This window comes from Lacerta agilis, chromosome Z, assembly GCF_009819535.1.
Source record: "Lacerta agilis isolate rLacAgi1 chromosome Z, rLacAgi1.pri, whole genome shotgun sequence".
NCBI classification, from domain to species: domain Eukaryota; kingdom Metazoa; phylum Chordata; class Lepidosauria; order Squamata; family Lacertidae; genus Lacerta; species Lacerta agilis.
In genome coordinates, this window is record NC_046331.1 from 16,101,831 (window position 1) to 16,359,607 (window position 257,777).

Below are 257,777 nucleotides of genomic sequence, written 5' to 3' on the forward strand. Positions count from 1 at the left end.
GGTCCTGAGCAGGAGAGCCCTCTCCATTCACACAGTTCCCAGCAACTGGTATTCAGAAACACTGCTGCCCCTGATTGTGGAGGCGGGGCGTAGCCATTGTTTGCCTCATCCTCCTCTGTGAATTCCTCCAAAATCCTCTTTTAAAGCCTCCAATCCTCTTTTAGAGCCTTTGGAAAGTTTGTGACTTTCCAAAGGAGGCACCTGGTTGGCCACTATGAGAACAGGATCCTGGACTAGATGGGCCCCCTTTGGCCTGATCCAGCACCCAGGCTCTTTCTATGTTCTTACACCACCTCCTGGGAATGGCCCCCCTCCCCGCCCCTGAGGTCATGCTCTGGAGCTGCATTCTTCACTGAGAAAGGGGTTGGGCTTGATGCCTTTCCAGCACTGCTTCTGATGCTGCACTGATTACATTACTTTGTTGCACGATGTTCGGGGTGAGGGAAGGGGGTTTGCAATGGCGCCTTCCAGCAGATGCAGAAACCTTGCTAAATTACATCCTGATTGTAATCCCCTCCTGCAGATGCTCACCACCTTCCTTTTCGACCCACAAAGCAGGCCGACAGGACTTTCGACAGACAGCATCCAATGAGAGCACGTCAGCAGTTATGGGGAGTTATTATGTTTCTCCGACGTGTGTTTTCAAATGAAGCAGATGCTGGATCCTCCCTGCTTGCCAACATCTCTCTGTTTTTAACTGCTCCTCGGGGAACCTTCCCTTCCCTTATTACCTTTGAAAGTAGGAGTGTGGCGTCAGTGTTCAAGGAGAGAGAGAGAGAGACTGCCTGTTTCCATCCCTCAATCCTTCTCTCATCAGTTCTGCACAATCTTCTCCATTCCTCATTATAAAGCCACATCTCAGTGGCAGTGTTATCTACTTTATACAAGGTTCAATACCAGCAGCATCTCCGGGTAAGGTTGGGAATAATCCCTGCCTGAAACCCTGGAGAATTGCTTTTAGACGGTGTAGATAATACTGAACTAGGTAGATCAATGTTATGGACTCAGTATAAGACAGCTCCCCGTATTCTTATTTAATTCAGCCCTTTATCCAAAGCAGGACTACAATCTTAAGGCTTTTTGGGTGGAAGGGCCACAGACCAATAGCAAATCACTTGACAACCAGCCTCATATAACCTACATCAGGGTGGTCCAAGGGCCACATACAGCCCTCTAGGCCTTTTTTGGCAGCCCTCAGCAACATTTGGCGCCCTCCCCTGCAGCTCTCGCCCTGCCTATATCCAAAACCAGGTAAGTGAGGTGCTGAGCTTTGGGAAGGCAGTGTGCGGGCTCCCTGTTCGCAAGCGAAGAGGCTACAGAGTCAGGGACCGAGCAACGGGAGCTCACCACGTTGCGGGGATTCGAACCGCCAACCTTCTGATCAGCAAACCCTAGGCTCTGTGGTTTAACCCACAGCGTCACCCGCGTCCCTTGTAGTATATATGGAAGAGACTTAATACTTGGCTGGTAGAATAGTTATTTTTCCTGTATTGTTTGATCTACTTCAATAAAAACAGTTGAGAACAACTATTTAAAAACATTCCAAAAAATGAAATGAAAATGAAAACAGCAACAAACTAAAAACAGATTAAAACACACATCAACATTCTGCATGTCTGGGCAGGCTTGTCTAAACAAAAATGTTTTTAGCAGGCACCAAAGAAAGTACAGCGAAGATGCCTGCTTGGTGTCAATAGGCAGGGAGTTCCAGAGTGTAGGTTCTGCCACACTAAAAGATCAGGTTCTTACAGATGCAGAGTGTGCATTATGTGGTAGCTGTGAATGCACAGTCAAGTGGTACTCTCACTTGACTGCTTCTGCGGACTGAAGCAGTCGAGTGAGAGTATATGGGGCAAGGTGATCTCACAGGTAAACTGGTCCCAAGTTGTTAAGGGCTTTATAAATTAATAGTAACACTGTCTTCAGACTCTGAGGATTCCAGCTCAGAGGACATAGCAGACCCCATACCTTTCAGCATTTCTGCATTGAAAATAGGTATGTCCTATTCAATAATAATAGCATATATAAATACATAATAAAACATTAAACATTTAAAAAAATATTTCCCTATACAGGGCTGCCTTTAGATGGCTTGGGGTTTGGGGGTCAGATAACTCCACACTCTCCAACATTTCTCCGATGAAAATAGAGACATCCTACCATACCCTCCAACATTTCTCCAACGAAAAATAGGGATGCGCTAAGGAAAAGCAGGACATTCCAGGATCAAATCAGAAACCAGGATGGCTTCTTTAAATCCAGGACTGTCCCTGTAAAATAGAGACACTCAGAGGGTCTGGCAGACCCACAGCCTCCCTTGGGCCTCCAAGAGTCCACAGCTCCTACAAGAGGCTAAGATACTTTAAGGGCAGTGGCTCTGCGCATCAGGCACAGGGCTAGCTGCTGAAAGCAAGCTGCAATCCTATTTATCCTATGCCCCGATCAATCTTGCCTGACCTCTAGCCTAGGCTCCAGTGCTGATCCGCTGTGCTTCTTTATGTTCAGGATTCTGCCTTCTTTTGATCTAGGCATAACCCTCAGCTGTGCCTCACTTTGCTTTGATGGAACCTGACCTATGCTTGGCCTGGCTCTACTTCTTGGATTTCGAACTATGGCTATTGTGCTATGTGATCTGGTCTTCCTGGATTCTGTGCCTGCAGCAAGTGGACACTTGAGCTGTTAGGAAGATAAAGCTTTCTGAGGCTAAGAGCTGTTCAACAGTGGAACAGACTCCCTAGGAAGATGTTGGACTATCCTTCCTTGGAGGCTTTTAAGCAGAAGCAGAAGAGCCAACCGTCAGGGGTTCCTTAGCTGTGAGTCCTGCATTACAGGGTGCTGATGAGGTAGATGGCCCAACAGCTCCATGATTCTATGAAACAGCCTCTGTTTCCATCCAGCGATCTTTCTGTATTTGCTTTTGCTTCCTCTTTTGCCCAGGTTTCCTTTCTACTCTTATTTATTCATTTGTTGCATTTTTCTGAGCTGCCCCATAACCAGTGTTACATGGTCATCTTCACCACTTTCCAAAGAGGGGAAAAATGTTCCTCAACTTGGCATCTCCTGTGGAAAATGTTAGACATCTGATCAGAATCAACACACGCTTTTCGGAGGAGAGTGTCTGCCAGCTGGTCGAGGCCAAGCAGAGACAATTAAAACAGCTTTTTGTAATGTACAATCTCCACCACCTCCCTCCTGAAAAATATTAAAAGACAAAAAAAAAAGTGTTTTCCAATAAGGCCAAACAGCTGCTCCTTGTGAGTGGAGGACCTGGAAATTTTATTATCATTATTTTATTTGTTAACTTTATATATTAATTTATTACACACACACACACACACACACACACACACACACACACTTCATCTGAGGATCCCAGAGTGACTTACAGTTAAAAACTCAAAAATACATAACATAATAAAAGACAAAACTAAGCAGATCAGTGAGAAATAACATCATGGAGAGGCTGTGTGGTGGAGCAGAAGGATTTGATGGGGGAGGATGTCCATACTCATGGACAGAGCATCTGCTAGGCATGCAGAAGTTCCCCAATGGCATTTCCAGGTAGGGCTGAGAAAGACCCCAGCCTGAGACCTTGTGGAGCCACTACTGCCTGTCAACGTAGACCATTGGTCTTCTGTGTTATTATTTTGCTTATAGAAAACAATGAGGACTAGAATCTTACATTGTTGTTTTTTTTGGGAAAGAGCTATAGTTCTGTGGAAGAGCACCTGCTTTTATACAGAAGGTCCCAGGTTCAACCTGGGGCATCTCCAGGTAGGGCTGGAAATGTTCCTTGTCTGAAACCCTAGAGATTATTGAGCCAGATGAAGCAAGGTTTTGGCTCATTAGGCAGATTTCCAGATCCCCTCCTACTTCCAATGTCAGAGGCAGAACAATAATGACTACAATGTTTAGTTGAAGGGGATATAGCTCAGTGGCAGAGCATCTGCTTTGCATGAAGAAGATCCCAGGTTCAATCCAGAGCACTTCCAGGTAGGGTTGGGAACATCCCCTGCCTGAAACCCTAGAAAGTCCCTGCCAGTCATTGTTGACAGTACTGGATTCACCAAGGGAAATCATAGAATAGTAGAGTTGTAGAGTTATAGGGGACCCTGGGGATCATCTAGTCCAGTCCCCTGCAATGCAGAAACTTGCAACCTTGGGATTATCAGCACCACACTCTAACCCAACTGAGCTATCCAGGCTCAGTGCGCTTACTTTGGTATGATCACACAAAGATTCTTTAGTTGTGCCTCCTGCATTGCAGGAGGTTGGACTAGATGGCACTTGGGATCCCTGCCAACTCTACAATTCTATTGTTCATTTGCTTCAGCTGTACAATTGGGCTAGTCTGCAGGTCCAGGTATGCTCTTTCAAGTCCCTCAAATTGGCAGAAGGGGTCAATGGGTCTTCTAGATAGAAAACTCCTTAGCAGACTTGCTTTGTACAAAACAACAACAACAACCTCCCTCCCAGAGCAGCTTCTACATCCCCACACAGAATGTCACAATGCAAGATGCAAAGCTGATTGTAGACTTGCATTTGAGGCAGTGAAAAGAAAGTCAGATGGTTGGATGTGGGGAGGGAAATGATCTCCCACTCTCCAGCCACTCCCGCCACAACCTGGAGGTGTGTCATTGAGATTAGAAGGCTTTTCGCTCCAGGCCACACACATCAAAACCTTGCCTTCATTTGCCTGACACTGTACCTTCTGCCAGGGGTGGATTATGATTAAGTAGGAACGTGTTTTTCCCGTGTTTTTCCCCACCTCTGAAAAAGCGCAAAGGCAGCAGAAGACCTGGGTGGGTGGGTACCCTGCCCTTGGCTGCATCTTTGAACGCTTTGCTGTTGATTGACGGGAGAGTTGGGTCCCCTTTCATTTACCAAGTCAAACCCACCTTCCAATCCCTGGTGGTATTTACCAGAACTTATTTAAAAAAACACCCAACTCACTTTTCATTGTAAACCATCTCAAGATGTTGTCCAATAAAAGGCAGCTTGGACATAAGAAGCGCTTGCTGGATCAGTCCAATGGCCCACCTAGTTCAGCATCCTCTTCTCAGAGTAGCCGGCCGGATGCCCCAATAGGAAGCCCACAAGCAGGAGTCAAGTGCAAGAGCCCTCTCCTTTTCTGTGGCTTCCAGCAACTGGTATTCAGAAGCATTTACTGCTTTTGACTGTGGAGGCAAAGCGTAGCCGTGGTGGCTGGTAACTGTTTATAGACCTCTCCTCCACGAATCTATCCAGTGTCTTCTTAAAATCATCGCAATTGGTGGCCATCACTGCCTCCTGAGGGAGTGAGTTCCACAGTTTAACTATACATTGCATGGAGTAGGACTTTATTTTATCCACCCCCAATCTTCCAACATTCAGCTGCATTGAATGTTCATGAGTTCTATTGTTGGGAGTGAGAGAGGAATTCCCTTCTCTATCCCCTTTCTACATACCTGGCATAATTTTATAAATTTCTAACATGTTGTCTTTTACTTGTCCTCTGTCCAACCCCCCCCCCCCCCCAAGTCCCAAACTCTGCAAGATTTGTGAAGTTGCTCCATCCCCTTGATCATTTTGATTACCCTTGTCTAACCCTTTTCTAGCTCTACAATATCCTTTTTGAGATGAGGTCACCAGACATTTACACAGTTAATAAACTTTAATAAATAAATAGCTAATAATTGAGGGGGGGGGAATGTTTAGGCAAGTGTACCCAGATATGTAATTTGATTTCATAATGAACATTTTTAACTGCTGATTTTAATTCTGTTTTTATCATTCTTTTTAGACCAGCTTCCTTTTGGTTACTGGAAAGAAATCCATGGTGCCCATCAGATGTAGGTATTGCATTTCAGCACCCTTAACAAACTATAGTTCCCAGGATTCTTTGTGGGAAGCCATCCCTGCTTAAAGTGCCATGGCACTGCTTCAAATCTATAGTACAGATTGTTCGAGAGGGGCAAATTGGGTCAGTTCACTTAAAAATGGAAACCAGGTGAAATTCTCCTCAAGCATAGCCTAGTGAGAGATGTTCTGCCTAGCAGGTTGCATCAGAACAATCTAACGAATCTGCCAGCTCTCTCTTTCTCTGCCTCTAGATCACAATGCTTTTTGTCATGCTCTCCACTAGCAGATAAAAAAACGTCAGCCAACTTTACTCGTCAGCTCTTTATAGGATCAAGCCCTCGCACTGCAGGAAAACCTTCCCCCCAGTTTATTAATTTGGTTTGCGACAATCTGCTCTCCATGTGTTTAGCTGGAGATGGCTTTGTTATTCTGGCAAACCTGTTGACAACGGCAGTGCATTGAAGCCACAACCCCCCACCCCCCCACCCCTTTAGCTGCTATTTTTTCTGGATCCCAGTCTCCAGTTCAAGCTTCCAGAGAACAGGATGCCACACTGAGATACAGTCAGGAATTTCCATCGTGTGTTTTTAATCCATAAAGGTTTTTTTGAGTTGGAAAATGTAAACTGAACAGGGGGTTATCCAGTGTTGGCCCTACTAATATCAGTAGACCCACTGAAATTGATAATACATTTCTAACTTAGCCACAATTATTTCTGTAGGTGTGCTTGTTGCCTTGCAGGGGGTTGAGTCATATAGGCATTTGCAAAAATTCTCTCTGGGAATAATGCATTATATCCCAACTAATGCATTATATCCCATTAATTCTGTATCACACAAAGTAGAAGCAAGGAGCCCCACTTCAGATGGTGGTCTTTGAATGCACAAAGGGATATGGGGATAGGAGGTGGAGCAAGCACACTTGTCTCCATTCACACCCCTTTGCGTGTGGAATTTCCTGTTTATGATGATAGAAATTGTGCTGCGATTGGGAAGAACAGTCGCTAATAGATAAAAGATGGTGTAAACTTGGGCTGTGCTCTCAGAGCTTAGTGACAGAACATCTGCTTGGCATGCAGAAGGTTACGTGCTTCAATCCCCCATGGCATCTCCAGTAGGGCTGGGAATGTCCCCTCCTTGAAACTCCAGAGAGGCATTTTCAGGGAGCACAGACAGCACTGACTTAGATGGACCAGTGGCCTGACTCAGTAGAAAACAGCTTTCCTTTGTTCCTATTGATGTCAGCCCTATATTTAGAACTATGAAGACTAGAGGCAGCGATGCTTCTGAATCCTAGTTGCTGGGAGCCACAGGAGAGGATAGTGCTTTTGTGCTCAGATCCTGCTTGCTGGTTTCCCATAATAGGCATTTGGGTGACCATGGTGAGAACAGGATGCTGGACTAGACAGCCCATTAGCCTGACCCAGCAGGGCTTTTGCTGTGGAGACCTATTGTGATAGCAGAACCTTCATGCTCAAGGTCAGCCTACCTTTGAATACCAGATAATGGGGAACAAAACATGGAGAATATTTTGTGTGTGCTCGTGTCCTGCTTGTGGGTTTCCCATTGGGGGCATCTGGTTGGCCACTGTGACGGGCTAGCAGGCTCTCCTTCGTTTCTGTCTTCCTCGTCTGCTTCCCCCCCCCCCTCTGGTATAACTTCTTTGGAGAGCAACTTAGGCTCAGCTTGAGCCATACTGTTCCTGGATGAGACATTATTTTGCTGGAAAGAAGTGGGTCTCCTCTGGCAAATTTTTAAGTCTGCTCATTGAAGACCGTGATGTCGACCCTGGAGGAGTCGAGCAGACTTCGAACTCTTCTCTGAGGACGTACCCCACCTTCATATCTCACCTACGTCAGGATTACCTCATGTTCATAAGTTTAGGAATTTCCAGTAAGCCCTGCCAAGCTGTTCAGCTGCTGCGTTAAACGTTTTCACCTTTCTTTGGACTGTACTTTGCCCCATCCCCATTCATTCTTTCTTCCTGTCATTCCTTTTCTACCGGGTGGTAAGAATGAAATCTGGTGCAAGCTACACTGTCTGTGGCTGGCTTCTGTGAGGGCAGAATCATGGAATCACAGAACTGTGGAATTTGAAGGGACCCCGAGGGCCATCTAGTCCAGTCCCTTGCAATGCAGGAAACACAGCTAATGGAAATGACTAAGCACAGGGTGGAGACATTGGAAGCTGCCATGCACCAGGTCAGATCTTTGGTGCAGCCAGTTGAGCACTGTCTGTGTTGACTGGCAGCCCCTCTGCAGGCTTTCAGGCAGAGGATATTCCCAACTGCACTTGCAGATGTGAGATTCTAATCCTCATTTGTTTAAAACAAAGGGCTGAAGTAAATAAGAACATAAGAAGCTGTCTTTATTGCAAGTCAGGCCTTTGGTCCATTTAACTCTATATTGTCTACACTGACTGGCAGGCACTTTCCAGAGTTTCAAACCGGGGTTTCTCCTAGTCCTGTCTGGAGTTACTAGGAATTGAAGCTGGGACCTTCTGCGTGCAAAGCAAATGCTCTACTGCTGAGCTGTGTCCTTTCCCCTAAACATAAGTTTCTAGTCCTCCTTGTTCTGGATGAAAGAGTAAATTAAATGTGAACCTGGGAAGCTGTCTTCTAGATAGGCCCCTTTTAGCTTGATCCAGCAGAGCTCATCTAATGTTTGGGACTATAACTTTCATCATCTCTATACTGGGATGGGGGGCTGTTGAGAGTTATGGTCCAAACCAGAAAGCTGCCTTGGGACTATTCTCCCCTAACCCCCCCCCCATTCTCATCTACCTTTTTAAATACGGGGGGGGGGGGGGTGTGTTCTGTTGTCATTGCTATTAAAACGGGGGAACATTCTGGCCCTCAATTCCCCCACTAGCATTCTGAACTCATTCAACCCAGAAACAGTTTTACCAGCTCATTCTATGAGAATCTATATATATATAAACGTTCAAGATGGGTCGTTTGATGTAGCCGCAATGCTCCGTAACCGCTTGACCGATTCTCTTTGAATTTGGACACAACATTCCATGGGTATATGGGAGTGATCTTGCGTACCTGGATTGCAAATATACCACACCTTTCATAGGTAGAAATATGACTTTACATCAAAAAAATTACTCCCTCCAGTGGACGTTTGAAGGTATAGCACAGTGCACCTGTTTCTAGCCCCTCCTCCTCTTTTTCGACCGGCACTGCCAGCAGCCAATAGAAAGACAGATCGCCCTAAGACATTGCCCGACCCGCGCGGACCTGCAAAGCGCCGTCCGCCATTTCCGACCTCACGTCGCCCATGCGCAGAGTCGAGGCGTGCAAACCGCAAACCGGTAAGCCCCTGTCCACAAGTTGCTCCCTACCCTCGCCCACCTACACAGGCAGCAACTTTTACACAGAGCGAGCTTATTGCGTCCCCACCACCCCCTGTGCAGAACCAGTCTGCCAGAAAATCACGCCTCCGCAATTGCCACACTCGCCTTGCACACATCCACAACCATGCTGGCCAAAAAGACAAATTTTACCCAACGCCACCTCCCGACGAAGCCTCCACCGCATGCACAGAAACAAGCCCGCCCAAAAACGCACACCATAGCAACACCTTACCCAGCTACACCAGGGGTAGACAACCTGGGGCCCATGGCCGGATACGGCCCACTCGCCTTCTAAGTCTGGCCAACGGACGGTCCGGAAATCACCACGTTTTTAAATGACTAGAATGTGCCCTTTTAAATAAAATGCATCTTTGGGTTATTTATGGGGCCTCCCTGCTGTTTTTACATGAGTAGAAGGTATACTTTTATTTAAAATGGATATCTAAGTTCTTTATAGGACATAGGAATTCATTTATATTTTTCAGAAAACATACCCCGTTCCAAGGACATAGGAATTCATTTATATTTTTTCCAAAACATATCCCGTCCCACCACAAACACCTCCAAACTGCACAAAGACAACAACTACACATCAAAACACACTGCAGACATCCTACACTTCAACATAATAAGGTATAAAAACCATACATTTCCTCTTTTCCACTATACTTCCTTTTCCAATCCACATTATTAGCCACGGCCGGTTCAGCTAGTACAAAATGAATTTGCTTTCTCTGTAACACACAGAGAGTATTTTCTTCTACTTCTTGGAAGGTGCTCCATAGGAACAAGATGCCAGCCGTGATGGGCTATGTGTGAATTGCAGGAATGAATGAGGTCAGTGGAGCAAAACTAGCCAGCCTACATTTTCCCAGTTGCTCATGTGCTCAGCCTATTTCTCTCCTCCCAGCTTTGCCCAAGACCTTAGCAGTGACATGTTCTCATGGTGGTCCATAAAACCAATGGAAAACATGAGCCTTGATACTCATCAGGTGGCCCAAAACACTCCCTCTTCCCCCAGTACAGGAAGTCGCTCATTTGGCGCCCTTTGGGATTGCATTACTGTCCAAAGACTTCAGTGGAATGGAAGTCTACTTTGGCCCACTGAAGAGCAGAATGTAAGAAGAGCCTTGCTGCTGAATCAGGCCAATGGCCCATCTGGTCCAGCATCCTGTTCTCACAGTGGCTGAGCAAATGCCCATTATAGGAAGTCCACTCGGTGATTTTGGTATAACATAAGGTTAATCACCAGAAAGCAAAAATGTTAATAAAGAATATGACAACAGAATATCAGAATGTTTTGATGGAAAAAGCAGGTTTTCAAATTTGAAAAAGTATAAATACATGGTTATTACTATGACAAATATGAATTGTATGTTGTTTCAAAATAACTACCTATGTTAATACATGGGCTGAAATAAAAACAAGATATGTCAAGATGGGAGGGGCTAGAATTGTAATTGTTGGGTAGAATCTCAGTGATAAAGATGAATGTTTTGCCTAGAATGGTTTTTTTTTATTTCAAACAATATTTATTTTGACCAATGATCTACCATTTAAACAATGGCAAAAGATGTATCTAACTTTCTATGTGTATGGGGGGGGGGGGAGAATTAAAGTATTGCACAATGCAAAGGAAAGGGGAGAAATTGGGTTACCTGACTTGAAATTGTACTTTGCGGCTTGTTTCTTAGTGTGGATGAAGGAGTGGGTGACTCTGAGAAATAGGAAACTTGATTCAAGGTTTGGATGGCATGGATATTTGTGCTATGATAAAGTCAAAGTTAATGTGGATTTTAAAAATCAAATTAATACACATGCCATATTCGGAATTTGGAATAGATATAAACCTAGGTTGCGTGCAAAGATAGTCTTATGAATTTCACAACAAGAAGCTTTTAGAGGAGACTGGCAAAGAGAAATGGTTAACTGACTGGTGGAGGAAGAGGAGTGCGGGGGGAGAGCACTGCCCATGGCCCCAGGATGTGCGTCAGCCCCGCCCCCACCTGCTCTCCACCCCACCCCCCCGGTGCCGGAGCATGAAGCTCCGCCACTGGGTTAACTTATCAAGAGTTATTAGAGTGGAGTCAAGGAGATTACAACATCAAAACAAGGGAGCAGTTAACAGTGGAAGGTGATAGTTTTCTCATTTACAACTTACATAGAGATTTTAGTTGGCTAAAAAGACTTTTTGGCAAAGAACAAAAAAAGACAGATTTTGAAATACAACTGTGTACTGATGATGAACATGTTATAAACTTGTTGAAATTTGAAATACAAGAAGAGTAAGTTAAAGAATGCATGATTAAATGGGCAAAACACACACCTGGTTATAATATGGAACAGTGGGAACATATATGGACTAAAGGGTTAAAATAAGTATTGTGTTATGATCTAAAATATAATTTTTACAAAATGATGTATCATTGGCACCTAACTCCTGAGAAGTTATTCCGAATGTATAAAAATGTTCCAAATGTATGTTGGAAGTGTAAAGAACATGAAGGGACATTTTATTATGCTTGGTGGACATGTAAAAAAGCTAAAAAATATTGGATACAAATGCATATACTGATACAGAATATTTTGAAGGTTAATGTTCAATTGAAACCAGAGCTCTTCTTGCTGGGATTTATGAATATACATTTAGAACAAGACAACGAAACATTTCAGTACATGATCACTGCAGTGAGACTTTTATATGCACAAAGATGGAAAGATGCTTCATTACCTACCAGGGAGGAATGGTTGTTAAAATTATTGGACTTAGCTGTGATTGCAAAGTTGATGTGTTTATTCAGAGAAAATTCACTATCAATATTTACTAAAGATTGGAAACTCTTTATATACCTCTAGCTTGAAAAAGAAAATGAACTTATTCTATCTGGGTTTAAGGACTGAAGAAAATATTGGTTTATAGATAGTGGAAATGTTGGTTGTTATCTTGAAGTAGATGCTTTGAACTATTTTCTATATGAAGCTGAGAAAGAAACAAAAGCTCTCTCCCACCCCTCCGTTCCTTTCCATCTATTTGGTTTTTTAAAAAAATTTAAAAATGGTTTAGTTATTTATCTTTAATAAAAAGATATTGGGTATTTGATATTCTTTTTCAAACTTTAATAAAATCAGGGTTTTTTTTAAGGAAGCCCACAAGCAGGACCTGAGCACAACAGCAATACTCCCCCCTACTGCTGTTTCCAGCAACTGATATTCAGAGGCATTTCTGCCTCCGACTGTGGAGGCAGAGAAAAGACACTCAATAGCCTTACCTTCACTGAGAGAGGTTGAGAAGTAGCAGCTTTCTTAGTTGTGCACTGAATGGTCATGTTGCAAAAAGCAGTCCTCTGCTTGGAGCAATTTCTGAACCAACACTGGGTACACACCAGACATCTAAAGAACATTACTTCCCCCAAAATCCTGAGAACTGTAGTTTGTTAAGGGAGCTGAGAATTATATCCTGGGAGGGGTAAACTATGGTTCCCGTAATGTCTTCGCAGTGGCCAACCCTGTGAGCATTATGTGAAACCCACAAGCAGGAGCCAAACACAACAACAACAAGCTGCTGCATTTTGAATTAGTTGTAGTTTCTGGGTCACCTTCAAAGGTAGCCCCATGTAGAGCACATTGCAGTAGTCCAAGTGGGAGATAACTAGAGCATGCACCACTCTGATAAGACAGTCTGCAGGCAGGTAGGGTCTCAGCCTGCATGCCAGATGGAGCTGATAAACAGCTGCCCTAGACACAGAATTAACCTGAGCCTCCATGGACAGCTGTGATTCCAAAATGACACCCAGGCTGCGCACCTGGTCCTTCAGGGGCACAGTTACCCCATTCAGGACCAGGGAGTCCTCCACACCTGGCCACCCTGTCCCCCCCAAACAGTACTTCTGTCTTGTCAGGATTCAACCTCAATCTGTTAGCCACCATCCATCCTCCAACCACCTCCAGACACTCACATAGGACCTTCACTGCCTTCACTGGTTCTGATTTGAAAGAGAGGTAGAGCAGGGTATCATCTGCATACTGATGAACACCCAGCCCAACCCCCCTGATGATCCATCCCAGTGGCTTCATATGGATGTTAAAAAGCATGGGGGAGAGGACGGAACCACAAGTGAGAGCCCAGGGGTCTGAACACTCACCCCCCCCCCCACTTTCTGGACACGGCCCAGGAAGAAGGAGCAGTATAACAGTGCTCCCAGCCCCCCAGACGGTCCAGAAGGATGCCATGATTGATGATATCAAAGAGTATTATTCAGAAGCATTGCTGCCTCCCAACTGTGGAGGTAGCCTTCCCTAGTGAATATGGGGACTGAATCTGGGACCTACTTCATGCAAAACAGGTTCTCTACACTCAGCTATGCCCCTAAACACTCTGCAGGTTATCTATACTTCGCTACTTCCCTAAACATAAGGTCAGATTCTAGTCATCATAATAGTTCTGAAAATGGGCTGGATACTGTATCCATAAATTAAATAGGAACGTAGGAAGCTTCCTTATCAGATTATTGGTCCATCTAGTTCAATACTGCATACACTGATTGGCAGTATAAGGAAACCCTCCCTGTACCTTTACTCCATTCATGTGGTATGAATCCATTCTGAGTGTGACTTGGCTTGGGATTTTGAAAATCTTCAAGCCAGCAGCACTGTGGAGAATATTACTAAGAGGAGAAAATAATAACCATCCATGCAGACAGTACCCAGTCAATGGAAGAATTAATCTTTCCGTCCACTTCTTAGCTGGTTCAACATTCCCCTGTGGAATAATCAACAGAATACGAAGACAGTTACTTACACTTTCCAGTTTTTTTGGACCTCCCTTTTTGCAACACACAGGCCCCACCCCCAAATTGCTCTGTAATAATGAAGAAATCTATTTCCAGTAGCTGAACTCACTCCGGACTCTCCTGGGATTAATTAAGTATCCTCACATTTCTGAGAAGTCTGTTTTCTGTCTGAGGAGGAACCTTGGCTTGGCAGCTGCCAGATAAATCTGCTAAAATATACCACAGGATTGAAGCACACTTTGCTGAGCTTTTTATTTTTCTTTTTTTTTTTAATAAAAAGGAAAGGCACAGACTATTCTTGGTGTCTTAAAAAAAATCACATAGGATTAGGAAAATGAGAAATTAGCATACAGATTTAAGCCCGTGATTTGGGACTCTCAGAATGAAATTGGTTGGAACTCACAGAATCATGGAATTGTACAATTGGGAAGGACCCCAAAGGTCAGCCCCAATGCAGGAACCACAGCTAAAGATTCCCAGATGGATGGCAGCCCAATCTCTGTTTAAAAACTTCTAGCAAAGGAGAGTCCATCACCTTCCGAAGAAGTCTATTCTATTGTTGAATGGATCTTACTGTCAGAAAATCATTCCTGATGTTTAGTCGGAATCTCCTTTCTTGTAACTTGAAACCATTGGTTCGGGTCCTGCCCTCCAGACCAGGAAAAAACAAGCTTGCTCCATCTTCCATGGGACAGCTTTTGAGATATTTGAAGATGACTATCATGTCTCCTCTACTCCAGGCTAAACATTCCTTCAGCCTTTCCTCACAAGTCTTGGCTTCCAGACCCTTGATCATCTTGGTCGCCCTCCTCTGCACACATTCCAGGACAAGCTACATGTTATATTTAATGTAAAACCTGCAATGGAAATGATTTTTTTTTTGTGGTGGCAGAAAACTCCCCTGTGAGAAAGGGTACAAAGTTCAGGGATTTTTAGTTTAGAGAAAGGGCATGCAAGAGACGACAAGGTAAACCTTTATAAAATTATGCATGGCATGCGGAGAATGAACAGAGAAGAGTTCTTCTCCCTCTCTCATAACACCAAGACTCATGGACATCTAATGAAGCTCAACATTGTGTGGACAGGCGGAGTCCCCCAACCCCCAGGCGACTTCTGAGCAGAATAATGACACAAGACAACGTGCTATGGGATTAAAATTGGCCACAACTTTATTAACATTCAGATGTAGGGAGACCTTGGCTCAGGCGTTGGTAGTTTATCCTTCCCAGCCCCCAACTGGGGATCTGGGAAACTTCAGGGTCATCCAGAATGTGCAGGGATTGGGCTAGCTCTGGAGAACATATGTTCAAGCAGATAGCCCGCCCCCCGTTTGCCACCACTGGTGGGGGACAACCTCTCGGCGTATGGACAATGCCTCCCCCCAATACCCCTTTAACGGGGAACCCTGCTATCACCGCCACACTAGGGGCATGGAGTTACCGCCCCACCCCCACCCCCATTTAGGAAGATGACTAAAGGATTCCGCTCAAGGCCTGAAACCGCCAAAGTTGTGATGAATTGCTACGGGAAAGGCGGAACCTGCCAATGCAGGGAAATTCCTTTCTGGCACTTCAACAGTGGCCTTGATATAGCAGGGCCTGCGTACCTGTGGAGAAGAGGTTAACCTGCAAAAATAAGCATTAATTGAGGGAGTGGAGGGTGGGAGAAGCTCTGGAGCTCGACTGCCGCTTCCTGGTAAGCTACACCTTCTATTGTGTGAGCTAGGTAGTCCCTCTCCTTACCTGGCCAATCCCCTGGCAACACCTCCCCCTGGCGGGATTGGGCGCTTAGCTGGGGTAGGCGGAGACCCCTGGTATCCCTCCTGGGGGGAAGGCACAGCCAGTCCAAACTACCAGATGTCGCCTAGGAGCTTAAGGGGCTGCGCACAACCACGCAAACGTCTCCCCCCATTTGATGTGGGGAGCGATCATTGGAAGATTAAAGGCAGAAAAGAAAGTCCTCCTTCACCCAAACCATTGAACTTCCTCCCCTAAGATGCAGTGGTGACCAACAATTTGGATGGGCTTAAAAGATTATTGGACATACAGTGGTGCCTCGCAAGACGAAATTAATTCGTTCTGCGAGTCGTTTCGTATTGCGAAAAATTCATCTTGCAAAGCATGACCATAGGAATGCATAGGAATTTAATTCCCATAGGAATGCATTGAAATTTTCATCTTGCGAAGCACGAACATAGAAAAATTCGTCTTGTGAGTCACCTAAAAATCGCAAAACCCTTTCGTCTAGTGAGTTTTTCGTTGTGCGAGGCATTCGTCTTGCGAGGTACCACTGTATATCAATGGCTATTAGCCACAATGATTATGGTTCTGGTATTCACTGCCAGAATCATTATGTTGCTGAACACAAACTGCTGGAAACTACAGGAGGGGGAAGTTGCTGTTGCTCTTGGGTCCTGCTTGTGGGCTTCCCACTGGGGCATCTGGGGGACCATTTTGATAAACCGTAGTCCTCATGGTTCCAAGGACTATCAATGCTCTAGTATTCCTTCCTCACCAAGGAAACCCAAACTTCCTGTTGCATTCCCTCCGTATCTCTTGTGCATAATGGAATGCCCCTGCCATCCTCCTCTAGCGACTATCTTCATCCAACATCACAGCACTTATGGTAAGATGTATGAATACCCCTCAGACAATCAATGCCCTATTTGATTTAATTGCAATGTTCAAAGCATGTTACCTTGTTGTCAGTGGCGGAGTAAGGCTCCGCGGTACCCGGGGCAGCAAAGGAAACACATTGTGACGTCATGACGCTCCGCCCCCAGGGCGTTTCCGGGGGTGCCGGTGCCGCTTCTGCAGCCCTCTTTTAAGCCGAAGAGCTCGCTTTTAAGCTCTCCGGCTCAAAAGGAGGCTGTGGAAGCGGCGATCCGATGACAGAGTGCGCCTGCACGTGCCAGGGTGACGGAGGGAGCGGCAGCGCGTGGGAATGGTGGGAAGGGCTGCCTCTTGTCACCCCCACGTGCCGCCGTTCGCTCCGTTGCCCCAGGAGCAGCAGCACCGCACACACCGTGCGCTGCTGCTCCCGGGGGGACGGAGCAAGTGGCGGCGCGTGGGGGTGACAAGCGACGGCCCCTCCTGCCACTCCCCACGCTGCCGGTCACCTCGGGAGCAGCAGCGCTGCACGGACGGGGTGCTCGCTCGGCCGTGCGCTGTTGCTCCTTGGGTGACGGAGGGAGCGGCAGTGCTTGGGAATGGCGGGAGGGGCTGCCGCTTGTCACCCCCATGCGCCGCCGCTCGCTCCGTCGCCCCGGGAGCAACAGCGCACGGCCGAGGGAGCACCCCGTCCGTGCAGCGCTGCTCCTCCCAGGGTGACCGGCGTTGCCTGGGGAGTGGCGGGAGGGGCGCCGCTTGTCACCCCCACCCGCCGCTTGTCGCCCCCACCCACCGCTTGTCGCCCCTGTCGCCCGGGGGCGTACCGCCCCCACCGCCCCCCCTAGCGACGCCCCTGCTTGTTGTATATGGGACAATTGCCAGAGTGACATTTTCTTCCGGCCCAGGGAAGAGCAATGAAAAACAGTCTCGGAATCGTGAAGGGAAAGCACTCCTTACTGATAGAGCAACAAGGCTGGTTTTGTAGGTATGGGTAACTTTCATTTTGCTTTTCCAATTTTGCCCTTGTAATGGGAATGTGGAGGGACCTGGAGGACCTTGATATCCAGCTCAAAAGTATTGCATTTGGTAAAGGTAAAGGTAAGGGGTTTTATTTATTTGTGTTGTTTTTTTTTTAAAAAAAAGCACTGTAGTATATATAAGGTAAAGGGACCCCTGACCATTAGGTCCAGTCGTGTCTGACTCTGGGGTTGTGGTGCTCATCTCGCGTTACTGGCCGAGGGACCCGGTGTACAGCTTCTGGGTCATGTGGCCAGCATGACAAAGCCGCTTTCTGGCGAACCAGAGCAGCGCACGGAAACGCCGTTTACCTTCCCGCCAGAGCGGTACCTATTTATCTACTTGCACTTTGACGTGCTTTCGAACTGCACCGAGCAACGGGATTCAAACCACCGACCTTCTGATCAGCAAGCCCTAGGCTCTGTGGTTTACATAAATCCCCAGAAAAACACATTGCAGAATGTTGGTGTCACTTCATTGTTGTTTAGAGATGGATAAATCTCTCTCATTTTCCAATTTATCCAGTCTTAAATTCAATTTTTCACATTCCTGCAGCAATTTATGATTTTAAAAAGAAACTTTTCTCATAGTAGACACAATTTTGTATGCAGTTTTTGCAAGCAATTTCCCCAAATGTAATGCATTTTTATAACTTATTTTCACTGATATCTGCGAATTTTATGTCCATTTCCACCTACCATATGCATTCTTGATTGGAGACCTCCATTGCAAAATTCAGAGAAGTGTGGATCTTGAAGGATTTGCTTATTCTTTGATTTGCTTATTAGTTTGATCATAATCAGTCTTTTCTCATTAAAATGCAAACAATTTCTTTTTCTTCTATTTGGTTGTTGCTCCTGCTTCTTGGCACCAATTTCATTCTTCTCTATTCACAGGCCTTAGAGATCATCACCCACATGGACTATTGTCTGTGGGGGGACGGGACACACATATATTGATTGATTACAAACATGCAAAGTTGGTTAAGGAAAGTCATCATAGAGCTGTAAAATTATGTGTGGCACAGAGAAAGTGGACAGAGAAAAGTTTTTCCTCTGCTCTCATAACACTGAAACTTGTGAACATTCAGTGAAGCAGAATCATAGAATCATGGAATTATACAGTTGTAAAGGACTCCGAGGGTCATCTGGTCCAGCCCCCTGCAATGCAGCAATCTCCACTAAAGCATCCATGACAGATGGCCATCCAGCTTCTGCTTAGAAACCTCCAAGGATGGAGAGTCCACCACCTTCCGAGGGAGTCCACTCCATTGTTGAATATCTCTTACTGTCAGAAAGTTCTTCCTGATGCTTGGTTGGAATCTCTTTTTTTGTGACTCGAATCCATCCGGAGCAGGAGGAAACAAGCTTGCTCCATTTTCCATGGACAGCACTTCTGATATTTCTTGACAGCTGGAGATTCAGCACAGATAAAAGAAAGACCTTCTTCACACAGCACGTAGCTGAACTATGTGATGGCCACCAACTTGGATGGCTTGAAAAGAGGACTGGAGAGATACCAGCCACCATGGCTATGCTCTGCCTCCACGGTCAGAGGTAGCAATGCTTCTGAATACCAGTTGCTAGAAACTGTAGGAGGGGAGAGGATTCTTGTGCTCAAATCCTGCTTGCTGGTTTCTCAGAGGCAACTGTTTAGCCACTGTGAGAACTGGATGACCCAGCAGGTTCTTCTTATGTTCTTATGTGCATGTCTGATCAAGAACAACCTGGGGGGGCTAAGGGCCCCCCAAATTTTTCAAAGAGGGGTCTGGGCCTCCTCAATATTCCATAGCCAGCAGCAGGTCTTGTTAGGCCTTCCTGCAGCTGCAGCAGTGTTGGGAGATGCTGGGCAGGTCAGTGTGTGACCTCACGCCAGACATACTGGTCCTCACAGCATCTCCCAATGCTGTGGGGAGCAGCGCAGCCTAGCTAGGCTGCACTGATTCCTGCAATGTCTCCCAATGCTGCGGGGACCAGCACGAAGGCTGCACTGGGAGACACATGTGACAAGTGATGTCACATGTGTGCGCCAGGCTCCTTCAATTTTGGGGGCAACTTGGCTTCTGTATGGCTGATGCAGCTGAATCTACCAATAGCATGACCTGGTATAAAGTCAACAGAGCTGCCAACATTTTTAATGACGGGCAGTGTTTGACAAATTCGGAGGGAATTCAGGTGGGATGGTAGCCTTCATGGATCTGGCATTTCAACAGAAATGGGGACATTAGACGACGTTCCAAGTGTTGCTGGACTACAACTCCCATCATCCCTGGACCTTTGGCCATGCTAGCTAGGGATGATGGGAGTTGGAGTCTGGATAACTTCTGGAGGGCCACAAGTCCCCTCGCTTCCTGCGTTAGACAGATGGGAGTCATGGTCTGTGGAAAATAATCTGTGCAGGGAAGTCAAATGAAACATACTTCACCAGCCCCTCTTTCTCTCTCCCCCTTTTAAGGCCTGTTGTTGGAAACAGTGAACAGACAGAAGTTGGAGTTAGTCATGTTTGAGACCGCTTGGAAGCTGGATCCGATCCTTGGAGTGACTCACCCAAGCAAAACCACCGCTTTGCTTAACATTCCTGTGTCGCCCTGCAAAGCCTCATTTGCTGCCTTTGTTACCGAGTCTCCTCTAAATGGAGGGGTCGTTTGCTTCCTCGCATTGTGATTTGTGAACCATCAGTGCCAACGGGGGGGGGGGGGCAGAGTGTAACATAAAATGCTAAAAAAAAAAAAGCCACAAAAATGAGGAGATTTGGAGCACTGCATAGTTCTTGGAAGAGGGAAACCTGTAATCTTGGGGCATCAAAGCTCCGACATGGGCTTCTCTTGGGGCTTGTTCTCATACAAATGAATTTTTTTGAGTGAAGGAAGGGCTGACATATTCAGAAATTCTGATCTGAATTGGGTAGGCAACTTCTGCCTCTGAACTTTGTCTCTTTTTATATTCCTGCTTTATTTTTCAAAGGAAGGTCACAACTGGGTATCAGACCCTCCGTGTACCTATTTTCCAGGGACGTCCCTGATTTAGAGAAGCTGCCCTGGTTTCTGATTTGAACCCAGAATGCCCTGCTTTTCCTTAGGACATCCCTATTTTCATTGGAGAAATGTTGGAGCGTATGGAGTTATCCAGCCCCCAAGCCATCTGAAGGCAATCCCGTATGGGGAAGATTTTTTTTAATGTTTAATGTTTTCTTATGTTTTTATATATGTTGGAAGCTGCCCAGAGTGGCTGGGGCAACCCAGTAAGATGTGTGGGGTATAAATAGTAAAATTATCGTTATGGAATGGGACGGCACTATCTTCATCAGAGAAATGTTGGAGGGTATGGGATATGGGTGAATTTGTCAATCTTAGGTTTTCTCAGTCCCCCCCTTTCCCCCCAAATCATTGCATAAGAACATAAGAAGAGCCTACTGGATCAGGCCAATGACCCATTTAGGCCAGCATTCTGTCCTCACAGTGGCCGACCAGAAGCCCCAATGGGAAGACTGCAAGCAGTATCCAAGCACAATAGCTTCTGCCCTCCTGTGGCTTCCAGAAACTGGTATTCAGAAGCATTGCTGCCTCCGCCAGTGGAAGTATAACATAAGGAGAGCCCTGCTGGAACAGGCCAAAGGCCCATCTGCTACATCATCCTGTTTTCACAAGGGCTAACCGGATGCTCCAATGGGAAGCCTGCAAGTTGGACATGAGTTGTGGTTCCCAACAACTGCTATTCAGAAGCATACTCAGTGGATAAGAGTAGCCCTGCTTCTGCATCAGGCCAAATGCTTGTTTGATCCAAAATCCAACCAAACACCTCTGGGAAAATGGAATCCAGCTCTTCTTATGGATGGCTTTAAAATGGGATTTTAAAAATTCATGGATGATAAAGCTATCAATGGCTGCTAACCATGATGGCTGTTTGACCTCCATGGTTGGAGGCAGTAATGCTTCTGAATACTAGTTGCTGGAAATGGCAGGAGGGAAGAGTTTTTCTTGCATTCAAGTCCTGCTTGTGGGCTTCTTCACACTGAGGCATCTGGTTGCCCACTGTAAGGACTAGATGGACCCTCCTTCGACCTGATCCAGCAGCCAGGCTCTTTTTGTGTTCTCCCTTCACTGTTGGAGGCAGGAAATACCTCTGAATCCCAGTTGCTGGGAATCCCAAGTGGGGAGAGTGTTGCTGCTGCATTCAGGTCCTCCTTTCTCATTGCAAAGGAGAGAAACTAGCAGGGCCTCTTTCCTCCACCACTGCCAAGGCAGCTTGTCTCTTACTTCAGTCTCTGTCATGTTCATTCATCTGCTCTGTTTGTAAGACAGTCTTGGAATTGACACTGCAAATGACTTTTCCAGCTGATTTGGGGCCATTTTTAATGTTTGACAGATGTGGACAGACTTTTTTTCTGCCCCACCCCCTCTTTGTTTTCAACGGAGCTGGAACTGGTGATGTTTTTGTTCCAAAACTCCCTGGCCTTGCTGAGAGCCAGTTGCCAAGCTCAATCTGTTCCCTTCGCCGAGGGGAGGCTGCCAGCACAGCTTTGGAGATGCCTCGTTATTGATGAACCGCTGCTGTGCAGGACAGGAGGAGGGCTCAAAAGTGGGGCTGTGCAGAGATTTCTCCCACATTCCTCACTCCCTCTCTCCAGAATCAAAAACTTTTAGGGTTGGGAGGGGATCCCAAGAGTCACCTAGACCAACTCTTTGCAATGCAGGAATCCCAGCTAAAGAATCTCTGACAGGTGACCATCCAAACTCTGCTTAAAACCTCCCGTGAAGGAGAGTCCACCTTTTTCTCCTGACCAGATAAGGTTATGTTTTCCTCCCTTCTCCCTTAACCCCAGAACTTGTGGACAGTCAGTCAAGCTGAATGTGTTGGTAGATTCAGGACAGACAAAAATTTCTTCTTCACGCAGCAAATAGTTAAAACTATAGAACTTCCTCCAGTAGGAGGCAGGTAGTGATGGCCACCAACTTGGGTGGTTTTAAAATAGGATGAGACAGATTCAGGAGGAGGAGAGGGCTATCAATGGCTATGCTGTGCCTCCACAGTTGGGGGCAGCAATACTTTTGAATAGCAGTTGCTGGAAACTTCATCGGGGAAGAGGGCTCTCCTGATCAGATCCTGCTTGCGGTTTTCCCACAGGCATCTGGTTGGCCTCCATTAAATTCATTCTGATTGGTGGCCATCACTGCCCCCTGTGGGAATGAGTTCAACATTTTAACTACATGCTGCTTAAATTAGCCGTTCATTTTATCTGCCCTGAATCTTCCAACTTTCAGCTTCATTGAATGTCAACAAGTTCTAGTGTTATGAGGAAAATTTGTCTCTATCCTATGGATGGTACCTGGCTCCCAGTAAATTAGCAGAAATGTGTAAGTTGGAATCAGATACCTGCTGGAAATGTAAAAAGAGACGGGGGGGTACCTTTTTCCATATGTGGTGCTCATGTAAAGTAGCAAAAGCTTTCTGGGAAATGATTTATAATGAATTGAAAAAAACTGTTGAAGATAACTTTTGCTAAAAAACCAGAAGCTTTTCTTTTAGGTATAATTGGTGGAGAGGTACCTAAAGAACAGAAAAATATATATTTAAGTATGCTACTGTGGCTGCCCAAATGCTTTATGCCTAGAGATGGAAAGAAGAAACATTTATAATGAAGGAGGACTGGCAATTAAAATTGATGGGGTATGCAGAGATGTTGAAACTTACCAGAAGAATAAGAAACCAAGAAGAGAGACTTTTTAAAAAGTAATGGGGAAAATTTATTGACTGTTTGGAGATGTATTGTAAACAACCTAAAACATTAGCAGGATTGACACAAACATGTTCAGTAAGAAATAATTAAAAGGGAATACAAAGGGAAAATTATTAAATAGGCTTGAACTGGATGTTGTTGTTGTTCAGTCATTCAGTCGTGTCCGACTCTTCGTGACCCCATGGACCAGAGCACGCCAGGCACGCCTATCCTTCACTGCCTCTCGCAGTTTGGCCAAACTCATGTTAGTAGCTTCGAGAACACTGTCCAACCATCTCATCCTCTGTCGTCCCCTTCTCCTTGTGCCCTCCATCTTTCCCAACATCAGGGTCTTTTCTAGGGAGTCTTCTCTTCTCATGAGGTGGCCAAAGTACTGGAGCCTCAACTTCAGGATCTGTCCTTCCAGTGAGCACTCAGGGCCGATTTCCTTAAGAATGGATAGGTTTGATCTTCTTGCAGTCCATGGGACTCTCAAGAGTCTCCTCCAGCACCATAATTCAAAAGCATCAATTCTTCGGCGATCAGCCTTCTGGATATGCAGTAACAACTGGATATGCAGTAACAAAAAGATATAAACTAAGTAACCACAGAAAGTAGGGGAGGGAAGTCTAGGGAAATGCAGATTGATTGTATAAAGACTTTATTTGTTAAAATATTTGTAATATGGGGGCGGGGAGAAACGATAGTTCATTATTCCTATTGGGGGCCCAGCACTTACTAACAATGATACAAAGCCGTTTTTCAATGATACATTGTTTGTTTGTTAGACTGTACACAACTCAGAGATTTTTTTAAATATTAATCAGTATGCTAATGCTTTTAAATAAAAAATACATGACAAAATTTGCCTCCCTCCACTTTCTCCATTCCAAGCATGATTTTATAAACTTCTATAATGTTGCCTCTTACTCACCTTTTCTCTAAATTCAACACTTCAACTTTTCTGCATGGAGGAGTCGCTCCATCTTGTCGATTATTTTGGTGGCCCTTTTCTGAACCTTTTCCAAGCCCACATTATCCTTTCAGAGGTTAGGCAATCAGGTGTGTGCACCGTATTAAAAATGTAGCCGCTCCATAGATTTGCATAACAATATTATAATATCAGCAGTTTTTGTTTGCAATTCCTTTCCTAATTATCCCTAGCATGGGATTTCCCTTTTTCATGGCCACCGAACACTGGGTCAACATCAGGACATTTTCGCTTTTTACTATTTGTCTTGGACAGATTCTAATTCCATCTTTGGTGATTTACATTCTGCTCATCAAATGATTGCAGTTTCTCAGACAAGTGAAAGCTCATTCTGCTTGTCAAAATGAACAAAGAGATTTTCATTTGGTAAGTACTACTGAGTTGGAGGAAGGGGAAAAAAAGACAAACCCTCCTAAAACATCAGAAAGCAAAGCTGTTGGCTAGTTTAGGAACTGCTATGTTAACAGACTCCTCTCTCTCCATCAGATTTCCAAGAGTTTCCCAAGAGCGTTGACTTTATTTTCTTACTTGTTCCTTAGCCATTAAAAAAAAACTCCAAAAATATTTAGGCTGCAGAATTGTATGGAAAGACTTGGAAGTTAGATTACAGTGCAGCCTTAAGACTCAGATATGAGTGAACAGAATCCAAATGATTTTTTATTTTATTTTTATTTTTGCTTTAAGTAGCCTGGGCCAAAAATCCCTCCCACTTCTCCACCTCCTATCCATTATCCAACTATTAATGAGAGTGAGTGTTGCATAGTGGTTAGAAGTGTCAGACTAGGACCTGGGAGGCCAGGGTTCAAATCCCGCACTTGGCCAAGAAGCTCGCTGGGTGGCCTTGGGCCAGTCACTGCTTCTTAATTCAAACTACATTGCAGGGTTGCTGTGGGGATTAATTCAGGATGGGAAGAGCCATGTGCTTGAGCTTCTTGGAGAAAATGGTGGGATATAAATAAATAAATAAATAAATAAATAAATAAATTGTATTTACACATTTTCAAAGAGAAGGGGAAATTCTGGTGAAACCCCAGGGCTGCTGTGTGCAATAGAATTGCCGACCAAGGACTTGGGAAGCTTACTTTCCCTTTGCCTCTCAACTACCTCCAGTCTGGTTAACATATTGAGCATCTACACTCCCACAATGTGCTCTGACATACAGACCAAGGACTAGTTCTACAAGGAACTGGACCAGGCTGCCAGGAGGGTCCCAGAGTTGGGAACCATCACATATGGAACAACTGCCACTTTGATATTGACAGCATCAATGAGAATGGACAAAGGCTCACAGCCTCTACATCACAAACACATTCTTCTCTATCGAGGCAAAACACTGAGTGTCCTGGAGACATCCAAGGTCAAGGCCACTGAACTGTGTTTGTGTCACACAGAGATACCACAGTGCTGACTGGGACACAGATCACTCCCTGGTGGCAGCAAGCTCCATCTCCAGCCAAAGTGGGCCCATAGTACAAAGCAGAAAGTGTGGCCTCAAATCAACACTGCCAGAACAGTCATACCTGAACTTTGTGAATGCTGCTCTGATTCTGTCAAACAAGCTGTACTGAACTGCCTCACAGATAGCAAGGTGGAACCACATCAAAGAGGTAGCCTACGACACAGCTATGTCCTCCTTTGACAAACAAGAACAACAGATCCCACACTGGTTTGAGGCTGACATGGAGCTTCTTCTGGCTGCAAAGCGTGAGGCTCTTGTGAACTACAAGCATTTGCCCTGCAAGAAGACATTCGTTGCATTGAAAAAGGCAGGGAGCAATGCCCAGCAGATTGCCAAACAATGTGCCAGTGACTACTGGCTAAAGCTATGTGGGAGCATCCAACTTTCTGCTAACACTGGCAAAACTCACATATGTACGAAGGCATGAAGGAAGCCTTTGGGCCAACAGCCAGGAAAACTGCACTCTGAAAACCTTGCCTGGGGAGATCATCACAGACCACAAGAAGTAGATGAAGCAATGGACCAATCATTGTCAAGAACTGTACTCTTTGACACAGTAATCCACAGCATCCAGACTTTGCCTGTCTTGGAAAAGCTGGGTGTCCCTCCCACTCTCAACTAGCTGAATAATGCCATCAACTCCCATGACAATGGCTTGCCTCTCCGAAAAAGTATGAAAGAATGTGATGAAGGTATACAAGGCTTGCATGTTGAGCATGCTTCTTTTTGGAAGTTGTCGGCAACTTTCAACTAGTACCAGGAGCAACACCTCAACTTCTTCCACATGAGCTGCATCAGGAATATTTTGGGTATCACATGGCAGGACAGAGTCTCAAACAAAGACGTGCTCTTCCAAGTCCACATTCCCAGCATGTTTGCACTCCTGTCTTAATGATGTCTACACTGTCTTGGTCACGTCCACAGAATGGAAGATGGCAGGATACCCAAGGACGTGCTCTATGGGGGAGCTGGCTTCAGGCACCAGGCCCATTGGCAGGCCAACTCTATGCTACAAAGATGTTTGCAAACATGATATGAAGGCTGACAACCCCACCATGTGGGAATCCCTTGCACGACCACAGTGCTTGGAGACAGATAGATCCACAGCAGTGACCACAGGAGAAATTACCGCTGGGAAGAGCGTAGGGAGAAGAAGCGCCACAGTGTATCTGCAGCAGCACAACCAGATGCCTTCATCTGTCCCAGATGCAATAAAATATGTCTCTCTCGTATCAGTCTCTACAGCCACAGCAGGGGCTGTAATTTTCCAACTTTTTGGTTTCATCCCAGAACAGACAGATGCCAACCAAGATGTGCAATATTAGTGTCCCAATTACCTTACCAGAAGACTGAGAAGTGATTAGGATAGCCATCTTCAAATGTGTGAGGGGTTGTCACAAGGAAAATGGAGCAAGCTTGCTATCCGCTCCCCGAGGGCAGGACCTGGACCAGTGGATTCAAATGACAAGAAAGGATATTTCAACCAAACAATAGGATAGAACTTCCTGAGGGCAAGAGCCTTTTGAAAGTGTGATGGACTACCTAGCCCATCTAGCTCAGCATCCTGTTCTCACAGTGGCCAACCAGATGCCCCTGGGCATGTCAGAGCTAAAATACCCAGAGTTCCCTGGGAAGAGATACTGATGGTTAAACCACTCTGGAACTGTGAGAGGGGAGTTGACTTCCAACACTTCTCAGAACCTTGAATAAACTACAGCTCCCAGGAGTCTTGGAAGGGGGGGAGGCATGACTGTTTAAAGTGGAATTGTAACACTTTCGATGGATGATGTGACCAGAGACATATCCAATGTCCTCCCATCAGTGGCAGCAGAGGAAGCTGCTTGGGCGCCTGGGGTGGCACGCCCAGGGGCGGGACACACCGCCCATAGGGGAAGGGCGAGGGAGGCAGCAGGCAGACCGCTTGGGCAGCGCAGTAGAGACACATGGCTTGGGCGTGCTGCAGGCACCATGGTGAGTGCCGCCCAGCATTTTGTCACCCCCCCCTTAGTGGTGACACCCAGGGCGAACCGCACCCACTGCATACCCTTCCTCCACCCCTTCCCGTCAGATGTCAAAGAGAGAAAGAATTATACAACTTTCTGCAGAAGGCAACATTGTATTGGGAAGTTTTAAATGTCTGGTGTTCTGTTGTGTTCTTTTATATTCTGTTGGAAGCCGCCTGAATTGGCTGGGGTAATCCAGTCAGATGGGCAGGTTATAAGTAATAAATTATCGTCATTGTCATCATCATCACTGCCTTACACTGTCAGAACATTGGTCTACCAGCATCATAAATGAATGGCTGAATGAGACTGGAAAACAGAAGCCACATTCCCAGGGAAGAAAACTTTGGAGAACTTGGAGGGTAGATTTTGGACCAGCATCTTACACTTATGAGAATAATAATGAGTCAAAACCTTGGTTTATCTGGCTGATTATTATCTACACTGACTGGCTGCAGTGGATTTCTGGGGTTTCAAATGGAGGACATGCCTCGCCCTCCTTTGGAAAGGCTACTGTTGGACTGAGCCTGGGACCTCCTGCATGAAAAGCTTGGGCCCTGGCACAGAGCTGTAGTCCACCCCCAAAATATAAAGTAAGATTCTAGTCATTTTTTCTGAATACAGAACAGAAGTTAGTAGGAAGGAAGGAACCTGCCTTATGCCAAGTCAGACTCTTGGTCCATCTTGGTCCATCTAGTCCAGTTGATGCTGACTGGAAATGCCTCCCTAGAGTTTCAACTAGGAGATATTCCCAGTCTGAGCTGGAGATGCTGTCAAGGATCAAAGCTGGGACCTTCTGCATGAAAAGCAGGTGCTCAGCTTATGAGCCATGGCACTTCCCCTGAAAATATAGATTCCAATCTTCATGGTTCTGGAGAAAAGACTGGATTAAAACAGGAGCACAGATCCATCCATCTCAATGCTGTCTACACTGAGTGGCAGCAGCTTTCCAGGCTGTCAAGGCACGGTGCCTTCACTAGCCCTACCTGGAGATGCAGTTGGGGATTGAATCTGGAGCTTACTGCACTAAAAGTTATTGTTGGCATTCATTGCTCTGCGTGTGGCCCCCTGGTTTCTCAGAAGGCAAAGTGGCCCTCAGGATGAAAAAGTTCATCCACCTCTGTGCAAATGTGGATCTGTTTTGAGAGGTAAGTGGCTGGGCCCATGTTTGGCTTGCAAGAGGTCTCATGTTCAATTTCTGGTCTCTCCGGTTAGAAGAATAAATTGCCAGAAGAATAGAAGAATAAATTGCCAGAAAATAGGAACAGAGGAAGTTGCTTTATAGCATGAGTCAGGCCTTTGGTCCATCCAGTTCAGTACTGTACTGAGGAGAAGGAGCAGCAGTGAGATCCCATGAGAATTTCATGAGAACTCTCAAGATTTTGCTAGAAACTATCACTGCTTCACTATTCACCACCACCAGCAGCTGGAGTGGAATGGGGTGAATGGTAAGGCCATGGGTGTGTCACCCCCATGGGATTCCTCTGCCTGAGGCATCTCCCTTAATCTGCATGATCCAGCAGGGTTTTCTGATCATAGAAGCATTATATTGCAGAGTTGGAAGGAACCCCATAGCTCATCTAGTCCAACCCCCTGCTATGCAGGACCTCAACTAACGCACCCATGACAGATGGCCATCCAACCTCTGCTTGAAATATCCAAGGAAGAAGAGTCCACCAGCTCTTGTCGGAGTTTATTCCACTGCCGAACAGCTCTTCCCACCCAGGGGTGTAGCAAGGGGGTGTGTAGGGGGCAGTCCCTCCCAGTTTCCATAATGGAGGGGGTGACAAATTATCAATTACTGCCCTACTAGGGCGGTTCATTAAAAAACTTTTTTTTGGGGGGGGGGGAATGCCTGCTCCAAAGGTCTTATCTTACTATACTAGGGATTATATAGCTATATATGAAATTTCATGCATATCGGTTAATATCTTGACCCTCCTCCACCAAAATAGCTGTTTACTTGGCTGTTTTCCTATGTCATGAAGGCTGAAATTTCAGTTCAGTGGAACACTTACTGTTCCCAACCCTAACCCTGTGGAAAACCATCTAATTTGACTTTAATTTGATTTTGAGATGTTTTAGGAGGTAATTTAATTATTGTTTGATTTTATAGCGATATTATGTATCTGATGTTAGCCACCCTGAGCCCGACTCCGGCTGTTATTATTCCTTTGTAAGAAAATATGAAATAACGTAAAACCATTTTTGCAGGGGGGGAATCAATGGGGGGGGGGTGACAATTTTTTTTTTTTTTTTTGCCCCCGGGTACCAATTTACCTTGCTACGCCCCTGTTCCCACCTGAAAGTTCTTTCCCATGTTTAGTCGAAATCCACTTTCTTGTAACTTGAAGCCATTGGTTCAGGTCCTACCCTGAGTCTATCTAGCAATACAGCTCTGTGGTCCTTAATCCCTTCATGTACTAACTAGCAGTTGTGCATAGTTATGCTTGACTGTAATCTCCCATACATTCCTGATATCAACATCAAGCTGACCAGTCTGTAGTCACCTGAGTCTTCTCCCCTCGCCCCTTTTTAGAAGATGAGGACATTTGCCTGCCTCCAGTCTGCAGGGAACTCACCTGTTTTCCAAGAATTCTAAGATTACGTCCACAAGCTATATTAGAATCCTTGGTTGCAGCTCATCAGGCCCTGGAGACTTGAATTCTAGGTGATGTAGCTGGGTGGTGTTCTTTTGCAAGCAGCAAAGGTGCTTCCAAAGCAGACCTCAGCAGGACTGAACCCTCTTGCTCTAAGCAGGAAGAAGTCCTCGAAGCCCTCCTGATCATGTGTTTAATTAGAGTTTGAAAACCTCCTATTAATTTTTAGCACCGTCCCAAAATTGATTCAGACCTAGGCCAGATGTGGGTAGGGTGTTCCCCAAGTCTGGCCACAGATTTGGGGTCAGGAGGGTGTCCCTAGCTTTAGCCGCCACCACCACCAGATGGATTGTTAAGAATGAACACTGTGGTTGAAAACAGTTCACTAATGTAACAACTTCAGAAACCTGTGTAGGGTTGTTGCAAAGTATCAGCAGAGAGAGATGAAACCTTTTTCTTTTTCTTTTTCTTTTGGCACTCACACTCTGGCACAACAAACAGATTTCATGTATGCACAAATTCTGGATGATGGTTTGTCAAGAAATAAGCAAAATACACCAACATACTATTCCATCTTCACTGTAGCTTTGTTTACTAAATCTATGGGATGATCAACTGAAATACCGTATATACCCGAGTATAAGCCGACCCGAATATAAACCGAGGCACCTAATTTTCCTACAAAAACCTGGGAAAGCTTATTGACTCGAGTATAAGCTGGTTCACCTTTGCCGCTGTGGAGGAGGAGGAGGAATGAGCAGCCCGAAAGCAGCCCTTTGGGCTGCTCCTTCCTCTTCCTCCTTTGCCAAGTTTGCATTTATGCGAGCAGTTCAGGAATGGAACAAGCTGTCTGGGGAGAGTAAAGAACCGCCATTCTTGTACACTTCTTAAGGAATGGTTGACTGGGGAGAGCGGGTGGCGGCACGAGCGGAGAGAAAGGGCTTCTTTCTCGCCACCCCCACCACCCGCCTCACTCGAGTATAAGCCGAGGGCAGCTTTTTCAGCATAAAAAATGTGCTGAAAAACTAGGCTTATACTCAAGTATTTCATCTCTCGGGAACTTTTTGGCATGGATGTTGGCGACTGCCAGAACCTCAGCTGAAAATGGAAAACCTTGCAGGACTTGTGACTTTCGCTTTGGTATAAAAATATGTGGAGTTTAGCATTAAATGAAAAAAATAATTCATTAATTCTGTGTTGCCAAAGGCTTGGAGAATGCTGAAAAAGATCCTATGGTGTTTAGTGAGATTTTATCTTATATGCAACAACTACAGACACACACGACTGCCTCTCCACAGCGCAATGTGAAACCTGCCTTTCCTGATGGCCTCCGGTACTCTGCCTAACTGATATTATGTCTCCCCTGGATATTCTGTGCCGCTTTTTAGCACTTTGGTTGTTTTTACTTTATTGATTTGTTTGATTTGCTCCAACAAAATCTTAAAAACAAACAAAAAAGAATAAAGGCTATCCCCACTAGCAACTATCTTTGTCCCTGAAATGTCAGAGGGCGTGCAAATGAGGGTGTGGGTTTGCACATTTCTATGTAACTGGGACGCTCCTAAGGAGGTCAGTGACCCTTCAGGCTCAAGTGATCCTCTCCATGGGGGAAGATTCCAGCTTTTACCACAGCAAAACCGTTTTTTTTTTTTGTTTTTTTACACACTGGAGAAACCGAGAAGGGAGTTGGCAGGGCTGCATTCGTGGCCTCTAAAATGACAGCATGCAGGTCCTGACCAACTTTGTGATTCACTTGATATTTGTCATTCTTCATCTCTCTCTCCTTTTTTTTTTTTTTTTTTTGGTCTCCAGATGTGGGGCAACTCCCCCGCCCCTCATTTTGGTCGGCACAAATAGCTCATTGTCTGGAATCGTGACCTTTTCAGTTTAATGGCAAAGCACCAGCTTCTGCAAAGGGAGATCTCATGGATACCTTGATAGAGTCTCCATCGAAACTGTGCTGTAGATACTTCCCTTAGGGATACAGGGATGTGTCCATTTCAGCTTCTCGTATTTAAAATCTAAACTTTGGTTCTCCACATTTCCAACAACACTTGCATTTAAAAAAAAAAAAAGTACACATGAAAACCCATGCATATTTTCATGTACATTTCATGTTCATACTGGGTTGAATGGGCTGCAGATCTTCTTATTCTCATTTAATAAACATATCCAACAAGTCTCTCTCGTCTTTTTTCTGAAGCTTTGTACTCTACAAAAAAAGGTGAGTAAGAGGAGACATGATAGAAGTGAATGACATGGAGAAACTGGATAGAGAAAAGATTTTCTCCCTCTCTCATAACATTAGGACTTTGTGTGGGCATCCAATGAAACCGAATGTTGGAAGCTTAAGGACAGATAAACGAAAGGACTTCTACACATAGCGCAGTTAAAGTTTGGCACTTGGGCTGGATCTAGACACATCAAATGTTTCAGTTTAAAGAGTTGTAAATTTAAACAGGGAAAACAGGTAGAGAAAAACAGGATTCCACATCACCATCTGGTGGCTCAATGTTATATCGCGTATACAATGCATATAATTCGCTTTTCCTTTACCAGTCTAGCTGACTCCTTGCTCCCACAGGAGGCAGTGATGGTCACCAACTTGGATGGCTTTAAGAGATTATTTGACAAATTCATGAAGGAGCAGAAGGCTATTGATGGTTACTAGTCACAATGGCTATGCTCCGCCTACATGGTTGGAGGCAGCGATGCTTCTAAATACCAGTTGCTGGAAACAACAGCAGGCGATAGTGCTTTTGTGATTGGTTCCTGCTTGTGAGCTTCTTCCCATTGGGGCATCTGGTTGGCCACTCTGAGAACAGGCTGCTGGACTAGATGTGCCATTGACTTGATCCAGCAGACTCTTTGTATTTTCCATCTCAACTGTTGGGGGAAGTATGTTTCTGTATACCAGTTGCTGGAAACCAAAGCAGAGGAGAATGTTTCTGTTGCATTCAGTGCTGGAGAAAAGCTAATACATTTCATTCTGTTGAATTTGTAGTTAATGCAAGTTTTACTTTAAACCACCAGTGGGCACTGCTTGTGTAGCAATCTAGCTAGCATTTGTTTGTAGCTCTCTGTTTAAGTTAACTCCACCCCCAAAAGCTGAGCTATTTTTTTAAAAAAAAATCCCTCCACTTGTTGAGGCAAAATGTCTGCTGTTTCTCTGTCTCATCTCCACTCATCCTATAAACAGTTCCTGCATGAATAAAACCTTCGAACTCCAGAAATCATAAGTGATCTAACTCTCCTAGCAGGTTTTTTGGCCCAGACATTGATTTAGAACTCCAAACAAAGTTTCCCTGAATTTTTCCTTCCAAAAGCCTTTTCATCTAAGCTGCCCTTCCCCAACAAGAAAGCAAGAAAGCAGGGGAGTAGATTTCAAGTGAAGTGAAGAGAAGCAGGTGGTGAGAAAAAAATAAAATGGACTAGAAAGAAAAGAGCAGGCTGCAAGATCTGCTAACACTTATAAGGATACAGTGGTACATTGCCGAAAACCTGGAAGTAACTGCTTTGGCTTTCAAATGTTTTTCAGCTTCCATATTGAGTTTTCTGTAAGTAATTGCTTCCGGAAGTAACTGCTTCAGTTTTCGAACGTTTCGGAAGTCAAACGGTCTTCCGGAATGGATTACGTTCGAAAACCGAGGCACCACTGTACAGGATGTTACTGAGCCAAAGGCTTGGTTCAAATGGAACATTTTAGCCTGGCGTCTAAAGGTGTATAATGAAGGTGCCAGATGAATCTCCCAGGGGTGAGCATTCCACAAACAGGGAGCCACTGCATAAAAGGCCCGTTCTCATGTTGCCACCCACCAGACCTCTCATGGAGAAAGCATATGAAGAATGGCCTTACACGATGATCACAGGGCTTGGTAGGTTCCTATGGAGAAAGTCAGATTTGGTAGATTTCTACATTGCTGGCTGGGAAACAGCCTTCCCTGCAATCATGGCAAATTGCTGCCAGCCCGTGCAAACAGTACTCAGCTAGACAGACGAAAGCTCTGTCTCTTCTACCCCCCATATTTGTTCATTTTGCTCTGTGATTTTATTTCGATGCATCTTTTTTTTTAAAATGTACGATTTTTTTATTTTTAAATGCATCACTTTTAATGCATCAATTCTCCAGCGACTGGATTTAAACTTCCCGCTGGGGTCTCCTCTGCCTGCCTGTTCTCACGCCCTAGTTGGAGGGGGAGCCTGAAAGGGTGGGGAAGGCAGGCCTCTCTCTTTGCCACACACACAAAATTTTCTTTGCAAACTCCTTCCCTCGCCTCCCCCTCCCATCTGCGGAGAAGGGAAGAAGAGGCGGGGATTGGGGCTCTTCCGAGATCCTGATTGGCCGAGGCACCTCGGGATTGACACCCTATCCTCATCTGCTCTAAGAGGAGAAAGAGGAGAAGGAGGAAAGAAAAAAGTTTCACTCCCAGATCAGAGAAGGGAAAGGGGAACATCACGGTGTAGAAAGTCATCCCCGGAAGGCAGATCAAGCAGAGGGCCACTGGCAGAGGTGGAAGAGGACAGCAGTGGGCTCCCTTAAGGAAAGAAAGGAACGGCCGATCTTCCAAGCAAAGGAGCCACCAAGCAAACTTTTTGCAGACTTTTTGGAGAAGAGGCAGAGCAGCTGGAAGGAGACGTCCAGTCTCCTCCTCTTCCATCCTAAGCATCCAAACTCATGGCTTCGTAAAGAGAACATTCCTTTGGGGGGTGGGGAGGGATATATATATTAAAAGAAAGAAAGAATATTCCACCAGGCTTGAGGCTGCGTCTTTTGCACAAGCAAAATAATTATCCCTGTTTTGTCTCGGTGGACGATGGATACTCACACAAGATGGAAAAGGAGGACTTGGGTGATGAGGTCCATTCACCCTTGGAGTCTAGTAATGTGTCTTCTCTATTCAGTAGCCCAGAGCCACGCAGGTAAGTGGGACCAACAACTCAATTGTTTTTTTTGCTATAGATGCAGATTGTTTATTTTACTTCTTTTTATTTTTAAAGAGTTTTTGCCCTTGGGTCACGCAATTATTTCCCCCCATCGTGTTCATACATGATTCCTAGAGGGAAAGTTTTGAGGCTGTGCATAGATTTGGAATTGCTATATTCTCTCTCTCTCTCTCACACACACACACACACACACACCCGTACATACATACATACATACAATATACAAAAGAGATGCAGGAGCAAATCTAGGTTTTGCACTGTTTTGCACTATCATAAATAATTTTAGCAGCCTCAGTCCTTTGAATGCCGTTTATCAAGGGCTGGGACGGGCAAAAGGAGAAAACTTCAGAAATGCAAAGTATTTCTTACCCGTTTCTGGGGAGGGAGAAAGGTTTCTTGCGGAAGATGATCTATACAGTTTGCAAATGTCTGTTGCTTGGGATTATCTCTCCGTAGCGTAACTGTGTCCAGCTGCAAACTCCCGCCCCCCGCCCCGCTCCTGAGGAACAATCTGGGGATCAAAGGCAGGAACTTTGCAAACTCAAATGAACTTAGAAAACAGACGCCCCCTAATGTGCCTTAAGTGAACTTTATGGAAACAAATTCTTGCGTCTAAAACTCAGAGCGGGTCAGTGAGACCAACGCAGGAAATCATGTTACTCCAACCCCAAATCTGGGTTTAATGAAAGAAGCCCAAAAATGTTCCATGATCTGTGTTGCCTTTGACTGATGGGTCGTGGAAGAGATGTTTTTCTTACTGCTACACGTGGACAGAAACCAGATCAGACGGACTGTTCCAACAAGGATATCTTGTTTTTCAAAGAAAGAAGTTGGGCTGTTAGTTTTGAGATTGGAAAATGCCATGAAGTGAAATATTTGCGAGAAACATTTGTTCTGGGCTTCTTACTGCTTCTTATGTATGTATTTACAAAGTGCCAGTGATGGGTCTGGTGTCTTGTAGAGAAGAAAGAGGAAAGTCTGTGCCGTCTTAGGAAATGACAGAAGGGAGTGATGAGCAGGGGCACCTGTATTACAGTGTGGGTTGGAGTCCATAACACTTGGGGATCCCTTCCAACTCTTTGCTTTGGATTCAGTTACAGCAAGATAATAAGATCCTGCTGCTGCTGAATCCCCATCTAGTTCAGCATCCTGTTCTCACAGTGCCGGGTCAGATGCCCTTAATGCAAAATCCACAAACAGGACCCAAGCAGGACATAGGCTTACAAAGGCTACACTCTCTTAGTGGTTTCTTATCAGTTTTTTTGGAATAGATACATTTGTGGAGGACAACACTATCAGTGACTACTAACCATGGTGCTCTGTGTTGGATCTCTGGTACTGGGGCGGTATGCCTCTGAATACCAGTTGCTCGTTTCTGCAGGCAGTAGTGCTGGAAGGTTGTTGATAGTGTATAAAACAAGTTCTCTACGCAGGGCATTTGCATGCTCTGCTTTGCATGCAGAAGGTCCTGGGTTCAATCTATGCCAGCATCTCCAGGTAGGGCTAGGGAATGCCTCATCATGGATACCCTGGGAAGCTGCTGCCAGTCAGTGTAGACAACACTGCATGAGATGGACCAACAGATCTGACACTTGGTATAAGACAGGCTCCTATTTCCTATTTATAACCCAAAACAATGAAGATTAGAATCTTGCTTTATTGTAGAGAAAGAGCTTTACAGAAGTCCCCAGGTTCAATTCCCACTGGCAACTCCAGGTAGGACTCAATGTTCCCCACCTGAAACCAGTTAGTGCAGATGGTCCTGAGCTAGATAGACTAATAGTCTGACTCAGGATAAGGCAGATTCCTGTGGCCTATGTTCAGAAGTTGTTGCACTCCATCATCCCTGCTCATCAGACATGTAGGCTGCTGAGCCTGCTGACAGCTTCTGTGGGGGCTGCTGGGAGTTATTCTCTAGCACAGGCATGTCCAACAGGTAGATCGTGATCTGCTGGTTAGATCCCTGGATGTCTGTGGTAGATCACAGGTAGATCTGGGAGATTTGGGCTCCCCCAAAGAAGCTCAACAACTTTGGCTCCCCTAAAAAAAGCTCATTTTTTGCCCTGCACCCCCCCCCAAAACCAGGGATTTCCTTCTCCCTAAAAAAAAGCACAACAAGAATTTTGACCTGAATGCCTAAAAAACGGGGCTTTCCTACTCCCCAAAGAAGTTCAACAACTTTGACCTGAACCCCCCAAAAGGGGGTAGATCACTGCCAGTTTTTAACTCTGTAAGTAGATCACAGTCTCTTGGGAGTTGGCCACCCGTGGTCTAGCAATATTTAGATGGCACCAGTTTGGGGAAGGCTGCTTTATGAGTTGTTTGACAGTGTGGCTGGGAGATATATTGTCCAAAACTGGTTTGAAGTCCAATGTCATGATATCAGTTTCATAATTTTTGACCTGGCAATATATCATGAATCATGATGTGTGTGTGTGCATGTGCGCACACGCTATGCAAAAATCACAATGCAGGAAAAAGTGTGAAGCCAGCCTCTACATAGCTCCATCCTTATTTCAAACATCATGATATATCTGTATATCACAATGTATAGCTAGTGAAATATCATGATGTTGAAAATCAGATATTGCCCAGCTCTGTTCAACAGTGGAACGAACCATCTCAGAAAGTGATGGATTATCCTTTGTTGGAGGTTTTTAAACAGAGGTTGGGTAGTCATCTGCTAGGGGTTCTTTAGCCATGAATCCTTCATTGCAGGGGATTAGGCTAGATGACCCTTGGGGACCCCTCCCAAATCTACAATTCCATGATTCTATGACCTCATTTATTGTTTTGACTTACTGGACTCTAGAGAATTCTGGAGACCCTTATGGGTATTCTGCTGTGAAGCCCTGGCATGGGCTGCAGCATCTCTCCTGGATTCCACAATCCATGCCAAAAAATTTGGCAGGACACACTCTGTCTGCCAACTCTTTTTGGAGAAGAAGCCAGTGGTGTCCCTAAGAGTGACTTGTCAAGAACCATCCAGTGAGTTTCATAATTGCACTAGGAACACAGGCACATGGGGATCTGTTTTCTACCACTGGTCCAGCTACCTCAGTACCCTCTATGCTAGCTGGCAGCAGCTCTGCAGGGCTTCAGCCGGGGGCAGAGCATATTTTCATAGCCCCTGGGTGGGACCTGTGCATTGAGCTCTGTCATTGAGCTATGGAGGCCCCCAGTTCCCCTTCCATGAACTACAATTCCCAGAGCTGTTTAAAAGTCAATCCCTCTTCACAGGGAACTCTGGGAAATGTAGATCTGTGAGAAGAAGCGGGGTTCTCCTACCACCTCTCACCACCTTGGACAAACTACAGCTCCCAGGATGCTTAAGGAGAAGAAGCCATGAATGTTTAAAGTGGCATCTGATGTGAATGTGGCCTTGGTCACCCACCCCAAATCCAAGCTGTCTTGCAAAATAAACGAAACTGAAGGGAAAGAAATGTGATTCCCATTTCCTTCAGCTTTACCCCCACTGTGTGCCAGGCGTCCAGATGTGACAGATGAAAGGCTCTGAGTAGGCTTGCATGGGCGGGGGAAGGGGGGGCTCTGGGGAGTGACCTAATATTACAGGCTTGCGGTCCTGGTCCTGTAGAGTGCCAACTTACAAAGTTAAAACCCTCAGCGACTACCGAATAGAGCTTTGTGTCAGGAGAATCCCGCCCACACAGCTTTTAGGCTTTCTGCAGACAGCAGTTATTGGAAATATTTTCAAATGTACAAGATGCATTTCTCATCCTTAGCTCTTTCCCATGACTTTGTTAGGCAAAAGCACATAATATGCAACCAGAGGCTGCAGGCTAAATGGGGTTGTTTTTTTTTAATGCAGCTTCTCAATTGCAAATGATGCTCAGAAGAAAAACTTCCAAGTGGAGTGTCCTGCATGCAAGAGCTTCGCATCAGGGCATCTGATGTGCATGAGGCACCATCTAGGGTAGGCTTGGGGTCCCCCCTCCAATTTAAGGCAGGGGGCCATGCCTCCCCAAAATCTGCAAGGGAGTGAAAGCATGCTGCACAACATGCTTACCTTAATCATGCAGCCTGCGTGGCATACCTGTGTCACTCATGCATGCCCTGTGGCATATGCGCGGCACATCAGCACATCATGTGATCTGTGCGCATGATGTCATCATGCCACACTGTGTGCTGACGTCACTCATGCACATCGTGTGGTGCCAGCCCCTTCAATTGCGGGGGCAAGGTGGCACACTTGCTGCTGTGAGAACAGGATGCTGGACCACTGGCCTGATCCAGGAGCCAAGCTCTTCTTATGTTTCACAAAGAGGTGTCTTAAATTCTCCCATGGGAAATCCCAGAAGCATTCAAGAATTTGAAGGGATGGGTTAGCCTTTAACTCAGGACCCATTTCAAACATTGCAAACAAATAAAAATAAAATGCTGGTGGGAGGGAAACCTCATCCTCTCCAAGTGTCCGTATTTTCCAGGGACAGTTCCGGAATTACGAAAGACAACGGTGGGGTACACAGGGTGAATAGAACCCACCGCACTAGCCCAATGCTTGCCACCAATGCTGTTGGACTGGTGCAGGCAGGGTGCAGAGGATTCACAGAGCCTGCACTCCATCCCTGCTCTTGCCACTGGAGCCAAGTGGGGCCACACTGCGCGATCTGCCTGCCCATGCAAAGAGGAGCCCAGCTGGCTAATAAGGCCCATGGAGAGCAAATCCCCCCTGATATTGGCTGGGCATCCATTCAGCAAGGGGGCTGGGGAAGCTGCAGTGAGCAGGCAACGCGGGATGGGAATCTATGGGTGTGTGGGGTGCCTGGATTGCCCCCACACAAATTGTGCGCCAGGGACAACTGCCACCTCTGGCCACTGCTGAGCTTGGGGAGGAGGAGGAGGAACTGGCACTTGTCCCAAGAGGTGGGCAAGGGAGCATCCTGCTGCCTCTGCATGGTCTCTCCATGGCCGCTGTTCCATGGGGAGCTCATAGCGACTGCTGGAGAATGGGTGAGGAGAGGCTGCGGCCACTGAGGCCCCACCCCGTGTGACCTCTAACCCTGTATATCCGCGTCTAAACTTGCCCTTTCAAAATTTTATGTACAGTCGTACCTTGGATCCCGAACGCCTTGGTACTCGGATGTTTTGGTTCCCAAACACCGCAAACACCAGAAGTAAGTGTTCTGGTTTTCAAACATTCTTTGGAACCCAAATGTCCAACGAGGCTTCCACGGCTTCTGATTGGCTACAGGAGCTTCCTGCAGCCAATCAGAAGCAGTGCTTTGGTTTCCGAACATTTTGGAAGTTGAACAGACTTCCGGAATGGATTCTGTTCAACTTCCAAGGTACGACTGCATTTGTGTGTGTGCTTGTAAATCAACTGAAGAGTAAAATAAAATAATATCGAGATTAAGGAGGTTTCTCAGGATGGTGGAGGGTGCATGTGCTGTGTCTTGTTTGTGCAGTGGTGGTGACACTCAGCCTTCTTCTGATAGGAAATGCTCTGTGCTGGGGGCGGGGAATGGGGAATGGGGAGTAAGAAGTGTCCCTATTTTCATCCAAGAAATGTTGGAGTGTATGAAACCTTAAAAAGAGTAAGGACTGTCATTGGGTTATCTGGACCCTTCTTGAAGGAGCTGTGGAAAGAGATTAGAATCAACCAAAATGGAAACAGACTCAGCCTCCAGACAAATGGCATATACTGTTAAGATGCCTTCGGCTGAGTCACCGTGGATGTGAATTTGCTTCTGTTTAACTTGGGTCATTCCCCATGTGTCAAGATAGGCTTGGGAAACTGGAGAGGTGATGATGTCACAGGGGCAGCCCTGGGGTTTGTCTTGATTTGAGGTCTGCAACAGACTCCCTCTCCAAAGATGGGCATTCCGAGGTGTGGAAACCTGAGCCAATGCTGTGTCGTTAATTCTAGTGATTCTGTGGCTTTCCCAGCAAAGAGTTTGTTCTGAGCAGGATGTGATTGAAACATATCAGGTGAATAATTGAAAGCATCCCTCTGCTTGCTGTGACTCTGGATAGAGTCTGCAGTATGGCTTGCAGCATAACACTTGCCTGGGGATGGGGATCCTGGGACAGGGCTGTTGCTTAGTGGGTAGAGCACCCACTTTGCATGCAGGAAGTCAGAACCATGGGGACTAGGATCTTACTTTATTTTTAGGATAGTAGCCATAGTTCAGTTGTAGAACACCTGATGCTACAATGAACACTGAACCTTCTTCTGTGACCAAGTCTCTCTGCATCAGCTCAAATTACCACTGTACATGCTTCCACAGCTCTCTTTCTGCATTATCCAACTCCCTATTGCTTTGAATTGTATTCTGTGCCTGTCTTTGGGGCAGGTGGGTAAAACAACTATATTTTGCTTCATTTGACCAATGTTTGATTTGCGAGGCTTTGTTCAATCTCAGCTTCATTGTCCAAGTGTCACAGGCCCTGCATCAGCATCCCAAAGGCACTCTGAGGAGTCAGGTGACTCCCAAGTAGGGGCGGAAAATAAATTCAATTCAGTTCTGCTTTTATAGCAACTCAATATCTCAGTCTGGCAGCACCTACACTTCAGAACTCCCTGCCTATTGATGTCATGCTGTACTCTTCCCTGTACCCTTTGCAGTGCCTGCTAAAAACATTTTGTTTATTCAATACTACCCAGATGCTTAGAAAATGGATGCAAGTTTCGATCTGTTTTTTTAGGCTATTTTTCAAAAGTCTTAAATTATTGCTGTTAATTATTATTACTGATAATGTTATTGTTTTATCTTTTTGTAAACTACTTTGAGGTTGTTGTTGGGTTGTTTTTTTTACTACCAAGCTCTGTATAATTTCTACAAAACAAAATAAATAAATAAATAAATAAATAAATACAAACATACCTAGTTTGCATGTTCTAAAACAATATGCAAACCGAAATACAGCCATCCTTTGCAATTCACACTTTGCAGTTTTGCAATCCCATTTTCCAGCCAAGCAATACATAAAAAATGTGTATTGTAGTGCTGGGTTACATCTCATTTTCAACTTTCACAGTTTTTCCCACTGTGATTTTTGCATAGTGCATGCGCGCACACACATCATGATTAATGATATATTGCTGGGTCAAAAATTATGAAACCGATATCAGTTTTGGACTATATATCACCCAGCCCTAGTGTATACTAGCATAAAGGGTTTATTTTGTTGTTTAGTCATTTAGTCGTGTCCGATTCTTCGTGACCCCATGGACCACAGCATGCCAGGCACACCTGTCTTCCACTGCCTCCTGCAGTTTGGTCAGACTCATGTTGGTAGCTTCAAGAACACTGTCCAACCATCTTGTCCTCTGTCATCCCCTTCTTGTGCCCTCCATCTTTCCCAACATCAGGGTCTTTTCCAGGGAGTCTTCTCTTCTCATGAGGTGGCCAAAGTATTGGAGCCTCAGCTTCAGGACCTGTCCTTCCAGTGAGCACTCAGGGCTGATTTCCTTCAGAATGGATAGGTTTGATCTTCCTGCAGTCCATAGGACTCTCAAGAGTCTCCTCCAGCACCATAATTAAAAAGCATCAATTCTTCGGCGATCAGCTCTCACTTCCATACATCAATACTGGGAAAACCATAGCTTTAACTATACAGACCTTCGTCAGCAAGGTGATGTCTCTGCTTTTTAAGATGCTGTCTAGGTTTGTCATTGCTTTTCTCCCAAGAAGCAGGCTTTATACATTGCATATATTCATGAAAAGAACATACAAACATCCATTATAATAGGGGAAATGGTTTTGCAAAAAAATAAAAATGTTTAGGTCAGGCAGATGTGTTGAGAAATTCCTGCTAAAATTCTGATTCATGAAATTCATGAAGGCTGTTAAAAAAGAAAACAATACAGTGCAACCTGATGTAGAGGTGTGGAGAACCTGAGAATGGAAGAATGGGTAACTTGAGGAAACTTAAATCAACAGATTTTGAAATTCACAGCCTGATAACAGAGCTGAGTGTAACTGAGATCTCATTGCTGTGTGCAGCTGAATTTTGGAATATCCAGGACAGATAAAATAAAGTCCTTCTTCATGCAGCGCCTAGTTAAACTATGGAACTCACTCTCATTGAAGGCAATGATGGCAACCCAACCTGGATGGCATTAAAAAGAGGATTGAATAAATTATTGGAGGAGAGGGCTATCCACGACCACTAGACATGATGGCTAAGCTCGGCCTCCGTAGTCGGAGGTGGTATGGCTCTGAATACCAGTTGCTGGGAACTGCTAGTGGGGAGAGTGCTGTTGCACTGAGGTCCTGCTTGCAGAATTCCCATTGAGGCATCTGGTGGCCACTGTGAGAACAGGACTCTGGACTAGATGGGCCATTCGCCTGATCCAGCAGCAAGGCTCTTCCCTATAAAGAGACAGACAAGTCATGTATCCATAGCAGAGACCAGAGTAGGAATGGCCACTGGGAGGAGCACAGAGAGAAGAAATGCAATGGTGCATCTGCATCAGCACAAACAGATGCCCTCATCTGCCCCAGCTGCAACAAAACATGTCTCTCCCGTATCAGTCTCCACAGCCACAGCAGGTGCTGTAGCTTCCAATGTTTTGACTTTACCTACAATGGTGCACTCTTCAGATGCCAACTAACAACTAAGTTGTTAAGGTAATATGTATTTGGGTAGGATTTGGTGGCGCTGTGGGTTAAACCACAGAGTCTAGGGCTTGCTGATCAGAAGGTCAGCCGTTCGAAGCCATGCCACGGGGTGAGCTCCCGTTGCCCAGTCCCAGCTCCTGCCAACCTAGCAGTTCGAAAGCACGTCAAAGTGCAAGTAGATAAATAGGTACCGCTCCAGCGGGAAGGTAAACGACGTTTCCGTGCCCTGCTCTGGTTCGCCAGAAGCGGCTTTGTCATGCTGGCCACATGACCCGGAACCTGTCTGTGGACAAACGCTGGCTCCCTCGGCCTATAGAGCGAGATGAGCGCTGCAACCCCAGAGTCGGACACGACTGGACCTGATGGTCAGGGGTCCCTTTACCTTTACCTTTAGGATTTGGCTCCTTGAGTGCTGAAAGTCTACCTCAGCAGGATGTAATCCAAAAGGACATTGACCCAGATTTGTTATGTGGTCTGGGATTCTGGGACTCATAGTGGTGTCTGCTTGAGGGGTGAGAGACAGCCTGTTCCACTCTGTTTGTTTGACTGTGCTCTGTATCCAGGAAACAGATCTGGAGCAGAGGTATAGAAGAAGGCAGTGCAGAAAGGGAGCCAAAGGCAATGCAAACTCTGCCAAGGAGGTCTTGGCCATGGTGCTCTGACTCCCTGGCCACTCCTTGTTGGCTGTCAATGCTAGGGTCTGATGAGGGCCAGGAAGCATGTGCAGAGTGCATTCAAGAAGGCAGGGCTTGGATCCAGCTGCATCCCGATCAGAGGGCTTTTAGGAGAGGATGGTGGGGATGTCCTGCCTCCTTATCTGAGTTGTTGTGGTCCCTCATTCTTGACCTAAAGGATTTGGCTTCTGTTTATGTGATACTGAACATTGCCAGGCATTTTTGTGTTTAGATTAATTGCATTTGAGATCCTGGGAGCTTTGATTCCTGTTGTGGACCATTGGAGCTTGTGGTTTCCCTTGGTACATTTTGAACAGAGCTAAAATGGAGACTCTTCCCTCACTCAACCATATTATCTGAGCCTTGTGGAATCATAAAAAACCAGCAACTGGTATTCAGAGGCATACTGCCTCCAGCAGGGGAGTGCAATTTCTTACAGACCTGTTTCTTCTTATAGAAGAAAATGCTAAATTGCCCCTTAGAACATAAGATAAGTCTGCTAGTTTAGGCCAGTGGCATCTATTCCAGCATCCAAAAGCAGGACTCTCCCTTCCTGCTCTTTTCAGCAACTGGAATTCAGAAGCATTTACAGCCACTTCCTACTGAAGCATATGCATATATAAAATAAGAATTCAGAATTCTCCCAGTTTTTAACATATCCTCCAAAATTTCATCAACGAAACCGAGGATGTCAAGGAAAGAATGGAGCTGGAGGGCTCAGTGTAATTTTACCTAAAACTGAATGGCCACAACCTAGATGGCTTTAAAAGAGAATGAGGTAAATTCATGGAAGAGAAGGCTATCAGTGGCTACTATAAGGCAGCAATGCTTTGAATTCAAGTTGCTGGAAGCCACAGGAGGGGAGAGGGCTCATGTACTCTAGTCCTGCTTGAGAGTTTCCCACTGGGACATCTGTGAGAAAAGGATGCTGGACTCGATGGGCCATTGTCCTGATCCAGCAGATAGGCTCTTTTTATGTCTTCATGAGCAGGTAACTCCAGATGGGCAAAGTAGCTGACCCAAGGAACTGTAAGTGACTATATGCCAAGTAAAGAACATGGTGTACGCATGTCAAGGTTGGCCAGAGCACTTCTCTTTAGATACGTGGACCACAAGTCCTACCTGCCTTGCCTAGTCTTGACTAGGGCTGGGTGATAGTTGGCTTTCAAAAATGACACATACCGATATTTCATGATGTCTGAAATAAGAATGGAACTTAATATGTTATCCTGGGGATATGTGTGTGTGTGTTTGAAAAATGAGACATTTTTGTGGCAAGACGTAAAGCATTAAAATACAGCTCAATAATTGGAAACAGGACTCTCCTGGAGGGAGCTTTGTTGCAGCTTTATTTCACGATACTCGGGAGCTGACGTATAAAATGAACTTCTGTTCCGATGTCCGACTCTTGGCTCAAAATAGCAAGGGGAGAGAGCTTCTGTTGCTCAGATCCTGCTTGCGAGTTTCCCCCAGGAATCTGGTTGGCCACTGTGAGAAGATGCTGGACTAGATGTGCCATTGGTCTGATCTAGCAGGGCTCTAATTATGTTCCTCCTCCACTGTTGAAGCCAGAATGCCTCTGAATACCAGTTGCTGAGAACCACAGGAGGGAAGAGTAGCCCTTGTAGGTTTCCCATAATGGGCATCTGGTTGGCCACTGCAAGAACAGGAGACTGGACTAAATGCACCACCACCCCCTGGCCTCACCCAGTAGCCACGTTCTTCTGACCCTCTTATCACATACACACAGAATTCAGGTTACTAAACTGGCATGCCCCCCAACATTTTGGGAAGGCAAATCAGGACACACAAACACACCCCATTCTGCTGATCTTGTTACTTGCCCCCTTGCCCCCTCCCTGCTGCCACCATCTTCCTCACCAGCCCGCCGTCCCCCTTCTCCTCCTCTGCCTTGGGAAGGCTGCACCCACCTACACAGCCTCAGGAAGTGCTGCTCTGAGTGGTGCAGTATCTTCCTCCGGTGCCACAGATGTATCCGGAAGTGCCGCAATGTAAGGAGGGAGAAGAGTGGTGGTATGCGGGTCAAGGTAAGTTCTCCTTCCATTTCTTGGTCCCATGCTCTGGTGTGGGCCAACTGTTTTGTGCCACAGTGCAGAACCAAATAAGTGCCTCTTTTGGTCCCATGCTTTGGCACAGCCAGAGCATGGAAACCCAAACAGGAAATCCCAGATTACGGTCAGAACCTGGGGTGGCCTCTGTCCCACCCGGGATGTCCCACTCAAAACAGGAGACACATGGAGGGTATGGGATGAAGTTGGTGCTTCACACAGCAAGTAGTTTAATTATAGAATTCTCCCCCAAAGGTGACTGACTTGGATGTTGTCAAAAGAGGATTAGACTTTGGTGTGATCCAGAAAGCAGACCCTTGTTATATTCTTGAGAACACAAGAAGAGGCTGCTGGATCAGGCCAATGGCCCAACTACTCTAGCATTCTGTTTTCACAGTGACTGACCCAGTTTGCGCCCCAGTGTCAGAAAAAGGGGTAAGCAATCACACACACACAGGCTGGGCCATGTTGTGTTTTCAACATTGTGATATATCACCAGCTAAACACTGTGATATACCAATCTATCATGATGCAGGAATTGAAAGAAGCATTGGCTGGTTTCACGGTTTTCCCTGCATTGTGATTTTTGCATATCGCGCAAAAGTCATGAGTCATGATATATTGCCAGGTCAAAAATTCTGAAACCAATATCACAATATGAACTTCAAACCGGTTTTGGATGATATATTGATAAGACCTAACACACACACACACACACACACACACACACACTTTTATGACCAGCTCTGACTTCTTAGGACCATTTATTATTTTGAGCATGATTCAGAAACAGGGAACTAATTCACTCTCTCTCCCCACCCCCAGTTAGATTCCTTTTGGGAGGCTGATGTCATCATTTTTCAACAGGGTAGCTGGCAAGTGTTGGGTCTGCCAGAAGTGACAGCCTTTATTCCAAAGGAGAGCAAAAAGTGTTCAGTAGGACAATCTGTCAAAATTGAAAATAATAGTTGCTGGATTAATAGTTTCTTAAAGGGGGCATCCATAACATTCAGCTTGCCCATGATATTCTCAGATTCCTCTAAATAAAAATAAAAATCTGGCAACCATATCAGAAAACTTGAGTCAGCAAAAATAAACCCAGGCAGGCTTGGAACTGGATCAGTGGTCTCCACAATTTGACTTGTGTTGCACTTGATTAAAGGACTGGGAGTAAGATAAACTTTTTTGTTTTTAATTTCTTGCCCCCAAAGCATCATTAAAAAAAACACACCATTATTATTATTTTTTGGCATGACTTTAGAAAACTATTAACCAAAATAGGAGCATGAGGCTATGGGGAGATGGAAAGGGGTATATTTGCCTGTGGGTTTAAGGCTATGGGCACTTGGTATAGAAAGCTTGGGTAACAAATGGACCGTTCTGCTTGGATGAAGGCATGTTGTTGACTTAAAGCATGGAGTTGGTAGTAGCCACATTCATACCATACATTTTAAGCACTATGATGTGATGTAGTGGTTAGAGTAAGAATATTTTTATTTATTTGCTTATCCATTTATTGCATTTATATCCCACCTTTTTCTCCAAGGAGCTCGAAGTGGGACACATAGTTCTTCCCCTCATTTAATTCCTACAACAACCCTGTGAGGTAGGTTAGACTGAGAGGCAGGGACTGATCCAAGGTCACCTACTGAGCTTCATCCCTGAGTGGGGATTTGAACCCTGGTCTCCCAGGTCCTAGTCATCATTTAATCTCCACAACAATCCTGTGAGGACAACAGCATACCCATTTCTCCAAAACAAACTAAAGAAAATCCCCACAACACTGCACAGGTCCACACGGTCCTGGAAGGGAAAAGTAGGCAAGCTATCCCCATCCCCACTAACTCCCATGGCCTATCACCCACTATTCCAACACACAGCACAAAACCTCCAGATAAAAACCTGGCAAGCCAAAGGCCTACATTGTCTAAAAGATTTCTACAAAAACAACAAGCCCATACCAACACAAGAAATACAAGACAAGCTGGGGGAGGCCCAAATACCTTGGCTAACACACCATCAACTATATGCCTTCTTAAGTAATCCAGTAAAATCAGCAGCCACTAGGTCCTTGACCACCTTCAAAAACCTTCTCCTGACAGCAGAGGGGCATGGAAAAGGGATGGTATCCACAATACACAAAATACTGCTCCAAAACCCCACAACCCCACTTGACACAATCAGAGAACAACGAGAGCACAACATAGGATGTAAAATTAACTCCACCCAATGGACTAGAATGTGGTCTAAACCTCCCTTTAAATCAGGGGTCAGCCGGACTATATTTTTGGGGGGGTGGAGTGAGGGGGAAATGAATGAATCCTATGCCCCACAAATAACCCAGAGATGCATTTTAAATAAAAGCACACATGTAAAAACACCAGGCAGGCCCCACAAATAACCCAGAGATGCATTTTAAATAAAAGGACACATTCTAACTCATGTAAAAACACGCTGATTCCTGGACTGTCCGTGGGCTGGATTGAGAAGGCGATTGGGCCGCATCCGGCCCTTGGGCCTTAGGTTGCCTACCCCTGCTTTAAGTCCATATCAGCCAAAAGAAAGGAACTCACTCTAAAACTCATTTACAGGTGGTACTTAACACCACGGAAACTGGCACTGATATGCCCAGGAACCTCACCAAGACGTTGGAGAGGCTGCACCTCCACAGGCACATACCTCCACATGTGGTGGGAATGCCCTAAACTCCAACTCTTCTAGACAGCAGTCCTATAAGAGATATGCAAAATAATTAAACAGGTATTAGAACTCACCCCAGAACTGGCCCTACTGAACACCTTCCAAGATCATAACGACCACTCACATTATTCAGAGCTCAGCAGCCAGAAGCCTCATAGCCAGGCACTGGAGAGACCTGTCAGGAGTAAACATGGAACACTGGTAACAAATTGTATGGGAAAGAGCCTTACTAGAAAAGCTAACCAATAAACTGAAACTGACACGGGGACAAATAGGACTCCTTCACCCCAGTATGGCTCCCCCTTATCACATACACAGCCCAACAAGACAACAAGAAGAATCCACCAGCAGCATACAAATGAATCTGGCATACCTGACCCAACAAGCCCTCCCTCCCCCTCACAAATGCAAGCAAACCCCACTGCAGCCAACCACAGACAACCAGCCACACCCTGCCCCCCAACACCTCTCACTACCAAGGAAATGTAATAAACAAATAGAAAGAGAACCTGCTCAGTTGACACTGACACAAAACCCCACACGTACACTATACAAAAGAATATAAGCCTCACCACACCAGCCCTGCTCTCCCCCCTCTTCTTCCCCAACCTTATACTGTACTCAACACTAATGTCTCACAACTAATGTAAGAAAGACTGTACATTACAACCTGAAAAAAGAGACAAGGCATGTGCTTTTGTAAACAAAGAAAATCTTTAATAAAAAATATTTTTTAAAAATAAAATTAAGAATCCTGTGAGGTGGTTAGGCTGAGTAGTAGTGACTGGTCCAAATTAGCTTCATGGCTGAGTGGCATAATTGAACCATGGTTTCCAGGACCCACAGGTTTTCTTCATCAATGCATGTGGTAAGATATATGTTGGCACTAAGTATCTCTGAACTTCTGCATTTTTATTCTTCTGTGCCTGGACGTAAAAATGCCTGGAATGATCAATTGTTTTGTCACTGAGCATGTTTTGCATTAATGTTGGCGTCGGGTCACCATAGTGTCTCACTCAGGAGGTTGGAACATTCAAACGGAAACTGTTGTCACAGTTGGAGTGCTGGGGGCGAAAGGCACGTCCAACACAAACATGGAAGCTGTCAAACCGTCCACCGACTTGGAACCAATTCTGAGGGGAAAATGGGTCTCGGTTTGCTAGCAAGGCAATCTGCAAAGATGTCCCCTGTGCCAGCAGGGAAAGGGAGAGGGAGATTTGACCTCTATCAGGAAAAGCTGCAGCATTTGAGAAAATGCTGCCACGTTAAAAAAAAAAAAAAAGGTGACTAAGAGATGACATGTTAGAAGTTTTTAAAATTATGCATGGCATGGAGAAAGTGGGCAGGGAATAGTTTTCTTCCCTCTCATAACCCTAGGACATCCAGTTAAGATGTTGGAAGATTCAGGACAGATAAATGAAAGTCATTTATGCAGCACAGAGTTAAACTATGGAACTCACTCCCACAAGAGGCAGTAATGGCCACCAATCTGGAGGGCTTTAAAAGAGGATTGGCCAAATCCATGGAGGAAATTAGGTAACTGGTGGCTACTTGTCATGGTGGCAATGCTCTGCCTCCATATTTGGAACAAAATAAAAAATTCTTTCCAATAGCACCTTAGAGACCAACTAAGTTTGTTCTTGGTATGAGCTTTCGTGTGCATGCACACTTCTTCTCCATATTTGGAGGCAGCAATGCTTCTGAATCCCAGTTGCTGGAAACTGCGGGGGGCGGAGATCTGATGTTGTACTCAGGTCCTGCTTACTGCTTTCCCACAGGCAACTAGACAGACAGTGTGAGAAGTGGATGCTGGACTGGATGAGTCCCGTTTGCCCTTATGCAGCAGCCAGGCTCTTCTTATGTTCTTATCTGAACAGCCTGTTTGAAAATGCACACATATGGGCACAGTGGTGTAAAAAAAATATGCGTGTTACTGGAAATAACAGGACATGCATTATATATGGGGAAATCTGCTTGCCAAAAAGCTTGTAAATTAGGATAAAGTAGGACCAAACAGGTGATGAATCTTCACGAGGACGCAGTGCTTTGTGCAGAAAGATAGTGACTGTGCTCAACTTTTGAGGCCAGGCAGCTCTTATTTATTCGTGTTGTCCTCATTGTACAGGGGAACAACTTATCTGTTCTTCAGAGAAGTGTACTCTGCTATCAAATGATGGTGCATCATTGCCCTAGTTTCTGAGTGTCAAGTTCCTCATCTCTTGGGGAGCTGCCTTATATTAAACCAGGCTTCTGAATGTGCTGCCATTGAGCTATATCCCGGCCCCTAAACAGAGAGTGAGATTCTAGTCCTCAGCATTCTGAAGAAGGGGCTGAAGTTCTACCACTGAGTTACAGCCCGCCCCCTTGAGACCTAATGCTAACATAGGAAGCTGCCATATACTGAGTCAGACAATTGGGTTCAATCTAGCTTAGTATTGTCTACACTGGCAGGCAGCAGCTCTCCAGTTTTTCAGGTAGGGAGTCTCTCCCAGCCCTACCTGGAGATGCCAGGAATTGAACCCAGGACCTTCTGCCTCTGAATTATAGCCCCTCCTCTAAAAGTAAGATCCCAATCCCCGTGGCTGTAAATAAATAAGCTGTCTTACATTGGTCTGTCTAGCTCATTATAGTCTACACTGACTCCAGAGTTTGAGGCAGGGGTCTTTCCCTCCTGGCAGGGAGATTCCAGCAGGGATTGAATCTGGGACCAAAGCTGCCCATCCAACAACCACCAGCTACCAAGTTACTGGAACATACAGTTCCTGCGCCAATGAATCCAATTCAGAAGTGACGCCGGGGGGTGGGGGTGGGTGGGTTGGTGTAATTGTGATCCCACAATTTATAACTCAAAGATGTGATCTGATTTTCTATTGCATTTCATGAGGCTGGAAAGAGAAGCAACATTCTTCCATTAGAATGTAATACAAGCCATGTTGGACCAGGCCAAGGGGGCTCATCTAGTCCAGAATCTTGTTCTCACAGTGGGCAACCAGATGCCCCAGTGGGAAACCTGCAAGCATAGAATCATAGAATTGTAGAGTTGGAAGGGAGCCTAAGGGCCATCTGGTCCAACCCCCTGCAAAGCAGTACTCTCCCTGCTTATGATTCTCAGCAACTGATGGAATGCCCAACTACGGAGGCAGAGCATGATTATTTTATTCTCCATGAATTTGACAACCCCCCCCCCCTTTTAGGGCCACTTGACTCTATGGCTACCACTGCCTCTTGTGGGATTGAGTTCCACAGATTAACCCTGTGCTATAGGAAGAAGGACTGCCTTTTCTCTATCCTGAATCTTCCCCCATTCAGCTGCATTTGATGTCCAATAGTTCTAGTATTTAGGAGAGAGGGAGAAAAACCTCTCTCCATCCACTTTCTCTATGGCATTAGCTTGGCAAGCTAGCATGAGTGCATGGGGACGTGGTGTGTGTGTGTGTGTGTGTGTGTATTAGGTTTCATGCCTGGTTTTGTCCACCTCGTTTCACAGGGGACTGGGAAACTAGGTTAGAAATTTGAGGAAAGTACAGTCATACAGAGGGTTTTCTTTTTTTAAGGGAACAGGAATTCATTGTTCTTCAAAGGAATTTCCTCCTGCGAAGCAAGAAAGGTGGAATTGTGTAGCCTGCGGGCGAGTAGGAAATCATTGTCTTATCCAAATAAATAGAAGTTGGCATCCAGAGGGCTTCTGTCTCTCTTACAACTGCTGTTTCCACCAGGGAGGAGAATGCAACACTCTTTGGTCATGAAGCAATTAGGCATTTCAGAAATACTAGGAATTCTGAGATGTTCCAAGGTACTGCGGATCAAGAAATTGGGGATTCGGCAAGCTTTGGTTGGTAGCTGGCGTATGAGGAAGAGGAGGAGGAGGGGGTCGTTGGATCTGTTTTTTGCAGAGGACTGACCCCAACTGATGCTCATGAATTTGCAGATTGGAACACCAAGTTATTTAACATAGGTGCATTAGAAGAGCCTTGCTGGATTGGATCATAGATCCACCTAGCCCAACATCCTGCTCTCACAGTGGCCAGTCTGATGCCCCAGTGGGAAGTCCGCAAGCAGGACCTGAGCACAACAGCAATTCTCCCCTCCTGTGGTTTCCTGCAACTGATATTCAGAGATACTCTGTTTCCAACAGTGGAGGAAGAACATTCAGCTTCACTGAATGTCTGTGAGGTTGTGAAAAGATTGAACTCCAGTGGGCACATGGAGAGAAGCAACGATGATACTTGCATAGGGCTAGCATGAAGAGAGTTCTGGAGTTCAAGAGGGTGAGGAGGCAGGCCAATGTTCAATGAATCCCATTACATAAAACACATATTTTTAAAGGGTCCTTCTTGCCCATCAGAACTGCATCACAACTTCAGGACATTTGTCCAACCCCATAATACCATTCTGGTACCATTTGGAATGGTTCCATTTGGTTTTCTCTGTTCTTAGCATTGTAAATTAACTGTTGTAAAATACCCTGTGAATTTCTAGTGAAGAGCAGGTAGGAAATCTTATGACTCGAGGCAGCGATGCTTACCATGTGGATAGCTCAGTTGATTAGAGTGTGGTACTGATAGCACCAATGTTGCAAGTTTGATCCCAATATGGGACAGTTTCATATTTCTGCATTGCAGAGGGTTGGACTAGATGATCCTCAGGATCCCTTCCAACTCTATAATTCTGTTATTCTATGCTGAATACCAGTAGCGGGAAATCACAAGAGGGGAAAGCGCACCTATGCTTGGGTCCTGCTTGTGGGCATTGGGGTGACCACTGTGAGAACAAGAAGCTGGACTAGATTGGCTATTGGCCTAATCCAGCAGGCTGTTCTTATATTTCTATGATTACAAAGTGGACATGCTGAGCAGAGATGCTGATTCCAAGGCAAAGGCCTCTGGATCCTGTTACTTCAGTTAGCCGAACAAGGCTCTGTAGCAGGGGGTGGGGGTGGGGGGTCATTGTTTAGCTTCTTTGGGAGTGAATGGATGGAGCAGGACTGAGCCAGTTTTTCCATTTTAGCAAGCAAGGGCTGACAGCAATGGGACAGATTCAGTCAGGTAATCCACATCTGCTTAATATCACTCAACACATGATTAAATGAGGCATGGTGGAAATTCCTGCTATGAAGCAAAATGGAGCATCTGCAAAGAGACGGAGAGAGCTCTGGAGTCTGAGAGGGTTGGGAGACAGGCCAATGTGCCCCCACCGTCACCCCAGTTCCCTCCTCCCAAGTAAAAGAGATGAGGGAAATGCAGCTCAGCCCATGCTTTTCCTGCTGAGACACAGGGGATGGGAAGGCCATTTTTGGATGGATGGATAACTTAACATGTTCCAACGTTATTATCGCAAAACTATTGACTGTTTTGCAGAGATGACTTATCATCATAGAGTTAGAAAGGACCCCGAGGGTCATCCATGTTGGTGTTATGTGAACCATGGGTTAAATTACCCAGTGCTTGGGCTCATGTCTTGAGGAGCACATCCCCCACATCTGGATGTGCTGATAAGGGTGCCAGGCGCACTGGGTTACCATAGCAACACCAGCCAGGTCGACTGCATACCTTGCTGAGCCATTCACTCTCCCATTGGTCCAGGCCGTATGCCTATGTGTAGAGACGGGTATCATAGTCTCCAGGGCATTGCTTTCATTATGTCTAGTCCTGATGCGTGTTCGTGTCCTGCCCTGTTTTGCTGGCAGGGTCTGACTCTGAATCTGTGAGAGTAAGGGGAAGACACTATGGGTTTTTCATGGCAGCGTTAGCTAGTGTGACAATAGTGTTAGTGGATCTCTCCATACATATGCATCTTTACTTCAAAGGCCATAAGGAGCGCACATAGTTGATAGCAGTGTTTAGCTTTTCCTTGCATCTGGAGACAATAAACACTTGGTTACTTTGAACTGTGTGGGAGAGGAGTTTTCCTCTTAATTGGGGACTCTGGAAGAAGATGTTCTGCTGGGAGCAGGAAATCTCTGAAGACTCTGCTGGGGCTCCACATACTCTGCAGGTAACATCACATTCGTTGGGGTGTGGTAAATGACCAACTGACTTCCACAAGTCACCAACAATCTAGGCCAGCCCCCTTCAGTTCGGGTTGCACAGCTAAAGAATCCCTGGCAGATGGCCATCCAACCTCCACTTAAAAACCTCCAGTGAATGAGAGTCCACCACCTTCTGAGGGAGTCCGTTCCACTGCCTGGAGTCTGTGTCCAGTTCTGGGCACTGTAGTTTCAGACTTATATTGACAATTTGGAACATGTGCATAGGAGGGTAACCAATATGACAAAGTGTCTGGCAACCAAACCTTATGAGGAACAGTTGAAGGAGTTATGAATGTTTAGCCTGGGAAAGAGTAGACTGGGCTCAGTGTTAGAGCATCTGCATTGCAGGCAGAAGGTTCTAGGTTCAGTCCCCTGTGGCCTCTCCATGTAGGGCTGCCAAAGACCAGCCTAAACACCTTAAACTCTAGAGAGCCACTGCCAGTGTAGACAATACTGAGCAAGGTGGACTAGTGGTTTAACACAGTATAAGACAGGGGTTCTTTAGCTGTAGTTCCTGCATTGCAGGGGGTTGAACCAAATGACCCTCGCGATCCCTTCCAACTCTACAATTTTCTGATTCTCTGATAGCCGTATTCAAATATCTGAAGGGCTGTCACATGGAAGGTGGAGCAAACTTGTTTTCTGCTGTTCCAGAGGGTAGGACCTGATCCAGCGGAATCAAATGGCAAGAAAGGAAACGCTGACTAAACATTAGGAAGAAATTTCTGATAGAGCCGTTTGACAGTGGAACGGACTCCCTAGGAAGGTGCTGACTCTCCTTCCTTGGAGGTTTTTCAAAAGAAGGTTGGATGGCAACCTGTCAGAGATCATTTAGCTGTGATCCCTGCATTGCAGGGTTTTGGACTAGATGACCCTTTGGGTCCCTTCCAACTCTACCACTCTGTGACTCTATGATTCACTACTACCACTGATATTTAATCTACATTTGTGTTCCTGAAATGTGCTCCTCACCATATCAGAAAATATTTCCTAAAGGAAGAAAGGGTATGACCTCCTCCACATAAATTTATGGTGCTTTGTTGTGTTCAGTGAGCCATGAATGAGGAGTGTGTGAGTTATAGGTCTTCTCCCTCACCCTACCCTGACAATTCAATCTAATTTAGTTCTTTCCTCCTGGCCCATATCTCATTTGTCAAAATCTTCATTATTCTTGGAATCAAAGTTCTGGGCTTTGTCTATAATACTCATTTCTGGATCTGCATTTGTAGCCATTTTCTTGGAGGCTTAGGAGTGAAAGGTCCCAGGAGCCATACTCATCTTCTTATTCCCTTTCAGGGGTATTCCAACCCAGTAAGTCAAAATATTTATGTGGCTCCTTTTCATCAGTTTGCATAGAGACTGCTTTGAAAAGTTTAACCCAGGAAAACTGTGAGTGAATTTGATGTGTACAGAATAGGGCTGGAAGGGTCTGTCAGTGTCACTTCCCTGTTTCTCATTTTTTCAATCTTAAATTCAGTTGTCAACATTTACTTAACAATTCGTGATTTAAAAAAATTATTACAAAAATTCACCAGCATTTTAGTGTGACTCTTCTAATAAAATATATTTGTGTGCAGACATGAGCAATGTACATATTTTTGCATTTTTTGGTAGGTTGTATTCATAGACACACACATTTAACTGTAATAGATGCATACAAACATTTAACCTAAATATATGCACACTTAACCCTAATATATGCATTTTTTTGTAAATTCTAATTGGAGAACCACATTGTTAAATTTGGACAAGGGCTAATTTCAAAGGGTAGCTGTGTATCAGTTCACAGATTGTTTTGAAGAGTGCAGATTTGATAGATCCAGATTTAAACATCAGCTGAACCATATTCATTCCCCATCCCTGGTATGGAAAAGTTGCTGATTATTTGGGAGTGGTGGTGGTGGGGAGAAATAGCTCATTAGGGCTGGGTTATATCTGGTTTTCAACTTCGTGATATATCACCAGCCAAATATCGTGATATACTGATATATCAGGATGCCTGAAATAAGGATGGAGGGGGATTGGCTGGCTTCATGGTTTTCCCTGCATTGCAGTTTTTGCATAGCACACACACACACACATCATGATTCACAATATATCGCCAGGTCAAAAATTATGAAACCGATATCATGACATAGACTTGAAACCAGTTTGGGGCAATGATTTGCAATATATTGCCAGGTCAAAAACTATGAAACCAATATAGCAATAGCAACTGGTTTTGGACGATATATGGATATATAGCCCAGCCCTATAGCTCATGTAGTTTCTAAGCCAATCTGATGTGAGATATGGGGAGCTCTTTCTGGTGGATTTTTAAATCAAGGCTTGACAAATGAAGGGGAAATGGAACCTCCAGAGGCAGGGGATGTATTAATTTGCATTCTCAATGTGACAGACAGATGATCAGTGACAATCACTGCCATGGGCTGTTTGGAACCTCTTGGAGCAGAGGTGGATAGGGACCTTCTTTTTCAGTCTGAGGGTCACATGCCCTCCTGGGCTATCGGGCTGGGAAATATCTGGACAATGTGATATATCACCAGCTAAACATTGCAATATATCGAGATAACGTATTTTTCCATCTATAAGATGCCCCCATGTATAAGACGCCCTCTATTTTGGGGGACTCAGATCTAAGAAAATGGGGGGGGGGAGATGGCCCCGTGTATAAGATGCCCCCTAATTTTTGACATTATTTTTTAGGGGGGAAACCTAGTCTTATACACAGAAAAATATGGTACATGACGATGTCTGAAATAAGGATAGAACCAGGCTTTTTTTTCAGGGAGAACTCACAGGAACTCAGTTCCGGCACCTCTCAGGTGAGAGCCATTGCCATTCTGAGAGAACAAGGGAGGTGTTCATGGTGAGTCCCAGCACCTCTTTTTCTAGAAAAGGAACACTGGATGGAACTATGTAGAGGTGAACAGTAGCAGTGGGTAATATCTGGTTTTCAACATGGTAATATATCACCAGCTAAACGTCCTGACATATTGATATATCACGATGTCCAAAATAAGGATGGAACTATGTAGATGCATTGTCTGGCTTCATGGTTTTTCCTGCATTGTGATTTTTGCATAGCACACGCACACACATCATGATTCGCAATATATTACCAGGTCAAAAATTAGGAAACCAATATCATAATATGGACTTTAAATCGATTTTGGACGATATATTGATTTATCGCTCCGCCGTACTGGGCTACCTTAGAGAGGTGGACAAGGCCAGAGGCAATAGTATAAAAAGCAACAGGTGTGGCCATTACGTTGTGCACAGTAAACTGTGCTTCAACAACACTTAAGTCAGAGGAGACATTCCAAACAGGCAAAAGCAATCAAGAGAAGAGAGAATGGAGCAGAGCTAGTCCTAGGGATGTGGAGTCTGCCCTGAGAATCCCAAGCACTGCAAAGGTTAGTCTGGAAGTTCCTCAGCTGTGTCTTAAAGCCTCTGGCCAGCCTCATTAGAAGCAGAATGATAAATAAGACTGGCCTTAAAAAAAAAAATCTGTTCAGAATGATTTAGAATCCTGTATATTCATGAGAAGCTAAAGCTTGCACTTTATCAGTATTTTCATAGAATTATAAAGGGACCTAAAGAGTCATTTAGTCCAACCCACTGCAATTCAGGAACCACGTCAATTTGTTCTAAGAATAACCATATTTTTTCCGTGTATAAGACTAGGTTTTTTTCCTAAAAAATAATGTCCAAAATTTGGGGGTATCTTATACATGGATAGATTTCCCCCCTTTTTCTTAAATCCATGTCCCCCAAAATAAGGGGCATCTTATACATAGGGGTGTCTTATAGATGGAAAAATACGGTTATTATTATTATTTATTGAGTTTATATACCACCCTATACCCCCGGAGGTCTCAGGGCGGTTTACATAAAAGATCAACATAAAAACCACAACATATATAATCAAAATAAAAACAACAACCTAATAACACACACACACACACCCCAAATTAATTGTGTTTCAGGGGCAAAAACCTTTGCAAACTGATGTTCAGGGGGGAAATGAAAGCAAAGAATCATAAACTCATAGAATTCGAGGGGGTCCCAGGGGTCATCTAGCCCAACCCCTGCAATTCAGGAATCATAGCTAAAGGATCCCTGACAGATGGTCACCCAACCTCTGTTGGAAATGAAAATGCATTTAAAGGTGTTGGAAACTGAGCATTTGTTCATAAAACACATAAAGTTCAAATGTGAAATTTTCATACCATCTTGGGGTAGGATGTGGCGGTGTGTGGAATCTGCACAAAACAGAATGGAATGGAGCAGCGTGACAGAAACAGGATGGGATTTTACTGTTTGGTCCACCCCTTGCTTGTGGAGCTGCCTGTTCTGTTGAAGCGAGTAGCAGAAAAGGGTGGATTTTGCAAGTTAAATTAAAAGCTTGGCACCCTAGACCAGGGGAACAAATCCAATGCTCATCTGCAGCAAGAGAACTCTGAGTCCAAGTAGTTTATTTTGCACACAGATTGGGCAAGAAAACAGCCTAGATTGTAAATCGAAAATTTCCAATCATTTTCTTTTGGGCAGAACTTCATCACTTGACTTTGCTCCCTGCATCTGTGAAATCTAAAAAGTGGTGTTTTTTTTATCCGAAGGCAAGCAAAGCTGGAAAAAGGCTTTGCTTGTTAAGCGCGAGTTTTTCATTTGATTTTACAAAAGCCAGTTTAGGCAGTGGAGGCAGCTGCCAGCTCCCTCTACAGGTTGGCAGTGTCAGCCAGTCTTGTCTTTCACACACAAATGGTGCCAGAAGTTCCCTGGGAAGAGTCACTCTGGGCCATGGGAGTGCCTGCACATCTGATTTAACATCCTATCTTTGAAAGGAAATGCATAAGGGGGGGGGGGGCTCCCAGACTTAACAGAAGTAAGTAAGTAAGTAAGTAAGTAAGTAAGTAAGTAAGTAAGTAAATGGCTTCATGCAGTGATGCAGTGCATAGTTAAACTGTGGAACTCCCGCAGTTATAGTTATTGCCACCAGCTTGGATGGCTTTAAAGGAGAATTAAAGGATGGCATGAAGGAGCATTGCTTGCCACAATGCTTCTGAATACCAGTTGTTGGTAAACGCACGAGGGGAGAGCTCCTCTTGTGCTCAGGTCCTGCTTGCGAGCTTCCCATTGGAGCATCTGGGTAGCCACCGTGAGAACAAGACGCTGGGCACTTTGGCTTGATCAAACAGGGTTCTTCCTATGCTTCCTGTATTGTAGGGTGTTCAACTAGATCAGTGATGACCAAACTTGGCCCTCTAGCTGTTTTGGGACAACAACTCCCATCATCCCAGGACCAGTGGTCAGGGATGATGGGAACTGAAGTCCCAAAACAGCTGGAGGGCCAAGTTTGGCCATCACTGGACTAGATGATTCTCAGGGTCCCTTACAACTCTACAATCCTATGATCCTGGTCCTGATGTGGTCCTGATCTTTTATCTGACCTGAATCAGATAATCCAAAGTGTTTCAGGCAGGGGGGTATTTTTCCCAGCCCTCTCTGGAGATGCCAGTGGGGATTGAATCAGGGGCCTTCTGCATGCAAAGCAGAGGTTCTTAACCACTGAGCCAAGGCCCTCCCCGATTTCTCTTAAGTTCTTGCATGGGTGAGGAATTTCAAGGGAAATTAAAAGTTTTATGCCTGTATGATATACTCTTTCAGTTTGATTTTGGGTTTTAAAAAGAGTAGTTTCGGTGGTGCAGAAATATTTCCTGCTTGATCCTTGTAGTGAATAGTCACACCACATAAGAGTGATGTTACAAATAAGGACAATTTAGATTTGGGGTAGGATCACCACAGGCAAAATACTGAGTTAAGGTTGAAGGCTTAGACATTTCCAAGGAAGGAAAAACGTTTCTGTTGAGGCTTGTGGGCTTTTTCTTGGGGGCAACTTGCAAGCCTCTTCACACATCTCATTAAAAATTATTCTTTGTCCAAAAGGGCAAGCTGGCCCTGTACTTTTTATATTGTTAGCCATTTAAACTGTCTTTATGGTTAGCCTCTTTCAGAGACATAGAAGGTCATTCTTATTGTACCCGTAGAATAACTCTGAATCCATTCAAAGTGTAGCTGTGGGTGGTCCTTTTTCCACTCAACACAGAACTTTCCAATTATGTCAAGGTGTTCCCCCATGCCCCCTGGTCCTGATGTACACTTCATTAAAGTCTGCTTTTCACCTTATTTCTTTAACCTTGGTGGTCTAACAACAGGTATAACTACAGCCAAACATTTCCCTTATGTGGACTGGTTTGTTTGTGTCCTTTTTATTCTAACTACATTGTCAGTCAAAAGGATGTTGGTGGAGGAAACAGGCCCAGGGGCAGATTAAGCCGCCCGGCTACCCAGGGCGGCAAACCTGGAAGCACCCGGGGGCGTGGTTTTGCTCCCAGCACGCATGCGCTGGCAGTGTGCAAGCCCCAGGTGGGGCGGCCTCACTCCGCGGCTTGCTCGGGGCTTGCGGCGGCGCGCAGCATTCCATAGCAGCATGCTGCCAGTGGGTGAGCCCCAAGCAAGCCCGTTCAGGGCTCGCCTGCCAGCAGCACGCCGCTCCCAGTGCACAGGCTGGGAGCGGCGCGGTGCTGGCGGGAGAGCCCGGGACGGGCTTGCTTGGGGTCCGCTGGCGGCGCGCAAGCCCGTCCGGGTGGAGGTGAGCCAGGGAGGGGCACCCAGAGTGTCACCCTCTCCAGGGTGGAACCTGGGGCTCCCCGCCCCCTTCGGCCCCCCTCCCTATGCCACTGAACAGGCCCATAGCTGCATGGATTCTGAGAACATCTAGATCCATCCTTCAGCATCTGATAGGCATGGCGTGGTGATAGGGTGGAGGCCTCCATGCTATCATGGGCACTCACTCCATAGACACAGATGCTCTCCCTCTCTTGTGATGCAAGAACTCATGGGCATTCAATGAAGCTGAATGTTGGAAGATTCAGGACAGAGAAAGGACTTATTCACACAGTGCGTAGTTGAAATATGGAACTCCCACAGGAGGCAGTGAAGGCCACCAACTTGAGTGGCATAAAGAGTGGACTGGACAAAAACAGGAAGAAGGCTGTCAGTGGCTACTAGCCACAATGGCTCTGTTCCACCTCCACAATCAGAGGTAGTCAGTGTCTCTGAATGATACCTGTTGCTGGAAATCGCAACAGGGGAGAATGTTGCTGCTGCTGCTGCTGCAGCAACAGCACTCAAGGTCCTACTTGTGGGCTTCCCTTTGTGGCATCTGGTTGGCCACTGTGAGGACAGGATGCTGAACTAGATGGGACATTGGCCTGATCCAGCAGGCTTTTCTTATACTGTAATTGATTGCCTGAAAATTGCTTTTAAAAACTGGCAAATGGTGTGGGTGTGTGGTGTCTACAATTCATATGTATTTTAATATTTGTTGGAAGCCACCCAGAGTGGCCGGGGAGACCCAGCCAGATGGGCAGGGTACAAATAATATATTATTATTATTATTATTATTATTATTATTATTATTATTATTATTATTATTATTATTATTATATGCCAGCTAGGAAAGGCAGGTTCAAATCGTGCAAGCCTCCCCCTTACAACTTCAGGTATCCCAGCTGTAGCATGGGAACAATGGAACATAAATATTAATGTCACCTAGAAGGTGATCACATTTATTCTGGCACAGTCTTTCATGGCTATTTGAACTGCTTTTCTGATTCTTAAGAAAATCTAAATAAGGGTGAGCAAATCAGTCCCCCCCCCTCACACGTGTATCACTTTAGCACACGTTCACCCATATTTTCTCCTATTTCTGAATTAACCTTCAGAGTTTCTTTTTGGTTGTTGTGGTGTTTTAACAACCCACATGGAAAATTATTTTTAGGTGTGCATTCCCTTAAAAAAAATTAACCATCCTTTGAAATTTGCCTGCCTCCGAATTTTTCAATGTAGTTCTCCATTCATTCATTCATTCATTTGATTTATATACTTCGCTTTATCATATGATCTCAGGGTGGTTCACAGAATAAAATGCAGGCTAAAAACAAGTAAATAAATAGAACAGCAAAACAACACCCCCCCCCCCGGCAATGTGTACAAAACTGCATATCCTTATGTAAAGTGTTCATAAAAATTCATGTTACCTATATCTCTCCCCCCCCCTTTCCCTCTCCTGGCACTGTTCCAGGATCAGCATGGACTGCTCATCCATTTTCAACTTCAGGCACACATCACTCCTAGCCTTCTCTCCAGGAAACACAGATCCCACTACTGACACCAGTGTTACAAAAGCTGGGTGCCTGTCCCTCTCTCTATCCTGAGCGGTGGCAAGAGCCCATGAGGTCCCAGGTACACACCCAGGGTACATGTCCCAGTGGAGACTGTCATGCTTTGAGAACTATGGTTTATTCACCTATTTACACCTTCAGTTTGCATGGGGGAGTCCAGATGTTACTGCATACACATTTCCAGAGGCAGCACTGCAGGCAACCTTTAAGCTGCCTCCCTCCAAGATGGATCTTAGCTCTTCCCCCCATCTTCTTCCCAGAAAAACTTTTTCCTGTCCCCTCAAACACTCTCCATCACTTTGGTAAACTTTCCAATCCCTGTCTCTGTTCACACCTGGGGGGAGGGTTCTCTTGCATTGGCAACCACCCACGATGGGCCCTCAATGGCCCTCTATTGTTGCCTTAATGACCCTAGCTTGGCCAGTTTACCCAGGAATTCCTCTGCAGCTTATATTTCTCCCTTCCCACCCCAAGTAATCACAATCCTAGAATTTATTAATTTCCAGGGTTTGCCCTAAATCTATAACAATTTATTTATTTATACCCCACATTTTCCCCTGACAGGACTCAGGTGTGCTATTTTAGGCAATCCTGCTTTGCAATTATGTGTATATTAGAGGAAATTGCATTTTTAAAATGTCCTTGGAGAAATCTGCAGCAAAATAATTTATACAAATATTTACATGCCTCTGTAAATCATTCAATCAATCAGAGTGGTTTAACAACAATTATATTTAAACCATGCAATAAAAACACACACATAAAGAAAGTTGAAATTGGAAATCAGCTAACTATTATGGACAGATTGTTTTATGAATTCTCATGAAGCTTAAAATAATAATAATCTCAAATTGGTGTTGAAATGCGGAGAACTGAACTGAAAAAAATGAGAAATGGGGAGAAATGGAAATTGATAAGTTCACTGCAACCCAACTCCTGAGTACTGTATGGCTAACAATGGATCTCTCTTTCTCTCTCAATGTCCTATCTATATCCTCACATACTTCCCTATCTTGCCTACCTCCCTATCTATCTCAGCCATTTTGATTGCAATTTTTCAGCCTTCTGGATCGCAGCATCTTTTTAGCATATAATGTCCAGTTCTTCTTGTAGCTGAGTGGAATGAAGCAGGCAGGCAGTTGAGGAATTTGGGAGGGGGGGTGCCTTCGCAATCGTGGTTATGAGGCCATTCCAAAGGTGAAATTCTTGTAGAAAGTCCCCCATCTCCTCTCTGGCTTAGCAATGGAGCATTTTTGTGCTGTGGAATGTGGCAGTTTTCCCAGAATGACTCAGCAAGCAGGGATCTCCCAGATGGCCTCTTCAATGGTTAGTCTCTCTCAGCCACTCCATGCGACACAAAACCTCTCTCCTCCCCACCCCTAAACCTTGCAACTGAGCATTTGCAGAAAATTCAGAGAGCCCTGCCTGAGCTGGTTGCCAGTGAACTTGCTTACATTTGTTTATATTTATTTATTGGTTTTATACCATCACATTGGTAAGCCCAAGGCACAACTAAATTAAAAAGACATTTCACAGAATCACAGAGTTGGAAGGGACCATGAAGATGATCTAGTCCAAACCCCTGCAATGCTGGAATCTTTCACCCAACGTGGGGCTCAAACCCACAAACCTGAGATTAAGCGTTTCGTGCTCTACCAACTGAGCTATTCCACTTGGCAAAAACGTCTGGAAACTGAATGAATGGGCAGTAATATAGCAAGTGCAATTCATTGTAAACAAGTGTAAAGTGATGCATGCTGGGGCAAAAAAAAAAAACCCCAAAAAAAGAACCCCAACAACCTTAAATCTCACATCTACTCTCATGGGGTCTGTATTGACAGTGACAGACCAGGAATGAGACCTTGGGGCTATTTGTTGTTGTTGTTCAGTCGTTCAGTCGTGTCTGACTCTTCGTGACCCCATGGACCAGAGCACGCCAGGCAAGCCTATCTTTCACTGCCTCTCGCAGTTTGGCCAAACTCATGTTAGTAGCTTCGAGAACACTGTCCAACCATCTCATCCTCTGTCGTCCCCTTCTCCTTGTGCCCTCCATCTTTCCCAACATCAGGGTCTTTTCTAGGGAGTCTTCTCTTCTCATGAGGTGGCCAAAGTACTGAAGCCTCAACTTCAGGATCTGTCCTTCTAGTGAGCACTCAGGGCTGATTTCTTTGAGAATGGATAGGTTTGATCTTCTTGCAGTCCATGGGACTCTAGGAAATATTTACTCCCTCATTCAAAGGACATCCAGTGAACAGAGGTTGGATGGCCATCTATCAGGGATTCTTTAGCTGTGATTGCTGCATTGTGGAGAGGTGGACTAGATGGCCTTAGGGGGATCCCTCCAGCTCTACAATTCTGTGGTTCTATACCATCACATAACAGCAGTGGGTCCAATCTTTGTGGTGACAGCCTGGAAGTGGTCATAGTAAAGACATTCTGCCCTGCTGAGCATAAAGATTGTGGAGGACACAGCTTCTCATTACACCATGGAGCTGCCATCCACAGACCCTGAGTGACAACCTTAGTCAGTGTTTTATTACTCGCATTTCTTGTAGGATATCAGAAACTGCCTTAACGAAAATGGTGCCTCCTGATTAGTGGGCCTGCTATTTATTTATTTTTTTAATAAAAAGGTTGCATTATTTTTCAAACCAGAAAACGTAGATGACAAAGTGTCAGAGAGAGAGAGAGAACACATTTCCTAACATGTCACCAACTGTGCAAACTTTCTGTATCAACTTAAAATCAAAGTTTTTTTAAAAAAAAATGTATAGGGAAACTCCATATCAAGATTTAATGAATTAACTGAATTAATGAATTAGCCAATATTCCAAAAAAAAAAAAAACCACAACAGGAGACACTTTAAAAAATAAACCCAACCCCAATTGCTTGGGATTTATTTAATCTGAAGACATCTTGACATTTTACCTTGGAAAGACAGCCCCTGCCACATTCGGTAATTGTGATTGCTGGATTGGAGTAATATCCATTGAATTCCTTGTTCATGAAACACAGATACAAAGTTACCCGATTTGCACCTCTTGGATTAAGGGTGCAGACAATAATTCTTCTGTGCACCAAATTGAATATATGAAAGAATACATATTAAAATGTTTTGGGGGGAGGTGCGAAATGCTTTCAAATATGTGTTTCCTGTATTTTTTAAAGAAATAATTTGCAGATCAATGCAGAAATGGAATACAATGGAATTATGGATACAATCATAGAATTGTAGAGTTGGAAGGGATCCCAAGGGTCATCTAGTCGAACCCCTTACAAATGCAGGAGTCACAGCAGGTGACCATCCAAACACCCAAGGTAATAGAATCATAGAATTGAAGAGTTGAAAAGGACCCCGAGGGTAGTCCAACCCCCTGTCCACCAGCTAGTCTGCTCCACTGTTGACAGAAAGGGGAAGCTCCATGAAATGGAACTAGACATAGCTGTAGGAAAAACCTTAGCTTCCTGAAAAATCTCCTGTTTCTATGTAAAACCAAACTCAAGTAGCTAGCTCTCATGGTGACAAAGATGACTACTTGATTGTTGGGGGTTGCAGGTCCTAACTGCCAGCTAAATTAGAATAAATCATGCCTATGGGTTAATTTCCATTACATGCTTGGAATTTTATTCATTTAATCCAAATTTTGCACAGTTTAGCTAAATAGCAAACAGATTCCTTTGGGCTCAGTGCCTGGCTGCTAAGACGCTGCTTTGCCAGAAGTCAATACAATGGGTAATAGGTTAGTGCTCTGTCAAAAAATTATCCTGGGCTTTTCCACTTTCACAGAAGCCTCTTTTACAGAATTGCAGAGCTGGAATGGACCTTGAGAGTCATCTAGTCCAACCCCCTGCAATGCAGGGACCTTTTGCCCAACGTGGGGCTTCAAACGCTCCATCAATTGATGAAAAATACTGCCTTCAAATGTTATCAATTGGGGAGGAAAAAAATGCAGTGAAATTCTCATGGGCAGGGTTCAGTATTTTTGTGGCGCTTACTTTTGAAGTGACTGAGTAGTGTTTGTGGGTGCCTTTTATTTCTGCCTGCAAATCCTGACTCCCTTGGAAAGTGGTGGACTCGCCTTCATTGGAAGCTTTGAAGCAGAGGTTGGATGGCCATCTGTCATGGTGCTTTAGTTGAGATTCCTGCATTGCAGGGGATTGGACTAGAAGACCTCAGCATCCCTTCCAACTCTGCAATTATATGATTCTATGGCTGAATGTGAATTTGAACCCTGGTCTTGCAGTTCCTACACTCTGATACACAACTCTGGCTGTCATGAACACAGGAGGTGCATGCTTCCACCTTCCTTTTACAACCTGCTGAGCTGAACTTGGTTTAACTGGGGAAATAGCTGAAAAGGGGATTTGATTCAACAGGAGATCTTGGCTTCAGCTGTGCTGGCAAGTGATGGCTTGCTATACCAGAACAGTGAGGGAGTTTTTGGGGCAGAGAGACCATTGCAAAATCTGTGGTGTATTGTGCCAAGTTTTGATATTGAAATTCTAGCCTGTGGTTTCTTTGGGCTGGTTGAGAGCCATGCTTACACACACACACACACACACACACACGCGGAATAGAAGTGCACATCCCTGCTCCATAGCTGGTTCTAGCCAATTGTTGAATGGTTTCCTCCAGGTGTCTTGGACTATAACTCACATCAGGTCCAGCCAGTATATCTGCCTGGAAATCGCCAGGTTGAGGGGAAGGCTCTGCTAGATGCCTTGTGTGTATGCAGCCAGGTTGAGCTCTGTCACATGTCATGAGCTGGCATTATGAGGAGGGAAGCTGTATGTTATTGCCCTGCCCTGCCATACCAGTTCAATGGCAGCTGTTAGAGGGAGAGGAGGGGTGCTCTTGTGCTTGGGTCCTGCTTGCAGCATTCCCATTGGAGAATCTGGTTGGCCATTGTGAGGACAGGATGCTGGACTAGGTTGGCCTTGGCCTTGGCCAGCAGGCCCTTCCTATTTCCTTATGTTCCTTATGTCCAAAAGGGCCTGTCAAGCATAGATTCTAGCTGGAAGATTCAGGACAGATAAAAAGAAAGCCCTTCTTCATGCAGCACACAGTTAAACTATGGAATTTGCACCCACGGGATAGCCACCAACTTGGTTGGCTTTAAAAGAGGATTGGACAAATTCATGGAGGAAAAGGCTATCAATGTTTACTAGCCACGCCAGCTGTGCTCTGCCTCCATGGTTGAAAGCAGCTGTGCTCCTGAATACCTGGAGTTGAGGGTGATGAAACAATTGCTGAGATGGCTAGAGCGCCGGTGGTGGAAAACTCACTCTGAATCTGACCAGACACGGGTAAGAGCTCAACGTCGAGCCTACCAAGTGGCAATGGCGACAGCGAAGAGGACCTTCACCGCCTCTATTGCAAATGCAGAAAACAGCAGCAGGAGACTCTTTCAGGTGACTCACAATTTAGCGAAACCACCTGCGTCATCGGGGCCTGGTAAGGACCCCAAGATCTCCTGCAAAGATTTTTGCAGATAAAGTCGCTCAGATTCTGAAAGAGGTAGACTCGACTGTGGGAGCAGGGCTTGGGCGGGAGAGTGCTAGAGTCCTGTCTAGTCAAGTTGCATGGGATCATTTCCAATCTGTTACCTCCAAGGATGTGGACAGGCTGCTTGGATGAGTGAAACCCACCTGTCTCCTTGATCCTTGCCCATCCTGGCTCATAGAAGTGAGCTGGGAAGGGCTGGGCAATGGGCTCCGCAGGGTGGTGAATGCTTCCCTCTGTGAGGGAGCCTTCCCAGACACACTGAAAGAGGTGGTTATTAAACTGCTTCTTAAAAAAAACTTTAGACCCGGCCAATATGGCCAACTATCGCCCAGTCTCAAATCTTCCATTCTTGGGCAAGGTGATTGAGTGGGTGGTTGCTGAACAACTCCAGGCACGCCCGGAGGATTTGGACCATTTGGATCCCTTCCAGTCAGGATTCAGGACTCATCATGGGACTGAAATTGCCTTGGTCACACTGGTCGATGATCTCTGATGGGCTAGTGGCAAAGGTGAAAGCTGTTTCCTAGTTCTGCTGGATCTCTCAGCGGCCTTTGATACCATTGACCATGACATCCTTCTGGACTGTCTAGAGGGGCTGGGAGCTGGGGGTGCTGTTATACAGTGGTTCCCCTCCTTCCTCCTGGGTCATGTTCAGAAAGTGGGGGGGATGAGTGTGTGCCTCAGGGTTCTGTCCTCTCCCCCATGCTTTTTAACATGTATATGAAACCACTGGGAGAGATCATTAGGGGGTTTGGGTTGGGTGTGGAGGACTCCCTGGTCCTGAATGGGGTAACTGTGCCCCTGAAGGACCAGGTGCGCAGCCTGGGAGTCATTTTGGACTCACAGCTGTCCATGGAGGCACAGGTCAATTCTTTGTCCAGGGCAGCTATCTACCAGCTCCATCTGGTACACAGGCTGAGACCCTACCTGCCTGCAGACTGTCTTACCAGAGTGGCGCATGCTCTAGTTATCTCCCACTTGGACTACTGCAATGTGCTCCACGTGGGGCTACCTTTGAAGGTGACCCAGAAACAACAACTAATCCAAAATGTGGCAGCTAGACTGGTGACTGGGAGTGGCCGCCGAGACCTAAAAAACCTACATTTGCTCCCAGTACATTTCCGAGCACTGTATATGTTGGTATTGACCTTTAAAGCCCTAAACGGCCTCAGCCCAGTATACCTGAAGGATCGTCTCCATCCCCATTGTTCAGCCCAGACACTGTGGTCCAGTTCTGAGGGCCTTCTGGCAATTCCCTCACTGCAAGAAGTGAGGTTACAGGGAACCAGGCAGAGGGCCTTCTCAGTAGTGGCACGCTCCCTGTGGAACACCCTCCAATCAGATGTCATGGAAATAAACAACCACCTGACTTTTAGAAGACATCTGAAGGCAGCCCTGTTTAGGCAAGTTTTTAATGTGTTAATGTGGGGAAACCCAGCCAGATGGGCAGGGTATTATTATTATTATTATTATTATTATTATTATTATTATTAACAACAACAACAACAACAACAACAACAACATAAATAATATACAAATCGCTGGAAAGAACAGGAGGGGAGAGTGTTCAAGCGCTCAAATCCTGTTCACAAGTTTCCCACAAGTTGACCACTGTGAGAAGAGGATGCTGGACTAGATGGGCCTCTGGCCTGATCCTGCAGGCTCTTCTTATGGCTAGTTGGACCAGTGGCGCGATCCAGTAGGCTCTGCTTATGTTCTTATGTCAACCTATCTGGTGCCACTCTAATCTGAGAGGGAAGGGTATTCCACCACTGGGGCACCAGCATCAAGAAGACCCTCATGTGTCACTGTGTCCCAAATGCTCAGTAAATGCTGCATGGATAAGGAGGGTCTCTCTCCACAAATGTACCACCTCAGCAGGTGTCTGTGGGAGCAGATGATCCACCAGATATTTAATATTTATATCCAACTAAATTCTACTCGGAGTAGACCCAGTGACATTAATGGATCCAAGTTAGTTACCATCTGTTAATTTCAGTGGCGCTATATATGTCAGAGCAAGCACCCTGAACTTGGCTCAGTAGCAAATTGGCAGCCAATGCAGCTGCTCCTTCACCGTCATTAATATGCTCCTGGCAAGCTCTCCTGGTTAAGAGCCTAGCTGCCACATTCTGTGCTGGATGCAGCTCCTGAATCAGCCTGAGTCAACAGGCAGCCCCATGTGCAGTGCATCACGTAAAGCCTGCCCTGGCACAGCCTGTTTTATCACACCCTACGAGCCTTTGCATTAGGAAGGTGCTATCTTCAAGGGTGGCATTAGGAGGGAAACCATGTGACATCCATAGAAAAGGAAAGTTGCTTTTGATCGGCGGTTAAGCAGAAGCATGCGCCATGGCAGACTTCCAACAAGATACCCACCTCTTCCTTCCTTTGTTCTTTTCTTTTCCTCAGGCATATTACAGCTAGTGATTAGCCAAATCATATTCTAGTCATTTTCCCTCTGGCAATGAAAATTCATGCGCCTTCTTGTGTTAGTAGGCCACAGAGTAAACCTAGAGGAAAGAGACGTGTGTGTGTGTGTGTGTGTGAATATTATGGAAGCCTGTTCCTGAGTCCCTTTGAGACTTAAGCACATAAGAAGAGCCTAATGGATCAGACCTATGGTTCATCCAGTCTAGCATCCTGTTCTTACAGTGGCCAACCAGGTGCCTGTTGGAAACCTGCAAGGAGGATTCCAGCACGAGAGCAAATTATCCCCACCTGCCATTTCCAGCAACTGGTATTCAGAAGCATTGGTGTGCTTTCCTCCATGAATTCTTCCAATCCTCTTTTAAAGTCATCCAGGTTGGTGGCCATCACTGCCTCCCACAGAAGGCAGTTCTGTAGTTTGACTATGTGCTGTTCGAATACGTTCTTTCTTTTCTCTGTATTTAATCCTCCAGTATTCAGCCTCATTGGATGCCCACAAGTTCTTGTGTTGTGTGAGAGGGAGAAAAGCTTTTCTCTATCCGTTTTCTCCATGCCATGCATCGTTTTATAAGAAGTTGGAGTTCTTATTGCCAAATACACTGTAATGAATCCAAATAAGAACTCTGGCCTAAAGTTTTAACCAAAAAGCATACGTTTACTCGTAAGTAATTCCAATTGTAATATCAATTCTGTAAAGAATTACAGTCTTAAACATAAAATAGTTTCATATGGAAATTTTCCTTGAAGTCTTCTAGATAGATGTCCAGGCTTCTCAAATACGTGTCAAAAGTAAACCAGGGAGACCAGGACAGGGCCCCGTTTCGGCATGGATGCCTTCTTCAGCTTGTTTTTTATGATAGAAGTATATGAAAAATATGTATGGTGTCTGTTTCTTTGATTCCTAAAGGGATATAGTGTCTTAGAAGAAGTTTTGCTGTGTTTTTCTGGCGTTTCCTCAATGTTCCTTAAACATTGTGATATACTGATCTACCACGAGGTCTGAAATGAGGATGGAACGATGTAGAGGCATTGGCTGGCTTCATGGTTTTTACTGCTTCGTGGTTTTTGCAAGTGCCTGCTCCTGTGATTTGCTGCCCCCTGCAGGAGCCGGCAGAGTAAACAGGGGCTGCAGGAATCAAGAGAAGCATCGGCTCCCTTCACAGTTTTCCCCACATTGTGATTTTTGCATAGAGGGTGCACACACACATAATGATTCATGATATATTGCCAGGTCAAAAAGCATGAAACCGATATCACCATATGGACTTTAAACTGGTTTGGGATGATAGATCAGTATATTGTCCACACCATAGATCAGCAGTTTTTTTCTTCCTTTCCTAATGATCCTAAACATGGAATCTGTAATTTTCACAACTACTGCACACTGGGGTGATGGTGTTAACCACCCACAACCTACAGTGTGGTGTAGTGGTTAAGAGTGGTAGACTCGTAATCTGGTGAACCGGGTTCGTGTCTCCGCTCCTCCACATGCAGCTGCTGGGTGACCTTGGGCTAATCACACTTCTCTGAAGTCTCTCAGCCCCACTCACCTCACAGAGTGTTTGTTGTGGGGGAGGAAGGGAAAGGAGAATGTTAGCCGCTTTGAGACTCCTTCGGGTAGTGATAAAGTGGGATATCAAATTCTTCTTCTTCTTCTTCTTCTTCTTCTTCTTCTTCTTCTTCTTCTGACCCGGCAGAGCACGGTGGAGTGCTCCTAGTTGGTTCAGGGTTACTTCCACAGGCGAGAACTTCAAATGTGTTAGTTGGGTTCTCCTGGCTGGAAGGCACATCCTTTATGCCATTCTCTGGCTCAGGAGAGGAGTCCCTTTCAGGACCTTGCAGAAACCACTCTCTATGTTGGGGAAATGAGCTGTCCATCTGCTGGGAGTGTTGTTCTTTTGAGCCATCAAAGTCAAGCAGGCCATAATGCTGGCCAGCTGGGCATCCTTGCAACAATCAAGTGACTTTACCCATGGCACGTTGCAAGATGAATTTTGTAGTGATAGTGGAAGTCGGGGGGGGGGGAGGTTCTTTTAATCTTGGACACTCTCTTTTTTTCAATCTCAGCAAGAAAACTCTGCATGGGCACTTAAATCTTCTTCCCTGGACCAGTGGTATTGTTGTTTACACTGACATGTTACATTGGTTGTGTATTCTTTTCGTAAACCTTTGGGTGGGGATTTCCTAAAAAACATTATTTATTTATTTATTTATTTATTTATTTATTTATTTATATTTAATTTGTATACCATCCTTCATCTAAGGAACACTAGGCAGTTTAAAATATAAAAACAGAAGCATATATAACATAGTTACAAACAAAACAATTCCTCCCCCACCTGCCGTTTAAAAGGCCATAGATTGTTTAATTAGTCCAAGGTTTGGGAGAAATGGATAAATTTGAAGGAAAGAAAGAAAGAAAGAAAGAAAGAAAGAAAGAAAGAAAGAAAGAAATGCAAAGATTTGTTTGGAATTTTAGGTATAGTTTTTGTTTTAAACACATTTTAAAAAAGAAAACTTTTACAGAAAACTATATAGGGAATATAATAAGTCACTGAAAAGAGGGGACACTGTTCTTCTGTTGAATGGAAACAACTGAGATTTGGGATATTTAATGCATTTAAAGGCCAGGGAAAGCTTACAACATATTGAGGTTACTGAGGAAAAGTGTCAGCGAGAAGGATAATTTATTTTCCTCAGCCAAAATAAAGAAGTCACTTCACTATACTGAGTTAGCCCCGTTTACCTTGCTTCTGAAATTTCCCCTGATCATTAGATTTGGGTTGTATCCAAAAGGAGAATAAGAGGTGACATGATAGAGGTTTGTAAATTGATGCACGGCCTTGAGAAAGTGGACAGAGAAACATTTTTCTCCCTCTCTCATAACACTAGAAATCGTGTACATCCAATGAAGCTGAATGTTGGAAGATTCAGGAGACACAAAAGCAAGTCCATATTCACACAGCGGAGAGTTAAACTATGGATCTTGTTCCCCCAAGGAGACAGTGATGGCCACCAACTTGGATGGCTTAAAAGAGAACTGTGCCAATTCATAGAGAAGAGGGCTATTGATGGCTACTAGATACAAGGGCTATGCTCCGCCTCCACAGTTCAAGGCAGCAATGCTTCTGAATAAGAGCTGCTGGGAACGATGGCAGAGCCAGTGTGGTGTAGTGGTTAAGAGCCATAGACTCGTAATCTGGTGAACCGGGTGCGCTTCCCCGCTCCTCCACATGCAGCTGCTGGGTGACCTTGGACTAGTCACACTTCTTTGAAGTCTCTCAGCCCCACTCACCTCACAGAGTGTTTGTTGTGGGGGAGGAAGGGAAAGGAGAATGTTAGCCGCTTTGAGACTCCTTCAGGTAGTGATAATGCGGGATATCAAATCCAAACTCCTCCTCCTCCTCCTCCTCCTCCTCCTCCTCCTCCTCCTCTTCTTCTTCTTCTTCTTCTTCTTCTTCTTCTTCTTCTTCTTCTTCTTCTTCTTCTTCCTGCACTTGGGTCCTGTTTGTGGGTTTCCCATTGGGACATCTGCATGGCCACTGTGAGAACGGGATGCTGCACTAGATGATCCAGGAGGGCTCTTCTTGTGTTCATAATGTTGGTTCTACTCAAAGCAGAGGAACTGAAATGGATGGGCATGGCTAACCTAGGTCCATTTAAATTCAATGGGTCTACTCTTATTTGGATAAAACCTATTTGGATGCAACCCTTTCTCTTTTCTTTGGAAATAAATTATTTGATGCTTTTTGTTGCTGTTGTTTCATGCATGTGGTTGTGTAGAATAACCAAATGGCAATCTCTTTTCACCTTTTAATCCGGTGCTTCTTCTCTCCCCCCTTACAGCTGAACCTGCAGATCTCTTGAAGGTATTAGATTTTCACAACTTACCCGATGGCATATCGAAAACAACAGGTTTCTGCACAAGCAGGAGGTCTTCGAAAGGTGCAGATGTGGCATACCGTGTGACCAAGGACGCACAGCTGAGTGCCCCCACCAGGCAGCTCTACCCTGGTAAGACCTGTTTTTATTCTGAGGTTATACAGAGTTAGACCATGCATCCATCTACCTACTCTGACCAGAAGCAGCTCTCAGAGTTTCAGAAAGAAGGCGTTCCTTGCCCCACCTGGAGATGACATTGGGAATTGAACCCCAGACCTTCTGCATACACAGCAAATGCTCTGCCACTGAGCTACAGCTTCCCTTTAAAAAAGAAAGAAACAAGATTCCAATCCTTGTGGTTCTGAGAAAAAAAGGTCTAATTTAAAAAGGAGCACGAGGAAGCTGTTTTATTATCAAATAGAACTCTATGAAGCTGAGAGGTTTTTAATCTATTGTTACTTTTAACTTTGGGGAATTTGAAAGCCTTTAACACGATATATGTGTGAAAACTGTCTCAGTGGCTTCTCTCTGTGAGTTAGCATTGCAATTCTTCAAAACAAAACGCCATAAGGGTTTTCCCACTCCTCATGTTTTGCCACGCTGGCAGTGGCTAATGCAACAGGATGCAAAGACCCTAGAACTACCATCTTAAAAGAACAAAACCTTCTAATTATCTCAAAATATGCTATGATGCAGAGGGTGCTTGTGTAGAGAGAGTTCTGTGGTTTGTCTTCATCTCCCCATCTCGACACCCTGGATAGTCAAATCCCCCAACCTCCATTTCCCTTGGAGATGCTCTGCAATTACTTCTGTTGTCTTTCTTTTAGCATCCCATCATTTGCTTGCTTGTGAGCTAGAGTAACATCTAGTTATTGGGATGATGTGTGTTATTAAAGAAGAAAAGGGATGAACGGTTTCAGAAAGTCCTAGGCAGCTGGCCAACCGACACATCCAAGGTCTAAACAAGGCCCTTTTGCTTATTGATGGGTTTCATACACAGGGCTTGACTTCATGGAATCATGGAATTGTAGACTTGGAAGAGCCTCCAACAGGTCGTCTAGTCCAACCCCCTGCAAGGCAGGACTCACAGCTAAAGAATCCCTGATGGAGGCTTACCTGCTATTGAACCTGGGGCCTTCTGCATGCAGAGCACGTGCTCTTCCAGAGAGCTATGGTCCCTCTCCCTCACACACACACTAAAAAAAATGTTCTGCTTCTTGTAGTTTGGAATGAATAGCTGGATTAAATACAATGTAAGCAGTTGCTTTCTGCTGAGTCAGAACATGGCTCCATGTAGCTCAGTACAGTGGTACCTCGGGTTACAAACACTTCAGGTTACAGACTCCGCTAACCTGGAAGTAGTACCTCGGGTTAAGAACTTTGCCCCAGGATGAGAACAGAAATCATGTGGCGGCGGTGTGGCGGCAGCAGGAGGCCCCATTAGCCAAAGTGGTACCTCAGGTTAAGAACGGTTTCATGTTAACAACGGAGCTCCAGAACAAATTAAGTCCGTAACCAGAGGTACCTCTGTACTGTTATCATTGACAGCTAGTGACTTTCCAAGGTTTCAGGCAGGCATCTCTCCCAGCCCTACGTGGAGGTGCTACTGGGAATGGAACCTAGGACCATCTGCATGCAAAGCAGGTGCTCCACCACTGAATTACAGCTTTCCCCCAAGGAACACTGCCTTCTCTGCACATTTTGAACTCATTGCTTTGGGTCCAACTCTACAATTCTGTCATTCTATGATATTTAATCTCATCCCCATTTCCTTTTTGAAAAGGCCACCTAAGCAAGAGGCCTTTGTCATCAATCTTACAATATTGTGGTTTGGGGGTTATGCTTCCATTGCAAGGAATTAACCACTCTCTCTCCCGCCCCCCTTTTCCAATGCCAGCCTCTCCATTCCCTGAAGACTTCTCGATCCTAACCACTGTAAAAGCAAAGAAAGGGGGCCAGTCCTTCTTGGTGTCTATCTACAATGAGCAAGGCATACAGCAGATTGGTGTGGAGATTGGGAGGTCTCCCGTATTCCTATACGAGGACCACACAGGGAAACCAGGCCCTGAGGACTACCCTCTCTTCCGGGGCATCAACCTCTCAGATGGCAAGTAAGTCTGGCTTGGAACAGGTGGGTGAGACAGAGGGGTGTCAAAGATTTCTAATAAAACAGAAATGGGAGAGGATGTAGCCAGGGGTCATTTCTTCATCCCATGTCCTGAACCAAAACAAATGCAGCAAATAAGTACCTAAGAATAGCCTGCAGGATCAGGCCAATTACCCTTCTAGTCCAGCATCCTGTCCTCACAATGGCCAACCTTGTGGATGAAACCCACAAGCAGGATCTGAGCACAAGAGCACTCACCCCTCCTCTGGTTTGCAACAACTGGTATTATTCAGAAGCATTACTGCCTCCAACCATGACCACTGAGATGCCTCCAGGATATTGTAGAGTTGGAGAAAGTTCAGAAAAGAGGATGGAGTGACTTCTCTATGAAGAAAGGCTACGGCATTTGTGGAGTTGCAGCATTTGTGGGGCTGCAGCGCTTGTGGCTTTTAAGCTTAGAGAAAAGGTGATGAAGAGCAGACACGATAGAGGTTTATAAAATGATGCATGGCATGGAGAAAGCAGAGAGAGAAAAATGTCTCTCCCTCTCTTATAATGCTGAAATGAAGCTGAGTGCTGGAAGATTCAGGACAGATAAAAGAAAGCCATTCTTCACACTGCATGTAGTTAAATTGTGCAACTCACTGCCACCGGAACTGGTGATGTCTATCTGGCTTTAAAACTGAACTGGACAAATTCATGGAGGATAAGGCTGTAAATGGCTACTAGTTGTGACATCTGTGTTCTACTTACACAGCTGGAGGCAGTCATGCTTCCAAATACCAGTTTCTGGAGACCACAGGAGGGGAGAGTGCCCTCGTGGTAACTGCTTGCAGGTTTCCTATTGAGGGCATCTGGTTGGCCACTGTAAGGACAGGATGCTAGACTAGATGGGCCATTGGCTAATCCAGCAGGCTCTTCTTCTGTTCTTAAGAAGGACCTGAGCAAAGGAGCGCTCTCCCCTTCTGTATTTTCCAGCAGCTGGCATTCAGAAGCATTATTGTCTCAGTCCATGGAGGCAGAGCATACCCTCCATCATTGCTTGCATCCATTGATAGCCTTGTCCTCTATTAATTTGTCTTTTATTGACTGTGGGCATTCTAACAGGTTGTCCTCCTGGAGAGACAGGCGCTTCATAAGATTCGGAGTCTCCATTTAACGTTCCGGTGGGGCTTCTTATTTCCCAGGTGGCATCGGATAGCTATCAGTGTCCACAAGAAGAACGTTACCTTGATATTGGATTGTAAAAAGAAGGTTACAAAGTTTTTGGACCGGAGTGACCATCCCATCATCGATGTCAATGGCATTATTGTGTTTGGAACAAGGATCTTGGATGAAGAAGTATTTGAGGTAAGCGTGAGAGAGAAAAGAGCTACTGAGAAGCCAGAATGGCATTTCAGGTTGTTGAAATATTGAGGGTGCTTTCTTTCTGTTGGAGACGAATTTTCCAGATCAGAGATTGAGGGGTCACCAATATTGGGGGATTTTTATTTCAGAGTGGCTTACATTACAAATGGTTAGAACACAATAGTCCCTGCATTCAGGCACACATTGTAAAATACATGGCATGAGAGGAAAAAGGGATGAGGAGGGAGAGAGGTACCAAAACCTGGAAGGATGCTTATGATTCAGAAATGCATTTTCCTAGCCCTGTCCAGGTTAACTATAACAACCCCTGTGTTGGGTGGGGGGCACCTGATGGAGGGATAGTTATCTAGAGTATCAGGTATCTGTGTTTTTCAGCACGTGATTAGCAGAAAGGTGTGTGTTGTGTATGAAAGCAAGCATTCCATGTGGATCTGTCCAGTGGAAGGTGTGATCCTTAAGTGTCAGTAATGGTGCGCTGTAGCACATGGCATGGAGCTTTCTCCCACAAGCCTCTAAGAAGGTCCAATCTAGATGTACCCAGGATGCCTTGATAAGGGAGAGAACAGGCAGAGCGGAAGGGTTTGTATTCTTCCAGAGGCCTGTCATTCATCATGCATACCAGTGACAGAAAGTTCCTTGCTGTGAATTATTGTAGGGCGAGATCTGTAAGGATCTGATGGAACTGTTTTATGGAGTATTTAATTATGTATGAATTTTATAACTAATTTCATGTGTGTAGAGCACTTAGAAGCCATTCTTTTTATAAAGCAATAAACAAAAACAACATCATTTCAGCAGGACACATAGACATCCTAAACAAATCTGGAATCTTTCTAACCACTAATGGTTGCAGACTTGTTCCATAATGGTGGCTGTTTTTAAAATAAAATAAAATAATAAAATAAAATAAAATACCTTTTGGCTGAGATGACAATGAGGAAGCAAATTCCATTAAAGGATAATGTATTTTGGTGCTGATTTCCATCATATTGTAACAGGATGCTCCAAATTGGACCATTTTTATACTTATGACTATGTAGCTGAATAGCCAAGGTTGGTTTTGGCAGCTGTTTCAGACTCCAGGCGGCAGATTTCATCACTGTCCCAAAAGCTAGACTTATTCCCTGCAAACTGGCTGGTCTTAAGTATCAACCAGACACCTATATTTTCCTTCTCCCCCCACCCCCTTTCCTTTCCTTCTCCTTGCTTTTTTAAGATATACATTTTATTGCTTCACCCACCACAACCCAGAAACTACCTTGCAAGAATTTAGTCATTCATTATCATTAATTTGGTCAATGAAACAAAAGCCCTGCCAGGTCTTCATGCTGGTGTAGCTGCAAGAGCGTGGAGGCTCCCCACACCCAATATTTCAATATTTCCACATATTTATACAAGAAGCAGCAATTAATATTCAACCATGCCACCCCCACCCTGCAGAAGCACCAAATGTCAATTTAATTACATATAACTTCCAAGTCATTTCTGTTGCCAGATGTCCTCAGAGGCCTATAACCATGTTCTATCAGTGTTGCATATATATCACAGAACTGTGCCAGGTTGATTGAACAGTAGTAGCTTGATTGTTAGTTTGACTCTCTAGGACATGTTTCATTTCTCCATTAATATTAAGCCCCAGAGTGGTGAAGTCCAGATATGAAACAGGTCCGCACTTAAAGCCTACCAATAACTTGCAAGCGTAAGCCAAGGGAGTTTTTGAAATGGACTCGAAATAGAAATTCTTCCTTGCTGGTAATTCCAAATGTCACCTAGATTGAGGATTCAACAATTAAAAAAATCTGCTGGTAGCTCTCATGCTGCCACCTACTTTCTCTGCTGATTGGTGCTCATTAGCTCACTCATTCAGGGTTTACATAGGAACATTGTCTGAGGGCCTTGTCAGACAGGCTAGTATCTAAAACAAGCAGCTCAACTCTTGGCTTGACAGGTGACGTCGTAATAATAGCATTAATAAGCTCTGTGTCCATTGGGCTGTCATAAAAACTTCATCTGTCCTCCCTGTCGCTAATGGCTTGATGGAGAGAAGACAGTTTTCCAACTGTTTTTTTTCCTGACATCATAGGCACCAACTCTATAGGTCTGAGGTGTCTTCAGCCCCACCAAAGTCTGTTGGAATGGGGCTGAGCCCCCACAATCTTGAGGAGCCAGGCCTCACAGCAGCAGCAGCGGGCCTTGCTGGACATCACAGGAGTGGCAGGCCTTACCAGGCGTGTGACAACAGTAGGCCTCACAGGGCCTCGCTGTGGTGGCAGCAGGCCTCACCAGGCCTTGCAGTGGTGGCAAGCCTCGGTGAGCCTCACAGCGGTGATGGGGGGTCTCACCACCCCCAACGTTGGGCAGAACTCAGTACCTCTTATCTCAATAGAGGATGGGGGCTCATGTTACGTTCTTATGATTATACTAGTGGTTTAAGCCCATTAAAATAATGGGCGCTAGAACATATGTGTAGACCCGCGTTGCTTTGGGGGGGGCGAGCGAAGAGAAAGGCTGCCGAGTCGAGAGGGTCTGCGAGCCCGCCCTCAGCCCGTGCCTGCCTGAGGGGAAACGGTGTGGGCGGAAGAAAGAGGCGGCAAGGTGGCCGGGCCAAAGAGGCCTGCCCAGCAGTGTCTCGCCGCCCCAATGGGCGGCCGTGCTGGCGGGAGCAACAGCGGCAGCAGCAGCGTCGGCGGCGTCTCCCGCAGCCTCCTCAAGGTGGCCGCCTCTCCTGAGTGACCTGCGGAGGCGGCGGAGGCTGCTGTGGGCTTGGCGCTATGGAGGCACCTCCCTGTAAGCCCGCCCTCAGCCCATGCCTGCCTGAGGGGAAGCGGTGTGGGCGGAGGAGAGAGGCGGCAAGGCGGCCGGGCCAAAGAGGCCTGCCCAGCAGTGTCTCGCCACCCTAATGGGCGGCCGCGCCGGCGGGAGCAACAGCGGCAGCAGCAGCTTTGGCGGCATCTCCCACAGCCTCCTCAAGGTGGCCACCTCTCCTGAGCGACCTGCGGAGGCAGCCCCGGCTGCTGTGGGCTTGGCGCTACGGAGGCACCGCTGAGGAGGGTGGCAGCCGGCTGGCGCCGTTCCCCCTGCGGCGGTGGCCCCGGGCAGACGTTGCGAGCTGCAACATCATGCGGCGGGGCTAGAGCCGGAGGCTCCCACCACGAGCAAGGATGTTAGCTGAGGTAAGAGAGCCGCAGCCAAGACGGACCGGGCAGCGGAGGAGAAGAGAAAGGGGCCCAGAGGCGGGCTGCTCTTGGCCGAGGTTCGGCTTTCAGCGGCTGAGAGCGGCAGCCTGGCCTCCCTCCTCGGCCTCCCCTCTCTTCTGGCGCGCCGGCGTTCCATTTCAACCGACCCGCTTGAACTGCCGACGCTGCTCGCGGCCCGATCTCTCTCCATCCAATCCCTGTGTCCCTGGGGCACTTGCGCAGTAGCGCAAACCCAGAGACACAGGGACTGGACGCAGAGACACTTGCATTTTATATATATAGATACCACTTTGGTTGCCCTTATCTAGCTCCACTGCTTTGTATAGTATATTTATTATGGTATTTACTCGAATGTATCTTGGCCACATTATGTCACAAAAAATTGGGTGTCGTATTTGCATTCACCAGCAAATACTTTTTTGTTTGTTTCAAGGTTTTGAAAATGGAGGTCTGCATTAGATTTTGATGGCTCATTAGATATGCATAAATATGGTATTTTAGAATCATAGTACTGAAGAATTGGAAGGGACTGCAAGGGTCACATCTAGTCCAACCTCCTGCAACTCAGGAATCCCAGCTAAAGAATCCCTGACAGATGGCAATTGACCCCTGCTTAAAAAACCCCAAGGAGGGAGAGACCACCACCTTGCGAGCCAAGGCCCTGTGACTCCATTGCTTCCCTCATTATGAAATAACCAGACAAGACAGAGAGTATATGCAGTGGTACCTTGGTTTATGAACTTAATCCATTCCGGAAGTCCGTTCTTAAACTGAAACCGTTCTTAAACCAAGGTGCGCTTTCCCTAATGAGGCCTCCCGCCGCCGGTGCCCTTCCACCATTCAGATTCCATTCTTAGACTGAAGTAAAGTTCTCAAACCGGGACACTACTTCCGGTTTTGTGGAGTTCGTAAACCCAGTACAGTGGTGCCTCAGGTTACAGATGCTTCAGGTTACAGACTCGGGTAACCCAGAAATAGTACCTCGGGTTAAGAACTTTGCTTCAGGATGAGAACAGAAATCGGGCGGTGGGACGGCGGCAGCAGCGGGAGGCCCCATTAGCTAAAGTGGTACCTCAGGTTAAGAACAGTTTCAGATTAAGAACGGACCTCCAGAACTAATTAAGTTCTTAACCCGAGGTACCACTGTAGTTCGTAAAAAGGGCTGTTTTTAAACCGAGGTACCACTGTAGATTGGGTTCAAATTAGGCCACAACTTTATTGATTACAGATGTGAATGGTTTGGTTTAGGCACAGGGTGGAGCCACCCCCTCCAACCCCTCTGCTGGGAGAGCATGTAAGGGTGAACTACCACTAGAGGGAGCCCTAATAAGCTACATCCAATAGGGGTATGGGACGCAGGTGGCACTGTGGGTTAAACCACAGAGCCTAGGGCTTGCTGATCAGAAGGTCAGCAGTTCGAATCCCCACGACGGGGTGAGCTCCCGTTGCTCTGTCCCTGCTCCTGCCCACCTAGCAGTTCGAAAGCACGTCAAAAGTGCAAGTAGATAAATAGGTACCGCTCCGGCAGGAAGGTAAACGGTGTTTCCGTGCGCTGCTCTGATTCGCCAGAAGCGGCTTTGTCATGCTGGCCACATGACCTGGAAGCTGTACGCCGGCTCCCTTGGCCAGTAACGCGAGATGAGCGCCGCAACCCCAGAGTCAGACACGACTGGACCTTATGGTCAGGGGTCCCTTTACCTTTACTAATAGGGGTACACCCGTGGGGTCCCAGTTGGAGGAGTGCTATGGCCCTGGCTCCCACCTGGGCGTTCGGATAGAAGAAGCTCTTCCTGGATCCCTTTACCAGGATACCCTTAACCAAGGAGGGGCAGGCAGGGGCTACAACCTCCCCTCGAACCAAGACTAGGCTTACCCTGTGCCTAACCTCACAAAGTTGTGACAATTGCTGCATTTGTCCTAAATAATAAGAATAAGAATAGGAATTTTATTTATACCTCACCTATCTGACTGTGTTCCCCTAGCCATTCCGGGAAGCTTCCAATGTATATAAAAACATAATAAAACATTAAACATTTAAAAGCTTCCCTGTACACAGTTGCCTTCAGATGTCTTCTAAATATTGTATAGTTACTTATCTCCTTGGCTCAGAGGTCGCATAACTCAATACCCTTCAACATTTATCCGATGAAAATAGGGACGTGCTAAGGAAAATGACATTCTGGGATCAAATCAGAAACTAGGATGGTTTCTGTAAATCTTGGACTGTTCCCTGGAAAGAAGGGACACTGGGGAGGGGCTGTTGCTACAAGGTAGGTGGAAACTTAATGGCTGGTGCCAATTTGCCAAGTGAAAATATTCCTACCTGGCCCTGAATATGGCGGCCAACAGTGCCATAGCAAAGTGTAGTCTGCAGAAAGAAACTAACGAAAAAGTGAAGAGAGGGTGGGAGAACTGATTATGGCAGTGGGAAGGAGGCCTGGTCAGGCCTCAATTTATCCCCCCTGGATGCAGACCCAAGTGGCATTTATTGGTTGGTTGGGTCTGCCCCCATGGGGAATTCCAGCTCACACTTGCCTGCTATTGGCCAATCTTTGGGCAGGCCAATCTACCTAGATAACCTTCCCAGCTTGCAGATGTGGGCAAGGTGAGGCTGCAATGGCATCCGACTATAGAAGATAAGTGGACTTCTGAGACCATAGAATTATAGAACTAAAGAGTTGTCCCAATGGTAATCTAGTCCAACCCCCTGCAATGCAGGAATCACAGTAGTTTTATTTTTGGATCCCTTTTCTAATGATCCCTAGCAAGGAATTTTCTTTTTGTCAGTTGCAGTGTGCTGGGTGTGTCTTGTTGAACAAACCTCTCTCTGCCCACACCCCATCTTCCAGCTGCAATTCTGCCAGTTTCTTCAGATATTATATCAAGGGAGGGAGGAGATGGTTGACTTTATAAAGCCCACAATTATGGCTAAAGTCACATAATCCCTGTCATTGTCCCTGTTCACAAGCTTCTATTCTCACCCCCTGCACCACCCTTTTCTGCCATCTGTCATAGTTAATGGGTTTATAGCAGGGATGATTTTTGGACCTCATCGCCTGTCAGATTAAGTGTCATTATTGGACTGAATGGGATCGCTCAGCCTGAACCAGTCTAGGAGAGACGCTCTGAGCTCATTAAGAGAGATCATAAAATGCTCTTGAAGCCTCATCTCCATTACACACTGCGAGCAGATAACTGAAAAGTCTAAGCTGTCAGAGTCAGGAAGGGGTTGTTCTAGCTCAGCGGTGGAGTTCACACTTTGCATGGGTGAGTTCAATGTCTGGCTTACACACACCACACACACACACACACACACACACACACACAAAGTGTCTCAGTAGATTAGGGAAGCCACGTCTGTGTTTGCCCACGTGCCCAAAAGAACATGAGAACAGTATGCTGGATCAGGCCAATGGCCCATCTAGGGCAGCATCCTGTCCTCACAGCTGCCAAATACCACGCAGAATCTAGGATTCTGGATAGACTGCTTTTTGGCCTTGGGAGGTTCCACAAGAGCATAAGAAGAGCCTTGCTGCTGGATCAGGTTGGTAGTAGCCCATGTAATCCAGCATCCTGTCCTCGCAGTGGCTGACCAGATTTATTATTTATTTATTATTCATTACATTTATTTCCCACCTTTTCCCAAGGAGCTTCATTTCCCCATTTTAATCCCCCACAACAACCCTGTGAGGTGGGTTAAGATGAGCAGCATCCAATGCAGGATGCTTCCCTTCCCCTACTTGTTTTCCAGCAAGTAGTATTCAGAAGCATTGCTACTTCCAATTGTGGAAGCAGATGTAGTCATCATGGTTAGTAGACATTGATAGCCTTATCCTCCACAAATTTGTTCATTCCTTCTGTAAAGCCACCCAAGGTTAGTGGCCATCCCTACCTCCTTTTCTCCATGGAGCTCAAGGTGGGCTGCATAGTTCTAAGCCTTTTATTCCCCAAAACAACCCTGCAAGAGGGTTAGGCCAGAGTGAGCAACTGCCCCAAGTGTGCTTCATGGCCAAATGTGGGAATACGAACCCTGGTCTCCTAGGTCCTAATCCAACACTCGACAGTTCCTCTTTTAAATTAAACCATTTATGCCTTTTAAACTGTGTGGTGGGGGGGGTTATTGTTTTTGTTTGTTTGTTATGTGGTGTGTGTGTGTGGTGTGTGTGTGTGTGTGTGTGTCATATTGTAACTGCCCTGTGTCTTTGGATGAAGGGTGGCAGAAATATAAACAAACAAGCAACAAAACCATTACACCACACTGGCTGTGTTGACAAGGTTGTTGGGGAAACTAGGAGAACATGCCAGCAGAACTACCCTTCCCCAATATGCTGAAAGAGTGGGCACTGCCAGGGTAGAACATCATAAATAGATGTGGAAGAAGCCTCTCTTTGCCAGGTGCCTGCTTTGGCCTGACAGCTGTGTTTGAATGATCCATTTCATTTGTTTCTGCAGCGTGGTGGCAACTCTCCCTCTCCCAGCTCACTGTTTTGGAACAATCGCTGTAATTTGGCAGTGAGGCTGGTGCTCTGAAATGGGGCATCCTACATCCCTCTGTTGAGTTGAGATCAGACACCTACTTTAGCTATTCCTCCCCCATCCCACGTGAGTTAGCTGCCAGAGGGAGTAAATTTATGACCTTGGCTTTGTGTTGGACACTTCGGCCAACAGTGATTTCACTTTTTTTCCTGCAAAGCCCTTTAAGGAAGTCTCTCTTTTTTTTAAAGCCTCTAGTACAATCACATGGAGCGATAGGAAAAACTAAAAAGCGAGCGCCAGCATTTATTCTGGCACTCATTATGTTACAGGGAAATGGACGGTTCTTCTCCACAAGCTCAGGGTGTAATTTATGGTTTTCATCATTGGGGTTTTGCTTGGTTTAGCTCCCCCTATTGTTATTGTTATTTTTCTTTTTAAAGAAAGAAGGGTCTTATGTTCTCCTGGAACAGGCAGTCACTTTGAGCATCTGGATGGTGTGTGTGGTTGTGTGTGTCGTGTGTGTGTAGGTGGCGTGTCGTAAGTTTGTGCCTATTGGAAAAAAAATTAATGTTGTCATCTATCGAGGTTATACCTCTGAAAAGTTTATGATTGCGACGAGACGGCCTTGCGCTGACTCCAAGCAATGCTGTCACTTCAAGAAAAAATGGTCATCTACTCCAATTGAGGGCAGACTCATAAGGAATTGGGATTTTGTGGCACTCAGGAAGGCTCAGAAGCCTCCTCTGGTAGCTTCCTGGTGATGTACTGACTAGAGTGTAATAGTTAGCAATGGGGAGATGGAGAAAAGCCAGAGTGTACTTGTTGGATTGTCTGCCTAGGACCTTGAGAGAGGCCAGGGTTCAAATCCTGACTTGGCCATGAAGCTCACTGTGTGTGACCGTGTGCCAGTCACTTTCTCTCAGTCTAGAGTACCTCACAGGGTTGTTGTGAGGATAAAATGGGGAAGAGGAGAGCCATGTACACACCTTGAGCTCCTTGCAAGAAAAGCGGGGGGGGGGTGGGACATAAATGCAATATATAAATGCTTGCTCTTTCCCCATGCCTCTGCAGCTTGGCAAGAATCCAGGGGTGGGCCAGAACAGTTATGGGTTCAATCTTTGGCATTTTCAGGTGAATCTGGGAATATCCCTGTACAAAACCTTGGAGAGCTGCAGCCCTGTGTTGACAAAGCTAAGCTAGGTGGACCAAAGTTCTGGTTCAAAATAAGGCAGCGTCCTAGATTTCTCTTTCAATCACAGCCCGTTTATACAGACATATGAGGACGAGAAACTAGCCTGTGCTGGTTTTTAAGGATGTAGCTTAGTGGCAGAGCATCTGCTATACACACAGAAATGTCCAGGGTTCAATCCCTGGCATCTCCTGGTAAAGCCATGGTAGCTTTTTATGCTCTCACCAGTGTGAGGAAGCTCACAAGGGCAGTAGCACTGAGTGTGTGTGTGCACTTTTGTGTTGAGAGAGGCTGTTGTCGGGCATTTGGATGAAAACACCAAAATTGAGAACACAAGAATGTAAGAATAGCTTCCTGGATCAGGCCAGTGGCCCATCTGTTCCAATATCCTGTTCTCACTGTTGCTAAGCAGATGCCTATGGTCAATCTGCAAGCAGGACCTAAGCACAAGAGCAACCCTTTCCCATCCTGTAGTTTCCAGCAACTGGGATCTAGAAGCATTGCTGCCTCCAATTGTGGCAGCAGAGCATAGCCATCATGGCTAGTAGCCATCAGTAGCTTTTTCCTCCTCTATGAATTTGTCTAATCCTCTTTCAAAGCTGTCTAGGTTGGTGGACATCACTGCCTCCTGTGGGAAGTAGTTCCACACTTTGACTATGCACTGCATGAAGAAGGACTTTTTAAATGTGTCACGAATATTCAAGCATTCAAATGCATTGGATGTCCACGGGTTAGGAGAGATCCACTCTATCCACTTTCTCCACGCCCCACATAATTTTACTTAACAGGCAGCAGAAGAGGATCTGAGTATCCTAGTCCAATCCTCTCACCTAAAACTAACTAAGAATTTTAAAAAAGCAGGCCAAGCTCATTATGGAATGCAAACCGAATTCTAATAGACTAAAAGCAAATGGAGAAACAAAACGAGTCGTTCTTGGTTTCCTGCTCTTGCATTTCCCAATGAGACAGGGAAAGAGGAACTCCTTGCTCAGGATGCAAATGTTTCAGAAATCGGAGGATAGATTTGAGCACGACACCAGTGCTGGCAGAGCAAGCCCCCTTTGGCAACCAGTGGAGAGCAGTCCATGCATTGGCTCATTACAAGGGATGGATAACATGAAGCACAGCTCACCATCAGTCTTTTGGCTTGTGGCTGCGTTTTGGAGGTTAGGTTTCCCTGATGGATAATGAGAGAGCAAGGGTGTAATTTGTTCCATGGAAATTATAACCTTACCATGGTGCTGCCTCTTTGGATGCTCATATTCCCTCTTTTCCTGCCTGTGAAACAAACATCTTCTCTGCTCCCCAACACCATTTCACTGAGACAATCCTTTCCTATACAAACGTAGTAAAGGTAAAGGTAAAGTGACCCTGACCATTAGGTCCAGTCATGTCACGTTACTGGCCGAAGGAGCTGGCGTACAGCTTCTGGGTCATGTGGCCAGCATGACAAAGCCGCTTCTGGCGAACCAGAGCAGCACATGGAAATGCCATTTACCTTACCGCCGGAGCGGTACCTATTTATGTACTTGCACTTTTAACGTACTTTCGAACTGCTAGGTGGGCAGGAGCTGGGCCCAAGCAACAGGAGCTCACCCCATCACAGGGATTCGAACCGCTGACCTTCTGATCAGCAAGCCCTAGGCTCTGTGGTTTAACCCACAGCACCACCCGAGTAGAGTTGTAGAGTCCAATAAATTCGAAATATTGTTTTCTGTTGTATAAGTCGTAATTTAAGGACACTTTTGTTATAGAATTTTAAACACTAGGCAATATAGGAACATTTATTCCATTCCTTCCTTAACATCTGCATATCAAATTGATTTATTGGTAATAAATATCTATAAAAAGTAATCAGGGGTGTTGTTTTTTTAGTTTTAAAGGATTTGACCAGACGTTCTAGTATCTCAGGTGTCTCAGAGGCTGAACAAAGTTGTTAACAAATGTTGTAGCTGTAGATATTCCCATTGGGTTGCATATTATAGCTGATAATTTAGCTCTTAACACAGTGTACGTTAAAAATTCATCTTCATCATACATCAGTTGATCCAAGCACCATCTTTTCTCCAATTTTGAAAGTTGGGTTTCCTCATAAAGTCAATTTACCATGGGAAAATGGGTCAAATCTTTTTTATTAGACATTGCATTCCATAGCTTTCCAACTGATACAATTGTTTCCAGAGATAGCAACATTCTAATGTATTTTGATCCTAATACTACTGTCCATCCAACCAAAGGTGCGCTTCTCTCTCTCTGTATGTATGTATACAGTGGTACCCGGGTTGTCGAATGGCTCGGCTCCCGAAGAAATCGGCTCCCGAACGCCGCAAACCCGGAAGTGAGTGTTCGGTTTTTGAACCTTTTTCGGAAGCCGAACATCCGACATGGCCTCCATGGCTTCCGTTTGAGTGCAGGAAGCTCCTGCAGCCAATCAGAAGCCAGGCCTTGGTTTTCGAATGGTTCTGGGAGTCGAACGGACTCCCGGAACAGATTAAGTTTGACAACCAAGGTACCACTGTATTCCAGAGGTGCTTCTAATATTTAATGCTTGACAAAAAATAAGCATGATGATATAGCTGAAAACCACGAGCAGGTGGAGAGGGGAGTGGCTCTTGTGCTTGAATCCTGCTTGGGGGCTTCCCACTGGGGCATCTGGTTGGCTACTGTGAGAGGCTGGACTAGATGGACCATTGGCCGGATCCAACAGGCTCTTATGTTCTTAAGAAATATAGAAACCATCCACTTTGGTCGATAACCCTTCTCTGCTTGATTAGCCTCTCTCTTTTCTTCCCTCTGCACAAAATTACCTGTTCTTGTAAAGGGTATCTCTGTCACCATAGAAATAGGCACGGAATGGAGTGAGATTTGTTTAGTCTCCATTTGAAAGAACCATGTGGACTAGGATCTTACTTTATTTTTAGGGAAAGGGCCACAGCTCAGTGGTGGAGCATGTGCTTTGCATGCAGATGATCCCAGGTTCTTGATGGCATCTCCAGGTAGGGCTGGGGAGAGAATCCCTGCCTGGAACCCTGGAGATCCAATGCTACCTCTCAGTGCAGAGAATATTGAACAAGATTGATCGATGTTCTGAATCAGTGTAGGAAAGGTTCCTATGTACTATGAACAGCTGTCCTCCCAAGGAACACTCCCAAAATAATAAAAATGGACACTTCCATGTAGTGGCTAATTGGAATGCCCATTTAGTCTCCATCCTAAGAGAGACATGCCTAGTTCTCCTCCTTGGAGTGAGGCAGATTTCAGAGTACATGGGAAGCATTACCGGTAAGTGCATCATCACTCAAGGGACAGGACGGGGGCCTGTAAGAGTGTGTTCCTAATGAGTTCCACAGGCCTTTTGGAGAGAAGGCTGTGTCTCGTTTTACCTCTCTGCCTGTGTCTGTTGTGCAAACGAACCGGCTCCAAGAACATGGAAAATCCATCTCCTGCCAGATGGATGGTTTTCTCCCTGGCACACAGTCTCCTGCTGGATCCACTTCAGGAGATGAAACCCTTTTAAACAAAACCGTGTGTGTGTGTGTGTGGTGTGTGTGTGTGTTTCTCCCTGAGTCAGGAAGACTAGAGCTTTGAGCTGGGGGTAGGGACATTGCTTCAGCATCATATAGAGAAGGCTCCACCCCTTCCTGGCTCTCAACCACTCAGCTGAAGCTGAATGTTGCGAGATTCAGGGCACATAAAAGAAAGTTCTTACTTATGCAACTATGGAACTCATTCCCACAGGAGGCAGTGATGCACAACAACCTAGATGGGTTTAAAAGAAAATTGGACAAATTCATGGGGGGGGGGCTATCAATGGCTACTAGCCATGATGGCTGTGCTCTGCCTCCTGGTATTCAGAAGCACAACTGTCTCTAGTTGTGGAGGCAGAGCATAGCCATTGTGGCTAGTAGCCATTGCTAGCCTTATCCTCCATGAATAAATACATGATTATTCAGAAACAATGTAAGAATTAAAGAAGAGACTGCTAGATTAGGCCAGTGGCCCACTGGTTTCAGCATCCTGTTCTCCCAGTAGCCAACCAGATGGCTCAGTGGGATGCTCTCTCCTCTTGCAGTTTCCAGTAACAGGTATTCAGAAATATTGCTGCCTCCAACTGTAGAGGCATAGCACAGCCATCCTGGCTAATGTCCCTCATTAGTTCTCTCCTCCATGAATTTGCCCAGTCCTCTTTGAAAGCCATCTAAGTTGTTGGTCATCACTGCCTCCTGTGGGAGGGAGTTCCATAGGTTCACTATGCATTGCTTGCAGAAGGTTTTTTTTTTAAAATCTGTTCTGAATCTTCCTGCAGTCAACGTTGTTGGATGTCTGCCAGTTCTAGTAAAATGAGAGAGAGAATAACTTTCCCCTTGACTTTCTCCATGCCATGCATTGCATCATTTTATAAACTTCTGTCATGTTGTGTCTTACTTGCCTTTTCTCCAAACTGAAAAATCCATTCCCTTTATCATTTGGGTTGCCCTTAGATTTTGATGATTTCATTGGAAGGCACAGATTTGCTTTTTGAGTTCCTGATTTGACGAATTTAGAAATATGTTGCACCCAAACATACTCTAAGTGTGCATGCAGTGTAGAAATTTCCTGAGCTTTTTTTCTGGCAATCATCTGGGGCTCCTCCCTGTTTAACCCCCCCCCCCACCCCCATGACCCTCTTCAGCTATCCATGACTCATGGTGGAAAAATGTCAAAACAAGTGTAAGGACATTTAATTTGATTTGTTTTGGCTGGTGGGAAACACAGCAAACTGGGCATCTGAGCAGGCTGTATTTTCCACACACACCCCACCCCTAACAAAGAATTCAAGAATGGACTAATTTGGTGTGTGTAGGTAGCTCTTGCTTTAATTGGCCCAGCCTCCTTAGTAAATTTTGGAAGATCAGAGACCATCAGTAGTCTAGGACTGCTGAATTAACAAGACGATTTGGCCTGATCAACTAATTTTTCAAATGAGCTTCATGAATACCAGCTCTGAATTTGGAGGAGCTTTGGGGGAGAACCACTGTCATGAACCCCCCCCCCCTCCCTCAGTGAGCCTACCTGCTTGCCCCTATTAAAAAGGATAAGAGCCCTGCTGGGTGATCATTGGTCAATGAGCCTTCTGGAAGAAAGGACTTAGAGGAGATATGATAGCGAGCTTGTTTTCTTCTGTTCTGGAGGGTAGGACCGAAACCAATGAATTCAAGTTATAAGAAAGAAGGCTCCAAATAAACATCAGGAAGAACTCTCTGAGGGCAAGAGCTGTTCGACCGCGCAGCGAACTTCTTCAGTCGGTTGTGGAGGCTTTTAAAAAGAGGTTGGATGGCCATCAGTCTGTGGGATGATGTCAGTCAAGTCCAACATTCTAAGGGAGGACCAACTGCCACTTTGCGTCAGTTAGTTTTAGTCTGTTGGTCGGGTAGGCTGCTGCTGCTTAAAGATGAGACTCACTAATATAGTTTATATAGTTTATATATTTTGTTGTGTAACCTAAATATGTACATGAATGAATCTGTCAGTAAATTACTTTATTTCAGTTATTAATCAGATCCATGTGTATCTTTATTTTGAGAGGAATAAAGGGATTGACAATCAACAAAGGACGAAAAACTCAAATGAGTCAGCAATCCGTTTGTCGCTGTGCAGGTTTAAATAAGGAACGTTTAACTCTGCTACTATATTATATAAAACGTTCCCACACAGTCATGGATGCTTTTAGTTGAGATTTCTGCATTCAGGGTTTGGAGTAGATGACCTTTGGATGGTACTTTCCAGCTGTACAATTATATGACACAGTGAAAAGTTTGGGGAAACTGGAAGACAGATTTAGGAACATTTCTCCTTAGAATAAGTTCATGCTTGGCTTGGGGGCTCTTCCTTCCTTGCATGTGTAACACCAGTAAGATTTAGAAAAATTAAATGGCCTGTTTCGCTGGGGCTGTTTTGATGGTTTGGAGGCCAGGGGAAAATTTGAATCCCTGGATTAAATGCCTAAACCAAGACCCAATGGCAAATGGGGATTTATGCCAAGGAAGGAAACTTAATATCCAATTGAACAGGGAAAGAAAACACCAGTCAGGGGTTGTGACTTAACTCCCGAGAAGCTGCAGAGATGAACCCAGGGTTTGGGCAGCCTTTGGCAGTGCAGAGCCCTTGAATTTGGCTGACGGAGGCATTTTCTGGGATCCCTCTGGGCCCACCTCCATTTCTCCAACAAAAACTTAGCAATTTCCATCACAACAGCAGCCTGTTTTGGATCAAGGGGCCAGTTCAGAGGAGACAGCCGATTCCGCATCGATCTGCAGCGGGCAAGGGAGGTGCCAGCAACAACATCCCAGTTCCCAGCCTCTATTTGGCAGCCAGCAATAGATGTGGAAAGGATCCGAGCCTTATTCTTGGCTGCTTCAGGACGCCATGTAGGAATGAGAAGTGGTGATGGGGAACCAGGAATGGTATTGTGTTTTGCTGATTCCTGGCTCTGCCTGGTTCTTGTTATAATTTTATGATTGACTATGGTGTCGATCATGCCAACCTTACAAAGCAGCCCACAAACTATCTGGGATGCCACACAATACCTATGAGGGATTCTTTAGCTGCAATTCTTGCATTGCAGATGGTTGGCCTAGATATCAGTAGGTTCTCTTCCAACTCTACAGTTATATGATTCCAAGTAATTTGTTGTAGGGTCAGCTCAATAATTTTTGCTAACCAGAGATAAAGGGAGGAATGTGGCTCAGAGGCAGAACATCTGCTTTGCATGCAGAAGGTCCCAGGTTTGATCCCAGTGGTGTCCTCATGGTGTGACAGCAGAACACTTCTTTCTGTAAACTTGGAGAGTCACCGCTACCGCTCAGTGCAGCCAGTAGTGAGCTGAATCTGAAGGCACCTCCTATGTTCCTTTTTAATTCAGCCCATTATTATATAGAACACTGAGGACTCAAATCTTACTTTATTCTCATCAGCTGTAGGGATGGCATGCCAACCTATGTCCATTAGGTGTCAATCATAGGTCTGTTCCATCCAATAGAATGCATGTAAACATACATTTTTTGTACATACCTCTTCCCAGCCTCTCCAGAATTTCAGATAAGGATGTTTCTCAGCCCTACCTGGAGAGGCTTTTGGGGTTCAAACTGGGACCTTCTGAATACAAAGCAGATTCTTAGTCACTCAGCCTTGACCTTTCTAAAGGAAGAATGCAATGGAGATCAAGGAAGGGCTTTTGGTGGTGCCATTGACTTGTGAACATAAGGATATGGATGGCCTCAGTTGGTTAGAGCATGGTGCTGATAATGGCAAGGTTGCAAATTTGATCGCCATATGGGAGAGCTGCATATTCCTGCTTTGGACTAGATGATCCTCTGACTCCTTTCCAAGTCTATGGTTTATCATCATAGTTGCCATACCAAAGGTTTGAAGCCGTATTGTCAAAACCACTACTAATTTTTACTTACCGGTAAAGTGTGTACGTGTGTGAAATACCTGTGCAACTGCGGGGGGGGGGGCATGTTTCACTCATCTCTACTCCTTAACACACTCTTCATAATCTCATGCTTGATGGAGCCATATGATGAATGGTTGGAAAGGGATTTGTATGTCACAGGGGGGCCCAGCCAGAATCATGAGGGTGCTAGCAAAGTCACTTATACAATGCAGACTGAGTCCAGAGAGTAAAGAAATGCTGGTAACACTTTATGGGGAAACAAGGCATGTAATTTGAGCAGAAAGAAACAGATGTTCTATATTCCTTGAGGACCTTGTGCATGACAAGGAGACATTCAACCAGACATGGAAGGGGTACTCCCTCTCAGCCACACAGCCAATCAGAGCACGGGTACCTCACGAAATAACATTCTGCCTTTCCTGGTGCTAAGCAGCATCTCTAACTGCTCCACTCTTGGCCAATTGACTTCCCAGCAGCAGAATTCATTCTTAAATTCCAAACCGAGTGATCCTTGCCCTTACACTCCTAGTGAAGGTGCAGGGGGTCCTACCTACAAAAAGTATGTCAAATGGAGCACCCAAGATTTTAAGATCTATAACAAACTAGCTGACCTGGCCACACGTTGCTGGGCTTATTGTGTGAACGTTGGAAACGCGTTTCTTGGTTTGTAAGCATGCATCCTGACGTGTGGTTTCACGTTGATCTGGTGTTTCCTCGGTACGCATTTTGAGTCATCATTGTCTTTGTTGTTCATTTCGTGATGAACGTTGTTCCTGAGTTTGTTTTGTAATTACACATTGTATTGCTTTTGTTGCACGAGTACAGCGACCTAGTTTCAGGTATTAAAGGAGATTGATGAAGCTGAGAAAGGAGAAGGAAAGTAAAAAAAAAAAAAAAGACATGGAAAAATGGCAAAGAGGGCGATATATTTTTCTTTGCATAAAATCACATTTTTACCTGTGAAAGGTGTGGTATCTGTACAATGTAAGTAATTCAAGATGGCGCCCAGCACTCTCCCTCAGGCTTCTTGCCGCCGGCAACTTATCTCCTTGCAGACCATCTCCCTCCAACTCGGCCTCGGCCCCTCAGCCCCGCGCCTTAGACCTACTCCCCGCGCGCCTTGTGCCACCCTGCCACCTCTTCCCTTCCTGGAAGGTGAGCTGCGGCTGCCTAGGCCCTGAGTAGGGCCGCACGGCCCAACTTTATGCACATAGCTGGACCAATCTCAGTGGTAGAGCCATAGTGGTGGGGCGGTCTTCTTGGGGCCTCCACGTCTGTGTGCGACGAAGCCTGGTCCTGTGCGTGGTAAGAGTGTAGCTGGGGCCTCTCCCATGTGGAACCGCTCAAGCTCCCCGGGCTGCGCCACGCCGCCCTCAGCACATGAAAGGCAGCGCTTCTGCTGCCTGAGCTGCCTGCTCTTCACGCCAGGAGCCGGGCTGGGCCGACCGGGCAAAGGAGAAGGAACCAGGTGAAGTGGAAGGGCGGTGGGTCTCTGGCAGCCCTTCCCGCTGCAGTTGCCGCTCCTACCACTGCCGCCTCCTCCGTTTGAGCTCCATAGTAAATTGCGCTCCAGGCCGGGCCCAGACTTGCTCAACTTGGCGCTGGGGAGCGGAGGGGTGGTGATGTAGAAGGAGGAGGGGGCAGAGGTGGGTGGGGTGTGGAAGTAAAATGAGATGTGTGGTCTTTGACGTCCACTGGAGGGCGCTATATTTTTTGCACAAAATCATGTTTTTACCTGTGAAAGGTGTGCCACCTGTACAATGTAAGCACGTAGAAACACTCCCATATGGCCATCAGCAGCGTAGCGAGCTGCTTTGCTGCCTGGGGCGGCAAACGTGAAGGCACCCGTTCTGGGGGTGGGGCGCGCTTCATAGCGCGTGTGCCCTGTCACGACACATGCGCGGCGCCGGTCGGAAGGGGTGCCGGCCGATCGTGCCTGCCATCTTGTGTGGACTGCGCACGTCCACCCAAGGTGGCGGGCGCGATCGGCCGGCACCCCTTCCGTGCGGTGCGGCAACTTTTAAGGCTGTAGCGCGTGAACAGCAGCACAGACACTGTTCTGCTGTTCGTGCATTACAGCCTTTTAAAAGTTGCCACGCCGCCAGCGTCGATCGCGGGGTGGGGCCCGCCCCAGAGTGTCACCCCCAGGGCGGTACCCAGTGTGGACCGCCCCCTTGCTCACCCCTGATAGCCATGGAACGTTGTGTCCAAATTTCAACGGAATCGGTCGAGCAGTTACGGAGAAGATCGATTGGTCACAAACATCCACCTTTTACATTTTTATATATATATACATGAGAAAACAGGGTTTGACATTATTTGTCCTGTTCTTTTTCTTTTTTTATGGGCTCAAGAGAGGTACTTGAAAGGCTTTGTAGTTTTTGTTAAAATAGATTTCTGCAGAAAGAGAGAATATGGATTTATGGGCAGCAGATTTGACGGTCTACAGACAGGAGAAACAAAATAAACTAGCTTCCAAATTGCAACCCAACCACTTTTGCAGACTGGAAAATATTAGGATGGACTATTTTGGTATCTGATTTTTTCTCCCTCCTGCTTTTTTTTATTATTATTGCACTGCTATTTTGCCTGGTTTGGCTCAGGTCAAATTAATCCACTACAAGATGCTTGTAATGATAGAGCTTGTAATTGGTTGACACTCTCTTAATGTTAAGAAGTTGACAATTTGAGGACTTGCCCTTGAGTCACATGACCTAGGCAGTTCCTTAGGCCTTCACTTTTGAGTTCTAGCAGAGATTACAGAAGGCTCCTCTGAATGAAGTTTCTTTAGAAAACTGCCTGCTCAGTCCTGGTGCCTGTTGGTTGGGCTCAGAAACATTACTCCTTGAAAATGTTTGCTCTCTCTAGAATTGCTGTTGCAGAAGGAACAATACCCTCAAAAGGTGGTAGTGGTGAGGAAAGGAGGAGTCTCAAAATAGGACAGGGGACATGAACTGTGACAACACCTATCCCACAACTTCTCGCTTTCTTCTGCGGTGTGTCAGGAGTTGTGGGTTGCTGCCCCAAATGGCAAGCGGTGTCACTGCATCATCTCAGCTATGAAGAACCTTCCATAGAGTGACACTGCCCAGACTGACCGTTGGTTCCTTCTGGGCAGGAAGCAGTATAAAATGACTTCCTGTTTCAGGAATTTATTTATTTCAGCTTGAGAGTCAAGGTCTACTTGTGCTCTAGTGTCTCTGGTACTGATCTTTATTCCTCTGACACTGATCATTAGTCTGGTTCAGTTCTAAGGCAGCTTTCTATGTTCTTATTTAATTCAGTCCTTGATTCAGAACTATGAGAATTACTATCTTACTTTGTTTTTGGGGATGCAGCTATTTTGGGGAGTACCTATTTTGCATGTAGCAGGTCCCAGGTTCAATTTTCAGAATCTCCAGAAAGGACTAGGAGAGAACCCACTGCCAGAAATCCTGGAGAGTGACTGCCGGTCAAAGTAGACAGTACTGACTAGATAGACCAAGCATCAGACTTGAGATAAGGCAGCTTCTTATATTGCATATTATTATTATTATTATTATTATTATTATTATTATTATTTTGCATGCAAAGGTCCCAGGTCCAATTTCCCACTGGCATCTCCAGGTAGGGCTGGGATGGTCTCCTGGCTGAAACCCTGGAAAGCTGCTGCCAGTCATCGTTGACAATACTGAGCTAGGTGGACCCAGCGCTCTCCAAACACCATCATTGTAACAATAACAGCAATCCCTGCTAGCTCATGTTAAAAGTCTTTCCAACAGAGGAAGAAAATGTTGACTGGAATGTGGTGAAATTTGAATGAAAAGTCACACCGCTTAAATAACAACACATGCACATACACACACACACATGCCCTAGCTGTTTTGGATTCTGTGGCTTTTCTCCATGTGTTTTCAATCAGCCAGGGTTTGGAACAGGAGCCCAGAATGCCTTGCTCCATTCGAGGCTAGAGAGGGGAAAATGCTGATCTTGCAGATGTAATAACAGAAAGAGCTGTTCCCCCCTCCACTGCCCCGTAGCAGAAGAATGTCATCTGAGAGCTCAAATAAATCAGCCTTCCTTAAATCAACCTTCCTTCCCCTTTAAAGGAGCATGAATTGGTAACTAAATATTACTCTAACAAAAGAAAGAGAAGAAGAAACTGCTGTGCGTGTGTGTTTGTGTGTGCTGCTTATTCAATCATCACACCAACCCACTACATTTTTGGCCTAGTGACTGAGAGTCGACTGTAGAATTGTTATTTTTCTTATTATTTCAGCTATTTATATACTGGGATTTTGAAGGAGAGAGGAGAAGGCTATCAATGAATACTAGCCTCTACAGTGGAAAGAAATCTTATGCCAGAAATCCTGGAGAGGATCTGCTAGCCAGTGCAGACAATATTGAGCTAGATGGACCAGAGGTCTGACTCATTTGAAGGCAGCTTCCCATGCTCCTATCCCTTTCTTCTGAATGATGAGGAATAGAATCTGGTTTTGTTTATAAGGAAAGGACCATGGCCCAGTGGTTAGAATGTCTGCTTGACATGCAGAACGTATCGGGTTGAGTCTCCAATGGCAGATCCATATACAGTAGATCTGGAAGAGACCCCTGCCTGAAATCCTGGAGAGCTTATGCCAGTCAGTGTACACTAGTGCTCCCCAAATCCTGGTGTTAGTTGTTTTGCACAAAAGCTCCATCAGTCCCAGCTGGTCCAGAGCATCTGGCAGGCTTTGGGTTGGAAAGGCAATGCTGAGCTATGTGGGTCATTAGTGTGTTATAATGACCTGCAAGACCAGATCAAGGATTCATTCAGGGGTGCAACAGATACCAGGGTGTTCACCTTGGTCTCCCTCTTTTTAATTGTTTAACTTGCTTACTTGCTGCATCGTGTCATCTGATTTTCAAGCCATATTGGAATTGCTGTTATGCAAGTGCATTAATTAATATGGACTCTTATTTCAGATAAAGATATTAAGGGGGTGGAGTGACTGGCCTATGTGGAAAAGTTGCAGCATTTGGGACTTTTCAGTTTAGAGAAAAGGCAAGTAAGAGGCAATATGATGGAAGTTTATAAAATTATGCATGGCATGGAGAAAGTGGCTAGAGAAAAGTCCGTCCATCTGTCCGTCCGTCCCCCTCATAATATGAGGACTCGTGGGTATCCAGTGAAGCTGAATGTTGAAAGATTCAGGACAGATGAAAGAAAGGCCTTCTTCATACAGCTCATAGTTACATCATGGAACTCCCCTCCACCCCCCATTAGGCAATGATGGCCACCAACCTAGATGGCTTTAAAAGAGGACTGGACAAATTCTCATGGAGGAGAAGAGGGCTAATGAGAGTTTATTAGTCACAATGGCTGTTCCCTGCCTCCACATTAGAGATAGCAGTGCTTCTGTAAACCAGTTGTTAGGAACAACAGGAAGGGAAAGTGCTCTTGTTCTTAAATCCTGCTTCCAGATTTCCAAGAAGAGGCATCTGGTTGGCAACTGTGAGAACAGGATGCTGGACTAGATGGACTAGCAGCCTCTTCTTACCCTCTAAATTTGTTTGTTTGTTTGTTTATGTACATTAATATGGACTCATTTTCCCAAGTGCATTGCTGCCTGTCGCTGAACTGGAATGATAGTGCTCGGGCAATCCATTTCTGGAGTCAGCCTGTCACAGTGATGAGTGCAAGCAAATAGCCTAGTTTACTGTGAGCAAATTGGCATGGCATTTTAAGCACAGCGTTTTAAGACTTGGCTGGTGATGATCAGTTAGCGCCCATCATTCACCAGAGCCTTGCCAGTCTGAGTTTGTCAAGAGTTGAGGTCCTGCTGTACTGATGCTGTCTGCTGAGCAATGTGCTTTTGCCAGTGGTGTCTTACTCCATTGGGTGAGCCATCAGTGATGGATTGGAGCTGGGAATCTCTGCATGTCTCCAAGCCTAATATAATGCAACGTAAGCCACTTCTAAGTGGTTGGTAGATCAGCATGGTGGCAAATGCTTGTATTTCTCTCTCTCTCCCCCCCCCCCATTTTTAGAGGGTGGGATAACTCAGGGGGGCATGCCCAGGCTTCATTCTTTTGGCTCTTTCTTCCTGCTGCTAGGTTACTTCTGGGTGTCCATGAATCCCAGTGTTAGCAGAGGGGAGAAAAACCTTTCTCTATCCACTTTCTCCATGCACTGCATCAATTTATTAACTTCTATCATGCCATCTCTTGCTTCCCTTTTCTCTAAACTGAGAAGTCCCAGAAACTGAAATGTTCCCAGAAACATGGGGAAATTGCTCTATCTGCCTTGATCATTTTGGCTGCCCTTTCCTGAACCATCCTGCCCTTGATGGGGTTGGGCATCTGGATGGCTTTATCTGGAAAGAGGGTGCTGGTCCAGGAGGGAAGACTCTTCTGTTTTTATCAGAAACCTGGTGAACTTTGTCATTTGCCAGAAATATTTCCCTCTCCACTCCCATCAGAAGTCTCTGGCATCCTTGTTGAAATTGTCCAAAACTTAGCAACCTGGCTTATATACAGCTATGGAAAGATATTTTTGGGCAGAGGTGAAGGATGCATATTGTTATAGGTCACCCCAATCCATGCTGAGCTGTGCATGGGATTCCAGGGGTCTTGGCCCCAACTGTGCTCCTTTGGAGAATTGACAATGCAGTGGAGACTGTCGTGCCTTTAGAAATATGGTTTAGTTAAACATAGGTACTCCTTTAGTCTACATAGAGGGAATACATCTCAAGAGGAGCTTGCGCAGCACTGGAGTCTAGGCATCCCTCCCAGCCTGCCTTCAGCCAGCCGGCCAAGACCATTCTGCCCTTTCTCAGCTATTCCAAGCCTTATAGCAAAGACCCCCAACTCTTCCTGTCACCTCACACCCAGTTACTCTGGCAACCTTCTAAATCCCCTATGTCTGTTCACACCTCAGGGCAAGGGGGAAGGACTGTTCTCTTGCATTGCCATTGGCCCTGTATTGTTTCTTAATTGCCCTAGCTTGGTCAGATTGTTTTGCATAGACTAGCCCAGGAATTCCTCTCTACAGCTTGAATTTTCCTTTCATATTCCAAATAATCAAAATGCTACCATTTATTAATTTCTACTATTCACTAATAGACCCCAATACCTCATATCTCTAACTATATATTTGACATCTCCCTGCCAGGGATGATAGCGGGTGGGAGAACATAGGTTTCTTCCTGATATGTTTGGATTAAGACTTTGAGGGGGATCTGGTAGCCATCAGCCAGGAAGTAACACAAATTAACCTTATGACCTCTGCAAATCTCAGCTGCTAAATACAGAGCAACAGGTTATTCTCAGAGTTATCTGGTTGGGTGAAGATTTGGGAAGAGCCGTGTTTAGAAAGTAGGCCTGCACAACAAGCTTTGCAGATCTCTTGTTGTGTGTGTGTGTGTGTGTGTGTGTGTGTGTGTGTGTTACACAGATACATACAGGTAGGTAGCCGTGTTGGTCTGATGCAGTTGAATAAATAAATAAATAAATAAATAAATTGTCCAGTAGCACCTTAGAGACCAACTAAGTTTGTTCTGGGTACAGTGGTACCTCGGGTTACAGATGCTTCAGGTTACAGACGCTTCAGGTTACAGACTCCGCTAACCCAGAAATAGTACCTCGAGTTAAGAACTTTGCTTTAGGATGTGAACAGAAATCACACGGCGGCAGCGCGGTGGCAGCGGCAGGCCCCATTAGCTAAAGTGGTACCTCAGGTTAAGAACAGTTTCTGGTTAAGAATGGACATCCAGAACAAATTAAGTTCTTAACCTGAGGTATCACTGTATAAGCTTTTGTGTGCATGCACATTTCTTTAGATACACTGAAACAGAAGTCACCAGACCCTTATATATAGTGGTAGGGTGGGGAGGAGTTTTTCTCAGAAGGGTAGTAGGAGATGGGTGATTGACTCAATGGGTATGGTAAACCTGTTGACGGCTATTAACAACTGCAATTAGTCCTACAGGAAAAAGCAAGGGATAGTGTGCAGATGACCCAAACTACTGAAAACTATGGAGAGACCTGGTCTTTGTAGAGATATTGGATTCTTTGTCTCATTACACATGCTAAAGTTATTTTTGGTCATCTGCATACTACTGTTTCAGTGTATCTGAAGAAGTGTGCATGCACACGAAAGCTTATACTGGATATTCTATTTATTTATTTAGACACATACACACAGAGAGAGAGTAATTTCCTCACATTCATTTCACTGTCATTGAGGCACATACAGCAACTCAGCTGAGGGCATGGTAGATGCAATGGGGAAAGGGGTAGGCATTATTTTATTTATTGCATTTATGTCCCACCTTTTCTCCAAGGAGTCAAGGTGGAATCCAAGGTTCTTCCCCACCCCTTATAAACCCTACAACACCCTGTAGGTGGGTTAGGTTGAGAGGCAGTGACTGGCGCCCAAGGTCACATTCAGTGAGCTTCATGGCTAAGAGGGGTTGAACCCTGGTCTACCAGGTCCTAGTCCGGCACTCTAATCACAATGCCACCCTGGTTCTCCTAACCAAACAGTGTCCCTGCGTGCATCCTTTAATCACCCCACTCTCTGCCCCCCCCCCATACCTAGAGATTCTGATAAACCATGACTGGATACAAGCTGGAAATTTGCAGGGGAAGCCCTAATCATCACAATCACACTACTACTACTACTACTACTACTACTACTGTTATTATTCACCCTTCACCTTAAGATCCAACATGGGTGTGGCATTCATACAGAGCCCCCGGTCGTTGCATGGACTATTGACCTGTACACCACTGCTTTATTCTTCTGCTGCCACCAACCAGGTTTCTTCTGGTGAAATACTGAGTCTCAGTCAGGTTGTAATGTCAACAACAAAGATTAAAGTTTATTGAAGAACAAGCAAGTTTTAAATATGTTTAGAACTGTTTCTCAAATACACGCCCTTAACTAGATATGGCACTACGTATCTCACACTGTCACACTCTTCTCTTTCAGTTCTATCCCCGTCTCTCACTCTGTCACAACCGCTATATTCGTCTTTTACTCGCTCTGTCTGACTCTGACTTTCCTTTCTCCCAATGGTAAAACCCCTGGGCTGAGCCTCAAAACCAGGTAGGCTCCGCCTCTGAGCTTTCTCATTGGTCAATTGGTCAATCTACATCATTGGTCAATCTACATTAACTATTCCCACCCCCCTGTACAAACATTATCACAAGGAATGGGCAAACACCACAATGGGTTACAGCATTACAACACAATATTAAAAACAATTAAAAACAACTTACAGAAATAATAATTAACAGGATATATTACCCACTACCCACCCTAAAGTTCTGATATGGGTTATAACAATTAAAAACAGTTTAAAACAATTTACAATCAGAGAAATAAGGTGGGTTATACAGCAGACATCAGTTAACCATTGTGGGAGAATGCATTCTTACTTGCCTACATAGGCCTGGCAGAATTGAGAGGTTTTCAGCAGGCATTGAAAAGTTGGCACAGAAGGTGCCCGCTGAATCTCTAGCAGCAGAGAGTTCCACAGTGACGACACTCAAGACGACACTCAATTTCCAGAAATTTTACATCTCTATACCCAACACATCTTACTAGGTTGCCCCAGCCACCCTGGGCAGCTTCCAACATATATAAAAACATAAAGCATTATTATTATTATTATTATTATTATTATTATTATTATTATTATTATTATTATTCCTTCATGGATCACTGCCTTGTTGTGGCGAAGGGGCTTGAATAACTCAGGGAAGCTATGAGCTATGCCATGCAGGGCCACCCAAGATGGACAGGTCATAGCGGAGAGTTTAGACTAAATGTGATCCACCTGGAGGAGGAACCGGCAAGCCACTCCAGTATCCCTGCCAAGAAAACTCCATGGACAAAGACAACGAGGGCACAAGGAGAAGGGGATGACAGAGGATGAGATGGTTAGACAGTGTTCTCGAAGTGACTAGCATGAGTTTGGCCAAACTATGGGAGGCAGTGAAAGATAGGCATACCTGGTGTGCTCTGGTCCATGGGGTCACGAAGAGTCAGACATTATTATTATTATTTAAAAAAAGCTTCCCTATACAGGATTGCCTTCAGACATCTGGGGGGGGGGGGGGAGTTGGATAACTCCATACCCTCCAACATTTCTCCAATGAAAATAGGGACATCCTAATTCAAAGTAGGACATTTTGGGATCAAATCAGAAACCAGGACTGCTTCTCTAAATCAGGGACATCCCTGGAAAATAGGGTCTGGAAGTGGCGTAAGTGGCGAGCACCCTGGAGAGTCCTCGTTGCTCGTGAGGAGACCCTTCCCTGTCACTCTCATTTCGTATAATAAATAAACCTTTTTAAATTCAATTTTTGTGTGAACCTTTTGGGGCATAACGTTATGTTTAAACATTTACAGGTAACTCCCCACTTGTGTGCGACCACACACACAAACAGTGCTTGGAACCCAGAAGTGGTGGGCGGCTCACAAGGAGACCCTCCCTAGGACCCACTCTAGGGAGGGTCTCCTTGTGAGCCGGTGGTGCATGGAGGGTTTTCTTGAGGCTGATCAACCTCCCAGCCTAAAAGCTGGTGTGCATGGTAGTGCAGCAGACTCTTTCCTGTGCTCAGGTGAGCAGCCTCAACAAAGCCCTGCTGCACCTCTGGCTTGCGAGGTGTCGGCTCTGGGGAGGGTCTCCTTGTGAGTCATCCACCACTTCCGGGTTCCCAGCGCTGCACGTGTATGCGGTTACGTGCAAGTATATCACATGCAAGTGCGGAGTTGCCTGTATGTGTTTCCCCTTAATCTTACGGCCCAAAAGTTTCACACATAAATGAAATTTTAAAAGGTTGATTTATTACATGAAAAGACAATGGCAGGGTATCTGCATGCTGCTTCAGACATCAGAATAGCAGTAAAAGCAGTCAGCAACTCATACAGTACAACAGTACATACTGCTGAAGAAGTTGCAGTTCTTGCAGAATGCTGCAGCACGGGTGCTGACAGGCCTTGTGCACGTATCTGCACTCGTTGCCGATTTGCTACTGGGTCAAGTTCAAGGTGTTGCTATTAGTGTATAAATCCTTACCCGGAGATCACCTTACTGCATAGGTGCCCACTTGACCGATTTGATCAGCAGAATTGGCGCTACTACAGTTTCCACATAGTACCTGTTGCACATTTATGGGGGGAAATATTTTAGTGTGGCAGGACTTATACCCTGGAACTCCCTGCCTATTGACATCAGGCAGGTGCCTTCATTGCACTCTTTTTGGCACCTGCTAAAACATTCTGTTTAGTCAAGCCTCCCAGATGAGTTTTGATTTGTTTCCATCCACTGTTGCTTTAACTTCTTGTATGTTTTACAGTACTGTTGTAAACTTTTCTGGTGATAATTTTATTTTTTATTGTAAATTGCTTTGAGGGGTTTTTTTTTATTTCCACAATTAGGCAGCATATACATTTTATGAAATAACAAACAAACAAACAAACAACAAAGCACACATTGAGCTAAAGAGTAAAAGGAGACCTATCCGAAGCCTAAAGAGAGAGTAACTCTGTCATTTTTCACAGACTTAGACTCGTATGTGAATTAGAAAAGGGAGGGGGAAAGGGTAAACCTGTCCGGAAGTGAAGGAGAGTGTCAAGCTGGTCCTTGAGAATGCAGATTGAAAAGGGGGCACATGTTGAAGCTGTGAGAGCTAACCAACCATTGACAATCTGGGGCTTAAATACTATCCTGACAAGGGATGAGTGATTTGCATTAACATCTATATTCCCTTGTTCTGTTGTTTCTTTTCTGTTAAGTTCCTGTCTGCTGGTTATTCTTTTTTACCTTAGTTGGTAATTGAAAGAATACAATCCCAGCGAAAAATTACTAAATTGGTTATCTTTGTTTCCTGAGTTCTGGGTTTACCTTACTACTGCCTATGTGGAACTCATTCATTTTACAGGAGATGTAAATTAAATTTTGCTGGTGACACCAGATTGCTGTCCTGATCTTTACATAAAATCATAGGAGATCTGGAAGCCTTCCAGAACACAAGAAATTTCACTGAGGGGTATATTTTATATCAAGCTTATGCCAACAGTAATAAACCATAGGAAAATCTCAGATTGGCATGCACCAACTGGCACCTGTCCTGGACCATGAAGCCCCTTGGTCTTTTGAGGGCCTCTTACTTTGCCCTGATCTTGAGCGACTGCTGTTGGCAGGGCCAGATTGTGGCTATGATGGTTTCCATCTCCCTCCAGATGTTCTTGCTGTCTGGATAAATTTGGTCATTGGCATGGGAAAGTGAGCAACAGTGGTCTGTTTACACACCTTCACGTCCAGCCAGGGCTAAAGTGAATTTTTGACCATCAGCCAAACAACAGCAAAATGGGTTTGCTGAGCCTTGGTGTTGGAGCCAAATTGAAAAAGCGAGAAAGGGGGAGAGAAGTCACAGAGTATCTTCCTAAGGATGCACATTTTTGCACATTACAGTGCTACCTCGGGTTAAGAACTTAATTCGTTCTGGAGGTCCGTTCTTAACCTGAAACTGTTCTTAACCTGAAGCACCACTTTAGCTAATGGGGCCTCCCGCTGCTGCTGCGCTGCCAGAGCACGATTTCTGTTCTTAACCTGAAGCAAAGTTCTTAACCTGAAGCGTTATTTCTGGGTTAGTGGAGTATATAACCTGAAGCATATGTAACCTGAAGCGTATGTAACCCGAGGTACCACTGTATTATTATTATTATTATTATTATTATTATTATTATTAAACTCTTCTAAGTGCTGGTTTGCCTAGGAAATGGTAAGGCGTGGTGGTCAGGCCTGTTATGAATGAGACTGTGCTGTTTGTTCCCTGTGGGCTAAGGGAGAGGAAAGAGGGGCGGAGAAAGAGAAAGGGGAAAAAGAAGGGGTGGCTCCACGTACTCCTTGCTCTGTCCCTTGACAGATTACCTCTGAGGGTATGCAGCCATCCACACACACACACACACAGAGAGAGAGAGAGAGAGGAGAGAGAATATTTCAGTTGTACTATACAAGATAAAGTGAAAAAAGAGAAAAAGAAGAAGGAATGTATAAAGAAAAAGAAGAAAAAGTGCAATAAAAATACTTAGTATAGCAGAATAAATGTGATCAGTTACACTTTCATGCATATTATACTGTACAATTACTGTCCTAATACATATATGATTATTGATAACCTACAATATTCATTCCAAATGTCAATTTGTTGTTGTTTAGTCGTTTAGTCGTGTCCGACTCTTTGTGACCCCATGGACCAGAGCACACCAGGCACTCCTGTCTTCCACTGCCTCCCGCAGTTTGGTCACACTCATGTGGGTAGCTTCGAGAACACTGTCCAGCCATCTCGTCCTCTGTCGTCCCCTTCTCCTTATGCCCTCAATCATTCCCAACATCAGGGTCTTTTCCAGGGAGTCTTCTCTTCTCATGAGGTGGCCAAAGTATTGGAGCCTCAGCTTCAGTATTTGTCCTTCCAGTGAGCAGTGAGGGCTGATTTCCTTCTGAATGGATAGGTTTGATCTTCTTGCAATCCATGGGACTCTCAAGAGTCTCCTCCAGCCCCATAATTCAAAAGCATCAATTCTTTGATGATCAGCCTTTATGGTCCAGCTCTCACTTCCGTACATTACTACTGGGAAAACCATAGCTTTAACTATACGGACCTTTGTCAGCAAGGTGATTCTCTGCTTTTTAAGATGCTGTCTAGGTTTGTCATTGCTTTTCTCCCAAGAAGCAGGCGTCTTCTAATTTCGTGACTGCTGTCACCATCTGCAGTGATTGTGCAAAGTAAAATCTCTCACTGCCTCCATTTCTTCCCCTTCTATTTGCCATGAAGGAGCCAAATGTCAATATGTTTATCCAAACAGAGTCTGTATCTTTAAGCAATCCATTAATATGTTGCATGTGCTGTCATGTCTTCAGTCCATTGATTAAAGGGGACCATAATTTTCTTCTTCCAGTTCATCAATACCAGTCTTTTGGCCATAGTTGGGGCATGTAGAATCTATTTTCATTGTCTAGTTGTCAACTTCCATACAATAGGTATATAATTCAAAAGAAATAATAAAATAATAGACAATAGAAATAATAAAATAATAGACAATAGAAATAATAAAATAAAAGACAATAAAAAACAGTTCCCTGCCTCAGCTTCTCTCTCTCTCTCTCTCTCATAATAAATTTTATTAAACAAGAAGATATCTTAAAATACACACAAAACAAACCAACATAACAGTACAAACATTCTATAAGAAAAAATAAAAAATAACTTAATTACATATAGAATAAAAAATAGTAAAAGAAAAGAAACTTCTGACTAAACCCATTGTACTATTTTGCATTCAATTTTTTTACACAGTTTCTTATTAATATTTTTCTATATTTTAGTTTAAACTTTTTCTAACACTTCCTTATATCACAAGACACATTTGATATCTGCCAGGAAACATTTATTATCACAGTACCCTTTGAGATATTCCTTAATTATTATCCATTCCTTATTAACATATTGTGCTGAGTTTCCTCTCACTGTCCCAGTTCTCCTGGCTAGCTGTAAATACTCTGTTAATTTGGCTTGCATTCAATCTTTGAAGGAATGGTATCGCTTTTCCAATTTCTTGTTATTAGAATCCTTGCTGCAGTTGTTGAATACACGAATAATGGTCTAATTTTATTCTTGATTTCTGATGTCATGATTCCTAATAAAAATGCCTTGGGTCTTTTAGTGAATGGGATCTTAAACATTTTCTTTAACTCATTATAGATGGTGGGTGTCCGTCTTGCCTCAGTGTGGTGTCACATCCTACTGCGTCATCTGAATCTTCTCTCTCTCTCTCTCTCTCTCCTCCCAGGGTGACATCCAGCAGCTCTTTGTGGTAGCAGACCACCGAGCAGCCTACGACTATTGTGAGCACTACAGCCCGGATTGTGACACAGCTGTCCCAGATGCGCCGCAGTCCCAGGACCCCAACCCTGATGAATACGTAAGTGGAAATTGATGAACGACTGTCACAATGTCGGCCTGGCGCAAAATCTGGAGGTGGCCTGCTGCCTCAGCAGGGAAACAGAATACCCATTATCCCCCCATGCAATCCAGAGCAAGGGATGGCAAGGCAACCCCAGTGCAACCCCTTCATGGAAGTGGAGTGATGAGCTGGAACCACCCCTTCCCCAAAAAACACACACCACTTTTCCATGGGGAGGGAGGGATCTGCCTCTGCTTCAGTTTCACATGGGTTTATTCATAAGCCCACTCCAGTCTGTTTTGGATACCATTCGACTCAGGGTAGACCCATTGAAATTAATTGAAATTAATTTTAATGGGTCTACTCAGAGTAAAACTTAGGTGAATACCACCCTGACTTTTTTGCTTTAAATACCTACAAAAATTCTAAGTGGTTAATAAATTGTCTTTTTTTTTTTTTAACATTGGCTGTGTGTAAGCATACACACCATGCATTCAAAGCATATTCCTTCCTGCAAAGAATCCTAGGAATGGTAGTTCACCCTTGCAAAGCTACAATCTCCAGCACGCTTAAACTACAGCTATTACTACTACTACTACTACTACTACTACTACTATGTGGGGTGAGCTTTAAATGCATGGTGGGTACCGTATGTAGCCTAAGCTATAGCAAAAAAATAAAAATAAAAATGGCAAAAGCATTAATGGACAGGAGCCTTGGCTTTTAACTGCAATGAGCAGACTGTTCCATGGAGTCTACACTCACACAAGATTCCATTGACTAACACATCCACTCCCAAACAAGACTCCACCTCAGCCACCTCTATTTCATTTGCAGATATTTAGGTTAGAAGAGCCCTTCTGGATCAGTCCCATTGAAGTCCACCATCCTTTTCTCACAGTGGCCAACCAAATGCCCCAAATAGGAAGCCCACAGGCAGGACCTGAACCCAATAGATTGCCCTCCCACCCCCCCACTTTTGATTCCCAGGAACTGGTAATTAAAGGCATATTGTATCTGACAGTGAAAGGAAGCATGACCACTGTGGTTAGTAGCTGTTGATAGCCTTTTCCTCTCCAGATATCCGTCTAATCCATCATTTTAACGCCATCCAGGTTGGTGGCTGTCACTATAGCTTATGGGTAACAAATCCCATAACTTAAGTCTGTGCTGTGCGAAGAGTTCCCTCCTTTTGCCTCTTCTGATCCTGACTCAGTGAAACTGTTGATGGTGGTGGTGGCAATGCCTCACAGCCTTCCCATGTTCTACCTGCTGTGCTTTCTGCCATGCAGTACCCAGATGGAGATGGGAACCTCGAAGTGGAAGGAGAAACTTACTACTACGAATATCCCTACTATGAGGACACAGACGACACAGGCAAAGTGGTACCACCTACAACCCCAACTACAGATACAGAAGAAGTGGCACGGGAAAGGGCTGAAACCACTGAGGTATGGAACAGGGGGGTCACAGTTTGATTGGTGAACTGGTTCCAATCCAACCCCCCCCCCCCCAACCCCTATTGTCAGATGCTGCACACATGGCATAGAAACGTAGGCCATGTTTGAAGAAGCTTTGCCTGTGGCGTGGGGTGTAGAGAGGCTATTGGTTCTTCCAAAGTGGCTTCTGTAAGCCCTTGTATTAAGATACTCTTTGAAATGACAATTTAATTCATAATGGACACAGATGTCATCTATTTTTACTCTTTTGACATGTTGCAGCACCAAGCCAATGGTGTAGGGGGTGAAATATCCTAGCCTTTATAAATCCTAAAGTGGGGTGTCCTGTAAGTAGCAGTGCCCCCTCTGAGATCAGGTAACAGGGCACTGCAGAAGGTCATGCCTGGGCTCAGGCAGATGTTTCCAGATGGTTATTATGTGATATTGATATACAGAACTGGATGACTCTCATTTTGGGGTGCCAACCCAATCCAGTGTGCAAAGGTTTGCCCCTTGTCCATTTACACAGGCTGAGATGGCTTTTGACAGAATGTAGGTTAAATGCTCTGCAGGTGACGGGGGCATTATAGGACTCAAAATGGCATATATAACTATTTCACAGCCATCTGCTTTAAAGAGGAGAACATGGTACAATTCTTAATAGAGTATACCTTGTGTTAGGAGAGCTTGAAGCTTAGGTGAATTAGATTGGAATAATCACTTACAGTTTCTGGAGTTCAAAGGGTTTATTTATATAGGAATATATTTACAAGATGAGCGTAGATGAGAAAGAGAAAATAGCAGGCATCTTTCTCAACTAGTCATATAGAACCGTCACATGTGTTAAACAGGATTCAGAGAAGTGAGAGCCATTGATTGCACCTGAAGATCACCACTGATTAAAATGGATGTCCGTTGTGGGGGAAGTTTTGTGAACGAGTCTTTTATGGCAATGTACTTACTTATTTTTTGCTTTGTGATTTGTCTATTAATATGATGAGCGTGTCGTATGGTTTAGGCTTGGTTGGCCAGAAATCAATAAACTATTCCTTTTCATATTTTAAATATCTGTTTAATTAATTAGGGGGCACAGGTATCAGCCAGTTTGATTCTTCTGACATGCTGCAGTGCTTGTGTGCTTGTGTGCAGCCTCAAATATCAGGTAACTGTGGCCTCTTCTTTTTGTGGAAACAGGAACTTGCCCCCCCATCTACAGCATCCCCACCCATTGTGGAGAGAACTCAAGAGGAGACCACGGTGAAAGAAAGGGTAGAGGATCCACTGGTGGATGAATATAATTATGGAACCATAACTGATGAATATTACACTCCACTCCCTTATGAAGATATCAGCTATGATGACCTTGACTCTTTGGATAAGCTCCCAGAGGGCGGCGTCGAGGTGGAAGTCCCCACCAGCACAGTGATCACCCTCAACGGAACCAATGTAATTCTTTGGGGGGCAAGGGCCCAACCCTCCAGAGCCCACATGACTGTGTGGCCTCAAAACTGTGATCCGTGTTCTGGCACAGTCTGTAGCCCAGGCATTTTGGGATGTTAACCCAATCAAGTTCTATCCAGAGTAAACCCACTAGAATTAACAGGCCTGATGTTGTCATAAGGACATAAGGAGAACCTGCTGGATCAGGCCAGTGGCCCATCTAGTCCAGCATCCTGTTCTCACAGTTGCCAACCAGATGCCTCAATGGGAAACACACAAGCAGGGCCTGAGCACAAGATCAGCACCCTCTCTTGTGGTTTCCAGCAACTGGTGCTCAGAAGCATTACCATGGAGGCAAAGCATAGCCATCATGGCTTGTAGTTATTGAGGCCAGTCAGTTTCAGATGAGTCTACTCTGTGTAGGACTAACATTGTCTACAGTCCACATTCTTGAACTGCCTCATGGGTTCTGAAGTTGTCTTGAAGTTGCATTTTAGAAAGTTGATGGCTGTTGGTGGATCTTAGTAAATTGGTGATTATGCTAAGGACCGCTGTTCTTTTGCAGGGGAACATTATGCTTACCTGGATCAACACAGCTGCCTGCATTTTCAAACCTTGGAGGTGCAGCTGTGCTGCTTGACTGGGGTGGGATGTCCTCATGATGAGTTCCTGCTTTTCAGATTTTACAATGAGAGCATTCAGTTGGGTTTTTAATTACATGTGGGGCAGCAGTAAGGCCTAATCTACAATAAATGCATAATTTAGTGTGGCAGCATCTACACTTTGGAACTGTCTTCCCCTTGACATCATGCAGGTGTCTTTGCTGTACTCTTTTTGGCACCTGCTAAAAATATTTTTGTTTGGGCAAACCTTTTCAGACATGTGAAATGTTGACAGGTGTTTTAATCTAGTGTTTAGCTTACCATTGACTTTAATTATTTTTTCGAAAGTTTTAAATAGTCATTATTCTATTCTTTTTATAAACTGCTTTGAGGTTGTTATGAATTTTGGGAAATAAATGAATCATAGAGTTGTAGAGTTGGAAGGGAGCCCAAAGGCCATCTAGCCCAACTCCCTGAAATGCAGGAATCACAGCTAAAATGTGCCACCCCCAAACTTATATTCCAGAATCCTCTGCAACCAGCAGTGGCTTTGGTACACAGAAGCTTATGTTGGAATGGTTCCCTGATGGTAGGAAATCTGGAAATCCCTCTGGCTTGGAGGAAAAGGTCTTAGCGCCTCCTGTTTTCTGTTCTCTTCCACTTAGGATGCAGAACGAGGGAGTGAAGGAGAAGACCCCAACAAGGACTTCACGGAGGAGACCCTCACAGAGTATGAAGATGGGTACTATTACGGCAACTATGACCGGACAGACTCTCCAGACATTGGACCCGGCATGCCTGCTAACCAGGACACGATTTATGAAGGGGTAAGGGAAGACTTGGTTCCTTGAGAAACGAGGAGACTGGACTTCACAGTCCATGCTGTGTGGAGGTGAAGCCAAAGCCTTGGATTAGTGCAGTGGTTCCGAAAGTGAGCAGTCGTGCCTCCTGGGGAGACAGTGGGATTACAGTGGGACTAAGAGGCAGGGGAGCACTGGAGGTAGGTTCTTCCAGGAGCATGGATCGGTTATTTACAATTGACTGGCCTAGAGTCTGGTGCAAAACATTTTCCTCGCTTCATATTATGGTGGCCTAGTAAGCTGTTGAATACTGAGATAGGTAGATAAATTCTGAGTTATTTTTCTAAAAGAATCTGTTTTTAAAAATATGTAGATGTCAGAGTCTCATTGGACAGATGAGATGTTCTGCTTCTGAATCACTCTGCTCGGTGGCAATCGATTTGGTGGCAATGAATGCAGCCAATGAAGTGCAGCAATGCTCATTGTTCAGTGAATTCTTGCATTTGTTTCCTGTGTCTGCTGCAGATTGGTGGGCCACGAGGTGAAAAGGGACAGAAAGGGGAGCCAGCCATAATTGAACCGGTAAGAGCTGTCGCTTTGCCTTTTCCTTGCAGCTGGAGAATCCACATGGAAACTGTGCAATGCTAACATTTAAAAATCCATCAATTTATCAAACCAGGGCAAGGGTGGGGAAACCTCAAGCCTGCAGGTCAAATATGGCCCTCTGGGCTGCTCTGTCTGGCTCTCAGTCTCCTTGAGTGTTCTTGCCTTTTTGGAATGTGTCCTTGAGCTGTGATAATGCCTCTTGCTAGCCAGGATGGAATGTGTTTGTGTATTTGGCCCTGCCCACATCTGTTGCTCCGCCTACTTTTTTTGCTTCTGGCCCTGTCTACCACCAGGGTTGCCATATTTCAAACAGTGAAAATCTGGACAGAAAAGTTGTGAGCTTCTTCTTCTTCTTCTTCTTCTTCTTCTTCTTCTTCTTCTTCTTCTTCTTCTTCCTTCTCTCTCTCTCTCTCTCTCTCTCTCTCTCTCTCTCTCTCTCTCTCTCTCTCGTTTGCCCCAAGTTGTTGAGCCTTTTTGGCAAAATCACAAAAATAAACAAAAAACAACAACAAATTTTTGAGCTATTTTTATTGAAAAACTGCAAAAATGTCACTACCGACATGGGTAGCCATACAGCTGGATTTTCCCGGATATTTCCCCAATTTTCGCCTAGACACTGCTGCCGACTGCAGTATTCCGGACATGTCCGGGAAAATCTGGACACATGGCAACCCTATGCACCATTGACATATGACCCCTGGAGGGCTACTCAGAGCAGAACAAGGCCCATGGACCGTATAAGTTCTCAACCGCTGAAATAGTTGCAAAAGGTTCTCCAGTAACAAGAAAGGGATAACTACAAAGCAATCTGTTCTGCATTTCTGTAGTCTGGCGGCAGGGTGGAAGTCTATCCTTTCTTTCTGTCTTCTCCTTTCCCAGCCTCCAAAAGTTCTCTGCCCAAGAATATAGACATAAGAACGTAATGGCCCATCTAGTCCAGCATCTTCTTATCACAGTGACCACCCAGATGGCCCAGTAGAAAGCCCCCAAAGCAGGTCCAGACCACAAGAGCCCTCTCCCTGCCTGCAGTTTCCCGCAGCTGGTATTCAGCATTGCTTCCTCTGACCATAGAGGCAGAGCATAGTGACCCTGGCTAGTAGCCATCAATAGCCCTCTCCTCCTCCATGAATTTGTCTCATCCTCTTTTAAAGCCATGCAATCTGGTAGCTACCCCTGCCTCCTGTGGGAAAGAGCGCTACAGTTAAATTATGTGCTGTGTGAAGAAGGCCTTTGTCTTATCCATCATCTTACAATACCCAGCTTCATTTGGATGTCCACATCTAGTGCCATGAGACAGGAAGGAAACTTTCTTCATGCCTTGCATAATATTATAAACTTCTATCATGTTGCCTCCTACTTACATTTTCTCTAAGCTAAAAAAAAATCCCAAATGCTGCAACTGTTCCTCATAGGGGAATCATTTTCGTTGCAATTCTGGTTGCTGCAACATCTGGCTGCTGTCACCACTGTACATCTCCATATTGGATCTGACCTAGGTTCTGGACAACAGAGGCAGGAATGAAGTTGCAGAGTGCTTAGTGTTGAATAACTTCAGGCTGCAATTTGGAGATCACAATTTGGAGATCCTCCCTTAGGTTAAAAAAAAAAAAATCCTGCAAGGAGAAGTCTAGAAGAAAAAAAAAATCCCTGCAAGAGGAAAACTAATATAGTGGGAGGGAGTGGACTGAGCTGGATCCTTTCTCTCTGATGTTGAGGTTCTTGTCTTTTTAATTTGCACAGAATTGTTTATGTGGGGGAACATGTCAAAACAATGGCATCTCTTACATGCAATCTCAAGTCTTATTAAACCAATTCATAGAGGGGAAGGCCATCAATGACTACTAACCACAATGGCTACATTCTACCACTGCAGGTGGAGGCAGTCAACGCTGCTTCTGAATACCAGTTGCTGGGCTGGAAACCGCAGGAGGGAAGAGTTGCTTTTGTACTCAGGTGCTGCTTGCGGGTTTCCCCTGTTGGCATCTGGTTAGCTGCTGTGACAACAGGATGCTGGACTAGGTGGGCTCCCTTTGGCCTGATCCAGCAGGTTCTTCCTATGTTCCTCAGCCCAGCTGCTTCCACACCCTTTCAACAGCTATGCCTTCTCTGTTCCGTAAAAAGGGAAAAAAGCAACTCTTTTTTTCCAGCTCAGTCCTCCCCATCTAACATTTTCTGTACGCTAGCGACCTAATTAACCCAGTTTTTTTTTTCCTGGCAGACCAGCCAAAGTTACAGCGACTTTGTCTGACTTGCAAAGTTGAAAGGTCTCCGCTTGCTGCTTCTCCCTGGTGATTTCCCTACAAGGGGAAATGAAGTCAGAACCAACTCCTCCTCTTAACTGTTTTCTAGCTGCCTCCCATTCTTCCCTCACCCCTGTCTCTGAGGGAGCTTGCAGCTGAAACGCCAGTGTGTGTGCAAAAGAGAAAAATCAGAGATGCCCTCAGCATGGAGGGGGATCTGCTGAAAATGGTTGCATAAGAATTTGGCAGCTCTGAGCGGGGTTTGAAAATGCCAGACCACCAAGAGGCTGCTAGAATGTAAACAAGACCAAATGCTTGTATTTTTTTCTCTCTCTCTCTCCGCTGTCCAAAAAAAGAAACATTCTGGAGCTTTTTGCTTTTTTTTTTTTTAAATGCACTCCTTATCAGGCTTAGATGCATTCCAAGCTAGGCTCGCTGGATGCCTTCCCCCTCTTCAACTCCACAGAGGCCCTGCAAGTCACTACATAATAAATTGACTTGAAGTGAGGCCTTGGGGTTTGGGTGGGGGGTGGCTGGGTGGGTGGGGGTGCATTTCAGCTGCTTACTGTACTTTTCAGAATGGCCACTGTGTGTGCCAGTTTTCTTGAGCTCAACGTGCAGCAAGGTCTTGGAGCCCTGTCGTTTTTGCAGTGCATAAGGGGGTTAAAAGCAGCAGCTGCTACAGAAGAAGAACATAAGAAAAATAAGGAGAGATGAGTTGCTGGATTAAGCCACCTAGTCCACCATCCTGTTCCTACAGTGGCCAGCCAGGTGCCCCAAATGGGAAGCCCCCGGGCAGGATCTGAGCAGAACAGCAACTCTTCCCTCTTGCAATTTCCAGCAACTAGGATTCAGAAGCAATTCTGCCTCCAGCTGTGGAAGCAGAGCATAGCCATTGTGGCTAGTAGCCATTGATAGCCCTGACCTCAATGCATTTGTCTAATCCTCTTTGAAAGCCATCCAAGCTAGCGACCATCGGAGCCTCCTGCAGGAGGGAGTTCCACAGTTTAACTATGCACTGCATGAGTAACTCTTTCATCTTTCCTGTATCTTCCAACATTCGGCTGCACTGGATGACCACAAGTTCTACTGTTATGAGAGGGGGAGAGAAACTCTTCTCTATCCACTTTCTCCACGCCATGCAGTTTTGTACAGTTCTATATTACTCACCTTTTGTCTAAGCTAAAACGTCCCAACTACTGCGCCCTTTCCTCATAGGGGAGTTGCTCCTTGATCGTTTGGGTTGCCCTTTTCTGAGCCTGTTCCAACTCTATTATTCAAAATATGCAATTTTATACTATTGCAGAATTCAGTTTTTAGACTGCAGAATTTTTATTTATTTATTTTATTTTTATTTTTATTTTTTTTAAAAAAACAAGTTTAGAGTCCCCACTGGCCTGTTTGTTAAATGTATTGCAATCTCTTTCTCTCTTTCAGGGGATGCTCATTGAGGGCCCATCTGGGCCAGAAGGACCAGCGGTGAGTTGCAAAATATGACCTATATATTCTGTGCCCCCCCCTATTTTCTCTCACTTAGCACAACCTTGTCTCTTTGTGTGTCTTTTGACTGCTGCCTGAGTGCAGCTGTTCTCTGGGTTCAATTACTTCCATATGATGGGCATGGATCTGCAAGCCTTGTGAGGTCAATTTGACCATGCTAAAGTAAACACATCCTTCTCATACTTTTCCTGTTCAGTGTGTGTGTGTGTGTGTGTGTGTGTGTGTACACACACACTTCCTTTTGTCTAATTTTGCTTCTTTTTTCTTCCACATCAGGGTCTTCCAGGTCCTCCAGGTACAACTGGTCCAATGGGTCAAGTCGGAGATCCTGGCGAAAGGGTGAGCTATCTTGCAAATTCCCTATGCTCGGAGCACAGGGAGTGAGACCTATTACAAAACGCTTCTGCTGTCTTTCTGCAAATAATTTTTCTGCCTTGATTTGAAATCACCACTAACCGTACCTCTGACATTGATGGGACCGAGAAGACATTCTCCCTCAAGGATCAAAGTGGCTGGGCAGGTTCACATAGGGAGATAGGTAGTTTGGGCCCAATTTCTCCATCTAAAGTTGTTCCCCATGCAGATTCTGGCAGATTCTGAATCAGAAGTAAACGTTCAAAAGTTGAGTTGAAATATGTTAGCATAAATCACACAGGATAACATTCTAAGCAAAATTGATTCACACCGAAATTGGATTTCATGGGAAATGGCGGTTTCCTTTGCTGGCCTGCCAGAGCAAACTCAACAAACTTCATTATTATTATTATTATTATTATTATTATTATTACCCAGTGTCCAGATCTCACTTGGACCACAACAATTGACATGGGTTTCTGTTGCAATATGATGCATTTGTGAGATAATGTACGGTATTTTGTTTTTTTAAAAAGCATGCTTAAATTGAGATTTTGAACATAAGGAGAGTGTGCTGGATCAGGCCTATTGCCCATCTAGTCCAGCAACTTGTTCTCACAATGGCTGGACCGTTGCCTGTGAGAAAGCAGCAAGCAGGACCCGAGCACAAGAGTCCTCTTCCCATTCCCATGGTTTCCAGCAACTGCTATTCAGAAACATTACTACCTCCAACTGTGGAGGGCGCAGCATAAGCACCCTGGCTAGTAGCCATCGATAGCCCTCTCCTCCTTCATGAATTCATCCAGTCTTCTTTGAAAGCCATCCAATTAGTGGCTGTCACTTCCTCCTTGTTCCCTGGGTGCCATGTAGTTGCTCCCTATGTGATTCCGACAATGGCCAGCAGGAGGAGCTCCAGTATGCAATCTGTTTCTTCTAAAAGGATCCTCCTCCTCCCCACCCCCGCAATTGGTGTAATAATCTGGGATAAATTTTCTGCTCAGTTTGGATTATTTCCTGGGCTGGCAATTGTTTCTGCTTGAAGTTCAAAAACAACTCCGGATGCCTTTCTTATGACACCTACTCTAAGCCCACGTGACACGGTTTTGGAGCTCTTGTTCAAGAAACAATGCAGATTAATCTGCAGTCAGCAGTCAATATACCCTGTTATATTGTGTGCTCGTAGTTGTATGCACAACACACAAACACACATTTCAGGTTGTACCTAGGGATGTAAGATGGTAAAGGGTCTGGAAAGTGCAGCTCTCTCTATTCTGCCTTGGTCAGATCACACCTGGAGTACACTTGTGGGTGACACAGTTTAAGAAGGATATTGGCAAGGTGGAAGGTGTGCAAATGAAGGCGACCAAGATGATTAAGCTGCCTGTAAACCAAGCCTTATGACTGGAAATTTAAGAAGGCCTCGTTTTTCATCCCACTTGCATTTGTTGCACGAAGCACTTTTTCCCTTCCACTGCAGTTTGTTTCCCACAAAAACCAAACGAGGGTTACTCATCTCGCTGTCCACTGTGGCAAAATCATGGCACATTCCTAGTTCCTCTGGGCACAGCGGAGGAGGAAGCCGCTCGGGAGCCTGGGGCGGTGCACCCAGGAGTGGGGCGAGCCACCCATAGGGGTGGGGTGCATCGGGGGGTCTCCGGGGTCTGCCTGCCTCCTCCCACTCAGCTGTCCTACAGCTGGGGGGGAGGCAGCGGGTGGACCATTTGGGCAGCGCAGAGCCTGCGCACGCCTAAGCCACTATGTCTCTCCCAGGAGAGATGCGTGGCTCAGGTGCGCTGCAGGCCCCGTGGTGAGTGCCGCCCGGCATTTTGCCACCCCCCTCAGTGGTGACACCTGCGGCAGCTCGCACCCACCGTATCCCCCTTTCTCTGCCCCTGTCTGGGCATAAGCTAATGTTCAATGGTGTGAAGATAATTGTGCGTCTTAGAAATGCAAACATGCAGGGATTCAAAGAGATCTACTGGGTTTCCTTAATAGATGAATATTACTGTTACATCTGTTTTACAACAATTGATTTAGGCCTGCCACCTAGTGGCATCCTTGGAACACTGCAAACAGTTTCTGGGTGATTTTTAAAAAAAGACTTTCTTAAAATAGAGCTGCACTGAACATCACAAAAGATATATTTCGTTTATTTTAACCTTTCGTTGAGTGGGTAGGGAGTGATACAAACCCTCCCTAAATATAAGTTATTTAATTGATGCTTTTGGGAGAGATTGCCCCATACCATATTTACAAGGTGCAGGTAGTTTCCAAATATATATATATATATGTAAAGTATTTTAAACATTTAAGGCACTCTTGGCAGCTTCTCAAAGGCTGCAATTCCTGGAACATCTTGGAAATGATGCCTTCTCACATTGCATTGAGGGAGTATGGCCAGCAGGGGGCAGTGTGTGGCTCTTTCCACAGTTTACAAATGTGTGTTGCTCTTTCCACAGCTTATAAATTCCCTGGTTGATACCCAGTTTTCTTTCTTTTCTTTTCTTTTTAAAAATCAGCATCCTCCCTCCCCTAAAATTTCAAATTTTAGAGAAATTCCTCTCTCTGTGCTCCCAGAAATGAGGAGGAATCTCAGCCCTGCTTTAGCTGAAGCAGGCCTGGGTATATCATGACCTCAGAGAGATAATTTTTGGGCTTCTTTGTTTGTGATCACATCTGATCAGGTTTCCCTTCTGTCTGGTTCAAGACAATGTGCAACTGTTTTTTCTAAACAAATAAGTGTGCTTTGCATCTATTAAACACACAGATCCCTTTATTTTAAAAGAAAAAGGAATATGGTGCTCATTGATGACATTGCAAAAGTGTTAAAAAAAAAAAAATTCACAACAAATGCTCCAAAAGAGTTTAGGAGAAGAGATTGCTAGATCAGGCCGGTGGCTCATCTAGTCCAGTGTGCAAGCAGATTCTGAGTACAACAGCACTCTCTCCACTTGCGATCCAACCCTGGGATTCTATAAATAACACAATGATGATGTAATTTAAGTAATTAATTGTGTAAGTCGTGTAATTTCACCACAGTGGATAGCGAGACGAATAGCATAGTTTCTGGTGGAAGACGCATTGCAGTGGAATGGAAACAGTCCTGGATGTGATGAATACAGGGTGGAATGAAATATGATGCCTTTGTACATCCCTGGGAGAATAAACTTCATTCTGAATCCTCTAATAAGAACTGATCATACCATTGTTCCATTTCAATGGTCCATTTCAATGGGGTCCAAATGTCCCTGTTTTCCAGGGACTGTACCTGTTGTATGGCATCCAAGACCCCTATTTTTGTCCAGACCTACAAACCTGGCCAGTCACCTTGCCCCGAGAAAGATGCAGATGGAGGAGAAAATGCAGGCTTTGGGCCCAAAGAAGGAATGGTTGTCTACCAACCCAATAACCTCTTGGACAGCAATAGGCCAGAAAAAGCCATGGGTGAGACCTGGCCACTATAAAAAAAATCCTGATCAAGTTTTGCTCTTGTCTGAAAAAATTGGGGTTGCTATAATTTGAGGGAGGGATTTGGGAAAGGGCAGAGCATCTGCTTTGCATGCGCAAGGTCCTAGATTAAATCCCCGAAAAAGAGACCTCCTACTTGAAACCCTGGAAAGCTGTTGCCAGTCAGTGTAGGAAATATTGAGCTATCTGGACCCAAGCATCTGACTTGGGATAAGGTGGCTACTTACGTTGCTATTTAAATCTGCCCAGGATTTGGAACCATAGGGACTAGAACCTTGTTTATTTTTATGGGAAGGGATGCAGCTCAGTGGTAGAGCACTTCCCATCTTCCCAAGTTCAATCCTGGCATCTTCATGTAGGGTTGAGAATACCCCTTGCCTGAAACCCAGGAAAGTCTCTACCAGTCAGTGCAGACAACCTTGAGCTAGTTTGACCAATGCTCCGACTCTCTGTCCTTTGTTCACATTATCATTTGTTTTCTCCCGGGGCTTCCTTCTGCTCCCAATCCTGTGGAGGGTTGGGTCTGTCAAACGGGTGGCACTGAGCTATTGCTTTTCCGATGCAGCCTCTTGTATTTACGACTCTTCGAGGGCCCAGTAATAATCTTCCCCACGGTTGTGACATGACAGAGCATGAAAGACTCAGCAATGCCACATCAATCCTGCCTTGTAAGGAAGTCAATACTGCAGCTTGTCCTTTTGGAAGGGGCTGGAGCAGGCAGCTCCCTTGGTGGCTCCACCCAGCTGTGAGCCTCAATTCCCTCTGCCTTTGGATGAGGGAGAAGGGACGGGACTTGCACTTCAGGACAGAAGAGGGAGAGGAGTGGGATTTGTCCGGTCTGCTTTTCGAAAGAACATAAGGGTACCCGGTGGGTCATCTGGTTGGCCACTGTGAGAACAGGATGATGGAATAGATGAGCCCCCTTTGGCCTTATCCAGCAGTGCTCCTCGTGTGTCCTGAAGTAACCTTTGTGAGATGATTTATAATTTAGTGAATAAAGGAAGATCTATAAAATTCCCTCTGCTTCCCACCACTCTTCCTTTCTCGACCAGAAAGGTCCCAAAAGGAAGAGAGTAAACGCTTGGGTCTCCACCTGACCACTGCATCCTGCAGTCTCCACACCATTAATAAACCCAAAATAGTTGCATTGTCCAAAGTTTTTAACACCTAATCTATGTTCCGTTCAATTTGCAGGGGCCTCCTGGACGAGCAGGCCTACCTGGGGCAGATGGTTTGCCAGGACCTCCTGGGACTATGTTGATGCTGCCGGTGAGCACACGTTAACTGGCAATTTTGGGGGTTTGCAACTACAGTATAAAGACAAGTTTTTTCATACAGGCATTTCCTGTTACCTGATACAGCATCTTAAGGTCATTCTGCTGTGTGGAGGAGAACTCCAGTGACTGTCAGTGGGGGGGGGGGGGAGACTTTACTGTTATAAGATGAGGTTGCAGAAGATTATTAGACCAGGTGACACACACGTCTTTCCTTTACAAGCAAAAAGTAAATCTCACAGCCACTTGAAACAGCAGGTGTGTGTTTTGTTTTGCCCCCTACAATGTCCTGTTGGGAATGGTGCTACCAATGCACTCTCATTCTCAGCAGCCCCCCAGAAGTGAGATAATGTTGTTCTTCCCTACCCCCCCACCCCCCCAACTGATCCTCTTCTCTCCGCTTTGCCCACTTCAGTTTCGGTTCAGCGGGGGAGGTGATGGCGGCTCGAAAGGCCCCATGGTGTCTGCTCAAGAGTCCCAGGCACAAGCCATCCTCCAACAAGCCAGGGTAAGTGACAGGTGCCACTTTGGCATGTGGGACACTGGGCCAGCTTCTCTCTACTTCGTCCGCATGGTGGTGGGTGGCATAAAAGCAGTAATGAAATTTGTGTTCGTAAAACAACTAAGAAATATATCACCCATCAGCTGATGAGCTCTAATTCCTGCATTTCAGGGGGTTGAGCTAGGTGACCCTTGGGACCCTTCCAGCTCACCAATTCTATAATTCTGTGCTCAACTGAGTATGCCAGATATAGCTGGATCACCCTCAGGGAAAGGCTGTGTGAGCAGGTGAGGTTTAGGCAGGCACCTGAGTGACATTAGTATAGGACACCTGCTTTCTGTTTGCTCAGGGTGCATTCCAAAAGGAAGGTGCCACCATGCTAAACACCCTGCTTTTAGTCAATGTAAGATGAATCTCAGAGCATACAGCAACCCTAAGAGTGCCTCTCCTGAGAATTGAAGTGACTAGGCAGGGATATACAAGGTCAGGCACTCCTGGCATTCCTGGGCAGGGTTGCCTGGTCAGAAACTTACCAGCCTCTGAGATTTCCAGATTCAAACCCTGAGACTTGGGGGAACCCCCAGGTGATGTCATTGGAGACAGAGGTTAATTGGGAGAATGGAGCAGAAGAGGGCAGACCCAACCAGAGTGTCTGTGCTATAATTTGCAGTGGTGTCTTGTGTGGCTGAAGTTTGCAAGCCACATTCACAGTCTTCCTTTAAAAATAAAAAAAATAAAGAGACTCTCACCCATCCGTCCCTGGAGATGGAGGTTAATTGGGAGAGGGGTCCGGAGGAAGGCAACCCCCACCACTTTGTAGCCAGCTCCTGGTGGGCTGAAGCTTGCAAACTGCATGCACAGTATTCATAATAATTTTTTAAATTATTATCAAAGGCACTTCTGCCTGTCTGGAGATTCAAGACCTCCCCCTGCTATTTGAAGGGGGCCAGGCAAAGAGGGAAGTTTCAGGTCATACTAGGAGGTCTGACAACCCCATTCATGGAAGTTTGTAGAACAGTATTGTCTGCCTCCGGAAGTCACTATTTTAGCATTCAAGTGGCCTGCTCAGATCCTAGGCTCAGGGAAAGGGCCATAGCTCAGGCACAGAGCATCTCCTTTATATGCAGAAGGTCCGAGGTTCAACCCCCAATGGCGTCTCCAGGTAGGGCTGGAAATTTCCCCTACTTGTGGCTCTAGAGAGGCATTTCCAGTTGGTATTCCTGGCATTTCCTGACAATATGGAGCAAGATGGACCAATGGTCTGACTCTGCATAAGGCCTCCTACTTACCTCAGCCCCTATGTTCAGAACTATGAGGACTAGAATCTTACTTTATTTTTAGGGGATGGACCACAGCTCAGTGCCAGGGCCCAAGCTTTGCATGCAGAAGGTCCCAGGTTTGATCCCAGGCATTTCCAGTAGGGCAGGGAGAGACCTCCTATCTAGAACTTTGGAAACACAATGTCAGTCAGTGCAGATTGTACTCGGCTAGATGGACCAATGGTCAGACTCAGTGTAAGGCAGCTTTCTGCGTTCTGTGTGGCTGCATGAAATTTAAGTCAGGTCTCAAATCCCACCGATATCAGCTAATTGTTCTTTGCTTTTCACTTTATATATTTCTCCATACTTTGGATTTGGCCTCCTAAGACCAAAGCAGCGACTTTTCCCCCATTGCCCTTTTAATGGTGGAGCAGTTTAGTTAAACTCACAGCACACAGCTCACTAAATTATCTTGCACTTCTCTCCACCGCTGCCACCCCCCCCCCCCCAAATGCATTATGATTGCAGCCCTTGGTTGGATTTTAATTACTGGAGAACACAGATAATTACAGGTCTTTTAAGGGATTGAATTCTTGCAATGGAACAAATTTGTCCTGGCGATGTTATAAAGTGCGGACAGGCCCATTACCTGCCAAAAGATTTATTGACTCTGGCCTAGCTACATGACTTTTTAATTAGTAGTTGAAAAACAAAAAAACAAAGATCCCTATACTGTGACAATTTCTGGGTCCTTTCTCTTTTCATAGAGGGCAGCGTTCCCCAACAAGGCACTTTGTCGGTGTTGTTGGAATCCAAGTCCCATCAGCCCTGGTCATTGCCATCAATATTCAGGGATGATGGGAGTTGTAGTGCAAAAATATATGGGGAGCACCAGGTTGCAGGAAGCCTGGTATCAGGGTACAAACAAGGAGCTGACAATCCTAGATCTGCTCTCTAGTCGCGAGATTCTACTCCTGTAAATGTCCCATTTACCTATTTATTACCTATTTATTTATTCCTTAAAATGTATGTGCCGCGCGATTGTAAAAATAATCTCAAAGTGATTTTAGAAAAAGATAAAATGATAACAATTCTTACTAACAAAAGTTAACCACAATAATTTAAGACTTTTGAAAAGTTGAATTAGCAATACATTATATATATATAGGACTCAAACACACATCAACTTTCTGAACATCTGGGGTGGCTTTTCTAAGCAAAAATGTTACTAGCGGGCACTGAATAGTCTGATGTCAATAGGCAGGGAGTTCCAAGGTCTAGGCGCTGCCGCACTAAAATATTGACAGGGTATTTATGCGGTGGCCCCTGTAATAGCGTCAATTCCACTGATTGAAGTGGTCAAGTGGCATATGAGGGGTAAGGCAATCTTGCAGGTAAACTGCTGTCAAGTTCTAGTTACAGGCAGGTAGCCGTGTTGGTCTGCCGTAGTCGAAACATAATAAAAAAAAATTCCTTCCAGTAGCACTTTAGAGACCAAGTTTGTTATTGGTATGAGCTTTCGTGTGCATGCACACTTCTTCAGATAACTTGGTCCCAAGTTGTTAAGGGGTTTATTATATATAAGGGACGCAGGTGGCACTGTGGTCTAAACCACTGAGCCTCTTGGGCTTGCCGATCGGAAGGTCAGCGGTTTGAATCCCCGCGATGGGTTGAGCTCCCATTGCTCGGTCCCAGCTCCTGCCCTCCTAGCAGTTCGAAAGCATGTCATAGTGCAAGTAGATAAATAGGTATTGCTCCGTCGGGAAGGTAAAACGGCATTTCCGTGCACTGCTCTGGTTCGCCAGAAGCGGCTTAGTCATGCTGGCCACATGACCTGCAAGCTGTCTGCAGACAAACACCGGCTCCCTTGGCCTATAGAGTGAGATGAGCACGCAACCCCAGAGTTGTCTGTGACTGGACCTAATGGTCAGGGGTCCTTTACCTTTACCTTTATGCTAATAGCAACACCTTGAATACGGCCCAGTAGCAGATCAATAACCAGTGCAGATCTCTGAGCACAGGTATTACGTGGTGACAAGGCCTTGCTCCTGTCAGCTATCGTGCTGCAGTATCCTGCACTAATTGCAGCTTCCAGATCGAGCAGAATGGAAGCCCCCCCCCATATTTATCGTCTGCACTTTCACCAAGGTAGTGTCCAACATATGGGTTTATAATGAAATCAATAAATACTGGTTGGTTAAAATGAAAGGAAAAGAATCGTAATTGCAAAGGCACATCCATGGAAGACAGTTTTCAAAAGAGTTCTAATAGAAGGTGTGGTTGGTTTCTGCCAAACTTCCACTGGCGGGGAGTTCCATTGGGCAGGGCCTGCCACACTGATGGCTCCCTGTTGACTCCACCCCACCCCCCCCGGTGCTTCCTTAAGGCTGCATTCTGATTTTATCATTTTAACTGACAATTGTAATGGGATAGCATATAAATTGTCTAAAAAAGTAAAGTCGCTGGGTTTTCTATCAAATGCTTTTCCTACACAGAGTAGACCCCTTAGAATCAACGGAGATGACTATCTTAGGTTGATTCATTTCAGGGGTTCTTCTCTGAGTAGAATTTAGCTGGGTAGCAACCCTGAGGAATTACTTCTGAGTAAACCTAATTCGGAGAGCACCATGTGGCTTCACCAGGATGAGCAGCTATGTCCTCTGGTTGGCATGCAACTCTAGCAAGGTGACAACTGCAGGTGCCATTTTCACACCCTCTTTTCTCTCTCTCTCTCTCTCCCCCCCCCCTGCAGTTGGCGCTGAGAGGACCAGCTGGCCCAATGGGTCTTACTGGAAGGCCAGGCCCCATGGTAAGTAAGAAGTGCAAAGCCCTCAAAGCTCGCTATTTTATATCTTTCTGTATACATAAAAACCTGAGGCTGTCATCACATTCTGCAGTCTGCAGCAGCAGGCAGGAAAGTGAGGAAGTAGCACTGGTGGCTTGCCTTTCAGCGAGCGGCTAAAGATGCTTTGCACAGTGGTTCAGCAAGACACCTCCCTGTTTTAAAGTGGGGCTGGAGTTTGGGACAAGCTGTGAGTAGAGGGGGAGGGGCTTTGGGAAGACTACTAGAGGAGCAATAAGGGACAATCTTGGGACATAATGTTCTGCACGCCCCTCCATTGAAGGCTCTGGTGTAAATATGTGTAAAACAAGCTGTATTTCTTAAAGACACTAGTTTCTCCTGTGCCCTACTTTCCCAATGGAAGCACAAACTGTGGGTAAGCATCTGTAACCCCCTGGAGTCTTGTTACCACTCAGCAGAGATTGGGAGTGGCATGTAACAATATGCATGGGGCTGCAGGGGAGAAATGTGCATTATGATGCACACGTTGGTGCAAATTATTTGCATTGTTATGAGTGGGAAATTGTTTGCAAAAACTGGTAATTTGTGAATGGAAAGGATGCCAAAATCACCAGTAACCATCAGCCAGGAATGAGGAGAGTTGGCTGGGGTGGGATGTTGGGGTAGGCTAAGAATTTACTGATTAATTTTTCAGTTCGTTCCTTTTCCCTTTCTTTCTGAATGTTCCTCTTCTCTTAGGGACCCCCAGGCAGTGGAGGCATAAAGGGTGAATCAGGAGACATGGGACCACAGGTTTGTTTGTTTGTTTGTTTGTTTGTTGCATTTATAGCCCACCTTTTTCTCCATGGAGCTCAAGGCGACTTACATAGTTCTTCTGCTCTTCATTTTATCCCCACAACAATCCTGTGTGGTAGGTTAGGCTGAAAGGCAGTGACTGGCCCAAGGTCACCCAGTGAGTTTCATGATTGGGTAAAAATTTGAAACCTGGTCTCCTTAGGTCCTAGTGCAGCCCTCTAACTGCTCCACCACATTGTGCTTTCTTTAATCAATCAACACACACATTTTGAAAAGCCTCTGTTGACTAGGTCCAGATAGGCAGGTGACGTTTAACTCACCTCCTCCCAGGATGGATCACAAGGAAAGATCTGACTCGCAAGCTCTGCTATTAATTTAAATCATACACAATAAGAGCCATTTTTACCTATAGGTGTGTGTGTGTGTGTGTGTGTGAGAGAGAGAGAGAGAGAGAGAGAGAGAGAGAGAGAGAGAGAGAGAGAGACTTTGCCCTCCTAAGAAAGGCTGCTCCATTTATCTCAGGAAGGATATGGATACCTAGCAGCTTAATAAGCCCTAAAGGGCCGTCCCTACAAATTAATCTGAATGTGGAGCTTGAAGAGAGTAGTTAGAGGAAGCTATTATCCTCTTACTTTCCCTTCTGAGTTGCCTGTTCAATGCCTTCATCTCACTGCATATAACAAAATGAAATATTTTTAGGAGGCTTAAGTGCTCTGGGGCTGGTGATAAACTGTGCCTGTCCTTTATCCCTTTCCACCTTTGCGGAGCAAAGATGCTGCTCTTTGCACATAGGTACCACATGGAGCCAGGATGACTGCGTCAGTGGCCCTCTTTGAATGGCCACTCGCTAGGTTTTGCATCCTTGCCCTCCTTTGTGATTCACTTGAGGGAAGGGCTGTAGCTCATTGGCAGAGCATTGGCTTTACAAGCAGAAGGTCCAAGGTCGAATCCTTGTCATCTGTTCAGGTTCATGAGGACTGGAGCCTTACTTCCTTTTTTAGATGAGGGGCAATCATTCAATGGCAGAGCATATCAAAATATCAACAGAAATCCCCTCAGTACTGAGCTAGGTTGACAAATGGCCGGTCTCTGTGTAGGCCAATTCCTATGTTCTTGGTCCTATATCACAAGTAACTGGGAACAGCCATAGCTCAGCAGGAGAGCATCTGCTTGGCATGCAGAAGGCCCTAGGTGTAATCTCCAACATCTCCTGTCTGTAACCACAAAAAGCCACTGACACTCAATGTAGACAATGCTTGAATTCAGTGGACCAATGATCTGACTAACTTACTAACTTTATTATTTATTAAATTTCTATACTGCCCTTCATCTGAAGATTACAGGGCAGTTTACAATATAAAAACAAAAATACATACCATAATAACAAGCAACAAGGACACACCCACACCCCACACACAGTTTAAATGGCCATAGATTGTTTGATTAGCCAAATGCATGTGAGAAGAGGAATGTTTCTGCCTAGTGCCTAAATATATTAAATCATCCCTTTATTCAGAGCAATGAAGACTAGAATCTTACTTTACGGTTGGAGGATGGATGGCAGCTAACAGATTGAGGTTGAATCCTGACAAGACAGAAGTACTGTTCTTGGGGGACAGGAGGCGGGCAGGTGTGGAGGACTCCCTGGTCCTGAATGGGGTAACTGTGCCCCTGAAGGACCAGGTGCGCAGCCTGGGAGTCATTTTGGACTCACAGCTGTCCATGGAGGTGCAGGTTAATTCTGTGTCCAGGGCAGCTGTCTACCAGCTCCATCTGGTACACAGGCTGAGACCCTACGTGCCTGCAGACTGTCTCGCCAGAGTGGTGCATGCTCTAGTTATCTCTTGTTTGGATTACTGCAATGCACTCTGTGTGGGGCTACCTTTGGAGGTGACCCGGAAACTACAACTAATCCAGAATGCGGCAGCTAGACTGGTGATTGGGAGCGGCCACTGAGACCACATAACACCCGTCTTGAAAGACCTACATTGGCTCCCAGTACGTTTCCAAGCACAATTCAAAGTGTTGGTGCTGACCTTTAAAGCCCTAAACGGCCTCAGTCCAGTATACCTGAAGGAGCATCTCCACTCCCATCGTTCTGCCCGGACACTGAGGTCCAGTGCCGAGGGCTTTCTGGTGGTTCCCTCGCTACAAGAAGCCAGGTTACAGGGAACCAGGCAGAGGGCCTTCTTGGTAGTGGCACCCACCCTGTGGAACACCCCCCCACACCAGATGTCAAAGAGAAAACCAACTACCAGATTTTTAGGAGACATCTGAAAGCAGCCCTGTTCAGGGAAGCTTTTAATGTTTAATAGATTATTGTATTTTAACATTCTGTTGGATTATTGTATTTTAACATTCTGTTGGAAGCTGCCCAGAGTGGCTGGGGAAACCCAGCCAGATGGGCGGGGTATAAATAAATTATTATTATTATTATTATTATTATTATTATTATTATTATTATTATTATTATACATGGCAGAGCATGTCCCAAATTCAGTCCTCACTGGCATGGTGGATAAGTCATTGGTCTGCCTCCATATATAGCAGCTTCATGTTTTCCTATGCATATCTTTTTTTTCTCATGCTCCGTTCCATTTGTTTCAGGGACCACGAGGTGTACAAGGACCCCCAGGCCCATCGGGGAAACCAGGACGACGAGTATGTGTGCAGTGAGATTAAAAGCATGCTTGGTGTGGTCTTATGAATTGGGTCCACAGAGAGTGATCTGGAGCTGTCAAAAGAGGGCAGTCTGGTGGCAAAGTGTGGGGAGAAGGATATGTGCAGGCATGTTTAATTGTGGGGAAACATTTTCCACACCTCTCCTGGCTGCATGACAGCGGAAGGCCCCCTGAATCGGTTCAGGGCCTGGATATGGTTGGCCCTTGATTATCCTGCTTTGGAGCTGCTGGATTGGTCCCCGAATCAGATTGAGGAGAAGCCTCTGTCCAGCCCTAAAGATGGTTGGTTGGGAGGGTGATAAGAGATTAAGTGAACCCCAAAATTGGGATCCACAGCAGCAAACAGAGTTCAGAGGGGGCAGAAGCAGGGGCACTATCAATGCCCCTATTGACCCCCTTTGGCTTCCTTTAGGGAGGGATTCCTGACTCCACAATTTCACAACAAATTCACTTTTGGGAAAATGCAGGTGTCTATTTCTAATTCCTATTCAGTGGGGGTACCTCCATCTGCACCTCCAGCTGTTCCTGAGTTGCATTATGTAAGAGGGAAGCAGATCCTTTTGTCAAGAAATATGTGGCTCTCGCAGTTGTCTTCTCTCTGCTTAATTTGAGTTAGTGGCCAGTCCTTGTGTGTTTGATTGAGAAATTAAGAGGCCATTGAGCACATATTTGCACTGCTGATCTTGGCAGAACCCATCAATACCGAAATTATCATCTCTTTGGAATGGTGTTCCATGGACCTATTCTGTGATCGGGATTGTGAGCTGTGCCCGTCTCCCACCTTCTGCCCTGCTCTCAAAGAGCTGTAGAGTTAGAAGGGACCCCAAGGATCATCCTGTCCAACCCTCTGCAATGCAGAAATGACAGCTAAGGAATCCCTGACAGGTGTCCTTCTGACATCTGCTTAAAAACCTCCAGTGAAGGAGAGTCCATGTTCCAAGTTAATAGAATGATAGAATTCTTTTTTCTTTTCTTTTCTTTTCCTTATAACAAATAATGATACAAATCTCATTCATCATGTTATTTACAATTATTCTCCTTCCCCTCCTCTGGACTTCCCTCAACTCCCCCACTGCTGAGTTATTTAGTTTTATTTATCATATCCTGCTTTTCCTACACAAAAATAAAATCCCTTATCATTTCTCTGAAATATCTGTTACTCAAATGAAATTGTGAAAGTTTTTTCAAATCCTGCCTGTTGTTTCTGCAAATAAAGTGTAAATGGTTCCCAGACTCTTTTGAAGTCCTTTTTGTCCTTCTCTCGTAGTTTATCTATTACCTTAGCCAATTCTGCATAGTTCATCAGCTGTTCTTCCCATTGTTCCTTTGATGGTATTTCTTCTGTCTTCAAATATTGTGCAATCAAGATTCTTGCTGCTGTTGTAGCATACATAAATAAATGTCCATTTTTCTTTTGGTAGCTCTTGATTTGAGATACCTAACAAAAAGGCTTCGGGATGTTTAAGAAAATTCATTTTAAACATTTTTTTTCAATTCATTGTATATCATTTCCCAATATTTTTAATGCAATTTGCATTCCAACCACATATGATAAAATGTTCCTTCCTTTTCCTTACATCTCCAACATCTGTTATTTTCTTTCCTAAACATCTTTGCCATTTTCACTGGTGTGATATACCACCTATACATCATTTTCATGTAATTCTCTCTTAATAGTATGCAATCTGTGAATTTTATATCAAATTTCCATAATTTCCCCCAAATTTCAAATTGGATGTTGTGTCCCACGTCCTGATCCCATTTAATCGTAACTGATTTAACCTCTTCATCTTCTGAAGAGAATGATAGAATTCAGTCAATCAAAGTTTATTGAGAATGATAGAATTGTAGAGTTGAAAGGGATCCAGCAGTCATTCACCCCTCCCCCCCTGCAATGCAGTAATCCCAGCTGAAGCACCCCTGACAGATGACCATCCAACCTCTGTTTAAAAACTCCCAACGAAGTATAGTCCACCACCTTCTGTTGTAGTGTAGATTCGGCCTTATTCTTCCGGAAAAAGGACATGCACCATATACTGAGCCATTCAGCTAACCATGATCAAAGTCATGGTGATGTGCCCTTTGATGCCTTGCTAGTGTTGATGATTTGTAGCTTAATTTCTTCCTCTCTCTTTTTAGGGACGTGCTGGAAGCGACGGTGCTCGAGGGATGCCTGGCCAGACTGGACCAAAGGTATTTGGGCCAAAATTTTCAGGGTCTTTTTTTTTTAAAAAAAATCCCCATTTACTCTAGGAAACATACTGCCATTTACAAGGAGCAATCACATTCCAGGTGGGTTGAGCCAATCGCCTACGGGCCAGGTGCTCCCGTCAGGCCAAAAGCTGAAGATTTATATACTTTTATATACCTAGAAAGAATTTCCTCCTTTTTCCTTTGCTCCTCACTTCCTTCAGAGTTCGCTCAGCTATCATCAAAAGGGACAGAAGCCACTAAACAGGAAATTTGAATATGGAGATATTTTGCCCGTGAGCTGCATATTAGAGGGTTTAAGTGTTTGATTAAGTTGGTACTTAAGGTAGAAATGGATGGAGACAGGGACTGTTGCAAATGAAGAGGACCACAAATCATTTGTCCCTGGAGATTTGCAGCCACCGTTGCCTGGTCCCAAAAATATTGAAAATTAGGGAGACGTTTCAGGGTCAGGGTAGAGGAGAGGTGGCTAAATAATTTTAAAGTGCAAAGACAGAGATTTTTCTGTGTACAGCCTTGGTGGTCTGCATGCAGCCCCTGGCCCTGAGGTTCCCCACCCCTGTTTATAGATCATGCGTAGGAAACCTGCATCCCTCTAGATGTTATTGGACTACACATCTCATCCATTGCTAGCTGGCACATCCAATGCTCATGCATGATGGGAGTGGTTTTAAATTACTTTTAAAATTGTATTTTAATGCTGTAACCCGCCTTTGGATCTTCGGGTGAAGAGCAGGTAATATTGTTGTTGTTGTTGTTGTTGTTGTTGTTGTTGTTGTTGTTGTTGTTGTTGTTGTTGTTGTTTATATTCCAAAGATGCCCAGTGGGCCAAGGTTCCTGACCCCTCTTACAGATAAATCTTGTCTGAAAAGCTTAAATATTACTTATTTGTTTTAATAATTTGATGGGTCTGCTCAGAGTAGAACCTAGGTCCTACCTGCACCGTGTATTTAAATCAGCATCACACTTAAAAGAATGGTGCCTCCTTTCAAAGCATCTTGGGAACTGTAGTTTCTTAAGGCTGCTGAGAGTTGTTAGAACAGTGTTTTTCAACCACTGTTCCGCGGCACACTAGTGTGCCGCGAGATGTTGCCTGGTGTGCCGTGGGAAAAATTTGTTTATTTGATTCCTATTCAAGAGAATTACTTTATATATAGTCAATATAGGCACAGAGTTAATTTTTTTAACATTTTCTAATGGTGGTGTGCCTCGTGATTTTTTTCATGAAACAAGTGTGCCTTTGCCCAAAAAAGGTTGAAAAACACTGTGTTAGAAGACCATTATTCCCGTAGCAGAGCTTCAATTCTCAGTTCCCTGTGAAGAAGGATTGACTGTTAAACTGCTCTAGGAATTGTAGCTATCTGAGGGATACTAGGGGGTCTCCTGACAACTCTCAAACTACAGCTCCCAGAATTCTTTGGGGGCAGCCCTGACTATTTAAAGTTGTATGATGCTGCTCTAAATGTGTAGTGCATATGCAGCCTACATTGACTACCACCGTATGTGCTAAATATCTGCTAGCTTAGCACAGAATTAGCTGTTGCTCCAAAGCTGTGGCTATTGTGGAAACAGAGGCCCTGAGATGACATACCTTCCCCTCTTCCTTCCATCTTCCTTTGCTCATTGCAGTAATGCCATGTGTGACTTGATGTTCTCCATCCATGCCTGTTGTAAGCAGCATCTATTCTGGGATGAGCAGCTCCAATGATATAACCAGGCAACAAAACCTGGATGTATTGTGTCTGAATGCTCAGCATATTTGGCAAGAAGAAACTTTGCCATCTCTTGATCTGATAAACTGCTAGGAGAGCTCATTCACTTACAGCTTTTAGGAAATGGTAGGTGATTTTGTTGTGTGTGGGTTTTTTTTAAAAGTTCCCTCTTCTTAAAATTTTATTGTAGGGTGACCGAGGTTTTGATGGTCTGGCTGGATTGCCAGGGGAGAAAGGCCACAGGGTAAGTCTATTACAGGTTTATATCTTGTTCTGGCTGAATTACTTTATATGCCATCATGAAGAGGCTGACTGGTTTTGATAACCTCAATTTGGGATGGGGTGGGGGTGGAATTCAGTTTGGTTCATTAACCTACCTAATTTGAAATGCCCAAAGCAGGGCATTAAACCAAAACGTACCTATCCTTCAAAACTAATGCTTCTCTGAATTTTGCAATGCAGTTATCAAACATTATAAATGTGTATTAAAAATGCATGCATTAGTGAAAGTAATATGCATTGTTTTAGGGGAAATTGCTTGCAAAGATGGATATATTAAGATACATAACATTTCATATAGCCATTTGCAATTTTATAATGTTGGAAAGCTGTATAATATGGAAGGAATCTGAATAAAATTCTTTGTATTTTTTCTGTAAAAAAATAATTAGAGGCTACAAACCCCAAAGACAGAATGCCAGTGGCTGGAATCCACAGGAGGGGAGAGTGCTCTTGTGCTTGGATCCTGCTTGCATCCCACTGGGCATTTGGATGGCCATTGTGAGCAGAAGAAGCTGGACTAGATGAGCCATTGGCCTGATCCAGCAGGGCTCTTTCTAGGTTCTTGTGTTCTTCAAGAATGTGGCTGATTCTGTCCTTTGTTTTTCTTAGGGTGAACCAGGCCCTTCAGGACCCCCAGGAGCCCCTGGAGAAGATGGCGAGAGGGTGAGTCCATTCCACTCTTCTTCTTTTTTTTTTTTTGCAGAATTTTTTTTATTTTCCATCAACAAACAAAATACATATACATTCATCAAATAAAGTTTCACAATTGTTACACAAACTCCGCCGAGCTTTCCTGACTTCCCTCCTTCTCTTCTCTGGTTTTTTTATTGTTCTAGCTATTCCTTCGCTTTCTCTTCATTCCCACATGTTTTGTTGTCATATTGTTATCATTTTTTGTTATACATTTCTATCCTGTTACAAGAAGTTCGTCAGTCCTGTAAGTGTTTACATATCTTTACAATCTTTTACATAATCCAGAAATTTACCCCATTCCACTTGAAACCTTTGGTCACTTTGCTCTCTTATTTTCCCCGTCAATTTCGCCAATTCAGAATATTCCATTAATTTCCTTTTCCATTCATTTACCGTTGGTACCTCTTTTAATTTCCAGTTTTACGCTATTAATATCCTCGCTGCTGTGGTGGCATATAAGAAGAATCTTTGATCTTTTTTTTCAATTTCTTCTCCAACTAAACCAATCAGGAAGGCTTCTGGTTTTTTCGTAAACGTATATTTAAAAAAAATTTTTAATTCATTATAAATTGCTTCCCAATAAGGTTTTATTTTTTCACATGTCCACCACATATGGAAAAACTCACCATCTTTCACTTCACATCTCCAACATTTCTTATCATATTTCTTATATATTTTTGCTAATTTTACTGGGGTCAAGTACCATCGGTACATCATTTTCATAATGTTTTCCTTTAAGATTATACAGGCAGTAAATTTCATATGATCTTTCCATAGTTTTTCCCACATTTCGATTTGGATATTGTGCCCGACATCTATCGCCCATTTTATCATAACATCTTTAATCTCTTCGTCTTTTGTATGCCATTCTAATAAATAATTATACATCTTAGATAATATTTTCTCATCACTTTCTAAAATTTCCACTTGAAATTTCGATTTCTTATTATCAAAATTACGTTTTCTTTTGTCTTCATTAAATAGACCACACACCTGGTGATATTGGATCCACCCAGTCAATTTATCTGCCACCTGATCATAAGTTTTAATTTTCCAATCTTTCTCTGATTCAATCAACAAATCCTCATATGTTAGCCAATTTTCTTCCTCTGTATTAATTTTCTTTATTGTTAATATCTCCGTGGGTGATAACCACCTAGGTGTCCTTCTTTCTACCAGTTCTTTATGTCTTTGCCACACCTCATACAGGGGCTTTCTAAATACATGTGTCAAAAATTCCCTATGTACTTTCACCTTGTCCTGCCAAAGGTATGCATGCCATCCGTACCTGTTGTTAAAGCCTTCCAAGTCCAATATCTCTCTATCCTTTAAAGTTATCCACTCTTTCAACCAGGTCATACATGCTGCTTCGTAATAAATTTTTAAATCTGGCAATCCAAATCCTCCTCTCTCTTTTTTGTCTATTAGTAATTTATGTTTGATTCTTGGACGTTTGCCTTGCCAGATGAATTTTGACAGATTTCTCTGCCATTCCTTTAGCTGACTTATACCTTTTATCACAGGTAACATTTGAAAAAGAAATAGGACTTTCGGCAGGGCACTCATTTTCACACTTGCAATCCTTCCCCACAGAGATAAATTTAGTTTATTCCAAATTTCTAAATCTTTTTTGATTTCTTTCCATGTCGGATCATAATTATCACTAAACAGATTAATATTTTTAGGTGACAGCCAAATTCCTAAATATTTAGCCTTTTTTACCACCATAATGCCATACTTTTCCTGTAATTCTTCAGTTTCGTTCTTATTTAGATTTTTGACCAATATTTTTGTTTTTTCTTTGTTTAGCCTAAAACCTGCTAGTTTCCCAAACTCCTCTATTACTTTCAACATTCCACTCTTCTTTTGACTGCAAGGAACCCAGGCAGGTTCAGATGTGCTTGTTCCTCACTCTCTGACTGCAACCCCAAGGGATAGCCCATGTGTGCAAATGGAGCTTTTGCAAACCATTCACTAATTTTTTCATGCATTTAGGGATGTAAGAAGGAATCGCTTTCTGTCGTGCTTTGAATCCATCACATGCAGTTCTGTTTCCATTCCGCTGCAGTTTGACTTCTGCCCCAAACTCCCTTTTTCATCCTGCTGTAGCAAAATGACATAACTTACAGAATTAATTATTGCAATTTCATTATTATTACATCTTTCCACCTCATTCATTTCAATTCAATGCAAATTTGTGGAGTAATCAATTATGTATTGTTTGCAGGTGGACAACAGCAGTAGATACCAGTTGCATTTACTGGATATATTTCCATTCCAGATATGAACATTAGCAATTTCTGTTCCCATTTCTATTTAGATTTAAATTCTTGAACATCCTTACATTCACTTCCTGTCCAATGGAGGCATGTTGGTATAATGGGGGCAAGAGAGGAAGACCCTATATTTAACCCCCCTGTTGAGTTTTGATCATTTGATCCATTAGCTGGCTATTTTTCGATGGTTCCCCCATTGGTTCAAACCAATTCTTCAGTGGTTCCCCCTACCCTATCCTATAAAAAGTATTATTCAGCACAGTGGTTTGCTGGACCCATTAAGGAACATAATAACACAACAAAATATAAAACAGTAACAATTAATTGCCCATTTATTCAAAATTCAATTAAAACTCATTTGATTAATTCAACAAAACTGATGAACTTGATTCAGTGATACCAGGGGTCAGAACAACTTTGGGTACCACTGTGTTACATATTAACCTTCATTTATCAAAATTATCCCCCCCTCATTGTTTAAGCAAATCTATCTTCATAAATGTTGGCATGGATTATGATGATATTGCTTACAGTTTCTCTGATCTCATCAGTTCTACACATGCTGTATTATTCTCTTAGTTGAAAAGGTCTTCTTTATGCATGGGGTACTCCTTATCACTCCCACAGAGCTGTTTTCCCCGTGCAATTATTTAATCACAAATGAAAACACCTGTGATACAGTTGGTAGAGCCCATTTCTGATCTCTCTCTCTCTCTCTTTCTCTCTCTCGTGCCTTCTTCCTTCCCATTTCTCTGCATCCAAACAGGGCGACGATGGTGAAGTTGGACCCAGAGGTCTCCCTGGCGAACCTGTAAGTCATTCACCACAGCAATAGAAACAAAACAAAATACAGCACATACTGCATTAGCTACATATAAGAGGTGTACACCAAAGATTCTTCTCTAAGATAGCATAATGTGTGAATCGGACTGCCCGGTGTCTCACATGAGTGCTCATGTAGTGTTGGAGATGAGATGTAGCCCCACGCAGGGCATATACTTGAAGGCAAACCCAGGTTTGCTAAAAAATAATTTGTGAAAAGGTCCTCCGCAACTTAGTTTTTCCATTTTGGCTAGCTCCCCACTGAGTCCCCATATTGCAGACAGGAGGACTGAGGCTGAATGAGAGAACAGGCTTCCTTAAGCCAACTTGATGTGTTCATGGCACAAATGACACTGGAACCAGGTGTTTCCTGGGTCATATTTCCTATTCAAACCAGTTGGACTAGCACTTAGGAGAGCCATATTCAAATTCCCCATTCAGTCATTGGGTGACCTTGTACCAGTCACGGTCTCTCGGCCTGACCTACCTCCCAGGGTTGTTGTGAAAATGAAAATATGGGGCAGGAACCATGGACACCGCCTTGAGCTTTTTGTAGAAAAGAGGGGGATACTCATGTAACAAAATAATGCATAGATAAATTACAGAAGCTGTCAATATATCTGAGTGACAGATGCACGACTCTCCGGGTTTTTTTCTCAGCTCTAACAGAAAGCTGTCAATGGAGTTTTGAAAACATTTTAAAAGATTGCTGCTGTTGCAAAAACTGAGCTTACCAATATGACAGCCTTTGTCAAAAATGTTAGGAACTCTTCATTTGAGGCAAGGAGCAAAAATAAAAAAGTGTGTGTGGTTTTTGTAGCGAGGTGGACGTGGGGAGGAGAGATATGAATATCAAAAAGCTCCACCATATCTGGATGAGGTGAGGTGGCTGGTTAAGATCTGCCGAGGTGACGTCATCCTTCCTATTTACCTAGGCTGTTTACCTGCCTTTAAAAACTGCTTTAAAATCCAGTAGGTACTGACGGTAATTAGGAAGGCATTTAGATGAGTATAAATATCCAGGGCACTTTTCCGGATCATTCATGGCTGGGGGAAGAAGGAAGATGGTGATGAGGGAGGGACTGGTGAAGCCTGACGCTCTGTGTAACTACCTCTCAGCCTAACCTACCTCATAGGGTGGTTGTGAGGATACAACAGAGCAGGAGAAGTGTGTACACACCACCTTGAGCTCCTTGGAGAAAAGGTGGGATATACATGCAATAAATAATGATAATGGCAACAACTTCACAGTATGAGACTGGTATGCAGCTAACTCCACAAAGGCCCTGGATCCCTCTTTAGCCACTGGGGCATGATGGATTGTCTCAAAATGCTAGTCCTACTTAGAGTAGCCCCATTGAGAAACATTGGACACTACTAAATCAGATCTGTGGATTCCAGTGTGTTTACAGTGAGTAGAACTTGATTACAATTTTATGGAGTAAAAATAAATGCAACCAGAGAGTAGGATGGGAGGGGCATAGGGGGCGGGACACCCCGGGTTCCAGGGGAGGGGGGTGGCACTCGGCAGCCCCTCCCCAAACCAAGTCCCGCCGCCTGGCACCCCGTCCATGCTGCTTTACAGATGGCCAGGGCAGCCCCACGAGCCGCCGCTGGGCCGGATGCACTGCGCATGCCCAGAAATTCCGGGCATGCGCAGTGCATCCAGTGTGCGTCGTGACATCACGACACCCCCGCCCCCAGGGGGGTGCCTCTGCGCTGCCGCCCCGGGCGGCCAAGAGGCTTCCTCCACACCTGTTGTTTGTTTGTTTACACTCCGGCAAACCTCAGGATCACCCTGAGACTCCTGCTATTTCACTCCATGTATGGGTGAAATGTTTTTCAGCTACAAATGTGACAGCACTCAGAGAAATGGATCAGAAGTCGAATATAGAACGTGATCTCCATCTCACCCTAATGGACATGTTCAAACTCTTATTTGCTTCCTCTTATAGGGACCCCGTGGTTTGCTGGGACCCAAGGGACCTCCGGGACCCCCAGGACCTCCAGTGAGTAGCATTACTTTTTTAGTGTCTCCTCCCCCTGGCTTTGGAGCATGTCCTCATCTTACAAAAGAGTCATCTTAGCTGGATAGCAAAAAACAAAAACAAAAACAAAAACAAAACCCTGCCCCTGCCCCCCTTTTTCTGTCCTATCAGATGTTACAATGTTGTAATGGAGGCGATTTAAGTAATCAGAGAAGAGCAATAGTGCAATGATATAGTATTGTCCCTGGGGAGCTTATGGGAAATAAAAATGGGAGAAGGGGCATAGGTCAGTGGTCAGACAGTTGCTTTGCATGCAGAAGGAGCCAGGTTCAATTCCTAGAGGCACCTTCAGGTGGGGTTGGGAAAGACTCCTTGCCTGAAAACCTGAAATGGTGCTGCTGCCAGTCAGTGTAGATAATACTGAGCTAGACACCTTACAGATTCACAGATTTCTCAGAAGATGCTGAAAATGTCTCACTTTGCCTTGATTACCTATATTAAATTTCCTCCCAGGGCATAGCTGGCATGGATGGGCAGACAGGTCCCAAGGGGAGTGTGGTAAGTTCTTTCCTCCACTCTGTTTAACTTTCCAGGTTTTGTGTGTATGTGTTGTGTAAATTACATTTACTAATTGCTTTCCTGAGCTGCATTTGTTTCACAGCCAGTGAATGTTCAAGGTGCTGTTTTCTGGAAGGAAATGGTTGCTAATTAATTTTTAATTTGAAATTGATTTTCCAGTAGTGTTGCACATCCCTTCTCTTTGTGCGGGCAATATATCAACTAACACGCTGGGGTAATTTATGGGCATCAAAACAGCCTTACCCCTCTCACGCCTTCTTCCTCCCTTCCCCCTCTCATTCTCTCTGATACACATAGCATTTGTCAGTGTGCTGGGTTGTATGTACGAATTATTCACCCCATACAGTAGGGCACAGAGAAGGAACTCTAACACTAGAATTTGTGGCCATCTAATGAACTTAACGTTGGAAGATTCAGGACAGGTAACAGAAAATCCTTCATGCAGTGCAGTTAAAACCATGGAACTCCCCCCCCCCCAGGAGGCAGTGATGGCCAACAACTAGGATGGCTTTAAAAGAGGATGAGACATGTTCATGGAGGAGAACAAGGCTATCAATGGTAACTAACCAGGATGCCTATGCTATGCCTCACCAGCTGGAGGCATCAGTGCTTCTGAACACCAGTTACAGGAAAGTGCAGGAGGGGAGAGGGGTCTTGTGCATGGGTCCTGCTTGTAGGTTTCCCATACTGAGCACCAGGTTGGTCACTGTGAGGACAGCATGCTGGATGAGATGGGGCCCCTCTGGCCTAATCCTCATGTTCTTGTGCGATGTTCTAATCAACCCCTTTCATTGGGAGGAGAGGAGAATCTCAGCTGAGTTTGCAGCTAAGTGCAAACCCTACCCAACTTGGATGGCTTTAACAGGGTATTGGACAAATTTGTGGTGGAGGAGTGGCTACTAACCATTAAGGTTACGTTCCACCTCCACAGTCAAAAGCAGTAATGTTTTTGAATACCAGTTGTTGGGAATCCTGTATGTGATTCCTGCATTGTGGGGGGTTGAACTAAATGACATTTTGAGCCCTTCTAACTCTACAGTTCTATGGTTTCTATGAATCACAAGTGAGCAGAGTTTCTGTTCTGCTCATGTCCCACTTGGGGCTTCCCATTGGGTCATCTGGTTGACCACTGTGAGGACAGGAGGCTGCACTAGATGGGCCATTAGCCTGATCAAGCAGGACTTTTCTTATGTTCTTAGGGACCTAATTTAACCTCAAAACGATCCTTTACATTTGTACAATTGTTACAATCCTGTCTTTGTTGTAATTGCTTTTGGGGTTTGTCTGAAATTAATGAAACGTACAGTGTTTTCTGGGCATATGGATTTTAAATTTGGTCTTCTTCTTCAGGGTCCTCAAGGTGAGCCGGGACCCCCAGGTCAACAAGGAACTCCAGGTGCTCAGGTGAGATAATGCTTTTTGAGCCAAGTGAAAAGAAAAAACCTGTGTGTCCATTAGATTGAAGTGCATGATGCAAAATTGTGGGTCAGTCATCTTGCTGCAGGATTGGAAAATGGAGATCAAAAGGAGTTTCATTTTCCTAATGTGGTTTAATTGCTGTGTCTGGGAACTGCTGCATTCAGGGAAGTAACAAAGCTCAGTAATAGGACACCTTTGTTACAGGCAGGAGATCCCAGGGTCAGTCCCTGGTATCTCTAGGTAGGAATGAGAAAGACCTATTTCAAAGTGCTGGTACTGACCTATAAAGCCTCAGATGGCTCAGGACCTCAAAGACTGCGTCTCCTCATAGTAATCATCCTCTGGGCCCCTTCTTTATGTGCTTCCTCCATGAGAGGTCCAGGGGGTGACAACACAAGAAATAGCCTTCTCTGCAGTGGCTCCCCATTTGTGGAATACTCTCCCGAGGAAGGCTTGCCTGGTGCCTTCATTAAATATCTTTAGGCACCAGGAGAAAAAGTTCCTCTATAACCAGGCGTATAACGTTCCATAGTCTGATATTGTATGGGGGAGGGTTATTGGTTTGTTTTGTGTTTGTTTTTATTATGTATTTGTGTTCTCATTTCATATTTTTACATTGTGAACCACCCTGTGATTTTGGATGAAGGACCATATACAAATTTAATAAATAAGAATAATAATATATTTATATGTGCTATTTTATAATAGGTTAAATTTAATCATTGTTACTATACACCAAATCTTATCAAACTGTTCACATACAGCAGGCGACGTACTTTTTCCATAGTTCTTAGCGATCGTAATTTTGGCTGCTGTTATAATTTCCTGATCGTTTTCAGAGATAATATCTTTCAAATAACAGAATGCAAAAATTTGGACTTCTTAGGGTAGTATATGCTATCCCTGTGTGTCTGAGATGTCCCTTTTGTTTTCTAGGGTCTTCCTGGTCCTCAAGGTGCAATCGGTCCACCCGGAGACAAAGTATGTTAATTAAAAGTAGTTGCTCTTTACAGTATTCTCTGCTGCTCTGAGTGCATATTCAGTCTTTGAATAAGTGTTTGTTTCCATGTTCAAAATCTGCTTATTAAGATTTCTGGGGGCTGTTCAGACTTGATAGAATCAACCCCAAACTAGTATGTTGTATGCTTGAGTTACAACTTAGCCAAAGAGTGAGAGACTGAAAACAGAAATTAGTCTCTGGTGAGAGGTTGCTTCTGTGGGATAAATATACACAGGGACACCTTGGGCTGGCTTTGTTCATGAACACATGTTCAAAGTGATGTTCTAGCACATACAAATAAACCATTACAGTTTCATCAGTCACCACACAAAGAACTTTCCCTCCGAGGTCACATCCACACCACACATGTAAAGCATATTTAAGACCCCCTGGCTTCAGCAGAAGACTCCCAGAAGCCTCAACAAACAGTAGTTCATACATTGGTTACTTCAAGACTGGTTTGCTGCAATGCACTCTGCATAGGGCTTCACCAAGTGCTTGATCCAGAAACTGCAGTAGGTGCAGAATGCTGCAGCACAATTGCTGAATGAGTGAGGCTTTGTCAACATATAGCATCTGTGCTCAGAGATCTGCACTGGTTGCCCTTTTGCTACTGGGTCAAGCATGGGCATGGGGGGGTCAGCTGCCCCCCTAAATCAAGAAAATATATAAAAATTCTTAACTAACTGACCAGTTGCATCACAGATAACTTGGTTCTGCCACCTCTCATCCCCCGTGGGTCTACTCTGAGTATAGTCAGTGTTGAATACAATCTATATAAGATTGAATTGAGATACGATGAATCGTGTCAAGTATCTTTGTAGTCAGAATACTATCAGCAAGGCAGATCAGGTTGATGATGCTTCCATGGCGGACATCAGTTGTAGAAGTGACTCAGCTTCCTGTCTCCTTTTTTTTCTCCCTTAGGGTCCACTGGGGAAACCTGGACTTCCCGGTATGCCTGGAGCAGACGGTCCCCCGGTAAGCTTTCTTGGGGATTTTTTTGTGACCTTTCTTCCTCACAGGGCAAGGATGGGGAACCTTTTTCAGTCTGAGGGCCGCGTTCCCTGGTGGATGATCTTCTGGAGGCCACATGCCAGTGGTAGACGTAAAAGTCAGAGCCTCTCCACCCAGGCAGGCACTACCACAGTTCAAGGATATAGTCAGACAGAAGCAGCCCAGGAACATGTGAAGCTGAGCTGGTGAGGGGTTTGGTATCAAGAGAGTCTGGAGGGCCAGATGCAGAGTTCTGGAGGGCCATATTCACACCCTGGGCCTGAGGATCCTCACCTCTGTTGTAGCAGGCAGCATTCCCTCCTGGGTGACCTTCCGACGGCAACATCCCAGTTGTGGGCAGGGCTGGGGGGGAAAGGCGGGTGGAGCAATCAATTGTATTTTTGTACAGTAGGCTAATATATACTAAACTTACACACTCCTCTTAAACTGGAGGCATGATGAGAGTTCACAGACATGTTCCATCCAGCCAAAAACATTTGGGGTATGAAGCAGGGCCAGTGGGGTGTGTTGCCTGGGGAGAGAGTCCCAGGGCCCAGATAGATAGACCTGTGGAGCCACATTTGGCAATAGTGGAAAGTCCCCATTTTGCACCACCGCCTGATAATGTTCTGTAGGGTGCCATGCCTTGAGTACAATTTCCCTTGGAAGATCTAAATCATTGTTCTTCAACATTGGGTCCCCAGATGTTGGTGAACTGCAACTCACACTGTCCCTGACCATTAACTAAGCTGTCTGGGGATGTTGGGAATTGTAGTCCAAGAATGTCTGGGAACCCAAGATTGGTGAACACGGATCTAAGCCAATTTGGGCTGAACCACTGATCTAAGTGACCTTATGGGGTTTATGCAGGGTCAGGCGGTCATTCAGGTAGTAATACATCAGCTGATGTATCCCCCCACTTTTCTTCACAACAGGGTCACCCTGGCAAGGAAGGTCCACCTGGTGAGAAGGGAAGTCAGGTACGTATCTAGCCTACGGACAACCTTCAGCGTGCTATTTATTTATTTATTTATTTATTTATTTATTTATTTTGATACAAGCATCAACCACAAAAAACACAAACAATAAAAACCATAACAACAATAATAACACAGTTTGACAATTCAAATTTAAATACACTGATATACCTATGACTACACCTTTTTTTTTTTTACAACATTGTTTCCCCGCCTTCAGCGTGCTTGAATTGTATTCCTTAGTTAGAAGTGTGTGTACGAGGGGGAGTTTAAAGACTGGGACTCAATAATTAGTGAGATCAATATCTGAATGAAACTCCCTCTCACAGGAAGCAGGGATGGCCAACAACCTACAGTAGATAGCTTTAAAAGAGGATCAGATAAATACATGGAGGAGAGAGCTATTGGTGGCCACTAGCCACAATGGCTCTGCTTTGCTTCCACAGCAGACTACGGCAGCCTTCTGAGTAGAAAGGCCTGTTTCTCCCTCTCTCATTAAACTGGAACAAATGAGCATAAGAAGAATAGATTGTAAGAATAGAATCGTAGGATCATAGAGTTGGAAGGGCCGTCTAATCCAACCCCCTTCAGTGCAGGAATGACAGCTAATGATGGAGCCCAACAACATCTGGAGGGCTATGAGTTCCCCTCCCCTCCCCTCCCCTCCCTTAAGCAGAATGAATGGAGAGGTCTCCTAATGAAGAAGAGTTTGGATTTGATATCCCGCTTTGTCACTACCCTAAGGAGTCTCAAAGTGGCTAACAATCTCCCTTCCTCCCCCACAACAAACACTCTGTGAGGTGAGTGAGGCTGAGAGACTTCAGAGAAGTGTGACTAGCCCAAGGTCACCCAGCAGCTGCATGTGGAGGAGCAGGGAAGCAAACCCCATTCACCAGATTACAAATCCACCACTCTTAACCACTACACTACACTGGCTCTCAACAGAGTTGAAAGAACTCAAGGGAAAAGAGGGAAGGGAGTCTTCCACTCATCCCTTTCCATTTTAAGGCTACAGGGAGGTGCCCCCTAGCTTTAGAGCAACATAAAGGCCTCTCAGTAGTCCCTGTTGAGGCCATGGGTCTGTTTCCCTCCCTCTGCCAACTGCTACATCTTAGCACAAGCAGGTCACAGGGGGGTGGACTAAATGACTCTTTGGACCCTTCCAACTCTATGATTCTATGGTTTAGCTCCCTCCTCTCCAGCATGAGGGTTGACCATAATTTAGAAAGCTTTGCTCAGGGACTTCAATTATTTGGCTGGCCAGTCTCCACACCCCATCCATTTATTTCCAAAGTATTTCATTATGGGTGTGTGTTTGCTGAGCTGATTGAAGTTCAGAGCAGCCTTGCCTTGGGACTGAAAGAGAGAGAGAGTCATGAAGAAATTGCAGCTGCGACTTCACTCAGAGGGCGCCCTGTCCCCATTTTGGCTGCTCACAAGGACAGGAATCTGCAAAGCGTCTGCGCCCACAGAATCCTCAAGCAGGCTCATCCATCATAGAAGTCACTGGCAGGGCTGGAAGTCATTTAGCAAATGGCAGGGAGTCCGCAGGTGTCCCTGGGATGGGAGAGGCTGCCACATTCTCTGCAGATTGTAGGACAGGCTGTCTTGACCCCAGAGAAAAAGCTGCCCACCTAGGGCTATTCTCGTTGACTTGGATATGAGATGGTGGAGACACCCGTGGGCTGGTTGGGGGTGGAGAGGAGAGAGGCACCAGGCACCTCCTTTCCTCAGTCTGAGGGAGAACTGGAGCCAAAGTAGAAAGCATGTCAAATAATGTGTAGAAATATATATATTTTTACATTGAAAGAAGGGAGGGGGAGCAACGAGGACTGGGGCATGAGGGGTGAGGAGGGGAAGCTGGAGAAGTACACTGACACACACTCTTTGTCTGTCTGTATCTCTCTCCCTCTCCCCCCCCCCACTCTTCTCACACACTCATACACACTTTCTCTCTCACACCCTCTCTCTCACTTTCTCTCACACACGTTTCATCTGCCACACACACAAACTTTCACTCACTCAATCATGCAAACACCCACACCTGCACAAAGAGGAAGAGAGTGTTACTGTGGGAAGCCTCTGTTGGTGCAGCAGATCAGCCTAAAATAATTCCTTAGGAACAAGAATGCAGAAGACAAATGCATAGCGCCACCAGAGCATTTTCTTGTTTAAAAAAAGAACGCCCAGAATACTTTTAAAGGGGTCAGCGGGGACTTCTGTTGTTGAGAAATCATTAATTTATGAACTGTGCTTTTAAAACACCAACACCCACACCAACACCCACCCGCACAACACAGCTGGAAGTCAGTTTGAAAAGTGAATCATAGAGAGCTGTGTTGTGGACAAAATTCACAGAGATAGATTTCAAAGGGCCCTGGCTGAGTGGGTAGAGCTCCTGCCTTGCATGCAGAAGGTCCCGGTTTTAGTCCCCATTATCATCGCAAGACATGGCAGAGAAACAAAACCGTAGAGAGGCACTGCCAGTGCAGGAGATACTGAATGGGAATAAGGCAGCTTCTTGTGTTGCTATTTAAATTAGCCCTTCAGAAAATTCAGAACTAAGAGGACTAGAATCTTGCTTTATTTCTATGGGAAGCGACATAGATCAGCAGTAGAGCCCCTGTTTTACATGCAAACTGTCCCAGCTTCAATCCCCAATAGTATTTCTAGGTAGGGCAGGATTGTTTGTGATTCTGGAGAGCTGCAAGGATATGTTTTCTCTGGGTGGGGTGAGAGAATGAGAATTACCACTGCTGAATAAAACCAGAAAAATCTCTTTTTGTTTTAATCGTAGGGTCCAGCTGGCCCTCAGGGCCCAATTGGATATCCTGGCCCTCGTGGTGTAAAGGTAAGAAAGTGGGGGGGAAACAAACCTTTTGGTTCTACTGAATACAGAGATGCCCCTGGAAAGCAAAACATTCCCCTTCTGACTGAGGCATATAAGGTTGAATGAGCACTGGAAGAAATCTTTTGCGACCCTGGTGAAAAATATGAGTGTTCCCGCCGCACGCATCACCACTGTCATCTGGTCACATAACATGAGAATTGGTGCTGAGAAACTGGAGTTAAACAGGAGTGCTTGAAGATGCCTTTGTGATGATTGCAGGTCTTGTCACAGAGACCTAGTTCACACCTAAGGAGAGCTTTGTTTAACTGGACCAATGGCCCATCATAGTCCAGCATTCTGTGGTGAAAAATGTGTCTCCAGGTATGGCTGGGAAAGACCTACCCAAACAACAACAACAACAACACCACAAGGCCTTGAAAATGGAATTAGATTAATATTTTCTGTATTTTTTCCAGTTATTTCCTTTTACAAACAGCAACCCTCTTAGCGCAATGGTTGGTCTTTTGCTTGCCCAGCAAATAGGAATGTTTGCACAAAATGTTGTATCCGCAGCAAAGGCAACCCTAATGCCCCCCCCCCCCGTGGCCTGGCCCCTATTTTTTAATTCATTTGGTTTATTTTTCGCTTGACGAAAAGAGCAGGCCACCAATTGCTTACAAAGAGAAGCTGCCTTCTGAATGGGGGGAAAGGCACCCTTCCTCTGAACCGGCACAACGCATAATTTGATCTTCCTTTCCGTTTGATCAGAAATTTCTTTCCTGGTACCTGAGGGATGAGGCAAGCTCCTTGACGAAAGCTGATCGTGCAAAAAAGCAAAACAAAAACCCGAAGTCTCAATAAAAGAAAATGTCTCGGGTAAAATCAAGAGTGCGTTGCAATGGTGTCGCAAACCAGCTTCTGGAAACCAAAGGACGGGAGAGCGCTCTTGTGTTCGGATCCTGATGGTTGTTTCCCTTTGGGGCATCAGGTGGGCCACTGATGCTGGACTAGATGGGTCATTGGCCTGTTCCAACAGGACTCTCCTTAGACAACTACTGTGATAGCAGAACCTCCATGCTCAGGGGCAGTCATCTTCTGAGTACCAGACAGTGGGGGACACGACTGGAGAGGGCTCTTGCACTCAGGTCCTGCTTACGGGTTTACTATTGGTGCAACTGGTTGGCCGCGGTGAGACCAGAAGGCTGGACTAGATGGGCCATTGGCCTGATCCAGCATATGTTGGGGTGCATCTGGCCAGCAGCAGGTATGTTCAAAAGCAGCTGGAAAGGGAACCTTTGGCTCTCCCAATGTTGCTGAATTCCAACTCTCATCAGCCTCAGAAGGTAGCATGGCCAATGGTCAGGGACAACCAAGGGTTGTAACCACCCAGAGTGGCTGGGACAACCCAGTCACATAGGTGGAGTACTACTACTACAACTACCCAACTAAGTTTTGCACATTAATGTACCTAAGTTATTTTATTTAACAACATAAGATACCCTAAAGGAAAGCCCTCAAGCATCCAAGCACCAGAGCATTCTCCCCTCCTTTGGTTTCCACAACTGGTACTCAGAAGCATTTGCCGCTTTCGACCATGGAGGTGAAGCATTGTGGCTACTAACCATTGATAGCTTTATCCTCCATGAGAGAAGTTGAGAAATAGCAGCTCTTGCATAGGGTGGCCACAGGTGAGGAGAGGGCTCTTATGCTCAGGTGCTGCTTAAGGTAATCCCACAGATTTCTGCTTGGCCACTGTGAAAAGAGGATGCTGGACTAGATGGGCCATTGGCCTGATCCATCTTCAGAGATCTTCTTAGGTTCTTACGGTGGGCAGTGCCCTGCACTGCATTTTGATAAAAAACAAAACAAAACACATATGGATGCAACAGGACCTTAGAGAGCTCCTGTTACTGATGAATCTCATCTACCTAAAGAAATAAGACCAAGGATTTGAAACTCTGGAATCCAGGAAGAATAATTTTTGACTGACTGATCTTTTTTCCTCCCACTGGACTCTCTCAAGGAATGGCAGATGCCTCCTTCCTGTCTGCTATTGGCTTGATGATGCTCCCTGGACAGAGCCCCTTCTTGCAGCCTTTGCCTTCCTCACCTTTCTTGGCGCCACAACAGCCAGCTAAGAATTTTGTAGGCTTTCAAATCTATTAATATTGACTACATTCTATGCCAAGCAAGCTCCCCACTCCCACTCCTCAAGCCAATCCCTGGAGAAGCTGGCAAGATTGTTGAAATACATGTTAAAATGTACACTGTAGATGAGATTCCAAAGTACTCTCTCTCCCTCCAGCGTGGTGTAGTGGTTAAGAGTGGTGGATTTGTAATCTGGTGAACCGGGTTCACTTACCCACTACTCCACATGCAGCTGCTGGGTGACCTTGGGCTAGTCACACTTATCTGAAGTCTCTCAGCCTCACTCACCTCACAGAGTGTTTGTTGTGGGGGAGGAAGGGAAAGGAGAATGTGAGCCAGTTTGAGACTCCTTCGGGTAGTGATAAAGTGGGATATCAAATCCAAACTCCTCCTCCTCCTCCCTTCTTCCTTCCTTCCTTCCCTCCCTCCCTCCCTCCCTGCCCCTCTTTCTTGGGCCTCTACTCAAAGGGCACAAGAAAGATCAGGTAGGCATTAGTTGGAGTAGTGATAGGAATTGGCTTCCAATTCAGCCAATAGGGGTTGTGTCAAAGCCTTTTGGGCCATGGTTCAAAGGCAGAGCAACTGCTCTGTGTGCAGAAGGTCCCAGGTTCAATCCCCAATGGCCTCTCCAGGTAAGCCTGGGAAATACCTCCTTCCTGAAACCGTGGAGAGCTGATGCCTGTCAGCAGGGGTAAATCTGGGCTTTATTTCACTCGGCTCAAAGACCCACTTTTGCACATTTGCGTACACACACACACACACACACACACACACAGGCTGAGAGCCTCAATGGTGGCCCTCTGGAGATTTCACCTGGGGCAAAAAACCTGGCGCCACACACACACACACAGAGAGAGAGAGAGAGAGAGAGAGAGAGCGCTACAGCTCTGCCTGTCCGTGTAGACAACACTGAGTTAGATGGACCAGAGGATCAGACTTGATATAAGACGGCCTCCAGTTTCCCATTTAATTCAGAACCATGAGGACTAGACTACTTTATTTATATAAAGCATCTGCTTTATATGCAGAAGGTCCTGTGTTCAATCCCCAAGTGCATTTCTAGGTAGGGTTGGGAATGTCCCTTGCTTGAAATCTTGGATAGCCACTGCTGCCAGTCAGTGTTGACAATACAAAGCTAGATGTGCCACTGGCCTGATTTGGTACGGACCTTAGTTGCAATTGGCAGCCAAATGAACAAGGATTCTCTTACCTTTGTAGTGTTTGCTTGATTCTAATGGCAGGCATGACACATTTGTACCACAAGAGGGGGCTTGGCCAATTGAGTCTCCCCCAACTTCTCCTAAATGCAAGTCTCTTTGATCTGCCTTAGACTAAGAGAGAGGTGTAAATTGTGAGTGGAAGAAACTCACCTACCTAGTACAGATCACAGCTTGAACCCCCTTTTTCTTATTATTATATTAAATAAAGGGGTTAAATAATTCAAAACGAGAAAAGAGAAAGAGAAAAGTACTGTATTTAAAAGAATCTGTATGTACAATGGAGATGGCTAAGGAGGTTTCCTCTTAGCTATGGGAGCTAAGAGGGGAATGGCCATAGTTCAGTGGGAGCAGTTCCATGGTTCAATTTTTGACACCTCCAGGTACAATTGGGAATTTCCATTGCCTGAAACCTCTGGGAGTGTAAACCATACTGAGCAAGAAAGGACAATGTTTTGACACCATATAAGGCAGCTTCCTGTGTTCACTAGGAGTTTTAAACCATCACTAATGAACAAGTCATGCTTCTTGCCCCACCTCCATTCTCTCTGTGCCAGACTTTACTAATTTATTTTGATGTTGTTTCTCTCCCCCTCCCCACCCCCACAAAGGGAGCTGACGGCATCCGTGGCTTGAAAGGAACCAAGGGCGAGAAGGTGAGTAAATGCCCATTAGTTAAATGACACTCTCTCTAGGACATGGCCCCCAGAAGGCTGGCCATAGCGGAATGTGGCCCTCATGCCAAAAAAGCTTCCCCATTCCTGATTGACAGTCTTTCCTATTCCTTGCTAACAAAAAAACAAACCCAAATTGTGGAGGAGGGGGAACTTTTGCAGTGCCTGTATCCCTAAATGCAGACTTCTGTGATTAATTTGCATGATAACCCTCGATGCAGAATTTCCTTGCTATGGAACCTGGAGGTCTTAACACACAGAGGTTTCATTTCATATTTTCTCTTTGCAGAGCAGAAAACACACACACACACACACACACACACACACACACACAATGATGCGACAGTCCCAATTACAGCTATAGATGTTTCTGAGTGATGCCGTTTGCAAAACGAGCTTAGGAGATTCCCTGGGAATTTGGCATGTGCAAAGGACTTAACAGCCAGAGGCAGCAGCAGCAGCATCTATTAAAATGCTGTGTTTAAAGGGTTTTTTGACAAGGAGGCTTTCTGTGTATTTTCAGTTACACGGTTATGTTCTCCCGAAGGATGAGCAGAGGCTGTGTAATATTCCAGCCTGGCCCAAGCCTTAAATCCCCCTCACTTTTCCCTTTGTTCATGCCCATAGTCCATCACAGGGAAATCTGACAATTATAAGCAGGAAGCCCAGCTACCAGCAGCCTCCTCAACCCCCCCCCCATGTTGTTTTTTCATTACCACATCCGCATTTTAGCACCTGACAGGCTTGCTTTAGGACTTGATACACTATCGATTGGAAGTCTGCGGTTAAAACCTGGAAGAAATATTAGTGCTGTCCTCGAGCTCTCTCTGAAAAGACTGGCGCGAGATGGCCTCGATGAAAATAATTTGTTGCTGGAGTGCCGGCAAGTTCCTGGTATTTATATCAGTTGAACTGACAGTCCTGCCTTCAGCAGCTTGAACAGACAGAGGGCACCCCTGGGTTTTTTAGTTGGGGGGTAGGCAACAGTAGGGAGCCTTCGACAAGGTTCCTACACAGAAATTGATTGGATATATTGTTCAGACCAAAGGTTTTCCTCTGAGAAAACATAGTCTTACACTACAGAAGCTTATTTCTGGGAGGTGGGAGAGTGAGGAGGGGCACACTGCTATGTTGTTGCTGTTTTTCTTTTATCATCACAGTACTAGCTGGTCCTCCTTTGCCCCAGGCAGGACCTGGTTGCTGTGGAAACAAGGCCTTCCTTTCTTCCCACTGGACTGAAATGTTACCTGCCTTACCTCTGTGTGGGAGATAAAAGCCTCTTTGAGGAGATGGGGGGCAGAGAATCCCTTCTCCTGAGAAGTGGGTTTAATAAAAAGAACATTGGGGTTCCTCAGTAGCTTATTGGGGGTCCTTTAGGAAGGAAATCTGTGCTACAGGGCAGGCATCCCTAGTAGACAGGCAACATGGGCTGCTGAGGTAGAGGGAAGGTTGAAGATCAGGAGTAGGTAATATGATACATCTCTCCAAAACTGCAGCACCTCCCATTAACCCCAGTGGTAAGGAATGACGGGAATTGTAGTCTTTAATATGAGATCCAGTGTGGTGCAGTGGTTACAGCGTTGAGCTAGGACCTTGGAGAATAGGGTTCAAATACCTACTCAGTGACAACTTGGGGCTAGCCATAGTGTCTGAGCTCCCTTGGCTGTGGAGGGCATAGATAAATCTGAGATGTAGAAGGAGGGTTATGATGTCCATCACTACAACGGAGGATCCTTGAATAAAAGGGTGGAGTGGCATTTCAATCCTTCCCTCTATCCTTTAGCTGTGGAGAACCCTCAAATATGACTTGCAAACTTCAGTTGATCCAAAACGCAGTGGCCAGATTCCTGGCTGGGGTTCCATTTAGATCTCTCACAACCCCTGTTTTAAAAAAGCTGCATTGGCACACTCCTCCGTTGTCTCCAACCCATAACTATGTGCCAGTTCATTTCCAGGTCCAATTAAAGGTGCTCACACTGATATTTAAAGTCCTAAACGACTCAAGCCCCAAATATCTGAAAGGCATCCTCCTTCTCTACAGACCCTCTCAGGTGCTGAGATCAGCAGAGGGGGTGCCTCTTGGTAGTTCCTCCACTCTCAGTTTCTGGGGGTGGGGGTGGAGTGGCCCATGGGAGGGCCTTTTCTGTGGTGGCCTCTAAGCTATGGAAGTCCCTCCCCACAGAGGTGCGCCTGGCACCTTCATTGCATAGCTTCTGGAGGATGCTGAAGGTATACCTCTTTTCCCTCCCTTTTGGCACTTGAGGTGTATATTTTTAGGATCCACCTTAATTTTGTAAGTCATTTTAAATTGTTCTTAATATTGTATTTTAAAGTTGTCACCCGCTATGGGACCTTGGGGTGAAGGGTGGGGAGTTAATTATAATGATGATAATGATTTGTCCTCATCCAGGGTGAAGATGGCTTCCCAGGTTTCAAGGGCGACATGGGCATCAAAGGAGACAGGGTGAGGGTTTTTTTTGTAAACATGGTCTTCAAAGCTGGTCATGATACTGAGGTTGCCACTGGGATTAAATCCCAGAGCTGCTACCCTAGAATAACCCCTTCTGCTTGCAAGAACGAGGCATTCCAGAGTGTTTCAGAGACACAAGCTTTCACTTCCTGCCTGCTTCTGAAATTCATCTGAAGGTATATACAGATCCTCTGGGAAGGGACAGTTTTTCTCTAGACAGTGTCGGAATCTGACACTCCCTTCTTCAGACAAGGCCTGAAAGTTGGAGAATAGGAAGTATGTTTTGTTGCTGTGACTTTCACTTAACTTATAGCAGGGCAGTCCAACATGTGGCCCAGGAACTGCAGGCAGTTGAAGATGCGATCTCCAGTCATGGGGCAGGGATATATGGATTCATTGGCTCTTTAGGCTTGCTAGCAGTGTAGGATCTGCTGGGGGAAGGGTCCTCATCTACTTGCTCCTTCTCCTCCTCCTTGGGAGACTTCAGTTTCCAGGTCTAGGCAGGGCTGAAAACTGACACCTTGGTAGTTCATTGCCAAGGCACAATTGGTAGGGATGTGGGAGAGGGCCTTCCCAGTGGCCGCTCTCAGACTTTGGAATTCCTTCTCTAGAAAAGCCAGACTGGCTCCCTCAGTGCTGTCCTTCTGCCACCAGTGAAGACCATTTTATTCCAACAGGCCTTGGGGAAGTGACTGTTTTTAAAGGAATAGGGCTGGCAGTCTTTTATTATATGCATTTTAATAGATATTTTTATATTGTTTTAATTGTGATAAAGTTTAATTACTGCTTAATTATGATCTTTGCTTTTTAGGCTTTTTATATGTGTTTTGTATTTTTATCTGTAAGCTGCCTTGAGTTCTGCTCTGGAAAGAAGTTGGGATGTTGTTGTTGTTTTGCAATTCTGTTTAACATCATCCTTAAAAATTAACCTGCAGCTTAATGGTGAGTGTGAGATAGGCTTTTTCAAGGGTCAAGGAATTCATCTCTTTTCTGATTATTTACAGGGGGAAATCGGGCCCCCAGGTCCACGAGGCGAAGATGGCCCTGAAGGGCCAAAGGGTCGCGGAGGCCCCAATGGTGACCCTGGTCCTCTGGGCCCTGCTGGAGAAAAAGTAAGAGCACCATGTGAATGGTATTATGGATCATGTGATGGGTTATGATAGAGCAGAGCTTTCCAGACTTTTCATGTTGGTGTCACACTTTTTAGACATGCATCATTTTGTGACACTGTAGTCCAGTTTTACTAGCAAACTGGAGGTTAAACTAACTCCTTTCCTGCTCCAGGAGAAGTGTGGGGAGCGTTTGCATGGCACTCCTATGACACACAGTTTGGAAAGCTCTGTGATAGGGTTTTGAACAGTAAGAATTTGGGATTTATTCCACAGCATCTGTGCCTGTTCCAACCAGACTTCCCGCTAGTTAAGAGATATACCAAATCCTACCTGGGACGTTTTACTGGTGCCACTGGCAGTGTCTTGTCCAAGCAGGACTCTCTGGATTCAGGAGACCAGGGGTGGATCAAAGCCTATTCTGTTATTACTGTTACCATTTCTTGGATTACCCTGGAACCATGAAGTCTGGTAGAGAAAGGGCTGTCCATCATTCACCCATCCAATGCTGGCCTAGTCTTCATTTTGGATCATGCCCCAAAGCTAGGGATTCCTTCCCACCCCCAAAATATTTGAGCTGTGTCACAGTTTTAGTCAAAGCAAATGAACTGAAACTAACAAACCAAAGTTTGTCAGTTCTTTTAATTTTAATGGGTCTACTTGTCATACTCAGAGCAGACCCATTGAAATTAATGGCTCTAAGGCAGTCATGTCCATTAAATTCAGTGGATCTACTCTGAGCAAGGCTTGCACTGGGTACAAACGCACCACCCTGTTCTGAATAAGATGAAGGATGGATACAAGTCCGTTTTTGGTTTTGTGTAAGCATAAAGGCTAATTCTGGAGTTAAGTTAAATATAGAGTTCCCCAAATAAAACCTGTTTTCTTCATTTCTTAAATATTGGTTTGTTTTTACAGGGCAAGCTTGGCGTTCCTGGGTTACCGGGATACCCTGGGAGACTTGGCCCCAAGGTAAGCCTTTTTTTGTTCGTGGGGAATTATCTGTTTGGGGTGCTCACATTAGAAAGTTTCAGAGATTGTTATACCTCTAGGAAGAAGGTATTGTATCTGATAGATGCCTCTCTTCTCAAGTTTCTTTTTAAATTGTCTGTATTTATCCTCCTGTCGGAATGATGTATGGTCTAGCATTGGGGCCAATGGTGAGAGTTTGGGGGCCAGAACTGTGTCCCAGTCCACTCTGTCCAGGATAGTTTTAGGAAAGGAAGTGCCCTTACTGATGGTGAAGGGCCTCAATCTGCACCCATGGAATGTCATTTTGTTCCCTAATCAAGGGGATCAGAGATTTAATCTGAAATGCTCCAAAACCTCCCTTAGGTCTGTGCCCAAATGACATTTCATACTTTATTCTAGATATTTTTTTTCCTGGATGAGACAGATAGAATTAGCTTTCATTGCCATTTTTAAGCAGAGAAGAGAGAATATAGATGAGCAAAACCTGGAAAAAAAATATGAGAACTTTGGAAGAATAGACATTTTAATCACAGCTATCCTGCCAAGCCAACTGAGATTTGAATGCTTCCATTTCACCAATTCTTGGGCAATATCTTTGAGCGGGTTTTATAGTTTCTGCAACTAAGCTGCTTAAGATCTGATGCTAAATTAATGCCAATACATTTAAAGGCACTGTGGGCAATACTAAATTCTGATTGTGATATTAGTTGTTCAAAAGTCATTGTGGGTAAGTTAATTGGAAGAATGGCAGATTTTGCATAATTTATTCCCAGTCCCACAACTGCATGAAATGCATTCAATTTTGTTTTGAGTGGTTGGAGTGCATTAAGAGAGTCAGAAAATTAACCAGTGTCGTCAGTGAACATACTAATTTTGTGCTCAATATTTCTAATTTTCACACCCTAAATAGTTGCATCGGCCTGCAAATGAATGGCAAGCACCTCTATCACCACTACAAAGAGCAGTGGCGACCTTGACAAGTGCCCCTATTGAGGTGGATGGGTTTGGTGTCATACCCATTTACTGTAATGGTAGTCAAAACAAAATTAAAAAATCCCTTCCAGTAACACCTTAGAGACCAACTAAGTTTGTTATTGGTATGAGCTTTTGTGTGCCTGCACACTTCTTTGCGCATGCACATGAAAGCTCATACAAATAACAAAACAAAATAAAAAATAAAAAAATTCCTTCCAGTAGCACCTTAGAGACCAACTAAGTTTGTTCTTGGTATGAGCTTTTGTGTGCATGCACAAAACACGGCTACCTACCTGTAACTGAACCAATAACAAAGTTACAGTTACAGGTGGGTAGCCGTGTTGGTCTGCCATAGTCAAAACAAAATCGAAAATTCTTTCTAGTAGCACCTTAGAGACCAACTGAGTTTGTTCCTGGTATGAGCTTTCGTGTGCATGCACACTTTGGTATCTGAAGAAGTGTGCATGCACACGAAAGCTCATACCAGGAACAAACTCAGTTGGTCTCTAAGGTGCTACTAGAAAGAATTTTCGATTTTGTAATAACAAAGTTAGTTGGTCTCTAAGGTGCTACTGGAAGGATTTTTTAAATTTTGTTTTGACTATGGCAGACCAACTCAGCTACCTATCTGTAATTGTAATGATGGTGTTAGACTGTAGGTAAAATTGATTGATCATATGCAGGAATTGCTTACCAAATTGTCATTTACGGGTAGATACAGTGGTACCTCTGGTTAAGTACTTAATTCGTTTTGGAGGTCCGTTCTTAACCTGAAACTGTTCTTAACCTGAAGCACCACTTTAGCTAATGGGACTTCCTGCTACTGCTGCGCCGCCAAAGCATGATTTCTGTTCTTATCCTGAAGCAAAGTTCTTAACCTGAAGTGTTATTTCTGGGTTAGTGGAGTCTGTAACGTGAAGCGTATGTAACCCGAGGTACCACTGTAATAAATATTTTTTAAAGTGCCATTGAATTCTGTCAAAGACTTGAAGGCATCGAGAGAAATTAAAGTTCCAGAGGAGTTTTCTGTGTGGAGCTCATGAATAACAATAAGGATTCTCCTTACTGAGTCTAATATATTCCTGTATGGGATAGAGCCAGTTTGGCCGGTTGAAATATATTGTCCAATTAAAAATATTATTTTTTTTGGCCATTACTGCCGTGAAAAGTTTTGCATCAACGTTAATAAGAGCAATAGGTCCCTGGTTTCAGCAATAGCGTTAGTTCTGAGGTTCACCATGTTTGGGGAATTTCACCTCAATCTAAAATTGAACTAAATAAGTCTAATTTACCAGAGTGAGAGCTCCATTTCAAACGCCTTATAATATTCCCTTGAGAAGCCTTCTGGTCCTGGTGATTTGCCCAATGATAGTCTTTTTATTGCTTCCTGTACTTCCTGTTGGGATATTGGTTGATTCAAATACTCCCTGTGCACTTCTGACAAAAGGCACACTTGAGAGAGATGAAGTTCTATAGAGGATTGTGAAGGATTGTCAGGATGAGTACAGGGAAGTATAACATTCTTGGAAGATTTCACCAATTGCCAAAGTATCAATGGGCCTTCCTGAAGGCTTTCGTCGAACACTGGACTCTCATAATTGGTATGATATAGAACCAACCTTGCCAAACATGCAACCTTTAGCTGCCCTGGGAGCAGAAAGCTCCACTTGTGCAGAATCACATGAACAGTGGAGATCTGCCACACAAATGCCCAGGCAAACATGGGAGCAAGCAGGGACTATCAGCTTTTCTCCAAGCCTTCCATTCCCATGACGGGATGATAAACACAAATACAAGTACCTTAAATATTTTGACACTGGATAACTGCACTCTTGATAGGTGAATAAAACAGAGAGTATTGTGATCAAGTGTGTGTTGTCCTGTTTTTCTTGTTTCTTTTGACGTTCCAGGGGAGATTGCCTTTTCCTAAGTTGTGGGAGGGCATTGTCAGCTACGTTAACCGATGTTGAAGGTTGAAGATCTTTTAGCATATTTTCAGCTTGTTGGTTGTCACTCAACACACACTGTCTGTGCTGAGCTGTTAATATTCAAAGGAAAGCCTCAATGGTAGCCAATGCCAGCCTCCTTCAGACTAGCTGTATAAGGGTGAAAATCTCGTGGCTGGGCAAGAGTGACCAGGCCAGATGGATGTCTTGAAAAATGGCAGTGTTGGATTCTTCATATTTGAAGCCCCTGATGTTACAGAGTGCTTTAAATATGGTAAAGCCTATAATGCTTAAAGCAGATGACAATATTACGGCGAGGCTTCACCCATTTTGCTTCGGCCTCCAGGGACTCTGTGTGCCCTCTCCACATCTGCTATTGACATGGTGGTATTTATATTCAAAGTAAGTGTCCAATCCACCAAAAATTGAGCCACATCTCTCCTGATTCTCTGGGTAGGCCTATGTTGTTGTTTTTTGTGGGGGGGGGATTACATCTATTTCTGTCTGATTGTTCCTCGAGCTTTAGGGCACGATCCCCCGTGGCCTTATGCATTAATTGTATACCAGATTGATTAGTGGTTGCAAGATTCAGCACTACATTTACAGTTTGAGAGCTGTCTTTTGGTTAATTAGAAAGGACTTCAAATTTCTGTGAAAATGGTGCTGATGCTATGGTCTGGTCACACGTTAGGTCATGGCAAATTCTGTCTATGTAGACATCTGAGTCTCTATTGGCCTCCATAACTGCTGCTACTTTCCTGCCATTTTGCGGGCAACCGTTCCCATTAGACATATCAGTGTCTGAGGCCTTGTCTGAGTCCTCAGATATTGAGCCTTGAGTTTGCTCAGACATTAGATCTAAATGTGTGGACTTGCGTTTAGATCCTCAAAATCCTTGAATTATTACTGTTCCCTTTTTCTTTTCTTTTTCTTTTTTTGCAGTTCCAAAGCCCGTGGTTGTCCCTCAATGCAATTTTCACCCTGTTGTGTTCAGAGATGCAAGATTATGCTGCCATTTAGCTTTGCAGTTAGCTACGCCACCCCCACTCCCCAGTTTTAAACACAAAAGCAATTTTAAATAAACAGATCTTCAGAGCCTGCAAACCTTTTGCAAATCTCTAGGAAAATTTACGCTCATAACAAATGCCTCTTTAAGACGAGAGCTCATAGCATTCAAGCTGCCTCATCAACCTTAAATTATTAAGCAGGGATGCTACTCCAGGCACCAGGAGTGCACACGAGAGATCCGACAGGGTACCAGGGGACTAAGGAATCAAAGCATCCCGGGTGATGCCGCTGTAGGCGCTCTGAGGAAACCCTTTGATGCCAGCATCGACTGCCTCCCTCTCTGTGCTTCCACTCTGCACGGTCTTAAGAAGGAGAGCACCAAAGCCAGGCTCCCATATTACTCTTCATGCAGACTGTTAGATAATTAATTAAGGATAATAATTACAAAGGCAGTGCCACTGTAACATAAAAGTGGTGGCCCCATTTCCAGGATAAAAGGGGGTGCCAACCCCATGCTCACTTTCATTTTGAGTGGGTGTTCACAAATTCTCTTTTTTTTTTTTAAGAAAATGAGAAATACCCTGATTAGAAATCTCTCTCTCTCTCTCTCTCTCTCTCTCTCTCTCTCTCTCCCTCTCTCTCTCTCTCTCCCCCCCTCCCTCTCCCTCTCTCCCTCTCTCTCATATTTTATCACAGCCTCTAGAGATACTGTGTGTTTGGAGCAATGTTAATGTTGTTGTTTTTCTTTGATATTTTTTTTTAAAAGCATGGTGTTTTATTATTTATTTTTAATGCTTGTTGGGTGGGGGGCAGATTTGTTTGATGTTTGAGACATAATTAACCAGGAAGATCCGTTCCTTGCCTGTATATATTTCACAGAATCATAAAATCATAGAGACCCCAAGGCTTAGCTAGTCCTACCCTCTGCAATGCAGGAATCAGAGCTAGATAATATTGTTTGTATTAGTCAAGTAATATTCCAAATAGCACTTCCAGCGTCCTTTCAGCGTGTTTCCTCATAACGGGGGCAAAGTCACCTATCATGTTCTTCTCTGTGAAGATGACATTCGAAACAGGCATCACCCATAGTTTTGACTACTATATTGGGCAATCGTTTGGGACACCTCACCTCACCATGCCTTGCTCTGGGAGGACTCTACCGTTTCCTTGTTTGTCCTGTTGCAATTGGATTCAATAACTGTTTCCCCCTTTTAATGATTTTTGTTTTATTTTGACAAAGTAATAATCATAAATAAATAAGAATAAAAATGTGCCCCCCACCACCGAGACCATTCCATTGCAACTATAAAACCTCCCAAAATTTCAACACCTCTTGTGATGGTTTGACCCCTTTCCGTTTTAACAGTTCGAATTCTACAAATACCCTCCATATCTCCTCAGAATCATTTCTCCTGCATATTCCCAGTCTTACCTTAATGGCACATGTTAATTTAATGGCACATGTTAATTTATCATTAATAGCTATATCCCACACCACTTTATACCATTCTTCCATTTTATATTTTACTTTCCCCTTCACCTTCCTAGCTATAATAATTTGTGCAGCTATCAATAAATTTGGGGGCAAGTCCTTCATAGCCTGTGAACCTTCCACCCCATCGTAAATTAATAATAATGCTATCTCTGAACTTTCGGTCAGCTTTAACCCAGTGATTTCTGTTATCTCCTTAAACACCCTTTGCCAAAGAAATTGTACATATTTACAGCCCCATCACATGTGAACATAATATTCTGTTTCCTGGATTCAATAACTTTGTTGTAGTGTTGTAAAGTGGTTTTTGAGAAGATGGGTGCTGGGTAGAGCCAGTATGGTTCGTGGCTAGAGTGTCAGACTAGGGCCAGGTAGACCAGGCTTCAAATCCCAACTAGGCCATGAAGCCCCCTGGGCCAGTCACTGCCTCTCAGACTAATCTACCTCATAGGGTTGTTGTGAAGATAAAATGGGGAGGAGGAGAACTATGTAAGTCAATATAAGTGTTTAAAACAAACAAAGGAATGGTCTTGGAATTTCACTCTTTTTGATTTGTTAAGGGCCCTACAATAACTTCATTCCTTCTCTTCTCCTGGCAGTGCAATTCTTTGGTCGCTAGGGTGCCTTGTGATGTTATTTCGGCAGCTACAGAATGTTCACATTAACTTCCTGCACACTCTTTCTCTTTCTTTTCTCTCCCTTCAGGGCTCCATTGGATTTCCAGGGTTTCCAGGAGCAAATGGTGAGAAAGGAGGAAGGGTAAGAGTCTTTTTTCCCCTTCTTTTTATGCCAATGCTTGACTCATTCCTATTGCAGAATTGCAGAGTTGGAAGGGACCCCATGAGTCATCTAGTGAAACCCACATCACTCTTTGCCCTGTTCTGAAACCTCCATTTTTCCTTCAGTGCCTGTTTATGACACCTGAGGATGGGGAAATCAAAGTGTAAGGGACGTGACAAGGATCCCTTGTGATTAGGAGAACACTGAGGGACTGGTTAAAAGGCTTTGTGTTTATTTGTCCAAGTGCAAAGCAAACTCCATTTCCATAATTATGAGACCGATTGGCAGTCGGGCGGGGGTGTGGGTTCTCATGTTCTTCAACAGCACCCATGTTACAATGAGAGAGCATGGACAGCGTTAAATTTCCCTTTTGCTCTCATTTAAATTCAAATTGCTTCTAACAGGCATGCTTGATCGGAATGCAGGAGGTATAAATTGCTTTTCAACATGTTAATATTGTGCCATCTAAATTTAGTTTACATAACTTGAGCACGGGAGGGGGGGGCATGTACTTTCTCTCTCCCTCCCCCCCCCCGTCCAGGCTGCTCTTATTTTTCTGGTGCACAATTTTCATCTCTTGATTGTTAGCTACAAATCACTTCCCACCCCACACCCCTAGCCCGCTATAGGGGAGGCTTTTGGCAGCTTTTCATTCCACTGAGTTGTGTCTTATGAAATGCCACCCTCTGCTTGCTGAATCATGGGACAAATTCAAATGCCATGCAGTGAGGAAAACTAGCAGCAAAAGCACCACTCTACTGCAACTGTCTGAAGCCCAGCCCAGCTCATAGAATCATAGGATTACAAAGTTGGAAGGAACCCTGAGGGTCATCTAGTAGTATTTCCTGAAATTGAGGATTCTTAACTATATAAGACATGACAAATGACCATCCAACCTCTTCTTAAAAACCTCCAAATGAAGGAGAGTCCACCACCTTCTGAGGGAGTCCATTCCACTGTCAAACAGTTCTTACCTTCAAAAAGTTATTCCTGATGTTTAGTTAGAAACTCCTTTCTAGTAACTTGAATCCATTAGTTTTGGTCCTACCCTCTGGAACAGGAGAGAACAAGCTTTCTCCATCTTCCATTTGACCCTTTAGATATTTGAAGATGGCTATCATATCTTCTCTAAGTCTCCTCTTTTCTAGGCTAAGCATACCCAACTCCCTCAACCATTCCCCATAAAGCCTAGTTTCTAGACCCTGGATCATCTTGGTCATCCTCCTCTTATCCTTTGAAAGTCAACAGAGTTCAAGACAGTAACATTGCATTTTGTCCTGGGTAGCATTTGACTGAACTGTTATGATGGAGCAGAGTGTTCATTAACATTCCGGTTGCTCAGAGTCGATTGCAAACATTTGCAATCCACATAGGGGAGAGGATGTTGTCAGTTTGGCTGGGGGAGCCTGTATCAGCCAGGAGACAAGAGTCAGGGGTGGGAAAAGCTGCAGGATTGGAGAGTGAAGAACAGGTACAGGTGGAGGGAGAGATTGGTCAGACAAGTGTAAAGTCAAGAGCTTCCACGCCTCCTCCACCTGCCCATATCTCTTCTATTCCACTGTCTCCTGGAACCAGAAAAGGATTGAAGCAGGAGGAGCAGAAACAGGTTACATGCAGGCAGAATCTTTGTCTGCTTGTGTGCAGCTTGGGTGGGGCCGACACATAAGCTGAGGTCAGGGGCAGGGCCTCTCTTTTGCTGCAGCTGCCTCATTGGGTGCATACCTAGAAGTAGCTGAGAGACATATGACTGATGGACATGCCTTTTCCTAACTTGTAAGTATAGTTTTGATGATAAAGAGTGAATTCCTCACTTGGGACATCCCATGCCTGACAGTGCCATGACATCCAACCTTGAACACCTCCGATGAGGAAGAGTCCACCACCTTCCAAGGTACTCTGTTCCAACTGATTTAAGGTCACCTCTTTTTTCTGCTTCTAGGGTACTCCTGGTAAACCTGGACCAAGAGGACAGCGGGGGCCAACGGTAAGCCACCCTGTCCCTTCCTGCTTCTTGGCTTCTCTGGGATTGGCTTTTGGGCCAGTTTTTGCATCATCAGACAGGTCACACCGTAACAAGTTTTCTTCCTTATCTCTTCTCAAGGGTCCCAGAGGAGAACGTGGTCAGAGAGGCATCACCGGAAAACCAGGACCCAAGGTATTTGGGATTCCAGACACACCCACCCACCCAGATCTATGTTGTGTGCTCAAACTGATGTTTCTGTCCTTGTGGCCTTGGTAGCCCTCTCATTCTAATGTCCTTATTTTTTCTTCATTAAAAGGGCAACTCTGGCGGTGATGGGCCCCCTGGTCCTCCAGGCGAAAGGGTAAGAAAAAAGCAGACTGAGACAGGAGCTTAGATGAGAGATAAACATGGACTTTTAGGCAGTATGGGGCAACTTGATAGAAGTTCATAAAATGATGTCACAGTAGGGGGGAGAGGAAAGAGAGAGGTTTCCCACCCCCTCTCCTAACACTGGAACTTGTGGATGTCCAGTGAAGCTGAATGTGGGAAGATTCAGGACAGAGGAAAGAAAGTCCTCCTTCATACAGCACATAGTTAAACTAGGGAACTTGCTTCCACAGTAGGCAGTGATAGCCACCAACCTAGATGGCTTTAAAACAGAATTCAACAAGTTCACGGAGGAGAAGGAGGCTATTTTGTATTTATTTTGTGTACCCACAATGGCTATGCTCTGCCTCCATGGAGGGAGACAGTAACATTTCTAAACATCCGTTTCTAGAAACCTCAGGAGGAGAGAGGGCTCTTGTCCTTGAATTGTGCTTGCAGGTTTCCCTTTAGGACAGGATGCTAGACTAGATGGGACATGGGCCTGACCTTATGTTCTTATGAAGGAAATTTGTAGTAGTAACAACAACAGAAGAGCCGCCCTCTGCTGTAATTATGCACCTGCCTCTGATTGATGGATCTTGAGGTTCTACCAAACCTGCCCCACCCCTTGCTCTAGAGCCCACCCCAAGTGAGAGGCTGATTGCTTTAGCATCACCAGGTGGAAACACTAACTTTCTTGTGTTCTTTTGTCTCTTAGGGTCCTCCAGGTCCCCAAGGACCTACTGGCTTTCCTGGACCCAAAGGCCCTCCAGTAAGTACAACAAGGAGAGAAGCATCTGCCCTTGACCCACCACAATGCACCCAGTAAACCAAAACAAAGCTTTAAAAACTCCTACAAGACAACCCACTGGCTTGGATTCATCACACCTTGTATGTGAAGAAAATAATGCTGGCCGTGTCCTCTTAGCATTTTCTTTCCTCCTCTAGGGTCCACCAGGAAAGGATGGGTTGCCAGGACATCCTGGGCAGAGAGGTGAAACTGTAAGTACACAGAGATATTCCCCATTCTGATAGGTACTTGATGTGTGGTTGTGTTCTGTGTATTTGTGTGCTTTGCAGAGGATTCTTGGGCATGTTCCGCTGCAGAATGAGAGTTCAACTTTCTCCTGGGGATATGTGTTGGAAGACCAACTGTGGCAGTCAAGTTATCTTGGAAGGCCAACCATGGCATTCATTATATCTTGTAAGACCAACCATGGCATTCAATATATCTTGGAAGGCCATCTGTGGCAGTCATGGTATCTTGGAAGACTAACTGTGGTACTCAAGATCTTCTGGAAGATGAACCATGGCACTCAAGATATATTGAAACACCAACCATAGCACTTAATAAATCTTTATGGGGCCTTGTCTGCCATTGCTGATCTTTTCATTGTGAGGAGCCACTGATAAACACCCCTAGACATTATGATATACAACAGGCAACTTTGGATTCCCCCTCTCTATTGTGCACCCTATTCATAAGCAATAAGAAGGGGACATTTCAGCAGTTTTCAGGGGACAATAAAAGAAGTGGGGGAATGTGGGCCATAGCACTATCACCAGTATTCATTTGGTTGGGTTGTTGCCGGTTGCCACCATTCTTCCTTAAACGACAACTGAGAATCCCCGCCTCCTTGGGAACAGGAGTTTATGGCTTTCCTCTTCTGCTAAGGTCATGCTTGTGAGCTTCCCACTAGGGCATTTGTTAGGTCACTAAGTGAATAGGATGCAGGACTAGATGGGCCACTGGCCTGATCTAGCAGGCTCTTCTTAAAGGTAAAGGTAAAGGGACCCCTGACCATTAGGTCCAGTCGTGTCCGACTCTGGAGTTGCGGTGCTCATCTCGCGTTACTGGCCGAGGGAGCCGGCGTACAGCTTCCGAGTGATGTGGCCAGCATGACTAAGCCACTTCTGGCAAACCAGAGCAGCACACGGAAACACCGTTTACCTTCCTGCCGGAGCAGTACCTATTTATCTACTTGCACTTTGACGTGCTTTCAAACTGCGAGGTGGGCAGGAGCTGGGACTGAGCAACGGGAGCTCACCCCATCGCAGGGATTTGAACCACCGACCTTCTGATCAGCAAGACCTAGGTTCTGTGGTTTAACCCACAGCGCCACCTGTGTCCCCTTATGTTATGTCCCCTTATGGCTCTTCTTATGTTCTTACAATTCCCTTTTTCTTCTTGGAGCTCATTCATCAGAGTCTTACAGTCTAAACCAGCCTCCTCTGCTGAAAGCAGGTGCCCTTCTGATGTTTTGCACCCCAACTCTCATCCTTACAAGCCAATTGTGCTGGGTTTGGGGGAGTTTTGGTGCAAACCATCAGTTCTGTTGCACTTGATTCACACACCTTCCAATCTGTGGAAAGTTTCGGTTCAGTAACAACCAAACTTTTGAACCTGATATAATCTGCTTTCCCATCTGACCACCTGCAAATATTCAGATACTCCTCCTGTCGACTTTCATTTCCCTATCACTATCTCCTTCAGGATTTTTTTTTTGGGGGGGGGGTTAAATTTCATTTTATAATGTATACAAAACAGACGTAACAGTTATAGCAACAGATGAAAATGAGAACAAAATGTGACAAACATAACTACAAAATAGGCACCTAGAATGAATCCACTTGCACGTGGGTCACTCTTAAGCAAGGTCACTCTTAAGTTAAGACTATCAACATTATCTAATTATCAAGTCTAGTTCCATATTTGCCAGGCTGTCTTGAAAATGATGGCTCTATTGTATGTGTCATAAAGGAATGCCAAATCATATTTAAAATATCTGGAGGTTCTGGTCCTTGTCAAAATTTAAAATTATGCATAATTTTATCCATTTTAGCTATATTCCAGAGTAAGTGGTACCAAGCATCCAGTGTCAGATGTTGCACTGTTTTCCACTGAGTTGCAATTACTATTTGAGCTGCCAATATTATAGAATCATAGAATTGTAGAGTTGGAAGGGACCCTGAGAGTCATCTAGTCAAACCCTTTGCAATGCAGGAATCTCAACTAGATTATGCATGACAGGTGGCCATTCAGTCTCTGCTTTAAAAACCCCAGTGAAGGAGAGTCTACCACCTTCTGAGTGAATTTGTTCTACTGTCATACATAAGACCAATTCTTTTGACAATATATCTAAATATTCAAAAATATTCACTAAGATTAATTTTGGACAACAAACAATAGTTTCTTTAGTAATATCTATCATTTCTGTCAAAATTAAATTCCAAAAATCTTGCACCAACTTACATTCCAAGCATAAATGATAATATGTATCAAGTCCTTTGGGATTTCTCCCTCTTTCTAAGATGATAAGAAAACTTATTTGGAGAAAATAAGCTAATCAATGTCAGCTGGATCATTATCTTGCATGATAAAATATTAGCAATTTATTTAGCTATCCACTGCTCTTTTAAAACAGCAATTTCTTCTTTACTTTTTTCAAACAGGGTTTCCAAGGCAAGACAGGTCCCCCTGGGCCTCCAGGAGTTGTCGGTCCTCAGGTAAGCACCCCCTCCCCACCCAGCCCAAACAACCCTATCCTCTTGCCAATTTCCTTCTCCCAACCATACAGGGAGAGCTGCCAACTATCCAATTATCTAGCAATTAGTAGACCCTGTCGGATTAATGGCAGAGTTAATTCTGTAAGCCCATGTTTGTGTCTGCTTTCTGGGGTGTAAAAGTCGACTGCCTGGTAATTATTGTTTGGATATGCTAAAACGTAATTAGTGTAATCTTTGGAAACAGCATCGTTGCCAAGGCATTGTTAATGGAGTCAATGAGAAGTTGTGTGATGTTGGCTTTTCCTTTGTGAGATGCAGGGTGGGACACTTAGGGGGCTGCCCATACTTCCCTTTGTCTCATGCTTTCTTTTAATTTGCATTGGGTCAGTAGCACTGATCTGAAAGCTTATCATTTCTAAGCCCAACACAGAAATATGAAAACCGTTTTTTGTTGTTGTTTTTTTACAAAAAAAAATTACAGAACAAATGAAATACCCATTAAAACCCAAATAGAAATTGGATTTTCCTTCTGATCCATTCATTTTGGGGGGCTCCTGAATGGAAAAACACACACTTTCCCTTGTGACACATTGTGTAGGTGTTCCTCTTTCACCTCCACCCTTCTGTCTCTGCCCATGCCTTGTGTAAAATTTGCCAGTTGTCTCAAGAGCCTCTTGATGTGCGTTTCTAGTTCTCTGCCCTACACTATTCTTTTTTAACAAAAGTGTTCCCCTTTTTGTGCTCATGTGGGCATTGCACATATATGTGTATGTGTGTGTGAGCAGCTTCCCTTTCCAGTGCCAATAGTATCAGATGTGTGACCACAATGCAAAAATGGGGAATAACAGGGGAACGTAAACTATCCAAGTAGCCCCCCATTCCTTGGCTGCAGCAGCGGTCAGCACCCTGTGGTGTTGACACCTTAAATGTTTACATTATGGGCTATGTGAGTGGTCTTCCTTTAATATTAATCAAATTACAGTATATTTTTAACTTGTTCTTGTTGGATTTCCCCTTGGGGGTTCCAGAGAAGTGGCATCATTATTATTTTTATTATTATTATTATTATTATTATTATTATTATTATTATTATATAGTGTGGTTGTGAACATGTGCACAGGAACAAAATGGACTTCAAGAACCTCCGAAAAAGAGCAAAAGGAAGGCAGGGCATGCACTGCAGTGCTGTGCTGTGGCACAAGGGGGCAGAGAAAGGGGTGGTTAAGAAGAAAGAAAAGTGGAACAGTGATGGACAGGATATTGTGAGTTTCCATGGGTGCCTCCTGGAAATAGTTCTGGAGGAAGAAACAAAATAAAAAATAAAATAAAATAATCCTTCCAGTAGCACCTTAGAGACCAACTAAGTTTGTTCTTGGTATGAGTTTTCAAGAAGTGTGCATGCACACGAAATCTCATACCAAGAACAAACTTAGTTGGTCTCTAAGGTGCTACTGGAAGGATTTTTTTATTTTTTTATTTTGTTTTGACTATGGCAGACCAACACAGCTTCCTACCTGTTTCTGGAGGAAGGTGTGGCATCAGAATCCCAGACAAAACTTGTGGCAGTACTAATCTGCACTGCAACAAGCAGTAGAAAACTTGGGACAAATGGAAAAGTGGATAGGCCCTTTCAGTTCTGTTGCTCCCTCTGCACTGGTCTGAGAGTGGCTAAGGGAGCAGAAAGGTCAGGACCACAAAGATGTACATAGATGTATTCATTCACTCAGTTGCAGATTGCATAACTATTTAAAACAATCCCAGTCCTTAGGCAGAATATACAAATATGCACAGACTTTTATAGATGTGAAAAGGTTGCAGCACTTGGGACTTACTTACTCTTGCTAAACCACAGAGCTTGATATACCTCTCAGATCAAGCTCTCTCTCTCCTGTTCCGGTACTTTTGCAGTGTTGTTTTTGCTTTCAGTGTCTTATGGAAAAGAAGTGTCTCCTTCTGTGCACTTAATTACTCTCTGTGTTTTCCTCATAGGGTCCTACAGGGGAAACTGGTCCAATGGGTGAGCGTGGCCACCCAGGGCCCCCTGGACCTCCAGGTGAACAAGGACTTCCTGGGTTAGCCGGAAAGGAAGGAACAAAGGTGGGTCTGTTTTGATGCAATCAAGGATTGAACCTGAGCAAGACCTTCTGCATGCAAAACAGATGCTCTACCCCTGAGCTATAGCCCCTCCCCAGGTAGGATTGGTCTGTATTGACCATAGGGGAGATCTCAATTTGATTTCTTTCTTTCTGTTAAAACAAGAAACTTTCAAAAATGGCCCAAGGAATAGGAATTGCTTTTTTCAAAAATGCCTCTTGATTTGTTGTTTTTTAAAAAATACATTTTGTTTATTATTTTTATTTTGCTAATTTCTGTTCTTAACATTTGAATCCTCACATTTTTAAACAAAATGTTAACAACTAAAGTTTTTGTTTTTTAAAAAAATCCAACTGTGCAAATAAGCAATGAGTTTCTCCTTTCAATTCTGAACCTTGAACCTTTCCTTGCAGGGTGACCCGGGTCCCGCTGGCCTTCCTGGAAAAGATGGTCCATCTGGTCTGAGAGGATTCCCAGGAGATAGGGGTCTTCCTGGCCCAATCGTAAGTAACAGGACTTATGTTGAAAGCATCACGCTGTGCCTTCTGCTAATTCCCCCCCCCCAACAATGTTAATAGTTTCTGCATACCAATTTGAGTCTGAGATGATAGAACCATATAATTGGTGTAGATCAATATGTTCCTTTTCTGTGAGCCTGTGAATGCTGGAAGGGTAGCTTTACTGGATGAGTGGACAATGATATCATTCACATATATGATAACCGAAAGGGGGCCCCAGCAAGCCTTACACTTTTGTTGACTGTACAGCTGACAGCTGACATTGCCTGTCTACTTTAACTTACATTGTATTTCCAGTGCACAGGTTATTAATTATGGTCACCAGTTGACTATCCAACCCTAGCCTCCATAATTTGAGCCGGAGCATAACTTTGTTGGTTATATCAAAGGCTGAGGTCAGATGGACAAAAACATCATTTAAATATTTCTTGGGGGGGCCTGCATATTTCTCTCTTAAATGGTTTAAGAAAAAGCACTGGTATACAGTTGACTTCCCCTATCAAAAGCCTGCTTGGTCATCTGCTAATTTTCCATTTGGGTGACCTTTCTCCCCTTTCTCTCCCATCTTCTTACCTGCAGGGACCTGTGGGATTGAAGGGCAATGAAGGACCTCCTGGACCCCCAGGCCCAGCAGTAAGTACAAAACTTAGAATTGCCTTGAATCTTCACATTTGCCAACAGCCAGATTCCTCCACCTTAGAAATGCTGCAGACTGTTCAGTTCTTTGTTTGCTTATATTCTATTAAAAGCAAATTGTTGCACCTAAACTGTGGCATCTGGTGTCTGGCCCTGGGTTCTTTGGTAGGACTGGATTTCCTGCATTCGTTTTACAGAAAGTGGGATTCTACTCTTGTTTGAGACTCAGCAGTCTGTTGACCCATTAGGAAGCTGGAGGGGTAGCCCTTATGTAGAGCGTGTAACAAGCCCTTGTGTAGAGGGTGTAACAAGGCTGCGATTTTGGTTTTGACCTGCATTTGTCACCATCAGTGCTGTTTACATCCTGCTGCAGTTCAGTTTCTTCCCAATACTATGTTATTAGTCTCACTGTCCACTACTTAATGTAAGTTAGGTAACTTTTTACATCATGTAGGTAACTGACATTGATCTCAATGTAATGTAAACATCAGTATGATGTTTTAAAAGCCATTATACATTGTTTATGGATGTTAATTTTTGTATTTTGAGAACCAGTGGTTATTAGAAGCATAAAAGCATAGAATTGTAGAATTAGAAGGGTCCCTGAGGATCATTCTAGTCCAACCCCCTGCAATGCAGGAATATGCAACTGTCTCATACAGAGTTTGAACCTGCAATGCAAGGCAGTGATACTTTGAATACCAGTTGCTGGAAACCACAGGAAACAGGATTCTCACTGGCGTCTGGTTGGCCACTGTGAGAATAGGGAACTGAACTAGATGATCACTGGCCTGATCCAGAAGAGATCTTCTTATGTTCTACCTCCACTGTTGGATGCAGTAATGCTTCTGAGTGCCGGTTGCTGGAAGCCACAGGAGGGGAGAGTGCTCTTATGCTCTGGTCCCCATCCCATCACTAAATAGGGCTCCAGGTCTGCAAGCAGCCTGAATGATATTGATATCCTGGAACCTGAAGTTAGCAAATGCTGTTCACACTCACATTATTTTTGATGGTTTCATAGCAGCCTTTGTCTCGTTGTTGAATGTCCACCAACCCTCTCTCCATCCTCTTATCCAGGGCTCTCCTGGTGAGCGAGGTCCTGCTGGCTCAGCCGGCCCCATCGGTCTGCCAGGGCGGCCTGGACCACAAGGGCCACCGGGCCCTGCTGGTGAGAAAGGGACCCCGGTAAGTCTTACATTCAGATCACGGTGGGGCTGGGGTAGTCTGATCCTGCAAGTGATGCAAGTGGTTAGTTAGAATAATAGAATTCTAGACTTGGAATGAACTCCCTGCAATGCAGGAATCAAAGCTAAATTGTTTAGAATGGCAATATTTTTTTGTAGGGATGTAATTCTGAGTTGAAAGGGTCATGCCCTAAGTTCTGCTTGGTGTAGGCCAATGAGAATGAGCAGACCTGAGCGTGTTGTGTGCATTCATTTCAATGGGTCTACTCTGAGTAATAATAATAATAATTTTATTATTTGTACCAGCATATACAAAAAATAATTAAACATTAAAGAGAAATGGGACAGGGCGCATTGAGCTCGCAAATAATAGGCTACAGCACAAGGAATCTCAGCAGAATTCAGCAAAATAGCCTGTAACATTGGGTCATTTATTTATTTATTTATTTTCATATCATTTATACACTGATTGATCCCAAAAAGACAACAGCCTCAAAATGAGCTTACAAAAAAAGACAATACAATAAGAAAAGATGAACAATACAATAGTTTAAAGCTTTCAAAAAGTTAAAATCACAATAGGCTAAGCAAGATTAAAACTTGGATCAACCATCTGAACGTGTAATGTGGTGAGATGCATAGGGGAGAGGCTTGCATGTGTGCATGTGTTTTAGAGGTATGATAATTCAATAGAGAGCTTCCATGTTTAGTAGCAGTGTATCTCCTGGCTCCCAGTCACTGGGGATGTACCACTGGGCAGAATGGGTGGGTAGGTATTGATGCTGATGGTTGATGGCCCTTCTTACATGGCACCCCTTCTGTCTGGAAGGAGGAAATCATTATTATTCTTGCTTTCCTTTCCCCTCCACTCCGGGCCATGATGGTCTCTCTCTTCTTTCCCGCCACACACAGCTTGTGACTTTCAGAGGAGCGGAAAACGCAGCCTCAGTAAGGCCTTTTCCCTCCTGCCTGCCCGCCACCTCGAACTGAGTGTTGGCGTAGAGTTTTTGAAAGATGGCAGCCAGGCCCGAAGCACTAATCTCCCTCTCCGAGCTGTGTCGCAGACGTCTGCACTGTAGCATTTATATATGTAATGTTTTCAGAGAGCTGAAATGGGTAGTTTATCTGATGCCAGATTGGTTACTGCAGAGAGCGCCTGGAATTCAAGGGAGAGGATGAAGTGATGCTCTTGGAAAGGAGAGAAACATCAAACATTCATCCTGTTGCAGGCAGGAGGAGGGAGTGCAGGGCAGCTACCTCTCTCTGCTCACACTCTAAATCTAGGCCTTCAAGTAAAGTAAACGCTTTGAAACAGCAACTCATAAGAATGATAAAACCATAGAAGTCTAGAGTTGGAAAAGACCCAAAGGGCAATCTAGTCCAACCCCCTGCAGTGCAGAAATGACAACTGAAGGAGCTCAGCTAATTTCAAAATTTGCAGTATTTCTTCTCCAGTCGGTACGAAGCACCAGTGACATTTGAAGCTAAAAGTCTGCCCACTGAAATATAGCACCTCGGCTAGGATGTATGGCGGAATATTTCCACTGCGGAAGGCTTCAGCCCAGTGTAAGGCTGGGAACACCCCCTGCCTGGAACCCTGGAGACTGCCTGCGGTCAGTCAGTGTAGACAATCCTGAGCCAGACAGACCAGCAGTCTGAGTTAGTATAAGGCAGCTTCCTATATTCCAAATTCATTCAGCCTTTTCTTGAGAACTATAAGGACTATAAGGTTTTAAGCTTTGTGTTTAGGGAGGGGCCATGGCTCAGTGGCAGAGAATCTGCCTTGCATGCAGAAGGCCCCATGTTCAATCCCCACTGGTATGTCCAGGCAGGGCTAGGGAAAACACTCCTTGCCTGCAACCATGGAGATAATCTGATAAGGCATTGTAGAACAGGAATGCAAAACATTTGGCCCTCCAGATGTTGCTGTACAGTAACTCGCATCATCCCTGACCATTGTTCATTCTGGCAGCAAGGGCTGCTGGGAGTTGGAATCAAACAACAACTGGAGAGCCAAAGGTTCCCCCATCCCTGATTTCTGACTCAACGTAAGGCACCTTCCTGTATTGTTATTCATTGTCTTGGGTCAGTGGTACTTCGCATCACATTACATGCAGGTTCAGTTCCTGTTGGCAACTCCAGGTGCAACTGTGAATATACTCTGCCTGAAATCCTGGAAAGGTGCTGCCCTTCAGGGTAGACAATACTGAGAGATGGACCAGTGGGTCTGACTCTGTATAAAGCTGCTGTTGTATGTGCTTTCTTAATATATTTTTTAAAATAAAGAAAGAAAGAAAGAAAAATGGGGAGATCCATCCTGCCTGAGCTCATTACTTACTCTCTGATATAGATCTCCTCCTCACCTTCTTGAGGTAGAAACGACTAGAGAGCTATTAATTTTTGATGTTTTGTTACGTTTTTATATATGTTGGAAGCAACCCAGCCAGATGATTGGGGTATCATCATCATCACCATCATCTTACTTTATTTTTTATTCCTCAGAGCAAGGATCTGAGTTAGGCTTGTTTTAAAATGAGCAAGTTGCACGTGTCAATATAGTGGAGAGGAATTTGATCTGGGATTTTCATTTCTCATCCCCCTCTAACTTTTCTTAGGGTGAAAAAGGTCCTCAAGGACCAGCTGGTCGTGATGGTATCCAAGGTCCAGTTGGGCTACCTGGCCCAGCAGGACCTGTTGGACCACCAGGGGAAGATGGAGACAAGGTAGGAGACATTTCCCAATACCACCCCCTGCCGCCGCCCCCCCCCCCCAAATAATCAGGTTAGCAAAACCTGCCACTCTGAACATTGTACAAAGTGCAAAAGATTTAATCAGTGGTTGACACACAACAAGCAAATATCCTGGAAAATTAACAAAAGTTGCTAAAAGATTTCAACAAGTTACTATAATCAGTTTGCCCTTTTAAAATCAGCTTTCTTAGCATTATGTGGCAATCTGTAGTTACACATGATAGTGTGTTTTTGCACAACTAGTGCAGAATATGAACCAAGCAAATGCCACCCTCACACACGCACCCCTTATCGATTGCTGACCAGAACAATGCTCAATATCCTTAATCCTGAAACCAAACTTTATTGATTGCTCTAACAAAATATAATGCTATTTGTGTTCTCCCCTTGCTGTATAGGGTGAAATTGGTGAACCAGGACAGAAGGGAAGTAAAGGTGACAAAGGGGAACAGGTAAGATGTGGTTTTCCTCTTGAGGTGGGTAGTTGCAAGTGGCGATGTAAGAAGATATTGTTTTCTGTTCCACTCTGTGGGAATCAAACCACAGGACAACTTTTGTTCTTCACCTGATGTTCCTCTTTATTCCAAGTACCTGGGACAGTTCCCTGAACTCTTGAGACCCAGAGTCCTCTGAACACACTACAAAGTGCACAATATTGATATAGCCACTGTCATGCAAATCACAGAGACTAACTTCCTCAGATATACTGGAATACTACAGAGTGTCCAAAGCAATGTTGCAGAAATAGTTTTTCACCTTTTAGATTCAGTTTGTGTAACAGTTATTTAGCTCTCCTGGCAGTCTGAGGTTACTCATGTTAGAACATTTTTGCACAGCTTTGGTGTTTGTGGCTAAAGCACTATATGAATCATCAAATATCACCCTCATCCTTATTCCATACCACATTCTCTCTTATTGTTGGCCAGCAGTAAGTTCATTATCCTTAATTCTGAAGCCGAACCTTATTGATTTCTCTTACACCTGTACCTGAAAGATGGTATTCCCTCAACCAAACCCGCCCAGGTTTTGAGATCTTCAGGGGAGGCCCTTCTCTTGGTCATGCCACTCTCGTAGGGCCACTTGGTGGGGATGTGGGAGAGGGCCTTCTTGGTGGCTTCTCCCAGACTTTGGAACTCCCTCCTTAGAGAAGCCAGACTGGCTCCCTCCTCATTCTGTTGACAGGTGAAGACTTCCCTTTTCCAGTAGGCTTTTGAGAATTGCCTGTTTTTAATTAAATTGTTGGTGCCGAAATATTTTTATTGTAATTATTGGTATGGTTTAAGCTGATTTTAGATATGTATATAGTTTTAATTCTATCAGTGTATAATTGTTTTTTAATTATGGTTTTTTATGTTTTTAGTAGTTCTTGTTTTTTTCTGTAAGCTGCCTTGAGAACTGTCAGGGGAAAGGTGGAGTATAAAAAAGTATATAATAATAATGGTCTCATGCAGCATTCTTTTCATTTTGCTACCAAACCTGAATTTCATTTCCTTATGTTCATCTTCCACTGAACCTTGCATTATTATGTAATTTGGTTATCTTGTTATTACATCATTCCACTCTGTTTGTTTCAATGAAAAGGAAACTCAATGTGGGGGAGAACATTATCAATTACATGTTGTTTGCAGGTGGGCAACTTGATATCCCCTTGGTCATTTCACTGAGCATGCATCTCTTTTTTCCCCAGGGTCCACCAGGCCCTACTGGTCCACAGGGTCCAATTGGTCAACCAGGTCCAGCTGTAAGTATGGCTACTATTTTCAATCATGCAATATCTTGTCAAACTTCACTTATATGGGAACTGTACTAGACTTCATTCCAGAAATCCTTGAATATGTGAAGAGGAAATGTGCCTTTCCTCTACCATTGAGAAGCCACAACCTGTTTCCCAGGATTAAAGGATCTAGTCTTCTGGCTTCAGGCTGAGTGGGGACCTCACAGCCCTTTCTCCTCAAAATTAAAGCAGGGGTAGCCAATGTGGTGACATCCAGATGTTTTTGGACCACAGCTCCCAAAAGTCAACATATCCAATGATCAGGGATGATGGGGATTGGAGCCCACAACACCTCAAAGGCACTGCATTGGCCACCCCCAAATCAAGCCCTGGGTGGGGACATGACTGTAGAAACAAAAAGAGGAGAGACTAATTTCCTTAAGTTTCTCTCTTCCACCAGTTACCAGCCATCCAAATGAAACATGCTCCGTTTTGAGATGGCAGCCACAGTAGGGTAAATTTGCTGTGCTGAAATCTGTTCTTCCTGATCTGAAAAAGCCCCAACCATGTCCTTCATCAGGGATTTGCTCCAACCCCTCATTCATTTTGGTTGGGTTTTTGGGGGGTGTTTTTTAGGGAGCTGATGGTGAGCCTGGCCCTCGAGGACAGCAGGGTCTCTTTGGTCAGAAAGGGGACGAAGGACCAAGAGGATTCCCTGGCCCTCCAGGACCTGTGGGGTTGCAGGTAATTTCCAAAACAAGTTAAAGGTGATTTATGGGAGGAAGGGAAAGGAAAGAAATGTGTAATTCAGATGCTGTACTCACTCTTCTGACACTGTTCCACAGGGCTTACCAGGACCTCCTGGTGAGAAGGGCGAAACAGGCGATGTTGGCCAAATGGTAAGGTTCCCATTTTCCCTGAAGTGTTGCTATGGCCGTAGTCTGCTTATGCCAAAAGGTTAACTTTTTACCAATTAAATATCTCTTTTTTTCTTATCCTCCAGGGTCCTCCAGGGCCTCCAGGGCCGAGGGGTCCATCTGGGGCACCAGGAGCTGATGGGCCTCAAGGTCCACCAGGTGGGATTGGAAATCCTGGCTCTGTCGGCGAGAAGGTAACCTATCTTTGGCTCATCTCTATGCCCAAGTCCTTTGGGGTGGGGATTTGAGAGGAGGAGGTGACCATCTGAGCAATGTTGTTTACCTGGATAGAGGTAAAGTCAGGCAAGCGATGGACCTTGCCTAGGCTATAGCTCAGAGGGAGAGACATCTGAAGGAAAGCCAAGAGTATGGTTAGCTCCAGTGTTTTGAGGGTTCCTCTCACCAAGAGGCCATCAGGGGACCATTTAACCATCAAAGGGTGGAATTGTGTATGGCAAGGAGATTGAGAATTTGCTCAAGCATCCTTGGCCACTTAAACCTTTAAGCTAGACAAGACACTTGCTAAATTCCTCTTGTCAGCTCTCGGTGGTCATGCAAGAGATGGCTATCAATAGCTAGTAACCATGATGGCTGTGCTCTGCCTCCATGGTTGGAGGCAGCCATGCTTCTGAATACCAGTTGCTGGAAACTGCAGAAGGGGAACTGCTCTTTCTCTCAGTTCCTGCTTGTGAGCTTCACGTAATGTGTTGGCCACTGTGAGGACAGGACACTGGACTAGTTGGGCCACTGGCATGACCCAGGAGGCTCTTCTTATGCTTTTATGCCACCATGGAATCAGGCAAACTTGTGGTCTGAGGAGTTAGAAAGTTTGGTTTCTAAAATACCCAGAGTGGCTCCTGCAGAGTGAGGTCATACAGACCACTGGGCGGAGGTTTAAGCTCCAGGACTGTCAAAGAAAGGAGAACAGGTGGGGTAGGAAGATCAGTGGTGAAGACTACTGTAGAGTACAGCTCCTCCCCATATCAAAAGCAAAGGGCATGGCTATGTTTCATGGTCTTGACCTGCAATTTTTACAGGGTGAACCTGGAGAATCTGGAGAACCTGGCTTGCCTGGAGATGGTGGACCCCCGGTAAGGCCTTTGTTTTCTTATAAAAATGACTGTTTGGAAATAAGATGGTATGAAATGGTGCTGAGGCTTTGAAGTTGTCCTGTCTAAAGTTTTCAGTGTGAGGTTCATATAACCTCAATAGCAACCCAATCCACTTTTCTGCTATAGGCACAATAATGGGACATGCAGGACATTGCTATGTTACTCTAGAAGAACTAATTAATAGAATCATAGAATTGTATAATTGGAAAGGTTCCCAGGGGTCATTTAGTACAACCCTCTGCAGTGCAAGAATCCCAGTTAAAGAATCCCTAAGAGATAGTCACCCAGCCTCTGCTTAAAAACCTCCAGCAAAGCAGAGTCCACATTTACTGAAAAAGATAACTCGTCAGTTATGTGTTGCCAAAGGCCAGGAGGACTCTGAAAAATATGCTGTTTGGTGGGATTTTACCTTGCATGCAGATACGCAGGGTTTCCTCTCCATAGCACAATATCAGATTTGCCTTTCCTGATGGCCTCAACTACTCTGCCTACATTATATTAAGTCCCAGATATACTGTGCTGCTTTTGTGCACTTCTGTTGTTTTTATTGTATTGATTTCTTCTATTTACTTTAATGAAGTCTTTTGCGGTGGGGAGGGGGAGTCTTTCAGAAAAATAAGAATCAATTACTACCTGTCTTTACTGAGGACCAAGGCATTTCTGATGGGGAGGGGATTGGGAATAATCATAATCATAATCATAATCATATAAAGATGCTGAGTTGAGGATGATCCTTTTCACCATTTCCTTAGAGATTCTTTGTATTACCTTTAATTGAACTGGCAAGTGTTTCAAGAAGTTTGTGCCTAATGTGATCTCTTCTCTTCCATTTTCAGGGTCCTAAAGGCGAGAGAGGGGAAAAGGGAGAATCGGGCCCCTCAGGTGCTGCTGGCCCCGCAGGACCCAAAGGCCCCCCGGGTGATGATGGACCCAAAGGTAGCCCTGTAAGTAGCCCCCACATGGATTTCACAGGCTGTGATACCAAACAGAGGACAGCTTCCCTCATGTCTACATAACTTACTGATCTTGGCCAATCAAGAATTACATTTTCAGTTTATTCTGGAACAATCACCCGTAAGGGTTGTTTTCGCTTTGGTTTCGTTAATCAATTTTTGATGAATCGAGTCTCTGTTTGCAAACTTGAGTGGTGGCCTGGTGTTCTGATACCCTGTTTGAGTAACTGAAACTACAGCTGTTGCATGGAGTTGGGTGTGTCTCTGTACATCCTTGGATTGGCTCTAGATGTCTGTGGGTTGTATCCAGTGTTAGCCCAATGTTAGTAGGCCCATTAAAATCAGCGGGCTTAAGTGAGTAATTTCCATTGATTTTCAATTGACTGGCACTATTACATAATACCTGTTTCACATTTGTAGGAAATCAGTCTTTCAGTGTGGTAGCACCTGCTCTTTGGTACTCCCTGCCTATTGACATTGTTGCCATTTGCCATATGCTTTTTTGGCACCTGCTAGAAACATTTTTGTTTAGGCAAGACTGTCCAGAAACATCAAATGTTCATGTGCGTTATAATCTGCTTTTAATTTATTGCTGATTTTATCATTTAAATGTAAACACTGGTGATTTTATTGTTTTATTCTCTTTGTAAACCACTATGAGGATTTGTTTGTTTTTTAACAACCAAGTGGTGTATAAATTTTATGAAATAAATATAAATACATATTTTTAAATATTGTTAAAATAAATTAACAACTAAGATCTAATATTTGATACAACCCTGTGTGCTGCTGAATCGGTGACTCATACTTTAGGCTGCAGTTTACATTCTTTGTAAGATGCCCACCCAGGAACTGTAGAGCTACATGGTTTCATTCTACACATATTTTTTTTGTAGGGTCCGGTTGGTTTTCCTGGTGATCCGGGACCTCCAGGCGAACCTGGCCCAGCCGTAAGTACCAATTATGAAGCTGTTAATTTGCATAACTTCCTCCTTCTGGTTTCCTCTTTGAAATATGCCTCACAGTGCAATATTCAGAAGTAGGTCCCGGTGGGTTTGGTGGAACGGACTTTCTTGTAAGCGTGCATAGAATCAAAGACTTAATTCTCATTTTTACTCAACTGCCTCTGTAGCCTTACTGCAGGGGAGGGAAATGAAGGTCACAGAGGACATTTTCCCTTGTAATGAGCAGAGCAGGTAGTGGGGATGTGAGAAGCCATGTTTTCTATTCTGCCGTGTATCCATTGAATGCAATGCTGTTTCCGTTTCCCTGCCGTTCATCTTCCGCCAAAAAAAACAACATTATTTGCCTCACTGTCTGCTGTGGCAAAATGTGTAATTTAAATAATCAATTATCTAATGGTCGTTACATTATTCCACCATGTTCATTTCAATACAAAGGAAACACAGTGCAAATGAGGGAAGGGATGTGGCCAATTGCGTATTGTCTGTCCACAGAAAGCATAAAATCATAGCATATTTAAGAGAGCCAAAGCACCATCTAGTCCAACCCCCTGCGAAGCAACAGCAGCAGTAGATTCTGATCATATTCTTTGGACTGATTTCTGTCCTGGATATGGAACAAATAAGCAAACATTGTAAGTTTCCACTCCTGTTGCTTTTTGCTTTGGAATTTTTCTGACATCTCTACTTGTGACTCATTTGAGTACAGACAATACTGTTCCACCTTCATCCACCAAACCTTGTTGCCAAATTCCACCCCACTTACTCATGCAAAAAAATGGATTCATTTTCACCAGTGAAATCATGGTGGGTTTGTGATTCTGCATTTCTTATTTATCCAAGCCTCTGTTATCTATCATATCTTTTTAAAGGGGGTTCTTTAGTAAGATGTGCAAATATAACAAACAAGACACCAAACTAACATATCACCAAACTAAACACCATCAAAACAGACATATAGGCAAGATGAGTAGAAATACAACAATAATAATATAAAAACTTGTAAAAGAATGAATAGCATAAAATATATCCCACGGTGGATTACAAGGCTCATATTTATGCAATAAATATCAAATATTCATGAACATTGCTGGATAAAATCAAATTTAGTAGGTAGATGCCAGCCATGAGATTCTTTGGCCAAATCAATCACAAACAGCCACCCCAAAAGATTCAAAGTCTGAGGTGTCTGCATCACCCCCTTGGGGCCAGTTTTTCAGAGATAAACATTCAAGTCCAAAGAGGAACAATATGTGTCCTTCTATCCTTGAGAGATCAGTAGGTGAGCAGCAGATGTGGAATTAATTGTGGTCAACAATTATCTTAAAACTAGGGTTTTCTGAATGCAATGACCGTTCCCCACATCAAATGGGGTGCGCATTTTGCATGGTTGCCTGCAGCCGCCTGTATCCCAGAGCAGCTTCTGGTAGTTTGGGCTGGCTTCACCTTCCTGGGCTGGATACCTGTGGTCTCTGCCTACCAAGTCAGCCACCCAATCCTGCCTGGGGGAGGTGTTGCCAGGGGGATTGGCCAGGTAGGGGGGGACACACAGACCCACACAATAGAAGGTGCTACATACCTGGGAAGCACCAGTCGGGCTCCAGAGCTTCTCCCACCCTCCACTCCCTCAATTAACCTTTCCATGCTGCAGGTTAACCTCTTCTCCGCAGGCACGCAGGCGCTGCTATGTCAAGGCCGCTGTTGAAGGGCCGGAAAGGAATTTCCCTGCATTGGCAGGTTTCGCCTTTCCCGTAGCAATAGGTCACAACTTTGGCAGTTGCAGGCCTTTGGAGGAATCCTTTAGTCATCTTCCTAAAGGGGGGGGCGTGGGGCGGTGACCCCACGCCCCCATTGCGGCGTCAATACCAGGGTTTCCATTAAAGGGGTCTTGGGGGGAGGCATTAGCTATACGCCCAGAGGTTGTCATTGCCCTCCTCCTCCAGCGGCGGCGAACAGCAGGGCGGGCTATCTGCTTGAACATATGTTCTCCAGAGCTAGCCCAATCCCCTCACATGCTGGATAACCCTGAAGTTACCCAGGTCCCTGGCTGGGGAGCTGGGAAGGATAAACACCCAATGCCTGAGCCAAGGTATCCCTACATCTAAAACTTAACAAAGTTGTGTCCTAATTTTAATCCCATTGCACGTTGTCTTGTGTCGTTATTCCACTCAGGGGCTGCCTGGGGTTTGGGGGACTCCGCCTGACCACGCAAAACCCATATCAACACTGAACACAATCAACCATTTTTAGGTTGCTGTCCCATAAAAATGCATGCATTTTATAATATTTGCTTTTGCAATGTATTTGCGAGATGTAAAACTCTTCAAATAACTCTGGGAATCATAGTGTAGTAACTGGAATGCTGAAAACTGCTAGATTCTTAGTGCCCCTGCACAGAACAATAGTTCCAGAATTCCTGGGTTGGGAGAATCAAGTCTTCTCTGTAGATAGGACCTCCCCTTCTCCATATCACTAACAAATGTCAAGCCAGGTCCCTCATCAATTGCCAATTAATGGATCCTGTTTCCATTTTTCTTGAAATTTTCTGGCATAGGTTGCAATATTTTATTTTTAATTATTTTTATTGAATTTTTTCAGATAAACAAAAACACATAATAACAAACAAGACACATACAACAAAGCTTGACTATAAGCTTAGATGCTGCTTATAAATGCACAGAAAGAAGGAAAAACCCAAACAACATTTGCTGTAGAAACAGCAATCTGGTAGACCATGATATTTTTTAGATTTTAATCTAAAGACCAAAAGTGTATAGGTATAACTCCGGTCCATAATAGACAATGGGAATAATGTCTCCAATGCTGGACAAGTTCCAGCCTAGCCTAGCCATTATTACAAGGTGGGTGATTAGATCCTTATATAACAAATTTTGCATGGTTTTCTGGAAAGAGTGATAGCAGTGCAATGGTAAACAGAAGGAGAACAGACTGGTCTTTATCCAGTGGGGCTCCCCTGCTGGGGTGTGGTCTTCAGCAGTCACTCAGTCATAACAACCTTTGGTTTCCATATCTTGTGATTGCCTTCAAAGAACATGAGTTGATGGATGGCAGAATGTGAATCTATCTCTTATCTTCTTTTCAGGGCCAAGATGGTCCACCAGGTGATAAAGGAGATGATGGAGAACCCGGTCAGACTGTGAGTAACTATTTGTGTGTCACATCTGTTTGTTAGAGACCAGAGTTACCAGCTGTCAAGCATTTGCCCTCCTCCTCCCCAGAAGGAGATGGTGGTGGGGAGATGAAACCAGCCTGCTGGGGTGAGGGCATGGGCAGGAAATCAAGGGGTACTTACCTCTCCCCTTCCCTGCCACTAGCCTTTGATTCTCTCCTCTCCTCCCTGGTGATGGCCCCCCAAAACCCATTGGGCACCTGCTGGTATTGCCCTGTCCCCTTTTTGTGCTCCTCCCAGACCCATCCTCCTTCTGGCTCTGCCAGCTCCTGACACCTTTATAGGACAGCCAAAGGCCTATCTTGGTTGGTTGCATGGGGTCAAACTATTTGGCGTCTTCCTGTCTATCATCTTGGAGGTGCAATGATGAACTGGCTCACATTCCTTTCCTATATACAGGGCTCTCCTGGTCCAACTGGAGAACCAGGTCCTTCAGGTCCACCAGGGAAAAGGGTAAGTTATCGTTTTACGTGGTGTCCTGTAACCCCGTGGCAAGGCTTATCAGAAACTTTCAGGGGAGCACTAGCAATGGTAGTGGGTGTCAGAGAATCATAGAACTGTAGAGTTGGAAGGGACCCCAATGATCCTCTTGTCCAATCCCCTATATGGGTCGTAATTCAAGAGTGATAATGTCACTCAGTTCTATTATTATTATTATTATTATTATTATTAAACAAAAAGGTATTGTTAATATGAACAGAGGCCACATCTGTTGCTCAGCCTGTGTATGGCAACATCAGAATCACACATGAGACTCTTCATTCTGGGATGGGGAAGGCTTTCAGCCTTGTGAGCAACCCTTCAGGGGGGAAACCCAGCAGAGGTGGGAGGGGACAGAGGCAAAAGTAGGTGGGGCAACATACATGACTTCCCTTTGCACATTAGGCTACATTCCAGCCACACACATGAGTGAGAGGTTTCTACACAGAGGTTTCTACCCTCCACAAAGGCCTTCTTAAAGGGTCAGGTTTGGACCCAGCACCTGCTGTTCCAAAGTGTTAGGTCCTCCATGGAGTGGATGTTGGTACCACCACTGAAAAAGCAGCTGCCAAACTTCCATTGAACAAGACATGGGGGAGGGGGAGGGGGGAGGGAGGGAGGGAGGGAGAGCGAGAGGGAGAAAGATAGAGCAGGGCCTTAGATACTGGATGAAACACACAGGGACATAGAAGCAAGGGGCTTACATACAAGGGGAATCATAGAATTGTAGAATTGGAAGGGACCCAAAGGGTTGTCCAATCCCCTGCAATGCAGGAATCACAGGGGGCATATGGATCTGATTCTGTTTGCTTATCAACCTTCTTTATCTCTTTTAGGGCCCACCTGGGCCAGCAGGTCCTGAAGGCCGACAAGGAGAGAAAGGTGCCAAGGTAAAAAACGTAATTTTATTGAGGATGCAGAAGGTCAAATCCATGTTCAGTTTCAGCCTCTGTTTCCCTCCAACAACAGCCTGATTCTCTTTTGCTTTTTCACCACAGGGTGAATCAGGCTTGGAAGGACCTCCTGGGAAAACAGGGCCTGTTGGCCCTCAGGGACCACCAGGAAAGCCTGGTCCAGATGGACTTCGAGGGATCCCCGGCCCAGTGGTGAGTATTAAGAGCACAGAAGTCATCTATAGTAAAGCCTTGTGTTGTAGGAGAAGCAAGCCATTTCATCAGCATCCTAGAATCTGTGCTGGCTTCCTGAAGTCCAAGCAATATAAAAACCATGAATGGATTCTGCATCTTCAGTGGCTGCCGGATAACACAGAGGCATAGAAAGTTGCTATGTATCAAGAGAAGCTCTCAGAGAAGCTCTGCATGGGCCTGAATTGAACTATGGAACTTGCTTTAGAAAGTCAACAAATAAATAAAAATGAGTAATCCTTGTTTTGCAGGGTGAGCAAGGACTTCCTGGTGCTCCAGGCCCAGACGGACCTCCAGGACCACTGGTACGTCTGGAAGTTTTGCAGGATTTTTGTTATTTGTTTGTTTGTCGATAATGGGGATGATTGTGGAAGTTCACTTCCACTCTGCATCTACCATATTCCTGGGATCCACTGTATTTCCAAAATCAGGTGTCCTGATCTTGTTAAGGAAGTCTGCTTTGTAATGATGGGAACTGCAGTCATAAACTGTATGCCAGCTTTTACCAGGCTGCTACCCTGGATGTTTCGGACTCCCAACTCCCATCAGGCCCAAACCTGGCAAAGCTGTTGCAGAAGCTTCTGGCTGCAGTCTAGCTGCCCAGCATGCCTTTGAAATGAGGGGTGTATTGCCATTTGCAGCCAAAATGTAGCTTGGAATTCCACTTTTCTTTCTTGCATAACTTGGCTGTATTTTACAAAACCTTGTTTATCTGTGTGGAAGAAGCAGCACTGTGGTTGGACTAAAAGTCTGCCGAAGACTCTGTTTATTAAGAAGAAGCAATTGCAATAGACTCCCATCACCATCTCTTCTGAACTGTTAATTCAAGTGTTCTGCCTATACACAGAGCTTAACACCTTTTCTAGGGATTACAAAGTTATCACAACCTGGTTAATAAGAAACCACAAGAAACAAGTTACACAGGAAAAAACAGCATTCCATCCTTCCTTCATTCTGACTTCTTCTTACACTTGAACAGAGATGTGGCCTTAAGATAAAAGCAGGCTCAAGCCTGTTACAGGTCCAGATCCTTGCACACCCCAAACCCACACATTCTGCTTCAACATGTATGTTGCTAGAGCTGGGTGGTGGCAAGAAAGTTTGGATCTGAGAATATTATGAGATAACGGATTTACATTTTTGAAAACGTGGGTATAAGTACTGTAGATGAGTTGGGTCTGGATTAGGTCTGGATGGGGGAGAAATTTGATTCAGGTCATATTTAAGGGCAAACCTACTTCCTTCATACTGTTGCATGCTACCCCCATCTCTGAGTGATGCAAGATTTCAGGGGTTCCAAGCTCTTGCCAGGGTTTGTGTTTCCTTTTGGAATGAAGCACAGAGGAGACTCTGGTGTCTTTATAATATATGGTTTATTTTCATATATACAACCTGAGCCTATGATGGAAGGGTTCACAGCATTTAACACCCCAAAGGGTCTAGTTTTCTCCCATAGCCACATCCTTGGATTCAGACAGACATCATACATTGCTCTCTAACTCTCCAGTTTGCTGCGGTTATTTCTAGGTCACATCACTACAAACTTTAAACTCCAAATTCAGGCTTTGTCTTTCTATCTGTGAGTTGAGGGAGGGGCCCCACTCATATGTTATCTTGCACAGAGCCCCCTTTCCTTTGTTCGCTTGATTCATCACCCAGGTGATCACAACATGGGAATTATTATTATTATTATTATTATTATTATTATTATTATTATTATTATTTCTTATTTATACCCTGCACCCACCTGGCTGGGTTTCCCCAGCCACTCTGGGCGGCTCCCAACAGAATTAAAAGCACAATAAAACATCAAACATTAAAAACTTCCCTAAACAGGGGTGCCTTCAGATGTCTTCTAAAAGTCAGATAGTTGTTTATTTCCTTGACATCTGATGGGAGGGTGTTCCACAGGGCAGGTGCCACTACCAAGAAGGCCCTCTGCCAGGTTCCCTGCAACCTCACTTATTGCAGGGAGGGAACCGCCAGGAGGCCCTCGGAGCTGGACCTGAGTTTCCAGGCTAAACGATGGAGGTGGAGACGCTCCTTCAGGTATACTGGGCCGAGGCCATTTCAGAAGGCCTGGTTTATATTTTAATACTTGCTAGATAGAATTAGAAGGAACTGCATACAGCCTGCTTCCTCCCCCACCCTCAAACTCATAACAGCACTTTGCAAAACAAGTTGAGAACTGAAGCACAGCCCTCCTTTGAACTTCTCCAGATTTTGCAGTGACTTTTTCCAGCTAAGTAATCTGTACAAAAAGGCAAATGCTAGTATAAATTATCCCTATAAATGCATGCATTAGTGAAATTGGCATGTGTATATCAGGAAAGATTTGCACCTGACGTTTTCATGAGAACTTTCTAAAGTAATCACAAATTGATGTGGAAATAATGGAGAACCAAACTAAAGGCTGCAAAAATAAGAAACCAAAATTTGACATATTCACCCCTCCCTCAATTTTTTTTTTTATAAAGAATTTATTGGTTTTTCAATACAAAGAACAATATAACACATACACCTACACAGCACATCAAACACAAACCCCACCATCAAAACACAACAAAACAAAATACACCAACAATTCTTATTCTTGTTTCACACAAAAAAACTTTTCTTGTTCACGTCACTACTTAGCGACTTCCCCTGTTTTCCTCTCCTTTGGTTCCAGATCAAATTTACTTTGGTAACTTCTCATCACTGAAATTAAGTCATTAATAAATCTAAACTAAACCAGCTTCTTATAATCTTATTTTTACTCCTTAATAATCCATCACTTCTTGTTTTATATCAAATCTATTCCAAATATTACTTCACAATAATTAATACAACTTTATAGCATAACATGTTACTTCTTGTATCATATCATATCAAATATCTTCTTTCACTTGGACTGCTGCTAATAACACAAAAAATCAAATATCTCTTCTCTAGTTCAAAAGCTTAAAATCTTAACACGCCGACTTCAGGGTACCTTAATAAACCATCCTAATTTTTATCCTTAATATATTCACCCTATCCCTTTTCTGACCATTTTCTTACACCATCTCGGGACTTCCCCCCAGATGCTCCTCCAACTTATATCTCTACCAATTTCCAGAATGTCCTTTTTTCCTGTGAATCCACAAATCCAGACACAGTCTATTACAGTCTTTGCAGGGGGCATCAGGGTACACCGATCCTCATTTTCCAGCATCTCCGCTTCAAAGTTCCATTCCTCTTTTGATTGTAGACAAGAACGTCTTTTCCCCATCATTCCTGGGCTCCCTCAAAATTTCCATCCAAAACAAGTTTAAGCTCTCACTTATCTAAAGGATAGTTATGGTGTGGTGCTATCTATTTACAATATGTTTCTCTTTCTTAAGGGACCGCCTGGTTTACCTGGCTTGAAAGGAGATTCTGGTCCAAAGGGAGAAAAGGTGAGTGGCCTGATTTTGGACTAGACTGACAAGTGTACTTTTGATGATAAAGAGTTAATTCCTCACTCCAAGCCTGACAGCACTGTGACACACAGGTCCCAGTCCAACACTCTAACCACTATGCCATGCCTGCTCACTAGTCCACAAGATTTGCATACATCTCTTTTTAAAAAATGATAATAATGTGTTTTAATGGGTTTTTTTTAAAGATGCTTTAAATTGTTCTTCAATACTTTAATTAATTAATTAATTGATCAATCAATCTATTTTAATGAGATTATTTTATCACTGATTCATTTCCTGTCCTGGGCTCCTTGGAGAGGAATGGGTGGGATATAAATTTGATTAATGTGTTAAATTTCATAAATATGCTTTTCTTTACCTTCACATGCTTGAGATTTTGAAATGCATCATTTGATCTTTCCTAGGGTCATCCAGGTCTGATTGGTCTGATTGGGCCCCCTGGAGAGCAAGGTGAAAAGGGAGACCGAGGCCTTCCGGGCCCTCAAGGAGGATCGGGGCCTAAAGGAGAACAGGTGAGCATCCAGGAGCTTGATGGGAAATTTCCTTTCTCATTCTTACATCTTCCGTTCAATCAGCAAGACTGATTTCTAAGTGGTGACTGGGGGAGAAATTTGATTTTTGCTTGTGTTTTAATGAGAAACTACCTAATTTGCACTACTCATACCTATACAATGTGCAGCTACACTTCATATTACCACATTCCTATATTTTGCAATGCACTTCTCAAATCAAACAACCTGTACAAGAAATGCATTTGTGGGGGGTATGTGAGAACCCATTAGTAAAAATAGCATATAAAAATATATTATATACGGAGAAATTGCTGTCAAAACTGTTATTCATTTGGGGTAGAGTTTGTGGGAAATCATGCTAAGATGCTGATGAAATTTAAATTAATAAAATTGCTAGAGTGGATTGAGAAAACATGGTCTATCACAGGTGTGGGGAGTCTGTTGTTGGATGTTGCCAGACTCCTATCCCATCAGCCCCAGTCAATGTGGCCAATGACACTGGATGAATGACTTTGTAGTTTAGCAACAGGGCCAGAGGTTCCCTACACCTGTTCTATTGTAATGACGATAGCATTAACTTACTTTAAGAGACCACAAATCAATCAGCCAAAGAGATTTATGGGGAAATGTTCCTTATGTTTTGGAATGATAAATATGCAACATAACATAAAACCATACATACTTTTTAATTTACTGTACTCCTATAAATATTCATGAGTCCTGTATTATATAATAATTAATTAGTTTGAATAAATCTTTAAATATTATTAAACATCCAAATTTAGAATTGGCTCCTCCAAAGCTTGTTGTTAACAACAGATACTTTCTGAGTTACTCTTGAATAAACATTGATTTTGCTGTTTGGGTTTCTTTCTATAGGGTATTCCAGGTCCGTCTGGTCCAATTGGGCCTCCTGGTCCTCCAGGGTTACCGGTACGTAGCAAGTTCTCAAAGATCCTGGTTCCCAAAATGATGGTGCAAATGAGTCACTTGTGCATAAGAGAGGCAAGCTATTTAGTAAATAGCCTGGTAGGCTACATGTCATGGGAGCCCTAGAAACTACCAGAAACCTCCTGTTGCACCAGATGTTTCTCAGATTCTACTGGTCGATCCCTAGAATTCACTGACCCTCTTCTATATAGAAGAGCAACTTTCTAGGGTTTCAAGCAGGGGACATTTCCAGCCCTACCTGGAGATGTTTGGATAGAACCTGGCATATTCCGCATGCAAAGCAGATGCACTAAAACTGAGCTATGGCCCATCCTAGAGCATACCTAGGAGTTGGTTGGGTTGGCCCCCGAATAGAATGAATGGACATGACTAACTTCAGAACATAACTTTCTGTGAGTCTATGATTCTGTGATACTCTGAGTAAAATGTAGATGGGATACAACCCTTAGTAATTCTGGAATTTCTTTTTTTAATGTTAAACAGATGTTTTAAAATATTGCTTGGGTGCTTCATAGAATCATAGAATTGTAGAGTTGGAAAGGACTCCAAGGGTCATGTAATCCAAACCCCTGCAATGCAGGAATCTGTCAACTAAAGCATCCATGACAGATGGCCATCCAACCTCTGCTTAAAAACCTCCAGTGAAGGAGAGTCCACTGCCTTCTGAGGATGTCCTTTCCACTGTCAAAGAGCTCTTGCTGTCAGAAAATTCTACGTAATATTCAGCTGGAATCTCCTTTCTTGTAACTTGAATCCATTGGTTTGTGTCCTACCCTGCAGAGCAGGAGAAAACAAGCTTGCTCCATCTTCCATAATTGAGGAAAGATGAAATGTATCCCTAACACATTCATTTGAAACCTGCAATAATGTTTGGGTTTTAAATCAATAGCTTACATTAATGTGAGTGATAATTTGTGTATGTGTGTGAATCTACTAACTGTTGGTTTGGCTCTCTCCATGGTCTAGGGTCCCCCTGGTCCAAAAGGTGCTAAAGGATCATCGGTAAGTCGAACCTATGCAACTGGGAACATTAATTTGGCGAAGACATGCCAAAGTCACATTTTCGTCTCCCATCTTGATTCAAAATGGCACCTGGCAGCTGAACATCAAAGAAGATCCCTGCCCAAGGAACCCCTGAATTGAGTTTGGCAACGATATCTTGTGAAGCAGCCAAACCTACGCCAAAAAATGTGTAAAGTCACACCAAAGTTGTTTTTCGGGCTACCATCTTGAATCAAAATGACTCTCTGCATTCAAACATTGATGAAAACTGTCACCCCTACTTCAGGAACCCTTGTGTTAAGAGGTGGCATTACCTGGTTCTTTTAACCACATTCAGAAGGCTATCTTTGTTCATCGTGCAGCTGCTCCCATATAAAGGACTTGGGGTCAGAGGGTTGGCCACAGCAAATAAGAGTTATCCCTTGATGGCAAGTCTCTGATCTGTGGCTGTCTGTATTGCCCACCTAACTAACATGTGCTGGTTTTCGTTTCTTTGTCTTTCTAGGGTCCAACAGGTCCAAAAGGGGAAACGGGTCACCCTGGGCCACCAGGGCCTCCTGTAAGTACTGGTCACAATGTCCTTTGTGGTTTTGGAACGCCTATCCCCTTTTTATTGGAAATATTTACAGGCAGCTTTTTCATAAACAAATAACAAAGTGGTTTATACCAAAATGACATTGGACCATACAGTAAATACACAGGAAAGTTAAAAGCAGACATCAGTTAACCATTGTGGAAGGATCTCTTCTTAACTGCCTGCACAGGCCTGGGAGAATAACAAATGTTTTCAATGGGCATTTAAAAGTTGGTATAGAAGGCCCCTGCTGAAAGTCCAGTGGCATAAAGTTCCCCTGGACTGGGCCAATGACACTAAAGGCTTAGTTTCTCTTTGTTGTCAAACAAGCCTCCCCAACTCAGGGGACGACTAACAATCCTCCTGCAGATAATTTCATTGTTCAACATAGAATATAAAGGCTCAGGCGATCCCTGAGGTACCCTGGATGTTAGTTGTTCAGGGCTTTGTAAATTAATACAGGGGCCTTGAACCTGGCTTGGTAGAGATGGGCAGCCAATAAATATGCTTTAACAGTGGGTCCCATGTTCTCAGAGAGATGCCCCCATCCGCAATCTGGATACCACATTCTGCACCAGCTGGAGCTTCCAAACCAGGCCCAAGGGTTGTCCTTTGAAGAGCAGCTTACAATAGTCCATCCCTGATGTTGCCCCTTCCCGACGTGTTGTCTTTCTCTGTCTTCAGCACCAGTTAAACCGTGTCACTCTACTTCTTTCTTCCTTGCCCCAGGGTCCTCCAGGGGAAGTGATCCAACCACTTCCCATCCAGTCCTCCAAGAGGACCCGGCGGAACATTGATGCCAGCCAGTTGGTCAACGAAGGCAATGCTGACAACTACATGGACTACGCCGACGGCATGGAGGAGATCTTTGGCTCCTTGAACTCTCTGAAACTGGAAATTGAGCAGATGAAGCACCCGCTGGGCACTCAGCACAACCCGGCTCGCACCTGCAAAGATCTGCAACTCTGTCATCCGGATTTCCCAGACGGTATGGATGGGCATCAGTGAATATGCAGGAAGGGGAAGTAGGGTTCATCTGGGAACCAGAACAGTGTTGTATACATCTGCAATTTCTACATGCCTCGGGTAGGGATGGAGGAGACGTTCAATTCAGTAGCTGGGATTCCTGCATTGCTGGGATTACTGCAGGTCCCTTCCACCTCCACAACTCTTGAGTCTAAAGCTGATTCCATCAAATTTGCACTTTCTGAAACAATAGGCGAATCAAAAATTAGCACTTACCCAAATTTCATGATGCAGTTCCCCAATCAACCAGTGTTTCACAAAATGCATAGCTTAGGGGAAAGTGTGCATAAAAAATGAGGATATTAGTGAAAATATCATACAAATACAAATAACATTTAGGGAAATCTCTTGCAAAAATGTATTTGTTAGTGAAAACAGCACATAAGCATTTGTTGCATAAAATTGGTTTATTGAGAGAAATTCACTCCAAAATGCTGGTGGATTTTCATGAGGATTCTTTTTAAGAGAGATTGCAAATTGCTACTGAGAAATCAAAACAGATCCTTCCATCCCCAGTCCCTTTTTATTGTTGCGAAAAGAAATTGGTGTCATATAGCAGGATTTTCACAAACATAGGAATGTGTTAGATGATTAAATTGTAGGATTTGTATCAACTCTTCCTGTCTTCCTTCCTCCCCTCAAAAAACCATGGTCCCAACTCCAGGTGAATACTGGGTAGATCCTAATCAAGGTTGTTCCAGGGATTCCTTCAAAGTTTACTGTAATTTCACCGCTGGTGGGGAGACCTGCATCTTCCCAGATAAGAAGTCAGAAGGGGTAAGTGATTATTGTGAGCTTTTTCTGTTACTTTCTTTCTTTCTCACTAATCTGGGCATCCCTTTCACTTTCACATTGGAAGGCAGGCAAAAAAGTTGACCTGTCCATTGGATCTTTGATTTGGTTCTATAGGAAGCTTAAAATCATATAATTGTAGAGTTGGAAGGGGCCCCGAGGGTCATCTAGTCCAACCCCCTGCAATGCAGGGATCACAGCTAAAGAATCCCTGGTAGATGGCTGTCCAACCACTGCTAAGAAACCTTTAACGAATGTGAGTCCACCACCTTATTTAGAACCAAACAGCCCATATCTTGTGCCTAATTGCACCCTAAAAAGCTACTCAGTTCCTAATAATGTCTTGATCTCCAGAAATATATTTGAAGTGAGAGGCTGTAGCTCAAAAGGCCTGTGTATAAATTATTGCGATAAAGAAAAAGTACTTGCTTATTCACAGTACATATTTTTTATAAGCCTAATAGCTCACTGTCCTGAAAGTAGCCTTGTCCCATGTTTGCATATAAAATGCAGGAAAAATGTAGCTGTGTTGCATTTCATAAAGAAATCATGAGAGTAGTTAATAGGCTGGGAGTGAAGAGATTATGTAGAACTGTATTAAGGAGGAACAGGAGACTTTGATAGTTTTTTTCCCCAGTGGGCTGTTATGAACATTTTAGGAAGAAAACGTGATTTCCTTAATCATTCCACTGTTCAGGATATAGTCAAAGCCCTCCAGGTCAGATCCTTTAAGATTATGCTTCAAAGAACTCCAGGCTTCAGGGTTCCGTGGCTCCGTGGCAGAGCATCTGCTTTGCATGCAAAAGGTCCCAAGATCAGTCCCCAGTTGCATCTCCAGCTACGACTGGGAAAGACCCCTGTTTAAAATTCTTAAGAGCTTTTGGCAATGCCAAGCTAGATGGACCCAATGGCCTGGCTCAGTAAAACTATATTTGATAGCTGTCTTCAACTATCTGAAGGGTTGCCATGTGGAAGATGGAGCCAGCTTGTTTTCTGCTGTTCCAGAGGGGAGAACCCGATCCTATGGATTCAAATGACAAGAAAGGAGATTACAACTAAACATTAAGAATAGCTTTCTGTCATTCAGGGGTGGAACAGACTCCCTCCGAAGGTGGTGGCCCCTCCTTCCTTGGAGGCTTTTAATATCCAGTGGTTGAATGGCCATCTATCAAGGAATTCCTGCATTGCAGGGGGTTAGACTAGATGGCGCTTGGAGTCCCTTCCAATGCTACAATTCTATGATTCCATGATTCTAAGATAGCATCCTATAATCCTATTTAACTCAACCTTTTATTCAGAACTACAAGGACTAGAATCTTTGAAGGACCACAACTTAGTGATGAAGCATCTGCTTTGTATGCAGGAGGCCCCATGTTCAATCCCCGATTGCATCTCCAAGTAGGAATGTCCCATGCCTGAAACCCTAGAGAGCCACTGCTACCAGTCAATGTAGGCAGTACTAAACTAGATGGACCAATGGATTTCTCTCAGTATAATGCAGCTTCCCGTGTTCCTTTTTCAACTCAACCCTTTCTTCAAAAGTATGAGGACTAGACTCCTACTTCATTTTTAAAGGAAGTGCTCAGTAGTAGAACATATTATTTGCATGCAAGAAGATTCTGGGTTCAATCTTCAGGTAGGGCTGGCAACGTCCTGTACCCAAAGTCCCGGAGAGCCTCTGCCACTGTGTACTGGAAATACTGAGCCAGGTGGACCAATGGTCTAACTCAGTAGAAGGCAACACCAATTTCTTTTCCTAAGGACGGAATTGCTTCCAATTTCCTCCTTCAGCACTGTGCACTTTTCTTCACTTCTTCATGCAGCACATAGGTAAACTATGGAACTTGCTCCCACAGGAGGCAGTGGTGGCCACTAGCTTGGGTGGTTTTAAAAGAAGACAAATCCATGGAGGAGAGGGCTATTGATGGCTACTAACCACAATGGCTATGTTCTGCCTCCGCAGTTGGAGTCAGTAATGCTTCTGAGTACCAGTTCCTGAAAACCACAAGAGGGAAAAAGGCTCTTGTGCTTGGGTACTGAGGGGTTCTCCTAATGGGCATCTGGTTGGCCACTGTGAGAAGATGATGCTGGACTAGATGAGCCACTAGCCTGATCCAGCAGGTTCTTTTGTTTTTTATGACAATAGAATGCTGGGTTAGATGAGCCATTAGCCTCATTCCAGCAGCTTCATGTTCAAGGTAACCACCAACCTATGCAGTTAGCAAGTGGATTCTGTGGCATCATGGGTGCCCAAGGAAGATGTCAAGGACACCATTGCTCTGACAGATTCAACACTGGTGGCTTCTGTGATACAAACCAATTGGGCTGACTCTACATGTGCTCTTCATTGGTTCTGGGCTCAGAGTAGCAGTTTTGCCATTCTGACCATTTGCTTCCAAACCTTATTCAGCCACCTCCAACCTTCCTGGATAAATGGACCATTTACCCAGGAGAGTGATATTTCTGCTTTTTCTTTACTGGCAGGGCTTGCTGATGGCCGTAGCCCAACACCTCTCCAGAGGTTATACAGACCATTAACCCCAAAGTAATGGGAGTTGTCACTGGGGGCATAATTGTTTTACAGCTGTGCATTCGTAAGGGTTGAAAAGTTTGATCTTGAAGTCAAGCAGTTAACTTTCCAGTTCAGGAATTCTTCCAAGATAAAGACAGAGAGAGAGCTCAGATTTGGCACCAGGTCACCTTAATTTTAAACAGAAAGGAGGAACATAACTGTCATGGTAACAAAAATACCTCTAGATGGGGAATTTTTTTGATCTGCTTATATTTCTAATTTGAACTTTTCAGAATTGCATTTCCAGAACCAAAACACCACTGTCCTTTGAAATCAACAGTTTTCTGAATTTTGCAATGCTGTTCTCCTCTCTAATGGGGGGGGGGGAACATTTTTAAAATATATTTGCAGGAGAGGAGAATTGCTGTTGTGGTCACATCCTGCTTGCTGGCTTCTCCTAATGGGCACCTGGTTGGTCACTATAAGAACAGGCTGCTGGACTACTTGGGCCCCCTTTGGTTTGGCCTCATCCAGGAGGGCTCTTCTTGTGTTTTCACTCTGCTATTGGAGGCATTAATGCTTCTGAATACTAGTTGCTGGAAGCCACAGGAGAAAGTTGCTCATCTGCTCAGGTCCTGCTTCCAAGGCTTCCCACTGGGACATCTGGGTGGCGATTGTGAGAATAGGAGGCTGGACTAGATGAGCACCCTTTGAGCATCCAACAGCCAGGCTCTTCTTATTTTCTGTGTCAAGGAAGTGGAGAATCTGTTGACCTCCAGGTTTTGCTGCACTATAGTTCCCATCATCCCTGACCATTGGCCGTGCTGGCTGGTGCTGATGAGAGTTGGAGTCCAACAACAACTGGAGGACCACAGATTCCAAAACCCTATCTTACATTTCCCCTCCAGTGTCTGAGTTGATATGCCTCTGAATACCAGTTGACGTTAATCTCAAGTGGGGGTAGTGTCACTGTAGTACTCGGTCCTGCTTGTGGGCTTCCCATTGGAGCACTTGGTTGACTATTGTCATGAAAGGATGCTGCACTAGATGGACCCCCTTTGGCCTGACCCAACAAGGATGTCTTTATGTGTATTTTAGGGAGAGGTTGGAGATATTTCAATGTAAGTCTGTGCCCCTCCGAATATAACTCTTCTCTTTCTTTTTCTCTCTCAACCCTTTTCCTTTTCTTCCTCCCCACCACGCCTCTTCTGCCACTTTCAGGCCAGGATTACCACATGGCCCAAGGAAAACCCAGGCTCCTGGTTCAGTGAATTCAAGCGTGGTAAACTGGTAAGGCACTCCCCCTTCTCACTTTCCAGTTTTGCTTTAAACGTGTCTCGTATTTTGCAGAGCAAAATGGCTCGATGGCCCAAAGAGCAGCCGGCCACATGGTATAGTCATTTCAAGCGGGGGTCCCTGGTAAGTTGCTCAGCTTTTGGCACCCCACCACGCCTCTGACTGGGAGGAGACATGCCAGACACGCCCGCTTCTTGGTTATGGCCATCTCCTGAAAAACCTGCTCGCTCACACACTGCATGATGGACTAACCAGCACAGGCATTGGGGCATTCTAAATGACTACAGAGGAACAGTTTAAGGAGGAACTGGGGTGTATCCTTGCTTCATGCCTCCTCCGAGATCTGCCTGTCACCATCTGGCTGGCTAATATTAGCCACAAGTGGCTGGCTAGGGCAGTGCACAGCACACATGCACCCAGACCCAATCCAAGGCCCCAACCTGGGGAACAGCTGACCTAGATGTGTCCCCGAATCAGTTCTAATTAGGGTGTGTCTCCTTCCACCCTCCTGACAACACTGAAAACACAGGAGGATCCAATAGCACTGGAGTCTGATTCCCCAGTGCCTTCAGCCAGTGAGTGAGTAGAGGGTTCATGTTTGTGTTCCCCTGCTGGGAACAGATGTGTGCAGCTGACACAGTTTCTTCTCCACCCCACCCTGCAATGCCACACTCCTGGGGTACTCCAGATGGCCTAATGCAACTGAGGGCAACCTTGGGCTGTCTCCACCCAACCTGGCCAAAGCCCAGATCTCACATGAACTGATTTTGGATTTGGGCCTGGGCTGAATCTAGTGCACAACTTTTACTCAGTTCTGCATAACTTAGACAAGTCTCAGGATTCAGCCTTTCATGGTTCTGAACTTGAAAGTCTGCAAATTCAAACTTGAGCCAGTGATGGAGTGGGAGCAATAAAAATATTTTACTGACTGCTGAAGCTCCAAATTCATTAGATTCCTTAATATGTTATTCATGGATACCTTTAACAAGGTTCCAAATTAGTTTAATTAATTAAATGGGTTGGTTCCAGCTAAGTTGTATTCAGAGGACACCCAGTGAACTGAACATACCCAAGTTAGTAATGTCAGTAGGTCTACTCTGAGCAGCCCTATGGAACATGAGAATCAGTTGGTTTTGGTTTGGATTCATCCCTCCAGTCTATGGCTCTCCTGCAAAACCTCTTTGAAGTTTATTGCTTGCATTTATATATCACCCTTTTCACCAAGGAGCTTCTGCACGGATCTCCCGCTCCTCATTTAATTCCCACAACAACCCTGTGAGGTAGGCTAGACTGAGAGGCAGGGACTGGCCCCCAAGGTCACCCAGTGAGATTCATGACCAGGTGAGGATTTGAACCCTGGGCTCCCAGGTGCTGGTCCAACCCTCTGACCACTACACCACATTTGCTCATGATGCTTCTGCCTTAAATCTTCAAAACCAAACTAAATGGGCATCCTGGTCCTTCAGCCACCATCACTTTGCATGCAACACTCTTGAATCTGCACCCACATGGCTGGCAAGGGAGCCTCCACTTAACAGAGCACAACTGCCATCTCCTGTGTATGTGTTAAGAGCCCCTTCCCTCTCCGCGCAGGGGAGAGAGTTGTTATGTCTGCAGATGCACAGCACTGTACTAATTTGCATTATCAGTGCTGCACCACATGTAGTCTTTGTGCCTTGGCCAGTTTCTCTGCTCTCTGCTAGCCATAGGCAAACCATTTTGTGCTGGGGACAGGGAGACCTGAATGGTTAGCAACTCCTCAAAACCTCAAAATCTTCCTTCCTGCCTCTTTGCACATTTTGATGTCCTGCTGCTCTCCTTCTGCTTTAGTATTGCATCTTCTGTTCAAAATAGCTACCAGCATCTAGAAGACACCCCAACCCAATATTTTGGAAGGAGCAGGTGACTCGCTGGAGAAATGTCACTAGCCTCACAGCAAAACTACCCCCACAAACTCTTATGGTGCAGAGAAGATCGCTGAGGTCTGTGGGAGAGTTTCTCCTGCAAGTCCCAAAAGGTCTCAGAAGACGCCACTCCTCAGTGATCCACTGCAGGGCTTTTAATGTGAATAACCCCATTTCTGAACATACTATAGTTCTCAGGATTCTTTGGGGAAAGAAGCCATGAGTGTTGAACGTAGCATCAATGTGCTTTCAATCTCTAGTGTGGATGTGGCTCTCTGAATGCCTTGTTCACCTCTAAACTCCTAAGCTATTCAGAAGGAGGGTTCCCCCCGCCCTCCTTTAATTGCCCAGAGTACCTTTTCCATCCAGGAGCGTGGAAAATGGGATTACAAATTGTGAGTTTCACCTTGGGGGGTTCCCCCTCCCCCTACTCCAGCCCTGGAACAAATGCATAACTCCCATTAGAATTTTATGAGCTTTTGCACCTGTTCAAGCTCATTATAATCTTGCAGCCATATGGCTCCAGTCACGAACTCTTATTATTATAATATTGTAAGTAAACAAGCAGCTCTGAGGACATGTTGTCCTGTTGGTTTAATAGTAATTATTATTATTTCACAAAACTGCTTCGTTAAATTTTTTTAAAGGGTCAAATGACCCGTATAGGCTCTTGTACAGATTGATAGTAAAGCAAGTTGTAGCCAAGTAAATTCTACTCAGAGTAGGCCCATTGAAATGAATGGACTGACATTATTTATTATTATTATTATTATTATTATTATTATTATTATTATTATTAATTTTGTTTATATCCCACCTTTCCTCCAAGGAGCTCAAGGTGGCATACATAGTTCTCCACTTTCATATTATATCCCCACAGCAACTCTGTGAAGTAGGTTAGACTGACGGGGGCAGGTGTCTGGCCTGAGGTCACCCAGTGAGCTTCATGGCTGAATGTGGATTTGAACCCTCATCTCGCAGTTAGCCATGTCTGTAAGCTCCGATCTGCTTTAATGCCACATTAGTTATGGTTTCCCCCCAAAGAATCCTGGGAGCTGTGGTTTGTTCAGGGTGCTAAGAGTTATTAGGATATCCGCCCCATTCCCTTCACAGAGCTACAATTTCAGAGTGGTTCACCTCTTCCCAGGAACTGTAGTTCTGTAAAGGAGGAGCAAAGATCTCCTAACAACTCTCAGCACCTTTGACAAACTACAGCTCCCATAATTCTTTGGGGAAAGTCCACACAACAACCTTGTAAGGAAGGTTAGAAGTTGTAGTTTGTTTAGAATGCCTTAATAATGAATCATTCTTCCCGGGAAACAATGGAGATTGTAGTTCTTCTGGGAGAGGGAATAGAGGTCTCTTAAGAACTCTTAGCACTCTGAATAAACTCAAGCTCTCAGAATTTTTTTTAGGGAGAACCATGACTGTTTAAAATGGTATCACTGTGTTTCAAATGTAATGTTCCCCTATACTAGAAGAATTCCAAGGAGGATGATAAGGCTAGTGACATTCTGCAGGAGATGCCCTACAGTACTCATTAAAAAGTACTGACCTGTAATAGTCTTGGAGAATGGCACAAGCGAGCTCCATTATCTTTTCCAATTTGATTTGGGATCCTCTGTTGGGTGAGCATTCCTCTTTCCCAGTCACCACCGTGGCTATAAATCAGTGTCACCTCCCTGAAATGACTAAGAAAGGAATATGGCAGCTCTGAGGTGGTGCCAGCTAGTTGGCCAGTTCGTCTTCTAAAATGCAGGTAGCAAACCTCTCTGTTGGCATGCTGAGCTTGCCATGATTAGTCATGTTGATCTCTCCAGATAAGCATGGACACAGATCCAGATCATTGGTTGGTATACCCTTTCTTTATTTCTTTGTGATGCCTTCCTTGTGAAGTTGCTCTCACTATGAGTCTCTCCTGTTTTCATTTGGTACACCCCTATTTCCCTCCGCCCTCTTCCAGGTTCTTTCAAAGGAACAGGCTGTCTCCAGAACACGTTCCTAAAATGCAGTCCATAATATCTAGCAAGGGCAGGTACTGTCTGAGAGCAGTTGCAAAACCAGAACAGAATGCCCAAATATACCATCTGTTACACTCAGTAGCCTGTTCTTTGCTGCATACGCATTTCCCTGCCTATGTACCCAGAGCAGATCCATTGAAGTGAGCTGTAATTCCTGCATTGCTGGGGGTTGGATTTGTGTCCCTTTGAACTCTACAATTCTAGGATTCTATGAAATTAATGGAAGCCACAGTGGGTGGAGAGTGCTCTTGTGCTTGTGTCCAGCTTGACATCATAGGCATCTCGTTGACCTGTAAGGACAGGATGCCGGATTAGATGAGCCACTGGTCTGAACCAGCAGGGCTCCACCCACTGTTGGAGGCAGTATGAATAACTCTGAATTCCAGTTGCTTGGAATCACAAGTGGAGAGAGCTCTGCGGTTGCGTTCAGGTCCTGCTTGTGGACTTCCCATTTGGGCTCCTGGTTGGCCACTGTAAGAACAGTATGTTGCCTTTGGCCTGATCCAGCTGCAAGGCTCTTCTGATGTTCTGCCTTCCATACGCCATCTGTTTTTAGCCCAGGATGCCTCCCAAGTTCATGGAATCATAGAATGATAGAGTTGGAAGCGACCCCGAGGGTCATCTAGTCCAACCCCCTGCAATGTAGGCATCTCAACTACAGCATCTCTGACAAATGGCCATCCAACCTCTGCTTCAAAACCTCCAAGGGAAGGAGAGTTCCACCACCTTCCAAGTTGTTGCACAGCCTTGTCTTCCCTGCTTCCTCCCTCTCCTCCTCTTCTTCTTTCCCCCTCAGCTCTCCTATGTCGATTCCGATGGCAACCCCATTGGCGTGGTACAGATGACCTTCCTGAGGCTCCTGAGTGCTTCCGCCCACCAGAACCTCACCTACAATTGCTTCCAGTCCGTGGCCTGGCACGACGCCACAGCTGGCAACTATGACAAGGCCATCCGCTTCCTGGGCTCCAATGACGAGGAGATGTCCTATGACAACAACCCCTTCATCAGGGCTGTCTTGGACGGCTGTGCAGTGAGTATCTGCATGTCTTAGAATCCTAGAACTATAGAGTTGGACCTAAAGGGTTATTGAGTCCAACCACCTGCAACGCAGGAATCATAGCTAACGTGATTCACAGTCCAAACTGGACTAACGGCAAGAACCTGGAGGTCGCAACTCAGGGGTGGAGCAGTTGCTTTGCAAACAGAAGGCAACAGACCTTGATTTTTGGCATATTTTCTAAGAAGGATATTTGATGGCGAGACTGGTAAGGACTTTAGTCATGAGGTTCCACCTCTCTGGGTTGGATGCCACCTCTACTGTTAAAGGCAGGATGCCTCTGAATACCAGTTGCTGGGAATCCCAAGTGGGAAGAGTGGCTGTTCTGATCAGGTTCTGCTTATGGGCTTCCCATTGGGGCATCTGGTTGGCCACAGTGAGGACAGGATGCTGGACTGGGTGGGCCCACTTTGACCTGATCTATCAGTCTCTTCTTATGGTCTACCTCCACTGTTGGAAGCAGTATGCTTTTGAATGGCAGTTGCTCAGAATCATTAGCGAGGGGACCTGCCTTTCATTTTCTCCATTTCCCTACAGGCAAAGAAAGGCTACCAGAAGACGGTCTTGGAAATCAACACCCCCAAAGTGGAGCAGGTCCCCATTGTTGACATCATGTTCAACGACTTTGGAGAAGCATCGCAGAAGTTTGGGTTCGAGGTGGGACCAGCTTGCTTCATGGGCTAAGGGACCACTCAGAAAACTAGTTTTCCAAAATGAGCAACCTCGTAACCTCATCGCGCCTTCGGTTCCATTTTTGTGTCATCGTCACATGCACGTTCTAAAACTGGACAGTTTGATGGGATTGCTATCTATTTGGGTTTTTCTTTCCTCCCCCCGCTTCTATTTTGCCTGCGCTCCAACTCTGCCACCGGATCACCCTTCCCAAATCATTTTTAAGCCCCAGTCAAAGACAGGATCATCATTCCCACTGCAGACTCCAGAATCACATGACCTAAGGACATCCACTATCAGCAAAGGCCATCTCTCCTAACATCCCTCTTGCTCTGCAGCTCCTCTGAGACCACCAAAGAGTTTCCTGCACTTGAACATACAGCTGTTGTTTCAACACACTGAGACCACAAAACCAGGTCTTGTTCTTCTGTAATTTTGACAGCCTTGCCAAAGCTGGGGGAAGACCAGGTACTGTTGATCGTTAAAGTTCCCCATCACTTGGAAGGTTCTGGAAAAATCCCACAGAAAACTATTCTCCAGGCGTGACACAACAACTCACTTGTCCTTGGCACAGGAGCGTAGACTTAGGATGCTCCAGAATCCTCCCAGGTCAGGTTACCAGACTGCTGGTATTTCAAATAGAACTCATATGGAATAAACTTTTTTTTTAATTGCTTTTTGTAAAACTTTGATCCTAAAAGTTACAACTGAAACTAATTACAGGAAAGAAAACTTTTCCCAGGTTCTGACTGTCCTCCCCATATGATAAAGGTGCTTCTATTTTTGTATGTTGTTAAGTAAATATTTGTATATTATTTTATTAAATATAAAATGCCTCTGGTTCAAAGCATGCATGTGACTTGCCCTATGTCCCTGATTGATAATTTAACGAGCCCACATTTCTTACCAGCAAACCAACCCATCTGATGAAAAACACCAGTCCATGAGGCATAAAATCATGTAGAGTTGGAAGGGTCAACTAGTCCAGCCTCCTGCAACGCAGGCAATGAATTGCTGTTGCAGTTCCCTCCCTGCACCCGTGGGGTGGGTGCACCTGGTAAAAACATTCAGGCACTTTGAGCCTTATGCATAAACACAGGTGTAAGGCTGCACTTGAGTTTCTCCTCCTTACTCCCGAGTAAGCGTGTCTTCCAGGATTTTACCCTTACTTCTGACTAAGTTGGTGCTTTCTCTATTGATGATTACACAATCAATATACACAATATTCCTCATGTGCCTGAGTGGTTTTACTTTTGGAGGGGGTGGTGATCAGATCAACCATGCCGCAGCTCTCCAAAGGAAAAGAGACCCTGAGGAATGTCAGGACTGTGTGGGTTTTTTTTTTAGAATTAACAAAGCATATTGCTATACTGGAAACCCATGACTCTGCTGCAAAAAGAAAAAGAAAGTGCCTTTGTCAGCTCTGACAAGTAGTACAGGCATGGGGTCAGCTGTCACTCCACTTGATTTCAAGGTACAGGTCTCATTTTTTAAAAAAAAAAAATCTCCCTACCCCCCCAAACTAAAAGCCTCCCCCCCCTCCCCAAAATTCCACCTCCTCCTCCCTCATTGGAGGATTGTACATGGCAGGGATCTCCATTATTATTTTTACTTTAAAAATAATTAAAAAAAAATAATAAAAACACAGGTGCTTATATTTTTTATTATTATTATTATTTACATTTTCTCTTTTTTGTTGGTGCTATCTCTGACGACGACACTGGTGGACACCCCCCTGCCATTTACCTCCCTCCAAGGCTCATTTAATGATGTTCTGATTGAGCACCTTCCCAGCACCCCATTCCACCCCCCCTCGACCCCCACCCCATCCACAGTCTTGAATGGAGTTGCATGCTAGTCTGATTATTTCAGTGCATAGACCAGCCCACTTCTGTAGAAAAGTATTAAAGCTGTGCTTGCTTGCGGGGAGGGGTTTTTTTGTTTTGTTTTTCCTTTTGTAACAAATAGAATATTCATGCATTTTTATAGGATGATTAACTATGCCAGATTTGTACTCGTGCGCTGAATATTTGTGGTGCTAATTTATGTATTTGTCTGATGTCCTGAAGTCAGGCTTCCCCCCACCCACCCAACCCAAAACAACTGCATTGCAACAGCAATAAGAGATGGCGTGATCCTGTGTGCCTTTTACCTAAAGACCACTGAGGAAGGGGAGGGCAGAAGCTTGCTAGCAATAAACTGTTTCAGTTGGGGCCTTCACTTTTTTTGTTTCTTCTCTCCATGAGTTGGGTGAGTGGTACTCCTAAAGAAGGAAAATAAGAAGCAGTGCACTTTTGCCAAAGACCCCTGTCCAAGGAGGTCAATTGGAAGTCAGTCTTTACAAAGGAAAATACATCATGTATACTGTGAACAGGAGCCTTTATATGATGTATTTTTTTAAAAAATGAACCAAGGGGACAGGGCCCTGAGATGCTCCATGGTGCTTTCTAGTTCAGACTCCATTCATATTTGTACCATACAATTCTCAGAGCATTTTGTGTTCTCTCGGGCAAGCTTGGAAACACACACCAGGGATCCCTCATTGAGAAGATCAGGGAGAGCGAGGCACCTTCCCTGGTGGATAGAAAACTGCTATCACATAGCATTCCTTGAGCTTCCCCGCAAAATGCAACAGGTAGAGACAGGAATACATTAGGTTAAGGATAATGACACCCAGAAATGAACGAGTAGGCCTCCCTTCTCTCCCCCCCCCCCTTTGGTTATGGTGGTGTTTGACCCTAGATTGCACTTTTGGTTCATAGATATGAAGTCAGCCCCAAGAGGCTCGACTGGTGCCTATGCATTAGATTAGACCATCCCTCTGCAACCTGGTGCCCTCAGGGCTACAATTCCCAGACATCTTGAAGGCACCAGGTTGCAGAGGGATGGTCTGAAAGGCAGTTTCTGAACAGCATGGTGGACATTCATCCCCTTCACAGCTGATGGATCAGGTTCCCCGGAGGTTATAAAGTTTGAGCCCTACTGTTCTAGAACAGCTTCTTTAGCCAAAAAGACAATTTGGGAATACCATACCTTATTTTTATTTCCTTGCACCTTGAAAAATGCTAGGAAATCCAAAGGCTTGAGCGTTTGCACCTGCAAAAGAAATGGCTTATTAATATGGATGGATGGAGATACCTACTAAGCACACCCACACACTTAGGTCATGTGATTCTGTTCTGCTAATTTCTCATCAATGAATCTTTAATTCCTCCCCCCCCCCTTTCTTTCTGTTGGGTGTTTCTGTCAAAAAAAAAAATATCCTACCAAGTGTTGTAAAACTGTACTGAAGTTTTGACCCTTTTTCCTTCCTCCCCTCCCAGACCACTTACCTAACGGTATATTGCAATAAAAAATATTCCTTGTATTTGCAGACATATATTTCTGTGTAATTTTATCCCCCTCCCCTTTTCCTCTCTTAATATATATTATGACTTGAACAAATGTTGATTGAGAAAAAAAATAAACCTATGAAAAAACAAAGTTTTAAATACATACTCCCCTCCCGGCTTTTTTTAAAGTATTATGGGATGTGTGTGTGAATGCCCAGACCTCTTTGTACAGGTTCAAACATTCCAATCCAACAGTGCCCATCGAAAGGTGTTTTTTTTTAAAGGGGAAAAACAAAATTTAAACCTGTGTAATAAAGGAATAAATGTAATAGTTTTTTTCCCAATAAATCAAATTTACTGTTTCCACCTGACCCACCCTGACGTTGAATGCTTCTTGAACAAGAATGGCTTAAACAGAGAATTGGACAGATCCGTGGAGGAGAGAACTGTTGATGGCTGATAGCCATGATGGATGTGCTCTGCCTCCATGGTCAGAAGCAGTAATGCTTCTGAATTCCAGTTGCTGTAAACCCCAAGAGGGGAGAGTTGCTCTTGTGCTTGAATCCTGAGTAAGGGTTTCCACTTTGGGCACCTGGTCAGCTACTATGAGAACAGGATCCTGGACCAGATGGGCCATTGGCCTGATCCAGCAGGTTCTTATTTTCTCATAACTGTGTGGTTCCATCTGTCTTCCTGATTTTCTTTCACTTAACCTAAGCAATACGGATTGATCACAATTAGTGGGAAAGGTGAGCCAGGCGATACATTTCCAAATGAAGACCAATGCCCCAAGAAGGCCCTCTTCGAATTCCTAAAACAACTGTGGTGGAGATCTTCAACGAACACACCATTGTGCCAGCTTTATTTTGGACAATGCAGCAGCAGCAGCTGTGGAAGCCACAAAGGTAGAGTCCACAGGCCTATAAATCACACAGGCTTATACACAGGCATTTTCTTGCCGTAGCTTTACACAGGTGCAGAAATAAGTCCCATTCTTAGAGGAAAAGCATGCCTGCAGTATCAAGAGCCCGATGCCTGATTCAGCAAAGAGAACAGGGTGCCTCCTCTCTACCAGAAGCTGAGTTTTCCCTGCACAAATATTCTTGACACATTCTTAATACAAGAATGAGAAAGTGGATTATCCTAACAACATCCTCTCACGTTCTCTTTTATAGGTTTTACATCTCTTAGCATGCAGCCTATCAAAGCATATACTGTAATTTCCACTACACAACCCTTTCCACCCTTCAATTGAAATCAATTACACTGTGTATATTTGGCAAGGGATCTTTCTTAGAAAAGATGTATAGAATTATCATGTATTGCATTTATATCCCACCTTTTTTCCCAAGGAGCTCAAGGTGGTGTACATGGCTCCCCCCATGTTTTATCCTCACAACAACCTTGTGAGGTAGGCTGAGAGGCAAGGACTAAGCCCCCAAGGTCCTCAAGTAAGCTTCATGGCCGTGAAGTGCAGATTGGAACCCTGGTCTCCCAGGTCCTAGTCCTCATTTTAACCCGCACAACTATCCTGTGAGATAGGCTAGACTGAGAAGGTGGCCACTGTTGGACCTAGATGCTGGACTAGATGGATATTGATGGCCTGATCCACCTGAGACACTGTGCATTCTCCCATAGTGACCCACAAATCATCATCACACCTCCTCACCTCTTTTCCTGCATTCAAGATCCCAAATGAGTCACCTGCAAGGGATATCAAAGCCAATTTGGGCTTGCTCAGCTCCGGGGCAATGTGCTCAGAGCTCAGATGTGGTGTTTGTTCCATTATGCAAGACAGATGTGGAAAGGGAGCATTTTTACCGAAGGGGGAGCATCAGATCGAATACCTGCTTTGGAGCAAATCAGGAGTTTCTGCTGACATGGCAATATGGAGGGAGGGCAGCTCAGCTGCTTGATTGATGGTGGGGAGTGGGGGAGACACACCTGTATTGAATAATAACTAGCACGATGCCAAAAAGGACTCCATATCCCCACCACACACTGGTTTGCCATCAGTGAATGTGAACAGAAATTGAAATATTATTATTATTATTATTATTATTATTATTATTATTATTATTATTATTATTAACAACCTTTATATCCCGCCTTTCCTCCAAGGAACTCAAGGTGCCATACATACCTCTCCTAATTTTTTCCTCCCAAAAAGGTAGATTAGGCTGAGAGTAAGTGACTGCCCCAAGTTCACCCAATGAGCTTCATGGCCGGGTGAGGATTTGAATCCCAGTCTCTCAGATCCTCAACCAACACTCTAGCCACTGCACCACACTGCCTGTCCATGAACAAGGGGGAAAGAAAGTTTTGCAGTAATTCTCTTTCCTCACTTTCATTCACCATCAATTAATGCAAACACAGATTGCATTTGAAAATGATCAAAGGGGGGATAAAATGCTTGAGAAATTCTCTTTCCTTACTTTCAAAGAGGCCAGGAGTGTGCCTGTGAGTACCCTTTTTCCTTTGGCAAATCGCCTTGCCAGCAGTCCACATCCTGCAGCTGCTCCAGATGCCTGAACATTGAGTATTGAACATGGGGCCTTCTGCAAGCACAGCAGATGCTCTGCCACTGAACTATAGCCCACCCCAGAAACATATGAAGCTGCCTCCTACATAGTCAGACCATTGATTCATCTAGCTCCATATTGCCTGTACTGACTGGCAGTTGCTCTCCAGGGTTTCAGGCTGTAGGAACAATTCCCAGCCCAACTTAGAAATGATATTGTGGATTAAACCTGGGACCTTCTATATGCAAAGCAAGTGCTCTGACCCCTGAGCTATGGCTTTGTTGGAAGCCAGCTTGTGCAGGTTGGAAAACTTCACTGCATCTCCAAGAGCCTACTTGCCCATTCTGCTCTGAGGAAATGTTGCAGTGTTTGGCAACAAGAAGTTTATAAAATGATGCAACACATGGTATGGAGAAAGTGGAGAGAGAAATACCGCTCCCTCTTTCATGAGACTAGAACTGGCAGACACCCAACAAAACTGAATGGTGGAAGATTCAGGACAGATTGAAAAAGGAAGGACTTCTTATATACCCTCCAGCATTTCTCTGAAGAAAATAAGGATGTCCTATTCCAAAATAATAATAATAATTTTACCATTTATGTCCCACCCATCTGACAGGGTTGCTCCAGCCACTCTGGGCAGCTTCCAACGTATTTTTAAAAAAACATTAAACATTATATAAAAAAAACCTTCCCTATATAGGGCTGCCTTCAAGTGGCTCAGGGGTTTGATAACCCCATACCCTCCTGAAGAAGTATCTGAAGAAGTGTGCATGCACACGAAAGCTCATACCAAGAACAAACTCAGTTGGTCTCTAAGGTGCTACTGGAAAGAATTTTCTATTTTGTTTCGACTATGGCAGACCAGCACGGCTACCCACCTGTAACCCATACCCTCCAACATTTCTCTGATGAAAATGGGGATGTCCTAAGGAAAAGCAGGACATTCTGGGATCAAATCAGAAACCGGGATGGCTTCTGTAAATCCAGGACTGTCCCTGGAGCACAGGGACATTTGGAGGGTCTGTTCTTCATTCAGCACAGAGTTAAACTACAAAACTCTCTCCCACAGGAAGTAGTGCATACCACCAATATGGGTAGCTTTAAAACAGGATTAGACAAATTCATGGAGGAGGAGAGGGCTGTTGTTCAGTCGTTCAGTCGTGTCCGACTCTTTGTGACCCCATGGACCAGAGTACGCCAGGCACGCCTATCCTTCACTGCCTCTCGCAGTTTGGCCAAACTCATGTTAGTAGCTTCGAGAACACTGTCCAACCATCTCATCCTCTGTCGTCCCCTTCTCCTTGTGCCCTCCATCTTTCCCAACATCAGGGTCTTTTCTAGGGATTCTTCTCTTCTCATGAGGTGGCCAAAGTACTGGAGCCTCAGCTTCAGGATCTGTCCTTCTAGTGAGTACTCAGGGCTGATTTCTTTGAGAATGGATAGGTTTGATCTTCTTGCAGTCCACGGGACTCTCAAGAGTCTCCTCCAGCACCATAATTCAAAAGCATCAATTCTACGGCGATCAGCCTTCTTTATGGTCCAGCTCTCACTTCCGTACATTACTACTGGGAAAACCATAGCTTTAACTATACGGACCTTTGTCGGCAAGGTGATGTCTTTGCTTTTTAAGATGCTGTCTAGGTTTGTCATTGCTTTTCTCCCAAGAAGCAGGCGTCTTCTGATTTCGTGACTGCTGTCACCATCTGCAGTGATCATGGAACCCAAGAAAGTGAAATCTCTCACTGCCTCCATTTCTTCCCCTTCTATTTGCCAGGAGGTGATGGGACCAGTGGCCATGATCTTAGTTTTTTTGATGTTGAGCTTCAGACCATATTTTGCGCTCTCTTCTTTCACCCTCATTAAAAGGTTCTTCAATTCTTCCTCACTTTCTGCCATCAAGGTAGTATCATCAGCATATCTGAGGTTGTTGATATTTTTTCCGGCAATCTTAATTCCGGTTGGGGATTCATCCAGTCCAGCCTTTCGCATGATGTACTCTGCATATAAGTTAAATAAGCAGGGAGACAATATACAGCCTTGTCGTACTCCTTTCCCAATTTTGAACCAATCAGTTGTTCCATATCCAGTTCTAACTGTAGCTTCTTGTAGGAGAGGGCTATTTATGGTTATTAGCCACAATGGTGGGAGGGCAGAATGCTGGGTGAAATCAGCCACTGGCCTGGTCCAACATCAAGGCTCTCCTTATGTTCTTATGTTCTACCTGTGAAAGGAAGGCACACCCCAAGGAGGCTGAAAGACATGGGATTTTCTGCTGTGCTGGAGTGAACAATTACAAGGGAGCACAACAACCTGACAGTCTGTGTTGTACAAGATGTAATTTTAGCACTCACAGCTCCCTTTGAGCAATGCATCGTCGGGGGGAAACAGCAGGTTTACTGCCGTTGCTTCATTCGGTATAATTTGCTATTTGGAGGGGAAAACAAAATCACCTCAGGAGGGATGCTCATTTGTCACGTGGGGAAGTTTCACAGCAGGCATTTGTGTGTGTGGGGGGGGGGGAGATATTATCCTGCAGTGAGAACAGAGCAGGTTATCTGCATGTTGACCCAGCCCTGGAGCCGTTAGTGCCTGGAAGCCAAGGGGAATGAAAGAAACCAACTGGGGCCTGCAAATGGTTCCTGGGTTAGTCCAAATGACAGGATGCAGCCAGTGTGGTGTAGTGGTTAAGAGCGGTAGACTCATAATCTGGTGAACTGGGTTCGCGTCTCCGCTCCTCCACATGCAGCTGCTGGGTGGCCTTGGGCTAGTCACACTTCTTTGAAGTCTCTCAGCCTCACTCACCTCACAGAGTGTTTGTTGTGGGGGACGAAGGGAAAGGAGAATGTTAGCCGCTTTGAGACTCCCTTGGATAGTGATATAGCGGGATATCAAATCCAAACTCTTCTTCTTCTTGTATCCTACATTCTTATCAAAAGTGCCTGCTATCCAGCTGCAATAATAAATTCAAGCTTGCGGGAACAGGTTAATGAGAAGAGAATTTAAAAAGAAACCTAAAACAATTCTAGGTTGCATCGGCAGAAGACAAGTGTCCAAGTGAAGGGAAGTAAGAGTATTGCACTATTCTGCCTTGGTCAGACCTCACCTGGAGTGTGTCCTGTTCTGAGCACCACAATTTAAGGAGGATATGGACAAGCTGGAAAATGTGCAGGTACAGTTGAGGGAGTTGGGCATGCTTAGCCTGGAGAAGAGAGGACAGGAGAGTCAAATCTAGAATTCCAAACTTAAAATTCTATGAATCTATGAGAATGTACCATCAGTCTTAGGCCACATTAACACCCTCCATTGAAACCACTATGATACAATACTACTTTAAGTAGTCAAAGTATCCTGAGAACTGTAGAATCATAGAATCGTAAAAGACCCAAAATGCAATTATTGCAAGAACCACAGCTAAATAATTCCCGACAGTTGGCCATCCAAACTCTGCTTAAAACCTCAAGGAGAAGGAGAAGGAGAAGGAGAAGGAGAAGGAGAAGGAGAAGGAGAAGGAGAAGGAGAGACTGAACTGGAGAGATTGTCAAGAAGGAATATGTGTTCTCTCTGCAGATTTTAAAAAATCCAAGGCAGAATCTTCAATTCAGAATCCCCAACTCTACCTGGTCTCAGCCAAAGGACCAATTCCAACTCAGTGCCTCTTACAGGTTTCACCTGCAATTCTTCTCTCCCTTGGTCCTCCTCTCTCTTGCCACTACTCATAAATTGCAGGTGGTGGTGGTGGGGTGTTAACAGAATTATATTTTCCAGATTATGAGGTCGGTAAAAAAAAAATGCTAAGCTCAGCTGTGTTCACAAAATGACCCTCAGCATTGGGAAGAGAAATTTCATGCTGAAATATGTCTCCTGAAACACAGCTCAGCTCCAAAACACCTTCTGTCATTCCCTAGGCGTGATGGCTTTTAAGTGCCAGTATAATGGGTTTACCATCAGACTCCTGCATTGTTCCATTCATCACTTACATTATGGCCCCATTCACCTCTGAACATTCGGCTGAAAGCTCCTTTCAAAAGCAACCCAATCAAAAACTTGAAGTCCCATTAGCCCCTCGATGAAGAGCTATCGGCCCTAACGACTGATGGCCAGTGGCCCCAGATGCACTTGGCATTTCCATTTCTGAGCTTGAGTGTTTTCCCAACCCACAGAGCAACTGCGCTACAACAACAAGACCTTGAAAGAAGAACCCCATTTGATCAGGTCGTAGAGGTCCATTTAGCTCAAAATTTCATCATCAGTTTCCTCTGGGAAGCTCACAAGTCATCAGTAGGCTGGATCCCACCTGAGTCATTCTAAGAACATACTGGATTAGGCCAGTGGCCCACCTAGTCCATCATCCTACCCTTATCGTGGAGAACAAGGTGCCCTTAGGGAAAACCCACAAGCAGGACCTGAGCACAACAGTGCTCTCCCCTTCTGTAGTTTCCAGCAACTGCTGTTTAGATGCACTGCTGCCTCCAACTGCGGAGGCAGAATATAGCCATCATGACTAGTAGCCATGGATAGCCTTATCCTCCAAGAATAGCCTTATCTTCCATGGCATAAGAAGAACCTGGCTTTCAGATGAGGCCAAAGAGGATCTATCTAGTCTAGACTCCTTTCTCACAGTGGCTGGTCAGATACCTATTATAGGAAATCCTCAAGCATTACCCAAAGACAAGAACAATGTTCTCCCCTCCTGTGGGTTCCAACAAACAGATATTGAGAAGCATTGCTGCCTCTGACTTTGGAGGAAGAGCATAGTCATTGTGGATATCAGCCTTCTCCTCCTCCATGAATGTGTCTAATACTCTTTTAAAGCCATCTAGGTTGTTGGCCATCACTGCTTCCTCTGGAAAGGAGTTCCATAGTTTAACTCTGTGCTTTGTGTAGAAGGACTTCCTTTTATTTGTCCCGAATCTTCCAACATTCAGCTTTATTGGATGTCCATGGATTTTAGTGTTAGGACAGAAGGAGAAAATTTCTTCTTTCTCCGCTTTCTCTGCATATGCTGCAAAAGGGGACATGAGGATTCCAGAGTGTAATGACAGCATAGTTTGACTCCCTGATGTAAGGCATAAGGGGTTAGTTTCCAGCCTCCTGGGGTTCCAATTTGAAACCAGTGACACCCTCTGCATCAGCTCATCCCCTCCCCTCCAAGATGCCCAGCTGAGCCTGCCAAAGATTCACTTTTGGTTAACTGATGTAATGCAGTTTTGTTAAGCTGTTTGCTCTCCTGTTTCAGCTTTTATTCAAATGTCACGATTAATCTCCAGCAAAAAGCCAATACTGGGTTTTTTTTAAAAAAATAGAGGAGGAGGAGGAGAAATAAAAGAATTTGTGAACAGGCATGAATATTTGTTAATTTGCTCTGCAGCCTTTGAGATCCATCAAAATTGACAGATGTGGCTAATTTAAGGACGTTAATTAATTTGGCTATAAATGATTACTAGCCCTGCCTCCAAGGTCAGAGGTTGTCATGCTTCTGAATACCAGTTGCTGGAAACCGCAGGAGGGGGAATGCTCTTGTAAGAACAGGATGCAAAACTCATTGAGGAAAAGGAAATATATTTATTTCCCTTGAGTTCATTGTTAATGCATGTTGTTACTTTAAGCAACATGAGAGCACTGTTTGCAAACTAGCCAGCATTTGCTTGTAGCCTCTCTACCTAAGTTAACTACACCACTTTAAAAAGCTGAGCCGCTTTGTTCTTTTCTCCAGAAGAGATGGCTTTATTTTAATCTCCACTCATTTTGTAAATAGTTCCGGCATGAATAAAGCCTTTAAACTCCAGATAGTTGTAAGTGACTATTGCAATCCAATTCACTGAAGCTTCAAGGTCTACTAACAGAACCTCCATGCCCAGGAACAGTCTACCTCCAAATACTAGAAGATAGGGAACAACAACTGGAGAGTTGCTGTTGTGCTCAGGTCCTGTTTGCAGCAGTTTCCTATAATGGGCATCTGGTTGGCTACTGTAAGAACAGGATGCTGAACTAGATGAGCTTTTGTTCTGATCCAACAAACTCTTTTTATGTTATTAATGGATCTACTCTGTGTAGAACTTAGTTATCTTGCCACCATCTCTGAGATAAGAAAGCCTTTGATTGATTTCTTCTTTCTCTCTCCCCCTCCCTCTCTCTCTCTCTCTCTCTCTCTCTCTCTCTCACACACACACACACACACACACACCCTTCTCTTCTGGATCATGAGTGATGCTAAAAATATACAAGTGCTGTCCTTTTTGCATCCAAATTGCATCCCACTTTCAATATCCTTCCCTCTCCCTTCTTCCTCCTCTGCTTCTCAGCTCCTTGAGAAGGGTGATAAATTAATGACTCCTTCCCCTGTAGCAAACTGCCAGGCTGCAATATGCGACTGATTACTCTCTGCACCTGTGATTTAGACTCAAAGATGACCTACAAAGGCACACACACAAACCCTCCCCAGCCCTCCTTTGCAAAAGGCACTCACAATGACTAGCAATGAGCCACAAAGCTGCAACTCAGCATGTTGGTGACTTCAAAGTATTCTGCATTCCCCCTCCCTGACTTCCTTCATCTTTGGCTTCTGGAACACTGCAAACCAGAGTTCAGTTTTTTTGTTTTGTTTTGTTTGCTTCTCTTACAAATACAGAGGGGAGAATCTCCGAATTTCAGTTTCTTGTTTTTTCCCCAACCTGAAATTTCGTTTGCCCCATTTCCACATCACTTTTCAAGAAAGAAAGAAAATCAAAGTCTGCACAAACAAATCCATATTATCAGTAGTGTTACGAGCTCCTCCTGCCTAGGCAATGTTGGTGACCTCTGGTGAGGAATGACAGACTAGAAAGGGAAGCTTTACTACATTTTATTTTTGTACACCTACACCTGCTGGATATTGGCAGGCGTGTGAGAGCTGGAATTGTTTCTGAACCTCAGTGAGGCTGTGCTTGGAAAATGCTAGGTAGTTGCACCATAATACAAGGGCAGTAGATTGGGACAGCCTTTTGTAGTCTGTGGGGAGTGGTTGTGGGGGTCCTAAGGGTTGATGGAAGGGGGTGACCTCAAGGTTTGCACTATGCCCACCTGCATACATTTACAACATAGTGTCAAATCAAAGAAGAATGACAATTCTATTTATTAACATTTGGGAGATATTACTACTACTATGACTACTACTACTACTACTACTACAACAACGACTACTACTACTATTACTACTGTTCAATTTATTACCTGCCCTTCACCAGCAGGTTTTGGGACATATCATTTCCCTCCCAGAGCTACAATTCCCAGAGTTCCCTTGGGAAGAGGGATTGAGCTCTAAACAGCTCTGGAAACTGTCGCTCTGGGGGGAGGAATGGGGGTCTCCTCTCAACTCTCAGCCCCCTAAACAAACTACAGCTCCGAAAATTCCCCATGGGACTGTTTAAAGTGGTATGATACTGCTTTGAATGTGTGTGTGGTGTCCATGTGGCCTTGGTGCTAGGCAGATTATTGAGATAATATATACCAAGTGTTACACACCCGTGTTTATTAAAAGCAATTATTATTATGATGCAATAATTGCAATTATCAGAGGACTGGGATGCTGTTGAGTGCAGTGTGCATGCTAATTCTGTTGATTAATCACTGGTGTTGCGTTTAATCCCTGCGATTCACTGAGGTCTTTCCGTCCTTGGCTGTGGCTCTGGTTGCAACATGCTTTCAAGGGTTTCAGTTGTCACCTGTTTGACAAGGTGAGATTTTCTAAAGCTCTTCCATGCAGTTTCCTCCCCCTCGGCCTTGAGCAGAAGAGAATCAGCCTAAGGCAGTGAGCAGCAGCACAGCACTGCTAATGAAGAAACATTGGGCTCCATTGCCATTTTTAAAGTGTTTTCATCGGAAGCTGCCTTAGACACGGCCAGACCCTTGGTCTATCTAGCTCAGTATTGTCCACACTGACTGGCAGCAGAGGCTTGCCTGAAAACCAGGGTTTAATGTCTCAGCCCTACCTAGAGAGGGGGCTGGGGTTTGTACCTGGGACCTTCTGCATCCAGAGCAGGTACCAGTACTTCACCCCTGAGTCAGGGCTCCTCCATTAAACAATAAAGTAATATTCTAATCCCTATTGTTCTAAGAAAGGCTTGAATTTAATACCACTTCCCCCAAAAAGGTTCCTGAATCAAACTGAAGGCTCAAATGGGGTTTTTTGGGGGGAGGGGGCTATAGCAAGGTGTTCTGCCACTGAGCAACAGCCCTTCCTCGTTAAACAGGGATGGCATGTCAGCCCTTGATGCTCACCTAAAATAACTATGCAAGTCATGCAAAACAACAATACAGAAATTGTGGAAATTGCATTTCTACTTTAGGACAAAAGTATACTGAATGTGCAATTCGGGGAGGGGAGAGAATATACTCCAGGATGTTTTTAACATCTGCATTCAGCGAAATGTCTCTGGTAGTTTTCAGCACCTCCTCCAAGGTGCACTAACTGCCTGTGTCAAAACAGTTTGCTAGCAAAGGCACCTGCATGTAAAAATGAAAACTTAAAAGCCCTTATCCAGGGTTTACCTTCAGGCCTCATAAATCATGGAGTGAGGGATCTGAGATCTTGAGGTATTCATGGGGAAACTTCTGAATGCTGATGATCCAGGAACAGTGCGCATTATGCCTCAGTTGCAGGTAGGTAGCCGTGTTGGTCTACCATAGTCAAAACAAAATAAATTAAATTCCTTCCAGTAGCACCTTAGAGACCAACTAAGTTTGTTCTTGATATGAGCTTTCTTGTGCATGCACACTTCTTCAGCTATCTTTAGACCCAGCCAATATGGCCAACTATTGCCCAGTCTCAAATCTTCCATTCCTGGGCAAGGTGATTGAGTAGGTGGTTGAGGAACAACTCCAGGCACACCTTGAGGATGCGGACCATTTGGATCCCTTCCAATCAGGTTTCAGGCCTCACCATGGGACTGAAACTGCCTTGGTCACTCTGGTTGACGATCTCCAGCAGGCTAGGGACAAAGGTGAAAGCTGCTTCCTAGTTCTGCTGGATCTCTCAGCGGCCTTTGATACCATCAATCATGGCATCCTTCTGGACCACCTTAGGGGGGGCTGGGAGCTGGGGGCACTGTTATACAGTGGTTCCGATCCTTTCCCCTGGTCTGTGTCCAGAAAGTGGTGTTGGTGATGAGTGTCCAGACCCCTGGGCTCTCACCTGTGGGGTGCCTCAGGGTTCTGTCCTCTCCCCCATGCTTTTTAACATCTATATGAAGCCACTGGGTGAGATCATCAGGGGGTTTGGGCTGGGTGTTCATCAATATGTGGATGATACCCAGCTCTATCTCTCTGTTGAATCAGAACCAGTGAGGGCAGTGAAGGTCCTGTGTAAGTATCTGGAGGTGGTTGGAGGATGGATGGCGGCTAACAGATTGAGGTTGAATCAGAGCCGTCTCATCCATTTACTCTGGTGGCGCGGCGCACCAGGGCGCAATGGCCTGGAGGGCACCTCCGCCCTCCAGCCCTGCTGGCAGCGCCTGCCGGCAGCGCCCTCTGACTGCCCAGCAGAGCACAGGAGCGCGAGCCGGCCGTCCGCCCGATGGAGCGCGAGCTGGCCAGCCGCGCCGCGCCCTCAGGCTGCGCGCGGAGGGCGAGCTGTCCGGCTGCGCGCGGTAGCGCGAGCTGCCCGGCTGCGCCGCGCCATCCGGCTGTGGGCGGGAGCGCGAGCCGGCCGCCCTCGCCTCCCGTCCCGGAAGCGCTGGAAGGGCGCGCAGAGCCCCCCGCCGCTCCAGCGCCACGCCCCTCATCCCCCGCTCGCCCACCCCCCTCCCAAGGGGCGGCAAGCACGGGAGGGAGGCGGCGGAGAGGCGGCATGGCGGGGGCGCCGGAGGGATAGCCACGCCAGGGCGGCAGATCCCCTTAAGACGGCTCTGGGTTGAATCCTGACACACGCACCCCTGTTTGGGGGGGCAGAGGGTGAGTGTGGGTTGGGGACTCTCTGGTCCTGAATGGGGTAACTGTGCCCCTGAAGAACCAGGTGTGCAGCCTGGGAATCATTTTTGACTCACAGCTGTCCATGGAAGCACAGATCAATTCTGGGTCCAGGGCAGCTGTCTACCAGCTCCATCTGGTACACAGGCTGAGACCTGTCCACAGACTCTCGCCAGTGGTGCCTGCTCTAGTTACCGGTATCTCTAGCTTGGACTACTGCAATGCACTCTACGTGGGGCTACCATTGAAGGTGACTCGGAAACTGCAATTAATCCAGAATGCGGCAGCTAGACTGGTGACTGGGAGTGGCCGCCGAGACCATATAGCACGGGTCCTGAGAGACCTACATTGGCTCCCAGTACACTGCTGAGCAGAATTCAAAGCATTGGTGCTGACCTTTAAAGCCCTAAATAGCCTCGGTTCTGTATACCTGAAGGAGAATCTCAACCCCCACCATTCAGTCCAGAAACTCAGGCCCAGCGCTGAGGGCCTTCTGGCAGTTCCCTCACTGTGAGAAGTGAGGTTACAGGGAACCAGACAGGGGGCCTTCTCAGTAGTGGCACCTGCCCTGTGGAATGTCCTCCCATCAGATGGGAGGATATAAGCAACTATCTTACTTTTAAAAGACATCTGAAGGCAGCCCTGTTTAGGGAAGTTTTTAATGTTTAATGCTGTATTTTATTTTTAATATTCGGTTGGGAGCTGCCCAGAGTGGCTGGGGAAAACTAGCCAGATGGGTGGGGTATGTATGTATGTATGTATGTATGTATGTATGTATGTATGTATGTATGTATAAATAAATAAATAAATAAATAAATAAATAAATAAATAAATAAAATTATTATTATTATTATTATTATTATTATTAATATTATTATTATTATTATTGGCTGCCATTGGCTGAGTTTCTTTGTTCCTAGAGATAGGCAGGGAGAAAAATGAGAATTGGGAAAGGGAGCCAGGAAGGAGAAGCAAACCCAAAGGTTAGAGGTGTTCAGGATTACTGAATATTCCAAAGTTCAAGTTTTTTCCCATTTCAGCCCCAAGCAATGTGTGTCTGTGTGTGTGTGTGTGTGTGCATAAACAAGTGCACAATTTTGCCTTCTCTCTCTGCTTTTGCAAATCATATAATATAATGCACCACAGTACTCTGTTTTTCTTAACACATTCCTTTTGGGAGCCAGTTTGTCCAAATTTTTAAAGGTACACATTTTGGGAGGGAACTGCATCACAATATTCGGAGATGCATGATTTTTTTAGAGTAGCTGAGGTTCTGTTTATGTATTCTTTGCAGAACTGTAGATTAAGGAGATTTACAGTGAAATGCAACCCAAGACAGATTTCTCCTTTTCTGTTACTGTTTTACCTTTGTTGGTGGGTTGTGCAAACTGCTATTCTGAGCAATGTTTTTTATAGTGTAGGGTAGGGGTCACAGCAGGTGAGTTTATGGAACTGAAGGTGTGGACCCCCCCCCCAAAAATGGGAACCACTGCTTTAGACCATCTATTATTATTATTATTATTATTATTATTATTATTATTATTATTTCTATATTGCCCTTCATAGATTGTTTAAATAGCCAAGGGCCTGGGAGAAGAGGAATGTTTTTGTCTGCTGCCTAGAAATATGTAGTGAAGGTGCTATAAGTTGGGAGCCACCACAGAAAAGGTATTACCACCCTCCAGACCTCTCGTGGAGGAGGCACACAAATAAGAAAAGGGCACCCAAAAAGATCAAGGGGATGGTGGCATAGCCCTGGGGGGGGGTGCATTTGGGACTTTATAGGTTAGAGAAAATGCAAGTAAGAAGTGACATGATAGAAGTTTATAAGGTTAGGCAGGGCATGGATAACATGGAAAGAGAAAGGTTTTCCTCCCTCTCTTGGAACACTGGAATTCGTAGATGCCCATTGAAGCTGAATGCTGGAAGATTCAGGACAGGTAAATGACAGTGTTAGGAGAGCTTGCAGCTTGGGTGAATTAGATTGAAATAACTACTTACAGTTTCTGGAGTTCAAAGGGTTTATTCATGCAGGAACGATTTGCAGAATGAATGGAAAATAGATTAAGAAACAGCAAACATCTTTTATCAGCAAATTGGGCAAGGAAAAACGAAATGGTTCAGCCATTTTAGGGTTGGAGTTAAGTTAAACACAAGGGCTACAAGGAAGTGCTGGATAGGTAGCTACACAAACAGTGACCTCATGTGGTTTAAAGTAGTACATTAACTAGAAGTTCAGAAGAAGGAAATGTGCTTGCTTTTCTTCAACACAAAGTCCTTCTTCATGCAGCATGTAGTTAAACTATGGAACTGCCTCCAACAGGAAGCAGCAGTGGTTACCAAGCTAGATGGAGGAGAAGACTTTGGGTGGGTACTACTAGCCATGATGGAGGCTATGCCCTACTTCCACAGAGCGAACAATGTTTCTGAACATTAGTTGCTGCAAACCACAGGAGGGGTTATTGCACTCAAATTCTGTTGCAAGTCCAGGTTTCCCTTTAGGGCATACTACTGGCCCCAGTGAAAGCAGAATGCTGGACTAGATGGACCATTGGCTTGAGCCAGCTGTGCTCTTCTCGGGTTTTGACTTTATCCATGAATCCACAGATTACAGGAAGCCGAGCAGAAGAAAGTGTAGCAGCATCTCTTAGCTCTTACCAGCTCAGTCTTCTTGGGTGTTGAATGATTCAGTGACTAATATAGCTGAAAGCTTTTGAGGTTTGCAACATTTGAAGCAAGCACATTACATTGGCATAAATATAATAAAAGGGATTCACAATTTATGGCTTACAAAATTGTTGCAGGGCATCTGCTAACCATTCTGATTTCCCCACCTCTGCACTGTATGTAAAAAGGCCAAATTTCAACCCTTGGCAGCATCTGCAAGTAGGCCTGGTAAATGTTCTCAAATTATACTAGTGAAAATAGCATACAGAAATGCATTGTATTAATTAAAGCTGCAGAGGAAAATGTGGATTTCCATGAGGGAAATTTTATTTCTGGAAATGTTCCTATCAATTATCTGCCATCTGAACTGGAGCAAAAAAATGATGTAAGGGACAAGCAAACTTGCCTCTCCATTCATAAATGGGTTATATTTCTCTTCCTTATTTAGCCTTGTTATATATAACTACATCTGTAATTAACTGCAGGGAGGAATTATTCTCAGGGCTTCATTACAGTAGGCGTGGGAGGAGTACATTTGTTCTCACATACATCAGAAAATCTTATTATTTATTAAGCTTATTAAGGCAATTGCCTTATACTAATCATCTCCTAGGTGATTCACAATAATTTTTTCCATTACAAGTTGAACTTCTCCAATCTTGCCTCCTTCATCAGGATTTCTTTGATGACTGAGAAGTGTGGAAGGTCCTCTGCACTTATGCAGCAATAGCAAGCTGCACAAATGTAAGATGGGAGACACCTGGCTTGCCAGTGGCACATCTGAAAAGGATCTGGGAGTCTTAGTGGACCATAAACTTAACGTGAGCCAACAGTGTGATGCAGCAGCAAAAAACACCAATGCTATTCTAGGCTGCATTAGGAAAAGTATAGTGTCCTGTTTAAGGGAAGTAATAGCCTCACTCTATTCTGCCTTTGTCAGAATACACCTACAGTTCTATGTCCAGTTCTGGGCACCACAATTTAGGAAAGGTATTCATAAGTTAGAACACGTGCAGAGGTGGCAGCAACCACTTGTACTCTGGACCCTTGATCTTCTTGGCAGATAAAAACTAGCAGGGAGGGGACAACTGACTGGGCCAGGGAGCCAGGGGTGGTCCTTGTCTGCTTGAAGGAGACAGTGATAAAACCACTCAAGAAACCCTCCCTGGATTTGGAAAATCTAAGTAACTACCAGCCAGTTGCCAATCTCTGCTTCTTGAGCAAGGTTGATGAGTGGGTGGTCAAGGTTGTTGAGTGGGTAGGCACTCTTGGAGGAAACTGATTTTCTAGATCCATTTCAATCAGAATTTATGCCCAGTTTTGGTACAGGAGCTGCTTTGGTCACCCTGCATGACCACCTCTGTTGGGAGAGAGACAAAGGAAAGATGTCCCTGTTAATTCACCTTGATCTATCAGCAGCTTTAGATACCATCAACCATGGGATCCTTCTGGAGCAGCTTTCTGAGTTAAGGGTGGATGGCACCACTTTATGGTGGTTCTGGTCCTACTTGGATGGTTGTTTCCAGTGGGGAGTGTTCTTCAGCCCCGTGAAGCCTTCAATGTGGGGTTTCTCAGGGTTAAATTTTTATCACTCATGCTCTTTAACATCTACATGAAGCCACAGAGTGGGGTCATCCAGAGTTCTGGATTTGTAGAATCACAGTTAGAAGGGATCATAGTGGTCATCTTGTCCAGCCCCCTGCAATGCAGGAATCTTTTGCCCAATGTGGGGCTCAAACCCACAACCCTGAGATTAAGAGTCTCGTGCTCTACTGACTGAGCTATTCAGGCAGTTCTGGAGTACATTGTCATGAATATGCTGATGACACACAGCCCTACCTAACATCTGCAGGTGTGGCAGTGGATGTGCTGGACTGTTCTTTTGCCTTGACAATGGACTGGATGAGAGCCAATAAACTGAAGCTCAATCCAGATAAGGCTGATGTGGGAAAATCCCACCTCACATCCGTTGCACAGCCGAGTCATTAACTCACTAGCAACAATGAGTGACACCCAATAATTCCTTAAAAGTAAAGTTTTATTTCTTGCTTGAGCAGGAAAGCTTACCGCAAGTAATCAGGAAAGCAATCAAAGGCTGGAACACCGATATCTGCTTCCACAAAGCTTTTATAGTCATATAGGTTAGACATGCAAGATACTCAGCTTAACCGCAAAGACAGATGCTTCCACACCTCAACTAGGTCATGGCCTAGCACACTTCTAAAACTTCCCTTTACACACCCTCTTGTGATTTGCTGTTTCTTTGTTCCTCTTGTCAGCTTGCATTTCAGCATGATTAATAAATGCTTATGAAGTATCAGAATGGTGTCTGCTGCCTGATACAAGATGGTGTTAGTCTTGCTTAAACTGCAGTAAAGATAGAAGTGGTCTTGCTTCAGTTACAAGACTGCTAGTGGGTGGTTCCCTAGATAGGATGGATGGGAAGTTGCCTGCCCTTGATGGGGTTACACTCCTTTTGAAGGAGTGGGAATGCAACTTTGGGATCCATTGCAGTTGCTTGAGGCTCTGGTGGCCTTGGTGGCACAGAGGGCCTTCCATCACCTTCAGCTGGTGGCCCAGCTGCACTCCTATCTGCACAGAGATAGCCTAACTTCTGCTGCCTATGCTCTGATAACCTCTAGGTTAGATTAATGCAACACGTTACACATGGGGCTGTCTTTGAAGACGGTTCAGAAACTTCAGCAGGTGGAGAATTTGGTGATTCACTGGGGCAAGATGGTTTGAGCATGTTACAGCAAACCTGGCCTGACTGCGCTGGCTGCTGGTTCGTTTCGGGGCCCAGTTCAAAGTGCTGGTTTTGATCTATAAAACCTTAAATGGCTCAGGCAGGACAGCAATAACTCAAGGACTGCCTCTCTCCATATGAACCTACCCAGACTCAGAGATCATCATCTGAACCTCTAGGTTAGATTAATGCAACACGTTACACATGGTTCTTAACCCTTTCCAGACTCCTTTTTGAGGTAAAGCAAGGCATCTGTGGGAATTTTGAGGGAAGTAGGTTTTTAAAATTATTATTGTGCTCGAGTCCTGCTTGCTCTATTGTGTTTCAGGCCACTTTGGCCTGACCCAGGCAGGCTCTTCTCATTATTGTGGAGGAGGGTAGTGATATATGAGTGTGATCGTAAGTGCAGAACCCCATTACCTGTTCACAGGTGTAAAGCCATAAATGCACCTACAGGTCTCCTCAAAGCACAACCACACCACCCCCAAAAAAACCTTAACAAAATCTTCAATAAAGGCTCGCACCCAACAGGACTTTAAAATTTAATGGGACAAGATGTCGAAACCTCTGCTGTCAGAGTTGTTGTGCCACAGCACCCCTAATGGCCGGGCTGCTGTAATAGAAGGTAATACTGCTGGTCTTTATGAATGGGACCACTTGCTGCGAAAATGTAGCAAGCAGCATAGCAGGGTATGGAGACTTTCTATTTCAACCAGAAACAGTTACCGGTAATTAAACCAGTTTTGCTAGAGAAATTGTGTACTTGTGAATGGAATACTGTATAAAATCGTTTGTGAATGGCTAATTCTGTCAAATGAACTTCCAAAATCACATGCATACTATTGTGTTGTGGGAAACTGTTGCTGCCATAATCCCTGGAGTGGGAGGTCACACGTAGGCTGCAGCTCCTCCGGGGAAGTGTTCAGGCAGGGTTTCTCCAATACAATGGAACCTCGTGGAGGTGACTGATAACACAAATAGTCAGGTATCTGAAGAAGTGTGCATGCACACGAAAGCTCATACCAAGAACAAACTTAGTTGGTCTCTAAGGTGCTACTGGAAGGAATTTTTTATTTTGTTTTGTTTTGACAAATAGACATGTTTGCCCAGACTGTCCAATGAACAGGATGTACCAACCCTGTTGATCACTCAAGCTGACATGTGAAGTTAACTTGCGAAAACTGTTCAGAATGTCAATACCAAATGAAAGTTCTGCCTGGAAGGTGCAAGATCTGTAATTCACAAAATGCTCTGATTGACATATTATAATTTTGACCTGTCTGGCCTGTGGAACCTGCCAGGGACTGGCTGGATGCAAAGGAGTGGTGGGAGGCACCAGGCAAGGAACCCCCACCAGCTCGAAAGTGAGCCATATTTTCATGTATCATTTTGAAATCCCTCAGCTACACTTGGGAGCCGTTTCTGCTCTTGTGTGTTTTGGGTTTTTGTTTTTTTTGTATTTGCAAACTCAAGGCCAAGGTACCTAAATGCTGATGATAATTGTACTGCAAGAGCTAAAAACAAGTTTAATGGCCTTGTATTATCCTTTAATGGAGATGTACAGCTCCTGTTTATCACTGGATGGCTGGCACACAGAGGAGGATTAATTGGCTCTGATGGTAGGGAGTGCCATGCTGTGGGCTTGGGGGTGGGGAGCTGGAGATAATGGCCCTGATCACAGGAGATGCTTCTTGGCATGGAGGCATAGTTTGCTTTTATATTGGAATGGAGATAAAAGCCATGTGGCCAGCCCATGAGAGAAATAGCTGAGAGAACACTTAGTTCTCTCACATGAGTTTGAGAGGGGAGCCATGCCGGTGTATTTCAAGGAAAGCTTTCTTACACTTAGTCAGATAGTTGGTACATTGGCTCAGTGTTGTTGGCACTGACTGGCACCTGCTCTTCAGAGTTGCAGGCAGAGATTCTTTCCCAAGCCCTACCTGGGAATGCTGTCAGGGATTGAACCTGGGACCTTCTGCTTGCAAGGCAGGTGCTAGATTACTGATCTATCTAGCTCAGTATTGTCTACACTGACTAGCAGCAGCAGCTTGCCAGGGTTTCAGCCAGGGAGTCTTTTCCCAGACCAACCTGGAGATGTCTCTCGTTTTTTTTTTGTTCCAAACTGGGACCTTCTGCATTCAAAGCATTTGCTCTACATGGTCAATCCCCTAAGACTCTAGTCCTCATCGTTCTGAATTAAATAGGAACATAAGAAGCTGCCTTATATTGTGTCACGCCAATGGTCCATCTAGTTCAGGAATGTCTACACTGTCTATAAGCAGGTGTCAGGCAGGAGTCTTTTCCCAGCATATCTGGAGATATCTTTCAAGACTGAACCTAGGATATTCTGCATGCAAAACAGGTTGCTCTGTATCTATGGGGCTACAAACCTTCCTTGATTTTGCAGTGTACACAACAAGGTAAAAAATGCAGAAAAATGAATCATTAAGTGAAAACAACCCCAAAAATTGCATCATATTAGGGGAAATATTGAGAAAATGCGATGAGAGAGAGAGAGAGAGAGAGAGAGAGAGAGAGAGAGAGATTCCATGGGAACACACACACACACACACACACACATATAGGAACACACACACACACACACACACACACACACATATATATATATATATATGGCTGACCTCTGTGTCAGCGGGGTTGTGGGATTGGTTACAAGGGTGAGTGGTTGGTGACGAGCGCTTACGCTCTTGGTGGTGGATAGGCTCTGGTTCAGGTGATAGGCATGGCACGTGACGTGGCCACGCCTATGCAATGACAGGATATTCCGGTAAAGGAATCCAGGGACGAAGGGGTTCGTCCCGCGCCTGAGTTCAGGAGACATCAGGGAGGCTGTTTGGTGTTCCCTCCATCAGCTGTCCCTGGTGTTCATCCATGGCTATCCTATGAACATGGCTCTGGGACAGTGTTGCCTGCATGGGTGCAGGGAGATAGTCAAACCAGAACCTATGCAACTACTCACTTGGTTGTAATCAATAAAGTTGTGGCCCAAATTTCTGCCAAAAACCAAACCAAATATCTGACTCCTGTGTGAATTTATTTCGGGGAAAGGTAAAAGGTCTAAACACACAAATTACAAAGCCTCAGACGCTGTAACCTTTCCCCACAGGGGCATTGTACGTTAGATCCGAACATCTCTGTTCAGTGCAGGCAGCTAAGTTAATTTGAAGAGATGGGAGAAGACAGAGAGACAGGTCAGGAAATGGAAGAGAAGACAGACGGCGATCCTAATAAAGTCCCTAAATTGTTTGGCACCTTGGGAAAAAGAAATTGCTCACAATTAAATGTCTCAGGTGAATGATTTAATTTCACTTTAATAAGACAGTGCCTGTATGTTGATTTAATGTCAGGCCATTATTAAAACTAGATTTAATGAGTTTCAGGGCGCTGGGAAGCTGTATAATGGAACATGACTACATCGACTTCCTAATAGTTGAAACACAGAATCTTTTATATTATTATTCAACTCCTAAGAGAATGGCTGAGCCCCGCATAGTAATCCAAGGCGCATCTGTGAAGGCAGCAGCCTATGCCCCCAATTCCCCAGATTTCTGGAGCTTGAGTAAACAGGAGAGAGAACCTTAGCTCTCATAGAGTCATAGAATTGTAGAGTTGAAAGGGACACCAAAGGGCATCTAGTTCAACCTCCCAGTGACGTAGTGTGGCGGTTGGGGGGCATGGCCCTGGGGACATTTTTTAGGGGCCACAACCAGCCATCCCCTGGGAAGCTGCACCTGGGCTGGGCCTTGCCTTTTAAAATTCATTTAGTTGGTTTTGGCGCAGATCTCCAATCTGTTAAGTTCATCTTGAATCCCAATTCTGTCATCTGTGATATTAGCTGCCCCTTAAACCATCAAGGTGTGTGTGTGTGTGTGTGTGTGTGTGTGTGTGTTTTTAATCACCTCTTACTATTTACTCCAGACAGATGTGCAGTTGTCCTTCTACCCTACTGTACAATTTAAGGCAGTGGTTTTTAAAGATCGGTGCTTTTGTCTGTTTCTTGTCATGCATGGTGTTGTCTTGCAGACAAGAACATCCTCCCAGCTTGTGTAAGCCAAATGCACTCCAGAAAAAAAAGACCGGATTGGTCTGAGTCTGAGTCTGGGGGTGGGGGTGGGGGTGGAAAAGCAACACAGAATCCACATTACCACACACTTCAGCAAGCTGCCTGCTGCACCACCCACACACCCAGGAAGCTCCTTTGCCCTCACAAACCCTTTAAAGTTGAGCAAACAACAACTTTCTGGGATGTCAGTATTGCAGAGAGGGAGAGAATATAGCAAAGGAAGCTCAGTGCTTAAAGTTTAGGGTTTTTTTTTTTAATCAGATGAAAGGTAAAGGACCCCTGAACAGTGAAGTCAAAACGAATTCAACTATGGGAACTCACCCCATCATGCAGATTTGAACTGCCAACCTTGCAATCAGCAAGCCCAAGAGGCTTGGTAGTTTAGACCACAGCACCACCTGCATCCCTAAGGGGATGGAAGGAGAGATGCACAATGCAATCATCTGCAAATTTACTTGGAGATCCTACAGTGTCAAGTGAAGCTTGTTATTACATGGGCAGATTTGGGAACAGCCAGGAGATGTTCACTGCTCCTGTGTCACCTTCCACTAGTCAGATTGAATGATATCATCATCATCATCATCATCATCATCAAAATTTGTATACCACCCTTCCAAGTCAGGACACTTCACAACATAAGATTACAATACAAAAAACATAGTTAAGATAAGAACAAAAACAAACCAACAATTTCCCCTCGCACAACACATTTAAAAGGGCATCAGATATTAATCCACCAAAGGCCTAGTTGAAGAAGAATGTTTTTGCCTGGCGCCTAAAGGTGTATGAAGGCACTAGCTGAACCTCCCTGGAGAGAGTAATCCACAAATGGGGAGCCACCGCAGAAAAGACCTGTTCACTTATTGCCATCCTGTGGAAGAGGCACACAAAGAAAGGATGATCTCAGGGTCCAGGTAGGTTCCTATGGAGAGTAGCAGTCCTCAAGGTATTGCAGTCCTGAGTAATTTGAGGCATTATAGGTCAAAACCAGCACTTTGAACAGTGCCCTGAAACTAGTTGGGAGCCACTGTAGTCAGGCCAGGATCAGTGTAATACTGTATGCTCAAACTGTCTTACCCCAGTGAGCAACCCAGTCACTGAATTTTGCATTACCAGAATTTCCTGAACCATTTCAGAGGCAGCCCCACACATAATATGTTGTAGTAAACTAACCTAGAAGTTAACAGAGCATAGACAACAGAAGTTAGGCTATTCCTGTCCAGATAGGAGCATAGCTAGGCCACCAGCCAAAACAGATGGAAGGTAGTCTGTGCCACTGAGGCCACCTGAGCCTCAAATGACAGCAATGGATCCTGGAGCAATGGAACACAAGCTGCATACTGGCTCCTTCAGAGGGAATGTAACTCCATCAAGAGCAGGCAGCCTCCCAACCATCTGGTCTAGGGAACCGCCCACTAACAGTGCCTCCATCTTATCTGGATTGAGCTCCAGTTTGTTGGCTCTCATTCAGTCCATTACCGAGTCAAGATGACTGTCCAGCACATCCACTGCCTCACCTGCAGGTGTGAAGGAATCGTAGAGTTGTGTGTCATCAGCATATTGCCGACAATGTTCTCCAAACCTCTGGAAAACCACACTCAGTGGTTTCATGTAGATGTTAAAGAGAAGATGAAGAAGAAGAAGAAGAAGAGAAGGAGTAGGAGTAGGAGGAAGAGGAAGAGTTTGGATTTGATATCCTGTTTTATCACTACCCCAAGGAGTCTCAAAGCGGCTCACAATCTCCTTTCCCTTCCTCCCCCACAACAAACACTCTGTGAGGTGAGTGGGGCTGAGAGACTTCAAAGAAGTGTGACTAGCCCAGGGTCACCCAGCAGCTGCATGTGGAGGAGCGGAGACGCGAACCCGTTTCACCAGATTACGAGTCCACCGCTCTTAACCACCACACCACACTGGCATAGGGGATAAAACATAACCCCAAGGAACCACACACATTGAGGTTTTCCTGTCACTAAGAAAAGATAACAACAGTAATTTAAGACATACAAAATGTTAAAATAGCTATAGGCTAAAAAGACTGAAAACTCACAACAACTTCTAAACATAGGCTAGTCTAGACAAAATGTTTTTTAGCAGGTGCTGAAAAGAATACAGCGAAGACACATGTCTAAAGTCAAGGGTGTTCCAGAGAGTAGGTGCTGCCATGCTAAAAAATGGAGTTCTTACAAATGTGGAATGAGTATTATGTGGCACCTGTAACGGTGCCTGTTCCACCAACTGAAGCAGGTGAGTGGGAATATATGGGGAGAGGTGATCTCATAGGTAAACTGGTCCCAAGCTGTTAAGGACTTTATATACTGACGGTAACACCTTTTGTTGCTGGATTGATGTTTTTTGACAGCCTGCTCTGCCAAGTTGGCCACCAGCCAGCGTGTGCTGCTCTCGCACTGAGGAGGCAGGATGGGATAATGACTTTGTAATGTATTCTGGGCTGACAATGGCCTTTCTCCACAAACGCGTGACCTTCAGCTCTTGAATATTTCAGGCTGACCTTTCAGGGGTGGAAGCATCCCTGTGGTTTCCCCCACCAGTCGACCAGGGACACACTCCAGAGTCCAATCGGAAGGGCCATGAGGAAGCTTATTCCTCATTTGGTATGAAGGTGTCACGGCAGCCATTACTCAGGAGGGAAGCAGCACGTTGCCATCCATCTTTAATGAAACAATAATTGCCTTATCTCTGTGTGACAAGGCTCCCTTTCTTCTCCATCTTGTGCTGGTTTCTCCCACTCCAGTGTCATTCAGGGTCTTAAATATGTACAGCAATATAGTTGCCTTAATAAATCAGCACCTTTTGAACTAACTAGAAAATTTACTGGTGGTGCTTCCGATGTGGGCAGTGCAGGGGGTGGTTCAAAGGGCATTCCAGACCAGATCACTGAATCACAGGGCTGTGTCCATTGTTCGCTGTCCACTAGCACTTGGGTTCCTGTGCTAGAGCAGTGGTTCTCAAAGTGGGCAGTAGCACCCCCTGGAGCAGTGGACTTACTTGGGGGCACAGAGGGTCACTGGAGGTGGGTCCCTCTGAGTGTCAGGCTTCAGAGAATCTGATCCCCCTCCCTCGCGGCTGGCAGCCAGAAATGGGAAAACAAGAAGTTCTTACCATGGTATTTTGTTCACTATTCACAGAGAGAGAGAGAGAGACGGATGATGCCGACTCTCAGATAATGGTGTTGCTCCGAGTAAAGTCCCACCGCCTCCATCTCTCCTATTTTATGTCATCCCTGCGCTGGCTGATCTGTGCTTTCTGCTTCTGAGCTTTCTGTTCTACTACTCTCAATGCATGCAGGGTCCTGGCAGAGGGGGGTCAGGAATGCTTTCCAAAGACACCGAGTCTGTCAGCTGTCTCTCCCCTGGTGCTTCTTCTTCCTGCTGCTCTCCCAGTATCTCCCAGCTTCTCCCCTCTGCAGCCTCTGAACCATGACCTTCTGCAAACCACTCTTCTAAATGTATACTGTCCTCCTCTTCTCTGGAAGGTTCAGGAAGAGGAGGGGGTCCCCACCATTCCTCCTCAGTCCAGTCCCTGACATTGAGTATGTTGATTGCTTATTTTCAATTGACCAGGTGAGAACCTAGAGCAAAACACCTTCCTCACTTCTTATTTAAAGCTCTGCTTTCAAATCTGTTTCCTTTGATCATGTTTGCTTGAGATTTTGTTTCTGTGTTGTCATGATAAAAAAAAAGCTTGCCAGTAGTACATATGAAAGGATCTAGCTTCACATGAGTCAGCAGTGTGATGCAGCAGCACAAAAGACGAATGCTATTCTAGGCTGCATCAACAGAAGTCTAGCATCCTTATCAAGGGAAGTTATAGTCCCGCTCAGTGCTATTTTTCTAGAAAAAGAGGTGCCAGAACTCACCATGAACGCTGCCCTTGTTCTCTTATAATGGCAACAACACCCACCTGAGGGGTAATGGAACTGAGTTCTGGTGAGTTCCGGCTGAAAAAGCCCTGGTCCTGCTCATTTCTGCCTTGGTCAGACCACACCTGGAGTGTTATGTCCTGTTCTGGGTGCCACAATTTAACAAGGATATTGACAAACTGGAACAAATGAGCATAACTCCATGCAGGGGCTGAAGGGCAACAGCCATGCTGGCTGAATGGAGCAGGCTGTTACAGAGAGACATGGCGTTGGAGCTTGGGATCAGTGGTGTAGCATGGGGGGCTGTGGCTCCAGGTAGGTGTTGTGTTTTGTTTGTTTGTTTGTTTTTGTTTTTGTTTTTGTTTTTGTTTTTGTTTTTGTTTTTGTTTTTAGGGGGCATGACCAAGTGCTGCCACAACAGGCTCCCTCATCAGAACCTGGCTCCAGTGTGCCTGATCCAGGAGTGGAGAGAGGAGAGTTGGCAGCAAATTCGCCATCCCTCTCCTCGGCTGGGCAAAGATGCTGTCGAGGCAGCTTCCTCGTGCCCAGTCACAGCTCCACTCCCAGGTCAGGTGTGCTCCCTCAGCATCCTGCCCCCCCTTGGGAACACGCCCCATGCACCTGGCTCAGGTAGTGGTAGCATACATTCCACTGTTGCTTAGGATGATTCTAAGGTTTTTCTACACCTCTAAGAAGTGTTAGTCCCTCCTGGGGTGTCAATGCTGTGAACTCCTCCTTCTGCTGCTGCTGATTTTGGCAAACCCACTTTTGGCCACAGATGCTTGCTTGCTCTCCCCATCTTCCACTTACCTTACTGCAAGATTTGAAGAAGGGGGGGTGTCAGTACTGCATAGCATTGAGTACCACCAGGGGGGGGGAACACTGCCTGTAACAATATCAAACATTTCAAAGCATGTCCCCATAGCATGTTCAGGCAAGCCAGGAAAGGAGGATTTCAAGGCAATAAATGAAACCATTCCTTTTGTATTTGGTAATTAATGATCTGAATCTCGTCCTTCCAAGATGATTTGGGGGGGGGGAGATAAAGTTGAAAGTCAAGCCGTTGACACCCACTGCCTCACAGCTCTGTTTGATGGAGAAGGGGTTTAATGCCATTCATCATAATTTAATTTTAAAACATATCTCTTAATTAAATGGATTTATTAAAATCCCCCAGTGGCAAACCTTTTTCATGATTTGAGGAGGGATTTCCTTTGAATGTCACGGAGCAAGTTCATCAATGGCTGTGCCATAATAGCTGGGCAATTTATCCTCTCTGTGCCCTTCCATGTCCTGAATTTTTGAGGATAACAAGCAGCAAAGGAGGACCAAAAAAAAGGATATTGGGGGGGAGAGAACTTGGAAATTGTGAATGGGGTCAGATGTCACAATGTGGTTTGTCCTCACATCAGTGTAATAATAATAATAATAATAATAATAATAATAATAATAATAATTTTTAATACCCCGCCTTTTTTCCTGACGGAACGCAAGGCGGCTTACAGATACAAATAAGAACCACTAAAAACATGGGGGGGGGGGGGAAAACAATCATTACAAAGCAATTAAACATTAATAGAATTAAAACTATATACAGTTATAAAATCTGTTTTAACCATATCAATGATTACAATAAAAACAGCATGGCACCAGCCCTTTAATTAAAAACCATCAGTTCCCCAAAGCTTGTTGGAACAAGAGTCATCACCTGCCGGCAGAAAGGCAGCAAGGAGGGTCCTCCAACATCTGGGAGCAGCTACTTTTGTCTCCCACAACCACTTCCTTTACCATTTGGCAGTGTGGGTGAACATTAACACCACATTGGTACCATACATTTAAAGCACTATGGTACCACTGTGTGCAGTTCTGGTCATACCACCTCAAAAAGGATATTATAGAGTTGAGGGAGGTTTAGAAAACGGCAAACAAAATAATCAAGCAGATGGTTGCCCTCCTCTCCAGAGGAGAGAGGACCTGAACCAATGGCTTCCAGTTACAAGAAAGGAGATTCTGACTAAACATCAGGAAGAACTTTCTGATGGGAAGAGCTACAGTATTTTACTAGGGACTCCTTGGAAGGTGGTGGGTTCTCCTTCATTGGGAGTTTTTAAGCCGAGGATGGATGGATAGTCACCTATCATGGATGGTTTAGCTGAGATTCCTGCATTGCAAGGGGTTGGACTAGATGACCCTTGGGGCTCTTATGCTCAGTTCCTGCTAACTAGTTTCCCATAATGGGCATGTGGTTCGTCACTGTGAGGACACGATGCTGGACTACATGGAACGTTAGCAGTGCATTTTATTTTATTTTTCATCCGGAGCTCACAAGAGCTCAGCTCTGGCACCTCTCAGGTGGGCACCATTGCCATTCTAGGAGAAAAAGGGAGAAGTTAATGTTGAGCTGCAGCACCTCTTTTCCTAGAAAAATTGCACAGGTGGTTCTTGTGTTCTTACACCTACGAACTCATCTTTCTCCTGGGCCAACCTTCGACAGGCATCTGCTCCAGGTTGGCAAGAGTTGTCTCCAGCACTCTGCATCCGCTCCTTGGTAAGCCCCCAAATCCACATGCAGCTTCAAAGGGCAGATCAGAAGCCTTGGTAAATCACTCATAAGTGAGTTCAAACTTCTCTAATAACTTTCTTCCTGAAGCCTTTTAAGTCTTTCCTTGGGAAGGATGAAATTTTGCGACGGAGACTGGCCTTAACAGCCTTAGTGAACACCACTTCCTGAATACCAATGAAGACTTTGGGGGCTGCTGTGCCGAACTCTCTCACTGGTCTTGAATGCTGGGAAATTTACGGAGGGAGCTGCACACCAGTCCTATTAGCTAGAGGTGGAGAAATCTAATTTGTTAGCACTCATTTGAGCTTCATGGCCAACTGTGGGGATTTGACCCCTGGTCTCCCTTAGGTCCTAGTCGAACCACTAACCCACACTGCCTCTCACCCTCCTTTCCAGAAACTTGCAAATATTATTCTTGCAATCAATATTGCATGGGGAGGACGTCCTTGCATCTTTTCAAAGGATCCATTTTCTGTTTTGGTTTGGGGGGTGTAATAAAGGAACGGGGATCAATTGCAGCCACAACGTTTCATTCATATCTCCTGCTGCTATTCCCCAATATCTATTTGGTCTATTATATTCCCAGAGCATGTGATAAAAATCCATCCCAGCTTTTCAACAATGGTTGCAATTACTCTTTTCAGTATCATACTTATTAAGTGTCTTCCACTGACAGCTGCCTTACCATGGCTTGTGAGACTGAGAATTGTTAGCTTGCTCTGAAAGACCAGCAGTTGCTCAGTACATAAGCAGGACCTGGGCATAAGAGCCCTCTCCCATCCTGCAGTATCCAGCTGGCATTCAAGTCACAACATAGAATAATATAATAACATAAAAGCCTGATGAATCAGGTCAATGGCTTATCAAGTCCAGCACCCTGTTCTCACAGTGGGTGACTAGATGTTTCAGGGGGAACCCTCTGAGGGCAAAAGCATTCTCCTCACTTCTGATTTCCAGCAATTGGTATTCAGAGGTAGACTACTCCTGGGCATGGAGGTTCTGCTATGACAGTAGATGTCCATTTGGAGAACCATACTGGATTGGGTCAAAGGCCCATCTAAGTCCAGCATCCTGTTCTCACAGTGGCCAAGCAGCAGGGGTGGAGGAAGGGGTGTGTGGTGGCGGCGGACCACCCTGGGTGTCTTCGCTGAAGGGGGGGACATTTGGCAGTCACAGATGGGTGGCACGCCAAATGTCCGCCATTGGCGGCTTGCTCTGCCCCTGGCTGCAGGACATGTGCACCGCTTCGTGCATCTGAGCGGCTATCCCGCGCCTGGGAGGGTACCCTCCACGCCCCCCCCCCCAGGAGCCCGCCCACCCTGGGCAGTGCGGGCATATGCTCCGGCACTGCCAAGTAGATGCCCCAATGGGAAGCCAGATAGCAGGACCAGAGCATAAGAGCAGTCTCCCCTCCTGTTGATGGCATAGCAATCATGACAAGCAGATGTTAATAGTTTTATTGTCTTCCAGGAATTTGTCTAAATCCTCTTTAAAAGCCACTCAAGCTGGTGGCCATTACTGCCCTCCATGCTGGTAAGTTCCCCAGTTTGACTATGCACTGCATGAAGAAGCCTGGGTAGCTCAGTTGATTAGAGTGTGGCGCTGATAGTGCCAAGGTTGTAGGTTCGATCCTGATATGGGACAGCCACATATTCCCGCATTACAGGGGTTGGACTAGAGGATCCTCTAGTCCAACCCCTGTAATTCTATGATTATATGAAGGACTTTCTTTCATCTGCCCTGGGTCTTCCAACATTCAGCTTCACTGGATGTCCACAAGTTCTAGTGTTATGAGAGAGGAAGAAAAACTGTTCTCTCTCCACTTTCTCCATGCTGGGGATGATTTTGTAAACGTCCATCTTGTTGCCTCTTCCTCTCCTTTTCTCTAAACTAAAAAGTCCCAGACCCTGCAAACTTTCCTCAAAGGGGAGTCGTTCCACCTTCCCTTGATCGTCCTCAGAGGTCTTCCTGCCTGTTGCAGTTTTCTCACAAAAGATGCTTTAATTGTGATGACGGGGACCCTTCTCTTTGTTTGTTCCCTCATGAGGTTCTGCAACGAAACTTTTACTGTCATCTGTTTCTGAGGCACCAAGATTGAAAGCGGAGTGGCTCATTTGCATGATAAGTTGCTAGGAAACCATTAAAAGGCTGAATTAAATTACAATGCCCTGAATCTCCCCCCGCCCAACCCAATATTTAATTAAAACCTTTCGTGTGACATTTTTCAAGAGTGATATTCCATCATCTTTTAATGGCTTATGTTGCAAAGAGAGAGAAGTTTTATCGGGTGGGGAGAGCAAAAGCAGGCACCAAAAATAGATTTTTTGGGGGGGGGCACCTGCCTGGGATCCCACCCATGAAGGGATCCCTCTGCCATTTTTTGGAGCCTTCTGACTCCACAGCACCTCCTTGCTTAATCACTACCTGTACACCTTTCCTCTCTAGGTGAAGAGTTGGAGGAGCCACCATCTGGGATGTGAGCATGGGGACATTTCAGTCCAAGAACCATGTTCCCTTCTGGGTTACCATACACAAACTGGCAGGAAGGACTAGAGGAAAAAGTTAGGAGAAGCAAAGGATATGAATTTCCTTCCCTCTGTACTGTAGGCCAGTTTCTACACATAGAAAGCTGCCTTATAGTGAGTAAGACCTTTGACGCATCTAGCTTGATATCATCCACACTGACTGGCAGCAGCTCTCCAGGGTTTCAGGCAAGGGACTCCTTCCCAGCCCCATCTGCAGATGTCATTGGGGATTGAACCTGTGACCTCCTGCATACAAAGCAAGTGCACTGCCACTCAGTTATAGCTGCTCCTGATGAACACTAGAAATTGCATTATATCAATTATTATTATTATTATTATTATTATTATTATTATTATTATTATTATACCCCACCCATCTGTCTGGGTTGTCACAGCCACTCTTGGCAGCTTCCAACAAAAATACAGAGGGAAAGGGAAAGGCAAAAACACACACATAAAAATCAAACATTAAAAGCTTCCTGAAACACAGCTGCCTTCAAATATCTATGAAAAGTTATATAGTTGTTTATTTCCTTGACATCTGATAGGAGGGTGTTGCACAGGGCAAGAAGGCCCTCTGCCTGGTTCTCTGTAACCTCACTTCTTGCAATGACCTCAGTGTCTGGGCTGAGCGATGGGGGTGGAGACACTCCTTCAGGTATACAGGGCAGGGCCAAAGCCATTTGGGGCTTTAAAGTTCAGCACCAACATTTTGAATTGCACTCAGAAACATACTGGGAGCCAATGTAGATCAATTATGACTGCTCCCAGTCCCCAGTCTGGCAGCCACATTCTTGATTAATTGTAGTTTCCAAGTCACCTTCAAAGGCTGCCCCAAGTCAGACCACTGGTTCATCTAACTCAGTGTTGTCTACTTTGACTGGCAGTGCTTCTCCAGGGTTCCTGTCAAGGAGTCCCTCTCATCCCTGCCAGGATATACCACTGGTGACTGAAACTAGGAACTTCTTGCATGCTAAGCAGATGCTGTGCCCACTGAGCAACTTGGCCTATCCCCAAAGGCCACCTTTGCAGGTACTCATGGAGGTGCAATGTTGATTTTCAGTGTTTATACAATAGCGAACATGGAGGAATTCACCCAACATGCTCGACTGAACTGCCTGGAATCCATGCTGGCACTTTTGCATCTAAGAAGGGCACCCACCAGTATTTATCCACCATCAAAACTTCTGTTACTCTCTCTGGTGTAAGGCTAAGCTCAATCTAGCATGGTCGATGGGGCAAACACTTTCCTGTGTGGCCAGTAGCACACGGAGGCTCAGCGGGTGGTTGGGAAGAGACCAGCTTGCTTTGAATTAATAAAATGTTCCTCTTAGAGGCTGGCTCCTTGTTGCAGGCTAGTACAAATCTCTCTTGACAGCACTTATCAATTATTTGGGCTCCTCTTCTGAAGGAACAGCTCTGTGCTGGTGAAGGATACGGTAGCAGACAGTGGGATTTGCAAACAGCATTTTCGGTCGCGCAGATTTGTTCATTCCTGTCATTACCTGTAAATGTTTTGGAACAGCCAAGAGAAGGTGGCAGAACCAGCCACCCACCCCCTCCCACTTTCTGGGATTCTTTTTTTCCGGGGGAGGGGTTATTAGTTGCTTTTTTAAAATTTAAAAATGTGGAATTCAAAGGGCCAAGCCTTATTCTGGGAGATTGCAAATGCATAAATGTTTCCACTTTTAAACGTTTTATTATAGATGTGGTTAAAAATAAAATTCTTTCTCCGATCCCCTTTGCAAACTGATTTTATTGCATTCCTTATCTTTGTTATCTGGCTTCCTTCACTGGAAACATCTAAATTTGCATAAGAAATTAAGAGAGCAAATTTAATGGCAGTCAGTGGTGGTATAGTAGTTCATGTTAGACTAGGACCTGGGAGACCAGGGTTCAAATCCCCCCACTTGGCCATGAACCTTACTGAGTGCCTGTGGAGCCATTCACTATGCTTCTCAACCTGACCTACTGAGGACTCAAAGGGTTATTTATTTTTGTCTGTTTGTAGGTATTAACACCCTGTCCACTGCTTTAGAAGCATTTGGAACAAAAAGCAGTATCCAAATGAGCCATGCCATACCATGCAGAAACATAGAATTGTATAGTAGGTACACCCAAAAGTCATCTAGTCCAACCCCCTACAATGCAGAATGCCGGCTAAAGATGGCTGTCCAACCTTTGTTTCAACACCTCCAGCGAAGGAGAATCCACCACTTTCTGAGGGGGTCAATCCCACGGTCAGACAGCCCTGGCTGTCAGAAAGGTCCTCCTAGGCTGGATCTAGACACATCAAAAAAAGCGTTTCAGTTAAACATTTTGTAAACTTTATACCAGTGCTGTCAAGTATCCCGTTTTCCCTGGGATTCTCCCTTATTTCAAGCAGTTTCCCGCTGCTCTCCCTTATTTTTTATTTCCCTTAAATTTCCCGTTTTTAATGGAAGCAGCTCCTCCCCTGTTGGCCAGGGACTGGGTGGGAAGACCTCGCCTACTTGGAGAGAAAAGCCTCAGCCCTCAAAGCAAGTGGGAGCCGTTTCCCGTGCTTACAGGGGGGTGTATTCCTCCCCCTGCATCAGCCCCTATCCGTTGCCGCCGGGCCCCTCAGCTGGCCAATAGGGTTAGCTGGCGGGCGGAGCCTGGCCGCCTTTGAGCAGCTGCTGCTTCCTGTCGTGTTTTGATGGGATCAGGCAAGAAGGCAATGGGGCTCCATCGTGCGGAGCACATGGCTGCCCTCCTCTTTGCTGGCTGCCCTCCTCTTTGCTCCACTCTGAGCCTGAGCCCGCTTGCTTTTCCCGGCTGCCAACACGTTCAATGCTGCTCCGCCCACTTTTGCTTCTGGCTCCGCCCACCACTGACATGTGACTGTCCCCAGGATGGGTGAGATTGCTGATCCCTTATTTTCAAATCTGAAACTTGACAGCTATGCTTTATACAGTAAAGGGAAATCACATTGATGAAAGTGAGGACTCCACAGCGCCATCTGGTGTCACAGTGTTATAATGCCTATAAAGCACTTTTTCTTTATGAATGTAGCTGAGTCCCTAATGTTTAGTTGGAATCTCCTTTCTTGCAATTTGAATCAAAGGATTTTTTTATCTCTTTCAAATCCCCTTCTATTTAAAGCTCCCTTTTCAAAAAGAGCAGCGGTTAAAAATGAATTACATGAGTTTTCCTTCCAGAGAACATGTCCTCCATACCCAGGAGAGGCCCAGTTTCACCATGTTAACATACCAATCAATTTATGTTGTAGTTTATTACTTGGCAAGCCACTTTAATTAACACACCGTTAATATTATTTGAGATGTATTGTCACATGAGTCAGCAATACTATGGCTCCCCCACCCTGCACATATGCACATGCACACACACACACACACACACACACACACCCTCCCGACACGAAGGTCCAAAAGTGGTAATTGGAGACCAGTGCAGACTGATTGCTGTTGATTTAGTAGTAAAGTGGAGTAGTTATGGAAAGTGATTTATGAAGCTGTAAAAAGAAAGGTTTTTAAATGATTTTATAGGGTTTGGTGGAGACAGTGAGGATTTGCTTGATACAGAAAAGTTTGGCAGAGCATGCATTGAAAATCCCGCAAACAAATTAGCCTCTACAGACAACAGGGCTTGTGGAAACACACACACACACACACACGGACCTGAATAATGCCATGGGGGGAAAGGGACCTACATTTTGAGGGCCCTGAAGCTTGAACTGTTATGGGCGCCCTTTTGCAACCAGCAATGAGGTCTGAGTAACCACTGCTATCTTCATCAATGGGGCTTTTCCATGACAGCTCACAAAAAAACTAACACTCTCATATTTTGATTAAATTCCTGTACTGAATTATCTCACATGTCACAGTGACTGGTGTGAATAAATTTTCCTATGCCTTACAATTTTCAAGTTACCATGATATTCCACCTTTACAACATCTCTGCCACTAACTCTCAAACTTTGGGATTGTTGAAACATATCAACAAAAATATTAATCAATATGAGTCATGCAATTTTGCATTGGGTTTACTGGACCCATTTTTTAAAAAAGAAATCTGAACTAATGTCACTTTTGAGGCCCCTGTGGGATTAAGGGCCCTGAAGCTTAAACTTCATTAGTTACATAGTACAGTAGATCTGTCCCTGCATTAACATATACATCATATAATAATATGACATATAATACGTCCTAGGACTGATGAGCTGCTACCAAGGAGTTTGCAGAAGTCATTTCAGAGCCTCAGTCTATAACAGGGGTGGACAACTCCCAAGAGAATGCGATCTACTCATAGAGTTAAAAACTGGCAGTGATCTACCCCCTTTGGGGGGTGCAGGGCAAAGTTGTTGAGCTTTTTGTAGGGGGGGGGCCAAAGTTTTCCAGGGGAGCAAAAGTTGCTTCTTTGAGAGGAGCCAGTGATCTACCAGTGATCTACCACAGATGTCCAGTGATCTACCAGTAGATCATGATCTACCTGTTGGACATGCCTGGTCTATAATCTTTGAGAATTCTTGGAGAACAGGTGTGGTCCCTGCAGACTGGAGGCAGGCAAATGTTGTCTCCATCTGCAGAAGCAGGGTGGAGGAGGAGACCCAGGTAACAGCTTGACATTGATACCAGGAAAGGTATCAGTGCTATTCTAGACTGTATCTATTGAAGTCTAAAGGTAAAGGGACCCCTGACCATTAGGTCCAGTCGCGGATGACTCTGGGGTTGTGGCGCTCATCTCACTTTACTGGCTGAGGGAGCTGAGGGTCATGTGGCCACTTCTGGCTAAGCCACTTCTGGCAAACCAGAGCAGCACACAGAAATACTGTTTACCTTCCCACCAGAGTGGTACCTATTTATCTACTTGCACTTTGACATGCTTTCAAACTGCTAGGTTGAAGGCTAGTGTCCCAATTAAGAGAAGGCACTGTACTACTCTATTCTGCGCATGTGGAGATTCCTTTGGAAGGTGGTGGACTCTTCATTGGAGGTTCTTAAGCAGAAGTTGGATGGCCATCTGTCATGGATAGTTTAGTTGAGGTTGGACCGGATGACGCTCCGAGTTCCTTCTAATTCCATGATTCTATGATTCTACATAACTTATGGAAAAAAAACGTGACTGCATTTGGTATACTGTGAATAGTTCTGGTTGCTTTACTTCAAAAATGATATTGTAGAGTTGGGGAAGATTCAGAAAAGGGCAACCTGAATGATCCAGGGTACAGAATGCCTCCCCTGTGAAGAAAGGTTCCAGCATTTGGGACATTTTGGTTTAGAGAAAAGTAAAGAAGTAAAGAAGTGACGCAATGGAAGTTTATAAAATTAGTTGTGACATGGAGAAAGTGGATATAGAAAATATTTTTCCCCTCTCTCAAAACTAGAACTTGTGGACACCCAAAGAAGCTGAATTTTGGAAGTTTCAGGGCAGGTAAAATGAAGGACTTCTTCATGAACCACATAGTTAAATTATGGATCTTGCTCCCCCAGGAGGCAGTGATGCCACCAACGTGGATGGCTTTAAAAAAGGATGAGACAAATCCATTGAAAAGAGAGTTATGGATGGCTACTAGGCACAATGACTATGCTCCGCTTCCACAGCTGGAGGCAGAAATAATACTAGTCGGAGGCTTCTGAATACTAGTTGCTGGAAACCACAGGAGGAGAGAGTGCTGCTCTTGTGCTTGGATCCTGCTTGCTGGTTTCCACAGTTCAGTCACTGTGAGGACAGGATGCTGGACTAGATGGGCCATTGGCCTGATACAGCGGGTCCTTCTTATGTTTTTTATGTTCCTTCTTCTGCTCCTGGTTATTCAGCCTGTAGGTTCAGCTCATTCAGCAGAAAGATCTTGCAACTATTCAGAGGTGAAGCTTGCCCAAAAGCGAAACTCTGGAAAACTGCAATTCTGATGCACTTGAGGATTACCCTGCACAGTAAGCAATTTGTTGTGATTTAGAGGCAAATATCAACTGTCCTTTTCAGGGCTTTTCCATCCTCAGATGGAAACTGGTTTGCAAAGACATGTCTCTGATTACATGTATATCTGGAGTTCTTTGTTGGTGCATTGCCGGGAAAATTTGAATTCCCAAAATAATTAGTTATTTCACTCTCTCTCAATTCTGCTTTTTGAAATCCCTCTAGGGCAGCGAATAACACTCTTTTTCCCCCTCTCTCTTAATCAGCAGGACATGGAAATCTGCTGATGTGGGCAGCTGCCAGTCAGAGTGTGTCCTTTTTCTTTGCAAACCATGAACCTTGTATCCTTAATTAGGACTCCCTGGTGGGCTGTGAAATGTACTGGGCTGGAGTTCACACTGTAGGTTTCTTTGCTTGTATACACAATTGCATGTTTCCATTGAATCCTTGAGTCACTGAGCACTTGCAAGGCCATCTAGCCCACCCCCTGCTTGATGCAAGAAATCCAAATACATAAGATCCCCAACAGATATCTGTCCTGCCCCTGATGCACTCCCCATAGCAACCCTAGTGTGCCTTTCCCAAAATTAGTGTGCATGGGGTGGGGAAGGAGAGGACAATATTTAGATCAGAAGCAGAAATATTTTGTTATTGTGGGGAAAGAAAGCAAGAAACACACAGCACAGGACAAATGTGCAGGCATGGTCTTTTCCTGCAACATTCTCCCTGTCCCCATAAAGCTGGGTGACCGTTAAGAATGAGGGGGGTATATACAACTGCTCAAGGGAGTCTATTCCATGGTCGAACAGTTCTTACTATCAGGAAGCTCTTCCTGATGTTTAATCAGAATCTCCTTTCTTGTAATTGAATCCATTGGTTCGAGTCCTGCCCTCCAGAGCAGGAGGAAACAAGCCTGCTCCATCTTCCAAGTGACAACCCTTAAGATATTTAAAGATGGCTATCATATCTCCTCTCTATTCCCGCTTCTCCAAGCTAAACATACCCAGCTCCTTCAACCGCTCCTCATAAGGCCTGACCGCTGGGGGAAGGCAGGGGACAGCTGCTGCTTCTGCTGACCAAAGCCCAGCAAGGTCTTGTGTGTGGGGGGGGTCCTTCAGAGTTACATCCCCCCTCCCCCCCCTCACCTAATGGCTGTAAGTTTCCCTTTGTCCCATCTGGCTGGCCACTGTGAGAATGGGATTCTGGACTAGTTGGGCCATTGGCCTGATCTAGCAAGGCTCTTCTTGTGTTCTCATCTCTCCAGCCGCTTGGGTGCCATCTCTTCCATTGGAAACCTATGCCACAAGGCCCCCCACAGCTCTAGCAAAAGCCAGCTCTGCTATCATTAGCCATGTGCAAATGTTAAGCGACGGTCTTCCAGATAGAGATAGAGTCTCTGGCTATCCAAGCAGACATAATCCCACTAAGAGCATCTCTTCTGTCGCACAAGCAGATATTGTGTGCCCCCCTTCCCGCCCCCGCCCCAGTAAGAGGGTTAGCCAATCAGCTCAGAGCGCTGAGGTGGAGAGAGAAAATGTTGCCTGATCTATACATCAAGCAGGCAAAGATGGCAGGGGGCACAAAGAATGAATTGAGCTCCCCTCTCCGTACCAGCAACGCTGCCAGCCTTTGTTTCTCTGCCGGTTTCACCCCCTCAAGTATTTATTCCCCCACTGCCCTCATTCTTCACTTGCCTAAAAATGGGAGACTTGCTCCCCAGCCCTTGGAAGTTGATTTAATGCTACTAAATAGGAATATCAAAGTTCCAGCATGGGCCTGGCTTTAATTAAAATGACAAAGGGAAAGGGATCTACAGGGATGATTTACTGGAGTAGGGGCAGCAGAGGGGAGGGGAGGGGAATGTTATATTTGCCTCCAGCTTTTTTAATTAAAAAGAAAGCATGCCAGGCATCTCAGGTGTGAGACGCTGTTGGGTGAATATGTGAATGGGAGACTGGGATGCTTTCAGACTGAATCGTGGTGGGAAAATATCAAGAAAGCCCCCCCGTACGTGATTGTTAAATCTCCCCGTCTGTTGCTCCGCCATCACACTCCAGCAGCCCAAAGCAGAGAGCCGTGAAGTTGTCCATGCCCCCCCCCCAAAAGGGATAGCGAACCATGGACAGACATGGCCGTAGATGCCCTGGGGAATCTCTGGCGAAAATGGGCTCATTGGGGGTTATTCATAATGGCCAGAGAATGTACAAAATGGATCTAAGATACATACATTCCGCAGGGATTATTGGAGAGTATGCATATTTGCATTTTTAATTCATCTGTTTTATTTATATCCCGTCTTTTTCTCCAGGGATCTCATAGTGATATACATGCTTCTTCTCCTTTTCATTCAATCCCTGCAACATCAACCCTGTGAGTTAAGTTAGACTAAATGGCAGCGGCTGGCCCAGGGTCAACCAGGGAGCTTCATGGTCAAGTGGGGATTTGAACCCTGGTCTCCCAGGCCTTAGTCCGACACGCTAACCACTACAGTACACATTTTCCAAGCCCTGTTGGAGATTAGACTGGGAAATTATAGAAGGCTTATGTGCACTTTAACCACTCAATTTACATCCCCCTTAACACACACATGCCAACCTGGGGCCCTCCCTGCTGGATGCTCCAAACTACAACCAGCAGCAGAAGAAGCCTCTCAGGCACCTGGGGCGGCACGCCCAGGGGCAGGGCGAACTGCCCATAGGTGTGGGGCAGGGCACACAGCACCCATAGCGACGGGGCATGCCGTGGGGCCTCAGCTGCTCTACGGCTGGGGGGAGGCAGTGGGTGGACAGCATGGAGCCTGAAGGCACCAGAGACACATGGCTTGGGTGCGCTGCAGGCCCCTCGTGGTGAGTGCAGCCCACCATTTTGCCACCCCCCTCAGTGGGGACACCCAGGGCGAACCACACCTACTGCACCCCCCTTGCTACGCCCCTGACTACAACTCCCATCAGCCCCAGCCAGCTAATGGGAGCTGTAGTACAACAACATCCAGAGCATGTGAGGATGGTGAAAAGTGCTTTATCACTTGGCTAGCATTCTAACCTTGGAAAACTTACAGAGCAGTTGTCGTGTGTGGGTGGCTAGAGCTCTAAACCCTGTGTAAACACAGGAGGGCTGGAGGTACTTTCCTGCTATATGACACAATTCTCTCCAACCTCACCTCACCCCACCCCCCAGCTCTGCTTTTGTTTTTTGAAGTAGCAACTCATGTTCAAGGCCAGCTTGTGTTCAACCTTGCAGAAGGAGCAAATTAGTGGATGAGGAGTTTGCAAGCCCCTGGGAGCCCTTTGCACCATCCTGCAGTCTCTCGCTATGTCTCTTGCTCTTGTCCCAATGTTTCTGCTTCCAGCCTATGAACTGCATCTCCCAGGTAACAAGGGGGTTAGCTTTCTTCCCTTAAAAAGCTTCGTTGTCGTTCATTTATTGTTTCATGTCTTTGCATCCAGCCTTTCTCCCATGCTGGAATTGAGGGTGGCTTCTAGTGTTTTAAAACTGTCGTTATGAAATACAATGTAATAGAACCCTAAAACTGTAGAGTTGGAAGGGACCCCAAGGGTCATCTAGTCCCAACCCCTTGCAATGCAGGGATCACAGCCAATAAAAGCAAACCAGTTCTTTTTAAAGAGCTACATCAGATGCATTTTAAAGATACATCAGAACAAGCAAATGAAATCCAGTTTGCCCTGAAAGCAGTGCAGTGGGTCAGCATCGCATGGAAGGAATCTTAGGGCAATTCCACACTTCTGCTTCCTTGTGTTTCCTAGGCATGGGTCCAATAAATTTTCTGTTTGCTACTTTCCCTGGGAAAAACCCACTGAATCAGAACAAATGTCAGTCCTCAGAAAACCCAACTGGCACTTGTTCTGATTCAGCAGTAAAGAAGGGGTTTTCCTAAGGAAAGCAATGGAACTCGTGGAAGTGTTGGACGAGCCCTTTGTTTCCAAAGGCCTGTTGGAACAGGGGTTAGGGGTTCAGGAACACACATTGTAACGAAGGGAGGTCTTAGCCTTCCATATGCTGACTGGTTGTGAAAAGAAAAGGATTTCCGAAAAGAACAAAACAATAGAATTAATCGTAAAAACAACTGAAGCTTTAAAAAAAAAAAAGAATTAAAAGCAGCAAAAAAGTAAAAAAACAACACATTGGCATTCTAGATATATGGGCAGGCTTGCCTAAACAAAACTGTTTCCAGATGACAAGAGTACAGTGGAGGTGCGCATCTGATATCATTAGGCAGGGAGTTACAAGATGCATAGGTGTTACTACACCAAAAATATCTATTTTTACAAATGCAAAATTCAAATTGTGTGGCTCCTGTAACACTAACACACACACACACACACAGAGGGGGGTGACGGGGGGGACTGGACTGGTAGCCTGTGATGTTATTCATATTCCAGTAGTTTATTGCTGTTTCAAGCTACAGGCAGATGATCTCAATCCTAAAATCATAGAATTGTAGAGTTGGAAGAGACCACAAGGGTCAACTAGTCTAATCCCCTGCAATTCAGGAATCTTTTGCCCAGCATGGAGCTTGAACACATTACCCTCATGCTGTACCAGCTGAACCCTTTGCAGACAACCAGATTAAAAGCAGTAAGAGAACTTTCTGTGTTTTTTCTATCCAAAGAGCTGAAGGTACCATGCATTGTTCTTCACGTGCCATTCATCCTCACAACAACCCTGTGAGGTAGGTTATTTATCTGTGTGTGTGTATACATATACATATACATATACATATACATATACATATACATATACATATACAGAGAGAGAGAGAGAGAGAGAGAGAGAGAGAGAGAGAGAGAGAGAGAGAGATTCTTTTAGACCTTACTAGGAAAAAGTAGACTGCTCTTGCTGTTCTTGATATTGGTCTGTGTGGCTGCGGGGGAGATATTCTGCTTGATTTACCGGTAGGCTGGCCGTGACAGGGACCAGATCCCCAGACATATTTTCTTTTAAACCCCGAGAGGTTGTCTGCTCTGCCTCACAAATGGAATTAAATAATTATTCTCTGTTCCTTGCCTCCCTCCAGGATGAGGCTTATTAAAGGCAAGAGCCGGATTGCAGACTGTCTACTATCTCCTCACAGCCTGTCTAGATTGGATTGTGTTCTTTTATCTCCATAATCCCCCAAGCGTTTTAATGCTGGGAAAGTAATGGCATCCTAAAGCCAAATTTAATTTAAGACTTTCCCTCGCTTTTCAGAGTTGGATTTTTTTGCAGAGACAGCGATAAGTCTTGCTCACTGGCTGTATTTAAAATATCAATCATGTTTTGAAAGTGAGGGATCGTTGCGTACGCGCGCACACACACACACACACACACAGCAGTCTGGGCTAAAGAGACAGCTGCATGGGTATGTGTTGTATTGAGATGTGATAAAAAGCAGGAAATTACTCATTTATAGAATCATAGAATCGTAAAGGGATCCAAAGGGTCATCTAGCCCAACCCCCTCCAATGCACGACACTCAACTAAAGCATCCTGGAAAGATGACCATCCAACCTCCAATAACATGTAACAACCCTTTATATATTCAAAGATGGCGATCCTGTCTCCTCTCAGTCTCCTCTTTTCCAGGCTAAACATACCCAACTCCTTCAACCATTCCTCATAAGGCTCGGTGGTAGAGCATCTTCTTTGCCTGCAGAAGGCCCGAGATCCAATCCCCAGGTAACTCTTGGAAAAGGCTCGTCTCCAACACTCTGGAGAGCTGCTGCTGGTCATTGAACATAAAAACTTAAGTACTTAAATACTCTGCTGCATCAGACTAAAGCGAGTCCCATCTAGTCCATCATCCTGTTCTCACAGTAGCCAACCAGATGCCCTGATAAGAAACCCACAAGTAGGACCTGAACCCAAAAGTCCTCTCCCCTCCGGCAGTTTCTAGCAACTGGCAGTCAGATGCATGGAGGCCAGATATAGCCATTGTGGCTAGTAGCCATGGTGGTCATCACTGCCTCCTGTGGCAGTGAGTTCTAAGGTTTAACTGTGAAGAATGGTTTTCTTTCTTCTGCAGCACTTCTTCCTAGGGGAGTTGCTCCACCACCATTTTTGTCAGTTTGGTTGCCCTTTCCTGGACCTTTCCCATCCCTGCTTAATCTTCTCTAAGTGTCCGAATAATGAGCAAGATGGACCTTCTTATAATATGAATGACCAAAAATTGTTGGAAGGTTTGAAGGCATCCTGAAAAATCAAACACACATGAGGTTTTTATTTTATTTTATTTTTCAACCATTCTGCCAAGAAACATTCATGAAAAACTGTGAGCAGTTTTTGGCTCAGCCTGGACTGCATCAAATCTAAAAATATAATGCTATGTGTGAGATAATTACAGGCTATTGGACTTAGATCAATGTTAGCTTTTCAATGCAAAAACAGAGAGGCGTTATGGGAGGGGGGGAAACAAGTGGGCAAGTTTGTTTAAGAACAGTTGCTCTGGCAGAGGCCCTTGTTCATAGAATTGAAAGAGAACCCTAAGGTCGACTAGTCCACCCCCTGCAATGCAGGATTAACATTTAAATAATCCCTGATAGGCAGCCAACTAACCTCTATTCAACTAAAGCATCTTTGACAGGTGAACATCTAGACTCTGCTCAAAAACTTCCAATGAGGCACACCTTCCCATAATAGGTGGGATATAAATATTTTTTTAAAAATTATGTTATTCAGACAGTCACTTTTTAAAAACCAACCATTATCAACTGATGGCTTTTTAATTGATGTTTTTATTCCCCTCATTGATATTTTACCTGGCGTATGTTGCCTTGCTGTAACTTTATGAAAGTGTAGATTACCAAACACCTGCATTGCATGGGGTTGGACTAGATGACCCTATGGGTCCCTCCCAACTATAAAATTCTATGATTCTATGAAATAAAATAAATAAAGGAATTACCCCCCACCCCACCCCACCACCCCCAATTACAATTGAACCTGACCTTCATAAACCTTCTGTCTGAGTGTGGGAGGTGGGGCGTGCTCTTTCTTGCCAATATTCTTCAGCAAAACACTTTCTCCTGATTATGTCCACCACCCTGAGCAGGACTGCATGCTGAGCCTTGCACTGGAAGAGATGAGATTCTCATGCGTAACAACTCCATCTGGCTATCTTCATAAGCGCAAACCCTGAAAAAGTGTCTCCCTCCCTTTGAAAACTTCAGCTGGGATGTTTTGTTTTGACACACACACATGCACACACAAAAAGTAGTGGGGGGGTTTACTGCTCAATTATAATAAACAAAGTAATCTGATTCTCAACAATTGCACAGCAGTATAAGAAAGTTGGGGCCCTAAGCAAATGAAGATTTTGTATTCTGCAAAAACTCTGCAACACTTCTGATAAAAAAAATTTAGCACGAAGCTGGTCAATTATTTCCAGGTGTTACTTGATTTGGTTAAAACATGCACAAGAACGTGAGAAGAGCCTGCTGCTGGATCAGGACAAAGGGGGCTCACCCAGTCCAGCTTCTACTTTTCCCAGTTGCCAACCAGGTGTCTATTCTGGACCTGAGCACAACAACAGCTCTCCTCCCCTGCAATTTCCAGCAACTGGTGTTCAGAAGCACTGCTGCCTCAAACCGTGGAGGCAAGTATCCATCGATAGCCCTCTCCTACATGAATTTGTCCAATACTCTTTCAAAGCCACTTAGATTGGTGGCCATCACTGCTCCCTGTGGCAATGAGTTCCATAGTTTACCTGATAGGTCAAAAACTAGATGGACATCCAAATCATTGTTGCATCTCATTATGTACAGCACATTCCATTGTGCGATGTCTTGCAAACCCATTTTCCACCCCCACTGCCCCAATAAATTCACTGGTGATGATAGTACTAGTTTTGGATATTTATCTCTGCTTAACATTAATATCTCATAAACTACCGAACTTATTCCCACAAGTGGCAGTAATGGTCACCAACTTGAAGAGCTTAAAAAGAGGATTGGACAAATGAAGCTGTTGATGGCCACAAGCCATGGTGGCTTGGCTTTGCCTCCACAGTCAAGAGGCAGCAACGCTTCTGAACACCAGTTGCTGAGAGGAGGGGACTCGTGGGTTCAGGTCCTGCTTGAAGGCTTTCCATTGCAGCATCTGGTTGGCCAGTGTGAGAGCAGGATGCTTGGCTAGATGGGCTGCATTTGGCCTGATCCAGTGGGCCAAATGGACTTCCTACTGGGGCATTTGCTTGGCCACTGTGAGAAGAGGTTGCAGTGGACTAGATGGGCTGCATTTGGCCTGATCCCAGAGGGCTCTTCTTATGCTTTTGCATTACAAATTGGCTAAAACATACAAAACTCTTGTCGGCACATTGCTGAACGGAAACACACATCCACCAGGATTTGCCTCCTCACTTGCAACCTGCTCTGTTTCAATCCACTGCGTAGCACAAAAACCCAGTGGAAGTATTTATTTCCAGACGGTCTCTCTTCCTACACTAACGGAAGTAAAATTAGACTTCGGGGAACAGATTGCTGGAGGGGCGGCTGGCTGAGGCTGCCAAATCACTCTCTAAGCGTGCCATCTCAGGCTTTGTAGCAAAATGACTGTCATTGTCACCATGAATTAAAACAAACTCAACCGTTGATGGATGGCTTCTTGAGAATGGCTGAGGGAGAGAGGGCGGGTCTGATGGATGGATGAACAGTGCAGTTCTAATTCATGCACTCCAAGGAAATTTTAATTAACGCAAACAGGAACCATTTTGTATTGATACAGCAAGCAGCAGTGGTTAAGAACATATGGATGCAAGTGTCTGCTGGGTCATCCCAAAAGGAGCCCATCTAGTCCAGAATCCTGTTCTCACAGTGGACCATCAGCTGCCCTAATGGGAAGCCGACAAGCAGGACCTGAGCACAAGAGCAGCACCCTCTCTTCCTGCAATTTCCATCATTATTCAGAATCATGACTGCCTCTCCAACTTAAAATAAAGCAAGATGCTAGTCCTCATAGTTCCAAACAATGGACTGGATTACATAGGCACATAAGAAGCTGCCTTAGACTGAGTGAGATAATTGAGCCCACCTAGTTCAGTGATGCCTACACTGACTGGCAGAGGTTCTCTGGAGTTTCAGGCAGAGAGTCTTTTCACAGCCATATCGGAGACGCCATTGGGGATTGAACCTGGGGCTTTCTGCATGCAAAGCAGATGCTCCACCTCTGAGCTACAGCCCCCTCCCCGTTGTTATTATAGAAGCACTTGTTCTAAACCAAACAGCGCTTGGATTGACTTGTTTATTACATTTCTCTGTTACAAAGCAGCAGATGCTACATAAAAGAAAATTAAAAATCCTGCCATGTTAACATATAGTGGGAGTGGAATTGTAGGTGCAGATTAAATACAACAAACCTCCCTAGCCTCCTCTTCTCACAGTGGCCAGCCTGATGCCCAATGGCAGGACCTGAGGACAAGAACACTCTCCTCTCCTGCAGTTTCCACCAGCTGATATCTAATTGCAGAGGCAGAAAACAGCCATTGTGGCTAGTAGTCATAGAAAACCTTCCCCCCCCTCCTCCACCTCCTCCTCCTCCTCCTCCTCCTCCTCCTCCTCCTCCTCTTCCTCCATGGATTTGTCCAATTATATTTTAAAGCCTCCAAGTTGGTGGCCGTCACTGTCCCCTGTGGGGGTGAGTTCCATAGTTTAACTACATGCTGTGCAGAGGACTTTCTTTTATCCATCCTGAATCTTCCTACACCCAGCTTCATTGCATGTCCCCAAGTTTGGGGGAGGGGCACTTTTCTGTATTCACTTTCTCTGTGCCATAATTTTATAAACTTCCATCATGTTACCTCTTACTCACTTTTTCTCTAAACTAAGAAGTCCCAAATGCTGCAACCTTTCGTCATAGGGCTGTCACTTCTTTGATCTTTTGGGTTGCCCCTTTTCTCAACCTTTTCCAACTCTACAATATCCTTTCTCAGGCAGGTGAGTGACCTTCACAGCCTGACCTGTAGACAGATAGAAAGATAGATAATTAGATTTACTTACTTACTTACTTACTTACTTACTCACTTACTTACTTATTTCAACAGAATTATACACCACTTGATTGCCAAAAAAACCCCACCCAAACCACAAAGCAGTTTACAAAGACAATGAAGCAATTTGTAACTCATGTAAAATATTTGCCCATAACAAGATACATTACCCGATAAGCCATTAATTGCCTTTAGGAAGAGACTCTAGGAAGAGACTAATTGCAGTGTTAGCTGGTAGAGAAGGTTTCCAAGTCGACACTTTCAGAGCCAGAGGTTGGAAAATAAACAACAGGATGGGAAATTCACTTTCATGCCTAGCTTTGAAATTCCCAGTATTATTATTGTGGTGTTGTTCCTGGAAATAGTAAACGGTACCAAATTTTTGCTGTGATCTAGCAAAGTCAGTGTTGATGCCAGGCCTGAGGACTGAGGAAGTTAAAACTATCAATTATTTTATTTTATTTTTTCATAAAGTTTATACACTGTTTGATTGTGTGTGGGGGTTTTTTGGGGGGGGACGACCTCAAAGGGGTTTACAAAAGGAATAAAACAATAACGTTATCAGTATATTTTAAAAATCAGCAATACACTAAAAAGAGATTAAAATGTACATCAACATTCTACATGGGGTAGACTTGTCTAAATGAAAATGTTTGTAGTGGGCTCTGAAAAGAGTACAATGAAGGGACCTGCCTGATTTCAAGAGACCAAGTTCCAAAGTGCACAGGCGCTGCCACACTTAAAACAACAACAACAACAACAACAACAACAACAACAACAACAACAACAACAGAGTTCTTGGAAATATGGAATGGTTATTCTGTGCCAGTGTCTGAGTGTGTGCAGGTGGGGCAAGGAAATATTGCAAGTAAACTGGTCCCTGTATCTTGCAAGATTTGGTCCTTTTTTTCCTGCTGCAAAGCTCGCCTATTTCAAACACTGTGTGCCATCAAACTTCTTCCTGGAAGATGCAAGTGGTGAGGAACAGGCCCCAGCTTCTCCAGACGATTAAAATCAGTGTGTGTCCCTTTAAGAGGGAGCTCCCCACCCCTCAGGCAGAGCATAAAGCTAATGCAATGAGGCAGTTGCCACGGTAACAGCACCAACATCTTTTTTTGAAAGGGGGGGGGAGAGAAGAAAGCAAAAGGGAGTCTTCTAGAGCAAATTGGCATCCAGCAGTAAAACCCTCATCTGATGCCAGTGCATATGTTAATCTGGCCGATGGGTAACATCTATTTAAAAGATTTCTCTTCCTTTAAAAAAAAAACAAAGTGTCTTTGTGTTTCATGAGTGTGTCTGTGTGTGCCAGAATTATGCGTGTTTTAAACTGCTCCTCACACCAGGAGATTCTTCCCTCAATCCCCAGAGCCTGACTGCTTGCTAAATATTATTTTTTCCTATCCTCCTCCTCTTTCTCCACTGCTCTATGAAGCACGTTAAGAGTACTGCCATTATTCATTGATTTATTTAAATTTATTATTAAAATACCGCTCACTATGGAATATTAAATTATTGGATGTTGTTATCTATCTATCTATCAATTTTTTAAAAAAAAAAATTTGTACACTGCTGTATAAAATAAAAGCATCAGAGTGGTTTACAGCAATGAAAACATAAAAGCATGCAATAAAAGCATTTTTAAAAGTTTTAAACAGACATCAAATAACCACTGTGGAAGTATGCACTTGTGTTTTGTTGGAAATAAATGCCATTCATCAAAAAGAAAGGATCACTTGTATCCATTCTATGTTTGCATCCGTGGTCAACACTGTTTCTCTTCTAGAAGAGTCAAAGATGAGGGTGTCAAAGAATCATAGAATTGTATAACTGGAAAGGCACCCAAGGGTCACCTAGCCCAGCTAAATAATCCCTAGCAGAT

At 44.7% G+C, this 257,777-nt stretch overlaps 1 protein-coding gene and 1 long non-coding RNA gene across 2 annotated transcripts; one reads left to right on the plus strand and one right to left on the minus strand.

Annotated features, from left to right (window-relative positions):
* Positions 1-32,457: 32,457 nt before the first annotated feature.
* On the minus strand, positions 32,458-32,976 carry LOC117040329. The gene is made up of 2 exons (XR_004425836.1): positions 32,941-32,976; positions 32,458-32,596 (listed from the first exon to the last, which is right to left on the minus strand). It is a non-coding gene; the product is annotated as an uncharacterized LOC117040329 (long non-coding RNA).
* A 1,791-nt stretch (positions 32,977-34,767) lies between these two features.
* COL5A1 (collagen type V alpha 1 chain) lies at positions 34,768-206,072 on the plus strand. The gene is made up of 66 exons (XM_033137668.1): positions 34,768-35,304; positions 75,420-75,587; positions 77,353-77,566; positions 78,750-78,912; positions 110,052-110,183; positions 111,458-111,616; positions 112,799-113,050; positions 114,312-114,473; positions 114,972-115,028; positions 118,730-118,771; positions 119,069-119,131; positions 123,809-123,883; positions 124,304-124,396; positions 128,402-128,458; positions 129,191-129,244; positions 131,855-131,908; positions 134,068-134,121; positions 136,042-136,095; positions 136,743-136,796; positions 139,869-139,913; positions 141,880-141,933; positions 142,426-142,470; positions 143,842-143,895; positions 144,847-144,891; positions 145,838-145,891; positions 146,842-146,886; positions 149,681-149,734; positions 153,690-153,734; positions 156,163-156,216; positions 157,227-157,334; positions 158,250-158,303; positions 164,430-164,483; positions 166,444-166,488; positions 166,606-166,659; positions 166,784-166,828; positions 167,552-167,605; positions 167,782-167,835; positions 170,287-170,340; positions 172,330-172,437; positions 172,848-172,937; positions 173,532-173,585; positions 174,666-174,773; positions 177,388-177,495; positions 177,921-177,974; positions 179,210-179,263; positions 179,873-179,980; positions 180,082-180,135; positions 180,240-180,347; positions 181,191-181,244; positions 182,102-182,209; positions 183,115-183,168; positions 186,284-186,337; positions 186,770-186,823; positions 187,687-187,740; positions 187,849-187,956; positions 188,247-188,300; positions 191,361-191,414; positions 191,843-191,950; positions 192,830-192,883; positions 193,868-193,903; positions 194,409-194,462; positions 195,207-195,465; positions 196,168-196,280; positions 200,029-200,097; positions 204,825-205,058; positions 205,623-206,072. Exons 1-66 carry the CDS (start codon positions 35,199-35,201, stop codon positions 205,767-205,769), a joined length of 5,544 nt encoding a protein of 1,847 aa, XP_032993559.1. The 5' UTR covers positions 34,768-35,198; the 3' UTR covers positions 205,770-206,072.
* Positions 206,073-257,777: the final 51,705 nt, after the last annotated feature.

Excerpts from the sequence above, each read along its gene's own strand:
- COL5A1 (XM_033137668.1), top strand. The coding sequence starts at position 35,199 with ATGGATACTCACACAAGATGGAAAAGGAGGACTTGGGTGATGAGGTCC. Across the intron at positions 167,606-167,781 it reads CTGGACCCAAAGGCCCTCCA|GGTCCACCAGGAAAGGATGG; the intron begins GTAAGTACAACA and ends TTCCTCCTCTAG. Across the intron at positions 191,951-192,829 it reads CGGGGCCTAAAGGAGAACAG|GGTATTCCAGGTCCGTCTGG; the intron begins GTGAGCATCCAG and ends TTCTTTCTATAG.